The sequence below is a fragment of the Asterias amurensis genome, chromosome 14 (genome assembly GCF_032118995.1).
Source record: "Asterias amurensis chromosome 14, ASM3211899v1".
In the NCBI taxonomy this organism is placed as follows: Eukaryota; Metazoa; Echinodermata; class Asteroidea; order Forcipulatida; family Asteriidae; genus Asterias; species Asterias amurensis.
In genome coordinates this window covers 300,349-579,077 of record NC_092661.1, presented here as the reverse complement: position 1 = coordinate 579,077, position 278,729 = coordinate 300,349, and the positions used below count along the sequence as shown (strand labels likewise).

The window sequence follows — 278,729 nt, the reverse complement described above, 5'->3', positions numbered from 1 at the left end:
GTACAGGAGTGACGCGAGGAAGAGCAGGGTGGAGACAGCAGCTAGAAACCATCCTACTAAGATGACTGTAGAGTCCGTACATCCTGAAGAAAGGTTCTTACTGTCAGGATCGGGATCTTGCTTCTTGGTCGGTAGAAGGGATGGGGTCTGGGGTGTTGATGGGGTAGACTGTTGGTCTAGAACTGACGTAGTTTCCATGGCTTCCTCAGCTGGATGCACAAACAACCAACCAGTTTGTCTTGACCCTGTCAGTGACGATGCTCCATTGTTTACTGAACATTGAACCATTGAATTATTCATCTCTATTCCTAACCTAAGCATTGTCAGATTATTGATACTTTTGATATTGTTGATGTTGTCTAAGTCAATTCTAGCATTTTTCCCAAACAGTTCTTTCCATCTATAGCTTCCTTGAGTTTTCACATACCAAGTGTATTCCACAAGATACTGGTCAAGTGGTCGCGTGAGGCAACTGAAGTGAGCATTTTCACCCGCATTTATATAACTCCGTGATGGTGAGACAGTAGTGTTTACAGGATTTATAATTGTCAATCTTGCTACGTCGGAAAAACCATTGTTGATGAAACAACTGTAATATCTTTCATCTAGTCTTTGTATGTTCTGTATGCTTAAGGTTGATGTACAGTCCCTAAATGAAACACTATACCTCTCATTGCCAGTAAACCTTCTATAAATCTCAGTGCCGTTAAATATGGTTTTGTCAAATGTCGGTGTCATTCTTTGACCACGTTGCCAGTACAAATATTCTCCATCACAGAATTCACTCTTTGGTTTACAAGTAAAGTGTACGCTTCCACCCAACAAGGCGAGGGTGTCAACTGGGTGTGTCTGGAACAGTGTGGCCTGCCCCAACCCCCAGATCGACGTCATAATAAGAATGAGCAGAAACATTGTAGCTGTTGATACGTGTAGAATGAGCGATGAAATAACAGCAAACTACACAGTCCTCACATTGATAGGAAATCAAGTCTCAAAGTTGAACTTATTCAAAGATCGTAGAATAACGCCAAGCAACGTTAGATTTCGAATCAAATCGATTTCATTCAAACATTCTTCAATTCATTCGAAATAAAACACTCAATCCGTAGTTACGTCTTGAATGAAGTACAGATTTTATAATAAAACAAGTCTTTTGAAGATTGCTTTTTATACAACATTTTTTTCTTTTCAACTTCCTCTTCCCTGTTTTACCGCAAAACCATAAACTGATTTTTAAGGCTGATTGGTTGATGGGAAATAATGACGTAATTTTATACTTTCAATTCCCCATTTGACTATAAATCTATTATGCAGTAAACTTCACTTAACAAACAAGATTGGTTTCCTGTTAGTTATTTGTCTGTGCAAGTTCCTTATTGTTCTTACATTTCATTACGTCGAATATTAAAGGCAGTGGACACTGTTGGTAATATTACTCAAAAAATTGTTAGCATAAAACTTTACTTGGTAACGAGTAATGGGGAGAGGTTGATAGTATAAAACAATGTGAGAAACGGCTCCCTCTGGAGTGACATAGTTTTCGAGAAAGAAGTAATTTTGCACGTATTTGATTTCGAGACCTCAGATTTAGAATTTGAGGTTTTGAAATCAAGCATCTGAAAGCACACAAATTCGTGTGACAAGGGTGTTTTTTTTCTGTCATTATTATCTCGCAACTTCGGCGACCAGTTGAGCTCAAATTTTCACATGTTTGTTCTTTTAGGCATATGTTGAGATACACCAAGTGTAAAGACTGGTCTTTGCAATTATCAATAGTGTCCAGTGTCTTCAAGATGACTATTTTGTGTGAATCAATTTCAAATAATTGTGCATCCTTGACGTAATTTTACCAGTGTGTTCGTCTCATGCTGTTTAAAGGATTGGACTGGCCGATCTTTAAAAAGAGCTAGGCCCTAAAATACCAGTTCTTGGTAGCTGGATGGTGAGGTTTCTTTATGGCCAGTAGAAGCAGCTTGCCCGTGTAGTTGGGTTTCCATTTCCTCATACGCCTCTGCATCTTCATCTGGAGCTGTTTGAACTACACGGGTTGAATTAGGATTGGCTTTGGATCTTCTTTTCATCACGATAATGTACAGGAGTGATGCGATGAGGAGCAAGGTGGAGACATCAGCTAGAAACCATCCTACTAAGATGACTGTAGAGTCCGTAGATCCTGAAGAAGGGTTCTTACTGTCAGGATCGGGATCTTGCTTCTTGGTCGGTAGAAGGGATGGGGTCTGGGGTGTTGATGTGGTAGACTGTTCCATGGCTTCCTCAGCTGGATGCACAAATAACCATCCAGTTTGTCTTAACCCTGTCAGTGACGATGCTCCATTGTTTACTACACATTGTATCATGGAACCGTTCATCTCTATTCCCAACCTAAGCGTTGTCAGATTATTGATATTTTTGATGTTGTCAAAGTCAATTCGAGCATTATTTTCCATCAGTTCTTTCCATTCATAGCTTCCTTGAGTTTTCACATACCAAGTGTATTCCACACGATACTGGTCAAGTGGTTGCGTGAGGCAACTGAAGTGAGCATTTTCACCCGCATTTATATCACTCCGCGATGGTGAGACAGTAGTGTTTACAGGATCAACAATTGTCAATCTTGCTACGTCGGAAAAACCATCGTTGATGGAGCAACTGTAATATCTTTCATCTACTGTTTGTATGTAATGTATGCTTAAGGTTGATGTACAGTTCCTAAATGAAACACTATACCTCTCACTGCCAGTAAACCTTCTATGAATCTTGGTGCCGTTAAATATGGTTGTATTAAATGTCGGTGTCATTTCGGGCCCACGTTGCCAGTATAAATATTCTCCATCACAAAATTCACTCTTTGGTTTACAAGTGAAAGATACACTTCTTCCCAACAAGGCGAGGGTGTCAACTGGGTGTGTCTGGAAATCTGTGGCTTGACCCAACCCCCAGATCGAAGTCATAATAAGATTGAGCAGAAACATTGTAGTTGTTGATACGCGTAGAATGAGCGATGAAATAACAGCAATCTGCAGTCTGAACTTACTTCATTCAAAGATTCTGAAATTCATTCACCAACTTAAACCAAACACTAAATCTGCAGAAGTCTTGAATGAACTTAAGATTTTATAATAAAATAAGCCTTTTGAAGATTGCTTTTTATACAAGATTTGTCTCTTTTCAACTTCCTCTTCCCTTTGTACCGCAAAACCATCATCAACTGATTTTTCAGGCCGATTGGTTGATGGGAAAATATTGACGTAATTTTATACTTTTAATTCCCCATTTGACTATAAATCTATTATGTGAGAAACTTCAATTAACAAACAAGATTGGTTTCCTGTTTATTATTTGTCTGTGAAAGTTCCTTATTGTTTTACATAATTTTCATTACGTTGAATATTAAAGGCAGTGGACACTGTTGGTAATATTACTCAAAAAATTGTTAGCATAAAACCTTACTTGGTGACGAGTAATGGGCAGAGGTTGATAGTATAAAATATTGTGAGAAACGGCTCCCTTTGAAGTGACATAGTTTTCGAGAAAGAAGTAATTTTGCACGAATTTGATTTCGAATTTTGAGGTTTTGAAATCAAGCTCATGAAAGCACACAACTTCGTGTGACAAGGGTGTTTTTTCTGTCATTATTATCTCGCAACTTCGGCGACCAATGGTCGAGCTCAAATTTTCACAGGTTTAATATTTTATGCTTATTATGTTGAGATACGCCAAGTGAGAAGACTGGTCTTTGACAGTTACCAATAGTGTTCAATGTCTTTAAGGTGACTATTTTGTGTGAATCAATTTCAAATTAATTGTGCATCCTTGACGTAATTTTACCAGTGTGTTCGTCTCATGCTGATTAAAGGATTGGACTGGCCGATCTTTAAAAAGAGCTAGGCCCTAAAATACCAGTTATTGGTAGCTGGATGGTGAGGTTTCTTTATGGCCAGTAGAAGCAGCTTGCCCGTGTAGTTGGGTTTCCAATTCCTCATACGCCTCTGCATCTTCATCTGGAGCTGTCTGAACTACACGGGTTGAATTAGGATTGGCTTTGGATCTTCGTTTGGTCACGATAATGTACAGGAGTAATGCGAGGAAGAGCAAGGTGGAAACAGCAGCTAGAAACCATCCTACTAAGATGACTGTAGAGTCCGTACATCCTGAAGAAGGGTTCTTACTGTCAGGATCGGGATCTTGATTCTTGGTCGGTAGAAGGGATGGGGTCTGGGGTGTTGATGGGGTAGACTGTTGGTCTAGGACTGACGTGGTTTCCATGACTTCCTCAGCTGGATGCACAAACAACCAGCCGGTTTGTCTGAACCCTGTCAGTGACGATGATCCATTGTTCATTGAACATTGAACCATTGAATTATTCATCTCTATTCCCAACCTAAGCATTGTCAGATTATTGATATTGTCAAAGTCAATTCGAGTATTATTTTCCAACAGTTCTTTCCATTCATAGCTTCCTCGTGTTTTCACGTACCAAGTGTATTCCACACGATACTGGTCAAGTGGTTGCGTGAGGCAACTAAAGTAGGCATTTTCACCTTTGTTTATATCACTCCGCGGCGGTAAAACAGTAGTGTCAATATAGGATCAACAATTGCCAATCTAGCTACCTTGGAAAACCCGTCGTTGATAAAGCAACTGTAATATCTTTCGTCTACTGCCTGTATGTTATATAGACTTAAGGTTGATGTACAGTCACTAAATGAAATAGTATACCTCCAACTGCCAGCAAAGTTTCTATGAATCTTGGTGCCGTTAAATATGGTTTTGTTCAATTCAATTCAATTCAATGCACTTTATTATCCACGATGGGAAATTCATTGAAGTTCAATGTCGGTGTCATTTCTGGACCACGTTGTCAGTACAAATATTCTCCACAGATTTCACTTGTTGGTTTACAAGTAAAGTGTACGCTTCCTCCCAGCAAGGCGAGGGTGTCAACTGGGTGAGTCTGGAAATCTGTGGCCTGCCCCAACCCCCAGATCGATGTCATAATAAGAATGAGCAGAAACATCGTAGCTGTTGATACGTGTAGAATGAGCGATGAAATAACAGCAAACTGCAGTCTTTACATTGATATAAAAACCAGAGATACTTTCGACTTACTCGTAAACTTCAAATTAATTTATATGAAAGATGCTCAGCTTAATAAAGACTAAATCCGGAAAAAGTATCAGCCGGTTTTTCCAGAGGTTTTTATTTTATTTTGAACTTCCCCTTCCTTTTCAACAAAATAATAATGTTAAATACATTATTACCCTCAGAATTGTAACCAAGTTATTTAGTCAAGTGAAGTCAAGTCAGAAGTTATTTTTCCTCAATGTTCTATTTCGAATTATTCCATTTACGCCTCTCACAATAACAAGTGTCAAGCCATCCTAGATTATGAACAAGTCAAATTAATTGTTGTGAAAGCCATCAGATCAATCACAGGCATTTAAATAATAGTGACAATCCTCATTTTAGACGAGTGTGTCACGTGACTGTTAAAGACACTGGACACTATTGGTAATTGTCAAAGACTAGTCTCCACAGTTGGTGTATTTCAACATATGCATAAAATAACGAACCTGTGAAAATTTTACCCCAATCGGTCGTCGAAGTTGCGAGATAATAATGAAAGAAAAAAACACCCTCGTCATACGAAGTTGTGTGCTTTCTGATGCTTGATTTCGAGACCTCAAATTCTAAACTTGAGGTCTCGAAATCAAATTTGTTGAAAATTACTTCTTTCTCGAAAACTATGTCACTTCAGAGGGAGCTGTTTCTCACAATGTTTTATACTATAAACCTCTCCCCATTACTGGTAATAAAGACAGGTTTTGTGATAATAATTATTTTGAGTAATTACCAATAGTGTCCACTGCCTTTAAAGGAACACTTCAGAATTGGTAGAAAGGAATTATGTAACGTTCCTGTGTTATTTCTACTTATTCGGTTGAAATGCATCCAGACAAGCTTTTAGCTTTTAAGCAATTCTTCGGGCCTCCCAGTTATATTATTTTATATCTGAATAAATATATCTTGCTTGTAATAGGATCCGCTAAAACAATCACAAAAAGTAAGACATTTATAAATATTAATCACAATACTAATGTCATCTTTGTACGTCATCTAAAACAGATGGTTTAGTTATACGAATAATTGTTTAAGGAACGTCCGCTTGTTTTGTTTTTAAATTGATAATATATATATTACGATTATACCAACTTACTTTAAAGGCAGTGGGCATCATTGGTAATTGTCAAAGACCAGTCTTCTCACTTGGTGTATCTCAACATATGCATAAAATAACAAACCTGTGAAAATTTGAGCTCAATCGGTCATCGAAGTTGCGAGATAATAATGAAAGAAAAATAACCCTTGTCACACGAAGTTGTGCGTTTAGATAGTTGATTTCGAAACCTCAAGTTCTAAATCTGAGGTATCGAAATCAAATTCATGGAAAATTACTTCCTTCTCAAAAACTATGGCATTTCAGAGGGAGCCGTTTCTCACAATGTTTTATATCATCAACCTCTCCCCATTACTCAGCACCAAGAAAGGTTTTATGCTAATAATTATTTTGAGTAATTACCAATAGTGTCCACTGCCTTTAAACAAACAAAATAATCATTGACAACAATGTAAAACATTAAAAAAAATTAGTCACAACATTAATGTCATCTGAGTACACCATTAAACATATTGTTTGGTTATTGAAACAATATCTTCTTTAACATACATTAAACTCACACAGGAGTAATTTGCCTGTTTTGGGTTTTTTTTCTTCACAATACTCGGGAAAGTACTGAGTATAGACCTTTATCATGTTGCCTTCATACTGGTCATGTTCCTCCTATCGAACAACAATAATGAATGCTAATAATCATTTTGTAATTAGGAACCAGACTATTTTGTTCTTCCAACCTCGGTTTGGTAACATTGATATTAATGAGGAAAATTCAAGATGGCTGCACCGTGATAAAGGTCTATGGAGTGCTTTACACACATCGTGTATGAGTAAAAACAAATAACTTTAGTTCCTCTACTCATAATTTGTGGCGTATTAGATCATGTGTATGTAACTGCAGCAGACATCCGGAATATTTATTTCTTTCCCCCTTTTTTATATATATATTTGTATTACCGACAACTCCTTGATGGATCGTCGAGAAAGACATTATTCAAATTAATGATAACTAATGATAACTCATTAATGTTGTGGTAAATGATTTCTTACATACATTCTTAATAAACCAAAAGAGCGAGACATGTTTTCATGGAAGCTTTCACATAAAGTTGATTGCAATTTAATCATGTTTTAACTTTCCTTTTTCTTTTCTTGGAGACAAGTTCGTGACGTCTTCAGACAAACACAATCCCGACACTTTGATGATTCAAGTTGGGATGAGAAATACCTCCCAAGGGAAAACTTAATTTGGTATGGATGTGTTTCTGGCAAGATTTGGACACAAGCAGAAACCGGAAAATTCAGTTGTTTTAACTTTCTTAGATGGTGTATTAGAAGTGGTTTTGTTTTTCAAGCTGTTTTTTTTTCAATATTGTTTTCCTGTGTGTTCTTGTTAAACTGTTTTCATTTTACAACCATATCTCAATAACTCTTCAACAACAACAAAATATTACCAAAACAAGTATTACCACATTTTAAACCCAACGAGGCCTGGTTCTTGATAATTTTACCGAGACGAAGTCGAGGTAAATTCAACACACTTTGATTCCCATTCATAAATACCTTTTCGGTCAAAAACATCAACACTTTTTGGTTAAAGGCAGTGGACACTATTGGTAACTACTCAAAATAATTATTAGCATAAAACCTTATTTGGTAATGAGTAATGGGGAGAGGTTGATAATATAAAACATTGTGAGAAACGGCTCCCTCTGAAGTGACGTAGTTTTCGAGAAAGAAGTAATTTTCCACAAATTTTATTTCGTGACCTCAAGTTTAGAATTTGAGGTCTCGAAATCAAGCATCTGAAAGCACACAAGTTCGTGTGACCGGAGCGTTTTTTCTTTCATTGTTATCTCGCAACTTTGATGACCAATTGAGCTCAAATTTTCACAGGTTTGTTATTTTATGCATATGTTGAGATACACCAAGTGAGAAGACTTGTCTTTGACAATTACCAATAGTGTCCAATGTCTTTAAAAGGTAAAATAAATGCAAAAAGTTATAATTGGTCAATGATTTCTATCAACGCAAACACCCCTCCAGCTATGAAACGGTAAGAGCCTCGGGTAAACAACTCCTAATAAGGGAATGCTGTGCGAGTCGCGCGTATCGCGTGATGTGGCACAACTGTCCCACTGTCCTGACCGTTGCTCTCGACCAATAGGAATGAAGAAACTGTCTTATAAGCAAAGGTGCTAGCTCGCGTGTCACGCCCATGTTTTCAACACTTTTTACTGGTCATAAACAAAGGTTTATACACACCCACGTGACGCGCTCTCCACCAATAGGAATAGCGAAACTGTCTGAGGTTTTTATAAATACAACACAAAATAAATTTGTTCTTCCGACATTTAAAAAAAAATACATGAAACCATTTGGTCCAACAACAAATTACAGCAAAATAATGACATTTGATTTTGTTTCCCCGGTTGTGATTGACATTTGAAATGAAATAATAAAACAACCTTCCTCGTATTTTACATCCTGTCTGCTGCTCTATTAAATAAATACTCCTGATTTATACTGGTACTATTTTTTAACATTTCTTGGATGATTTTACTTCTGGTTAATTCCGTATTCATCAAATTAACAGTTTGATGTTTTGTTATCAACTGACTCAGGAGAGCGTAGTTTAGAAAATCAAACTTTGTTAACACATCACAAACTTTAAGAAGACTGGGTATTATACGTCACAAGCTCAGAAGACTGGGTAATATACGTCACAAGCCATTAGAAGACTGGGTATACCAAATGCAAGCTCAGAAAACTGGGTATATACATCACAAACTTGGTACAGTGTCATCTTATTACTAACTGGGTATATAAACTCATAAAACTGGGTGTACCCTACATAAACGCGGTCGACCGCGCAAACCCATTCCTGCACGATCGGTAGATCGCGCAAAGCCTTTCCTGCGCGATCGGCTGATCTTATTACTAACTGGGTATAATACATCATAAACTCATAAAACTGGGTGTACCCTACATAAACTCATAATATGACTGGATTTATACTTCACAAACTATAGGTACAGATAAGATCGTATTAGACTGGGTATATCCATCACAAACTGGGTACAAAGTAGGATCTCATCCGACTAGGTATACCCAACACAAACTCAGTACAGTAACATCTTATCAATTGAAACATGTCAATATTTCATAAAATATAGCATTTCAAAATCATAAAATAATCAATTCTATACACAATTGGGAGGGGGTTGTTAAAGAAAACTTCTCGAAATTACTTTCTTTCCCCAGGGTCCATGACAACATTTCTTTAAATATTTTGGTCGAATTCATCAATGTCAACTTAAAAAACTGTTCACATAACAGTTTGTCTTTGTGGCATAGAAATTTAATGAGAAGTTTTTCCAATGCAAACTTTTTGTATGTGATCTTAAAAAGTGATTTTGATAGAGATATAACAATGGATGTGTTGTTTCAGCTCTTACTGATATTTTATCTCTATAGTTTGTATGAGGATTAGTAAACATCAGCCTCCCTAGGGGCGTGGTTTATGTACTCCCCTCCCCGACCTTACCCTCAGTCTGCTACTTTTCAATGTCAGCATAAGTCGTCTGCTCCTCTTGGTTGATGTTTCTTGCCGATCCTCGCGAAAGATCCAAGTTAGCGTAATGAAGACTGTCATCTTCGACGGTATCTTCCCCAACGCAGTCTTCATCCTGCTCTGGCCCGGCCTGAGCTTGGGTGTCGGTGCTCGCTTGGCGTTTGGAGAGATGGTACGGAACGACGCGAGGGGGTGTCTGACCGAACGCGACACTTCCTGGTACCGGCAAAGCCTTCACAGCGACGGTTGGTTTCTGACGCTCAGACGGACTGGAATAACCACTCGAGGTCTTAGAGGTGTCTGTTCCACGATTCAGCATCGATCCATCCTTCCCACCTTTGAAGCCTTTCCAAGATGCCTTCTCAGTTGAAATGGCGCCAAGTGTCTTACTTTTGGCGCGACTTTTATCCACCACAGCATACATGGCCTCTGCCTGCCCGATGTTACCACTGCATACAGTAACTGTTTCCTTCTGGGACTCAACTGACCTCTCGCCTGCAGAGCTAGTGTGCTCATTTTCTTGATCACACCTCGGAGTGTCTCCGTGCAGTTGGGTTTCTGATATCCCGTCTGCATCACTTTCTCCTCCATCATCTTGAGGTGTGTGAGATTGACGTCTATCAATTGTCTTGGATTGAGATCGTCCTCTGAAGACGAGAAAGTACAGGAGGATTACAATGAGGAGAATGAGTAAAACACCGGCTACCGGCCACCCTGCTAAGATGACGATAGAGTCTTGTGAAGATGGCGCTGACGTCACTAGTACAGACGTGATTGCAATGGCTTCCTCAGCTGGATGCACAAATAACCATCCAGTTTGTCTTAACCCTGTCAGTGACGATGCTCCATTGTTTACTGAACATTGAACCATTGAATTATTCATCTCTATTCCTAACCTAAGCATTGTCAGATTATTGCTATTTTTGATGTTGCCAAAGTCAATTCGAGCATTACTCTCAAACAGTTCTTTCCATTCATAGCTTCCTTGTGTTTTCACATACCAAGTGTATTCCACACGATACTGGTCAAGTTGTCGCGTGTGGCAGCTGAAGTATGCATTTTCACCCGCGTTTATATCAATCTGCAATGGTAAGACTGTAGTGTTTATCGGATCAACAATACTCAGATTTGATACGTCAGAATAACCATTGTTGATGAAACAACTGTAATATCTTTCATCTACTGTTTGTATGTTCTGTATGCTTAAGGTTGATGTACAGTTCCTAAATGAAACACTATACCTCTCACTGCCAGTAAACCTTCTATGAGTCTTGGTGCCGTTAAATATGGTTTTGTCAAATGTCGGTGTCATTTCGGGACCACGTTGCCAGTACAAATATTCTCCATCACAGAATTCACTTTTTGGTTGACAAGTGAAGGATACACTTCCTCCCAGCAAGGTGAGATTGTCAACTGGGTGTGTCTGGAAATCTGTGGCCTGACCCAACCCCCAGATCGAAGTCATAACAAGAATGAGCAGAAACATCGTAGCTGTTGATACGTGTAGAATGAGCGATGAAATAACAGCAAACTATACAGTCCTCACATTGATAGGAAATCAAGTCTCAAAGTTACACTTATTCAAAGATCGTAGAATAACGCCAAGCAACGTTAGATTTCGAATCAAATCGGTTTCATTCAAACATTCTTCAATTCATTCGAAAACACTCAATCCGTAGTTACGTCTTGAATGAAGTACAGATTTTATAATAAAACAAGTCTTTTGAAGATTGCTTTTTATACAATATATGTTTCTTTTCAACTTCCTCTTCCCTGTTTTACCGCAAAACCATAAACTGATTTTTAAGACTGATTGGTTGATGGGAAATAATGACGTAATTTTATACTTTTAATTCCACATTTGACTATAAATTTATTATGCGGGAAACTTCACTTAACAAACAAGACCGGTTTCCTGTTAATTATTTGTCTGTGAAAGTTCCTTATTGTTCTTACATTTCATTACGTCGAATATTAAAGGCAGTGGACACTGTTGGTAATATAACTCACAAAATTGTTAGCATAAAACCTTACTTGGTGACGAGTAATGTGGAGAGGTTGATAGTATAAAACATTGTGAGAAACGGCTCCCTCTGAAGTAACGTAGTTTTCGAGAAAGACGTAATTTTGCATGAATTTGATTTCGAGACCTCAGATTTAGAATTTCAGGTTTTGTAATCAAGCACCTGAAAGCACACAAATTCGTGTGACAAGGGTGTTTTTTTCTGTCATTATTATCTCGTAACTTCGGCGACCAGTTGAGCTCAAATTTTCACAGGTTTATTATTTTATGCATACGTTGAGATACACCAAGTGAGAAGACTGGTCTTTGGCAATTACCATTAGAGTCCACTGTCTCAAGGTAACTATTTTGTGTGAATCAATTTCAAATTAATTGTGCATCCTTGACGTAATTTTACCAGTGTGTTCGTCTCATGCTGATTAAAGGATTGGACTGGCCGATCTTTAAAAAGAGCTAGGCCCTAAAATACAAGTTCTTGGTAGCTGGATGGTGAGGTTTCTTTATGGCCAGTAGAAGCAGCTTGCCCGTGTAGTTGGGTTTCCATTTCCTCATACGCCTCTGCATCTTCATCTGGAGCTGTCTGAACTACACGGGTTGAAGTAGGATTGGCTTTGGATCTTCTTTTCATCACGATAATGTACAGGAGTGACGCGAGGAAGAGCAAGGTGGAGACAGCAGCTAGAAACCATCCTACTAAGGTGACTGTAGAGTCCGTACATCCTGAAGAAGGGTTCTTACTGTCAGGATCGGGATCTTGCTTCTTGGTCGGTAGAAGGGATGGGGTCTGGGGTGTTGATGTGGTAGACTGTTCCATGGCTTCCTCAGCTGGATGCACAAATAACCATCCAGTTTGTCTTAACCCTGTCAGTGACGATGCTCCATTGTTTACTACACATTGTATCATGGAACCGTTCATCTCTATTCCTAACCTAGGCATTGTCAGATTATTGACATGTTTGATACTGTCAAAGTCAATTCGAGCATTATTTTCCAACAGTTCTTTCCATTCATAGCTTCCTTGAGTTTTCACATACCAAGTGTATTCCACAAGATATTCATAGCTTCCTTGAGTTTTCATATACCAAGTGTATTCCACAAGATACTGGTCAAGTGGTTGCGTGAGGCAACTGAAGTGAGCATTTTCACCCGCATTTATATCACTCCGCGATGGTGAGACAGTAGTGTTTACAGGATCAACAATTGCCAATCTTGCTACGTCGGAAAAACCATTGTTGATGAAACAACTGTAATATCTTTCATCTACTGGTTGTATGTTCTGTATGCTTAAGGTTGATGTACAGTCCCTAAATGAAACACTATACCTCTCATTGCCAGCAAAGTCTCTATGAATCTCGGTGCCGATAAATATGGTTTTGTCAAACATCGGTGTCATTCTTGGACTACGTTGCCAGTACAAATATTCTCCATCACAGAATTCACTTTTTGGTTTACAAGTAAAGTGTACGCTTCCACCCAGCAAGGCGAGGGTGTCAACTGGGTGTGTCTGGAAATCTGTGGCCTGACCCGACCCCCAGATCGACGTCATAATAAGACTGAGCAGAAACATCGTAGCTGTTGATACGTGTAGAATGAGCGATGAAATAACAGCAAACTGTACAGTCCTCACATTGATAGGAAATCAAGTCTCAAAGTTGAACTTATTCAAAGATCGTAGACTAACGCCAAGCAACGTTAGATTTCGAATCAAATCGATTTCATTCAAACATTCTTCAATTCATTCGAAATAAAACACTCAATCCGTAGTTACGTCTTGAATGAAGTACAGATTTTATAATAAAGCAAGCCTTTTGAAGATTGCTTTTTCTACAAGATTTTTTTCTTTTCAACTTCCTCTTCCCTGTTTTACCGCAAAACCATGAACTGATTTTTAAGGCTGATTGGTTGATGGGAAATAATGACGTAATGTTATATTTTTAATTCCCCATTTGACTATAAATCTATTATGCGGGAAACTTCACTTAACAAACAAGATCGGTTTTCCTGTTAATTGTTTGTCTGTGAAAGTTCCTTATTGTTCTTACATTTCATTACGTCGAATATTAAAGGCAGTGGACACTATTGGTAATTACTCAAAAAATTATTTGCATAAAACCTTACTTGGTGACGAGTAATGGGGAGAGGTGGATACTATAAAACATTGTGAGAAACGGCTCCCTCTGAAGTGACATAGTTTTCGAGAAAGAAGTAATTTTGCACGAACTTGATTTCGAGACCTCAGATTTAGAATTTGAGGTTTTAAAATCAAACATCTCAAAGCACACAACTTCGTGTGACAAGGGTGTTTTTTCTGTCATTATTATCTTGCAACTTCGGCGACCAGTTGAGCTCAAATGTCCATAGGTTTGTTATATGCTTATGTTGAGATACGCCAAGTGAGAAGACTGGTTGGTTGATGGGAAATAATGACGTAATTTTATACTTTCAATTCCCCATTTGACTATAAATTTATTATGCGGGAAACTTCACTTAACAAACAAGATCGGTTTCCTGTTAATTACTTGTCTGTGAAAGTTCCTTATTGTTTTACATTTCATTACGTCGAATATTAAAGGCAGTGGACACTATTGGTAATTACTCAAAAAATGATTTGCATAAAACCTTGTGGGAAACGGCTCCCTCTGAAGTGCCATAGTTTTCGAGAAAGAAGTCATTTTGCACGAACTTGATTTCGAGACCTCAGATTTAGAATTTGAGGTTTTGAAATCAAACATCTCAAAGCACACAACTTCGTGTGACAAGAGTGTTGAGCTCAAATTTTCACATGTTTGTTATTTTAGGCATATGTTGAGATACACCAAGTGAGAAGTCTGGTCTTTGACAATTATCAATAGTGTCCAGTGTCTTCAAGATGACTATTTTGTGTGAATCAATTTCAAATTAATTGTGCATCCTTGACGTAATTTTACCAGTGTGTTCGTCTCATGCTGATTAAAGGATTGGACTGGCCGATCTTTAAAAAGAGCTAGGCCCTAAAATACAAGTTCTTGGTAGCTGGATGGTGAGGTTTCTTTATGGCCAGTAGAAGCAGCTTGCCCGTGTAGTTGGGTTTCCATTTCCTCATACGCCTCTGCATCTTCATCTGAAGCTGTTTGAACTACACGGGTTGAATTAGGATTGGCTTTGGATCTTCTTTTCATCACGATAATGTACAGGAGTGATGCGATGAGGAGCAAGGTGGAAACACCACCAAGAAACCACCCTACTAAGATGACTGTAGAGTCCGTACATCCTGAAGAAGGGTTCTTACTGTCAGGGTCGGGATCTTGCTTCTTGGTCGGTAGAAGGGATGGGGTCTGGGGTGTTGATGGGGTAGACTGTTGGTCTAGGACTGACGTGGTTTCCATGGCTTCCTCAGCTGGATGCACAAATAACCATCCATTTTGTCTTGACCCTGTCAGTGACGATGCTCCATTGTTTACTACACATTGTATCATGGATCCGTTCATCTCTATTCCTAACCTAAGCATTGTCAGATTATTGATATCTTTGATGTTGTCAAAGTCAACTCGAGCACTATTTTCTAACAGTTCTTTCCATTCATAGCTTCCTTGTGTTTTCTCATACCAAGTGTATTCCACAAGATACTGGTCAAGTGGTTGCGTGAGGCAACTGAAGTGAGCATTTTCACCCGCATTTATATCACTCCGCGATGGTGAGACAGTAGTGTTTACAGGATCAACAATTGTCAATCTTGCTACGTCGGAAAAACAATTGTTGATGACACAACTGTAATATCTTTCATCTACTGTTTGTATGTTCTGTATGCTTAAGGTTGATGTACAGTCCCTAAATGAAACACTGTACCTCTCACTACCAGTAAATATGGGTTTGTTCAATGTCGGAGTCATTTCGGGACCACGTTGCCAGTACAAATATTCTCCATCACAGAATTCACTTTTTGGTTTACAAGTGAAAGATACACTTCTTCCATGCAAGGCGAGCTTGTCAACTGGGTGTGTCTGGAAATCTGTGGCCTGACCCAACCCCCAGATCGAAGTCATAATAAGAATGAGCAGAAACATTGTAGTTGTTGATACGCGTAGAATGAGCGATGAAATAACAGCAATCTCCAGTCTGAACTTACTTCATTCAAAGATTCTGGAATTCATTCACCAACTTAAACCAAACACTAAATCTGCAGAAGTCTTGAATGAACTTAAGATTTTATAATAAAATAAGTCTTTTGAAGATTGCTTTTTATACAAGATTTGTCTCTTTTCAACTTCCTCTTCCCTTTGTACCGCAAAACCATCATCAACTGATTTTTCAGGCCGATTGGTTGATGAGAAAATATTGACGTAATTTTATACTTTTAATTCCCCATTTGACTATAAATCTATTATGTGAGAAACTTCAATTAACAAACAAGATTGGTTTCCTGTTTATTATTTGTCTGTGAAAGTTCCTTATTGTTTTACATAATTTTCATAACGTTGAATATTAAAGGCAGTGGACACTGTTGGTAATATTACTCAAAAAATTGTTAGCATAAAACCTTACTTGGTGACGAGTAATGGGCAGAGGTTGATAGTATAAAATATTGTGAGAAACGGCTCCCTTTGAAGTGACATAGTTTTCGAGAAAGAAGTAATTTTGCAAGAATTTGATTTCGAATTTTGATGTTTTGAAATCAAGCTCATGAAAGCACACAACTTCGTGTGACAAGGGTGTTTTTTCTGTCATTATTATCTCGCAACTTCGGCGACCAATGATCGAGCTCAAAATTTCACAGGTTTAATATTTTATGCTTATTATGTTGAGATACGCCAAGTGAGAAGACTGGTCTTTAACAGTTACCAATAGTGTTCAATGTCTTTAAGGTGACTATTTTGTGTGAATCAATTTCAAATTATTTGTGCATCCTTGACGTAATTTTACCAGTATGTTCGTCTCATGCTGATTAAAGGATTGGACTGGCCGATCTTTAAAAAGAGCTAGGCCCTAAAATACAAGTTCTTGGTAGCTGGATGGTGATGTTTCTTTTGTGCCAGTAGAAGCAGCTTGCCCGTGTAGTTGGGTTTCCATTTCCTCATACGCCTCTGCATCTTCATCTGGAGCTGTCTGAACTACACGGGTTGAATTAGGATTGGCTTTGGATCTTCGTTTGGTCACGATATTGTACAGGAGTAATGCGAGGAAGAGCAAGGTGGAGACAGCAGCTAGAAACCATCCTACTAAGATGACTGTAGAGTCCGTACATCATGAAGAAGGGTTGTTACTGTCAGGATCGGGATCTTGCTTCTTGGTCGGTAGAAGGGATGGGGTCTGGGGTGTTGATGGGGTAGACTGTTGGTCTAGGACTGACGTGGTTTCCATGACTTCCTCAGCTGGATGCACAAACAACCAGCCGGTTTGTCTGAACCCTGTCAGTGACGATGATCCATTGTTCATTGAACATTGAACCATTGAATTATTCATTTCTATTCCCAACCTAAGCATTGTCAGATTATTGATATTGTCAAAGTCAATTCGAGTATTATTTTCCAACAGTTCTTTCCATTCATAGCTTCCTCGTGTTTTCACGTACCAAGTGTATTCCACACGATACTGGTCAAGTGGTTGCGTGAGGCAACTAAGGTAGGCATTTTCACCTTTGTTTATATCACTCCGCGGCGGTAAAACAGTAGTGTCAATGGGATCAACAATTGCCAATCTAGCTACCTTGGAAAACCCGTCGTTGATAAAGCAACTGTAATATCTTTCGTCTACTGTCTGTATGTTATATAGGTTTAAGGTTGATGTACAGTCACTAAATGAAACTCTGTACCTCTCACTACCAGTAAAGTCTCTATGAATCTTGGTGCCGTTAAATATGGTTGTATTAAATGTCGGTGTAATATCAGGACCACGTTGCCAGTACAAATATTCTCCACAGATTTCACTTTTTGGTTTACAAGTAAAGTGTACGCTTCCACCCAGCAAGGCGAGGGTGTCAACTGGGTGTGTCTGGAAATCTGTAGCCCGACCCAACCCCCAGATCGAAGTCATAACAAGAATAAGCAGAAACATTGTGGCTGTTAATACATTACGTGTAGAATGAGCGATGAAGTAACAGCAAACTGCAGTCTTCACATTGATATGAAAACCAGAGATCCTTACGACTCACTCGTCAACTTCAAATTAATTTATATGAAAGATGCTCAGCTTAATAAAGACTAAATCCGGAAATAGTATCAAGTAAAATGAAAGTTCAGGAATGCAGCCAGTTTTTCCCAGAGGTTTTTATTTTATTTTGAACTTCCCCTTCCTTTTCAACAAAATAAAGTTAAATACATTATTACCCACAGAATTGTAACCAAGTTATTTGGTCAAGTGAAGTCAAGACAGAAGTAATTCTTCCTTAATGTTCTATTTCGAATTATTCCATTTGCGCCCCTCACAATAACAAGTGTCAAGCCATCCTAGATTATGAACAAGTCAAATTAATTGTTGTGAAAGCCATCAGATCAATCGGAGGCATTTTAACAATAGTAACAATCCTCATTTTAGACGTGTGCGTCACGTGACTGTTAAAGGAACACTTCAGAATTGGTAGAAAGAAATTATGTAACGTTCCTGTGTTATTTTTACTTATTCGGTTGAAATGCATCCATACAAGCTTTTAGCTTTTAAGCAATTCTTCAGGCCTCCAAGTTATATTATTTTATATCTGAATAAATATATCTTGCTTGTAATAGGATCCGCTAAAACAATCACAAAAAGTAAGACATTTATAAATATTAATCACAATACTAATGTCATCTTTGTACGTCATCTAAAACGGATGGTTTAGTTATACGAATAATTGTTTAAGGAACGTCCGCTTGTTTTGTTTTTAAATTGATAATATATATATATTACGATTATACCAACTTACTTTAAAGGCAGTGGACACTATTGGTAATTGTCAAAGACCAGTCTTCTCACTTGGTGTATTTCAACATAAGTTGTGCGTTTAGATAGTTGATTTCGAGACCTCAAGTTCTAAATCTGAGGTATCGAAATCAAATTCATGGAAAATTACTTCCTTTTCAAAAACTAAGGCATTTCAGAGGGAGCCGTTTCTCACAATGTTTTATACCATCAACCTCTCCCCATTACTCAGCACCAAGAAAGGTTTTATGCTAATAATTATTTTGAGTAATTACCAATAGTATCCACTGCCTTTAAACAAACAAAATAATCATTGACAACAATGTAAAACATTAAGAAAAATTAGTCACAACATTAATGTCATCTGAGTACACCATTAAACATATTGTTTGGTTATTGAAACAATATCTTCTTTAACATACATTTAACTCACACAGGAGTAATTTGCCTGTTTTGGGATTTTTTTCTTCACAATACTCGGGAAAGTACTGAGTATAGACCTTTATCATGTTGCCTTCATACTGGTCATGTTCCTCCTATCGAACAACAATAATGAATGCTAATAATCATTTTGTAATTAGGAACCAGACTATTTTGTTCTTCCAACCTCGGTTTGGTAACATTGATATTAATGAGGAAAATTCAAGATGGCTGCACCGTGATAAAGGTCTATGGAGTGCTTTACACACATCGGTGTATGAGTAAAAACAAATAACTTTAGTTCCTCTACTCATAATATGTGGCGTATTAGATCATGTGTATGTAACTGCAGCAGACATCCGGAATATTTATTTCTTTCCCCCTTTTTTTATATATATATTTGTCTTACCGACAACTCCTTAATGGATAATCGAGAAAGACATTATTCAAATTAATGATAACTCATTAATGTTGTGGTAAATGATTTCTTACATACATTCTTTAAAAGAGCGAGGCATGTTTTCATGGAAGCTTTCACATTATATTAGTTTGATTGCAATTAAATAATGTTTTAGCTTTCTTTTCTTTTTCTTTGAGACAAGTTCATGACGTTTTTAGACAAACAAAAACTCACACTTTCAAATGATTCAAGTTGGGATAAGAAATACCTTTTCAGCTGTATGTATACTTCCAGTTAATGTTCAATTAAGTTGGTTAATAATTAATATTACGATGGAATAGTCAACCTAGCCTGTGACTTCTTAGCGGGCGTGGCCTGTATCCCCTATATAGCTCACCCACAGTCTTCTTTTCTTCAGATGTCAGCATACACCGTCTCCTCCTCTGTGTTGATGATTCTTGCCGATCCTCGCGATAGATTCAAGTCAGCGTAGATCACACCTTCCACATTCCTCTGTCTTGGGTCATCCTTGACGAGACCGTCCTCACCACGGTCTGCCGTCTGCTCTAGCCCGACCTGGGCTTGGTGGGTCATGGTGCTTGCTCGGCGTTTGGAGAGATGATACTGAACGACGCGAGGAGGTTTCTGACCGAACGCGACGCGTCCGGTATGACGTCATCAAAATCTAATTCTGAATCAAGGGAAGGTGTGCTGAGACTAAGATCTAAATCTGAATCATTGGATTCTGTAACGTCATCAGAATCTAAATCTTTATTCACTGTGACCGATGGAAGAAATGGTGTAGAAACAGTTCCAATGGAGTCGTTTGGTTGTGGGGAGATCGGTTCATGCTTGTCTCTTGGTGAATATTTATCTACTGTGGATGAAACTTTAGTTTCTTGAGATGGGGTGGGTTCTGTGACATCATCAAGATCTATATTTGTATCATCCGTGACGGGTTGGGGAGAGGGTGTAGAATCAGTTTCTATGAAGTCGTTCGGTTGTGGAGAGATTGGTTCAAAATTGTCTCTTGGTGGATGTTTATCTACTGTGGTTGAGCTTTGAGTCTCTTGAGATGGGGTTGACTCTGTGACGTCATCAAGATATGTTTGTGTATTCAACGTGGCCGATTGGGGAGATGGTGTAGAACCAGTTTCTATGGAGTCGTTCGGTTGTGGAGAGATTGGTTCAAAAGTGTCTCTTGGTGGATGTTTATCTACTGTGGTTGAGCTTTGAGTTTCTTGAGATGTGTTGGGTTTAATGATGGCATCTGGTTGTGCTTTAACGATCAAATAAGCTCCTTTACTGTACGTTGTAAAATATGACTTATTTCTGTACACTTTACACGCGTAATATGTTCCATTGTCACTTTGATTTAACTCCCAAATGGTAACCGCATTTTCAGTTGCAGATAAGTTAAACCTTTCACTAGGTAGGCTGTTCCATGATTCATTTATATATCTAAACCAAAAGTATGTCATATTGGACATAGGAACTATGGGTTTGTTCCGCAGGTAAAAGTAACCGATTGTCCTACTGTCTTTTGCTGCCGATCTGGTGAAACGGACGTATTAAATGATGAAACAATAGTAACTTTGGCTGAGTTGGAGAGCTCTGAGCAGGGTTGGTTTGTGTTAACTTTGTACACGTAACAGCTGTAGTATCCACTGTGTTTCATTTGACTGTTCGCAATATGAAGAAACCATGTAAGATCGCTAGATGATACGGTATACATGTCGGTTCCATCTCTTATCACCAAGTCAACTGAGTTAAATGCTTCAACATTGCTATAGATCCATACGAGGTTGTAGCTATTAATTGAGATGAAGTCTTTATTCTCGAGAGTGCAGTTTAATGTAATATTTTGTCCTAGTATGGCAACGGTGTCTGCTGGGTTCTCCTTGAAGAAACTGCGAGATCCACACACTGACACAATAAGAAGGAAAATGAGAAACATTGTAACTTTCTTCAATTACTCAATGGTGCTCCTTATTATGCTTCGTCTGTGGAGCAGGCGACTACAAGCTTCTTCCAACTACGGTGATCTTGGGCAAGTGTTGAGCTTTGGATTGGTTGTATCATGCCTTCATCATTTCCGAACAGGCGTTGAACATTGTGTAAGGAATGATGTGCGATGTAAACAACAACAAAACTTACAGTCTTCAAAAGTCTATGCTGTTGATTAAACTGCTGGAGTAGATGAAGTCATGAAAAAGACATCTTCGTTACTGCTGCTTCGGGTTGTTTTGAGGAAAGTCTGTAGTGAAATGATTCTGATTTCTGTCCGGGGTAGTTCTTGTTAAGATTTCGTATGGTAACAGTCACTGGTTCCCATGCTTATAGGTGACATGCATCTATTTATATTTCAAACCTGCGATCTTTCTCCCTTGGACCCCCCCCCCCCCGGAAATATCTGAACTAATATCCTTGTTTAGCTCATCCCCAAGAAAATATTGCCATAGCAAGGGAAAACTGAATTTGGTTTTGATGCGTTTCTGGAAAGATTTGGACACAAGCAGAAACCGGAAAATTCAGTTGTTTTAACTTTCTTAGATGGTGTATTAGAAGTGGTTTTGTTTTTCAAGCTGTTATTTTTCCAACATTGTTTTCCTGTGTATTCTTGTTAAACTGTTTTCATTTCACAACCATTATTTCTATAACTCTTCAACAACAACAAAAATATCACCAAAACAAGTAAATTACTACATGTATGAATAAATAAACTGCCGATTGGCCTGTAAGATCTCTAAATGCATACAACTTTTTGTGTACAAGTCAAGCATAGCATAAATAAGGAAATCAATGTGTGGTGAAGAGGTTTTCAACTAGTGGTTTAAACCCAACGAGGGCTGGTTATTGATAATTTTACCGAGACGAAGTCGAGGTAAATTATCAAGAACCAGGCCTCGACAGTTTAAACCACTAGTTGAAGACCGATTCAACACACTTTGATTCCCATTCATTAATACCTTTTCGGTCAAAAACATCAACAGTTTTTGATTAAAAAGGTAAAATAAATGCAAAAATTTTAATTGTTTAATGATTTCTACCAACGCAAACACCCCTCTAGCTATGAAATGGTAAGACCCCCGGGTAAACAACTCCTTATATGGGAATGCTGTGCGCATCGCGCGTATCGCGTGATGTGGCACAACTGTTTCAGCCGTTGCTTTCGCCAATGTTTTCAACACTTTTTACTGGTCATAAACAAAGGTTTATACACACCCACGTGACGCGCTCTCCACCAATAGGAATAGTGAAACTGTCTGAAGTATTTAAAAATACAACACAAAATAAATTTGTTCTTCCGACATTTAAAAAAAAAACATGAAACTATTTGGTGCAACAACAAATTACAGCAAAATAATGACATTTGATTTTGTTTCCCCGGTTGTGATTGACATTTGAATTGAAATAATAGATCAACCTTCCTTGTTCCGTATTTTACATCCTGTCTACTGCTCTATTAAATAAATACTCCTGATTTTTACTATTTTTAACATTTCTTGGATGATTTTGGTTAATTCCGTATTCATCAAATAAACAGTTTGATGTTTTGTTATCAGTTGATTCAGGAGAGCGTAGTTTAGAAAATCAAACTGTGTTAACACATCACAAACTTTAAGAAGACTGGGTATTCTACGTCACAAGCTCAGAAGACTGGGTAATATACGTCACAAGCCATTAGAAGACTGGGTATAGCAAATGCAAGCTCAGAAAACTGGGTATATACATCACAAACTTGGTACAGTGTCATCTTATTACTAACTGGGTATGTACATCATAAACTCATAAAACTGGGGGTACCCTACATAAACTTATAGTATGACTGGATTTATACTTCACAAACTAGGCCACAGATAGGATCGTATTAGACTGGGTATATCCATCAAAACCTGGGTACAGTGTCACCATATTACTAACTGGGTATATATACATCATAAACTCATAAAACTGGGTGTACCCTACATAAACTCATAATATGACTGGATTTATACTTCACAAACTAGGTACAGATAGGATCGTATGAGACTGGGTATATCCATCAAAAACTGGGTACAAAGTAGGATTTTATCCGACTAGGTATACCCAACACAAACTCAGTACAGTAACATCTTATTAATTGAAACATGTCAATATTTCATAAAATATAGCATTTCAATATCATAAAATAATCAATTCCATACACAATTGGGAGGGGGTTGTTAAAGAAAACTTCTCGAAATTACTTTCTTTCCCCATGGTCCATGACAACATTTCTTTAAATATTTTGGTCGAAGTCATCAATGTCAACTTAAAAAACTGTTTACATAACAGTTTGTCTTTGTGGACAAACGTATTTAATGAGAAGTTTTCCTAATGCAAACTTTTTGTATGTGATCTTAAAAAGTGATTTTGATAGAGATATAACAATGGATGTGTTGTTTCAGCTGTTACTGATATTTTATTTATATAGTTTGTATGAGGACTAGTAAACATCAGCCTGCCTAGGGGCGTGGTTTATGTACTCCCCTCCCCGACCTTACCCTCAGTCTGCTACTTTTCAATGTCAGCATAAGTCGTCTGCTCCTCTGGGTTGATGCTTCTTGCCGATCCACGCGATAGCTCCAAGTTAGCGTAATGAAGACTGTCATCTTCGACGGTATCTTCCCCAACGCCGTCTTCATCCTGCTCTGGCCCGGCCTGGGCTGGGGTCTCGGTGCTGGCTTGGCGTTTGGAGAGATGGTACGGAACGACGCGAGGGGGTGTCTGACCGGACGCGACACTTCCTGGTACCGCCAAAGCCTTCATAGCGACGGTTGGTTTCTGACGCTCAAACGGACTGGAATAACCACTGGAGGTCTTAGAGGTGTCTGTTCCACGATTCAGCATCGATCCATCCTTCCCACCTTTGAAGCCTTTCCAAGATGCCTTCTCAGTTGAAATGGCGCCAAGTGTCTTACTTTTGGCGCGACTTTTATCCACCACAGCATACATGGCCTCTGCCTGCCCGATGTTACCACTGCATACAGTAACTGTTTCCTTCTGGGACTCAACTGACCTCTCACCTGCAGAGCTAGTGCACTCGTTCTCTTGATCACACCTCGGAGTGTCTCCATGCAGTTGGGTTTCTGATATCCCGTCTGCATCACTTTCTCCTCCATCATCTTGAGGTGTGTGAGATTGACGTCTGTCAATCGTCTTGGATTGAGATCGTCCTCTGAAGACAAGAAAGTACAGGAGGAGTACAATGAGGAGAATGAGTAAAACACCGGCTACCGGCCACCCTGCTAAGATGACGATAGAGTCTTGTGGAGATGACACTCTATCTTCAAGATGGGTGTCGATGGGTGTTGGAGGAGGGTTCGTTGTAACTTCTGGACCTCGAGATGTTACTGGGCCTGACGTAGTTTCCATGGTTTCCTCAAGTTGATGCACAAATAACCATCCAGTTTGTCTTGACCCTGTCAGTGACGATGCTCCACTGTTTACCGAACATTGTACCATGGAACCGTTCATCTCTATACCTAACCTAAGCATTGTCAGATTATTGATATTTTTGATGTTATTGTCAAAGTCAATTCTAGCACTATTTTCCAACAGTTCTTTCCATACAAGGCTTCCTTGTGTTTTCACGTACCAATAGTATTCCACATTATACTGATCGAGTGACTGCGTGAAGCAACTGAAGTAAGCGTTTCCACCTGCTTTGATATCAATCCGCGATGGTGAGACAGTAGTGTTTACAGGATCAACAATTGTCAATCTTGCTACGTCGGAAAAAACATAGTTAATGTAGCAACTGTAATATCTTTCATCTACTGTTTGTATGCCCCATATACGTAAGGTTGATGTACATGTCTGGACACTAAATGAAACACTATACCTCCCGATGCCAGTAAATGGTCTATAAGTCCTGGTGCCGTTGAATATGGTTGTATCAAATTTCGGTGTCATTTCGGGACCACGTTGCCAGTATAAATTCAGATTTCCTTCACAAAATTCACTTTTTGGTTTACAAGTAAAGTGTACGCTTCCTCCCAGCAAGGCGAGGGTGTCAACTGGGTGTGTCTGGAAATATGTGGCCTGACCCATCCCCCAGATCGACGTCATAACAAGAATGAGCAGAAACATTGTAGCTATTGATACGTGTAGAATGAGCGATGAAATAACAGCAAACTATACAGTCCTCACATTGATAGGAAATCAAATCTCAAAATCAAACTTGACCAAAACTCGTAGAACAACGTCAAGCAACAATTAAATTTCGAATCAAACTTATTTCATTCCAAGATTCTTCAATTTATTCAAAATTAGAACACTCTATCCGGAGTTACGTCTTGAATGAACTACAGATATTATAGCATAAAAAGCCTTTAGATGATTGCATTTTATGCAACATTTTTTTCTTTTCAACTTCCTCTTCCCTGTTTTACCGCAAAACCATAAACTGATTTTTAAGGCTGATTGGTTGATGGGAAATAATGACGTAATTTTATACTTTTAATTCCCCATTTGACTATAAATCTATTATGTGGGAAACTTCAATTAACAAACAAGATTGGTTTCCTGTTAATTATTTGTCTGTGAAAGTTCCTTATTGTTTTACATTTCATTACGTCGAATATTAAAGGCAGTGGACACTATTGGTAATTACTCAAAAAATTATTTGCATAAAACCTTACTTGGTGACGAGTAATGGGGAGAGGCTGATAGTATAAAACATTGAGGGAAACGGCTCCCTCTTAAGTGACATAGTTTTCGAGAAAGAAGTAATTTTGCACGAATTTGATTTCGAGACCTTCTGATTTAGAATTTCAGGTTTTGAAATCAAGCACCTGAAAGCACACAACTTCGTGTGACAAGGGTGTTTTTTCTGTCATTATTATCTCGCAACTTCGGCGACCAGTTGAGCTCAAATTTTCACAGGTTTGTTATTTTAGGCACATGTTGAGATACACCAAGTGAGAAGACTGGTCTTTGCCAATTACCTAAAGTGTCCAGTGTCTTTACGCTGACTATTTTGTGTGAATCAATTTCAAATTATTTGTGCATCCTTGATGTAATTTTACCAGTGTGTTCGTCTCATGCTGATTAAAGGATTGGACTGGCCGATCTTTAAAAAGAGCTAGGCCCTAAAATACCAGTTCTTGGTAGCTGGATGGTGAGGTTTCTTTATGGCCAGTAGAAGCAGCTTGCCCGTGTAGTTGGGTTTCCATTTCCTCATACGCATTTGCATCTTCATCTGGAGCTGTTTGAACTACACTGGTTGAATTAGCATTGGCTTTGGATCTTCTTTTCGTCACGATATTGTACAGGAGTAATGCGAGGAAGAGCAGGGTGGAGACAGCAGCTAGAAACCATCCTACTAAGATGACTGTAGAGTCCGTACATCCTGAAGAAGGGTTCTTACTGTCAGGATCGGGATCTTGCTTCTTGGTCGGTAGAAGGGATGGGGTCTGGGGTGTTGATGTGGTAGACTGTTCCATGGCTTCCTCAGCTGGATGCACAAATAACCATCCAGTTTGTCTTAACCCTGTCAGTGACGATGCTCCATTGTTTACTACACATTGTATCGTGGAACCGTTCATCTCTATACCTAACCTAAGCATTGTCAGATTATTGATATTTTTGATATTATTGTCAAAGTCAATTCTAGCACTATTTTCCAACAGTTCTTTCCATACAAGGCTTCCTTGTGTTTCTACGTACCAATAGTATTCCACATTATACTGATCGAGTGACTGCGTGATCGAGCAACTGAAGTAAGCGTTTCCACCTGCTTTGATATCAATCCGCGATGGTGAGACAGTAGTGTTTACAGTATCAACAATTGTCAATCTTGCTACGTCGGAAAACCCATCGTTTACGGAGCAACTGTAATATCTTGCATCTACTGTTTGTATGTCCCATATACGTAAGGTTGATGTACATGTCCGGACACTAAATAAAACACTATACCTGTCACTACCAGTAAATTCTCTATAAATCTCGGTGCCGTTAAATATGGTTTTGTTCAATGTCGGTGTCATTTCGGGACCACGTTGCCAGTACACATTTTCTCCATCACAGAATTCACTTTTTGGTTGACAAGTGAAGGATACACTTCCTCCCAGCAAGGCGAGATTGTCAACTGGGTGTGTCTGGAACCGTGTGCCCTGACCTAACCCCCAGATCGAAGTCATAACGAGAATGAGCAGAAACATTGTGGCTGTTGATACGTGTATAATGAGCGATGAAATAACAGCAAACTGCTGTCTTCACTTTAATAGGAAATCAAGTCTCAAAATCAAACTTGACCAAAGATGGTAGAATACCGTCATGTGCAACGATTAGATTTCGAATCGAGCTTATCGAGCTATTTTCATTCAAAGATTCTTCAATTCATTCACCAACTTAACTCAAACACTCAATCCGTATAGTTAAGTCTTGAATGAACTACATATTTAGAATAAAACAAGTCTTTTGAAGATTGCTTTTTATACAAGTTTTTTTCTTTTCAACTTCCTCGTCCCTGTTTTACCGCAAAACCATAAAGTGATTTTCAAGGCTGATTGGTTGATGGGAAATAATGACGTAATTTTATACTTTCAATTCCCCATTTGACTATAAATTTATTATGTGGGAAACTTCACTTAACAAACAAGATCGGTTTCTTGTTAATTATTTGTCTCTGAATGTTCCTTATTGTTCTTAAATTTCATTACGTCGAATATTAAAGGCAGTGGACACTATTGGTAATTACTCAAAAAATTGTTAGCATAAAACCTTACTTGGTGACGAGTAATTGGGAGAGGTTGATAGTATAAAACATTGTGGGAAATGGCTCCCTCTGAAGTGACATAGTTTTCGAGAAAGAAGTAATTTTGCACGAATTTGATTTCGAGACCTCAGATTTAGAATTTCAGGTTTTGAAATCAAGCACCCGAAAGCACACAACTTCGTGTGACAAGGGTGTTTTTTCTGTCATTATTAATTCGCAACTTCGGCGACCAGTTGAGCTCAAGTTTTCACAGGTTTGTTATTTTAGGCAAATGTTGAGATACACCAAGTGAGAAGACTGGTCTTTGACAATTACCAATAGTGTTCAGTGTCTGTAAGGTGACTATTTTATGTGAATCAATTTCAAATTATTTGTGCATCCTTGATGTAATTTTACCAGTGTGTTCGTCTCATGCTGATTAAAGGATTGGACTGGCCGATCTTTAAAAAGAGCTAGGCCCTAAAATACCAGTTCTTGGTAGCTGGATGGTGATGTTTCTTTATGGCCAGTAGAAGCAGCTTGCCCGTGTAGTTGGGTTTCCAATTCCTCATACGCCTCTGCATCTTCATCTGGAGCTGTCTGAACTACACGGGTTGAATTAGGATTGGCTTTGGATCTTCTTTTGGTCACGATAATGTACAGGAGTAATGCGAGGAAGAGCAGGGTGGAGACAGCAGCTAGAAACCATCCTACTAAGGTGACTGTAGAGTCCGTAGATCCTGAAGAAGGGTTCTTACTGTCAGGATCGGGATCTTGCTTCTTGGTCGGTAGAAGGGATGGGGTCTGGGGTGTTGATGGGGTAGACTGTTGGTCTAGGACTGACGTGGTTTCCATGGCTTCCTCAGCTGGATGCACAAACAACCAACCAGTTTGTCTTGACCCTGTCAGTGACGATACTCCATTGTTTACTACACATTGTATCATGGAACCGTTCATCTCTATACCTAACCTAAGCATTGTCAGATTATTGATATTTTTGATGCAGTTTTCAAAGTCAATTCGAGCATTATTCTCCAACAGTTCTTTCCATTCATAGCTTCCTTGAGTTTTCACATACCAAGTGTATTCCACAAGAAACTGGTCAAGTGGTTGCGTGAGGCAACTGAAGTGAGCGTTTTCACCCGCATTTATATCACTCCGCGATGGTGAGACAGTAGTAATTACAGGATCAACAATTGTCAATCTTGCTACGTCGGAAAACCCATCGCTCATGTAGCAACTGTAATATCTTGCATCTACTGTTTGTATGTAATGTATGCTTAAGGTTGATGTACAGTTCCTAAATGAAACATTATACCTCCCGATGCCAGTAAACCTTCTATGAATCTCGGTGCCGTTAAATATGGTTTTGTCAAATGTCGGTGTCATTTCTGGACCACGTTGCCAGTACAAATATTCTCCATCACAGAATTCACTTTTTGGTTTACAAGTAAAGTGTACGCTTCCACCCAGCAAGGCGAGGGTGTCAACTGGGTGTGTCTGGAAATCTGTAGCCCGACCCAACCCCCAGATCGAAGTCATAACAAGAATGAGCAGAAACATTGTGGCTGTTGATACGTGTAGAATGAGCGATGAAATAACAGCAAACTACAGTCTTCACATTGATATGAAACCAGAGATACTTTCGACTTACTCGTCAACTTCAAATTAATTTGTATGAAAGATGCTCAGCTTAATAAAGACTAAATCTGGAAAAAGTATCGGCCAGTTTTTCCAGAGGTTTTTATTTTATTTTGAACTTCCCCTTCCTTTTCAACAAAATAATAATGTTAAATACATTATTACCCTCAGAATTGTAACCAAGTTATTTAGTCAAGTGAAGTCAAGTCAGAAGTAATTTTTCCTTAATGTTCTATTTCGAATTATTCCATTTGCGCCCCTCACAATAACAAGTGTCAAGCCATCCTAGATTATGAACAAGTCAAATTAATTGTTGTGAAAGCCATAAGATCAATCACAGGCATTTAAACAATAGTAACAATCCTCATTTTAGACGAGTGCGTCACGTGACTGTTAAAGGAACACTTCAGAATTGATAGAAAGAAATTATGTAACGTTCCTGTGTTATTTTTACTTATTCGGTTGAAATGCATCCAGACAAGCTTTTAGCTTTTAAGCAATTCTTCAGGCCTCCCAGTTATATTATTTTATATCTGAATAAATATATCTTGCTTGTACTAGGATCCGCTAAAACAATCACAAAAAGTAATATTTATAAATATTAATCACAATACTAATGTCATCTTTGTACGTCATCTAAAACAGATGGTTTAGTTATAAGAATATTTGTTTAAGGAACGTCCGCTTTTCTTTTCTTTTGATAATATATATATTAAGATTATACCAACTTACTTAAACCAGACAAAATAATCGTTGACAATAATGTAAAACATTAAGAAAAATTAATCACAACGTTAATGTCATCTGAGTACACCATTAAACATATTGTTTGGTTATTGAAACAATATCTTCTTTAACATACATTAAACTCACACAGGAGTAATTTGCCTGTTTGGGTTTTTTTCTTCACAATACTCGGGAAAGTACTTTTAGACCTTTATCATGTTGCCTTCATATTGGTCATGTTCCTCCTATCGAACAACAATAATGAATGATAATAATAATTTTGTGATTAGGAACCAGACTATTTTGTTCTTTCAGCCTCGGTTTGGTAACATTGATATTAATGAGGAAAATTCAAGATGGCTGCAACATGATAATATAATAATAAAAAAGAGAAATTTTATAAAGCGCAAAAATAATAGCAGAAAATATCCGCCTCAAGGCGCTAAAAAAAACAATAAAAGTCGGGACAACATATTTATACAAATCAAAATATTATACGGTAAACAGAAAGCTGGCAAAAAGTTAAAATGTTAAACATCCAGTTTCGAAAAATGAGAGTTACAAAAGTTAAAAACAATGCCCTTTAAACAATGATAAAGGGTGCTTTATACACAATGGTGTTAGAGTAAACACAAATAACTTTAGCTTCTCTACCCATTATGCGAAGTATTAGATCATGTGTATGTAACTGCAGCAGACATCCGGAATATTTATTTATTTTATTTTTTATGTTTTATGTGTATTACCGACCATTCCTTGATAAATAATCGAGAAAGACATTACTCAAATTAATGTTAACTCATTAATGTTGTGGTAAATGATTTCTTACATACATTCTTAATAAACCAAAAGAGCGAGGCATGTTTTCATGGAAGCTTTCACATAAGTTTGATTGCATTTTAATAATGTTTTAAATTTCTTTCTTTTTTCTTTGAGACAAGTTCATGACGTTTTCAGACAAACAAAAACTCGCACTTTCAAATGATTCAACTTGGGATAAAAAATACATTTTTTCAGCTGTATACTTCCAGTTAATGTTCAGTTAAGTTGGTTAATAGTTAATATTACGGTGGAATAGTCAACCTAGCCTGTGACTTCTTAAAGGGCGTGGCATGAAGTCCCTCTCCAACTTACCTACAGTCTAATTCTTGTTTCCAATGTCAGCATAAACCGTCTCCTCCTCCGTGTTGATGATTCTTGCCGATCCTCGCGATAGATTCAAGTCAGCGTAGATCAGACCTTCCACATTCCTCTGTCTTGGGTCATCCTTGACGAGACCGTCCTCACCACGGTCTGCCGTCTGCTCTAGCCCGGCATGGGCTTGGGTCATGGTGCTTGCTCGGCTTTTGGTGGAGAGATGGTACGGAATGACGCGAGGGGGTTTCTGACCGGACGCGACGCGTCCTGGTACCGGCAAATCCTTCACAGTGACGGTTGGTTTCTGATGCCCAGACGGACTTCCTTGTTTTGAATAACTACTCACGGTCTGAGCGGTGTCTGTTCCACGATTCAGCTTCAATCCATCTTTCCCACCTTTGAAGCCTTTCCAAGATGCCTCCTTAGTGGAAATGGCGCCAAGGGTTTTACTTTTGGCGCGACTTTTGTCCACCACAGCATACAAGGACTCGGGATGAATCTGTTTATCTTTACGTTTCTCACCATCCTTGGCTGATCCGTCGGTTTCAGTGGACAGAGGTTTGTCTACATTGTCCTGATCATGTTTTGTCTCTGCTTGTTGGTGTAAGTCCGGTGTCACTACTACAGTGACTATTTCTCTCGGGGACTCTACTGACATCTCGCCTGCAGAGCTAGTGTGCTCATTTTCTTGATCACACCTCGGAGTGTCTCTGTGCAGTTGGGTTTCTGATATCCCATCTGCATCACTTTCTTCTCCATCATCTTGAGGTGTGTGAGATTGACGTCTATCGATAGTCTTGGATTGAGATCGTCCTCTGAAGACAAGACAGTACAGGAGGATTACAATGAGGAGAACTAAGAAACCAGCTCCTACAGCTCCTCCTACTAAGATGACTGTAGAGTCCGTAGATCTTGAAGAAGGGTTCTTACTGTCAGGATCGGGATCTTGCTTCTTGGTCGGTAGAGGGGATGGGGTCTGGGGTGCAGATGGGCTAGACTGTCGGTCTGAAGGATCACTGGTTATGCGTTCAGTGGTAATTAGAGGAGGCCATGTGAGTGATTTTGTTGGTTCAATTGTCTTCATTTCTGTTGTAGTTTCAATGGTTTCCTCATTCGGTAAAACAATTATCCTAGCAGCGTTTCTGCCCCATTTGAATGACGTTGATCCCTTCATACTCACTGAACACTTCACACTAGAACCATTCATCCCCATAGCTAACCTCAATGTCATGATCTTCTTATCTTCTTTGAATTCAACCACCCAGTCCTTAGTCTCTACTCTTGACCAAGACTGAGAATCGTTCATTTGTAGATACCACCTGTGTTGTAGGTCGTGATGAGTATGCCGATTAGCTTGGCAATGAAATGTTGCATTCTGACTCACGTTTCTCTCAATATGAGACGGTATGACGGTAGCATCTATCGGATCCACTACAGTCAGTCTCGCTACTTGGGAGTATTCCCCCACAATTTTTGAAGACGATTGCACCTTCCTGATATAGCAGCTGTAATATCTGTCACCATCGGTTTGTTGATCAACACCCCACATATATAAACTCCACCTACAATCATAGGGAAACACCCTGTACCTCACCATCCCATTGAAATCTCTAGACGCTGAAGTGCCGTTAAAAATGAAACTGTTGGATTCTGGTGTGGTGGACACTCCTCGTTGCCAGTGTAACTCATAAGTTTCTTTTTTTTCACATTGCACATTTTGGATTGTACAATTCAAATACACACTCCCTCCCGGCAAGGCGAGGGTGTCAACTGGGTGAGTCTTGAAAAGTGTGGCCTGACCCAACCCCCAGATCAAAGTCATAACAAGAATGAGCAGAAACATTGTAGCTGTTGATACGTGTAGCGTGTAGAATGAGCGATCTGTTACAGCTGAACTACAGTCGCCACATTGGTATGAAACCAGAGATCCTTACAGCTCACTCGACAACTTCAACTAAATTTATAAGGAAGATGCTTCGCTTAATAAAACCTCAATCAAGGAAATAATGTGAAGTAAAACATCGAGATAAGACAGACAGTCATTATTTCAGATGATTTTTATTTTGTTTGCAATTTCCCCTTCCTTTACAACAAGATAAAAATCTATTATTACATCCTCTACAAAATGAATTAACTTGACTTTTGCCTAAATTTATTTACACATTATAATAAGGTGACTATTATGTCCACAAAACGGGTATGATGTTCACTTGATATTTATTTTGATCCAACCCTTAACCTAAAGATTGGGAAACTAAATGATTTTATTGACATAACTATCACGGCATGGAATCTAATAATGTTTAGGCTAGCGTTTAAACACAATTGGCGAATCCTGGAACTGGAGGAATTAGATATTTATTTATTATTTATTTATATATTTATTTATGTATTTCTTTATTGTCAGGTCTTGTTTAAACCTGGGTAGCCTAGTCAGATCAAAGAACTTCTCACTGGTGACCGTGGGGTCACATGTAAGAAGTATATTACATAGTAAGCCTATGTAACCCGGAAAAAGGGTACACTTAGAAAAAGAATGAATAAAACTAAATAAACATGCTAACTATGGGGGCACTCGCTTGAACTAATGAGAAAAACCAAGATCGGATAGGGCTAAGACGCGAGGAGATGCAAAAAATAGGAACAGTGACTCAAAGTGTAGGTTTCTCAACAAAAATAAAACAAAATAACTTTATTGACTATAAACCAAAAACCTTTAGACCGAAAACTCTTGATCTAAACCTTCTTCCTTATAAACCTTAAATTAAACCAGTCAAACCTAAACCAAGATATTTAACTGAGACTCAAAAACCAAAACTAAACTAAAGTAAAACTAAAACCCAAACACAGTGCCAAAGAAAAGTTACAAATTAAACTCAAAATGGCGTTGGGATACCTGTGTAAATAAAACAACAAGAAATACATTTTGATTAAAAAACAGTTCCATCAAAGTTAGGAAGAAATACATGGTCTTTAAAAATGCTATCCAAGGTTTAAGAAAAGTAACTTCCAAGACAAAATCTCAACAAATATAACTTTAGAAAATGAACTTCCAAAGAATCACAGGAATATTACAATTTGTCAAAATAATCAACAAAGAATTATACAATAACAAATGACAGTATATGCTTACCGAGTCCAAAATAGCAGAAAATACACTTGAAGATGGCAAAATTACATGGTGAAGAAAATCAAAACTTGAAGAAGACAGCTTGAACACATGTACTCCTTGCACTACCAGGCTGCTATCTGATTATTTACAATGCACTGGATGGGTGAATACACTACCAAAGGATTAAGAAACTGTTTACAACTACATGTACAGGGGTGCAATAAAACAGCTTATAAGGAGGCAATGTAAACAGGAAAGGGCAATTAACTAGAACCTGGGATTAACTAACTTGAATAATAACACAATGGATTTTCTACCCCTACTACACCTACATTAAAACAAAAATAAAAAAATACAGTATAAGAAACACAATTTACATAGCCAGCTTTTGTAATGTTCAGAGAGTAAAAGGGTTTAAAATATCAAATTAATAGGCCTACCCCTAAAACTCCAGGCTAAGATACTACATGTAGTTTAACTATAGCCGGCGCCCTAACTAAAAGTCATTGTGGTTCAATGCCTTTGATCAAAACTTGAGGAAGTATTTGTCACCATTATAGTTTCTCTTTGTTTTGATAAACATCTCCATTTGAAGAAAATAAAGCATCAGAAGACTGTTATCCGACTCTAAATAATACGAGGGTAATATAACATACGGCCAGCCTTTTCCGGTTAATTGATTGGACAAAACTCCGAGGGTCCTGCTGGGTGTACTGGTACTCGGCTTGCGTTAACTAACAAAGTGAATGTACAGCGAACCAGTGAACGAACGTTGAACCGTTAATATCCGGGAACTTCGTAGTTCCTGACGACCGCCATCCAAAATGGCAGCCTACTGTAAACAAAATCGCGGGCTCGTTTTGTAGCTGTTACAAAAACGGTTTTATTTAGCATGAAATAAAGCTCATGAGCTGAAGAAAAATAGTCACAATGGATGAGAGACATTGGTGGATAGCCACGAAGATCCAGGAATCGTTCCACATCGGCGGTTTTCATGATAACCCAACATTGTTGGAAGATTTTCTGTGCGAGTCACAAACACTCGAATTGATAAACCAATTTTTGGGTACAGGCGGACCGAATAAACTATTCTTCTACTCCGACCGACCACAGACAAGCACTTTGTTCCCAAGTGGCTTACAAAGCACACGCCAGCTCCATGTTGTCAGCTCTCTTGCTACTCTAAAAGAGGTGAACATCGAAGAAACAACATGTCTGTATTTCCTCCGCCATCATGTCAACCACGATGTGGACCCAGTTCATATGGAAAAGGACATCTTCTGTGGAGAGTTGCGACACAGTGTGTTGGACAACCTCAATACTTTACTCTCGGACATTTATCTTCCTCTTCTGCGAAGTCAGAAAGATTGGGGTAAATGTACCGATGAGAATGTTTCACAGTGTTTGAATAGTTTGGAGAAATATGCGGCTGCTTTGTCTGAAACCGTCAACGTACCTGCATCAGGGAGGCAGCAGGTAATGGAAATAGAAATAAAAAATAACAACAACAGTCAAGTGTTCATATAGGCTAATATAATAATGTTAATTTGAATTTAAGAATAATTTGATATTATTCTAATTTAACATTTAAATGCATTTTGAATAAACTTGTCAATCTTTTGTAATATTAATAAATTTCTGTATCCTGCCACCATTTTTTCATTCATTAGGCCTATGAAATAAATATCTTTTTACTCAAATGAGATATTCCCTTTGCTTTGGCTTGGTCAAAATGAGTGATGACAGCATACAAAAGTCTTTCCATTTGAAAATTGCTGTTTATATAATAGTTGTAATAATGTGAACCTGTGACCGGATAACTTTCCGTATGGCGCCACCACCTTTTCACTCATTTTTACAAAAAGGGATATCTTATTGAGGTAAATTAGATACTATATTATTTCATATCGAATGAAAAAGTGGTGGCGCCATACGGAAACTTTTCCCTGTGACCATCTGGGGGTATCACTATCAATCAAGCAAGGGTTACAATTAATGAATTAATTAGACTTTTTGGTCCTACTACTTGCCGTCAACTCGCCGACTTGCCGTTAACTCGCCGTCAACTCATTTTCGTGCCGTCAACTCATTCAATTTACATGAAAAATTTATAACTGGGACACGGAAGTGTTAAGTCTGGGCTAAACTACATATTTCTCATGGTTTTCAGCAAAAATTCATTCACAAAAACAACTTTGTGTTGATAAAAAAAAAGTACCAATCATTGACATCTTGGGCCAAGACTAATCAATCTGAAAAAGCAAGATGGCGGCCTGCTTCGAGATAATTTTTTGACGAGAAAAAAAACTCAATTTTTATTCCGAAATATGACCTAAAACTTTCGCGAATTCTCTTTGAGCTGATACTTTACAGTTCTATGCTTCTTTTGTGGATTTTAAATGTATATTGGAGGATTTGACGGCGAGTTGACGGCGCAAGTGAGTTGACGGCGAGTTGACGGCAAGTAGTAGGACCCAGACTTTTTTTATTCAACATCTAAACAGTACAAGCGCCAATAACAGGACGGATAAAAACATGTATTAATATTAAACAATTGGAATATATTCATGAGATGATTTTACTTTGAAAATGTCCATGAGCAACCGTATATTTTCCCCAAACGAGTGTTTGATTAAAATCACTATCAAGCTCCATCTTAGGGCAAAAAGAGACTGAAATTTATATAAAGAAAAAATAACAAACTAACATTCGTTACATTTATTACAGGTAAACTATAACGTGGTATTTTTGTATTACCACCAATGGCTCAAATTATAGCTAGTAACGCCTCATTTTGTATAAAATTATTTTTGTATGGCATGCAAAGTCTTTTAAAAAAACTACTTCCCATTGACATTTTGCTAACCCATTCCAACAACACAGAAACGGCGTCGACGAGTTCCAGTTGATTTGGTGAGGTCATATTTCCCAATTCATGCATGCATTGTCACTCATTTCATTGTCATATATTGGTATGTGTGTATCATGTGTGATTTGTGACACTCTGTCCGCCTGTCCGGTCCCAGGTCAACTGAGTGCAGGCTCTTCATATTATAGTAGGCCATAGTTGCGATAACGTAACCCTTGCCGTCGGGAGGAGGGTAGCGTTATCGCAACTCAGTTGGCCACAACAATTTAGCGCGAAATTATTAGTTTCCTTGAATTTGTGAAATTTACAGAGTGACTGGCAGTGAATCCTGCTTTTCCAACTCCCCCCCCCCCCCCCCCCCCCGCCCCAAAACCATCTCCAATAAGCAGTGCCTTGGTGCCAAATTATCTGGCTCTGCTACCGGCAGGTTTGGGGGATAGGATTTGAGAAGAGGGGAGTGGGTTGGGAAAGAAAGATTGTTTGGGGCTGGGATCCGGGAGGGGATCCTCTGGTAAGGGGGTGTGGCAAACTTTTGAATGATAAGTCCCTGTACGATACATTTTGGAGTCTTAGGGTTTTTTTTGTAATTAGTTGGCAAGGTTGATGTTGGTTGTTAGAATACTATTCTATCTAGATGTAGATACCTGTAGATCATAGAGCATGAATCAATATTGACAAACAAATGTGGTGCATACATTATATATCATGTGGAAGGCATTGTTCAGATTTGTAAAAGATAAGATCTCTCAGCGTTATTGTGAAGTTCCTATAAGTTTCCAAGATGGGTAAATTACTTCCTTGTGCAATGTGTTTATGAATGCATGGCTTGATGTTGGTGCATGTATTGCACTGCCTGGCCAGCATGCATGGCCAGTGACTACATGTATCTTCTGACAATACTGTTATATTATGCGTGAATGTGAACATAAATATTACCGATTATACATGTAGCTCCAACTAAAGTATTAGGCTCTTTAAGTATTGATGACATTGCAGATCAAATGCTGTTTAATGTTCATTGAAGTTTGTATCACTTTGATGCAATTTCATGAAGCTGTTTTCATTTATTAAGCAGAATTTATTTGCAAAGCAAGGTTCATGAAACCAGCTCACAGTAAGTGTGTATTTTTGCTGGTAACCAATTCTGCTTAGCAATAACTTTCTGTTCTGAGTATGTTTTTTGACTTGAAAGCTTTATGAAATAGTCCTTTGAGTTTGATTAGATTGTTGAGAATCAGTATTTTTAGATTTGCTGTAACCATGGTGATACATTTATAAACAAGTCTCATATGCACCCATGTTACTGTGAGTCATTCAACAAGTTCAAAATTCCAGTTTGTTGTATTTTACCGTACTGTAAATATATTATTTAATGTTTGTTTGCTTGGATAATTATTGCTTACTATTGCCCCATGACCCCAGTACTTTGTGTTTGATTGAATGCTACATCACAAGCTGAGGACCTGCGACCCCTACTAAGGTCAAAAGAAGACCTCCCTCAAGTAACATTGTGACATCTACATCAACTACTGATGATCTGAAAACATATGTTCTTAAGGTTGATTACATTTTGTTTTAATTATCAGGTTCTGAGACGACCTGATAACATGGTGAGTCAGGAGTTTAGTAAACATCGGACGACGTCTTATGATCACAGTATCATCTCAGAATATGAAGCTCTCGTATCAGAATGGATTGCAACGATTGATAACGCACTAGCGGACGGGGGAGACGAGAGGTAAGAATAAAAAATAAATAAATAAGCTGGCATTTATAGAGCACCTTCATCAGAGGTTGCAGAGCCCTTGGATATCTCCTACACAGATCAACCCAAATTTAAAACAAAGATGGCCCAAAATAAAAATGACTCACTGTTGATGAATAACGAAACAAGTGGGTCTTCAGCAGTTTCTTGAAAGAATGCAAATTTATGCAAATGATGGAAGAATGCCCAACGGACCTTGCAACCAAACCGGGCCCAATTTTATAGAGCATGTGCGGAGCTGCTATGTAAAGCACATAAAGCAGCTTAGCACAAAACAATGTTGTTTACCAAAATAAGGTTACCGGCCAAACCATGTCGCATGTACAATTTGTGACTGGTGTCCTTCTGAAATTGGGCACAGGTCTCTCGTTGCAGGGTTTTAAAATGGCACCATTGAAACTAATCTATTTTCCTCTTTATTGCCTTAAGATTCATGGATCCAACGTCTGGTCCGATGAGTGAGTTAGAAAGATGGAGAAGACGTCAGCGGATGCTAGCAAACATCATGGAGCAACTCAAAGGCAAAGAATGTAAGACAGTGATTGGCGTTCTCATCACATCCAAGTCGAAGGTTCTTAAGAAATGGAAAGCCATTGATGCAAGGTTTGTAAATAATAATAATAATAATATAGTTCTTTTCACACCCGAAAGGGAGTCTCAAAGCGCTTCCAGAATTATTACCCCTTGTCACTGGGCCATTTAATTCATTTCATAAACCTTGCTTGAAAAATTGCTTGGCCCCTTTCAAGAATGAAGTTCAAGGCCTGAAATTAAACTTTAACTCTTTCTCTTCTTTCAGCATAACGGATGCAGCTAATGAAACAAAGGATAAAGTGAAGTATTTAGAAGCTCTACGTCGTCATTTTGAGCATCTCTATCACGGCGCCTCACCCTCAGAGATTATCAACACAGCTCTTCCTGCCTTAGCAAATAGCGTCAAACAGATGGACTCTATCTCTAGATTCTATGCACGCAGCGGCTACTTGGGTCTGCTCTTTACTAAGGTAAGGGACCAAGTCTTGTGAATGTAAACAACTTGCTGCACTCATTCATTTTAAACTGCTGGTAAAACCAGAAGAAGCAACAATTTTCTTCAAGAACTCGATGTATTGGCGTGTCGTGGCTGAGTGGACAAGAACACCACACTCGAGCCCTGGTGTTTCTGATCAGCAGAGTGTGGGTACGAGTCCTAGGCTTGGCACTTTTGTCCTTAAGCAAGGCACTTTCCTTTACTGCTGCTTCCTTCGGATGGGGCGAAAAGCCATTGTGTAGTGTGTAATGCACTTAAACGAACCCAGTGTACACACTTTCATTTTTGCTTATTTATTTGCTAAGCTTGGTGGTAAGCCTGGGGTGGATTTCACAAAGAGTTAGGACTAGTCTTATCTCGTCTTAGGACGAGTTACTAGTCCTAACTTAGGACTAGCTGCACGTTTTTGATATCTCCTAGGACTAGTCCTAAGTTAGGACTAGTCCTAACTGTTTGTGAAATCGACCCCTGTTTTCATAACTGAAATTGATAATTTTTCTTTCGTTTGTTTAGATTACCAATCAACTGGTAAATGCCTGCAAGGAATACATCACAGCAGAAACAATAACCCCCTCCCAAGATGACTTACTGTGGCCCAAGTTCTATGAAGAGATAGAGAGTCGGGTCAATTCCACTGATCAGCAGGGGAGGACAACTAGAGCTGGAAGACGGAAGGGGAAAGATCAGAAAGTTGAGGAGGATGAGACGCTGATTGGACGACTGAAGGCGTGTCTTCACCTCAATGTGAGCTTAGGGATGAATTTTGATGATTAATGTATTTGTAAAAAAAAAATTTTTTTTTTGTATTATTATTATTTATTTTTTTATTTATTTTTTTTTTTCCATTTCCTTTATTGACCAAAACAACAACAAACAAGCAGCACGTTACAGGAAATTTTTATATAATTATTTAGACATTTGAAAATGTTAAATAATTTTTTTTATAAGCAGCAATTAAAAAATGACATGAAGGAAATTGTGGCATGGGATGGTCGAGTGGCCAAGCGACTGAAATCAAGCTCTGGTGTTTCTGATCAGCAAAGTAGGGATTCAACTCCTGGTCTTGACACTTGTGTCATTAAGTAAGACACTTAACTATTACCTACATGTATGTAAAGCCGTAGGTTTCATAAATTGTATATATGCACATTAAAGAACCCATTGCAACTATTGTAAGAGTATGGGGTTCGCTTCAGTGGTTTTGTTTTGAATGGTTAGTAGAGATAGAATAAAGGAGTCTCTATTGGACAACTTTGGTTTGGACAAAGGGAAATAGAAATAGAATATTTATAAATGCAAATTTTGTACAACATGTTATGAAGGCAATAATTGACTGAATACTATGATTGTATTTTGATTATTTTTACAGAGTGTTTATCGAGACACGATTCGTACTCTACGAGACAGTCTAGGTGGTGCTCACACCTTAATGCAATTCCCATCTATCAGTTCCTTGGGTGCTCCTACATCAAGAGTCCGAGCTCATTCCAGAGGTACATTGACATTGATGGGGAAGGCATCTAAGACACCATCAGTTGTTGGTAAGATTTCTTTATGTTTCCTCTTTTCTTGACTTGGCCTGGCGGATAAGAGCACCGAACTCAAGCTCTTTTTTTCCTGATCAGCAGAGTGTAGGTTCAAGTCCTAATTGTGACACTTGTGTCCTTATGCAAGACAATTAACCATTATTGCTGCGTCCTTCGGATGAACTATAAAGCCGTAGGTCCCATAATGCACGTAAATGAACCCAGTGCGCTTAACTGCTCCTTCCAGTCACGGGTGGTAAGAATAATAATGATAGAGTCTTGTAATGCACACATGTCAATGGAGTGTAAACTTGAAGTAGAGCTGAATTCAAACTCTGGTGTTTCTGATCAGCAGAGTGTGGGTTCGAATCCCAAGTCGTGACACTTGTGTCCTTAAGCAAGACACTTCACCATTGCTTCGTCCTTTGGATGGGACGTAAAGCCGTTGGTCCAATGTGTTGTGAAACGCATGTAAAAGAACCCAGTGCACTTATCGAAAAGAGAAGGGGTTTGCCCCGGTGTTCCTGGCTGTGGCTGCTGTATGCGCCGTAGCACCTTGTAAACCCTTACGAGGTGCTAACTCATTGGGTCTCAGAATGCATCACTTCAGTAACCTATCTTCTAAAAGTTTGTATATACTCAGCGCCTTGAGTACCTTGTTTGTTAGATACGTGCACTATATAAGACTTTATTATTATATTATTATTAGTGGAGAGCCTTGCCATTAAGAGCTTTGTGGACAATGAGCATCAGCTTGAAGATGATTCGTTGAGAGATAGGGAGCCAGTGTAGTTGTTTCAGAATGGGGATGATAGAACATACTATTCTAGACATTGTCACGATCATTGTCATTTTAACCACACCCCTTATTTCCTCTTTTAATCTTTTGTTTTTCCGCTTTATTAATGTGTCAAGTATCTGATTATTGGATTGTTTTTGTTTCTTCAGGTGATTCTGAACACGGTCACGGTGTCCCATTCACTGATGAAGAATCCATCTTTGGTCACATGGATTCATTCTGTGCTCGTATCAGACAAGTCATTGACGCTGTGTATACCTTAGTACAATACAGTAAGCTAGGTCTAAGCACAGAAGGACTGCCACGCCCTAGGAGGGAAGATCTGTTGGTTGAAGATGATGCTACGGAAGATGGGATGGAGATTGCAGCACTAGGAGGAGGAGGAGGCGGTAACCAGTCTGAGAATAGTAGTAAGTAATGATAAGATGCAGATTAAAGGCACTGGACACTATTGGTAATTACTCAAAATAAATGTTATCTTAAAAACTTACTTTGTAACGAGTAATGGAGAGCTTATGATAGTATAAAACATTGTGTGAAACGGCTCCCTCTGAAGTAACAGGCTCCTAGGGGATGATACCCATGCCTACATCCTTATGGACTGAGAAGGAGCGCTCGTCTCAAAGCGCTTCTGACATTATTACCCCTGGTCACTGGGCCATTTAATTCATTCCTTAAACCATCTAATTCAATTCAATTCAATTCAATTCAATTCAATTCAGTTCAAAAAACTTTAATCATCCTTTGCAGGCAATTACAATAGCAGACCAGCTCCATATAAAAATATTAAGAGAAATATACAATTATACAATAATTTAGATTACTTAATAGATTACTTGACAAGAACCATCTCTGCTCTTACATGTACCCATTTACCCCTGGGTGGAGAGAAGCACATAATTATTGTTAAGTGTCTTGCTCAGGGACACAAGTGTCACAACTGGGACTCAAACCCACACTCTGCTGATCAGAAACACTAGAGCTTGAGTTCGGTTCTCTTATCCGCTCGACCACGACACTCTATTTAACTTTGGTGTATTTTTGCAGGTACCCCAACCCTAGAGTCTCCACTCAAGCCAGTCAGTCCCACCAAGACCCCATACCCGCATCCTCCAGGCATCCTTCCCATCGTTGAAGAAGAAGAGAACGCTCTCGGTGAAGACGAGGAGGAGACTAAGGAGAGTAAAGATCATCCACCTGAGGAACTTCTAGGAAGTGAAGTTCCATCTAATGCAGATGAAGTTCATGATATTATTATTGGAATGTCTGGGATTACTTCACATAATGCTGCTCTGCTTAGTAAGTCATCTTAGATGTCTGTCAAGATTAATGAACTTATTGCCTCGACGATGAGCTTCCTGTAGAGCTATAAAGGATTTTAAAGTTTACATTGTGCAAAAACAATCTTAGAAGTTAAGGTTTGAAAACTATAATAAACCTTGTTTCAAATACCACGCCTGACAAAGGGTGAGGGCATCCCCCTTAATGTTCTCCCATACTGTAAGCCACTTTTTTCCTCTTGTACAGTACAAACCCCCCCCCCCAACTCCCCAAGTGAAATAAGTCAGGTTCCTTTTTGTCAAATAATTATCAGTTAAGGATTATTGTTCGTACATTGGGACTTTGACTCGAAGATGGCTTGATGATTGTGACTATTAATACAATTCTTACATGAGAAATGACTAAGATGAACATTATTATTCAATCCAATTCAATTCAATGAAACACTTATTTCTGTACCTACAATAAGAAAAGACAAAATCATGAAGACAAAATCTATAGTAGTACAATACAAGCAAAGACCTATGGCCTAAACCAGTGTTTATTCTTTCCATCTTAGGGAAGTTGTACAACATGGAGGATTTCAACGATGAAGGACCAAGCATCTCCTCCATCGTCAAGGATCACATCTTAACGATGAAGAAACTTCTCTCATCTCACATCAATACTTCGGTCATGCTGGATGTAGAAGGGAAAGAGAAGGAGAAGTTTGGTGAGACGTACGAGGAATTCTTAAACACGGTTCAGCAGATTGAGATGTATCTGTGCGCTTATCTTCAAGCTGTGTTTCTAAGACGGATGAAGACGCATGAAGCCTTGGATGTCATCACACGGTAAGATCAGCTGTCTCTTTATAGACCGATCCATTTAGCCCCTACTCGCAAGTGCTGTATGGTGTGCCATCATTGCTTGGATGCTGGCAGATCAGTGTTTTTTGAAAACTTGAATTACTAAATCTTCTAAAAATACCTTCTAGTGTATGTTTTTGTTTCCCTTTTTTGGAAACCTCACCATAAATCTGTTCTCTGTGTTTCTATGAGCAGATTTACTCCAGTAGCTTACCGTCAAGGAATGAAGAGATCTATCGCTGAGAAGTACATCGACATCTTCAATTGGTATGAAGCAGATCTTGAAGAAGTCAAGAATATTTATGAGAAGTTTAAGGTAGGTACAGACTTTATGTCATTTCTTTATTTTGTTTCAAATATTTCTGGTAAAAAAAACTAGAGCTCCTCAAAAGTACCTCGCACAGCAACCCAGATGCCTGAAGATACCTGTGTAGAGAAGACAATAAGGAATAAACAATTATAGATGAGGGAGGAAAACCGGAAATTGTAAAAACCCATGTCATTAGGTAGGACTGAAAACATGTGAGGCTCCAACCTTGGTGGGATTTGAACCAGGGAAATTGTTTTCACACTGACATGACTGATGTGTTAGTAATCAGTACTTTTTTTTTACAGAACTCGGGAAAGTACTGAGTATACAGTGCTTTATACTCATTGGTTAAAGGTTAAAAGCACATTTTTAAGTCTTGAATTGTTTCTTTTTATCTTTATAGGAAGAGCCATCTATGATCCGTAACGCTCCACCAGTAGCCGGCGCAATCTCCTGGTCCCGTCAGCTTCTTCAGCGAATCGAAGACCCTATGAAAGTCTTCCGAGATAACCGTGCAGTGACACACCTACGTGACTTCTCTCGGATCGTTAGATTCTACAATCGTGTCGCTACAGCATTGGTGACGTTTGAGAGTCTGTGGTTAGCCCAGTGGAGGGCTCATATTGAGAATGCTAAGGCGGGACTTAGAGCTACTCTACTTATTAATCATCCAGAGACTGGAATGATTGTAGTCAATGCTGACGAAGGGTTAGTTTTATAAAACAATATTTATTTTTATTTTTTTCTAGATTAAGGGTACTCGGCAAAATCACATGAGGGGATTATAGTCACAAAGCTGGCAAAAGCCAATCTCTCTCTTCCAATAATTGGCTTAGATGATCTTCCCATTAAGGGAACTTGGCAAACTCCCACAAAGGTATAAAAACACCAATACGAATATTGGTTTAGTGTCTCCGATTATGAATTGAACATATCAAAAGAATTGTAAATACTTACATGTATTCCAGTCATGTGAAATCAGAGGTTAGCTTAGGGGATTCAAACCCACAACCTTGTAATTGCAAGACCTGCTGTCTAACCACTGAACCACGTGATTTTAAAGTATGACTATTGACGGAAAAATGAGTCGGATACCGCTCCCAGATGGTACATGTGACATTGTAGTTAAGCTGATAACCTTATTGTGAGTCATAATTTTGTTCTGTCGAGCTACTTTTTGTCTTTTTTACCTATTGATGAATTTACAGTTGACTTAACTTTTTTGCAATTTATATCTTTCTTATTTACAGTGTACTTCAGTTGATTCAGGAGTGTCGCTGGTTAAAGAGACTTGGAATTGATATACCAGACTCGGCTCAAATGGTTCTCAAACAGGTATGCCCTAGACCTTAGGGAGGCCGTCTTTAACTAACCCCCATTTACCGCCGTAAACCCCCGGATCCTGGTGGTTTTTCTTTCACCACTTCAATGAGTATCTACAGGTCAATTCACAACACTACACTACTAAGTCACACGAATATGCATGAGGTCTACTCAAACAGGCTGGGGCAGTGGCTTCAACAAAGGGACCAATTACCGGCACCTTTCTGCAGAGATCTTTAGAAATTGAGACCCAACACTAACACTTTGATTGCTCCGCTTTGTTATGGCTGCTCGCTTCACCGGACAAGCCCTAATCCGCTGTATACAATAGCCCAACACCTCCCAAACTTCTTTTGTTGTCCCATTGCTTATTCAGATGTTAATCCCCCTGGCAAGGGACTGGGGTTTTAATGAGCCCTTCGGCCAGAGAATGACCTATTGGGCGCTGGCATATTCATGAATTATGCAATCCTTTTGTAAGTGTTCACCGAGTTAAAGTCCGCCGGGATCCGGCGGTTTACGGCGGAAAATGGGGGTTAGTTAAAGACGGCCTCCCTTAATTAGTAGTTCAATTTCCAACCAAGGCGCATAAACCAGAAAAAGGCAAATCTAGAAAATAAACAAGCTCAAAAGAGAACATGCTGTAAATTGTAAAGAATCAAAGTCCAAAATGTAAACAAAAGTATGCCCAAACATTTCATGATCCAACGATGGCAACGTATGCAATGGGTGTCTCCTATTGGTTAGTCATTGCGTCACAAGCATCCATACCTAATCCACAACCAAAGGTTTGGCTACTTCTACATCTGTTTCTGCACCGAGGGCACCAAGGCCAAGACCAGGGCAAACTGAGGACAAGGCCTGTGTGGCAGTCAAGTAATTCCAGGCCTAGCTATAGTTTCAATAATGAAATCAACATAATCTGCTTCCATTTATCTTTCACTCCAGGAGCAGAGATTCAAGAACTACTTCAATCATCTTCAGTTATGTCTTAAGGAGTTTCATGACATCATTGGATCCATCCAAGCACCGGTCCGTAGCTTGTTTAGACCCCACATCAATAACGTAACGGTGACCCTACAGCCTGGGTTAACAACCCTAGCCTGGAACTCTATGAATATTGATGCATTCTTGCACCAAGTTCATACCGGTAAGTACAGCTCAGGCTATCTAATATCAGAACATCCAAGCACTGGTCCGTAGCTTGTTTAGACCCCACATTAATAATGTTACAGTGACCTTACAGCCTGGGTTAACAACCCTAGCCTGGAACTCTATGAATATTGATGCATTCTTGCACCAAGTCCATACCGGTAAGTACAGCTCAGGCTATCTAATATCAGAACATCCAAGCACCGGTCCGTAGCTTGTTTAGACCCCACATTAATAATGTTACAGTGACCTTACAGCCTGGGTTAACAACCCTAGCCTGGAACTCTATGAATATTGATGCCTTCTTGCACCAAGTCCATACCGGTAAGTACAGCGCAAGCTATCTAATATCAGAACATCCAAGCACCGGTCCGTAGCTGAATTAGGCCTCACAGCAATAACGTTACAGTGACCCTACAGCCTGGTTTAACAACCCTAGCCTGGAACTCTATAAATATTGATGCCTTCTTGCACCAAGTTCATACCGGTAAGTTGAGCTCAGGCTATCTTATCAGAACATGCTGAACTATTTACCAACTTTCAAACTTGAATGCTTCAAGTCAACAAAGCTGTAAAATGAAGAATCACCCTTGCCAACTATCTATACGGTCGAAATGTTGGGCCATTACTTGTTTGTTTGCATTAATACAATAGATCCTTTTGGTTGGTAGGCAGTTTGCAAAATCAAATTAATTTTTCCTAATTTCATTTTGTTAGTCATTCTGAACTAAGTACAATAGAGATACTGTCAATTATGTTTTGATTGTCTAAGACTATAATGCTAAGCTGAAGATGATCCGTTAATCTAATCCCATTTCTTCTTCATCTATTCTTAGCCAATGCCAAACTGAAGCACAAGGTGGACAGTGTTAATCACGTCATTGATACTAAGATTAACGCTAAGCTGAAGATGATCAGCGAGCTTTTCCTCTTCGATACAGACTTGGCATTCAGTAGATCTTGGGTAAGAATGATTATAAAATCGTTTGTCAACTTCAACAACAAGTGCCCAAATTCATAGAGCTGCTTAAGCACGATAAAGGAGCTAAGCACAACAAAATTATGCTTACCAGATTAAGGTTACCAGCCAAACAACTATGTCACATGTACTGACTTGTATCCTGCTCACTTTTGCTTAGCAAAACATTGTTTCTGCTTCAGCAGCTCTATGAAATTGGGCCGTGTTCTTAAACATGCCTGAATGTGTCTATAAAATGAATACTCTCTAAGAAGGAATCCTGATTTCTGCATATGTTGGGATACATCAAGTGAGAGTCTGAGACAATTGCCAAGCGTGTCCAGTGCCTTTATTTTGGATTTCTTAACCAAATCTTTCATAAATGTCTTATTTCAGCCACCTTCTGAATTCACCGAAGCAATGCTAGACAGTGTCAGTTCTCGTAGTTCACAACTTCATGAGTTCACTGTCCAGATTGAAGAAGCCGTTCATGATCTGATCAGTATCCTCCTGGGGCAGACCAAGAGTCCACCTCACAGTCCGCATCAGAGCCTGTCTGCTGGCTCAAGGCGTCATTCGGGAAAACAAACGATGAATCTAACACCGAGGACTGAAGCATCTAGCGGGGATACGAGTGATGATATGATGATTGGGGATATATTATGTAAGTTTTTATTTACTTTGTAACATGTTAAACCTCCAACAGCACAACTAGCACCAATAACAGGATGAGTAGGAACTGGGAAGAAATGCTCAGTGTTAGATGTGGAGGAAAACCCCAATTGGGGAAAATCCATGCAATCAGGTAGGAACTGAAAACCCAATCCGCATGCAAGGCTCTGGTCTGAGGTGGGACTAGTACCGGGTTCTATATAGAGGTGACGGGCAGGGAAAGAAACCTCTCAGCCTTATTAGGTGAGGTTTTTAAACACCATGTGAAAGTCTCTTTTCAGTAGTGTTGGTTCTGAAGACAGTACTAAAAGCAGCGTTTAGCAATAGAGACCAGGATTCTCCTGAAGATGATAAGAGCAACACCAACACTACTCTAAAGAGATTTTCACGTGGTGCTACCAAAAACCTCACCTAATTATACTTCCACTTCGCAAAGTACATGTAAGTTCAATTACTGAATTCCTTTTGTGTTTTTTCCCAGACCACTACTCTGAGCGAGTCTACCAAGCCGTGATGTCATCAATCTGTCGTACTCTAATAACCCTCGCTGAAGCAGCGGGTTGTGAAGGAATCATTGAAGCGATTAGTCGTGAGCTTGCGACGTCACCACTCCCTAACGGCAGCCGACTAGACGACCCTAGTCTACCTGTAACACCAGGGAGGAATAGAAGTCGACCTGGTACGGGGTATAGTCGAGCTAGTACAGCTATGAGCAGAGCTACGTCATCAATGTCGTTTCTATCAGATATGTCTTGGACATCTGAAAAGACGCATGAGATCACGTATCTTAGGTAAGTCTGGGAACTTGATTTTTATTTTTCTACGTTTAAGGAACACGTTGCCTTGGATTAGTCGAGTTGAAAAGCGTTTTGTAACCGTTTGTTATAAAATGCTGATGGTTAGAAAGATGATGTAAAAGTATAATACAATGATCTACACAAATATGCCTCGAAATTGCGTGGTTTTCTTTTTACCTCGTCCAATAACACGGTCGGCCATAAATTTTACACCCCATGGTACTATTTTATTGTTTTTATCAATAAGACTGTATTAGAAACGGTTAAAGTTTAGAGATCTGTTTCATCAAACCATTTTCTTACTTTCTATGTGACTATTTCTAGATTTGAAGTAGCGGTGAAATTCTCCATTCCTAACATCATCATTGAACCCACCTTGGATGCAATCAAGACATCCTTAGCTCGTATCGCCGAAGTGGTTCTTAATACATCAGACAAGATTTGCTGGTGGGCTGGTGAAGATATTGGAGAACCATTTCTTACTGAGGTTGTTCAAGAACCTGCTATTGAGAGTACTATGAGGAGCTTGGATGGAGTTGTAGAAGGTATTCTAATTTGTCTTAGAAGGTTTAATAATCTCTTCCTCAGAAAATAACGACTAAGGGAGAGGGTTTAGAGAGAAGCCTTTCTGAAAAAGAAAACTTTTATCGTGTCGTGGCTGAGCGATTAAAAGAACCAAAATTAAGGCTCTGGTTTTTCTGAGCAGCAGAGTGTGTGTTCGAGTCCCAGTCGTGGAACTTGCGTCATTGAGCCAGAAAATTTACCATGATTGCTTTGTCCTTTTGTTTGGACATTGAGCTGTAGGTTCCATGTACTGGAATTAGTAGTGCACAATAATATAATAAAAAACAGAGCAGGTGTGCGAGCTACAGGGATTGAGCTGATTTGTTAGGCATGCTTAGTTTCATTACACCAAATATATAAAAATAAAGTTTAAGAGTTTTTGTTTTACCCTTACACCAGTAAAACAAAATAACAGGCATATTAATCAGATGGGATTTGAACCCATGACCTTTGCAATTCTAGAGCAGTGTCTTACCAACTAGGCAACTGAGACTGCCCGGTAGCTAGAGGCAGTTTGAATCCTATATTTTAGGAGTGGGTATTGGTATAACCCAAATGAATATATATACGTTATCCCCAGTGCATCTTTAACATCTATTAAATAAAACATATTTAAAAAAATTTTATCTTCATTCTAGATCTTCAGCGAGTGATCGACAAACATCTCTACCATTTCAAGTTCTATGACTTCCTATGGAAAGATGACATGTACGCTGCTTACTACGAGTTCATTGATAATGACCCCGGAACATTCGCCGTCAAGAAGGAAGTAGAACGTCTTCTACATGTTGAAGAGAAGATTCAAGCTGTTCCTGGCATCTTACCAGTTGGCTCAGTATGTCTTGAGACGAGTCCAATTACTGATGCTCTGTATGGGTTTGCTGTTCAATGGAAGACGCAGTATGCTCAGGTGTTGCATGAAGAAGCCAAGGTAAGAGGACTTAGTGTTCCCTGCCACATCTCAAGCTTGTAAAGTCAGTGTTTTGAAGGGTGTCATGGCCTTTGCGGTTTAGAGCATCAAGTACTGATGGTGAAGTCATCAGAGTGTGGGTTCGAATCCCGGTCATGGCTCTTGTGTCCTTGAGCAAGATGCTTTACTAAAATTGCTTCTCTTCACCCAGGGGTATAAATTGGTACCTGCGATGGTAGAGGTTGAAGTCTTTGGAGCGCCACGGCAGGCTCAGGGCTGTATACTGCCCAAGGATCTGAATAAAATGAAGTAAATGATATTGGCCCAATTCCTGTGGCACTAATAAGAAGCACATTGATAAGTTATTGTAAAATGGTCTATATAAGAAGTTGTTATTATTATAATATTCAAGAGAGCGTCCTATCGGTCCCACCTTATTGCATACATCTACATTTATAAAGTATTAAAGCAATTGAATGGTTCAAGAAACCAAAGGTATATGTTCCCTTGAAGCGCAAGCTCAGTTGCAATTTTCATTCCTTTTTTAATGAGGACTTTTCCATGCATACTTTCTCCAGAGGAGACTTGATCAAGCCATCTTGTACCGTAACAACGTGAAGACTCGTCTGATGGCTGAAGTGGTGACTCTTGACCAGCTGAACGGGACGCTGAATTGGCTAGAGGAAGTACGAGATATGGAGAATAAAGTAGACAAGATATATCTCCCTATTGAGACTATGTATGCTGACCTCAGGTAGGTCAAGGGTCATTTGAGTTCAAACTTCTCTGAATATTGTTTGAAACGTTGAGTTGTCAACCACCGGTTTCTTTCAGAACCATTGCTACTCAAAAGAGATTTACACACAGGGCTACCGCAAACCCACCCTGTTTATACTCCCTACATGCAAAACTTCAAAATCCTACTTAAAATTGTCTAGATATATAGTCACAACTTGAATCAAAGAAGTGCAATTCATAACCATAGATGTCCTCTTGTGGGAGTTTGCCAAGTTTCCTTAAAGCCATTGGACACTTTCGGTAAAGAGTTTTGTCCAAGGCCCACACTTCGTGTATCACAATTTCTATATAAAATAACAAACCTGTGAAAATTTATCGGAATCAGGAGAAAACAATGGGAAAACCCACCCTTGTTTCCGCATGTTTCGCCGTGCCATGACGTGTGTTTTAAAATAAATCTGTAATTCTCGATATCGAGAATTGATATTGTTTTGATGTTTTCTCAAAAAGTAAAGCATTTCATTGAATAATATTTCGAGAAAAGTCTTTCACTATTACCTTCTGTAAACCCTGTAAGTTATTTGTAAATCTGTGAACACTTATAAAAAAATTCTGTAGCAAAAGTGTCCAATGGCTTTTATGGGAAGATCATCTCATCAAACAAACCATAACCAAAACCGAATCAGTGGTTGAAACAATCTTTAAGGATGATCTTTTCTTCAACTCATCTCTTTTCTTTCTTTCTAGGAGTTACAAGCTGAGATTGCCTCGTTCTGAAGTCGAGGAAGTAGAGAAACTCCGAGACAATTGGCAAGAGGTCATTGACCTTGCTGAGCAATGTCGGGTCAAGTTACTGAAAGAAAGACGAGGAGCATTTGAACAAGAATTAGACAAGCAAGTCAAGGTATGCATTGATAATCTCATCTAAGAATTTATCAAGTGTTTTTTGTTTTAGTGATGATTTTGAAGTTTTGTGGCCAGGCGGATAAAAGCATCAAACTTTAGCTCTGGTGTTTCTGATCGGCAGAGTGTGGGTTCGAGTTCTAATTGCAACATTTTTGTGCTTAAGCAACACACTTTTAAAACTTTATAATATCCTTCAGATGAGAGGTAAAGACGTTGGGCCTGTGTGCATTGTGTAACACATGTAAAAGAATCCAGTGCACTTATCGTGAAGAAAAGGGGTTCGCCTCGGTGTTCCTGGCCTTGTACTTCACAAGGTAGCTCCAAATACCTAGCAGGCAAAATTCTGAGCACTTTGATAGCACTATATAAGAACCAGTATTACCAACATACTTCTTTTTATGTGATTTCTCTGCATCTTGATTCATTTGATTTGATTTCTTGACAGCTATTCGTGGTTGAAGTGATTCAATTCCGGAATAGTTTTGATTCTCAAGGACCAGCAGTACCGGGAGTCCAACCAGCCGAAGCCGTTTCAAGACTTCATGAATTCCAAGAAATCTTCAAGTTATACGACTCTAAGAGAAAGACGCTAGACTCTGTCTCAAGACTGTTTGGTATCATCTGTAAACCTTTCCCGGAACTTGATAAAACTGGAGAGGTATAAAATAAATCAAAAAACTCAATCTTATCTCAGGAATATTCAGGGTTGATACTCTTCCTACTTAAGTCTGATTTCTGGTTTTGTTTGTAGTTGTTTTTTGCCCTCATAAAAAATCAGCAAAGTTCAAATTGAGCATTAAAACCAAGCTTTCATCTCACCCGTATATTCTTGATTTGCCGAGATGTAGAACAGGTAGCTGTTCTCCAAAGTCTCGCATCTCTTTGGAACTCCTTGACTTGTGCATGTTTCCCTCCATCCTACAATCTATGCTGTTTAAATAATAAGAAATTTATCATCAAAAAACATATCCCCCCAAGGGGTGCTCAATATCAATTCCTGTTTTCAGCACCTCTAAGTTATTTTCAACTCAGATATTTTCTTCTTTTAGCTCCTTACTAAAGAATTCTTCCATTTGTTGTGATTGAAACTTGATTCTTTATAGGAATTGGATCTGCTTGGTTTACTCTACGGTCTGTTCCAGAAGTTTATTGCATTTGATGCTCAGTTTAGAGACAAACTGTGGGCTGATGTAGACCTTGAACAAGCCAACAGGGAGGTAAGATTCTAACTGTTCGTAAACACCAAATAATTTTGTTAAACCATCGGGGCTCATCTTCATGCCCCTACTTACTGCCACATTATTCACTTGTGGATCACCATTCTCTGCTTACTGTGCAAGCGCTGTATTTCTGCGCTAACATCAATATTTTGCTTACACCAGTAGAGCCGTGAGTTTTGGCCCTGATCTACCTTTTAATACGACACACCGTTGCTCATAAAATTTATGATAGCAAGATATATGGGTGTATATTTGTTCTGATTTTTGTTTTTTATGTTGTTTGCTCGTTAAGGTTGAGAATTACTGGGATGAATGTCAGAACCTTCCAGATAAACTCAAGGATTGGGACGCTTACAATGAGATGAAAAGCTCCATCAAGTTCTACCTGGATGTATTCCCGATATTACACAAACTGGCCTCAAAGGTAATATTCAAATATAATAATGACCATCATTGGCCCTAGAGTTTCATTGGATGTATTCCCGATATTACACAAACTGGCCTCAAAGGTAACGTTCATGGCAGTCATTTCTAATGGCCCCCACGTGACCTCCAGCCCCATTATTAAATAAAGTGAGATTGGCAGAAATGTAACTTGGAGGTTGCCAGTTGGAAGGATTTGTTTGCAGACCTGAGATTTTTAAACTTGATTCTTTCCTTGAAGGGGACCCAGTGAATTGAGCGCAGTAATTGATAAGAATATCTAGCTAATGAATGATGAATACAAGAAGTGCAGCTTTGTTTTGAAGGCACTGTACTTATCTGAGATCCACTCTCCTGGCAACATACAACAATGAGTCCGCATAGTCGATGTGTAAAAGTACCAATGGTCTAACAGCATTATGACATGCATCCTGAGTGAGGAAACGGCGTATACGGCACAGATTGAGAATATGAAAAATAACACTTCTGCAGACTGTACTGATGTGTCTGATAAAAACCCTAAGGTTGATATACAGGCTTTCAGGCCATACCTCCAAACCATTATGACCATACATTAATGGTATCCACTTTGCAGTTTAATTCCTACATGTGCCTAAACAAAATGTCAAATTGTAATTGAATTTTCAGGAGATACGTAATCGTCATTGGCTTCAAGTGATGTCAGTAACGGGAAGTTCCTTCCAACTAGAAGCAAACGTCTTCAAGTTACTTCATATCTTAGATATCGGACTGATTGTGTAAGTCATCCTATTTATCCTTACAAAATCTCATTCAATCAATATATAATAAAGATTTAAAAAATTTATCAGAGTGGGTCTTGAGCTGGTATCCTGCTTTTTTTGCTCAGCACATTTGTTAAAGCAGCATTTTCTGCTGACAGCAGCTCTATGAAATTTAGCACTGGTCATTACTCCGTAGTGAAGACCAGCTCCTCAATTGCCAAATTTTTTTAAATTTTTGTATTCAAGTCGCCAAACACAAAGCCTGAAGGCCACTTTAAGGTGTGGGCTACTATCAACTATTTTTTCAGGGCCGTTGCCACCTACTCCTGGGGTTGAAACAGGGTTACCCCTTTACAGTCCATACGGATGTAGGCTTGGGTATCATCCATCAGAAGCATGGCTGCAGAAAGCACTACCTCCCCAATTAATAATTATGAAATGGTTTTCTTTATTCAGACATCAGACAGAGATTGAGGATATTTGTCGTTGTGCGAGCAAGGAGCAAGAATTAGAAGTCAAGCTTCGTATCACTGAGGAAGAATGGACAGAACAGGTAAACTCATTGGCACATTAAAGTTTTATTTCGAGCATCGAAGAAAAACTCATTTATCCTCGGCAAATAGTGATCCGGTCCGCTAGGCCTCATTGTCTCCTTGTTTTGGAGACGCACGGTCTGGACTAATCGTGATGCGTGTTTTAAAGGTTCTATCAATTTGAAGGACCAATCACAACGGGCGTAGGTCGATAACGCTTTGGTAATTATAGTTTCAGTTCACTCTCTGTCTCGGCATCGGATAGAGAGGGTCAAAATAATTTATCTTTAATCAACTGTTTGTGAGGTATCAGTTAAATCCTGTGTACATCACTAGCAGCCGATTTCACGAAAGGCTAGGATTAGTCCTATTTGAGTTAAATAAATCACTTTTTTCTTTTCTCTTCAACTCTTTTCTTTTTTAACAATCACCACTCATAGAATACAATTAATTTAATCACATCGTATTGTTGATTTTTGTAGGTGTTATCATTTGAAGAATATAAGAAGAGAGGACCAATCTACCTAGAGAAGGATAATTCTGAACATCTGTTGGAACAATTAGAGAATGCTCAAGCATTGTTAGCTACTATGTTAACATCGAGATATATCGGGCCATTAAGAGAGGAGGCTGCTGGCTGGGCAGAGAAACTAAAAGGTATTTGTTAGGTAGTCATGTGATCAATCACATGATCAAGTAGATTGAGTCACTGAGCATGGTGGGAGCTGTATGATATTCTAGATCACATGTTAAATTGTATAGATTGTTTTTTATTTTTTATGATCACAGAAGGCCATTATAAGAATATTTCAGTTCTGTTTCCCTTTTTATTAATATACCTGTACCAGGGCTGTATGCTTCGTTTTTGAAAGGGCAAGGGCACCAAGGCATTTTCTCCTTGGTAAAGGGCACCCTATGATGAAATTGCACACTTGTACTGGAGCATTCCAAGGGCACCAAAGCAGTGACCAGGGGACACGGAGGCAATCGCCTTCGTAGCCTCCGTGAAGTATCATGCCTGCTGTACTTAATGTATTCTATTCCTTCTACCAAAATTAGCTTAGTTGCCTAATTTGATCAAAACTCAGAACAAACACTTGAGAAATCATATACAATGTATTCCCTTAATAACATTGTTCGTTATTTATGATCTTCCTGTTTGAATGATATTAATTATTAATTATAGTTATTAATTCTTAACTAACATCATCATTTTTGTTTATTTCTCTCAATCATGATCTGAAGTCATCTTGTCTCATTGGTAAACAACATCATCATCTATTCATCCTTTATGTCTTAGATTGTATGTAGTAATCTTTTGTTTTATACATCATCTCCTTATTTCATTTATTTTTATTTTATCTGTTTACAATGGGCAAGTTTTGGCCACTAGGTGGCAGCAGACTTACCAGGTGCTTTACCATTGTTTACATATTACTCTAAGCATGCTCACATATTATTTGAGAGTTGTAGATTTACCTGGATAGGCCTGCTCAGGCCCATGTTAACCGGAAACTCTCCATTGTGAAGTGATATTGTGTTTCCGTTTTATATATTGTTATAATTTTCCCAGATACAACTTGTGTAACCTTTTAGTGTACCCTTTTTAAAGGTACCGGTACACATTTGGTAATTACTCAAAACAAATATTAACTTAAAAAAACTGACTTGGTAACGAGCATTGGAGAGCTGTTGATAGTATAAACATTTTGGGAAACGACTCCCTCTGAAGTAACATAGTTTTTGAGAAAGAGGTAATTTCTCACTAAAATAATAAGAGACTTCTAGCTAGAAGTCTTTAAAGAAGCGTTTTATTCCTATCTGAAATCATACAAGTAACTCAAACAAGGGTGTTTTTTCTGTCATCATTTTCTCGCAACTTCGATGACAGATTGAGCCCAAATTTTCACATGCTTGTTATTTTATGCTTATGATAGAATACACCAAGTGAAAACACTGTTCTTTGACAATTACCAAACGTTTACAATGCCTTTAAGTGTAATGTGCTTGTAAATTATATTTGATGGAAAAAACCTTAGTTGTTTGCAACTGTTATTGACAAACTGTTCAATTGATGATTGATTTTTAGGAGTGGCCGAAGTGTTAGAGCAGTGGCTTGAAGTACAAGATTTATGGCAGTATCTAGAAGCCGTCTTCAGCGTGGGTCGGACAGCGAAGGAGCTACCTCAAGAAGCTAAGAGGTTTAATCGCATCGATAAAAGCTGGACTAAGATTATGAAGAGGGCGTATGACACAAGGAATGTCTTACAGGTTGGTTGTTGTCTTAACATTCAGTGATTTGATTTGGTTTGATTTAATTTGATTCGATTTGAAATTGTTTATTTACATTTCACCATCGCAGCCAACAGCTAAATTGCGGCCAGACTACATTCAACAAAATAATTCAAAAGTGAACAAAACCCTCTAATTAAATGTACATGTTTAGGGTTTTTCAGGAGACAAATGCCTTATACCCTACTCATAATAAAATTATGAACTAATTTGGAAGTAAAATGGAACAAAGACACAAAAGAGCAATGCCAATAAAATTAAAAAAAAGTAGAGCATAGAAAATGTTTTTCTGTGTTGCATTTAAAAGAGGCATGTTTCTGTTAGCTTTAAATACAGGTTTCTTTATTACTGCCATACCTTTGGATTTCAAAATTCCTAGCTCAATTTTTTTTTAAATTTGTGTTTGTTTCATTCTTATATTTAATGACGTCTTATTTCTTTTCTTTCCTCTCCAGTGCACCTATGGTGGTGAAGTTCCAAAGGGTGTGGTCCTAAGACATATTTTTGAAGAGCTTGAGATATGCTTCAAGTCTCTGATGGGATACTTGGATAAGAAGAGACAAGGATTCCCAAGATTCTATTTCTTATCAGATCCGGTGCTCCTCGCCATCTTAAGTCGTCCGTTTGATCTGGAGTCAGTCCGACCTCATCTCAGGTAAATCTTGGCAAGAGTTAAGGGAAAAAAAATAGAAATTTAGTGTCACTAGATACTAATCTGATTTGAATAACAACACAATACATGTAAATAACAATAATAACCATAATTTTTGACATGCAAGACCTTAAGTTAATTTACATCCATATTGAAATCTATATTTTATTCATTGTAGCTTGAATATCAGTTCAAGTTTTGATATATCGCAAACCAAGTTTTCAAAACATTCCAAGTTTACAAATGGTGTAGACAATAATTTACATAGCAAAATGTACCAAGATTCGATTTGAAACAGTTATCAGTATTCATCATGTGGTATTCAACCTTTAGTAGTAACTTTCTACCCGATTAAGGTTTCCCGCTTAAACACCATATATCACATGTACAATGTGACTGGTTTCCTGCAAAATATTGTTAAGCATCATTATGAAATTGGGCCGTAGTTTAATAATTCTACAACTCATCTTTCTGTTTATCTTCCTAGATGTATCTTCAACAGCGTCTATGACATCCGTCTAGAGCAGCTACCTCTCTCCTTCCTTCCTCAGAGTGCGACATCCTCTCCTGAGAAGTCTTACCACAGCGGACGAGAGAGACACTCCCCGATGAGATCAGATTCCTCAGCGGCTCATACGTCTCATCAACAATCTCGAATGACTCTTGGAGAGAGTATGATCGGAGGAGGTGGGATACAGTCGGAGTATTTGATGCAAGCTGTCGCTGTTATCTCTAAGGAGACAGAAGTCTTGCAGCTTGACGAAGAGGTTAGTGCTTGATCTGGATTAAGTCTTAATCTCTGTGTAATAATTATAAAAGTGGCTTCTTATATAGCGCTCATATCCATCACTCAGTGATGCTCAAGGCGCTTTAACAAGGTGTTTCCCTCCAAGGTGTTGTAGAGTTACATTTTTGAAGACCTAATCAAACCAGAAACAGTGGGGTGAAATCCCTTCTCTTTACGATACATGTAAGTGCACTAGGTGAGTTCTTTTGCATGCATTACACACACAGGACCATTGGCTTATGTCCCATCCGAAAGATGCAGTAATAATTGAGTTTGTTGCTTAAGAACACCAGTGTGGTTACTGGTATTCCTATTTCAACCCAAACTGCTGATCAGAAACATCAGAGCTTGAGTCATGCCATGCTTAGACTATTTTGTCTGAAAAACAAAATTTGTAGACTTTGTTAACATGGCCAAACATTTTATCACCCATGGACTTGCACAATCAATGCAAAGCATTTATCAACAATTTTGTTTCCTTTTGTACTAGTTTTGATGTTTTGTGAATCTTTCTAGGTATCATTGAAGGATAGCGTTGAGATCTGGTTACATGCCTTAAAGGAATCTATCAGTAAGACGATGTATTCTAACGTCTGTAAGATGATTGAAGAAGTGGAAGCAGGTCTGCCTATCGAGGAACTGGCTAACAAGGTAAGATCGTAGACTCTAACAACCGTTTCAGACAAGCGCTCCAGAGTCGCGCCAATCCAAAGTCTGAATTAAGTACATGAAAAGTTTGATGTCTGAAACAATGAGGAGTGACTGGACTCACAAGAAGTCAAAAGATGGACTGTTGCAGTCGTTCGGAACGACTCTGGAGCGCATTGGTTTCAGACGTCGATCTAATTGTCATGAGCCGAGCCAGTATAAATGTTATGTTAAGTTCGCCTGTCTGAAACCAACATTTATTTAAGCTGAACTAGAGTTGCTCCTAATTTTTTTGGTTCGGTGGGCCTGTCTATGCAGGTGTTAGTAATGTAAAAACTATATATTGTTTATGATGTGAGATCAATACTTAATATCCCTGTGATTTTTTTTAATAGTTATTTCTATGATTAAAAACTTCTTAAACCATTAAAATATTAATCAAGTTTAATCGAACTTTGACCCCCTATTATAGTTTCCAATGCAAGTGGCTGGCTTAGGTCTCTTGATGTACTGGACCAAGGAATGTGAACTTGGAATCTTAGAGATAAGGAACGATCGTAAAGCGATCTCAAACGCAGCTAAGAAGTTTGGTACAACGATGAGCCGACTGTCGACTGCTCTGACTAGAGGAACGTGGAAGACGTTAGATGAGCACATGACACCGCTACAAAGACTCAGATTGGAAAGTCTGGTCGCTGTGAGTATTTAGTTCATTTAGGCCTGAAATTCTGTGCAGGTCATGGCCTCCGTGGCACCTGGTTTTGGCCTTGGTGCCCCTTCAAAAGTTTCCAATTGACTTTAAGATTTGCAAATGGAAGTGCCCTTTGCAAAATGAAAATGGCCTTGCCCTTTTACATGTTTTAAAGATAAAATTCCAAGCCTGTCATTTCTTATGACTTAATAGTAGTGAAGTTAACTTGGGTAATTAGAAAGGAGGACAGTTCTTTTCATAAAGCATGTTAGCCCAAACATTTGCTACTTTTGCTTCGATAAAATGGGTTACCAACCAGAACACTATTCAGTTACCATTGCTGCAACTGGTACCCTGGTCATTTCCTGCTCAGCCGAAAAATCAGCTAAGCAGAATGTTCAGCTTTATGAAATTCCGTCCTGTTATCTTTGCAGTCGTCATAATTTTACAAACAACATACTTCAATTTTACTTTTATTTGTAAATTTTCTGTTGTTATTTTTTGTAGCAATCTCTGTATCTTCGAGACACCTTGGAACATATGAGCAATCGTAAACTCCGAGAGATTGGTGACTTTGAATGGAGAAGATGTATTCGATTTTATCATCACTTCACTGGTAGGTAGAAAAGACCATGGAGGTCTAGAGATGGGGAGATATTTGCAGTAGGCGCATCTTTTCTTTGTGATTTTCACAAGATTGTAATTCTTGACCACTATTTTCAAAAAGACCTGGTTTATCTTTTTAATTTTCTTATGATTGTACTTCTCTCACAAATATTAATTTGTAACTCTTTACAGCTGGTCGTGTTCAGCCCCAGATCTACATTCTAGATGATCGTTTTACCTACGGGACAGAGTTCTATGGCGGTCAATCATCGTTGGTTCTGACACCTGTTACTGAGAGGTGCTTCCTGTCTCTGACACTGGTAAGATCAGCATCAATCCTAAACTGTTTCCATGGTAACATCTTAATGGTCTTTTCTTTTATTTAGCTTACTTATAAGCTATAAATTAAACAAGGAATATTTTGTCATTGTCAACTCTATTTGAGATGATGTTCAGACAGTTTAGGAGTGACATCCTTTTAGAAACCCTTTTTTCCAAGCCAGTCACTTACTAGGTCTTTATTCTAAACCTATGAGAAGTCAAACCTTACTGTAGAAGTAGGGATTAGGAAGTCAGGAGAACCCTGGCTCTTTAGTGTTATAGTTGAGCTCAACAAAAGAAGCAATTGAATAGAGCTAGTCAGTGGTGGTGCTCTTGACAATAGAATCTACCACAGTTGACTGGTGTGATTAGCCATGTGGTTTCTTCTTCTGGCTGTCTGGATCTCTCTATTGTAAAGGGACTAGTTGTTGACAAATATCTTTGTACCACTTGCTTAGCAGATGAGTTAAGCTGTTTTATAGTTGAGCTGTAGAATTGAATAGCGCTAATCAGTGGTGATGCTCTTGACAATAGATAGAAGCTACCACAGTTGGCTGTTGAGATTGGGTGTGTGGGTTCTTCTCCTGGCTGGCTGGATCTCTCTATTGTTAAGTGATATGCTTCACTGACCGAAGCAACTTCGGGACACAACTAGGGGAGTTTTGTACTGGACACTGAGCTTCTTTGGGAGCTGGGTCTAAAAGGATGTCCTGCCTTAATAGAACAATAGTTTTATTAGTTTTTTTATTCGGTTGATGGCCTCTCGGCCACCAAGAAATCTTGGTGGTCAAAGGTCATAGGTTTGAATCCCACTTGAGAAATATCCCTGTGCATTTGTTTTTTGGGACTTAGAGAAAGTACTTAGTATACAGTGCTTTACACATATCAGCTTGTGACCAAAACTAACTAATATACATTCATTCATTCATTCAATGGTTTATTAAAATTCTATTCAATTCGCTGCCAGCAGCAGAATTACATGAACAGTAACATAGTTAAACATTTGGAGTAAAACATTACATTACTATTTAAAATTGCCTAAATCTTACACAGAAAAACGGAGAGGGAGAAGAACTGAATTTATATTTTATTTATCTAAGAAGTTGAGTTTGTTGTGTTCTAAGTTAAAAAGAAACATGAAAGAAATTGAGATTTACATGTGAACTTGAATGTTGAAAAAAGGGTTGTTGACTTCTTGTGTTTATAAACTAAAGGGAATTTATATCTTTTCTCCTCAGGCGATGAAGCAGTATAAGAATTGTGCAATTACAGGAGGAACTGGTGTGGGTAAGACAGAGACGACTAAAGGATTTGCGTTCATGCTTGGTCAGTACTTGGCTATGTTTGCATGCTCAGCTCAGAGTGATCCTGGAGCATTAGGAAAGATTCTACAAGGATTAGCAATGGTAAGAATCATACAGGATTGTATGAGAGAGATTGGCTGTTGCCAGCTTGATGTTTATATCCCCGTGTGGGATGATCATCTCAACAAACAAACAAACAAACCAGTGGAATTGAAGAAATAAAGCGATTCTGTATCTCCTATCCAATGATGCCGAAGGTCCAGTTAAATAGCGCAGTAAGCAGAGCTAGAATATATTGCAATACACAGGGTGTGGTCTGGGCCATGTGATTATATATAGCTCTTGTGTGAAATACATCTAATAGAAACAGCTTGTTATTATTGGTCCTTTTATCCTGACATTTTATCTAACCTCCTGTAGGATGGTTGCTGGGGATGTTTTGATGAATTCCAGCTTCTTCAGACCGACGCCATCGCCATGGTACTAGACCACGTCCATGCCATTACAACGGCCTTAAGATCAAGAAGCAAGTACTGCATTCTGGGAGATGGAGAGGAGGTAAGAATTGACCAATCAGAGATAGTGACGACTTTGCTTTGGCAAATTACTGAAATTTACTACTCGACTAGTCGTATTTCAATTAGTTGCGGCTTTGACGGTAGTTGCGACTTATTTTTAATTCTCAAGAAGAATTGTGGCACATTTTTTGCCACAGGTTCAATATAGTAAAATTCGTGCTGAAAGGATTGAAGTATTGTTTCACTGATGTCTGATTGTGTTTTGTAAGTAAATTATGTTGTCAAAAAAAGTTTTCAGCAACACAATTGGTTCACCAAGCAGGAAGTCGGGACTATTATTGTAGTAGTCAGGGCGGCATGATTTATCGAGTAGTTAAAAAAATTAGTTGTAATTCGCCTAAGCAATCAATAGTTGCGACTTCGACACTATGCTTAGTGATGACCTCATGCTACCTTGCTAAACTAGACAATTCCTTCTTGATAGTTTGAAAACTAACAAAGCTGTCTGTGTTCTTGATTTTCCCCAGGTGGCGTTAAAGAGCGGCGTTGCTCTTTTCATCACAGTGAACAACGAAACAGCTCCATCTGAAGGGATTCCTATTGATATTAAACTACTCTTCCGAACTGTCGCTGTAGTCATGCCAGACTTCTCAACCATCTTGAAGGCTAGATGCGCTGCTTATGGATTCAGATCACCAAGGATGCTTGCTGATCGACTTAAGATGGTTGCCCAACAGTGCAAGGAACAACTGTAAGTTTATTTCTCTACTAATTATAAATTTATAACCTCAGGAAATATATTTATGAAACCAACTAATTTATTTTAAACTCACTTACTCACATAATTTAAAATATTAATGCTTTCTTTCTTATGATTTTATCATTGTTGAACTTTCTTTTTTTAGTTCCATGGATTTTGTTTGTTGGAAGTCATTTAAAAGTTATTTGACTAAGAGTTTGTTATTTGTTTTTAAAAGATTTGTTATTTGTTTAAAATTCCATGTTTTGTTAAGTTTTTTCTTTGGACTCATATATTTAACATTTAAATTTGTTTACCCCAATTTCATGGCTCTGCCTACTGCAAATTCTGCACTTGCTATCATCATTCTCCGCTTATGTGCAATTGCGTAAAATTGCTGCCCTAGATGTGTAAGCGTAGAACGCCTAGAAGCGTTGCAACAAACACACACAGGCAGAAATTCACTGCTTACCTGTGAAATATGCTTGACGTAAGCGCGAATTTCATTGCTTCTGTAAGCAGAGTCATGAAATTAGGCCCTGGGGAGGGTTTCACAAAGAGTTAAGACTAGTCTTGTCTCGAGTTGGGACCAGTTACTCGTCTTAGCTTGGGACTAGCCTCAACTCCTAGGACTAGTCCTAAGTCAGGACCACCTTTGTGAAATGGACCCACAGATAATTTTTGCATGATTGTTACGGTTGACTGACTTATTTAATTTGATTGCATGCTTCACTGGACCTTTTAAACCTTTTCTTAGGTCATCGGACGGTCACCAAGTGTTTAACATGAAAAATATGATCAGCGTCTTATTACATGCCGTAGGAACGTGGCGGGATGTGGAAGGGTACGCCTTGATTACCATGGTTACGCAAAACACAATTTGACGTGTTGTGATTTAAGAGCCTTTCACACTCTGCTACTTAAACATTTTGCATTTTGAAAATTTTCAATTTGGGAACTTCCATGTTAAACATTTTAAATGTTCTATTTTGAATATTGTTCTGAGGAAGTTTTCATGTTGAAAGTTTTCAATGTGAATGTAGATTTCAATGTACACCTTTAACGTAACCATTTCAGTATTTGGAATTTACAAAGGTGCTCTGCTAAGCTGTTGTGTCAGTGATTCTTATTGGCTCTTTAATATTTGATTGCAGAATTCTAACCAATGACAAGGCTTCTTATGTTAAGCTTGTGCATCAAGAAATAATCATCTACCTTTTACAATTGATTTTATGTAACTACATTGTATTTGTATTTCTATGAAAGTTGTTTTTGCTGTAAAATTGAACAGCTTTTTGCTTACAAACCATTATAATTCTTTAAAAGCAGCAAACGCTTGCTACAGTAGATTCTGTCAAATCTTCCTTTTTCTGCAAAATATATTTTTTTGCTCCTAAGCAAACACTTTTGATTGGCTAAAGATAATCACGTGTCTGCAAAGAGACCATTCTATTGGCTGGCAGTGCCCCTCTGTAGTTCTTGCAATTTCTCACGTTTTTAAACTAGCCACTGCACAATTGCACTTCACTAAAATCTACTTAACAGCTTGCACAATTCACTTATCCTCATGAAAACAGCATAATAACTTATATCAACTACATCACTTTAGCGCATGCTTACAGCATTAATCACTTAACCAGGGTCACTAAACAGCATTAACTGCTTAACCAGGAATAGTCGCTAAACCAGCATTAACCACTATATTTACCAGGCATTTGACCACCTGTAGGATTTTGTAGTATTATGTGATCAGTCAGAACATACACAAAGCACGGTGTACTTATAAACACCCACCTGTACGCCATTTTAGAGTCAATATGTACACAAAGGAATTGATTCCCAAAATTGTAGAAACGGTAGGCATTCACTGTACGTGGTCATGTTCCCCATTGTGCAAGGAGTCACATACATTACATGAACATACACATAACATTATTGCACTTTTTCTAGTTTGAACTAATTGCCGTTTATGAATTGGTAAGCCTTTTAAGCTGTGAAAACTGATTGAATGATGTTTGATTTCTGCTTACAAGTTCTTTTGATGCTGTGGTTTGAAATATTTTGAATGAGCTCTTAACATACGTGTCTTGATTGAGTGGCTCTGTCTTTGGATTGATATGACTTGCTGTGACTTTGTCATGATTGGCTATGGCTGACAGCTGTAGCCATTCAATTAGACTTGGCTAAGATGCTTCAACTCTGAAGTTCCTGTGGAAAACTGAACATGAGATTATTTGATGTGGCAAGATAATCCTAAGTACTGGGAAAGCAAGTAGACAAATAGTTGGACAAAAGCAAATCAGATACATGTAGGTTTCATTCAAATAGTTGGACAAAAGCAAATCAGATACATGTAGGTTTCATTTCAACAATTCCATTGTCACAGTAATCGTCATTCTTTGCGACGAAAGTTTATCATTTTGAAACTTCCCAAACTCTGCAGGGAAAACACAGAGTTTTCTTTGACTTCCTGAGCTCTGCAAGGAAAACAACAAAAGCTTCTAAGATTGGATTTGACGCTAAAGTTTGCTGTTTACTGTTGAAATAAAAACATAGAGTAAAAAATAAGCTGTACATAACAGCATGCAAATCATATTATCCTCAATAGAAAGCTTTCGGCTAAAACAACGCTCAGCTTAATGCAAAATAAAATAAGGCAAGACACAAAGCAAGCAACTCTTCCCAATCAACCCTAGCTAAGCTAGCCCCAGAATAGAAGGCATGAGATTTTCCCACATCCATCTCCTGCAAACATCTTAAGATTCTCCTAATTCATCCTAATTCTCTTTCTCCATCTCCTGATAGATCCAAGGAATATCATCAACTCTTTAGTATCGGAGGGTTATCATCGGCCGTTCATCACGCTCACCTTGGCCGTAAACTCACCAAGGAAGAACGGATGGAGCTGTCAAGAGCAAGCTCTCAAGGATCTATTGTACAACCGGGGAGCGCAATGCGTAAGATCTGTAGTGTCTTATAATAGTGGCTTCTTATTAATATAACTTGGGAGTGCAATGCGAGAGTACAAGATGTGAAAAATAGATTTTAATATTGAGAACTGATTTTAACTTGTGAGTAATGAATATTATAGGACATTGTAATTAAATCATTACTTATTGATTTTATACACTTTTAGCATCTGCGGCTATGTTAAAGACTGTTGAGAAACAACCCCGTAAGATTGGAGCCCCTAACCCCATGACCCCAGCAGCTAGAGCTGAGCATGCTGTGGTTGCTCAAGCATTACATCATGTCATTGGACCAAGACTCAAACCAGATGTAAGTCAAAAAAATATAAACACTTCTTTCTTTAAAAAGGGTTATTTTTGTCATCTGTAAATATTTCAACCACTTTGAATTTTTTCATAATACTATCAGACAAAAAAAGATTTCTTGAGACTTCCTAATCTCAATTTCTAAGTGGGTACTTTCTTAACCTGATTGAGTATATTTTCCTGACTTCTGTTTCCTGTGTCTAGGCTCTATACATCTTCAACAGCGTCGTCAAGGACATGTTCACAGCCATGGGTAGTCCTCCTACTCCACAATCTAGTCGCGCTAGGAGAAATCGTCTCAACGTTGAGCACATGGTCGTTGAGAAAGCACAAGAGAATGGATTCATGCCACATACTAACTGGGTTAACAAAGTCATGCAACTCTACTCTGTGTCACTGGTTAACCATGGTAAGAAACTAGTAGGTCGTAGGTTAACCATGGTTAAATTACTGTGAGCAAATGGTCGTCCATAAAGTTAACCACGGTTTTTAAAGTATTGTGTGATTAGTACGGTCATTCAATTCTACGTCATAAAAAAAATAACAATAATAAAAAATTTATTGCGTTTTACACACACGAAGAGCCTCTCAAGCACTTCCAACAATATTACCCCCGGTCACTGGGCCATTTAAATCATTCCTTAAACCATCACAGCTCCCTGGGGAGTTAACAGCCGGTGCAACAAATATGTGTTACTAAGCTAAATCAATCACAAGAAAAAATGTCTACTTAAGCGCCAAACTTTCCTGATCTAATTGGAATCGTCCCACTTTTAACATTTTAAAACCCTAAAGCTCAGAACAACTTGATTAAAAAAGGGGGTGGAGTATAGAGGGCAATATTTCACTGACAGTGGTAGAAAAAATAAGTAAAGAGAGGGCTTATCAACTTAAGGTAGCGTGATCATTTTATAACAACAACATGAACGGTAAATAATCACTTTGTATTTATGTTTTGGTTGTAGGTATCATCGTAGCTGGGGGTCCAGGGTCTGGTAAATCCAGTGCCATTCAGATGTTAGTAGAGGCTCTGTCAGCGATAGCGCCGGCTCAATCACGTCAATCTCGTAGCAGTGTGTCTAGCATCACTGCCATCAGTCACAAGCTACAGAGAATTAATCCACTAGTAGTGGACGATCTCTCACTCATGTTTGGTTATCTTAATCAGAATCATGATTGGATTGATGGAGTGTTTACTAACGTATGGAGGAAAGCAAACAGAGTAAGTAAACAAATCACAACAATTGGTCGTTGTATGTTTTTTTATATTTAAAAACTGACGTTACCACCTTACTTGTTTCCTTAGAATGTTAGCACCACCTGGCTGTGCTTAGATGGACCTCTCACCCCAAGCTGGGCCGATAACTTCAATAGTGTCTTAGACAATGACAAGGTGCTACATCTTCATAATGGGGATCGACTCTTCATCAGCGATAACGTCAAGTTAGTCTTTGAGACGAGTGATCTAAACACTGCATCACCAGCGACCGTCACCAGAGCTGTAAGTTATTATAAATATAAAAAAATTCTGCAAGTCGCCAGACACACAAGGCCTGCGGGCACTTCAAGGTCTGGACTAGAATCTTTTTCCAGGGGCCGCTGCCACCTGCTCCTTTAACTTATGTTTCATGTTTAACTGCTTTTATAGTAATTAAGAAGCAATTATAAGAAAGCATCTTGCTCAAGGACACAAGTGTCATGACAGGGATTCAAACCCACTCTCCGATGACTTAACCGCCAGAACTTGAATTTGATGCTCTTAACCACTAAGCCATGACACCCTAGCGAGCTTTACATGTAGTTATTGAGATGTTAATACATGTGTGTACATGGATAAGGTTATCTATTTCAATCTAGTTTATCCTAACCTAATCTAATCTAATCTAATCTAATCTAATCTAATGTACTTATTGCATTTTTAATTTTCTTTTATTTCTTCTCAGGGAATTGTGTACATGGATAAGGATGTGTTAGGCTGGCGCCCCATTGCACAAGCCTGGATGGAGAATAGGAACCAACAAGAAGTACATGTAAGTCTGGTACCCTGTACCCAGAATCACAGCCAGTTTAAAATTAAAACTAGTTTCTCTATTTCTCATACATACTATTGATGTGCCATTGCTAGTTTGGTATATGCTGTACATTAATATTAAATATGTTTTTTTACTTGCAAGGTGTTAAATATTTGTATGAACTCTTACATCATATATTGATTATTTGTCTTATTTCTTACACCGGGTATTGATTATTTGTCTTGTTTTTCTTTCAGTGTTTACAGAAAGCGTTCAATAAGACGATGGATGCAGTGGTCAACTTTGTTCTGTATGAAACGAGGTATTTACTAGCCAAATTATGTTATAGTTGCATGGTAGTAATACTCAAACAAAGTGCAGCATTTATTTCTCTATTTGTAGCAACATGTACATCAGATTGTTTATTCCAATTACTGGGAATTTTTCCTGTGTGGACATTATTGCTCCGGATTTTCTGCGATTAAAATGTTTAAAATGCGACCGTCTTTTAGAGTAAAATTTTCCAGTTTAGTTTTGGTGTATATAATCAAACGGTTCCTTAAAAATCAAATGGTTTTAAAAACTAAAGGTCTAATTTCCCTTTATGGTTTAAGCTATTTATACTGATGTTTGTTTTCCTTCTTCAGACCGTTGGTGCAAGTTTGTGAAGTTGGTCTCTTTAAGATGTGCCTGGGTCTCCTGACAGCGATGTTGAACGAGCATGTAGAGATCGGAGGAGAGCTTCATATCGAACGATTATTTCTCTTCTGTCTTATTTGGTCATTTGGAGGATTGCTTGAGGGAAATGATAGAAAGAACTTCAGTGACCTCCTCAGGACTCTTACATCAGCGTAAGTTATCTCTAAATGGCAAGACGAACGATTGAAAATTATGCGTAAATTGTGCTTTTTTGTTTTTTAACAAAAGTGCCTTTTACTGTCATACGATAATTAAGAGAGTGCAACAACTGAGCTGCTGTGCGATTTACTCCTCATGCTTAGTTCAATAGAAAACTGGAAATCACTTGTCAAAGTGTTGTGAGTGCAAATTTCTCTTTTTTGGCAATATTTTAATATTGGCAATTATACTATTATCAATTATGTAACTTTAAAAAGTTACATAATTGATAATCGTTGCTTTTAGCTTCTACAAAAGATTTAGAGCTCTTCAATACTTCTTGGTCATCTGCTGAGTGAAGGGGAATGTTTACAGTTACCAGTGCATTAATAAAAATCCCATTTTAAAAAGATTTGCGTTTTTGTATCTTCATAACTTACAAGTTTTTGTTGCTTCTGCAATTTGATATTGTATTTTTTCTGTGTATTTCTATTTAGACTTCCTGACTATGACCATGATATTTCCGTCTTTGACTACTACGTGGATGAATCAGGAGAATGGGATCCTTGGCTCTCTAGAGTTCCTGAAGTTGCCTACACCCCGGATACACATGACTTGCTTGGAGAAATCTTTGTAGACACAGTGGATACGGTATGAACATTTTGTATTAGCACCATGTGAATAATTTCGGTGGTTGATCCTCCTGAAGACAATCAGAGCATACTGATCGAAACGTTGAGTTGTCAGTCACCGGTTCTTCTCAGAATCAACACTACTCAAACAAGACTTTTACATGGTGCTACTGCAAACCTCTACTTAGTTATACTACTACCATGCAAAGTTTCAAATCCTACCTGATCAACACAACAAGGTTCCCTTTGTCAAATCTTTTAAAACTTGATTTGGTTTGTCAAGAATTTACGACAATCATATTTATCTTGGGAAAATACAATCTGGATACCCTACCATTCACTAGATAAATTGTGTCCTTCAAGATAACCTACCCTTAACTAGTTAAGTTCCATCCAAGTACAATGTAGATACTCTACTCATAGCTAGTTAAACTGTACAGATTTATTAAGCCCCCCTTCTTGTGACTTTTACCCCCATCTTCAGATTGCCCTTTATTTACTGAAAGATCTGGAACTTCAACTTGACATGTCTCTTTTGTTTTGTGATTTGTTTTTTTCCAGATTCGTTGTCGTGTCATCTTAGAGTTTGCCAATCTCTCCAATATGCATGTACTCCTTGTTGGTCCGCCTGGATCAGGCAAGACTGCTATAATGAATGACTTCATTAATACACTAGGTAAGAACAAGTCAAGGCTGGGTCACACCAAACTAGTTCTCAAAATGTCCAAACTCGTCCTAAAAGAAAACGTAAAACGTAAAAGTGTCAAATACGTTACCTGGTTATCATTTTTAAACCATAAAGGGATTGTCCCCATTTAATTTGCTACACCAAGAGTGGTAAGGTTTATTGTTTTAACCAAGTAACCAAGAAGAAAAGCAAATGTTGTTCCTTATCTTTAAGATCACAAGTTGATCTTAAATTTTCTATTATGAGATCTTGCTTTAATCAGTTTGATATTTCAATCTTCAACTGTGCATCATTCTCCTCTCTTGATCTTAAACTGAAATGCCTTCTTTGTCTTCTCTCCATTGGGTTCTTGGCTAGTACAGTGATTAAGTTTGCTTTTTCTGAGAGTCCTTGGTTTCACAACCAGAATAAATGTAAAGTCTATGAATAATTTATCATTCCTTTAGATCCATCTTACCAAGTCACTAAGCGTCTCGTCTTCTCTGGAGCATCAACTGCATCTCAACTGCAGCAGTTTGTTGAAACAAACATCCATCATCGAAGAGGTTGGTTTTATTAATTTAATTGTTTTGTTATGTTACGGTTTGAGCAATGAATTAAGGATCTTCTGGGTTTTTTTTATTTAAGAAGCCCCATTTCCTTGCTTAGGGTCAAAAACCATTATCAGTTAACTAACTTTTTATTTTCTATGGTTCCAGGTTTTGTTTACGGAGCTCGTGATAACAAACGTTTCCAGCTCTTCATCGATGATTTAAACCTCCCTCCCGGTGATGAACACGGTGTACAACGATGTAATGAACTCTTGCGTCAGCTTCTTGATGATCGTGTCTTAGTGACGTTACAGAAGCCATTTGAATGGCGGACGATTCAAGATCTAGTTATCTTATCTGCTCATACAAGGAATGTTTATCCGAGCGTTGGTAACAAGAAGATGCCAGATAGGCTGCTGGTAAGTCCTCAGTGTTGGTTCGTAGTCATGATTATTTTCTTAACGGTGGTTTGAACAAAGAAAATTTTACCAGAGTAAACGAGCTACATGTACATGTAGCAATCTAGTCATATAGACCTTTATCATGGTGCAGTCATCTTGAATTTCTCCTATTGATATCAATGTTACCAAACCGAGGCTGGAAAAACAAAATAGTCTGGTTCCTATTTGCAAAATGTTTTTTAGCATTCATTATTGTTACTCGATACGTTGTACATGACCAAGATGGAGGTCCATTGTTGGCGGTCTCCCTATTTTGTCATCATCTTTGTTCAAACAATTGAGTGCCTACCAAATTTTGTTTGGTGCAGGGTAAAAAAACATTTGCAATTTTAAGATCTATTGAATTGTTGCAGTACCTGCTGCTAAAATAAAGGATTCGAAATGCTTCTAGCTACTGGGCAATCTGAGTGGTCTAGTTGGTAAGACTAGATTGGCAAATGCACTGCACTAGATTGGCAAATGTCTGGGGTTTGAATCCCACGTGAGTAATGTTCCCGTGGTTCTGTTTACAGAACTCCGCACTGAACACTTTACATAGATGTAAGGGTAACCCCAAATTGTATTCTTTATCCCGATACAAATTTAACATTTATTAAAACTTTAATGAAATTTGGTTTGATTTCTACAGAGACACTTTGCAGTGATCAGCCTTCCTGAACCAAGAGACTCTGCTCTGAGTGGTATCGTTGACGCAATACTAGACGGTAACATGCACAAGAATAACGGACAGAGCCTAGCGCAGGAGCTTCATGAATCCATCGTTAATGCTTCTTGCCAGCTACTGACCAAGGTCCAGAGTGTCTTAAGACCTTCAATGATGCCTGGAAGATATCATTACATGTTCACTCTCAGAGATCTGACAAAAGCATTTCAGGTACAGTTGATAAAAAGACTCTAATAGAAGCTTAGAGCAAAGTCTGTACTTACGGACTAAGAGCGACTGTTAGCAAGAAACTGTTTGTATGTGATTGTTGTTGGAAATTCTTTGATTTGCATTCAACTTTAACTTGCCTAAAAGTTTGTCATGAAAAAATGAAAAATCATGCCTGGACCAACCTTTACTTTGTTAGAAGAAAGTTTGTACCGTCACTAATCTATGTCGTTAATATTTCATGTTGGGTTATTTGTTGTTTGCCTAGACCAACCCTTACTTTGTTAGAAGAAAGTTTTTATCTCCAGCGATTTAGATGAAGTATTTCATGTTGGCTTATTTGTTGTTGTTTTTATTTACAGTGTCTTGTACGTCTCTCTGAAGAGGCTCGTGGCGAGATCAGCATGGTTACATCGCTATGGCAACATGAAATCAGACGTATCATGCAAGATAGACTGTGTCGTACGGCAGACATTAACTGGTTTCATCAAACGTTGACAGACGTCGTCAAAACGGTAATGGATTCACCCAGCCTTTCATTTTTCTCTCTGTCAATTTGAATCTTTCTCATTTAATTCTGCCCTAAGAATGTAACTCCACTCTTTAGAATCCCTTTCAAACATTTCTATCAATGAGAAATTGTCCTGCAAGGGTGTTGAAAAGTTGAGACCATTTAAGAACTCACAGTGAAGTTAACAATAAAATGTCCCCTTGATTCACTGAGCAAAGGTAGTAGTCCCGGCCGATTTCCTACCTTCTGCCAAGGTGGTAGTCAACGAGCAGGACAGAACTACATGTAATCAATCAACAATCAGAGTGAATTTATATAGTGCAAAATCAACCAAAGTTGTTCAAAGGGGCTCAAGACAGTTGAATGAAATTAGTTTTTATACACTTGTTGGAATAGAAAACATTTGAGGAGTTTCTTGAAAATGTGAATAGTGTTAGCTTCCTTGATGTGGTTAGGGAGAGTCTCCCAAATTCATAAATCTGCTCCCAGGCAGTGGAATAAAAAGCAAGACCTAGGTCCCAAAGATCATACCTGCAAAGCATAGTAGATATACACATGGTGATACCGCAAACAGGGATTTGTTTTCCTGAATTAATTTATCATTATTTCTAAAAATGTTTCTTTATTTTTGTTGTCATTATTTTGTTTTTTCCTTTAGCATTTTCCTGAGACACCAGAGGGCGATATTCTTTATGATGATTTTGTGACATTTCCGATTGAACCAAGAACCTACGTCCGACCAGTCACATCACTCTCACAGAAGTCTGTTAGGGTAAGTCAAGAGTAAGATATGAAAAGAAAAATGTACAAAATTATAGTTTCATTTGTGGTGGTTAAGTCACCGGAGTGTGGGTTCAAATACCGGTCATGAAACTTGTGTCCTTGAGCAAGATGCTTTACTGTAATTGCTTCTCTTCACCCAGGGGTATAAATGGGTACTTGCAAGGGTAGAGGTTGATTTTGTATGACAAAGCCACCGGAGCACCAAGGCAGCTCAGGGCTCAAAAAGATTACAAGAACAATATTGGCCCAAGGGCACTTTTGCAAAGCGCATTGATGCGCTATATAAGAACTAGTTATTATTGTATTATTATTTGTGACACATGAGCAATCAAAACATGCCCTTATGAATTGTAAGATGTAAGAGGTGTCTTGTTTTATTTCTTAGGTTGTTCTGCAGCCTGTCGAGGGTCTAGACAAGGTCCATCAGTGCGTCCATTCACATCTGACTCGCTATAACGAGGAGTTTGGTAACGTCACGATAAACATCATGCTATCTGATGATGTTATACATCATGTGATCAGGATTCATCGAGTACTAAGCTTCCATCATGGGTAAGATTTATTCTTGTTTTGTACCCAACTATTGGAAACTTCCTTCAAAGAAAGAGGCTAAAATAGAATATCGTTTTCAGCTGACAACTAACACCTGTTATCTCCATGTAATTCCTTGTCTAAACATTTCTTGGATCATGCACAAACCAGTAGTGCTGCTTACTGCCCCATGCAGTTTAACTGCTCATCCAATAAGTTTAATGACTTGAGTAATTCAATGTTAACATACCCACTCTGTGAAAAGGATGTATAGTTTCCAAGTTTTTGTAGTCAAGCTTGGAAATCATCTTATACAGTGATAACCTTTCCCGTAACCCTGTTTTCCGAATTCTCTCAGTACACCTTTATTGTTTTCAGTTGCAGTTGTATCACGTATATTGCCTTGAACATGTTGATATGAATACTTTCTTTTCATTGAGCTTGTAAATAATAGTAATAAAAGTGTTTGTGCGTTGGTTACATCTGCAAAAGGCTTCTACTTTAATGACAAAGAGTTGATAAAATATTAATAGAGAATTGTTTTTTTCTTTGCAGTGGTAACCTATTTATGATCGGTGCTATCGGTAGTCATCTTACTACCCTCGTCAATCTTGCTTTACATGTTGCTGATATGCCGATCCATCCAATGGACTCGTCAAGGAAAAATAACTTCTTCGATGGTTTACGCTCGGCGGTTAGACTCGCTGGAACTGAAGGAAAGATGCTGACTCTTATGTTTACTGTAAGAATGTGGAAGAGGGAGGGTTGAGAAAAATCTTCTTAGTGTCTTGAGAAGTTTAGGATGAGTGCGATTGAGAATTATCTTTAGCTATCAATAAAGCTCTGGCCCTGAATTTCGTTCTTGAAAGGGCATGCACAGCAATATTCTTCTGGTGAGGGGTACTTCTATGAGGAAAATCTTAATATGTATTGGAACTTTGCAAAGGGCACCACAGCAACCACAGCAATTTCTGTGGGAGCTGTGGGTTATTTCGCGGCTTGATTTTGTAGTCCTCTAATTTTCTTAATGTGGAGGTATGCAGACTCTGTCTAAACATTTATGTTGATACTTTCTTTGTCTTTGAAGGCTCGTGACCTGAAGGACGAGGTTTATCTTGACGCCATTAATAGTTTGCTTGTTTGTGGCGAGTACCCACCGCTTTTCTCCAATGATGAACTGGACGGACTTCTCCAGGTAACATAACAAAACACATTTACAGCCCATTATTATTGTTATATATTTCGAACAAATTAAATCAGTTGGTAATACACTGCTCTACAATTGCAAAGGTCGTGGATTTGAATCCCAACCGAGTATTATTTTTGGGGTTTTTTTCACAGGACTCAGGGGGGGGGAAAGTACTAAGTTTACAGTGCTTACACACTTCGGTATAAGAGTAAAACCAAAATTAATACATGAGTTAAATGGAGTTCCTCTTGTTCTTTAATGGAAACTGTACTTTAATTTTCTACCAGGCTCTAGGTCCAGCGATGAAGAGACATTTTCCAAACGTCTTGATTGAACCCATGAAGTTCTTTGTGTCACGAGTCAAGACCAATCTTCACATCATCATCTGCGTTCCTCCTACTCATGAACTCCTTCGTATTGCTCCGAGGTAAGAATGGATTCTCATACTCAATCCAGCTAGTCAACTTAAGTCTCAAACGATTAAACCACTGTTTTGAGATGCTCTCAAATCATTGTCATACATTTATCTGCTGATGTGTATATTCAAACTCAAAAATCAAGATATAAATTACAAGGGTAACTGACTTTTAAAATGATGTGGGGGTTGGACAAACAAACTTTGACTAGAGTAGATTTGAACCAATGACCTCCGGATCAACATACTGGCGCTCTACCAACTGAGCTATCTAGCCCCTTGTTGGCAGTCTCCCTTTTGATAATTTTTTTTATTTACTTATCACATCTAAAAAGAAAGAAACAAGTATGGAGCATAGTTTAAATAACACACCAAGGCAAGCTGAGAGGTGGTGTTTACTAGCCTGTAGCAGTTTTCACCAGACAATGTATGCCAGGCTAGTGTTAGTGTGAGCCTTGGCTTTTCTAATCTTTCTTTCTTTCTCTCCTTGTATGACTTGACAGTGAGTACCCTGGCCTAGTAACTGGCTGTGTTTACTAGCCCATTGTAGTTTGTACTAGACAATGTACATGGGCTAATCTCATCTTTCTTTCTTTCTCTCCTTGTATGACTTGACAGTGAGTACCCTGGCCTAGTGACTGGCTGTGTTTACTAGCCCATAGTAGTTTCTACTAGACAATGTACATGGGCTAATCTCATCTTTCTTTCTTTCTCTCCTTGTATGACTTGACAGTGAGTACCCTGGCCTAGTGACTGGTGGTGTTTAATAGCCCATAGTAGTTTGTACTAGACAATGTACATGGGCTAATCTCATCTTTCTTTCTTTCTCTCCTTGTATGACTTGACAGTGAGTACCCTGGCCTAGTGACTGGTGGTGTTTACTAGCCCATAGTAGTTTGTACTGTACAATGTACATGGGCTAATCTCATCTTCCTTTCTTTCTCTCCTTGTATGACTTGACAGTGAGTACCCTGGCCTAGTGACTGGTGGTGTTTACTAGCCCATAGTAGTTTCTACTAGACAATGTACATGGGCTAATCTCATCTTTCTTTCTTTCTCTCCTTGTATGACTTGACAGTGAGTACCCTGGCCTAGTGACTGGTTGTGTTTACTAGCCCATAGTAGTTTGTACTAGACAATGTACATGGGCTAATCTCATCTTTGTTTCTTTCTCTCCTTGTATGACTTGACAGTGAGTACCCTGGCCTAGTGACTGGTGGTGTTTACTAGCCCATAGTAGTTTGTACTAGACAATGTACATGGGCTAATCTCATCTTTGTTTCTTTCTCTCCTTGTATGACTTGACAGTGAGTACCCTGGCCTAGTGACTGGTGGTGTTTAATAGCCCATAGTAGTTTGTACTAGACAATGTACATGGGCTAATCTCATCTTTCTTTCTTTCTCTCCTTGTATGACTTGACAGTGAGTACCCTGGCCTAGTGACTGGTGGTGTTTACTAGCCCATAGTAGTTTGTACTAGACAATGTACATGGGCTAATCTCATCTTCCTTTCTTTCTCTTCTTGTATGACTTGACAGTGAGTACCCTGGCCTAGTGACTGGTGGTGTTTACTAGCCCATAGTAGTTTCTATTATAACACCCCTTGCAGGTATTGTGCCTGCTCATTGGTTTAGAGCGCGTCACATGACATGTCTTAGTTTTGCTAGACGACGGCCTTGTGATAGAGCGTCGGTTTGCCATGCGCTAGTCCGAAGACTAGCACATGGCGCCGTGCGCTAGTCCGACAGACTAGCACACGGCGTGCAGTACCCAGACGTCCGTTGCGTGTACGAGGATGATAAATTAATAGTCTGTAACCATTTCGGATTGTCCGACACTACATGCAACACAGTAGGTAAAAGTGTTTGCAATCTGTGTTCGCGTCGTCCGTGGAATGTAGCATTCAGGTCTGTAACTTAATAATAATAATACAGGTTTTAGAAATGTTTGGGGTGTTATAAAACAAATATTGACTGCTTTTACTCGTGCAATGGTTAAAAACTATGACTCCCTCGGTGATCCCCGGAGCGTTCTATTTTCCCTCGGCTTCGCCTCGGGAAAATAGAACGCTCCTTGGATCACCTCGGGAGTCATAGTTTTAACCATAGCACTCGAAGCAGTCAATATTTGTATACTAGACAATGTATGATGGACCTTTCTAATCAGTCTATTTGACATTCTTTGTTTCTTTGTATGACCTAACAGTGAGTACCCTGGCCTAGTGACTGGTATGCAGATGAACTGGATGTGTGATTGGTCCGAGAGTGCATTGTTGGGTGAAGCTAATTACTTCATTCATAAACACAGCTTGGGTAGAGATAGCTCTGCAGACACAAGGTATGTCTCAACCAGTCATGCATTCAAATCATTGTTTAGGTTTAAGGACAAATTAAGAACTAAGCGTAAAAATATTTTTCACTAATTTTTCCTGCCTCACTCACACCACAGAATAAGCCAAATTCCCACAGGTGTGGTCTTTCATGTACAATGGTTTGTTTGTTTAGATTGTCTTCCCATCAAGGGAGCTCGGCAAACTCCCTCAAGGGGATATAAACACCAAGCTTGCATAACCAATCTCTCTCATGCAAACATTGGTTTAACGTCTATGATTATGAATTTTAATCATTTAAAAACATAAACACTTTCTGGAAATATTTTCTCAGCTCTACAAACCCTGTATAATACCTTGATAATATTTTTTCTGCTTGAAGTGAACTTTTATTATAGCAGTCACAAGCAATAAAATAGTGACTTAAGAAGGGTTTATTATAATGCCTCGTGGGTCCCTGGGTCAACACCCTGTTTAGCAAGCAATAAGTCTGAATGGCCTATATGTCATGTATGTTTCAAGTCTACCAGAAAATTTCTAAAAGCCAACTTTTTTTTGTTTTTCTTTTTTTTGTGTGAGTGATACATGTATAAGTAACTATTTTAGATATATTTTATAATAAGATATTTTGCGTTTAATTACAGGGAAAATTTGGTGTCCTGCTTGTCAAACATTCATAGCTTCATCCTTCATGATTGCAACCAGATCCCATGGGCTGGAAGTACTGAGGAAACGGTGCAGATAACAACCCTCAAAATCCATGGCAAGAAAGAATCCATCAAAGTGCAAACATTAGACGTACCTAATCTGCCGTATACTAAGCTCATCATGAAAGAACGTATTAATGTACGTAATAATAGTCAATCTAAGTGTTGGTCACTCTTTCAGTCTGTCTGTCTGTCTGTTTGTAGATAAGTATCATGAACAATAGAACATCTATTTAAGTCTATTAAAACATTCATGAGAATCTTGTTATCCCCTGCACATTACCGTAATATGTCTCTATAACCGGGCCCAACGTTCCACATTAAATATGTATAAAATCTGCACGCTCTAAATTTTCTTTTTATTTTTAAGCCGGTGGGGAGACAGGCAAAATGATATTTACAACTTCTTTTGATATGTAAATATTTCTTTCCTCACTTCAGCTGAATCATTGTGATCCCGCCATGCCAGGCAAACATGAGATCTTTATTGGCCCACGGACATTCCGTCGATTCCTGGACGCTTTCCGTTACATCTACAGCACAAAGAGCAAAGAAAATACAGCTAGAGTTGGACAGCTGAGGTAACATTTATCATTTTAAGTCAACACTTTGAAGGATAATAAAATGTTATGTTTGTATACTTTCTTCTGGAATTCATTCAAACAAAAACCAGGAAGACCTACACTAATTTGCCTTCGGTTTTAAGTTTCCTTTGTTAGTTAAGGTGCCTACTTGTGGATGGGTAGTCAAAGTTGCTGGGTATAAATTTGTAATCTTTCATATGTATACATTTTCTGGTAGAGAAATGGCACTTTAATCAAGATGGCTGAAGATACCGGTGTGTAGAAGATAATGGAGAAATATCCGTTTTAGATGTGGGAAGAAAACAGGGAATTTCAAGGGAATCTTCGATCAAAAGTAAAGCAAAGCAACTCGTTGTTTTGTTCATTAAAACAAACAATTATCCATGAAATATCCTATCAACTCTTTATGGAACTTTTCATTTCACCCTACAGGAAAGCTCTTGCCTGCCTCGCCCGCACTCAACAAGACACCCAAGCCAAGAAACAAGACATCAAACGTCTTCAAGTAGACTATGAAGACGCCAGTAAGAAGGTCGCTGCTCTTCTTGAAAGCTTGACACTTCGGGCAACCGTCTTGGAGAAGACTAAGGCTCAATTTACTGAAGCTAGTAATAGTTTGAGTGCGTTCTTACAGATGCATGAGGTTGAAAGTGATGAAGAAATTGAAGATGAATTACTTCAAGCAGGTGAGTTTAAGACAGCCGAGATTTCTTGTTTAAGTTTAAGAGACTTTCTCCTGAAGACGAGCAGAGTATACTGTTTGCAACATCAAGACCACACCGGCTCTGGCTCTTTTCAGAGCCAACACTCCCTCAAAAGAGAATTATTACATAGTTGTACCCGCAAGTTTACTATTATTTTTAGTTAATTCTTATCCTTCACATCATGCAAAGCTTCAAACGTTACTTATTTCAATAAGTTCACTAAAAATAACTTCAATGCATTCTTACAAATCAAAGAACACGTTTTTCAAGGGGGCAAGACACCTAACTAATTGCTTCTCTCCACCTACAGGTAAATGGGTACCTGCGAGGGCAGAGATGGTTTTTGTGGTTGGTTAAGCTTTGCATCGCATATTTGTTGCACAGGCTGTATGCTCCCAAGGGAGCTGAGATGGTTTAAGGAATGAATTCAGTGGCCAGGGCTCACATTTTTAGAAGCGCTTCTTTGAGATGCCCTTTGGGTGTGGATAAAGCACTATATAACAAAACATTTATTATTTAGCCAAACCCCAATCCACAAAGTTGGTATTGCTGCAGCACCCATAGCACCCCTTGTTCTTGCGAGCCCTGTATAGATGTATATAACTTTCAAATAACAAAGATCTAAATCAGTGATTTCTTAATTGGTTTAACAGAAGAGAGAGATGAATATGATAAGGAGTTTGAGCGGATGAGACAAGAGAATCTTCAATCTCGTAAGATGGCCATTGACGAGGAACTTGAGATTGCTATTAAGAAAGTCGCAGATTGCAGAGGTGTCTTACAAAAAGCAAGAGATCAGGTAAGTTTATTAAAATTGTATGACAACGGCGTTGTGTACGTCAGGCAACTGGTATATGTTTATTTTTCACATGTTGCATAATGCAACATGAACAATTAAAAAGCTCGACTGATCATGCATGAAGTTGACAGACAGTGAAACACAAATCAAATATTGTACTTGATGAAGTTTTCATGCTGAGAAAATGAAGCGTCATTTTCTTTAAATTAAGTCCTTTTTTTTCTTTCTTTAAATGTTTGACAAGTTTAAAAGATTATTAAGTATTGGTCATAGTTTAACAAATGACCCTGGGTAATTTTAATTCACATAGTATATTTTACTATGTATTTTTACTAAGAAACATACGTGTCTTTTTTCTAAGTTTGGGCTGAACAAAGACAAATTGACTGGAGCTGAACTTGAACCAACAACCACCTGATTAGAGTGTTGACACTTAAATAAAAATCTTAACATTTCATTAGATGTTCACTCTGTCGACCACCTGTTCAAGCTAAGAACAATGACTAATTAATTGACTTGTCGTACTGCAGGTTCTTCACTGGTGTGAAAAGGTTGACCGTTCCTGCATCGAGCGTCTCAAATCATTCCAGAATCCTCCTCCCATCGTTCAACAAGTGATGGAGATGGTGATGGCGCTCCTTGGCAAGAATAAACCTCTTGGGCAACATCCAGAGAGGAGTGAAAGGATACCTAATGAAGATGCTTCCGTCTTATCGGGAAGACATTCCTCCACGTCTTCACCAAGTCCAAAGAGCCCAACGAAGAGAGTGCCAAGTAAGTCAATTGGATAACGAGAATTAGAACCCCACTGTTAGTGAGTGGATTTGAGATCCCACTGCTGGTGAGTGGGATTAGTCTTTCTTTATGAGACCCAAGCTCTGACTTGCCGTACTGTTTCTCTTGCTCTCTTTTTCTTTGATCAGAGTATATATCTTCTTAAGCCTGGTTCATATTTCTTGCAAATGCTTTGTCCATAGCGAATTATCTTGTGCCACAATTGGAAAGGCAGTGCATCCGATTATCACAAAAATTCGCTGCACATTCGCAGGAAGTATCAACCGAGCTTTAGTAATCTTTCTTGTTTGACAGATTTTCTCTCTGATGATTTCTCTTCATATCTTGTTTTTCCTTCAATTTTATTCTAGACTTGTAGACAAGTCATTTATATTTGTCACGGTAGTAGCCAAGTCATGGCATTAACGCTCTACACGATCTCGCGAAATCAATTTTCTCACTCAAGACTTCTGGTTCCGTAGCTACACAAGCAGTAGGGTCTGTGGGGGGGACAGCAATCTCGCAAAAACGTCACCAATGTCGCGAGAATCATGCAGAGAGCCAAAACACTTATCATCGTGACAAACATTTAACGACTTGTCCACAAGTGTGATTTGATTCTAGAATGATCCTTACCTTTCAATCTTTCGTGAAAAGATCTTCTTTCACATCAGCACAAAGTGACGCACAGTTCTATCCTAAGGCATGATATGTGAAGTGTTGCATGCTTTGGGCACAATCTCTTGACTCTTGAACTATTCGCAAGAATAAATATAATTTGAAGCCTGTACTGTAGATCTTTGATAGTAAGTTTGCACTCAATCAGTTTAGAAGTGACATCAACTTATTAGACAAAGTTTATTACAACAAGAGAAACTCCTATAAATATTGCTGTTTAATACATGTAGTTGAAAGTAATATCCTTAATGAAGCAACATTGTGATGACCAAAGTCTTGTCCTTGCAGGAAAATCCAGAGTACATCCTCCAAAGTTCTTGAGCTACGCCTCAGGTAGAAAGAAAACACCTCCCATACGCCCACAAATTCCCATCATACATGTACACAAACAAATCCCTCATCTGCCGACGAACCCCGCATACGCCCACAAACCAACTTCATACGCCCCTAAATCCACCTTGTACGTCAACGTATCCTTATCATACGGCCACAAAATCCCTCTTACACCCACATCTCCCATATGCCACAAATTCCCATCATACGCCCACAAACCCATGTATTCATCTTGAGTCATTCACATCAGAGCTGTAATCATGAACATAATTCATAATGCATAGTCTTAGTGCAAGGCGTTCTTATCGAGTAGGGCCTACGTACGTACACTCAACACTACAGCGGGGGATCGCGATAGTCAAGTGATAATGAACAACAACGCCTTGTACCAAGACTACAGAAACCCTGCACGTGCATCTGATGTGCATGCATTTGATGTAATGGCTTACAGACAGGATAGCTGTATGGAAATAGGCGAGCCTTAATATTTGCTCTTGAAGGGGCACAGCGAAGGGGCACAGCAATCTTCGGGGCACTTCTATGAGGATAATGTAAATTGTATTGGAGCTTTGCAAAGGGCACCACAGCAACAGGGCACCACAGCAACAGGGCACAGGGTACTGCGGCAGTTGTTGGGCTGAACAGGCCTGGGACTTGAGTACATCTCTTACATCAGTTACATTCACTTTCATCATGAGTCATTTTGACATGTTTGAGAACATTCATGTATTGTGCATGGTGTTATTTGAAGTGCTGGATCTATTGCTTGAATCAAGTAAAAGTAGCTGGCTAACCTGAGGCTGAATCTGAATTGTCGGCTACAGCCACAAGCTGTTACTGTTGTAATTGTAATGCTATGGATGCTTTAACACATCATCATGCTGTGAGGTTTGATTGCAGTTATAGTTAATACACCAGACAGGAATCCAACAAGTTTAGTTTATACAACAAAGGATATAGTGGGTAGCGAACACAAAGTTGTGGAGACATATTGCATGTTAATGAAATAGATACAAAAAGCATTTATATACATGTAGCGCTCTTACAAAGCTGTATGACAGCACTCAACAAACAGAAAACAGAATAAAAATAAGGGATTCTAAATTAGGAGTCAAATAAATGGGTTTAGCAGTTTAAGAGCTTTCCTGATGGTACAAAAAGGAATGGTCTCAAAAGAGTAACAGACATTTGTATTTTTAATTGTGCCTCAAAACCACCTTACAGGGCACTCTCCCTGTAAAGTTTGTAAAGTTTGATATCTTGGTATTATGTCTGATATTGCTGCCTTTAAACCTTCATGTTCACCTGCTAAGTGCATGTAAACCATCCATCTCTACAAACATGTAGTTTAATGGCATACAATAGATAACATTGTAACTGGGTTTGCACTTTGCATGGCAAGTTTTGCAATTGTAATGTTCACATATTTTTCACCATTGCCTGACCATAATCTAATTTGTTTTTTGTTCTCATTTTTTCTCCTTATCCCTTTCCATCACTCTACTTTCATTGTCCTCATTTTACACCTGATGTTTTTGGTTTTCTTTATGTATTTCTCGTCTCTTTTTGCCTGCTTCGTAACTCTTCATCTCTACTTATACTCTCTATCTGGTTAAACTCTCTTCTACTCCTTGTCTCTTCCCTCCTCCCTCATTCTTCCTTGCTTTGTCTTATTTGGTTTGGCTCGCCTGTAATTCTTCTTTATGTGTTATCAATCTTCATTTCTTCGCTCTACTCCTTCACTCTTCCATCCTCCATCTTTTGTTTGGTTTGACACTCCTGTATGTCTTGCCTCTTTCCTGCTCCATCTACCCTCATCTTTATTCTTCATCATCCCCCTCTTCCTTGCTCCCCAACCCTCATGTCTTGATCACTCTTCCTTGCTCCGTCTTGTACTTTGTTTGACTCTCCTGATGTCTTGTCTCTTCCTTGCTCCATCTACCCTCATGTCTTGATCACTCTTCCATGCTCGGTATTTTGGTTTGATTCTCCTGTGCACCGTCTGATCACTGTGGCACACCCATCTCTGCATGATTGTCTTGTATCTTGTATCAACGTCTCAGGAGAAAGCGTGGTCTCCAAATCCAGTAAGTTTCTTAGATTGCACTCTCTTTAGATTTTACTTCTCCGAGACACACATTTCCTTGATGTACCGGTAGATGATTCTACTAAGATTACTTGCTTTCCATTCAGTTTCTAAATTTGTTTTATTTACGCGCTTCCTCTTTGAAACCTTTTTTTTTCCTTTGATATTTGACACTAGAAAGTTGATTTTACTTTAGGTAAATATTTGAATAAGTTGTATCGTTTTTTTAAGTGCAAGCACTTTTATCCATACTTATGCAATCACATCAAACAATGAACATACACAAAAATAGAGGACAAATAAAGAAAAGTTGTATCAGTTGACTTTTGCTCAACTTCTGTGAAGCATTCACTGCGAAAACAGCCATGTGACGTCAGAATTCGCTTTGCATTTGCATGAAGTATGAACCGGGCTTAATTACCCTGGTTTGCCTCAAACAATCTTAAAATATCTGACTGGATGACTAAAGATTTTAGCAGTAATTATAAAGCCCTTTGTACAGATTATACAATTTATTGTATTTAATGAATTATATTCCCTCTTGTTAACACCTATTGTGTACATCCCTCTCTTCTCACAGAATCCAAAGATCAGCTGAGCGATAAACAGAGATGGAAACATATGCAGAATATGCTGAATGACTCCACTAAGTTTGTCGAGATACTTCAAGGTATAGACTGGGAGAATGGTCTGGACACGAACATTAGGCTTAATGTTGAACATTACCTACCTAAGCCCAAGGGTGATGGAGAGGGGGTGACTGGGGAAGGGTCACTGCTAGAAGTCCCTGGTAAGTCCCTTGGTTGGGTTTTGTCTGTCTATATGTCTGTTTGTCAGTTGGCCTAGTGGTTAAGAGCACCGGACTCCAGCTCTGGTGTCTCTGATTAGCGGAGTGCCATGATGTTTCGTCTTTCAAATGGGCCGTAAAAAAGCTGTTGGTCCTGTGTGTTGAGTAACGCACGTAAAAGAACCCAGTGCACTTATTGAAAAGAGAAGGGATTCGCCTCGGTGTTCCTTGTTTGATTGGCTGCATATTACCCCACAGCACCTCGTAAACCATGGTGCTATGTGAAAGGAGTAGGTCTCATAATTCAAGCAAAGTCCCCCACATCTTGCAGAAAATACTGAATGTTTCAGCGTTCTGAGCCTCAGTGAGTGACGCATATGCGTGCTATAAAAGAAGCCCTTATTATTATTTTGTTTACGCTTACAAGTTAACTACTTACAAAATCTTAAATGCCACTGTCCTCACTTTATAGTTTGAAATACCCAAACTGTATAACGAGTTCACCACCAAAAGCTGTACTAGTGAGACTCAGTGATAATGTTTTTCTGCTTTCTTGATCTCAGGAGGAGCGAAGTTACCCGCCTCCTCCAGACGTAGTCCATCCTCCATGGAGTCTGGAGGTATCACCATAGCAGCTGTACGCTATAGCTCAGAAGATGCAGGAAATCTTGTAGCTTACATCTGCTCCTTGGTTGAATACTCGCATCAATGCGGGCCTCTTAGACAAGCCTTGGAGAAACAAACAGAGCTTGAGAAAGAGAAAGTAGAGAATGAACGACTTCAGAAGGAGCAAGATGAAAGGGTAAGATGATATTTAAGAATTCTTCCCGAGTAAATGCCTTTGGTTTTGTTCACAGAACTCGGGAAAGTACTGAGTTTACAGTGCTAACACACATCAGTTTATAATAATAATAGTAATTCGAAGAGCGCATCAATTTAACACAATTCCAGTTTATAAGGGTAAAACCAATATTTATATTCTTTATCGCGATGCAAATTTTCATCTATGATATTTATTGTCTTAAATTCTTCAGAATTTATTTGTGATATCAAGTTCATCTCTGTACCTACACATGTACATCTTAAAAAATGTTTCTTAATAAAAACAGCTATAACAAAAGAAATGATGATACTAAAGGAATGACAAGTCTATTTAGTCAAACGTTCCTTTGTCAGTGTTCGATGGCCTTCATTTCCTTTGAAAAACAAACTGCTGGAAAATTGTATGTTTCTTTGTTTCATTTATTTCAACTTCGATTTTGGTCCAAATTTTGTACTCAAATACTTATGAACCAGCCATTACTGGGCATTCTCAAAATTTGTCTTCAGCTTTTTTCAAAATGAAAAATGGGTTTTAAAACATATTTTCTTTTGTTTCCAGTATATCAAGATTATTTGTTATGTTTTAACGATATTGATCAAGATGTGAATTGTTTGTGAGGTTTTTTTTTTGTGAAATGTTATGTTCGGTGTTATTCCATAATACTTGTCAATAGTTTGTGTTTGACAGAAACAAATATTTTGAAAACCCTCCTTTGGTGTCACAAAATTTATGTGAGAGTTTGTGATAATTTCTAACATGTTTCAATTGTGTTTTACATTTCTGCCCATCTTAAAACTTTGGGTGTGTTTTGACTGTGAATTTACCCAAGGCTGGTAATGCGGTACGTAAAGATGTGTGGACATTTCTCCCCACCCTCTCCCCCACTATCTCCCCCACCCTGTGTGTCATTACTCTAAGCTTTTATTAATGCTTGCTTGGATGCCTTGTTAAGATCATGCATGTTTACCTTAGCATGAAGGTTGATATGTTTTGCTGCAGTTATTCTGTTTGTACGTGTCACATCAAATATAAACAATAACGTATGATTTATAAAGCTCATTTTCTAATGATACAATGCGCTGGTAAAGAATGTTACAAAATGGACAGTTTATGGGCAAAAAGAGAAAAGATGAGTTTTGAATTTAGATTTGGAAGTCTGTAAGTTGCTCTGAATTTATACAAACAGACTACAATTACCATGTGAAATTATTGAGCTGGTATTTTTGTTTGAGAGTTTATGCATGAACAAAAAGGTTTTGAGTGATTTGGGGTTCTTATGACCAGCTTTTGAACTGGAAGTTGGCAGTTATTTGGCATGTAGATTGTGCATGAACAAAAGAGGTTTATGAATTTTTTTTCTCGGCTTTTGAGATGGAAGTGGCCTGTGTACAGCTTAGGGAAAGCGTTCTGTGGTAGAGCTAGAAGTAGGTTTAGAGTGTTAAATATTATCAAGGGGGGTATGAGTTGAAGGATTATTTTAGAGGTTTGTTTGATAGAATTTTGATTGTGTCTTAGTTTTGGTTTTGTGTTGTAGTTTCTTTGTGGTAGCATGGATTAGCGTGAATTGTACCTTTATGAGTTGTTGTGATACTCCTCTATATTTCTGTCTTATTATTGGGGTTCAAAAACAAGCATGCCTGGAATTGCACAGAGACCATGTCTCGCTGCCCCTGGTCTTACTTGGTGCCCCTTCAAAAGTTTCCCATCGGCTTTAAGAATTTCAAATTGAAGTACCCTTTGCAAAATGAAAAATGGCTTACCAACTTAAAGATGAAATCCGAGGCCGAATTTAAGGGAGTTACATTGTTAGGTTTTTGTCAAATTTTTAATATCTTATTTGGTGACCATTGTTCAATACAGACCCTTTCATTACATTTTGTATTATTTTTGTTATTACTTCCAAAAATTTTCAACTGCATGGTGTTTTAAAATGGCAATCATGTGATCGTAATGTGCTAATCAAATTAATTTTACATTTACCAACAATTTTTTGTTTTAAATACTTGTAAGCTTGGCATGGTATTAATCATAACAATTTGTGAAGAATTTTGCATGAATCATAACAAAAATTACATTTATAATCATTCTGAAAAAATATATATATATATATAACTTTTGCAAGACTTATGCATAGTTATGAAGTGAACAGTCCTTTGGACTTGTCTTTCCTTGGCAAAAAAAAAAACAGGGATTCTTTTCTTTCTTAAATATCCTTCTTCATCAGTAAACAACACAAACATATTTAAAATTACATTGTAGCCTACTAATACTCAACAATTTGTTTTACAGTTTTCCAAACTCTGCCAAAAATGGAGAGAATCTTCTTTTCAAATTCCGACTTGAATAGCATGAAGAAAAATAAGAGACGCGAATTGAACAGTACTTTTTTACTAATATAGTTATAATAATGAAGTCTTGCATAGCGCACTTATCTACCAACAAGGTCTGCAAGGCGCTTAGTATACACACTTAAACAGAAAGAGAAGTTTATTGAAAGTTATGAATTCTGAGACCCAGAAATATGGACATGTAGCACCTTATAAGGGTTTACAAGGTTCTACGGCATTCAGCAGCCACAGCCAGGAACACCTATTAAGCTATTATCTGATCGAAAAGGACATATGTAAAGAGCATTTCCAAGATTGTATTTAAAGCATGCTTACTAATACTCCAAATTCTGTACTTCTTCATCAATTGCTAATTCATCAACTTATATAACTTTAACGTTCCTACCTCCTTCTACACATGATGTCTTATAGGAAGCACGAGAAGCCTTAGCAAGAGAAGAACAAGACGATCCTGAAGATGAAGCTGTGTATACCGAAGCAGACATCCCAGGTCTTCAAGACGCTGTGACCAATCTACAGAAGGAGTTTGATGCAGCTGTTGTCATCAAACACGCCTTGGAGATTGAGCTGCAAGCAAGTAATGAGAGACTGAAAGCTGCTACTAATATGATGAAGAGGTAAGGGTCTTTGTGACTTCAACTTTAAAAGCACAAGGGTCAATTTCTTGAAGAGTTAGACCTAACTTAGGACTAGTTCTTGGAGATATTAAAATTTAAGGCTAGTCCTAAGTTAGGACGAGTAACTTGAGATGAGACTAGTCTTTATTCTCGTGGAAACCCACCCCTGGACACATTTGTTAATTGTCAAAGACCAGTATTCTCAGCTGGTGTAACCCACATGCATCAAATAACAACTGTTCAAAATTGGAACTCATTTGGTCATCAAGTTTGCAAGAGAATATTGAAAGAAAAAACACCCTTGTTGCATAAATTTGTGTTCTTTCAGATGCCTAAATAAAAGGCGTAAGGCCTGAAGTTTTAGAATTTTAGTGGGAAATTACCTCTATCTCAAAAACCAATGTTTGTCACTTCAGAGGGAGCAGTTTCTCACAATGTTTTATACTATCAACAGCTCCCCACTGCTCAATACCCCCAACAAATTTGTTTACTGCAGCAGGATTCTTATCTATTGATTGTTTCTTTTAGCTTGCAGCAAGAATTGAAACGTTGGCAAGCTTACGTTGATGACAATGCAGTCAATGAGTGGTTGCTTAGTACATGTGTAGCTGCTGCCGGTTTCTTGACATACTCCGGTGGTATGGACCCAGACTCCCGCATACGATTATCAGAGTATTTCAATGTGATGTGTGAGAGGCACGGACTACCAATGCCGAAGAAGAAACTCTTCAAAGATATTCCTCTCATCAGATTTCTCTACTCAGAGGTAAAGTCTTTTTTTGTATAAAGTTGTTGGGTTGAACAAAGAAAACCTGACTAGAGTAGGACTTGAATCTTTAGCCTCCATTTTAACATGAAGGCACTCTACCAACTGAGCTATCTGAGGTCGATCTACCTATTTTGGGACTATCTTTGTTTAAAGTGCTAGTCGGAAGTCATTCAACCTTGAAATGACATTCCTTTTTGTATAAAGCTTTATCTTCAAACCTTTAACACGTTTTGAAAATAATGATAGTAGAGAGCTTCCCTTAAAATATACTTTCTGAAGTGCTGTAGTCTTGAAGAAATTAGTAAAATAATGTCACAAACATAATTTTTCTCTCTCGAAAGACAAACATTATTTTAGCATGTACAACATATTTACGTGCCTCTCCTGAAAACATTGCTCAGTGGTTTCACTGTTTTCTCAAAAACTTGACGACCAATGAAGCTGAAACTTCTACAGGTAAATTTATATTACATACATCTTCATTAACAGTGGGTAGGGACTCACGTCATGGCAAAAGATTGACCAACAAAAGTTATCATAGCCCTTTAACCATTTAGGAAAATTTTTCCTTGATGCACTACCTAACTGAATAAAAAAATAATTGTTTGACTCATTGCAGGTTGAGATTGAATCACTCCGTATTCTGAATTTACCATCGACTCCAAACTCGTTGAACAATGCATGTTTTATAATGCAAGAGTTAAGCAGTACAGCCTGGTCATTACTCTGTGATCCTACGAGCCGTGTTATTGATTGGTTGAAATGCTACCTCAGTGGGAAAGTTGTACTGGTCAAATATCATGTAAGTAATTTACATTTCAAAACATTTATTTCCATTCCAACAAATAATCAAAATATCAATAACAACGATCAGTATTGAGGGGAATTGAAAATGGGGGCGTCACCAGACAAGACAAAGCTTGTGGTCAGTGTGTCATGGCCGAGCCGTTAAGAGCGCCGAATTCAAGCTCTGCTGTTTGATCAGCAGAGTGTGGGTTTGAATCCCGGTCGTGACACTTGCTACGTATAATTGGGGAGGGAGTGCTTTCTGCTCTACCGGCAAGGCTTCGGACTGATGATACCCAAGCCTACATCCATATGGACTGTAAAAGGGGTAACCCTGTTTCAGCCCTAGGAGTAGGTGGCATCGACCGGTGGACAAAAATAATTGTAGCCCACACCTTGAAGTGGCCGTCCAGCCTTGTGTGTCTGGCGACTTGCATAACAGTTTTAAAAATATATAAAAAAAGGCATGACCAGACAAACAAAAACACCAATTGACTAACATGAACAAGTGTTGTGATAGTAGGTACAATATTTAATTAAGACAGAACAAAACATAGGACTAAGGGTGGAGGTTCTATTAACAATAACACTGGGTATAATAACAGAGAGACATCAATTCTGTCTATGTCTACAACTATCACCTGTTTGTTTTATCAAATCCTTCTAGCATTTATACAATTGAATTTTAGTCTGGCTTTTATATAAGGTATTGCCTCTCTGTTCTTAAAATTGTCTGCCTATTATCAATTGTAAAAGATGAAATGATTGATGTGTGTTGTTGATTGGATTCCCAGGAACTCCGTTCTCAGCTTGAGACCTGTCTGACTGAAGGTACACCTCTAGTCATCATGGATTGTGATGCAAAGGCTCTCGCTCATGATCAGAGATTCACGCGACTTCTTAGAGGACGTCTTGCCTTCATGAATGCTAAGACACCTTTTAAGATGATGGTAAGTTTGTATCAAACTTCATTATCGTTAGTTTAAGACTGCTAACGGCGTTTGCTCATGATCAGAGATTCACTAGACTCCTACCAGGACGTCTTGCCGTCATGAATGCTAAGACACCATCTAAGATGATGGTAAGATCATAAGAAACTTATCATTTCTGGTCTAAAGCCGTGTTCACATTGGGCTTTTTTTTGTTAACGTACCACAACTTTTCTGTAGAATGATCCAATGGGGAGGCATGATAAACTGACCTCCCTGTCAACTTACCGTGACTCTCTGCCTTGAACATAACATTTAGTTTAACCATTTGATTTTGAACTGAGTACTGACTTCATCAATTCAACGGGCCGTATTTTTGACCACATGAGGGTGCTCTCAGAAGTATATTTATCACTTCCGGGGGTATATGCGATGCGCCCTGCACAGTTTTAATCGGCGTTCTGTCACTTTTGTTGCGCAATAGTTTTAATTTGCTTTAGAGGTGCATTATAACAGCTCCTTTAAAGGTCTTTATGACCGTGATGGATAGGAATGTGTTGTACCCCCGGAAATGATAGAATTATGTTTGAGAGTGCCCTCCGTCAAAAATACGGCGCTTTGAAAGCTATGAATAGAAAAATAATAAAGCCATGTGAACTGTATTAATACTAGTCTTTTTTCCACCCCCAGGTTGCAGATCATGAAGTTGAATGCCATCCAAATTTCCGTGTATTCCTACACACTACAGAGATTCCACAATGCATTCCACATAGCCTAGCAGCTTACACCAGTATTATGAACTTCTATCAAACAAGAGACGATTGTGAAGAGGAATTACTCGATCGATTTATGGCTCTGGAGAAAGCTAGATTAGATGAAGATGGAACAATGGCTAACAAGGTACACCTGAATTTATACAATCAAGGTTTCTATTCATCCTTAAAAAGGAATTATAAGTTCTTAAATTGAACTATCCAATTTTAAGACCTTAGGAAGTTTAAAAAGTATTGAATTCAGTTATTACAGGTCTTAAAAAAAGGATGAAGCAATACAATTTTCTTTCAAATTGTAAAGAATTGAAGTACGCTGCTCGAAAACAAAAATTTAGTGTGAGCGGGTATAGCTGTTCCCCACCTGCTTTATTCCCTTAGGGCTTAAACTTTGTTAAATGAAGCATTAACAGGATGTTAAAAAGCTCTTAAATTTGACTTTTAAGTGTGCAGATACCTAGTAGTAGCTGTTCCTGTGTACTTGAGTTAACTCTAGGGTTAAAAACATTGTGTATTTTCCCCTGGAGACTTGCAGTAAGTGTGTAACGAAAATTTTATATTGTTGTTTGGAATTTCCTGAAATGTTTATGCAAAATTTTTACTATTATTATTTAAACAGGAGAAGATCTTTAATATGAAGCGTCTGGATGAGTTAGAGCAACAGATGTTGGATTGTTTGGCCTCGGATACCAGACTACTCAATGATTTAGCAACGACAAAGAAACTTGCTGAGTTGAAGAAACATTACGATGAGACGTTGGAAAGGTCAGCTTTTTGCCTCTTCTTTTTTTCTTTTTTTTCTTTTTTTTTTTCTTTTTTTTTTTATTTTTTTTTTTTTATGCAAGTCGTCAGACACACAAGGCCTGAGGGCCACTTCAAGGTGTACAATTGTTTTATACAGAGGCCGTTGCCACCTACTCCTAGCGCTGAAACAGGGTTAGCCCTTTTACAGTCCATACGGATGTAGGCTTGGGTGTCATCAGTCTGAAGCCTGACCGGTAGAGCAGAAAGCACTACCTCCTCAACTTTACATAGCAGGTGTCACGACCAGGATTCGAACCCACACTCTGCTGATCTAACACCAGAGCTTGAATCCAGTGCTCTTAACCGCTCGGCCAAGACGCTTCTAAAAAACACTTCTGAAAATTATTTGTTCTTCTTAGATTGTTTATCTTCCATTAGAGATTACTTAATGATTTAGAAACTACAAAGAGACTCGCTCAACTAAAGACATTAGAAATTAGAAAAGTCCACTGTTAAATTCTTAGAACTTTTCTTTTCTTGAAGGATTTTTATTTGTTAAGAGTGTTGCGGCTAGACTTGTGGATGTGTCCACATAAGATTCCACAGTTATTTTGCTGATGCAAAAGGTTTTTTTTTTTTTTTTAAACACTAGCCACTAGTTTAAGATGTTTTGTTTTCCTTCAATGTACAAATTGTGCCTGCAGAAAGTTATGGGTGTTTCTAGTGTTAAACATGTGATTTCACAGTTGACAATGTAAATTTGTTTTGATCAACAGCCAAGAAAGAGTTCAAATGTCGAAGAAGGCCATTCATAATGCACGGGAAGGCTACAGGTCCATAGCTAAAAGAGGAGCTGTGTGCTTCGACGTCGCTCGGTCATTGGTTGAAATTAATGCAATGTATCAAACGTCTTGGCAACAATTCCTGGATGTATACGATGCTTCAATTAAACATTCTGAGAGGTAAGACTTAATTAATTTATATTTATTAATTTGTCTGCTCATAACTATAAAGTCATTAGTGAAATTTGTATGTGTTTCGCAAATTTTTGCAAATTTCAGAGCTCCTGTTAAATGGGGTTTATTGATCAAGAGTAGTCATCAAAGAATCTGTTTGGCAAACAGAAACATTCGTTTTAAAGAAACAATAATATATATTTATTTATTTTTTAATTTTTCATTTGAGCACATTTTGATTATTACGTAAATATATGAATTTCCATTGTTATTAAGCCTTTGAGAAAGCCTTATATTGTCAAAACGTCAGACCATTAACTATTTTTTACATAACAACTATAGTCATTCTAATAGATGTTAAATTTGCATCGGGGATAACGAATATTATTATTTTTACCCATACACCGATTCTGATATTTTTATTTTGACTCATTGAACTCATTCTTCATGCATGCTTTCTTTTTACCCTGTCCTTAACCCCTCTCAGGACGTAAGTACATCTCCCTTGATTATATTTTATTCTGTCTTTTTCCTTGCACAAACCACTACTTTCAATATGACCTAACAATTGACTTGCTGTGATCTATGTATGTAATTCCTCTGTAAACCATGCCCACTTATCACACATACTGGCTCCTACGTATGTTGAACAGAAGTCCATACAAAAATGCATTTTGCTAGTTTTCAGTTTTGCTTGTTGTCAACTTTGACCTCTAAGCAAATTTGTAAATTTTAACTATGTCATTCTTAAGATAACTAGCTACAGATGTTGTTACGATTGACATGTTTGTTCCATTTGTTGTATGAATCCAAAGTTTACCAGACAGTTCAATTAGCCTTTTTAAGGTATGGAGGACGCTTTAGTGTTGCAATGTTTGGTTTGAGTGTCTACAGACAAATTTCCCCAAACCTGCAAAATGGCTTATAGAAGTTATTAATGACCTTTTAAATGAATTATTTGTAATGCAGAGCGGCAGTGAAAGCAGTTGTTGAACGTCTGACTTACAATGCATTCCAAGGAACAGCAAGATCACTACTTGAGAAAGATCGAATGATTCATGCATTACTGTTGGCAATGGAGGTAAGTACTGTAATAGTGATAGTAATAATGGTGGCTTCTTATATCGCGCCCATAACTGTCACTTAGTGACGCTCAAGGCGCTTTAATATTCAGTATTTTCCTGCAAGGTATGTGGGACTACGTCTGAAGTATGAGACCTCGTTTTACATAGCACCATGTAATGGTTTACAAGGTGCTGTGGCGCAATATGCAGCCAATCCAGCCAGGAACACCGGGCGAACCCCCTCTTTTTGATAAGTGCACTGGGGTGGATTTCACAAAGGTAGTCCTAACTTAGGACTAGTCCCAGGCAATGCTAAGAGATAGGACTTGTCCTAAGTTAGGACCAGTAACTCATCTTAACTTGGGACCGGTCCTATCTCTTAGCATTGCCTAAGACTAAGTTAGGACTACCTTTGTGAAATCCACCCAAGGGTTCTTTTACGTGCTTAAGTGCATTCTGGGGGATATCTGTGCTGGACAGCACAGTGTATTTTGCTCAAAGTGCTGGGCATTTTTTTTTAGGTCTTGGCAGGCCCACCTGGCACCGCCCTCCATGGCTAACACTGGTCATTGTCATTGTCTTTGTTAATTAATAATTTTCAATCGTTTCTTACAAATTTAGGTTGAAGATTCTCTGGGTAATGTCGGACCAGGTGAGCGTGAGTTTGTGATCTCACCCCAGCTTGGCTCTTCCCTCATGACTACTCTTGGGCACATTGTACCATCTGATCACCGGATAGCCCAGGCTAAGAAACCATTTGATTGGATGCTGGATGAACAGTTCCATAATCTACAGGTAAGGACCCACTGTAAACAAGAACTGCTTGTCTGATCTTTATTTCATTCATGTCAAAATAATGATTATTTAACATGTTTAAAACTTCGAGGACACTATTGAACTGCATTTATCCCCTGCCCCCCCCCCTTTTAAGACACCTTGGTAATTGTCAAAGACCAGTATTCTCACTTGGTGTGTCCCAACTTATGCATAAAATAACAAACCTTTGAACATTTTTACTCTATTGGTCATTGAAGTTGCAAGAGAATAATGACAGAAAAAAGCATCAGTCCTGAAGTCTTTTAACATGTTTAATATTTGAGTGAGAAATTACCACTTATTTCAAAGTTTACGTTGCTTCAGAGGGAGCTGTTCTCACAATGTGTTTTACGATCAACAGCTCTCCATTGCTCGTTACGAAATAATTTTTTATGCCAAGAGTTATTTTTAGTAATTACCAATAGTTTCCAGTGCCTTAAGTTGATAAGTGTCACAATTTCTATTTGTTACAGTCTCTAGCCATACACTATGAATGGTTCCAGGAGATGTTTGATCGAATGCCTAAAGATGGACGAGAGACTCAATGGCGTACCTTAGGAGAGCATGATACACCAGAGACAGCTCCTCTACCAGAGAAGATGGATGAAGTTTATAATCCAATCCAGAGATTTCTTGTCCTTAGGGCGTTTAGACCGGATCGTATAATGCAGGCTGGAACTGTCTTCGTTAACGCTGTACTAGGAAAGAAGTAAGTAGACATTGAGAAGTCGTAACTAATTTAAGTGATTTTGTTTTACTGATATGGCACCTACCACTATCCATCATCTATTTAATCTAACATTTCTAAATCCTCCAAAATCCCCTTCATGAAATTGTTTGACTTTGTAGAACGTGTCCAGCCGCCAATTTTATCAAACTCTTCCTTACTTAGGATTAACTCTTAGGACCTAGGACGAGTTCAGTTCTGTATCCATAGACGTTAGGACGAATTGAGCTCATGCTAAGTTTGGACGAGTTACTCGTCGTAACTCGAGATAGGGTTAATCCTAGCGTTTTGTGAAATCAGCTGCAGTGCCTTTGCGGAACAAGCTTAAAACACTGTTTGGTAACTTGAGTCAAAGTCATATAATAAGCCACTATATCTAAATGGCTTTGACTGTCACAGCCAATACAAGTAATAAGCCACTATATCTATATGGCTTTGACTGTCACAGCCAATACAAGTAATAAGCCACTATATCTAAATGGCTTTGACTGTCACAGCCAATACAAGTAATAAGCCACTATATCTAAATGGCTTTGACTGTCACAGCCAATACAAGTAATAAGCCACTATATCTAAATGGCTTTGACTGTCACAGCCAATACAAGTAATAAGCCACTATATCTAAATGGCTTTGACTGTCACAGCCAATACAAGTAATAAGCCACTATATCTAAATGGCTTTGACTGTCACAGCCAATACAAGTAATAAGCCACTATATCTAAATGGCTTTGACTGTCACAGCCAATACAAGTAATAAGCCACTATATCTAAATGGCTTTGACTGTCACAGCCAATACAAGTAATAAGCCACTATATCTAAATGGCTTTGACTGTCACAGCCAATACAAGTAATAGGCCACTATATCTAAATGGCTTTGACTGTCACAGCCAATACACTATAACCTTTAGAGACCATAGCAACCACAAGTGGCTTGTACCAAAATGCTGCACAATTTCTCATATTTTCCATGATTTCGAAATGATAACTAAAATCTCAGCACAATAATATTCTCTCTAAATGGTTTATGATTGTCGCATCAGTAAATGTTCTAAGCAGTTTATAACTGGGTTTTTTCCGTAACACAAAACCACAAGTACCTTTACTAATCATCCATAATATTCTCATCATCATTACTGTTATCCTAACATTTTGCAAATTTCAAGAATCAAGAAACTAATTTCAAAGAACTTTTTATATATTTTAAACTTTACTATTTATTAATTTATAAAATATATAACTTGTGTTTGTTGGGATGTATTGGGTTTTTGTTTGGTCTCTTTGTTGTGGGTGGGGGTTGCTTTGTTTTGAATGGGTATTATGTGGTCATGGAAAATTGTTCGTATCCTGCCACCACTTTTTTATGCGCTATGAAGTAAATTAGTATCTAATTTACTCAAATGAGATATTCCTTTTGGTAAAATAAAAGTGAAAACAGGATACGGAAATCTTTCTGTGGGTTTTTGTAAACTTTAAATTTGATTTAATTTTTAAAATCACTTACTTTGTTTTCAAATGATAACTTTATAATCATAACATGCGATAGTTATTTATGCTTGCTTTTTGTTATTCTTGTTGTTCTTTTGTTGTTAATTTTCCATTGTTTTTGTTCACAATGCATCCTCCTTTTTGCCGCCCATTGTCTTCAATTCCACCTCACAGAACCAGAGGAACTTCTTCAAGGTATTCAAAATCATTACATTTCAAGAAAATGCACTCATGCACTATTTTATCATAAATGCCTTTCATGCACTGCACCATAAATGAAGAAATGCACAACTAAAGGTTATATAGGATTGTTAGAGCTGACAAAAAAGTCACAGACAGTGTTCATGCTTTGTGAGATCAGCTATTTATGAAATATCAAACATGTGAACATTTGGGCTTAGTCTGTTGTGGAAGTCAGGAGAAAACTTTTTGTTTTAAACATGAACAATCTTCACCATGTTCACTTATTGTCCTTCAATTTGGACGCGATGTGCAAAATCAGCTGCTGTGCTTTCAGATAAAGTTCAGTTTTCCTTTCAGATAAATATGACTCAATTCAGAGGAAAATATTTCACACACTATAATAGTTTTAAAAGGAACGTTATAACCAGACAGCTTTCAAACTAAAACTAAACAACAATGTTTCCATGCATACCAGTCATGTATAGTACCTTTCACAGCTATAAATTGTTACACGCTGAATTAAGTTTGAAACAACTTTTCCGTCTGGCTGGATTGACAGTCTGACACTTTTTTGGAAAATGAACTATCTTAAGACTTCGAACACAACTCTTTTAAGATTTTTAGTTTTTTGAGGATTTCAGTTTTGTTCTGATGTTCTGTTATTTCCTTTTTTAACACGGTGTGTGATCAAATAATTTCATGTTATAACTGGTATCTGCTCTGAATTTAACTATTAAAACTGTTCCTGTTAAAAGTAAAGCTAAGTTAACTTAATAACTTGTACTACTTCCTTTAATAAAACTTTTAAAAACACCTCTCTTTTTTAGGGGGCGGGGGGGGGGGGGTCATATGTATTGACGTTTCTGAAGAAGTAAAATTTGCCTTTATAAATAAGCAACTACCTGGTGTAGTTTGTCTCTTCTTGATTTCTTTTCTCCCATTACTCATTTCTTGATTTCTTATAGATACATCGGTGAGGTAGCCCTAGATCTTCCTGGTGTAGTACGTCAGAGCACTCCACTTACACCAATCCTTCTCCTCTATACCAAAGAAGGAGATCTGGCTGAGAGAATGTTTCATGAATACGCCGCTAAGAAACAATGTAAGACTCTGGTCGTACCGCTGTGTAACTCGGAGCAGAATGAAGAAAGATCTACCAGAAGAGCTATACAGACAGCTATGCAAGAGGTATGTTTAGTTTAAAGCCATTTGTTCAAACATCCTTTCTAAATCAGTGTCAAGTTTTCTTGTAATTGTAACTACTCATTTTCTCTTTGTGCGCCTTTGGTGTCTTTATTGACGGATTTGTGCGAGGAATAAATTTACATTTACTATATACTCCAGAAATATCCTCTTTGCTTGAAAAGTTTAGGTTGAACTAAAAGACAAATTTGTTAGAGCAGGACTTGAACCTCCAGATAAACAGTAGGGCAATCTACTAATATGGGGTTAGAAAGCTCAGTTGGTAGAGCGTGGCCATGTTAATACAGAGGTTGTTGGTGCGAATCCTGCTCTGGTCAATTTGTCTTTAAACAAAATAATACTTGGTGACAGAATTTGGTAAATACTGCTATGAGATTAAACAAAATTTACCTGGCAAGTAGACACTTACACGGTGTTGCCGCTAACCAAATATGTAAATGTTGCTAAGTCATTATTTTCTAGTTTGTATTTTGTTCCACCCCATGAGCGTCAAAATTTGAAGTATACCTAGGCATGTTATAAGTGTTCTTATTATTAATATTATTATTATTTGTTCTTTAAGGGTACGTGGGTGTTACTACAGAATGGTCATAACTCCAGTCACATGCTGAACAGCTTAGAGACCATCTTACAAGAGAGTAACAACAAACATCAGATGGGAGAATCAAACTTCCGTCTTTGGATCTCAGCTCAGATGAGTCTACGTATCCCAGTTAGATTATTGCAGTTTGCCATCAAGGTTGTCGTGGATTCACCAAGGGTCAGTATTTATTAGCAAATTCCAATCAAAGTCAATTAGTATTGATAGAATAAAACATTATGAGAAACGACTCCCTCTGAAGTTTGAGTTTATGAGAAAGAGGTAATTTCTCACTTAAATTTTTGAATCTGAGAAAAACTTCAGGCCTGAAGCCTTTCTCAGGCATCTGAAAGCACACAGATTTGTGCGACAAGGAAGTTTTTCATTCAATATAACTTGCAACTTCGATGACCAATTGAGCCAAAATGTTCACAGATTTATTTTTGATGCATATTTTAGGATGCACCAAGTGAGAATACTTGTAAATGACAATTATCAAATGTGTTCAGTGCCTATAATCAATTGATGAAGCCGTTTTATAGAAGTCATGTTCTTGTTTTTGTTGTCGTTTCTTCAGATAATCAAAGATAATTTACTCCGTTCCATGTCGCTGGTTGATACCGAATTACTGAAACTGAGCTCCCGTGTTGAATGGCCGCCCCTTCTTCATAACCTAGCGATGCTTCATGCTACGATCCGTCTTCGTGGTCGTTTCAATCGAGCTGGTTGGAATCATCCTGAGACCATGGACTTCGGATATAACGAGATCAATGTATGTAAAAAAGGTTTCTTCAATTCATATCACTCACTCACTCTACTATAGACACTTTTATTTAATTTGGTCTGAAGGTGTGACTACAATCAACTATGCGGCTGAAGCAGGGTAAGCCCCCTTTTCAGTCCATACGGATGTAGGCTTGAGTATCATCCATCAGAATCCTGGCTGGTAGAGCAGAAAGCACTACCTCCCAAATTTTTACAAAGCAATAATGGTTAAGTGTCTTGCTTAAGGACACAAGTGTTACGACTGGACTCAAACCCACACTCTGCTGATCAAACACCAGAGCTTGAGTCTGGTGCCCTTAACCGTTCGGCCATGACACGCCACGCCGTCAGCAATGGGATGCTGTCAGCAATGCTGGCAAGCCGGTGACGAACTAGGTGGTCAATAGTTGCGAGCTTCTTCTTTTGGCAACCTCTGTTTAGTTTCATATGAAACACAAGCCCGACTTTGGTGTAGAGAAAATACATTGTAATCAGTTTTAATTTGTATATTTTCTTTGAATGTTTTCTCTTTCTTGTCTGTCATCAGGAGACGATGCAAGTAGCGGCTACTCCCTTCAAGGATTACTCAGTCTTAGATGGAGAGAATCTTAAAGGAATCTCTTGGATTGGTTTACGTTACGTGATTACTGAAATGATTTATGGTAGCTACATCGTTGATGAGTACGACCAGACGAATCTATCAGCAATAGTGGATTACTGGGTTGGACCCAACGCAGTAAAGAAGGATTACGAAGCAACTAAATGTAAGGCTTGAATTCTTGTAATAAATTATTGAGAACAGACATGTGGCGTGTCATGGTCGAGCGGTTAAGAGCACCGGATTCAAGCTCTGGTGTTTGATCAGCAGAGTGTGGGTTCGAATCCCGGTCGTGACACTTGCTACATAAAATTGGGGAGGTAGTGCTTTCTGCTCTACCAGCCAGGCTTCGGACTGATGAAACCCAAGCCTACATCTGTATGGACTGTTTCAGCCCTAGGAGTAGGTGGCAATGGCCTCTGGAAAAAAATAATTGTAGCCCACACCTTGAAGTGGCCTTCAGGCCTTGTGTGTCAGGCGACTTGCATAGAAAAAAACTTTAAAAAACAAACTTTGGGTTCTTTGGTGTAGAATCAACAATCAAACAGTTTTATGGTTTACACTAAATTGATTTGTTATGTCACACCTTTTCACCTGAAGTGGCCTTCAGGCCTTGTGTGTCTGGCGACTTGCATTAAAAAGGAATTTCTTATAAGAAAAGGTATCTATCTGGTAGTCATTAAAAATAATGGAAATATCAACCTTTGGTTGGCAGCCAACAGCAGCTTTTAATAGTATAAAGCATTTTGAGAAACATTTCACTATGAAGTTTTTTGGTATAAATGTATAAACATATCAGTTTTTATGACCCAAAGTTTAAATTTTTGTATTCTTCCTGCATTGACATCTTCACTTCGGATTTCCTACAATATCTCAAAAACACGAAAACGTTTTGAAATTACATTTTCACATAGTTTTATTGTATAAATCTACATTTAAATGGGATTAAATCAATCAAAATGTTCCACTAAAACCAATTATCTTCAAGTACGCACTAATCCGCCAATCAGATTTGCAGAATGGAGTGGTGATAAACCTATATTGCACATACGGCTAATATCACTACCATGCGTATTGTATTTTTTTGTCACACGCCAAGTTTGCTTCAAGATAAATACGTTATGTGAAAATATAGCTTGTGTGATAACTTATAATGCATACTGTGCCTTTAACTATATACCTGTCAATGCCTGTATGTTTTGTTTACTCAGTGCGTTACAAGCTGCCAGCCTCCTTCTTCAGTAACAATGTGCGTCTGTCGGCCATCATGCAGTCCTTAGAATCTATAACGAATCATAGTCTAGATGTACCTGAAGCATGTAATATACATACATCTACTGAGGTAAGAGAATCAATTCATTACGACTACACCAGGGGTGGATTTCACAAAGAGTTAAGACTAGTCTTATCTCAAGTTAGGACAAGTTACTCGTCCTAACTATAGGACTAGCCTTAAGTTTTTAATATCTCCTAGGACTAGTCCTAAGTTTCCTAGGACTAGTTTTAAGATAGGACTAGTCCTAACTCTTTGTAAAATCGACCCCTTTATATGTATCTTCAGAGACAGGTTTCTTATTAGTATGAACCATTTAACCAGTGATCATCGACTTCAAACTTTGTTAAAGGGACACGTTGCCTTGGATCGGGCAAGTTGATCCATGAAAAGTGGTTGAAACCGTTCGTCATAAAATGCATATGGTTAGAAAGATGTTTTAAAGTAGGGTATATTGATCCAAACAAGCTTGCCTCTAAATTGCACGGTTTTCATTTTACTTTGCAAACTAACTCAGTCCGCAATGAGTCAAAAATTTGACGAAAAAAATGCTGTGCCGTTTTAGTTCATGATGTAAAAGGAAAACCACGCAATTTAGAGGCATATTTGTGTGGTTCAGAAATTAATCATCCAAACACAAGTTCCAATTTCTAACGATACATTTTGCATTTACAGATCTTTGACTTGATGATGACTAAAAGCTTAACCATTGCACCATCTTTCAAAAAGCACCATTCTAAATAACAATTAACCATACTTAATTATTCCAAGTAAATAATCCATTTATTAATTGTCTTGATACGCTGCTCGATGTGTTAATAGTCGACTGTAAATTGATTTTTCATTCTGCGTTTTTATTTCATTTAAAGCGCAACCCTTCCAACGCTGTGGTTCTGTTTTCTTAAAATGTGAAGCGTGGTACATTGTTGGTTTATAGAAAACTTAATTAAACCATCTTAAATCTTCAAGCTGTTATGATAAAACTTCATTGAAAGAAAAGATGTTGCTTTTGCAAAATAAGACACCAAAAAAATGATTTTACATTCATGCTGTTTCTTTACCTGTCACGTTTAAAGACAATGCCTTGATTTCCTCTAGTATTCTAATAACCTCAGCTATACCATGCCCTCCTTAAAGTCTAGTTCATACTTCCTGCGAATGCGAATGCAAATGCGATACGAATGTTGACGTCACATAATCGCAACAAATAATTTGCATCAGTTTACTTGTGCTGAACTCATGCAAAACTTTCGCTGCGAAAACAGCCGTGTGACGTTGAAATTCAAATGGCATTCGCATTCGCAGGTAGTATGAACCAGGCTTTGCTGCATGTTGTTGCTTTTCATCTAATAAGTATTTTGTTGATTATTTTTTTGCTCTGCTTTCTCATTGGTTTTGTATATGAATAGGATGATGGCAGATTAATGGTAAGGATGTCATGATGGTTGTAACAAAATACTAACACAAGTGTATTAGCATACAGTAGTACATCTCAATTTTTTAAAACAGCAACATTTCAGTTAATTTTTTTTTTTTTTTCACATTTTTACCGACTTTCTTTGTTTAACCTTGAATTAAATAGAATTGCCAGAACAGTTTCCCTTGTGATTTATTACTCAATACATCTTATTCGATACATCTTATTCGATACATACCCTCTACATTAACGAGAACCTTGGTAATTTGTGCCACTCTGAAGAAGCGATATTATTTGCAACTGGAAAAGGTCAAAGTTCACCCCCCCCCCAGCTTGAAGTCCTGAATCCGCCTCTAATAACAAACATGCTGAGTGTGTGGTGATGATTTAATTAACAGTGTGCTGTGATATTTAATTGATGTTAAGATTCAACAAGATTTATTTGAGGTTCAGATGAAATGAGAAAGTATCGTTTTGGTTTCCAGCTTTTTATTTATTTATTTATTTATTTATTTTTTGCATGCTGCGTGTGTTTGAAATGTGTTTACAAAAAGTTATAATACATGTACCAAGTGTACATTACATGTCACTAAAACTTGTATATACTGCTTGTCATTTATTTGTAAAGTTGCCTTTGTTTTTTCCTTCATATGTTGTCAGAGTTGAACACTTTCAGACTTTGATCTAAAAGTTAAATTCTGATATTTATATTTTGTTGTGTTATTTTCTTCAGATATGAAGAAATCTATGATATATGGGGATACTTATCCTAAAACCTCCCTGGAAATTAATGGTTTGATTTCTAAAAAGATTTGATCGAGAAATGGTTTCTTGTTAAAGGCAGTGGACACTATTGGTAATTTCTCAAAATAATTATTAGCATAAAACCTTACTTGGTTATGAGTAATGGGGAGAGGTTGATGGTATAAAACATTGTGAGAAACGGCTCCCTCTGAAGTAACGTAGTTTTTCGAGAAAGAAGTAAATTTCCTCGAATTTGATTTGGAGACCTCAGATTTAGAATTTGAGGTCTCGAAATCAAGCATCAGAAAGCACACAACTTCGTGTGACAAGGGTGTTTTTTCTTTCATTATTATCTCGCAACTTTGACACCGATTGAGCTCAAATTTTCACAGGCTTGTTATTTTATGCATATGTTGAGATACAGCAAGTGAGAAGACTGGTCTTTGACATTTACCAATAGTGTCCTCTGTCGTTAAGATGGCTGGACTTGAGTAGATGTCAGTAGTTTTGTTTACAATGTCTGATATTTTGAAGGTTTTTCATTTTGCAGTGAATGTTCATGCTAAGCTAAAGTCATAGGTTTCAGTATACACTTGGGATGCTAAAATATATCATTCTGACTTCTTGAGTCTTTATAAACTGTTGTTAAATTCAAGCTATTTCTACTACCCACTGCTTAAGCCATCCGGTTCGACCCTATTTTATTTCTAGCTTGATTGATGTATTACACAAACTGCGTGATTTGGTGTGTGATTTATGTTCATTTTACAAGCACCTTAGTCATGCATGCTTTATGAGTGTTGAAGTGAAAACTATTCAAGATGATAACTCAGCATTCATGTGAGTCTTTCTATCTCCTTTATAGACCCAGCTTGGTGATGATCAATACGTCTTCACTCGTCTAAACGCTATCTTAGATTCTATGCCAACATCTAAGACATTAAGCCATGCACTTCAGCCTAGTCCTGTCACTCCATTCAAAGGTAACAATTAAACTTCATTATTTATTGATTTCCATGCAAGCGCCAATTTGAGGGTAAATAGAAAACAAGAAGAAGTTTGAGATGTGGAAAATCCCTAATGGGAAAACCTATGCAATACATCCATATAGGTTCGATCCAGAAAACGGCTTGCACCAAAACGCCATGAAAAAAAAACCTAAGATCTGATCTACTTCGACTCAACCAAAAAGTTCAAAGTATAGTTCATGACTTAAATTTAAAATATCCTATATTTTCATTATGTCAACATAGAATCTTTGTTTCTGAAACAAAAGCAATTTTTGGTTTTTGGGGTTGGTTTTTGGGGGGTTTTTTTGGGGGGGGCTTTTTACCCAGAGAAAATGGTGTCAAACACTCAACATTATTTGTCATGGTGCAGCACTGTTTGGGCGTACGGTGATGAAACAGAAATTAATGGCCTCTTAATAAATAAGTATAAAATTTTTGGGCCATATTGTTCTTTCTGCTTTAAACTAATGTCCAGTTTTTGGCTTGCAAAATACTGTTATTAAACAGCCTCTACAATAGGCTATAACATATTGTTCAGTGCCTGTATCAAATTGTGTGCTTGACTTTAAGTCATGATCTTGTAAATATTGATATAAAAATGTCTTGTCGTAGAATCAATTGAATAAAATTGATGACTTTATTACAGGTGCATCTATTTTTTGTGTAAACGTTTTTTTTAATACTAATTGATTGTATGACTTTTATTACAGGTGCATCTGTTGCCAGTGTGAATGGTGGTGTTATGTATCCTAATATAGCTGATATGGGAATCTATGCCAGTGCTAGCATCTCAGCAGTACATAGTAGAAAAGAGACTGAGATATGGGAAGTCTGTCACACGATGCTGAATAAGGTGCCTAGAGGATGGAATAGGGTAAGTATCTTGTGTGTTTCAAATTTTACTATAAATCTCATCATCACATCGAGCAAACTTGGGCATTTTTAGGGTGTCATGGCCGTGTGTTTCAGAGCATCAAATTCAAGTACTGATGGTTAAGTCAGCAGAGTGTGGGTTCGAATCCCAGTCATGACACTTGTGTCTTTGAGCAAGATGCTTTACTATAATTGCTTCTCATCACCCAAGGGTATATGGGACTTCAAGGGTAGAGGTTGATATTGTGTATGAAAAAGCCACTGGAGCGCTAAGGTTGCCTAGGTTGCTCCCCTGGAAGCTGAGAAAGGTTAAAGGAATGTTATTGGCCCGATGACCAGGGCACTATTAAATAAAGCGCATTGAGATGGTTATTGTGCAATGTGCTGTATAAGAACATGTATTACAAAAATAAAAGCAAATCCATGAAACTACAACTAACTTAGAGGAGTCCTAGAAGGAGGAAAGAAAGAAGAACCGTTTACCTCACTGTAAAACACTTCAAGATTAGAGACAATGTGTGAAATTGAATTAATAATTAAATATAATGAATATTCATGTTGTTATTTTAGGAGTATGTAACTGAGCGTGTGCGTAAGACAGGTGGAGACACGCCCTTCAATCGGTTCATCCTACGAGAGATCGATTTGATGTTGAAGCTTCTTCAAGATATAAAGTCATCTCTACAGGTAAGACAAAGATGGTTCAGTTTTCTTATTGTACAAAACAGGGGCATTGAATGGTGGGGTTTTAATATATATTGGTTTGCGGTAACACCATGTGTGTATCTACTTGCCAGGTAGAGTTTGTTCTTAGGGAACTGTCTTGCTATATATTCTACTACCACGGAGTCGGGAGACTTCTCAGTTCTGAAAAGAACTGTCCTGCTTATCAACTACTACTTGGGCAGAAGGTACATGTAGGAAATCAGTTGGGACTACTACTTTAGCTTTTAGTGGATCGATTTTTTACAACTGCGGAGTGAGTTCTTATTTGGTCTAGATGTGTAGACGGTTCAGTTTCTTATTGTACTAACAAAACAAGTGATGTATTTTGTTAACATCGAAACCATGTCACTTTTCGTCAGAGACAGTGTCCTTGTACGTTCCAGTACTTTTCTTGGCAGGCAAAATACTACACTATATTTAAATATTGTAATTGACAAAGTCTGCAAGCGTCTCATCAGCGGTTAAATTGTTCAAACATTATTTATTTAAATTAACTTTAATTGCAATATCTGTTTTCCTTTTCTAGAAATTGAAATCTTTGACTGAAAAGCCGACAGAAGTCTTTGGTGATCAGATGTCAGAGACGTTAATCGCGATAGCAGATGATATTTATCACCATCGTATACCAGCTCATTGGTGTGAACTCGCTGGGGAATCTATGCCTCCTACTAACTGGGCTTTGGGTCAATTCCTGAACGACCTCTCACTACGATGTCAACATCTGGAACGGATTATTATACAGGTTAGTTTAAGTCACTCAACTAGGTTTAAGACAGTAATATTATGATTCCTTATCTTACACCGACGGTTTCAGACATGCGCCAAACCAAATAGATTGGGAGCGACTCTAGGTCAAACCAAATAAATTTTGGTTTCATAACATTTACATAGTTCGGCTCTTAAGATCGGCGTCTGAAACCAAGGCGCTCCAGAGTCATTTCGAACAACTGCAACAGTCGCTCTTTTGACTTCTAGCGCATCTGGTCGCTCCTAACTGTTTAAGATGTCAAACTTTTTATTTGCTAAATACAGAATTTGGTTCATTGTGACTCTGGAGCGCCTCTCTGAAACAGGTGTTCATGTGTGTATGATCCTGATAAATTTCTAGAGTCTTACTCTGTGAATATTCTCTTGATATGTTTGTGTGAAGTTTCTAGAACTTTACGAATAATTGTCTTATATGAAATTTGTGTAACCTTACCCTCTCAATGTTCCCATTGTAGGGTTGTGATAAACTTGTTGAACTGTAATTTGTGAACTTTCTCTTTTCAGGGTCGTGATAAGTTCCCAGCCTACTGGCTTGGAGCATTCTTCCATCCTAAGAACCTCTTAGCACTCCTTCGTCAAGACGCTATCAGGAACTATGGGAATAACACAACCCAGATTGAGCCGTTTGTATTCCAGACCGAGATTACTGCGAGGGATAAGGATCATGTAAGTAGAATTGCTTTAAGTTTAGTTTTGACCTAAAGAAGGGGGTAAACTTTTGGTTATTGGCAAAAAGCTGAATCTTTGATCCAGTGCTATCAAAGATTCAGCTTTTAGACACTCCTTGGGTAATAGCTGCACCACGCTTCTGGAACTCTCTACCACTTAATCTTAGATCTTGTTTTGTACCACAAAACTCAAGACTTATCTTATGTCACAAGTTTTGTAGGACCAATTTAGTTATATCTGTTTTCTTTTGTTTGTTTTTGGTCTACTGCATCTTGCGCACCCAGAAGGGTGGATATGTGCACATTAAGAAATCTTTATTACTGATCATAACTCATTAGGTAATTGCTTGTGAGTTTTCGGATTTATAATCACAAACGTTCATTTTTGAATACGCCAGTTGCTGTGTGTCACCAAGGATAACATGTACTTGGTTTCATAGCTTTTGGGTCTTCGATAAAGCCAGTCCATGTACAGAGCTCAGAAATCGAATCCAAGTATATTAGTGACGATTAACTCATTATCTCACTTGTGGTTACAGGTGCGAGACCCTCCACAAGAAGGTATGTTCATCTATGGCATCTACATTTGGGGTTGTACCTGGGAGAAGACTACAGGTGAACTTCAAGACACGCCCCCACGCCATGGCCCCACCCCTCTTCCTATCGTTCATATCATGTGTATGCCACAGAGCGAGAAGCCTGCCCTCAACGATCCTCAGAAAGCAGCGGAGACTTTTAACTGCCCTGTGTATCCAACGCGTGTCAGCGCTAGAGATCCTGTTTTTACTATGGATGTGAGACATGATAATGTATCGGCTACTAAGTGGGCACTTAGAGGTATGGCCGCTACTATTAGACCGTACTAGGAGAGCTGTCTGGTTGTAGAAATATTATTATTTGTATCTAAGACCTGATAATGTATCGGCTACTAAGTGGGCACTCAGAGGTATGGCGGCTACTATTAGACCGTACTAGGAGAGCTGTTTAGTTAATATAGGGATGTACGGTTAGGTTGGCATAGAGGTTTCATTTCATGCCTTCCTTCTCTGGGACCCCGGTTCGAATCCCATCAGGGGCACTGTATGGATTGGGCTTTCTTAGATGTTTGGTGACGACTTGTCAGTTTATGAAACTGAAATGATTTTACTGGCCTTGAATTTCGCTCTTGAATGGGCACAGCAATTGTCATCTGGTATAAGGGGCACTTCTTAGGGGGAGTTTTATGTTTGTTTTGGAACTGTTCAGAAGGCATCACAGCAAAGTAAGGTGCACCACGGCAAATTGCTGTGGGTGCCGTTGGTTATTTTGAGGATTGATTTTAATCATCATTATGCTTCTTGCATTAGAGTTGTTTTCAATCTTATGACATTTCTTGCAATCAGATGAGGAGTTGTTTTATAAAAGACACGATTGCAAAACCGAAATCCATTTGACCTCTCCCTGTCACATTGATGTTTTATCCGAATGACAAGTTGTTTGACATGAAGAACTACAAACGACTATGTAGAATGAAAAAAACTAGGATAAGTTTGATTATACACAAACATAGGGATTATTTTGTGATTTATAAATGCTGGGTATGAAAATATTCCTTGTGCCATAATCAGGTCTGTAAGCAGCAAGCCTACTTAATGGACCTTTGGGTTTAAAATGGTTCCTGCATTTATGGAAACTTTGGTTTAAATTTTGGATGAGTTCTTGTTAATTTACATTTTACAGTGTTTGTAAAAAAAAATTGTATTCATTTTGGCTAACAGTTTGGTGAAGATTTTAAGGAGTGAAGTATTTTTCACAACATATTTCATTAGTGATATATTTTATGGGAAGGAGGAGTTTTAGTTAAGCTATAATTTGTTTTCTTTGGGAAACTATGATAAAGTTTGTTTAACAAATCGAGTGGGTTTAAATATTGTGATGCAACATTTCAGAATTTATCAAGATGAATTTAAAGCACTAATAACTGAAAATATATTTTAATTTTAAATTGCTATAAATAAGTTTATTTTGTAAATATTGTAAAATTACTCTTTACTTATCCGTCCATACTGCTGTGAATGTTTTTGTGCAAAACGAAATGATTTGTTTTCTGGAGTTTTCTCTGTATTCAAACCTGATTATTGTGTTCAATGTTTCTGAAAGGCACTGGACACTATTGGTAATTACTCAAAAGAATTGGTTAGCATAAAATTTACTTGGTAACAAGCAATGGGGAGCTGTTTGATAATATAAAACATTGTGAGAAATGGCTCACTCTGAAGTAACATAGTTTTTTTTAAGGAAATAAATCTAAAATTAACTTCAAAATACTTCAAGCAAGCTTCTGGCTGAAAGCACGCTGCGCAACAAGTTTTTTTTTCTTTCATTATTCCCTTGCAATTTTGATTAAAGGTTTGTTATTTTATGCACATGTTGAGAAACACCAAGTGAGAATACTGGTATTTGACAGTTACCAAAAGTTTCCAGTGTCTTAAAGTCAAAGTTAATTTGTCAAAAGTTTGTTTAATAATTTACTTTTATTCCGTCCAACGGTGTGTAGTTATTCTTCGGTGAAGTTTTGTTTAATGAGTTGAAATTTATAACCTAATAAAGCAAAACATTGTTTGATAATAATTGACTTTTAAGCTCTGAGTTATTTGATGTGGATTAAAATTTGAAAACCAGTTATGAAATCATTTCAAGCTTATACTTCAGATGGATCACGATAACTATGTCAAAACCAACAATCCACTACCACTAGTCTGTTTTTTACAAAATGGGCTTGATATAGTCGTATTATATTCTGAATTCCGATTTAAGTACCCTTTGAAAAATCAGGGGGGGAAAATGTGATTAAAATAGCATGAAAAGTCTACTGAAGCATACACCATGTGTACTTGTTTGTAAGTCAGTCAATAATTCCTTTTGTTTCCAAGAATCAAATATGTCTGACAAAGGTGACAGAGAAAGAAACATTTTCTCCATACCACTTGCATTGCCTTGGTGCCCTTAAAATGTTTCAATAGAAAGTTACATTCCTTTTCAAAGAGGTGTCAGTGTTTTTATACCAACGAAAAATTGCCATGTGATTCTTGTTTGAAAAATGAAGTATCATCAGCTAGGCCTGCTTGCACAGTAGCCTTGTTTTCATGAACAAAACCAAAAATTTGTAATCTTTATTTCCGATGCAAATTTATTATCTTTTATAAACAATTTATCTGTCAATATCTGACAATCTGTCCCCTATAGAAAATTGTGTAGAAAAAGTTTGTTTGACTGACAACTGAGAAGTTTGACTGAACTTTCTGTACAAAAAAGGTTGCTTGTGGTGACCATGGATTAGAAGTTTACTTTAGGCCCCAAAGACTTTTTGTCTGCACTGCACCAAGAATAGTACAAGTAGTCTAGAAATTCTTGAGAAATTGCCCCCTAAGTTTTCATTCTTATGTGTACTCTGTTTACGCGATAATTAAGAAACCTAAATAAAATTTTGCAGCTTTAGTGAACTTTTTATCAGATTATCTGAATTACGCCTAAACGCAATACGCCAACAGAGGGCGCCATCTTACAAAGTAGGAGGAGGAGAAAATGAATGGGAGCGGCGAATAGTCTGGCCTTGGATCATTTTTACGTTGTGATTTACATCCGATGTGAGGCGGATTACTCGACAGTTTGCAGGACATGGTGAAATCGGAAAACCCCGAAACAGGAGCGGAATTAACAGGTAAAATGTAGGGTTTTGATTGAAGAAGCCCTTAGAAATTAATGTCATTGAATTGTTTCAAGACATGTGTTTACTGTGTGGATTTGTAGACGTTTTAAATGGATTTTAACGTTATTTTTCCTCGTCTAAAGTAAGAAGTTGAGTTGAAAATTACAACATTATTAAATAGACAACTCGACCAGCTAACAACACAACCAGATTTCATGCCCCAATTGTCAGTTTATGGTTGGTTAAAAAACATGGAGGTGTAAAGGAACGCCAGGAACATCAATGGATCCCATAATTATTGTTAAACGAGTCTTTCAATTTAAGATATTACAGGATCGTTATAAAAATGGTAATAATTTAGCTTAGGACAAATAAATGATTCAAATTTAATTAAATGAGTGAAATGAAAGTTGATTTTTGGGGGCTTTTATTTTTTTGAATAATCAGGTGTGGGTTGACCCACTTTCTAGCTGAATCCTATTCGTCTTGGCCACCCCGAAACCTACTCCTCGAGTCCTTATGGTATCATATGAGGTTTATTCTGTTATCGTCTCCAACTCTATATAATCATATAGTGGAATGAACCTCCAACCGGGACCCAGTCTTTATGAATCGACCCTATGAATCTACCCTAGACGGCTTTTTTTACAAATTGCAGGCACAATTCCTACCTATGGGTAGGTTGTTGTTTTAAACCAAATATTAAAGACCCTGGACACTAATGGTAGTTGTCAAAGACCAGTCTTCTCACTTGCTGTATCTCAACATATGTATGCAGAAAATAACAAACCTGTGAAAATTTGAGCTCAATCGTTCGTCGAAGTTGCAAGAAAATAAAGAAAGAAAAAACCACCCTTGTCACACAAAGTCTGCGTTCAGATGCTTGATTTCGAGACCTCAAATTCTAAACTTGAGGTCTCAAATTGTGGAAAATTACTTCTTTCTCGAAAAGTACACCACTTCAGAGGGAGCTGTTTCTCACAATGTTTTATAAAATACCAACCTCTCCCCATTATGTGTTACCAAGTAAGGTTTTGTGCTTAAAAATATTTTGAGTAATTACCAATAGTGTCCACTGCCTTTTAATAAATATGAAATGTGATCACGCTCTTGATTTGTGTGCTTATGAATGCTGAAATGTTGTATTGACCCCAGTCATGCATTACAACCTCATTTTTATCACAGTTGCTATTATACCATTTATTGAATAACTCTAATAATAATAATAAGTGATTTTGACCTTGTTTGTTTCTAGGTGGTATCTAATGTCTGAAGTTGTTTCTACTCTGAGCTATCAATGCGTGTGAAGGAGCATCCCACATCAGCCACTATGGGGAAGAAACGCAATAAAACCAAACAAAATGACTACCATAACACATCGGATGAAGATATTCTAAAGGGTAAGACAACTCTCAAATCAGACACGGTGGGTGGTGCCGGGGGAGCCTGCCGGGCGAGCCTGCCGGGCGAGCCTGCCCATAACTAACAGGTTTTACCCAGCACTCTGAGCGAAACATACTGTACTGCCCAGCACAGATTTACCCGAGACATGCCAGATTGCAATTCAGCAATGATTGCCCCATATCTAAACATACTGAATATATTTGTCAAACCGCTTTCCTATGGGTGGACTTACATTTAACTGGATTAAAAGCCCACCACTAAACTTAGTTTAGCTACAACACTTCAGACCGAAAGATCCCGGGAATCTCATTTTTGAAAGGGCAAGGTCATTTTCATATTTCAAAGGGCACTTCCATTAAAAATCTATCGGGAAAAGTCTGTGGGAAGCTTTGGAAGGGGCACTAAGGCCAAGACCAGGAACAACAGGGCATCCATGTAATTGAAGGCCTGCAGCCGATTTCACGAGACTTTACACAACTGCGTAAGTCCACTTGCGCAACGTTTATGGCGCAACTTACGCCATAAACGTTGCGCAAGTGGTCTTACGCAGTTGCGTAAAGTTTCATGAAATCAGCCCCTGGAGTTGAATAATATTTTCAGCTTTAAAAGATATCAATTGAATGAAGCGTGACTCCTAATCCTTCTTTATACTGATGAGATGTTATTTTTGGGTTTGCTATTTATCAGGAAAGACCTGTTCACACATTGACAAATCTGTCAATTTATCCGGCATCAAGAAAGGATTGAAACAAGCTGGTGGCTCTTCCAAACTGGGTCAATGTGTGGTAAGAATTTAACATTTCTTAGCTTCAAAATGACACCATCATAATTGGAACTTATGTTCAATTTATCTTCATATATCCAACAATATGCAAACTTGGATCTGTGCAAGTGTAAAAGCTATCTGTAATCTCCTATGAAATAAAAAATAATTAATAACCAGTTTTTATATAGTTTTTAATTTCACATCCGATGGCCATCCCAAATCGCTTCCAACATGATTAGGCAAAAAACAAACTTTTTATTGCCTTTTCCGACCGACCGAAAAAGTCAGAAATCCACGGTCATGTTTTTTTTTTTTCTCAAAAATGGTGTTTAAAAATCGAAATGAAGTATTTTATACTTTGAATGCCCAATAAACGACTATAAACCCTTTATTCGAAGCTGAAATATTATTTTTGAGTGCTGTCAGAAATCACAATGGATGATGAAGTGTCTAATATTGTTCTTCACACACACGTATTGGGAGGGTGGGCTGCCCTCCTAAAATTTGGGCCGCCCTGCCTAACAATAGACAAACACACTATTTTGTAGACTGCATTTAATACGATAATAAACGAGTACCTGATAAGCCAAAACCAGCTTCAAAACTACAGCAACTATGTTGAAACACAACGATGCACTCGGCCACATGGTTCAATCTGTCGCCCACACCATGGAAATACCCACCGCATGCAAAGTGCTTAAACAGTCCGCACGCTGTGATTGGCCATTGATAGACTCCAACACAATACGCACATTCAAAACTGAGAAAGAATTGCCACGCAGGTTTCCGCAGGCCTGTAGAATGTTGCAATGTACAGCCTTAAAGCTTATTCAAACATGTATAACTTTCGCCGATTGAGGGCGTTTACGATTTGGGGCAAAGTTCATTGATAAATAACTGTTCTGTGCAGTGTTACCGATCGTTGAATCTCAAAGATTTTATTGCAAACGAAGATCTTTAACGCTGGAACAGCTGATCACTAATTCACGAAAATGGTTTTAGTGGAAAAAGTATTATTTAGGGCCAACAATTGGGGATGAGATCGTCCAAAAATTTTGTGAATTTTTTTTCTCCTCTGACGTAGGCCCTATTGAAATTCTATCTCTCTTTATTTTGTTAGTCTTGTGTGAACGATAAAGGAGCGACTGAGAAACGTTTAGCAGCTAGTTGTGAAGATAGCGGAGATGGACCAGAGAATACCATCTGGCTTTGCATGGTTTGTGGTAATCAGGTGAGTTGGGTTACCAGGGAACAGGAACTATGTTTAATGGAAGAGTGTGACCTTGATTTGACCTTTATTTGACCTTGATTTGACCTTTAATTGTCTTCTAACAACTTTCAAGAGCACACAAGTCCAAACAATGAACCTCTTAAGCTTTTCAAAAACTCTTCCTTTCAACAAAGTACATGCAATACAAGATAGAAAAATAATTCAAAACAGTATACTCTGCTCGTCTTCAAGCACTACTTAAGCAGCCTCAACATTGGCATTCCATCTTTCTCCTGAAGACTCACGAAATGTCGAGACCAAACCTGCTCTTTTCAGAGCCAACACTCCCTCAAAAGAGAATTCTATACCCGCAAGTTTACTATTATGTGGAGTTTCTTCTTATTTGTTTTCTTGTCTTAATCTTAGGGATGTGGTCGAGGTTCTCAACATGAGCATGCCTTGAAGCACTATGAGACACCTCGTAGTAACTTCCATGCACTCTCATTATGTATCAATACTATGCAAGTGTGGTGCTATAAATGCGATGATGCGGTGTTCTTGGATGACAGCAGGAAGCTACATGAATGTGTGGAATGGTTGCGTAAAGAGATGGGAGCACCCAAACTTCCAGGTAAGATTATGTTTTGTTTATTTATTCATGTTAGAGCAAGTTCGAGTGGGCACAATTAGTCGACCCGTGGTTGACTATTGACCAGCAATGTATATGCACAGTGTGGCACCAACTCGAACAACTCATTTGGAGGTCTAGTCAACCTTCCGCCTTTTCGCCATAGTGTCACTGGTTCCCCTCTGCGATTTACACATGTTTGAATGGAACATGCTTTTGGGACCAGTGAATAAACCATGGGCTCGAGGCTGGTTCCAAATGGTCGACCACAGTAGTCAACCAATGGTCGACCAGCCTTGGTTCAAGTGCAAATGGTCAACCTTTAGTTGACCAATGTGCACACTCGAACTTGCTCTTAGGGTTCATCCTTGGAATGGGAAGTAAAGCCGTTGGTCACTACAAATAAATGAACCTAGTGCACTTAGCAAAAAGAAGATACGCCCCTGTTTCTGATTTTCTTGGCAGCATACTGCATATTTTATGAGACGAGGCAAGAATATTACAACAACTTGGAAAGAGATACAAGTAGGAGACAATAACACTGTATTTATGAAAACTTGGCTTGGTATAACGCTAGTTCTCCGAATAAAAAAACAATGTTTTGAGGATCTTGTTTTTTCAGCATCCAAATAAAATGTGCGCCTTATCCAATCTTTACTTGTGCAGCTAAGAAGAAATCCAAGGATTCTGACGGTGACTCTATACCAATGAAAGGAAGTATGGTAGGAGGGAGTGCAACGACTAACAGCGTCAAACAAGAAGGCTCTATGAAAGTCAAGGTTTGTTTTTTGATTGTTTAGACAAGGATGTAATTTCTCTGTTTTTGTCCAGAAATCTGTTTTTTTAAGCCCCCACCCCAACGACAATTTTTTTTTAAATTTTTTTTTTTAACTATTTTATAACTTAAATCAAATTCATATAAAAATTAAGATAAAACCTTACGGAACACCCCAGATTGCAGAGTAGGGCTTTCAAAACCAAAGATGAATGTATGTTTTAAAAGCAGGCTTCATACCCGCAAGCTTTCTCTCTCGCAACCTTTGCGCTTGCAAGCTTTCATGATTTGCACTCAGAGTTAAGGTTTCATTTTCAACAGCCCATCACATCCCTGTTTAGATGATCTTGTCATCAAGGGAACTCGGCAACTCCCACAAGGAGAAAACACCAAGCTGGCAACAGCCAATCCATGTCGTACAAACATTAGTTTAGCGTCCATGTTTATGACATTTGTTCTCTTTTTTTTCTTGCAGGGTCTCAATAATTTAGGGAATACATGTTTCTTCAATGCAGTTATGCAAGTAAGTTTATTATAACATATTTTATGATCTCTTTCTTTTTATTGTTTTATTGTTTAAAAAAGTTTGTATGATTCTGCTAAAGTCTCTAATAGCTGGTTGTGCAAGCTGGGTTGATCACATGTGAAAGGAAATTTGACCATATATCACCTATCCTAAGAGACTTGCACTGGCTACCAATTGAGACACAAAGTCAATACAAGATCATGCTGCTTGTGTGCTGATGTCTGAATTCCTGTGGTCCAGCAAAACTTGACCAATCTACGGACTTTCCAAAAACCAACTCATAACTTGTGCTCCAGTTGGGACAATTCTGCCTTTTTCATTCCTGGAAGCAAACACTGTTGGGGTGACTGCACCTTTTCTGTTGGACCCCAGGTCACGGAACAGTCTTCATTATAACTTCAGACAATCACCTACAATACAGACTTTCAAGACATCACTCAAATCTCACCTGTTTACAAGAGCTTACTGTTCAGCACCATGAACTATTATCGTTGGAATATGGCGCCATATGTTTTGATTACATGATTATATTTTTTTGCCTGTGTAGAATATTACTCAAACCAACGTCTTGCGAGAACTCCTACATGAGAAGTGGATGTCTGGGAAGGAGGTTTGTGTTCCGGATGATACTCATCTCCGCGTCTCACTGGACTCATCAACTCAGACTCATTTCTCATTCGATGGTCAGAAGAAATCTGAAGATTACATTGAGTCACCGGTGAGGAAAAAACTCAAAGACATAACTAAGGCCTTTTTTTTTTGTTCCTGACACTTGTTTCCTGATTAGCATGATGCTTTACTATAATTCCTTCTCTGAACCAAGGGGTTTAAATCGATACCCGCTAGGGTAGAGGTAGATTTTGTGTATAAAAACACCTTTGGAGCGTCACGGCAGCTCTGCGCTGTATACTCCCCTGGGAGCTGAGAAAGATTACAGGAGTGTTATTGACCCAATGACGCGGACACTAGCGTAAAAAACATTGAGACGGTTGTTGTGAAATGTGTTTTTATTTTCATTGTTTGTTCCCCATCAGGCCCCAGTCACCATTAGTCTTCCACCTCCTGGGTCATTGACCTCTTCTCTTGTCGGCTTCCTTGATGAGATGAACAAAGGAGGCAAGTCAAGCATTGTCAACCCTAGAGGTCTCTTCAATCAGATATGCCAAAAGTAAGTCATTCATTACAATAATAGTAGTAAGTAAGGTTGCGTGACACCATGTGTGGCTCTGAGGAGAGCCAGTTTGTACTGCTTAAAGTTTCGGTCAGTGTGCTCTGATCTAAGTGTCTTGCTTAAGGACACAGATGTCAACTGGGATTCGAACCCACACTCTGCTGATCAGAAACACCAGAGCTTGAGCCGTTAGGCCACGACACATTATTATGATGTAGTACAATCTGTCCCACTCCAATGTAGCTCATCAGGCCTGTGTTTATACAAATTTCCTTGGCATGAAACAACTGAGAATATTTAGATTCCCCATAGACAGAATGCCAGTCCATCACATGTTACTCCCCAGCTCTCCTCTGTATCTACTCCTGGGTGGAGAGAAGCAACGTTAAAGTTCCTTGCCACAGGACACAAGTGTCGCGATTGTCAAGGCCAGGATTAAAATCCACCTTTTGTGAATTACAGAACTTAAATCCACCGCCTTAGACCACTTAATAAATCTGATTCTGGTTTGACTCTTGCAACAACCCTAGAAGTGATTTCACTCTCATAATTTGATTGTTGGATATTTTATTTACCAGGGCGTCTCGTTTTAAAGGATACCAGCAACAAGATAGTCATGAATTGCTCCGTTATCTTCTAGATGGAATGAGAGCTGAAGAGATGAAGGTAAATACAATGAACAGATCAGCTGTACTACCATTACTGAGGCACCTCAATGGTTTGTACACAAAGACATGGACAAATCATAATCTTTGTTGCGCTGTATGTGAACTAAGTGTCTCCTCAATGATTTTGTGCTGCTAGCCACGCAGAAATGGCGACGCAGGGATGCATTCATCGATCAGCTTATACACCTCATGGACTGACATCCAACAAGGCATCCTACATGGTCGTCCATTTTGGAAGCCAGGACGATGCCCAACCAAGATTTACCATGAGTATACTCGGTTTGCGGTAACACCATGTGTATATCCTACTTTGTTGTGTAGATTTTGTTCTGTGGGAACTAGGTCTTGCTGTTTATTCTACTGCCGCAGAGTAGGTTTTGAAAGTTGGAAGACTGCTTAGTTTTAAAAAGAACTGTCCTATTATAATTATACAGATCTCCTCAAAGCACTAAACTTATGACCTTTTTATATTTACTTAACTCAGAGAATGCAAGAAGCCATCTTGACGCACTTTGACATCAAGGGGTCAAAGGTGAAGAGTCTAGATGATGCTACAAAGAAGAAGATTAAGATGTATGGTCTACATTGTAAACATACATTTGTAGATAGTGTGTTTAGTGGTCAGCTCTTGAGTCTGGTGCACTGCAATGAGTGCCATGAGGTGAGTCAATAAAGTCAATCCTTCACCTATCTTGAACTCTTGGTGGCAGCAGACATTGCGGTGGTACCTGGAAATTTTTCGTACGAGTTTGACCAGCATTTTTTTGTACAAGCGATTTGCAACGTAAAAGTCCAATAACCTGTGACTGATTAGATGATCGCCATTTAGCCCTACCCTTGAACTCTTGGCAAGGCAGCGCAGTACAACTCAGGTGTCTGCTAGCTGTCACCAAGAGTTCACAGGGCTGTTTTCACAACGAGTTTTGCAGGAGTTGAGCACAATTCAACTGAGGCGAATTATTCATTGCAAATTTGTGACGTCAAAATTTGTATCACATTCACATTTGCAGAAAGTATGAACCAGGCTTAAAGGGAAGGTACACTATTGGTAATTGTCAAAGACTAGTGTTCTCACTTGGTGTATCTCAACATATGCTTAAAATAACAAACCTGTGAGCATTTGAGCTCAATTGGTCATCGGAGTTGTGAGAAAATGATGAAAGAAAAAACACCCTTGTTGGACGAATTTGTGTGTGCTTTCAGATAGGAATAAAAGACTTCTAGCTAGAAGTTTTTTATTATTTAAGTGAAAAATTACCTCTATTTCAAAATCTATGCTAATTCAGAGGGAATTATTTCCCACAATGTTTTTACTATCAACAGCTCTCCATTGCTCGTTACCAAGTCAGTTTGTAAGTTCATATTTGTTTTGAGTGATTACCAAACGTGTACCTTCCATTTAAAGGCAGTGAACGCTATTGGCAATTACTCAAAATAATTATTAGCATAAAACCTTACTTGGTAACAAGTAATGGGGAGCTGTTGATAGTTTAAAACATTGTTAGAAACGGCTCCCTCTGAAGTGACATAGTTTATGAGAAAGAAGTAATTTTCCACAAATTTGGTTTGGAGACCTCAAGTTTAGAATCTGAGGTCTCGAAATTAACCATCTAAACGAACACAACATAGTGTGACAAGGTTTTTTTTTCTTTCATAGTTCTCTCGCAACTCCGATGACCGATTAAGCTCAAAGTAAGAAGACTGGTCTTTGACAATTACCAATAGTCCCAAAGACTAGCGTAGCACAAAATACCACTGGACTATATTGAACTGGCTCGCTATGCTCTCACAATGTCTGGTATGTTTTCCAGACACCAGGGTACTACACATGTACATGGATTGCACATTTAGTGTTCCAATATATTTGTTGTATGTGTGTAAAATATACAAATATGTATTCATGATTGGATTGTGTGCTTGATTTACAGGTATCTGAAGTACTAGAACCATTCCTTGATCTATCGCTACCTATCGTGGAATCAAAGGTACGTCATTGATAGATTCTATTTTTTGAATTCATGCTCTCCAGCCAGCTTCGAGAAACACTACTGGCAGGAAGGAATTACAATTTTATTAAAAAACATATATTTGTGAGCAAATAAAATTGCAAAGTGGCATATGTGACTGTATATGATAACTTTATTGACAAATGAAAGGCATTAGGCAACTTTAGTAATTGTCAGAGACCAGTATTCTCACTTGGTGTATCCCAACATAAATGCATAAAGTAACAATTCTGTTATTTGGCTCAACTGGTCATCCAAGTCTCAAGAGAATAATAAGAGAAAAACACCCATGTTGCAAAACTCAGTGCCCTCTCAGGTACCTAATAGTAATAAAAAGCTTCAGCTTAAGTCTTTTGATATTTGAGTGAGAAATTACCTCTTTCTCAAAACTATGTTACTTCAGAGGGAGCCGTTTCTCACAATCTGTTATACTATCAACAGCTCTCCATTGCTTGTCACTAAGTAGGTTTTTGTGCTAACAATTATTTTGAGTAATTACCAATAGTGCCCACTGCTCTTGCTATGATTTTGGGGTTTTTTGATAATTGGAGAGTTTGATTGTAAACTAAATTAACTTCCAACAGGGAAAGAGAAATACAGCGCCCCCAAGACCTTCAGAGAAACAAGCCACATTATTAGAGAAGAGTTCAGAGGTCACGACCCCTGTTACCGAGGCATCAGGTTTAAGAGATGAAAACAAACTCAGTAAACATCAAATCCAGAAGGCAAGAGAGAAAGCTAAGAGAGAAGCAAAGGTCAGAATAAATCTATTCATATTTATTCATAAATACCTCAGACAGTTTCGCATTTCCTTTTGGTGCAGACCGCGTCACATGGGTTGTTTAAACGGTTAATAATGACCAGCTATGGCTGTTTATAACCGGTTGTTTTTTTGTTACATTACGGGTTCGGGCCTTTATCGCACGGCCATGACCCTGGCGGTTTTAAACGGCAGTTTAATAATTTGTCGCTACCCTTTTATTAACATCTGGTAAACCTTTTAGTGAGAACTTCTTTCTGCACTAGGCCTGAAGCATTCCTGGTAACGTGGAGTACGCACACGCACTAGCCAAAACGATTTGCTTATGGCAAGCAGAACAGTGAAAATGCCACTAGGTCTTTTTTTCAGACTGACATGGCCTCCTACAGTCACCTCTCTATTTTCTCCCTTTTATTAACTTCTCTTATTTTTGAAAATTCTTACCCATTGACTGAACAACGAAATGAAATAATATCTAGGCATGAAATACTTTTTTATTTTAGGGTTTGTGCATCAAACTTCATTTTCTTACTTGATGATCCTAACTGTAAACCAATTTAGTATCACGAGAGATAAACTTGTGGCGGGTCATTGCCGAGCAGTTAAGAACACCGGAATCAAGCTCTGGTGTTTGATCAGCAGAGTGTGGGTTCAAATCCCGGTCGTGACACTTGCTACGTAAGATTGGGAAGGTAGTGCTTTCTGCTCTACCGGCCAGGGCCATCTGGATGGACTGTAAAAGGGTTAACCCTGTATCAGCCCTAGGAGTAGGTGGCAATGGCCTCTGGAAAAAAATAGTTGTAGCCCACACCTTGAAGTGGCCTTCAGGCCTTGCGTGTCTGGTAACTTGCATAAAAAAAATTGGGTTCTTATGGTTTACATTAAATTGATTTGTTATGTCACACCTTCTTCATAGAATACAAAGCTTCTAAACGTAATGTAATTTTTCTTCTCAATTATAGAGAAAGCATCGTAAATCACAAAACAGCCAGCAGGAGACAACCAATCAGGCAGGAGCCGAAGAAACTCCCAACCAATCAGAGAATGAAGAAGAAGTGTTCCAGGATTCAAACGATGCGGACAGTGAAACATCGCTCTTTGATCGTCCAGATCGTAAAGGAAGTGTTGACTTTTCCAGGACGGTCCGAACCACTGGGTCTACTTACAGTCTTTCGAATAAAGCGCAAAATCAGACTGGAGCTGAGACTAAGAAGGAGAAAACAACTGTCAATGGTGGAACGAATCATGACATCAAATCGGAAAGAACTAAACGTCAAGATGATCCGCCTGAGATTGATACTGACGAAGAGTCAAATAATTTAGTTGGAGGGATTAAAAAATTAACACTTGAGAACGCTCCGTTGAAAAGTCAGACAAATGAAAACAAAATGGAGTCATCTGTGGCGGCTACCTCATCAGAAAACATCAACAGCAATTCATCAACAGCTCCTGATCCACCAAGTAGCTCTGATATTATCGCTAGCTCATCAAAACTATCTGAAGAACAAATAGCCAAACAAAACAGTCAAACTGAGTACTTAGCCTGTAATGGCTTAGGGAGCAGTACAGGGGATAGCACAGCAAGTGCTAAAGATAACGATTCGGTCAGTAAAGCTAAGGACCAGGCTAGCAAAGATGATACTGAAGCTAATAAGTCTAGTATTGCTTGTGGATTTACAGCAGCTAAACTCGCTAAGCAGGAAGATTTCTCACCGCCGTTATCTCCCACCTCTCCAAGCCGGTCTAGAGTTATGTCAACTTTGGCTCCTCGCTACCAGGGGAAGTCACTGGAGTGTTCTGTGGAATCCTGTCTCAGCCAATTTACCGTCCCAGAATGGCTCACTGGATCCAATAAATTCGGATGTGAAAACTGCTCCAAGAAATCAGGTATGTCTGTTAATATCATCATCCTTCTACCTTGGACAGAATAGTAGAAGCAGCTTTGATGTAATGGTGCAAGGTTGCTTTATCCCTAATGAGTTGTTGGGTCTCGGTTTGATTGAGATTTGTGTCTTTGGTGACGGTGTCTGGGTAGTTCATTCTCCTCATGCCTGTTAGTATGTTATCACACAAGCGCGAGTGGAATACGGAAAAATATAGCCCGTCTGCGTCCCATATCCAACAAGGCCAAGGCTGAGTTGGATATGGAACGCAGACGCGCTATATTTGTTCGTATTGCACGAATTTATCTTCCAGTCTCACGTGCAACGCGCGAAGTTAAAAATATCAGAACGTTATTTTGCGATGAAAAGCATGCACGTGCACAAAGTTTAGAATGTAACTTTTGCACTGTCCGTACATGGAGCGTGATGCATTGACATTCACAATACAAATCGCTTGTGTAAGAGCGCTATATAAATGTCTCTTATTATTATTAATAATTATTAATTTTTTTAACTAGGGTTTATTCTCTGTGTTTTTTAATCATTGATTGATGGTTGTGTACAAATTCTGCATTTCTTACATGTTTACTGTATTTTCTAATGGGTGTTTTAATTATATGGATTTTAATATGTTTTCTATTAATTGTTCAGCGTCCAGGAGCATGTTTACATGGATAGGCGCTATATAAATTTCCATTATTATTATTATTAATACATACCGTGCAATAAAAACACTGGAAGTCATATAGGTTTTTATACCACCCTCCAGTTGGAGCATCTGAGGAGGCTTCCAATTGTGTCGGGCTTCATCTAAACACAGGAAAAACGAAGACTCTCCTCGTGAATATTCCTCCAACATCCAGTATACAGACTCTTGATGGTACGAAACTTAAAACTGTTTCAGATTTCAAATACCTCGGTTGGTCACTACCTGACTCGTTCCAAGATTTCAAATGCAGGAAAGCGCAAGCATGGTCAGCATGTAACCAATTAGATAAGATCTGGAAGTCTGATCTTGACAGAGCTATCAAAATCAAGTTCTTCAGGGCACCTCGGCCAGTAATATTTTAAGGGATGCTTTCTACCCTCATTATCTTCAAACTGTTGAAGTTTAATGTAAATCTGTGGACATTGTTTTTTGTGTCCTTCTGCCACCATGTTACCTGCCTGGAGTTGTTGAATAAGTTGCTAATAACTCTATTTAAAAAGAACCTTTAATTTGATTTTTTCCCCCTAATTATAGAAGAGACGAACAAGGAGAAGAAGATAGTCTACACTGACGCTAGCAAGCAGTTACTCATCCATCAACCTCCTTCAGTTCTGACCCTCCATCTTAAGAGATTCCAACAGGTATGACCATTCAACTCTGACCGCTCAACTCTGACCTTGAGTCACCATAGAGCTTCTTTCATTTTTTTATTTCAGAGGTTATTTTCTTACGCTGCTCCATTTCTTTGTGATAGTCTTCATGTGCATATTCGCCAGGCTAGTTCTTTACACTGTTAAAGTGTGGATAAGGTTTAGCTAAATAAAAAGGAAGGAGGAGAGCTGGCAGACACATTTTTAAAGACAACCGTCTGGGCTAATTTTCGTCTGAGATCATTGAAATGTATCCTTTTTTATCGTTTAAACAAAACAAAAAGAGAAATGGACCCTGAAATGGAAGCAAGCGAGGGCGCTAAACTTGGATTATTGTTTTTTGGCCGTATGTTCTAGAGGTAAAAGGTGTCAATTATTAACCAATGTAGTCACTAATTAGTCTGTAATTCTAGCACTTATATCTTTTTTCGACCAGGTTGGATATTCATTGCGGAAGATCACAAGACATATTAATTTCCCGTTGGTTCTCAACCTAGCTCCTTTCTGCAGCACCTCATGCAAAGTAAGTACTTGAGGTATAATCCTCTAAAACTTCTGCATTGTCTTCTCTCTTGGCTCTAATAAGAGCGTTGAGAATAAATACCCAAATTCATATGAAATAATGTTGGAGAATCTGGTGAAATGTCACAGAAAGGGACTGCTCCATTAAAGATACTGAACACCTTTGGTAATTGTCACTCAATTGGTTGTTGAAGTCGTGAGAGAATAATGGAAGAAAAAACACCCTTGTCGCATAAGTTGTGTGCTTTTAGATCCTTGACTTTGGGACCTCAGCTGAGGTCTCGAAATCAATTCAAATATTTTAGTGACTACGTTACTTCCGAGGGAACTGTTTCTGACAGGGATCTGTTTCTTACAATAATTTATACGTTGCTTGTAAGCAAATAAGTTTTTATGCTAACAATTATTTTGTGTAGTTACCAATAGTGTCCAGTGTCTTCAAAGAAAGACACTAAAAGAAAACATCCTTTTCATCATAACTTGCACCTGTTATCTCCATGTAGTTCCTTTTCAAAACAGTTGGTTCGGGTCCTGGTCGGGACACTTGTGTCCTTGAGCAAGATACCTGACTTTAATTGCTTCTCTTCATCCAGGGGTATAAATGGGTACTTGGGAGGGTAGAGGTTGAAAGCCTTTGGGACGCCACGGTTGCCCAGGGCTGTATACTCCACAGGGAGCTGAGAAAGATTTAAGGAATGTTATTGGCACCATGACCAGTGGTGGATTTCACAAAGAGTTAAGACCTATTCTCATCTAGAGTTAGGACGAGCAACTCGTCTTAACTTAGGACTAGCCTAAGTTTTTGATAACTCCCAAAGAGTTATTTGACTGTTCCTAGGTTAGGACCATCTTTGTGAAATCTACCCCAGGGCACTTATGTAAAGCGCATGGATACGTTATTGTGAAATGCGCTACATGTAACAAAGAACTTGTGTTATTAATTCTGACAATCAGAATGTTTGTAAATTCTCACTCCCCTCACATTCATGTTGATGCGTTTATTTTTTTTCTTTCTGTGCAGCCTTACAGTGACAATAATCAACAAGTGATGTACGCCCTCTATGGCGTAGTAGAGCACAGTGGACGATTACACTTTGGTCACTACACAGCATTTGTCAAGGTGCGACACTCCGCGGAAGCCTTAAGACGCTACGTACTCGGCATCCCTAACAATCTCAACTCCCTAAATGAACAATGGAACAATTCCTTTAAACTTGCCAATGGGGAAGACTGTGGTGTAGAATCGGCTTATTGTCATGACAACCACTCGGCATCCTCCTCTTCATCATCTCGTAAGGTAACGCCCCCTGAAGGTAAATGGTACTACATCAGCGACTCGCATGTCAGTGAAGTCACTGAGTCTAAAGTACTGAGCTCACAGGCTTACATTCTCTTCTATGAAAGAATCCTTTAGAGTCCTCAACTATTCTGAATCCATTAAAATCCAACGGAAGGGTTGATTAGAGTCTAACAGGTCCACTGAACCCAATTTCGTTGAGTTGCCTTAAGCAGAAAATTGCCCTTAACATATTCCTGCTAATCACAAATGAGCAGGATACCAGTCACAAATGGTGCATGTAAAATCACATTTTGGCTGGTAACATTAATGTGCTTAGCATCATTTTGTTGTGCTAAGCTACTTTCCTGCTTTAGCAGCTCCATGAAATTGGGCCCTGGTCATATCATAGACACCAAGGGCCCAACTTCATAAAGCCTGTGAGCATAAAAACTTTCTAAGCACAGAAGAATCTTGCTTAGCAGACACTGGTTAACAGCCAAAATGCCATCATGTTTACATTGTTGCAACTAGTGCCCCACACAGTTTTGCTAAGCATTTTTTTCTGCTTAACAGCTTGATGAAATTGGGTCCTGGCTGGTGGATGAATTATTCTCATGTGTAGAATGTAAGTTAATGATAGAGTGGTGTTAACACTGATAGTCGTATAACAACTTATTGTACTACAAACTCTACTTGAAGAGGTCAATAATTAGAACCTAGCTGCAAACGTTACAAACTGACAAAAGGCCTTTTCACACTATCGACTTTCTATCCGTGTTGAAACTTATCTGGATAGCAGTATTGACTCAGTAAAGTTTTAACAGGGATACAAACTGCATCGCTTTCACACTAGCTCTGCGCAGAATCATCCTCGGATAACTGTTGATCCAGGTATTGTGTGATCATTTCACACTGCACAGTATTAACCGGATTCAAGCAGGACGCATCGCTGTATCCATATCGACACAGTGTTGAAAAGTCGTAAGGTGAAAAAGACATTGTACGGATTGTTTCCGTGTCCAACACAGGTTTGTTTGTACTGTGAAAAGGCCAATAGTGTTTGCCAAGAGAACATAGTCAAATTCACAAAAGAACTATGATTCATACTTAATCTGAAGTACATTGTACACAGATTCTACTCAGAGAGATGTTAGTATTACATAATAATATCATGTGCATCAATTGTAATGATTTCAATTATACAATAGTTTATTTGTGTGGAGTATGAACTAAGATGAGCTAAACAAGTTTATTTGTTTAATTGCTGTGATCTGCAGAATTGCTGTAATGCAAATAATGCAAATTGATTTATTGGGGAATGCATTAGTATTTTGATAAAAAGTTTGACAATGGGAGACTTTTGAGACGCTGGTGGCAGCAGACATACTGGTCCTTTTTTTTTTTGCAGCTCTGAGCGTGCACACACGCTCAGTGTTGCGCACTCAGGCCTGAGCATGCGCAAAACTGTGAAAAAGGACTGTCCAGAAGTCTCCCATTTCTAGTTGATTTGATATCTTACTGATTCTGCTTATTTTTGTACTGACAGTGACATAGTTACATCGGTTACCCTGTGAAATGTATTGTACACCTGGTATCCTATACTTGAATAGAAATGTATTAATTTTAATATAACCCAATACACAAATGTGTGTTAGCACTGTACACTCAGTACTTTCCTAAGTTCTGTGGAAATAATTTACAGGCATTATTACTTGGGTGGTATTCAAACCCACGACCATTGCAATTCTAGAGCAGTGTCTTACCAACTAGACCACTGAGATTGCCCGGTAGCTAGAGGCAGTTTGAAGAAGGAATTCTGCGCTTATGTCGAGTGTATTACACAGGTTAGTGGGGAATATTGGTTTGTGCGCACGTGTACTCAACTGTACTAGGCATTCTATGCTTATACAGCAAGTGTAGAGATTTGCATTGCATGTAAGCGGAGAATGGTGATTGCAAGTGCAGACTAAGGTGGTACACAGGGACATGAAATTGGTCCAGAATGTTAGGTTGGTTGTTTATATGTTTGTGCTCCTGGAATATACAAAGGAATGTTATAAGTTAGAATGTCAAATTGAGGAACATTTAGAATTCAAGCTGTCTTAAGAGAGTTTTCATCAGAAGGGAGTAGGTAACTATAACCTCTCAGAGAATCCAAACATCTTTCAAAGCTCCTGTGATATTGAAAGAGTTGATTCAGCATTTAAATGCTAGTTTCAAAACCATCTAATAAGTGAGTTTCGTGAATGCTAAGTTGATGCAAAACCAAAATCTTCAAATCTGGAAAGTATTTATCTTCGTTGAAGAATAGACTGAAAGTAAACGACTTGTTTTATAAGGAAACTTTCTAAAAAGCACAATAATTATTTGATTTGCTGAAATGTTTTTGACAGGTTGTTTTATGACGATTCCTAAAAATTAAAAGAAATCAACACTGTAGCAAACCTTGTAAGGAAACCTGTTTAGTGGAAGATTAAGGTGGAAGAATTAATCTTTGTATTTTTGTAGAATTTCTTTTAATTTGGGAAATTGATGGAAATGCTTTTGCAATGATGAAAAGTTGTGTTTCTTTTTATGTTTGATTTGTGTAGTTTCATGATAGAAACTTGTCTTATATTTTGTTATCAAAACAATATGTTGGGATGTTCTCAGGAATTTATAAGTGGATTTTTATCCAAAAACTTAACAAGATGGTCGCCCGCAACATTTTTTTTGGTGTAACCTTTTTTCAGTATTGTAGATTTTCTATTTAATAGTTCCATCTAGATATGCGTCAGACTTTATTGCTAATTAGAAGAGTACAATTATCAAACGATTCCCTTTTGCTGTTGTTTCCATATTTTAATGTAATACTGTAGCTATAGTAACAAATAAATGAGGATAAAATAACCTTAAGGGAATTCTCTCTAAAGTAGTGAAAATTGAAGTTGAGAATCAAGAAACATAACCTAACTTGAGGTACTTTCTCCATATCTTTTAAACTTATAGTGTAGTTATTTTAGCTTTTTATTCTTTTGTCCTATATAAGTTTTACCCATCTAAGTTTTTGGATAATGTTAATGTTTGAGACAGCTGCAGAGTGTATAATGTATATAATGAATTTCAGTTTTATTTTCAAACAATATGCCCAAATCATATATTTTGTCAATTTCTTTTGGTTATCTTCTCGACAATTAATTGTATAACAACAAAAATGTTATTTTTACTTAAAGTTTAAATTTCCCAATTATGTATTATATGTGTCTAACAATGGAGTGTTTAAAGATTAATAAAGCAAATTATTTAGCTAAAAATCCTGCAATTTTCTACCCAGAAAAAAAAGAAAGTCATGACTAGAGTTTAAGAAATTCAGTTGGATTGTATTTAAGATAACTACCTTGTACATCAGTTTGGTATTAAACTATTTTTATCCATAATCTGTGTCCTTGTGTGAGTTTTTTTCTTGGTTTGCTGCTTTTATTTCCCAAAGCCCAAATCTGAACTGATTAGGTTAGGTGTGACCAGTGCTAGTGGATTATGGAATAAAATCCACTTTTGAAACATGAAGGGTACATTTTACCTTAGCCTTTGGCGAGTGCAGTCTTTTTACACATTAACTATATTACTGAATCTTTTTAAAATAACTCAAGAAGGCATAAAATTAATATGCTTATTGTTGCAAAGAGAGAAAAGATCTGAAAACTGAAAAAAAACATCATTGTGGTCACCCCTAACTAATCAATTATGAACTAATTTTCAACACCTGACAAAATAAAACTTGTAAACAAATTTAATTTACAGTTTTAAATTGACATAATTTGGAATAAAACTTTATCCCTGGTCCATCAAGGCCCATACACCGTGCACAAGCAATGAGTAAAGGAATATCCCTATATCTTGGGTTCACTACGGCCCATACCCTGTGCACAAGCAATGGGTACAGGAATATTGCCATATTCAGGGGTCCAACGACCGAAACTTAACGGTGGGTTGCCCCGTTGGCTGTGCACAAGCATCGGGTACAGGAATATCTCCATATCCCGGGTTCACTACGTCCCATACACTGTGCACAAGCAATGGGTACAGGAATATCTTTATATCCCGGGTTCAGTACGGCCCATACACTGTGCACAAGCAATGGGTACAGGAATATCTCTATATCCCGGGTTCAGTACGGCCCATACACTGTGCACAAGCAATGGGTACAGGAATATTGCCATATTCAAGGGTCCAACGGACAAAACTTAACGGTCGGTTGCCCCGTTGGCTGTGCACAAACGATGGGTACAGGAATATCCCTATATCCCGGGTTCAGCGAGGCCCATACACTGTGCACAAGCAATGGGTACAGGAATATTCTTATATCTTGGGTTCACTACGGCCCATACACTGTGCACAAGCAATGGGTACAGGAATATCCCCATATCCTGGGTTCAGCGAGGCCCATACACTGTGCATAAGCAATGGGTACAGGAATATTGCCATATTCAGAGGTCCAACGTCCGAAACTTAACGGTGGGTTGCCCCGTTGGCTGCGCACAAGCATCGGGTACAGGAATATCCTCATATCCTGGGTTCACTACGGCCCATACACTGTGCACAAACGATGGGTACAGGAATATTGCCATATTAAGTAAGGGGTCCAGCGGACCAAAGCACGACAGTGGGTGCCCAAGTTTATAATAATATAAGAAACTAGAGGGCACACTGGTTATGCTGCCTGCACAAATGCGACGGGAACACAAGGAGACACGCGCGCCATTTTTTACGCGCAATATGAAATAATGCCCTAAATTATGGCGTTATAACGCAGCGTTATATATCGCCATAGTTAACGCTCAATTAGGGCGTATAAAATACAAACTAAAGGGGTATAACGCCATAATTTACGGCATTTTAACGCCTTTATTGAGAAATAATGGCGCGTTACAACGCCTTAAATTTAGGATTTAATAATGCCGCTAGCAACGCCTTAAATTTAGGATTTAATAATGCCGCTAGGGCTGCGCGTATATAGGCACGTTATACAGAAATGCATATTGTAGAAATGCGTTTATAGGCCAGTGCGCTCTCTATTCTTGGGGCCGTATTGAATCCGTAAAAATATGGTAATAAATATTCCTGTATTAATATTATTATTATTAAAAAGATTTATATAGAGCATTTTCCAAAATAGACCAATGCGCGCTCTACTCAGCGCACAGTGTATAGGCCGTACTGAATCCAGGATATGGGGATATTCCTGTACCCATCGTTTGTGCACAGCCAACGGGACAACCCACCGTAAAGTTTTGTCCGTTGGACCCCTGAATATGGCAATATTCCTGTACCATTGCTTGTGCACAGGGTATGGGCCGCACTGAACCCAGGATATGGGGATATTCCTGTACCCATCGTTTGTGCACAGCCAACGGGGCAACCCACCGTTAAGTTTTGTCCGTTGGACCCCTGAATATGGCTATATTCCTGTACCCATTGCTTGTGTGTATGGGCCTTAGTGAACCCGGGATATGGTTATATTCCTGTACCCATTGCTTGTGCACAGTGTATGGGCCTCGCTGAACCCGTGATATGAGGATATTCCTGTACCCATTGCTTGTGCACAGCCAACGGGGCAACCCACCGTTAAGTTTTGTCCGTTGGACCCCTGAATATGGCTATATTCCTGTACCCATCGTTTGTGCACAGTGTATGGGCCTCGCTGAACCCGTGATATAGGGATATTCCTGTACCCATTGCTTGTGCACAGTGTATGGGCCTTAGTGAACCTAGGATATGGAAATATTCCTGTACCCATTGCTTGTGCACAGTGTATGGGCCGTACTGAACCCGGGATATGGGGATATTCCTGTACCATTGCTTGTGCACAGTGTATGGGCCTCGCTGAACCCGTGATATGGCAATATTCCTGTACCCATTGCTTGTGCACAGGGCATGGGCCTCGCTGAACCCGTGATATGGGGATATTCCTGTAATATAGTCAGGTTCCAAAGACTGTTCTACCCAAAAGTGTATTATGTACAAGGTGCCAGACAGGGGTTATATGTAAATGAGTGAGGTCACCAATCGTGGCACTATTTCATTGCATGCGGGGCCATCCGAATAACACGTCAGAAATGCTATGAAAAGAAGCCTCAAACTTCGAAGACGGCTCACGGAGGGGAAGTAAAGGTGTCGACAAAGTCCAAGGAAATGAGGTAGGCTTTTGGTGTTTTTTTTAACTTGGCTTAGATCACATTATTTACAATTAGTTTTCCAAGTTTCTGCGGCCGGCATGCACCTCCGCTCGATCGTCAGTCAGACCATGGGGATGGAGCATTTATTGCTCCATGGTCAGACCATGATCACACCATCATCATGGTCAGACAGATCGTTGTCATTGGAGAAGTAGAAAACTACTTCAGGCACCTTCTCGAAACTACATCGGAAAAGTTTCCGTATGGCGCCACCACTTTTTCATTCGAAATAAAATAATATAGTATCTAATTTACCTGATTGATATATCCCTTTTTGTAAAAATGAGTGAAAAAGTGGTGGCGCCATACGGAAAGTTATCCACTACATCTAATTTTTCTATTGAATACTAGTATTCTTAATATACACTCGGTTTTGCTTTGGGGTTCGTTTTGCTTGTGGAGACGATAGCAGATACCTCCTTCATACCTTACCTAGTTGCGATAACGTAACCCTCCTGCCGACGTACGCCGTCGGCAGGAGGGTTACGTTATCGCAACTACTTCATACCTAGTCATGACATAACAATCATGAATCAGTCAGAGCAGTGAATTGGTGAAATGAAACTGCTCATTTCACTGTAGCCGGCCGTTAATTATCTAGATTTCATTTTCACTTCAGTTCAGATCAGATCACTAATTTTTAATCATAACTTTGTTTGTTTATTCCTCAGTCACTTGTGCAGTTGTGATATATATTATTTGTTTCCCATACTCTTACTTTATAGTTAAGATGCTAGGCCCTATTCCCTATGTCAGATTTTTGGCCCCAAACATAAATAAAATATATTTTTTCCGAGTGAATGGTATTTCAAAGAGTATCACCCGCCCTAACGAAAAAAGTTGAACTTTTACTTTTAATGGTCAGGAACCATGACAAAAATTTAAAACGTTTCTTTTAAAACACTATAAGAATTGGTCACGTGATATATTGCCCGGATCCCGACAAAAACTAATTTTGAGCACTTTATTTCACTTTTATTTCACTACTACTAATAATTGGTGGACTTTTTCGAGCAATGGCTCAAATGAAAGCTTGTAACTTTCTCGACCCCCATCAAAATACCTATTGAATTTTAAATTAAAAATTTTGGGTCAAATCGACAAAAGTCTGACATAGCATCTTTAGTCTTTTATTACCATTTTTGTATACATTTTTTCGACAAGCTTTTCATTTGGGTGCAGTAAAAAAGTCTCTGAAAGTTTGCGTTCTTGATTTTTAAATCGGAGTACAATGACTGTGAAGGCAGTGGACACTATTGGTAATTACTCAAAACAATTATTAGCATAAAACCTTTCTTGGTGATGAGTAATAGGGAGAGGTTGATGGTATAAAACATTGTGAGAAACGGCACCCTCTGAAGTGCCATAGTTTTCGAGAAAGAAGTAATTTTCCACAAATTTGATTTCGAGACCTCAGATTTAGAGCTTGAGGTCTCGAAATCAACCATCTAAATGCACACACCTTGTGACGTGGGTGTTTTTTTCTTTCATTCATATCTCGCAAGTTCGATGACCGATTGTGGAGGCTAGTCTTTGACAATTACCAATAGTGTCCACGGCCTTTAAGTTAACTTTTTGGGATGTGAGTTACCAATTTCAATGATCAAATCAAATCAAATCAATCAACACTTATTTCCATACAAACACAATATACAAATACAAACAATAGGATTTTACAAGACTGAAAACTTTAATGATGAATTGAAAATTCAGCACAAACGCACAAATTTGTCTGCTGACGTTTCACCACTACACTAGTGGCTTCATCAGACTGGCAACTCATCACAGCTAGGCCCGATTTCATGGCTCTGCTTACCATGCTTTAATACCATATAAGCAAAGAATCTGCGCTTGTGGAAGCAGGGAATTCCTACATGTAGCGTACGTACGTCAAGCGTATTTCACGGGATAGGGTTAGCGAGGAATTTGGGCTTGTGAAGTTCAAGCTGAGAATGGTGATCGCTCGGCAGTAAGCAGAGCTATGAAATTGGGCCCAGGTTTTCTCCTTTTTTATTTATATGTATGGTGTATTTTGTGGTTTGTTTGATGCAGATTGAATGCACTACACGCACTCTGACAATGCCTGTAAATCGAGCTGTTGTATTCCAGTTCAGCTTACTGCTGTTAGTTTTACCCGTTCAGTTTATCATCACACAATGGAATCCAGTGAGCAACACGGAAAGAACTCATAACTTGCAGGTGTAAGTAGTCAATATTTAATAAGGGAATAAAAGAGTGAGGACAAGTTCTTAAACGCCTGTTTAAAACCTTGCAGGGGCGCAGCTACAAGTATGTGACCAGAAAGCCCGCAATGTTTAACCTGCCATTTGAGACTGAGTCACCATTTTTTTTAGTCCCATTCATAAATATCTTTCTGTTAAAAACATCCAAAAAGTTGGATCAGATCTGACGGTTTAGCCTCACATGCATCTTGGAGTGCACAGCAATGTTCCTCATACAAGGGGTACCTCTATGAAGATAATGTCAATTTGTACAGGAACCTTGTAGAGGGCACCACGACAATTGCCCTGAATGCCGTGGGTTATTTCAAGGCCTGGCCTCACCTCGCCTCAACTCTTCATTGAATTTCTATCCATGTTGAGTGATGTTATGGTAGCTAGCTACTACCAGCGCAGGTTTGGAAATTGCTTGCTGAAATTTCAACTATCGCACTTAAGTATCAAACCTTTGAACATGTTAAAAAGGGCAAGGCAATTTTCCTTTTGCAAAGGGCGCTTCCAATGAAAAATCTTATAGTCAGTGTGAACCTTTAAAGGGCACCAAGGCCAACACTAGAGGCAACGGATGCTGTGGCCTCAATGGCCCTGTAATTCGAGGCCAGATTTGTTTCTTGCGTCAAACAGATTTCTTGTTATATTTCCTGCTTATTTTCATTTGTAGATTGATGCTAAAGTTGAACTCATGGAGGACTCAGTTCTTGTCGTTGAAAGCTTGGAAGCAGTGGTGTAATACTGCAGCTGATTATGTAACAGGAACAGTCCAGAAATACGCTTATCCAATAATTACTGAGGATGAGTCTGAAGGAGGAGAATCTCCTGCAGTTGAAGTCCTTCAATATAAAGATAAATCTGGACACTTTGCAGGTGAGTCTAAAGAATAAAAACAACTGAGTCGAGCAATAGGGTTTGGAGGTAGTGCTTTCTGCTCTACTAGCCAGGCTCCTAGTGGATGATACCCAATGCCTATATCCTTACAGATTGTGAAGGGGTAACCCTGTTCCAGCCCAGGGAGTAGGTGGACCCAAGCCTTCATCCTTATAGGCTGTGAAGGGGTAACCCTGTTTCAGCCCAGGGAGTAGGTGGCTCCTAGTGGATGATACCCAAGCCTTCATCCTTATAGGCTGTGAAGGGGTAACCCTGTTTCAGCCCAGGGAGTAGGTGGCTCCTAGTGGATGATACCCAAGCCTACACCCTTACAGACTGTGAAGGGGTAACCCTGTTCCAGCCCCAGGGGTAGGTGGCTCCAAGTGGCTGATACCCAAGCCTACATTCTTACAGACTGTGACAGGGGTAACCCTGTTTCAGCCCCAGGAGTAGGTGCTGGTGGATGATGTTCATGCCCGCGCCTACATCCTTACAGACTGTGAAGGGGTAACCTTGTTTCAGCCCCAGGAGTAGTTGACAGCGTGCCCCTGGTGGCAGTAGCCCTCTCCTAGTGCATCTGCTCAACCAGCCAGGTTCCTAGTGGATGATACCCATGCCTACATCCTTACACACTGTGAAGGGGTAACCTTGTTTCAGCCCCAGGAGTAGTTGACAGCGTGCCCCTGGTGGCAGTAGTCCTCTCCTAAAGCATTTTGCTCTACCAGCCAGGTTCCTAGTGGATGATACCTATGCCTACATCCTTACACACTGTGAAGGGGTAACCTTGTTTCAGCCCCAGGAGTAGTTGACAGCGTGCCCCTGGTGGCAGTAGTCCTCTCCTAGTGCATCTGCTCAACCAGCCAGGTTCCTAGTGGATGATACCCATGCCTACATCCTTACACACTGTGAAGGGGTAACCTTGTTTCAGCCCCAGGAGTAGTTGACAGCGTGCCCCTGGTGGCAGTAGCCCTCTCCTAGTGCATCTGCTCAACCAGCCAGGTTCCTAGTGGATGATACCCATGCCTACATCCTTACACACTGTGAAGGGGTAACCTTGTTTCAGCCCCAGGAGTAGTTGACAGCGTGCCCCTGGTGGCAGTAGTCCTCTCCTAAAGCATTTTGCTCTACCAGCCAGGTTCCTAGTGGATGATACCTATGCCTACATCCTTACACACTGTGAAGGGGTAACCTTGTTTCAGCCCCAGGAGTAGTTGACAGCGTGCCCCTGGTGGCAGTAGTCCTCTCCTAGTGCATCTGCTCAACCAGCCAGGCTCCTAGTGGATGATACCCATGCCTACATCCTTACACACTGTGAAGGGGTAACCTTGTTTCAGCCCCAGGAGTAGTTGACAGCGTGCCCCTGGTGGCAGTAGTCCTCTCCTAGAGCATTTTGCTCTACTAGCCAGGTTCCTAGTGGATGATACCCATGCCTACATCCTTACACACTGTGAAGGGGTAACCTTGTTTCAGCCCCAGGAGTAGTTGACAGCGTGCCCCTGGTGGCAGTAGTCCTCTCCTAGAGCATTTTGCTCTACTAGCCAGGTTCCTAGTGGATGATACCCATGCCTATGCCTTGCTGACTGTGACTGGATAACCCTGTTTCAGCCCCAGGAGTAGGTGGCAGCGTTCCCCTAGTGGCAGTTGATTTGGGTTGATCAAATGTAGCCCTCACCTTGTATCGGCCATCAGGCCTTGTGATGTTAGGGGGATCTTTCATTAAAAAAACCTAAAAGAAGATTACAAAATTAATTTACAAAAGTTAAACCGCCCTTTGGGTATTGACAAATGGAGATTGCAGACAGAGCTGATCAAACCATTACAAAATATTAACGTTTACACATTTTCAATTCTTTTTCCAATTCATGTACTAACTGAAACAATCAAAGACTGCAAGGCACATCTAGATTTAAGCACAAATTGTGGTAGGACTGTGTAATTGTTTTATGTTGTTTACAACTAATACTTGCCTTGAATCATTGATGTATTTGTGATTATTTCTAATAACATGACTTAATTGTTTCAATGAACAGGGTCAGTCGAGCCGAGAAGTCCAAGGTCACCAAAGGTCAAATTCCGAGTTGGTCAGGTGATACGTCACAAGACCTGGGGTTACAGGGGTGTGATTGTTGGATGGGATGAAACAGCAAAGGTATGGAATTCACAACTTTTGTTGACCTTATAATTATGATGTTATAGATTAAAGGCAGTGGACACTATTGGTAATTACTCAAAATAATTATTAGCGTAAAACCTTTCTTGGTGACGAGTAATGGGGAGAGGTTGATGGTATAAAACATTGTGAGAAATGGCTCCCTCTGAAGTGCTATAGTTTTCCAGAAAGAAAATTTTTTCCACGAATTTGATTTTGAGACCTCAAGTTTAGAACTTGAGGTCTCGAAATCAACTATCTAAACGCAGACAAATTCAAGTGACAAGGGTATTTTTTTCTTTCATTATTATCTTGCAAGTTCGATGACCGATTGAGCTCAAATTTTTACAGGTTTGTTATTTTATGCATATGTTGAGATACACCAACTGTGAAGGCTAGTCTTTGACAATTTCCAATAGTGTCCACTGCCTTTAACACAGAAGTGCGAGTGGATTATGGAAAAATATACCATTCTGTGTACCATATCCAATGAGGTATCCAATCTCAATTAGAGATTATCATTACATGTTGTTATCGCAAACCTTACTATATTGTATTTCCACCATGCAAAATTTCAAATCCTACTTAAAGATCAAATTCATTACAACGTGAAGATAAAACCATAAAGAACACCTCAGATTGCAAAGTAGGGCTTTTACAAACTAATGAAAGCAGGCTACACGCTCTCAAGCTTTTGCGCACGCAAACTTGCCTGCTTTGCGCTCATAGTTTAGGTTGTTTTCAACAGCCTATCACATCCTTGAAAGCTCCGATCTGGGGTTTCACCTGAGTTCACAGAGGTGAAAGGCAGTGAAAGAAACTATGATTCAACCTGAATGTTTTTGATTATTTTTTTAATTCTCATATGAGGACTTCCTTTTCCATATTGTTTATTTAAAGGCTCCAGAAGACTGGATCAGGAGGATGCATGGCTCTAATAAAGTAAGGTTTTATTTTCATTCATTTTAGTCACGTAAATTAAGGTAGCTGTCTTTTTATTATAATATACATACCTGATTAGCTACTTTGCCTGTAAGCACAAAAACCTCTAAGCACAGGAAAATATTGCTTAGCAAAAACAGTATACCAGCCATAGTTTCATAGAGTCAACACTGTTGCGACTGGTGCCCCAGTCATTTTGTGCTTAGAAGAGAAATTTGTCAAGCATTATTTTTATGAAATTGCTCTTGTAGAATCATAACCATCTACTGTATTACAACAACAAGCCTTATGCCTTGTTGGAATTGGCAGCTACAGGTACGGCTATGGCTAGATCACCACATCATGGGTTGAAGTATAGGACATCCTTTGTAACAATCTTAGCAACACATGTAGCCATAGCCGATGTTTCCAACTCGGAAACAGCTTAAGCCTATGTAGTTCATACTTCCTGCGAATGCTATTGCGAAGCAAATTTTGGTGACACAACAATCGGTACGCGTTCCCTTTCCTTCTGTGACGCAATGAAATTCACTTCCCAGGAAGCATTTGCAGGAAGTATGAACTGGGCTTTAGTCTAATATAAGTTTCTGACCTTTAACCCTCACTTCTAACCTTTGACCTATATAGCCCCCTACGCTTGCTCAGCCTTTCTACGCCATTCTTTTAGATGGTAGAGACTCTGTACCAGCTTTGGTCTATTTTCCTCAGGAAGATTGTGATGATCTGATAATTCCCACTGAGGTATCAAAATAAAGCTTTCCTTTGTGAAGGGCTTCCCTTTCTTTAGAGGTGAAGGGTTTTTATTTATCACTACAGGGTGAGTAAAAATGAAGTTGACAGATATTAGTAACTTAAAAACAAAACAACAACTGACACTCAAAACCCCAGTGAAGCACATATGAAACAAGTATTTTGTCCTTTTTATCTGGAAAAAATAAAATAAACTAATTGATCCTTTCTAAGAGAAGCTATGTTTGTTTTACTGAAAGTACTTTGTAGCTTTCCATGGAATGTTAATGCTTGACTGGATCCAAACATAGCAAAGTAGCAAAGGGTATAGAGAAGTCATTCCGTGAACAGCTTGCAAAATGAGTACCTTTATTAAAATAGACACAACTCCTCTTAGGAATGATCAATTTATTTCATTCTTTTTTTCTAACAAGCAGGAGAGAGTCCTTGTAAAATGCTTTACTGAACTTTCGAGTGTCTTGTTTGTTTTGAAAACCACCTATCCCGGTCAACTTCTTTCTGACTCGCCCTGTACAGCTCACAAACATCATTGCATGTATCAATATCACCATCGGTTGATTTCTTTTCATCTCATGCAGCATTGGCGTAGTTTGCCTAATTACTCAGTTCTAGTTGATTCAAGAGATAGATCAGACGATCAGACTACCTACGTTGCTGAAGAGAATATTGAGATTATCAAAAATACAAAGGTATTGTTTTCTGAATTTCTTTTTGCCTCTAGCTACAGGTGTTGCACAGAAGATGAAGAATATTATTTGGTTGTTATCCCCGTACTCCAATGTGTGTGAAGCACTTTGTCCTCGATACCTTTTGAAATTCTGTGAAAGAAAATATTATTTATATGCCTACTTGTATGCATGCCTCAGAATAGCCTACAGCACCCACAGCAATTTCCGGGCTGCCCTGTGCATTTGCTGTTGTGCAAATTTCAGAAGTGCACATTTAAATGTTCTTCATTTAAGTACCTGTTACTAGAGGAAATTGCTCTGCCCCTTTAAAGACGAAATTCAAGGCCTATTGATGTATTCATTCAAGTTCTTCATGTGACAAATCTGCGGAACATCGGTGTTGATTTTCAAAATAATATCTCATCATACGATTATCGCATGAAACCACCAGCTTGCTTATAATGTGCTATTTTGAGCTTGTGTCTGACTGAACAAACAACTCTATTTTCTATACATGAAACTTTATCTCTTTAAGTTTTGTCGTTTTACAAAGTAGAATGATTTCAAAAGTCATAATGTGAAAATTATTTAAGTTTTCTACTCCGCAGCAGAAGAGAAATATCCTGAATTTAAAAAAAACTCTCCTGCAGCATTAGATTAACTAGCAAAACAAGTTCTGAAAAGAACATAATCTACCCTGTAAGGATACACATAGACCTTTTCGCAAATACCCATTGCGCAAGCGCCAACTGTTGAATGAGGTGCATGCTGGTCCAGCATGCACCTTATTCCACGCCTAATGTACGCGTAGTTGGTATTAATTTGCGATAAGGTCTATGGTGTTACCACAAACCAAATACAATATCGCAGTAAGTTGTTGAAGTTTGACTGTGTTTGTTCCTTACAGGTTCAACATCCACAAGTTGAAGAATATTTTGAGAAGTTTGATGGAACCAGATATCTTGCTCGTCCATGGCTGAAGAAGATCTATCCCCATGACCAATGATGATCAAGGATGACCAATTGTGACCAATCAGGACCAAGGAAGACCAATGGTGACCTATGGAGACCATGTCATGCAAAAATGTCATCTTACTTTATCGGATCAAATACGCAGTTTAGACTGCGTTTAAAAGCTGCACGTAGTTTCTTCCTGGCGTTAGAGGTTTCTTCAAAGTTACTCCTCAATCTTTAAGAATGAATAGGGCTCATACTATACAAGTCTTGCACTTTTCCGATTATGGAACTTTTATTTTGGAAAGGCTGTGCAAGTCCCGTGTTCCAACATTGGAATAGGATGTTGGAGGGGCAATGAGATGTTGGAGGGGCAGCGAGATGTGGGAGGGGAGATGGATAAACCGACTTGCATTCAAGAGTGTCTTACAAAAAGTTTAAAAATATAAATTAAGACGATGAAGGGAAATGGTGTACCCTTTACTCAACAATCCCGGAATAATTCTAATCTCGTTTTGTTGTTAATTTGTGTTTTTACACAACTTGCAATAATCTTGACACATTAGAAGCAATAGAATATTTGATTTGATCAACTGCATTTGGTTTATTATGGTTCATTGGGTCTTAGTTTATCCTTGTTATGGTGGAAGGTTCTTATTTTTCATTTTGCTGACATTTTCAGTTAAAGGCACTGACATTATTGGTAACACTCAAAATAATGATTAGCAGAAAAAAAATGATAACGAGCAATGGAGAGAGCTGTTGACAGTATAACACATTGTGAGAAACAGTTCCCTCTGAAGTAATGTAGTTTTTGGGAAAGAAGTAATTTGTTTTTTCTTCCATTATTATTTCGCAACTTCGACACCCAATTGAGTTCAAATTTGTACAGGTTTCTTGTTTTTATGCGTATGTTGAGATACACTAAGTGAGAAGACTGGTCTTTCACAATTATCAAAGGTTTGCAGTGTCTTTAAATCTCACTTTTTTTATCATGTTAATTTTCAGGAAAGCACATCACAAAACTTTACCTGGATTCAAGAGTTTTAGTTTTTATGATTGCTTCTTGAGATCAAAGTGTACTTCTTACTGCTTTAACACAATTGTAAATATTAAGAAGGAATAAATTATGCATATTTTATGGCAATAACAATAAAACAATTTTGTGGAAATTATAATTCTGTGAATAACCTTTCTTATTGTATCTTTTTAAAATAATTTTATGAAAAAAAGTCCAGCATTGTTATAAAAATTGAAAAAGAACACAATGCATCGCACACTTTTTCAGACAAAATGTGAAAAGTACACCCTTTCTTGTACACAATTATTAAAGGCAATTGCTAAGTATCAACATTCCGGGGACCTAAGAGGGCGTGCCGCACTTGTTCAATGGTGTTTAAGTCACTCTACCATGTGTTTATTATGGAATAAACATAGCCATGCATGATCAAACGTGATTTTTTTTTAAATAACAATGCTTCTGCTGTGCGGTGACATGGATGTTATTTTTTTCAGCTATTAGGCAGATGGCAGATTGAGGGTGCCCCTTTAAGGCAATAAGAACTTTTAACATTATTGGTAAAATGTATTAAATTTATAGTACCGGTAGTTATAAATTGAGGATTCGAATTTAACAATTCAGAGTTTAAACAAATATTTTCATAATTTATTCAGGAAACTGTACATGTGTACGCATGTGTGCAACTTCTCAAAAGTGAAAGTTTTGGTTGACCCTCTTGACTAGTAGTACGCCCTCTCTAGTTCAGTTTTAAATGAGTTAAGGCCGGTTTATAGTCGGTCGCGCGATGGTCGTGCGATGGAAATCTTGCGCGCAATCCTAAGACTGAGGCCTAAAAACCGTGTCTTTTTATGATCGCGCGTCAAGATTTTCGACGCCCGACCATCGCGCGACCGACTATAACTCGGCCTTTAGAGGAATTCTGAGGCGGAACGGTGACGGATGATCATCGTCAATTTTATCTGTAAACTTCAGGCAAAATGTCTCCTTCAAGCCAATCAACATGCTTGGTTTCAATGTGGCTGCTAGACAGAGGCTGACCGGAGATATCGAGGTATGTTTTATAGTGATATACTGAGAAACACGCATTTCCTGGTTGTTTTATGTTTGCATGTTTTGATTTGTACAAGTGACCGGGGGGGGGGGGGCGTGCCCACGTGTGGTGCCCGTACGGCGAAAATTACAGAGCGCCCTCAATCGCAAGAAATTAACTAGTCTCGGCTGAAACTTGGCAACAGAATCAACACACTTCTGAAGTTTTTCCCTAATAAAGACAGTATAAAAACAACAACAAGGTACATATTTTAGAAGTATGAATATGATTATGTGTGTGCTATTACTGTGTAATACAATATTGTTAACTTGTTTGCATGCAAATTGGACGGACAAGCAGTAATTTTGAGCCAGAATGAGAATGAATGACGTGTAGCTGTAGTGTAGGCCTAATTTTAAAAATAAAATTAGTTAGTTAGAACTTAGTTAGTTGAGATAACTTAACCCTCCTGCCGACGGCGGAGCCGGAGGGTTACGAGTCGCTTCAATCGAAAAACGGCGAAATATTTTAGTCAACAGATTTGCTCATTTTTTACCACTTTAAAAAATAATGACACAAATTCTATGAACACGAACGTAATCCTCAATGTCTAATGAATAAGATTCAAAAACACAATTGAGAAAATATTTTGAAAAAAAAAGGACAAAAACTTACCAGATTCCGGGAGCGAAACATTTTTGAACCTGTCGCTGGTTACCATGCGCAGCCCCAAGCGCTGAACCCAACCGCAGGTACCAGCCGACCGAGCCGCAGCCGAGTTTGACTAAACCATTCTGTAAAAGGGGTGTTACAAGGGGTGCTGCAGTGCGGCAGTGCTTTAAGTGAGTGAACAGCGGGCATAGTAAACGGACAGCGCACACGCACTGCTGCGCTGCCTTATAACACCCCTTTTACAGAATGGTTTAGTCTAACAGCAATGAACATCGGGAAGTCACAAAATGGCGAAGCGACAGGTTCAAAATAGAACCTGGGACTGTTTCGCTCCGGGATCTGGTAAGTTTTTGTACTTTAGTTCAAAATACTTTCTCAATAGTGTGTTGAATGTTATTCATTAGATATTGAGGATTAAGGTCGTGTTCTTAGAATTTAAGTCATGATTTTCGAAAGGGGAAAAAATTGAGCAAATCTGTTGACTAGCTGTTGAAATTGTACGTGTTTGACCATTTCGCCGTTTTTCGATTGAAGCGACTCGTAACCCTCCGGCTACGCCGTCGGCAGGAGGGTTACGTTATTGTAACTAGAACTTAGTTAGTGCAACCGGCATGGAGGTAGAATGGTGCAACTGCAATGCAAACCTGCCACTGCCGTCATGGGGTCGCACGAAATACCCACAACTCATGACCCCTCACGACAACTCATAACAACAATTTTTAAATGCACTTTGATTAACAGAACATTTGAAAATTAGTCAACCGTTATTAAATACATGCACAAGAGTCATATATGCACCCAAATCATTTTCAAACTGTTGACAAAACTGTATTTTTAATTGTAAAAAAAATGTTTTTTACCCAAATTTAGTAACGAACCGTAGTTTCCGCCATGTTGTCTTTCGACGCACGTGGGCGATTCTATTATACTGCAGGGGTGATACAACAATATGCAAGATAATTATTTACCAATGTGCCTCTCATGGAGTTTAACAAAATATTATATTTGAATGATCTCCCCTTTTAACTTCGAAATCCAGAGTGGCGGCATAGATACTAACAAGAAAGTAATAAACAGCAGTTAAAACCAAAAAGAAAAAATACAACTCAGCCCTCTTACCCCCTGTGTAATATTTCCGTTCGTTACTAAATTCGGGGTAAAAAAACATATTTAAACGGTTGTATTATGTTCAAATGTTCTGTTAAAGTGCATTCAAAAATTGTTGTCATGAGTTGTCGTGAGGGGTCGTGAGTTTTCGGTATTTAGTGCGACCGCCGTTATGACATAAGCCGCCCCCAAAAAAGTTGTTCATGTAGTTAGAAATTAAGTGGAGTGGAAGAAAGAGTCACTTGTCATATTCCAAATCAGGAAAAACATTTTTACAAAAAGCAAATTTGTTGACTTTTGATTTTGAATTTGTTTGAGTAAATTCCTACAATAAACATGTAAAACTTTGTTATAAAATAGGCCTACATGTGTGTAGTAACAAAAAATGTTTCCACATTAATAAAAAAAAGTGGTGGTAGGACACGGAAATTTTTCTGCAGGTCCGGCACTGTACACATGCAGGTACATAGGGCCTGCATACAAAATTATGAACTCTAGCCCGGCTACTGCACCTGTGCACTGTCTGTGTCGTTCATAACAATCAGCGAAGTATTTTTTACACTGTGATGCGACGACCAGTGCGCCACTTTTGCTAAAGACTTAAATCTTGATGACAGTCCCCCTTTAAATTCAATCCCCCTTGACCATCTGTCCCTGACCCCTGACCTCTTGAAAATCAATTTTAATATTAACAACCATTCTACACACAGAGAAAGCAAGCTTCGAAACGATGGAGAAAGTACAAGAGCGCCCTCTACACGACCTCTTAGAAGGAATATTCCAAGAACAGAAACATGACATTGACCTCATGACCCGAGGTCATTTGAATCATAATCGTTTATGGAAGCCGCCAGACAAGGCAACGCATATTCCGTGGGAGAGCTCTGGTAAGGAAATCCCATTAATGCATCAACCTTCTAAATTACCGTCCCCTCGTCTCTCAACGGAACACCATGATGAAATGACTGATGCTATGTATAACTTTGGTATTGGGACATCAGGAAGTATTCATGTACCACAACAAAATGTACCCAAATCCCTTGGGAATGTACAAAAAAGAAGAAAAAGTCCACCTCAGACCAAGCCGTTAAGTCGAGAGCGAAAATCCCCTACCGATCAGCGACCAAACACAGTCGCGTCTTATATCAGTGATAATGTCTTCGTCGAAGAAATGAGATTGCCTGAACTTATGCTTCCCATTACATCGAGTCAGGGTACCAGACCAAAGTATCCACACAGGACTGGATCTCCTAAATCGTTAGCCCCATTAGAAATGAAAAAAGATGACGGCTCCAATCTACAAAGACATCAGTTTATTGAGAGTCATCTCGGAGGTGTAACTAAGAAAGAACAATTCCAGCGCTTTGTAGACTTTCAGACTAACGTCATGAAGAGACCAGACATGCTTGAACAGAATGTCTTAGCTGGACGGAAGCAAGTCCAACATCTTGAGAAAAAGTTGGAAACGGTAAGTGTTTTATTTATAAAACTCATTCACTTTGTTGCCCACCGGCGGGTTCGAAGTTGGTTTTTCCAAGTAATTGGGTCTAACATGAGGGTGGCCAGGTTGTCTACAAAGTGATTTTACACCGGTTTCCCTTTTGCAGCCACTAATAATGTACCACATTTAGTGCTTAATGAGTTCTCAGATCATCTTCTACTGAATTTCAGTAAAATTTAAAGGCAAGTAAGCCATTTGCTAGAAACAATGATGCCTCATTTAAAAATCAAATAGTGAAATAGCAGTGAACGGCAATGAAATTGAAGAAAACAAAAACATCCCATTTTCTTTGAAAAAATAAATGAGTAAATAACAAAGATTTAAAATTTTGCAGAAAGTGCCTGGCTTGTGCATAGAGCGATGGTTGTGATTTATGGTTTAAACTGACTTACAGTGGATTTTGTTTTGGGATGTAGTATAGGGACACAGGAGTTAAGGCAGGGGCTTGACATTTTTGGGGGAAATCCCCAAGACCTTGGGCTTAAAAAATCATGATCACAATATAAGAAATTATTTGCCTTAAGTTACTTTATTTGTTTTCTACTCCAGGATTTAATGTCTCTCGATGAGGTACATCGATTGAGTGGTCCAAACTTCCATCGTCTTCAGATTTATAGCAACATTTGGGAGGAGTTAATGACAGTGACCCCAACCTTTGGTGACCTACTTGCCGGTATTAAGGTACGTGGACATTATTCAAAGTTTCATCGTCAAACCAAGTCTAGAAAACAGCTGAGTCTTAATTCTTTTTAGTAATTTATTTTCTTCCCCACACAAACTTACAAAATTCCAGACACTGGCATTTGAAATCTACAGCGAGGTAAATTCATAAAGCTGTTTGCAGCAGAAAAAACTACTCGATAAAATTCTTTACTGAGCAAAAATTAAGTTGGGCACCGGTCACAACAACTTAACTTTGGCTGGTAACCTGTTTCTGTTAAGCAATACTTTTCTGCCCTTATCAGGTTATTGTGCTTACAGGCTGGATGAAATTGAACCCTGATATAGGCGAATAGTGCCCTCTATTGATCAAACTTTCCTTCATTTACTGTTTAATTCAACATATTGAGGGACACACACCAGGGACAAACACCTAGGCTATTGATGATTGAGACTTGATTCTAAGTTGTACATTTTTCCCCTGAAAATCATATGTAGGCCTATGTTTTTGGTGTTTGTTCCAGGAATAGTTTTATTTCTTATTGATGGCTGACTATTTTGAAGAAAACAAATCGCAAATAGATAACCCAAAGAGCTTAAATAATCATAAGATAATTAGGAATATCTATAGAACCCAAGGGGAAAACCAAGTTAATTCTAGTTATTTTATCCATTTATTTATTATATTTTTGGGTGATTCTTGTTAGGAATTATGAGCTTATTATTTAGGCCTAATCCATACATGTGTGGCTAATGTATACATTCATAATTGAAGCAACAACAAAGTTTACAAGGTCAGTTTTCTGATGGGTTTATCCAAGTGGATAACAGCCATGAATAATTTGTGATGAGTACATGTAGGTCAGACTGAATACTGTTTGTATTAACTGGGTTCCGTTGTATCCAATTATAACACATTGAACAGTGTGAAATTGACTGTAACAAAGAATCTGTGTTGGAGAACGTCCAACGCAGAAATGACCTCTTTTCCGCAGGGAATGAAATTACTGCCTATTTGCCTCGGCATTAGTTAGGCCTTCAATACGATCTCATTTATTGCAGGAACTTCTATTGACATGAAGTGCCAGGGCTCGCCCCTTAACACTAGCCCGGCGTACATTGTCTAGTCAAATCTGCTACGGGCTAGTAAACGCCCTTCTCATCTTGCCCTGTGGGCTATTAAAAACTGTGCAATCTACTCTCTTTTTTTTAAAACACACTTTTAAGCCAATTTCCTTTGTTCAGCCCTAAATCATTTTAATATAATACATATGTCAACCTACAACTGATTTATAAACAAATACAAATTTGAATTTGGTTGAAATTTGTTTTGTTTTTATGTGGAGAGGTTCATTTTTTGAATATTCAGATTATTGACCAGTTCAAAATTCCTCGGGAGAAACAAGATATTTTATTACTATAGCTTTGTGAAACAAAGTTCAAATTGGTCGTGACTTGTTGTCTAAGCATACAATTTGAGACATCACATAGGGACACTGACTGCTCCAGAGCCTAAGTCTCTGGCTGTCTCACTGCTGCCGGCATAATTATTATGTATAGAAAACATCTTGGTTGTGATTTGATGCTACTGGTACAGTGTTAAAAGCTTTCACTGCATCACCACTGGCTGTTACATGCATGTAGGGTCTTGCTTGGTGATATCGTCAGTTAGAGGAGGTTTCTCTTCTCACAGCGAGTGTTCTTGTTTCTTGAGGAAGTTGACTTGTTCATATAGAAAACCTTAGGTTGTGATGTGATGCTACTGGTACAGTGTTAAAAGCTTTCACTGCATCACCACTGGCTGTTACATGCATGTAGGGTCTTGCTTGGTGATATCGTCAGTTCTAAGAGGAGGTTTCTCTTCTCACAGCGAGTGTTCTTGTTTCTTGAGGAAGTTGACTTGTTCATATAGAAAACCTTAGGTTGTGATGTGATGCTACTGGTACAGTGTTAAAAGCTTTCGCTGCATCACCACTGGCTGTAGGATCTTGCTTGGTGATTGTCACTGCAGTTTTAACAGGAGAGCTCTCACAGCGAGTGTTTTTGTTTCTTAAGAAAACTGACTTGTTCATTATTGTATCAGAAGACCTTTTGGTTGTAATTTGATGCTGCTGGTACAGTGAATACTTGATTCACTGCATCTTTACTGGCTGTACTGTTCTAGGTCTTCCTTGGTGATCGTTATCGTTGGTTAAAAGAGAAGATTTCTCACAGCGATTGTTTTCATTTCTTGAGGAATTGACTTGTTCGTATTATGGTATCAAGACAAAGAACAGTGCAATGCATCGATTGTGGCTCCTACACGCTTCAGATACAGGTAGACTTTTAAAATATTTGTTTATTTCTAGCAATTTTGTGACTAGTAATTTGATGGTTAAAAAAGGAAAAATATTTTGTCACAACTTCATGACAATTTCATTTCCTACTTCGTCATGGTACTTGGTTGGTTTCCTTCTGAAAACAAAAACCGCTTTAGTGCTCTTGGCTAGGAGGTCCTGAGATATGATTTACGTTTTCTGTTTTAGATGTTTTTGTTTGGACACTTTTGGGTAAAATAAATATATTAAAAAACCCAGAACTGATGATGAATCTCACTCTTAAACTGAATGCAATACAAACTTTTGGCAAGAAGAAAGTAGACGGCAGCTTTTGATAGTATTAGTAGACATTTTGAGAAACATACTTTGAAGTAATGTGGTTGTGTAAATTGATATTAGTTTTGATGGCAAAATTTTTAATCTGAGGTCCTTTTGTGATCTTGTGAAATGAATTTTTCACATGTCCGTTTGATTGTATGTAGGATTAAAACAATCAAATTGTTCCAAAAATCCAAAGTGTAAATGATTTTCCCCTTTTTCAGGAGCATGATACTCCAGTTGCTTTTGCTGCCCCCCCCCCCCAAAAAAAAAAATTCACCTTTGCTAAAAAATCAAAGTAGTGTTCATTGTGCACAAAATGTTCAGAGCAAACTGCTGTTTTTCTTCCAATGAAGATTGAAGATTGCAAACGTTTGTAAATTGTAAAATGAAAAACATATAATTTAATATGGGACATCCTTGGTGTAGCGAGGATATCGGTCAATATTAATAACTATTTTTGTCAATTGAGTTGAAGGGAAAGACTAATGTAATATTGAGGTTTTTCCGCTTTATTATTTATTTGTTTACGTGTAATAATCAACCCATATCTGAGTGAGTGAGAGAGTGGCGTTAAAACAATTACAGCTGTACTGATGTGAATTGCAGGGGTATTTTTATGCTGTAACTTTTATCAATGCCTGAAACCACCTTAAAAGTGTTTCAAATTTTGAATGTCTCAGAAGGCTTGTAGTAAAAACAAGTTGAGTTGTTTTTAATAGATGTTCAATTTGCATGGGGAATAAAGAATATTATTTGGCTCAACCTTACACTGATGTGTGTAAGCATTGTATACTCAGTACTTTCCCGTCCGTACTTCTTCACTCCTTTTTGAGACACAATAAACAAGTTTGCGATTCTATTAGGTGGGGCATATGGAACTTACCTCAGTTGGACCAGATTATTTAATATGGAATATACTTTTAATGTACTTGGAGTAGTGAGGATATCTGTCAATTCATAATTATTCAATTGATTGAAGGGAAATACTAATGTAATAAGATGTTTTTCCGCTTTATTATTTATTGGTTTACCACAAGAGAAAGTGCCCTGAGCCCTGTTCGCATTGGACTTAATTTGGGTAAACTAACCGAGCCAATGGGTAACTTACCCATTTTAAGTCCAATGCGAACAGCCCAGGAAGTTTTCCTCCCAATGAACTTACCCGACCCGAATGGGTAGTTAAACCGAGCCAAAGGTGCCCAGGAAGATTGACCAGGTCAGTTTAACCGAGCCAGAAAGTCCAATGCGGACGCGGCGACTCGGTTAAATCTCCCGTCCGTCCATGGCCCGAAGAAGCTGACATGTTTTGTCATGGAAGATTAATATTTTAGTGATTATCGAACTATTCAATGTCACGCAGGGGGCCAGCTCGGTTAGTTTACCCACGGTCTCGTGTCAAATAAATTCAAGTGCGGACGCTGGTAAGTTTCCCCTTTTGGAATGTTAACCACTGTCTCGGTAAAACGTTAGTCCAATGCGAACACGGCTTTGGTGCCCTTGCCCTTTCAAAAACGAAGCTTGCAGGCCTGAGCGTGTGTTTAAAGCCATTATACACTTTCGGTACAGAACCGAAATTAAAAGTTCACAGATTTACAAATAACTTACAGGGCTTACAGCTAAGGTTTTTAAAAAAAATGCTTTACTTTTTGAGAAAACATTAAAACAATATCAATTCTCGATATCGAGACTATGTGATATGCGAAGTGTGGGCCTTGGACATTGCTGATTACTGAACGTGTCCAATGGCTTTAAATGAAAAGTATGACACTTTAAGATAAGAAATGTTTGTCTATCGGTGGCTTAATGCAGTCTGGCATGCTTGAATTTGACATTGAATGAATGCTTTATGAGCTATTTCAGTAATTGGAATGACAGTTTAATGCTTTGATGGTTAACAAAACATGAAGTTTTAATGGATCCATGATTGATTACGCTCAAAGTCTTTTCTTTACGCTTTTACTGCTTCATATAATGTTAAATACCCAGCATTTACACATCTGTCAGTTAGCTAGACTCCGGCTCAGGGAAACTACCATGTCACACGCGTGATGCTTTATTTTTGAAAGGGCAAGGGCACCAAGGCATTTTCTCCTTGGTAAAGGGCACCTTTTGAGGAAATTGTAAATTTCTACTGCATTTCAAGGGCACCGAGGCAATGACCAGGGGAATGTCATTGCCTCTAGCTAGGAAGCATCGGACAAGCATCATCAGACTAAGTGTCAACATCGTCACATGACCACGGTGTTTTAGTTTCATCTTCAATATTTTATGTCTCATGGGAAATAACTAAAAGTACACACTGACAAGAAGAGGTTATAACCTGTGGATTCAAGACTCACAAGCTCCAATTAAGTCCGCAAGTATGTAGCTGTGTATACCCTAGGGGACAAAACATCCTAAGGCCGTTCCTGTTTGAGTGAAGTAAAAACTATTGATTAGGGTAGAATCTACATGGAGTCTACTGTTTACAAGCCTTCGATATTCTCCCTGCTTCAGTCTGTTTTTTCGATTTTTTCTTTTCCTTTGAAATATCTGAAAATCTGTTATTAATAAAGCCAAAACAAACATATTAGAGCCTGCACCACGGGTACATGTAGGTCAGCCATTGCACTTAATAAAATTTTCCTACTTTTTTCCCCAAAATTTCATGCCTACTGTTTACCATTTACAGTAACTCATAACATTTGGTAAATCTTCAAGACCCAAGATTCAAAGGACGTTATTGTCGTGGTTAAGTTGTCGTGATTGCCTCCTTTTTGTGCCCTTGAAATGCTCTATTAGTTAAATGTACAATTTTCTCATCGGGTGTCTTGATGCCTTGGTGCCCTTGCCCTTTCAAAAACGAAGCATACAGGTCACTTGTACTTTTATTTTTATTATATTGGTGTTTAGTTTGTGTAAAATAATAAGCAAATAATTGCATCAAGATTGATATTCATTTCATGTCCCAAGGTTCAATCTCAAGCGTGAATCAATCCACTTTATTAACAACAATTTGCAGGTGCCTTTATGAATAAAATGTCAAATTATGCTCAGACGTCATGTTAATTTAATAGTAGGAACAGCAGTTTAAATAAAAAATAATAGCTTTATTTTCCAAACATGCTTGAGGCAATCTTATGTCGTTGACGTTAATTGTCAATAATTGCACTGTTAACTGCATGTCAGTGCTGGTAATGTTTATAATTCAAACAACTTCAAACATTTTCATGTTTATTTTATACAGTAAGATAAAAAAAATTGTGTGTTTTTATGCAGCAGTCTGTTTATGTGGATGCACACATTCCCTTAGGTGCTTGTATTCATAATTTAAACAACTTCAAACGTTCTGATGTTTGTTTATTTTTGGCAGAAAGATAAAACAATTTTTTTTTTAAGCAGTGTGTTTACATGCATCTCATCAGCAAAAGCCATTAAAATTAATTTGAGTTTACTTTCAAATCAACTGCATGCATTCCCTCAGGATATTGAGTGTCTAAACATGGTCGATGTTCAGCAAGACAGTTCTCTGAAAAACAAAATCTACTTGGCAAGATGACACTAGTGTTACCTGGATGATAACTTATTGCCTTTTTGTTTGTTGATCCGTCTATTTAGAATGAATATGAAGTGTACATGGGCTCATTACTGGACACCCAACCTCAAAAACACAGCCAGGTCTTGGTTCAACAAGTTGAAAGCTTGGCAAGTGGTACACCTATAGCACCAGGGGAGGTGAGCCATGCACAAGAGGAAGTCAAACTGCTTGAAAAGAAGGCTAAGGACTTGCTGCAGGAAAATGACAGGTGAGAAGTTCAAAGTTGAAAATAATTTCTGAAAAAGGAATCCTGCCATTAATTTCAACAAATCCAAGAACAATCCTATCTCAAATTAGGACGAGTAACTCATCCTTACTTGGGATGGGTTCAATGCGTCCTAACATCTATGGATACAAAACTTAACTCGTCCTATGTAAGTCATAAAATTAATCCGAAGAATTAGGAACAGTTTGGTGAAATGGAGGGCAGCGTACAAAAGAGATTCAGTTAGTTTTAGGTTTAATAGGATAAAGGCCTGAGATTTCACAGTAGCCATGATGGCAATGGCTTCTGTTGCCCCTGCTCTTGGCACTTGGCCTTGGTGCCTCTTTTAAAAGTTTCCCACAGACTTTAAGATTTTCCAAAGAAAGTACTTTTTTCTAAATGAAAATGGCCTTGCCCTCTCATTGCCTTGGTGCCCTTAAATTGCTATATTAGACATTCAAATTTCCTAGGGTGCCCGTTACATGTACCAAAGAGAAAATGCCTTGGTGCCCTTTCCCTTTCAGAAATTAACCATACAGGCCTGGACAATCACCTTCTATTATACGAAGCTTTCAGCCAAAGATAATGAGGTTATGAAAAAAAGACTCTGCAAACTCAATCATCAAAGGAAAAAAAACCTAAGATTATTAGAGAAACCTCTCCTTAATATGTTACAGGAAATGAGAGTGTGTTTAAGTGTGATGAGATGTTGACTGAAGGCAACCACCCCCCCCCCCCCCCATTAAAAAAACAAAACATGTGTAGTGTCCTGCCTTTTTTAAAAAGGAAAAAGGGGATTTTTTTTTTTTTTCAAAAAGGCCGCCCTACACATTTTTAAAAACAACCATCTGGGCTTCTAAAAGAATTTCCAAAAAGTTTTTCATTTTAAAATAAATAAAAGAAAAACAGAAGCGGCCTCTAAAAAAGATGCGGGAGGGGATGCTTAGCATGTTTTTTTATTTGCCCTAAGTAGTCCACAAGAATAAATTAAAGTATAATTTTTCATAAAAAAAATAAACAAAAATGCTTCTAAAAAAAAGCGTGCGGGGACGCTAACCATTTTTTATTTGGCCTAAACAGTCCGCAATTGTCCAGATCAAAGTCCCCCCTCTCTCCCTGGCTGTGTTTTCTTTCAGGTCTTTCTACTCATTTAATGAATATCTAAGATCAATCAATGCATTGAGTGAAGTCATCATTGTCTCACTAAGTGTAAGATCAAATTGACTCAAGGCTGTGACTGTCCACTAATGGTTAGTTAAAGGCACGCTATACTTTAAGTAGTTGTCAAAGACTAGTAGATCCTCACTTGATCCCTATTCCATCTGCTTTAAATAACAAACCTGTGAAAATTTGGACTCAATTGATGGTCATCGAAATAAAATAAAGAAAACACCCTTGTTGCACAAATATTAATTGTGCTTTCAGATGCTCAATAAAAGGCTTCAGGCCTGAAGTCTAAAATATTTTAGTGAGAAACTACCTCTTAAATTTTGGCTCAATTATGAAAGAAATAACACCCTAGTTGCATTACTTTGTGCCTTCCAGATTAAAGGCTTCAGCTGAAGTCTTATTATTTGAGTGAGCCATTTCTCACAATGTTTATTACTAAAAGCTCTCTGTTGCTCGTTACTAAGTAAGATTTTATGCTAACAAATATTTTGAGTAATTACCAATAGTGTCCAGTGTCTTTAAGAATTGTGCATGGATTGAATGATAGTTCTTAATATGATCAATAGTTCAGGAAATGTCAGAAAGATTGAATTCCTGCCAAATTGTGTTCTTTGATTTAGATTGAATATTTATGTTTTGGGGTTTTGATATATTCTCAATGCTCTTGTTAGAGCCAAACGAGAAGAGAGAAGACAATGAAGAAATTTCAGTTTTAGATGTGAGAGGAAAACCCTAGAGATATATTCCAGGAAAAACCCACGCAGCCAAGTAGTGACTGAAAACCCAATCTACCGCCCCTGGCATGATTCAAACCAGGGTTCTAGAGAAGGCGAGGCAAGACATCACTACACCAACCTGACCAGCCTGTGTTCGGCAACTTAATGGTTTCTCACAAGCATACTGACCTGACTGAACCAGGGTTCTAGAGGAGGCGAGGCAAGACATCACTACACCAACCTGACCAGCCTGTGTTCGGCAACTTAATGGTTTCTCACAAGCATACTGACCTGACTGAAACATTTATTTTCTTGAATTCTAACAGATTAAGAAAGAAGGTTCGAGATGAGCAGGAGACTCTAGACAATCTGCCTCCTCCAGAGCCAGAATCCAAGACGCAGAAATCCTTGAGAGCCGCTCGACATCATCATCGAGACGATAAACCTAAAGGTATCGAGGACCAGATACTTGAGCTTCATGTTGGTATCTTAGCTCAGATGGATGAACTACAGAATCTAAGATCTGAACTGAATGAGAATTACGTCCCTGCGTCTGTTTGTCAACATCTTGATCAATGTGTACGAGATACAGAGGCGGATGTCTTGAAGGTGTTGAGTACCAATGAATATCTAGAGAAGACAATTCAGGTAAGATGGTTTGAAGTTCGGAGTTTCTTTATCATTTTGGCTTTCTTTTGCATTTTGAAACTGTTTGATTGTTTCAATCCTATTATGTAGATTTATTAATAAAACTAACATGTGAAAATTTCATTTCAAATCCAGAGCAAATAAGATCACGCTGTACAAATAATCCTGAATTTTACCTTGGGGTCCCTCTTTAAATATATGTATAAATAATGAATCAAACCACCTTTTCTGTGCGTGTAAAGCGAAGAAAATAAATCATTTTGTTTAGAAATGTTTATCTTCTACAGGAAACGCAATCCTTTGTTTTGGTTAAAATTCGCTAAAATTGAACTACTTTAAGTTTTAAAAGGAGGGTGTGTTTACATAATACAAACTCTCTTGCAGGACAGTAATTTGATACGAGTGAGCTGTGGCTCATTGTCATCATTTGCATATATTTTTCTTGCTGATTAAATATTGCAACACCCCTGAACCAAGGAGGAGGTCTTTTTTCTTTTGGCTTCGCTTCTGGGAAATCAATGCAGCGAGGATCACCTCGGGTGTTGTAGCACTCGAAGCAATCAATATTTGTTTTCTAGATTGGCAGAGTTGATTCAGTCAGACACTCATCGTCTGATCTTAAAGTGACCTTTATGCAAAGTTCATGGCCTGACGTTTGGCCCTTAGCAGAGTCTTTCTCGGAGGCTAAAAACAAATTATAAATATATAAAAAAAAACAGTGAAGCGCTAGGCCAACTAACTTACTTTGCTTGTGTGTTGAGGATGACCCATCCATTAATTTTCCTTCCAGTACCCCTTTTTACTTAATTATTTGCTGCAGAGTATCTGTGTTGCCCTTTGCAGAGACCCATCCCTCCAATTTCGATTTTATGAAGTCCACTAATAAAATAGATCATTTTAAATGAAAAAACCTTTTACTTGTGACCTTGTCAAACCTAGCGATAATTTAGAGGTTGTCTAATCTAGGTGGGCTTTGGTGATTGAGAGTTCTTGTTGAAATACCTCTACAGTAATTGGTCCAAAATGTAATTACCTGGTGATGAATTAGGGCAAAATTTACTTATGATTACAAATCATGAGTGAAGGAAGGGTCAAGGCTTAAAGTTGTCATTAACTGCACTTAAAGTGCTTCAGTTAACGCAATTAGAGATAACAAGACCAATATTTTACAAGCAGATAATTGGACCTTTTAGAAGCAATCTATTCATAGAAACCATTTAGTTTGTAAATTTGTGATAACTGAAAACATTGACATATTTCGGGCTTAGAAATACCTTTGGTCCTGGGTGCTCCTTCAAAATATTTTCTAAGACTTAAAGATTTTATTAATATTTATGTCCCCTAAATCAAAGGTTGTTTTGTTTTTGTTGTTGATAATGTAAATAGTGTTCACTTTTTTTAGTTCTATGACTGGGATCAAAGTAAGACAATACACATTACATGTTATTGATGTACAACCACATGAAAAAAACACGTGAAAATCAGTCGATATTACTAAACCATTGACCTAGATATGTTTATGACTGATAGAAACAAACAGTCAGTCAATTATGTCAGCTCGTCAGCAATATGTGTTCAGACAGCCTCTTATATGGGTCAAATTCCAGATGCATAACAGCTAGAAGCAGAACACATTGCTTTTAAAGTGCATAAAATAACAAATCTGATCAAAGTTGCAAGTCTTGCAAGAAAAAACACCATTGTTGCACATAAGTGTGTCTTTTTAGATGCCTAAATAGACTTCAATTCAAGCCTGAAGCCTTCTGTTAATATTTCAGCGAGAAGTTACCCTTTTCTCAAAAACTATGTTACTTCAGAGGGAGCCGTTTCTCTCATTATGTTTTAAACCATTAAAAGCTCTCCCTTGCTTGCTACTAAATAAATTTTCACACTAAAAAAATATTTTTTAGTGTGTAGTGCCTTTGAGGTTTTTTTGTAAACAGAAAAAAAAGTTCTTGATGAAAGTGCCAACTAGAGCAGAATTTAATAAAGATTCTGACTAAAGTCTGAGGACAATCCATTGATTTCCCATGTGATCAAACTCTGTTCACGCTGGAACTTGAGATGCATTGGTTGAGATCAATAAACCTTGTAATAGTTTAAACACTGCAAAAGACAATCCACATTTTGGTTTGCGGTGACATCAGTGTGAAAAACTCTTGGTGTGTCAACTCAACGTTTCGGTATGTTTGCTCTGATTGTCTTCAGGCTTAGAATTTTATGTTTGAAAGGGCAAGGCAATTTTTTCTTTTTGAAAAGGGCGTTTCCATTGGAAATCTTTGAGTCGATGGGAAACTGTAGAAGGGGCACCAAAAGAAGGCCAAGACATGGGGCATCGAAGGCCGTAGTCTGCTTATAATTCAAGGACTGCGTATACTTAAGAAGACAAAATAATAATACAATCCACTTTCACATCCAGGGTTCTAATCTAGAATTGTGAAGGACTTAATTCAAAGCCAAGGGGCCTCTCAGACTTTTTATGTCTGCGCCTTGAAATACAAACTGCATTCAATTTCTTCAGAAACAAAGAAGTCACGCTCCATAATAAATTTCTCTAGCTCTGAGGATAGTGTTCCCTAAAGCTCCTAGGAATCTATAACTCCAGGGGTTTCGTACTAAATGGTGGAAATGCCATCATTTCAACAGAGCTCCTCAGGGCTCACCCCTTAACACTAGCCCGGCATACATTGTCTAGTAAAAACTTACTATGGGCTAGTAAACATCACCTCTCAGCTTGTCCTATGGGCTACTTAAAAACTGTGCAACCTACTTATTTAAAATGTTAGATTTCTTCCATTCAAATATTAATGATAGGCCTACATTTTTCAAATGTGTTAATTTATTTGTTAAGTGTTTGAGTGTAACTTTATTTGCCTATTAAAATACTTTGTTGTGATTGCTACTATAATACCTTTATAATAAGTAATGCATCAGAAAGATTTATGACAGTGCATATTTAAAATCAGGGCGAATAAAACTTCCTGGGGGCAAGTAAAACCCAGAGCCCAGTTGGCTACTAAACAAAAAGCTTAAGAGCAAGCCCTGCTCCTTAAAGGTGGATCCTTGGTTCTGACCTTTTTGTCAGCCATGACTTTCATCTTCGTCTAGTCAGGTTGTACTTGTAACCTACATACATTTTTTATCAATCAATAAAACAAGATGAGTCAGGCCGACCTGTTTTATTTCTGGCTAATCAAAATTTAATTAGATTTGCAGGGACACCAATATTGCATAAAGTTCTAAGAATAACGGATGGGTTGTCACCTCAACAGTTCGATCAATATTATGCTAGATGTTAAATTTTCATCAGGGGTGGAAAAAATTCATTTTGGTTTTTCCCCGGTGCAAATTTAATATTATTCCTTTGAAATCGTGTGGTTTTCCTTTGGCTGCATGGACTCAAACGGTCCGAAATTTCGTGGAGTAAAAAATTTAGTTTTACAAAATGACATACCATGTTAGCACACAATATGAAAGCAAGGTGTACCATTAGGAGAAAAAAACATTCTTGTCTGCAATGCTAGAACTTCCCTTCGGCTAAACTGTACTCTTGGGTTTTTTTCTCTTCAATTTCCATAGCAACTTGAAGCAGATTTGGAGAAATTGATGCATAAATCCAACGCTGATTCCAACGAATCAAGGTGAGTATGTAAAGATGAAGTCACTAATGAAAGGCAAAGCTTTCCGTAGCGTCTTATAAGACATGCAAAGATTACATCACTTGATGAGATTAAGAAAGTACACATCATCATAACCGCTTCTTTATTTCTCTGTTGTGTTAATAGAGGTTTAGGATGTTCTAGGCTTTAATTTGATGTAGTCATGGTAAAAGGAGGCAGTCACAATTCAATTTGAAACTCCTAATGGATAGATTTTTTTTTTCTCATTTTCTTTGGATGCAGGAAAATTTGGAAGAGCATTAATATGTTATCAGCAGGGACATCGCTTGGAGATGATTAACTTCAGCTGGCAAGAGCTGGGTCTTCCTTCTTAGAACCATTTTAAAGGAACATTACAGAATTGTTTTTTTGCTAACAAAACAGTTGCTGGCAGTGTAAGCAACTTATGTAAGCCACCATACACATAAACTGACAAACCTGTAGAAGTTTTGTTTGAGATTGATCGACCATCTGGGTCGTGAGAAAATAGAGACTACACACGTTGCATGTTATCGATTAAACAAATTAATAAAACGCTCATTGAGAGAAAACTCCAAACGGGTAATTAGTTTTATTTATTTCTCATAAAATAATGACATTTCAGACAACTATTTCATGGGATGTATTCTACTATCATCACCATTAGACGGTGTACGATTTATGTGAATCTTTGATTTTAGGACAAGTTGTTTTCCTTACCAGTTCTGTAATATTACTTTGTGGCTCATTCAGCAGAGAGGTGCTCGGTGATCAAAATAAACATCTTGCCAAGAAGGAGATCTTGAACTTAGAAATCCAAGAAGGCGGGAACCAATTTCACAAACTTGGAGCTTACTTTGGAGGTTCAAAATGCAGTTTTATTTTGAATGTGTTTTGCTTCATCACATTAGTGTAAAATATTGGTGTACCTGATTTGTACAAAATTGACCACAAATTTATTTATTCATTGATAAATGATGTTCATTCCGTTTTTTGTTTTTTTAGCTTAATAATTCAGCTCTTAAAAGTCTTGCTAAGCAGAAGTTTGTTTGAAAATAAGATGTTGTATGCCCCGCAAAGCAAATGTGACATAACAATTCTGTCTTTCATCATGATTTACTCAACCCAATTCAATTCACCTAAAATTGACCACACAAAGCTCGACCTTCAGATTGTGTTACTATGCTGGTTCTAAATATCAACCAACATTTTTTGTATCCATGAAAGTGGGTTTCTAAGCCATATTTTATTACAAAATTAACATTTTATTTTCATTTTTTTCTGATGAAATCAGGTGGTTTTCTTTACTTAATTTAAAGATGATTTCTGGCTTAGCATGGCCATGAAATTAATCACTTTAAAGGATAAAGATAATTTTAAGTGCCAGACACGGATAGTGAAATCATAGCTCCGTCCGACAGGCATCCTAATAATAGCTAGATCACACCCGAGGGATTCAAGCCAAACTAAACCAATCATTAACTAATGTTGACTTAAATTAGTCAGTCAGTGACTTATGGCCAGGGTAATCAAATGTCTTGTTACTCTTATCACTACATGTGCATATCTTAAAAGACAAAGTAACCTTGTGTTTTTGGAACCTTTGTTGTTTTAATCCTATATAAATTATTTCTTCCTGCGTGGATATATTCACTCCAAATTTTTTGGCGATATCTCAAAAACGCGAGCACCTTTAGAAATGAGTTTTCCAGATGTTGATTGTATTTTTATATTGGATTAAAATAATCCAATGGTCCCCAAAACCAAATGTACACTTTTAATATATTGCCCTTTGTGAAATCTAGCCCAGGAACGCTCCAGTATGGAGAGCAATCTGATATCATTTGCTTAGGAACCATGCCACAAAATCAGCAGACATTTATTGACTTTCTTCAAATGGGTAAAAAGCATAGACTTTGTTCAAATAATTAGTATTCATATGTGCATAGTTCCATGATTTTAGATGTCATTAAAGTTATTCAAGTTTGTAGTTGAGTGCATATCTCATTTGTAGTTTCATCTCTATAGCTTTACGATTTCACAAAGCAGTCAAACAAAACTCTTTAAAATTTCTTTAAGATCTGCATCTGAATAAATATTTCCAAATCTCTAATTAGAGCCAAACGAAACGAGAAGAGAAGATGATAAAGAAATTTCAGTTTTAGATGTGGGAGGAAAACCCCCCAGAGAATTCAACACAAAAATGTGGTCTCCTCACCTATATTTTCATTTGCCATCCCACGGTCCTCCCCAGCATGTGAATATAGCCTTCAGACTACATTATTTTGTAAGATGATTGGTTCTCGTACTAATCTGACACCTATGACCCGTTCCAATCTAATCCTCTAAGCCACAAGGAAGTTTATAATCAAGATGCGGCTGATGTTGTATCTTGTTATTTTTGTAACGACCACCTGGGTCTCATCTTTATTGCATTACAGACACCTCCATCACCTCCACTGCTCTACCCTCTAACGAGGAAATTCTACCGGTTTTCTCTAAAGCACAAATTTGAGCAGAAAGTATGTAGCTTATAATAATAATATTTTTATAGAAAAGGTTTGCGGTAACACATGTAATGACTATCTCTAATGAGTTGGGGTGGTTCTGAAAGGAATAGTTGGTTTAACTTGACGTTTCGATCTGATCTTAATATTTTTAGCCTTCGAGAAAGACTGCTAGGTATGAAACATCAGGCCATTAACTATTTTGTTTGCATCTTAACCATCGGCCCTTTTGGTTGGCAAGTTGTTGCAACAGCTAATTCTATTTTCTCAATAATAATAATAAACCGCATTTGTATAGCGCATATCACTGCGAAGTCTATATGCGCTGGATAGGGGGGGAGGGGACAAAGAATATCAGCACAAGAAAAATAAGTGATAACATGGATAAAGGCAATTTTTGAGTTAGATTTTTGTGTTATTTTTCCAACACACACAATTTCAAATAATTTGTAACCATTTGATACATTTCTTTGAAATTTAAAAAGAAATTGTAAATAAACTTAATAAACTAAAAGCTTCTTCAGTTAAAAGAAAAATAATCACCTAGTAATTTATTCGGTTCTGACATATAAAGGCAGTGGACACTTTTGGTAATTACTCTAAACAATTATTAGCACAAAACCTTTCTTGGTGACGATTAATGGGGAGAGGTTGATGGTATAAAACATTGTGAGAAACGGCTCTCTCTGAAGTGCCATAGTTTTCGAGAAAGAAGTAATTTTCCATGAATTTGATTTCAAGACCTCAGATTTAGAACTTGAGGTCTCGAAATCAACCATCTAAATGCACACAACTTAGTGTGACAAGGATGTTTTTTCTTTCATAATTATCTCCCAACTTCGATGACCGGTTGAGCTCAAATTTTCACAGGTTTGTTATTTGATGCATATGTTGAGATGCACCAACTGTGAAGGCTGGTCTTTGACAATTTCCAATAGTGTCCACTGCCTTTAATAATCAAATGACAAGGTAACTCAAATGAGGCAGATTTCAGGAGAGGCTTGTCATTTAATGTGATTCACTTCTTGCCTTAGAGTAACAATAGTATTAAATTCACCACAATCGGACTCTAGCTGGTGCGTCATCACAGAGTGAGCTCAGCAAATTACATGGCTCAAAAACAATGAGCCATTTGTGATTAAGATTTGAATAATATTGTCTTATACATGTGAATACAATAACCTGCTTAGTCACAAGTTAACGCTTTAATTTGAACTCCGGACTTTCAGTACAGTTGCTATGTCACATGATTTTGGGCAAGCTGTAGTGACGTATTAGAGACGGTGAACACCCATACACAGGTCTGAATGGATGTGTATGGGACAATGGTACCAGGGTTTGCTCATCTGAAGGTTGCTATGCAAAGGCTTGCCCTGAACCATTTGACATAGCAACTGTCTCTATAATGAGGAATTCAAACATAAGCTGTAACTTATGACTTAGCAATTCAAATCTTACTCCATATTGCCCCATATTGATCACAAATGTTATCTCTTGTTTTTTTTACAAAGGTACTTCCCTAAATGTAAAACATAGGGCTAAAACTTTATGATTGAATAACCCGATTGAAAATACGACATTTTTCCATTTAAATTAAGAGGTTTTCTTTTGAGTAGCCAAATGAAAGCTTTCTCCGTTTTAATACAATTAATTGTCGAGATTTGTAAATACTATATTAATGCCTAGTTTCAAGACAAGTTGCGTATCCAACCCATTAACGAATGGTCTTGTCTTTATTAAAACAAGCCATTTCAAGGTTTTATCCAATAATTTGAGTTTGAGTCATGGTGTTGTGTTATTTGAGTGCTAAAATACTACCAGTTTAATTAATCGACATCCTCATTTGGGTTTTTGTTTTGTATTACAAGATTGACATTTCAATCGTGTATATTTTTATCCATAATTTATTGCTCATATTTGTCCCTTTTCACAAAATTGTTCCTTAAGCAACATCAGGCGTGAATCGCAACAGAAACAATGTCCCTGGTCAGTGCCTTGGAGCCCCATTGAAAGTTGCCAGCAGAATTTTAATGTGCCCTCTATTAAGGGAAAACTGCCTAGCTTGTTTCTATGGTAGCCTGCCAGACTATTTTACTTGCTGCCAGGAAGCGTATGTACTACCAGATAGCAATGTGATTGTCATAAACCAGTATTATAATAGTCAAATGAAAGATAACTTTACACACTCAAAAATCAATTGTCACATTTTTTTAATTTGTTATTCATATCTGAAAAGGAGTATGAACATTTTAATTAACCGGGTTGCCCAGTTTTTATAATAGTAACCCACAAGGCCATTTGTATTCCTGTTGGACTGAGGACTGCACTAGTAAACTGATTATGCTTTCTATTGGCTTACGCATACCACCAAAATCAGAGTCCAACTGATCATGCTTTACATTGGCTTAGGCACACCACCCTATATCAGAGTCCAACAGTTGGTTTTGAGTTGGCGTAATAAATAGTGTTGGATTTTGATCAAAGTGGGAGGAAGGATTCTAGTAATTCACTCTGTAGGGTTTTAGGGAGCTATGATGAATGTACTCCACACTTGGCATGAAGTCTGGGTGCAAGACGCTGTTATTCACTCAACTATCAGGATCTTCTGCTCCACTCCGCGCACTTTAATATCAATAGGTAGCAGGCTGACTGTCAAAGCCATTAATCCAGACAAGTCTCCATCTTGGATTATTATCACACATCCCAATGCGATTCATAATGAGGCTACAATATTCCAAGACTGGTGCCTCTATAAGTCCTGTAAGGCTTATCATATAAATAAGCGCAGTGTCTATACTGCATCTACATCCAAACTCAATAGTTTGCTTCATCGAATGCTTTCCTGGCTTTCTTTAGTTCTTCATTCATCATCAATAAGTCCTTGACCCGGGCGTATTTCCGAGAGTCTTTTCGAATCAAGAAGATCATATCTTCTACTTGTACTCTTCCAGGACGACCAACCTCCATGGCTTTAAGAGTCTGTGGATAAAGACATAAAGATGAACATGGTCAGTCACTGTATCTGTCCAATACTGCAACAAATTCCTCACAGGATATAGAAGTTGCAGCTGGTGTGGTGTGGCAAATGGACAAAACTTAGTAATGAGCTCCCCTTATGAAAGTGGCCATTTGAATTAGTTTGCATCTAGCCAAGTCTTGAATGAGTCTATTGATACAAAATCAACACCAAAACCATGTGTGACTTGCTGAAGAGATATATTCTTTTGAGTATTTGTCTTGCTATATTCTACCACTGCCCGCAACTATCGCGGAGTAGATTTTTCAGAATTTGGAAGACTTCTCAGTACTGAAAATTAATGTCCTGTTTTTTTACTACTACCTGGGCGGAGTGAGTTTTTGGTCAGAGTGTTTTGACACGCTTGCTCTAGTCATCATCAGAATAAAGTTGGTGGTTATTTTCTTACCATTTCTGTGATGAAGTCTAGCACCAGATCTTCCAGTAAATCTACTGACTCGGTGTAAGGATTCTGATCATCACCAAAGCCGTACATCATGCACCTCACTGTAGCGTCCAATAAAATGAAACAAAAACTGCTAGTAACATCATGTGTATAAAGAGACGTTAACTGTTAACATAAACTCAATTTGTAGTACCGGGCCTGACCCAAATGCAATGCAAACAATTACCAGTTTAAAGTTTCTATTTAAAACTTAATTTCCCTCATTGAGGTGCCTTTAAGAGTATTTGCTCTATGGAGGAATTTAGAGTTTTAAAGTATCCTAATGATTGGCCTAATAAAATATGGCCGTACATAAAATGCATAAATTACAAAGCACCCTCCAAAAAAGCATATGTTAGTGATAACAAGTGAGAACGTACATTCTGTAACATGCGATGTTACATTTACTTTATAACAATTACTTCAAAATCAAATAAGAATTCAACAGGACTGATTAACAGTAATCCTAGAACTATGATTCGTTCTGCTATGATGACGATAACAGAACGAACCATAGTTCTAGGATTGGATTACAGGGCCTACGTACATTCCTTGGAAAACATTCTCTTCTTCTTGCCTCCTTCTCCTTGTTCTGTCTCACTCGCTGAAGCATGATCGCCGCTATCCTGAAATATAAACAGCAAGATGGAAAAGGTTGTTTAACTTCAAATTATCGCAAACTTACCAGAACCTTACTCAATCCATGTGGAAAGAATCTGTTATTTGATAATAACATGTTTCTTTTGACAAAAGTCTCACAGTCACACTCAGACACTACACTAGCAATATTGGCAATTGGAAAAGTTTCCGTATCCGATCCCGCCATCACTTTTTTCATTTATGAAATTGAAATAAAATAGTATTTATTTTGCTCATTATTGTTATTGTCATACACGAGTCTTAAGTGAAGTATGACAATCATTGAATCAGTCACAATAATTTCAATTCAATTATTTGATTCACATACCCCCTAAATACCCCCCCCCCCCCCATTTAAATTATTTAAAATAAAACATAACCCATAAACTTACATATAAATTCCTTTTGTTTTTGTAAAAAGAAGTTGTCCATCTTAATAAAATGGATTCCAATAAAATAAATAACTAAAATTTCGATGTAAAAGTTTGTATCAATCTGTATACATGGAATCTTGAAGAAAGTCCTCCAACAGACAATAATTTAATAAAGCTTTTAAATTAACAACATTTACCTCCGTGGGTTCCGCCATTTTAGATGTCAACAAATCTTAAGATGAGAATCAATAGAGGGCGCTCGACCAAACCCACGGTAATATTTTTTTCCTCTGGACCCAACCACGTGACGAATGCGACACGATGACCTCTGTATCCACATGTGTGCGTTACGTACGGATATGATGTAAGAGCTTTGATGTGCACCCACTCTGCATGACTTGTGTGCAAGATCAATTTCTGAGTATTGACCATTGTTCAGTTGTTTGCACAGTCTAGTTTTGTGCGATTTGATTACGTAACTTCAGGGCCAAAGGTCCCTTGAAAACGCTGCCTGGCTACGATTCGTCTAGTCACTCTTGCTTCTCTGCGAAAACTGATCGAGTAGAGTCAAAAGTTTTAACATAATTTACGTGAATCCAGAGCCAGAACAGAAGTAAAATGCCGGAACCAATTGAAACGCAATCTGAAGCTGTAGCAGTAGCTGTCGAAGCTGAAGTTGAGAAACCGAAGCTGAAAGCATGTTGTGCCTGTCCAGAAACGAAAAAAGAAAGGGATGCTTGGTGAGTGTAAAAACATGGAGGAAAAATCCTTCCCCAATGGTCCTTTGAGTTTGACCTTCGACTTCGTCTGGTGTTCATCAGCCAGCCAGACGAAGAATAGAATCGTGGAGTACAACTTTTACAATAATTAATAGTCATGATAAAATGATAGTAACTTTGAATTTCTACTTGCAATACTAAAGGTAAAATTACTATCCTATATAGGCTTCAGCCTGTTCTGTAGCCTTGTTCAATAATAATGAGAGGAAGGGTACACTTTTAACTACTCCTAGAACTATTTCAGTTTCATTCCGCTGTCGTTCGCGGAGATGATAGCGGAACAAAACCGAAATAGTTCTAGGAAGGAGTACACTTCAACCATAGATGGAGGTAGACCAATAATATACAATTATTGCACGCTGTGACGGGGTCCATGTTTGTACACCCGAGGGGGAAAATGGCACCCGAGGCGAAGCCGAGGGTGCCTTTTTCCCTCGAGGGTGTACAAAACCCATGGACCCTAGTCACAGCGTGCAACAATTGTTTTGTTATACCTTTGTGACATTATTATTCACAGTTCTGTTGTCATCTTCAAACTTTATTACGACGGACTATTCATTGTTTAATAAGCAGACGAACAAGAAACAATTCCCTCGAACCCGCGGTTGTTGCGTACACAGCGCTGGAAATCGACCAACGCTGGGAACGATCAAGGTGATGTATACCGGTGTACATCACTTTTCATGTTACCCGACCCGTCGAGCCATGTAACATGCGTATTTGTAGCACGGCACGTGATTGGTTCTCGACCAATCAACTTCACAATTTTGTACAGAGGTATAACAATAATTGTTCTACCACCTCAACTGGTGGTTCAACCAGTAATTTCCCTTCCTCCATGATCTTTCCATTCCAGTTTGTACGGATCAGAGATCAGACCATTTTTAATTTTATAAACATATTTTCATATTATTCAGCGGCAATTTGTATCTCCTCTGTTGATGAACTGGTTGGATTTTGTCCCTCTTTTCTGTTGCACTATTTCCTGTTGCCCCGTTTTCTGTTGCCCCATTTTCTCTTGCCCAACTAAACTAAAAATGCTTTTTAATATTAAGACTATGTCATTTTCTAAATCCCATTGTTGTTCCTTATTTGAAATCTCAAAATATAACATATTCTTTATGTTTTTAGAAGTTTGCACAACAGCATGAATGAACACATGTTGTTTTTGTTTTCTTGACTGTATTAAAATATTCTTGTTCTCACTTCTCAACAGCTTTGCTTTGGTTTCTAGTGACAGCAGAAGCCAAAGCTATGATATTTATTGGCCAATTACACATGGCCCAATTTCAAAAAGCCTGTAAGCGCAAACTCTGGCTATAAAGCACAATCTGCTCAGCAGAAACAGGTTACCAACCAATAATCCATGAAGCGTGTACTGTTGTCACTTGTGCCCCACTCATTTCTTGCTCAGCAAATTTTCTGAGCAGCATTTTCTGCTAAACAGCTTTATGTCATTTGGCACTGGTCTCTACTTAGTTGATGACATTGTTTTTTCCATATTTTTGGATTGTGGTATTTCCTTGCTTTTAACATTTGTTAGCTTTTTATTCATTGTCAAATTTTTCTAATTATTTTGTTATGCGCTTGTTAACATTTTATGTAAACATAAATATAGGTGCAATATAGGCCTAAGTAAATTAACTATCACATGTATTATTAATTATTATTGTCGCCAACCAGTGTTTCATTCTAAAATGGTGATTTTGTTTTTGTTTCTTTTGTTAGTATAATGGAGAAAGGTGAATCGGAATGTGGAGACCTCATCGAAGCTCACTTAGGTTGCATGAGGAAAATGGGATTCAATATATAGTAACAGATAAACCTACAATTTCAATGGTATGTATTTCTAAGTGATTTATTTTAAAATGGGAGTATATTATACACCTATGCAACTCTTTTCATTCCTATTTGTTATGTTTTTTGCTTATCTGCTTGTTGTAAGATTTTATGAGTGTTTTCTCTTTGAATTTACTAAGCTGATTTTTATATTTGTGTAAAGCGCTTTGAGGATTTGCTTAAAGGCAGTGGACACTATTGATAATTGTCAAAGACTAGCCTTCACAGTTGGTGCATCTCAACATATGCATAAAATAACTAACCTGTGAAAATTTGAGCTCAATCGGTCATCAAAGTTGCGAGATAATACTGAAAGAAAAAACACCCTTGTCACACGAAGTTGTATGCGCTTAGATGGTTGATTTCGAGACCTCAAGTTCTAAATCTGAGGTCTTGAAATCAAATTCGTGGAAAATTACTTCTTTCTGTAAACTATGGCACTTGAGAGGGAGCCGTTTCTCACAATGTTTTATACCATCAACCTCTCCCCATTACTTGTCACCAAGAAAGGTTTTACGCTAATAACTATTTTGAGTAATTACCAATAGTTTCCACTGCTTTTATGGTGCTTTATAAATGTTCATTTATTATTATTAATTCAATGATGGCTTGCATTTGTGTATATTGTTGGTACACCTACATGTGTTCATCTGTCCCTAATTGCTGCTTATACTGAACCATTGTGTACCTAATAATATCATACCTCATATAGATGTACTATATTGTACTATATTTTGTAAGGACTAGTCTTATTTATCTCAAGTTAGAATGAGTTACTCATCCTGACTTTAGGACTAGCCTCATGTGTTAATATCTCCTAGGACTAGTCCCAAGTTCTTTGTGAAAGCGACCCCGGGTTTTGAAGTTAAAGTATTCAGGTTTTTTAAAAGCATTCAGGTTTTGTAGAGTATCCATGATTTTAAGTAAAGTTTCCAGGTTTTTATAGCATAACTGTTTTAATTTCAGAAACAATTAGTTGGACTTGAAACTTTGGGTTGGAAGTATAAGAGAGCTTAACACCATAATTTATACCACATCTATAACAAAACATTTCATTCATTGCAATTGATTAGCATAATTGAACATTACCACTTTTGGTTTTCTTTGTTTTGTTGTTATTTTTCTAGATCAGGATCAAGCATATCTCACTGTGTGAAGAGACTTTGGATTGATGAAGAATGCATGGAAACTAAGAAGAGTATTGGGAAATGAAGAGATTGTCCTCAGGCAAAGATTTAGTTCACTTAGTGTGGCAAAACTTTGTAAATAACAATTGGGAAAACTTGTTTACTTCTTAATTGTCCCGATTAAATTTCTATTTTTAGTTGATTATTGTTGTTTGATTGCAGTAGTATTATAGATGAATAGATTATTTTAGTAGATTCTTTGGGTGTATGATGTAATTACTTTCCTTAGCTAATAAATCTGTTTTCTTAATTTCAAAATCTTTAAGAGAAAATACATTCAATATTAGTCCAATTGCCTGACACTCTAAATGCAATAAATTCTAGAGTTTTGTAACTTTCATAATAACCTTAGGGGTTTGACTGTACAGTCATGGTTCTCTATATAAGTATACATAGCCTTTTCAGTGGTGTTTTATAAACCCACCTGTGTACATTATTTCAATTATGAGAGTAATGCGAGTGATTTGAACACCAAGTTAGATTTGCTGGTACCCTGTCTTCAAATGAGGAAGTGAACTTACCTGCAAGCCTTTAAAAGTACCAGTCTTTTTTTTAAATAGTCATTGTTCTGAGTCACCTTTAAACTATTTCAAAGGCATCAATGCAGTGCTATCAAAGACAGCGATTTTAAAGAGTTTTCACTTCAAATGCAGTGAGTTTGAAGGGTTTTACTTAAAGGACAGTGAATTTTAAGAAACCTAGAAATGTGGAGTTGAGAATCAACATTTAATTTACTTGTATTTGATCAGAGTACAAGGATCATGTACTCGATTTGTGTTGTATATTCCCATCTTGCTGTACAGTCAGTTTCATGAATCTCAATTTGCAAAGTCTGTCAAGTGAATTTTGCTGGTCAAATTATTCAAGCTTGTACCATAGTTGAGATCTTCCATGCTATGTATTTGGTGTGTGCAGTGGTTTTGAAAAAACTCCAGTTTAGAAGTGGTCTTTAGTGCTTTCATTTCACAATTCTACACTATGGTTAACAAAACTATATTTTTGGGTTTTAAGTGTGAATTTTGTTTAAAATTAAGCGGGGTAAAAATATGTGAGAAAGTATTCAAATTTAATAGATTGAATACAAATATAATGTTGTCGGATCAATATTTTCCTGATCGATTTTTATCCAGTGAAGGATGATGCATGTAGTAATAAAATTAATAAAATGGTGTTTATTATAGAAGAGGTTCCCTTGTATTTCTGTGTTTTCTTACGCTTCATTGCTTTTGCTGTTGAGCTATGAAACTTGAATACCATGTTGTTGGAGTTGGAGTGCTCTGTTTCTCCAGTGGTAACGTTTCTCACTTTCCACCTTTAGGACCCTGGTTCGAAGCACGTCTAGGGTTACTTTGTTGATTGGGTTTTTAGTGCCTACCCGACTCCATGTTTTGTTTTTTTCTCCCAGTAGGGAGCATGCAATACTAAAGTAGTCAGAAGGCGGATCAAGACCAAAATTTTAGGGGGGGGGACCAAATCTGTCAAAGTTGCAGAATGCAAGAGCGAAGTCTTTACATTACAGCGTGGGGTCTGGGCCCGCTTAGGGGCCCTGGAAAGTTTGAGATGCGCTGTGGTGCAATCTAACTAGAGGCATAACTGACGGAAGGAAACTGAACAAAAAGCTTTCACAATTTTGGGTGTATCTTTTGTTTCCCATTCACTGATTCGTGGTAGTTGAACACCACTTGGTGGTTTCCCAGGGTTCCGTCGAAAATCCACAGACATACTTCTTGGTAGGGATTGGAACCCACAACCCCTATCATTCTAGAGCAGGTATCAAACCAGTAGACTACCGAGTATGACTGGGTGCGAGGGGGGTAGTTTTAGTTCCATAATTAGCGGTGGTTACTGCAAGCATTTAATACTAGTATAGAACCCATATGTTAACAAAAGAACCAGGGAAAACTGGGCTAGAATTGCTCTGTTGATAGAGCCCGGCAATTTGATATGGAGGCCAAAGGCTCAAGTCCCACTCCAGTCAATTTTTCTTTGTTCAACCCAAATTAATTAAAAATTTACTTGGTCCTTTTGTGGTGATTTCCAAATTTCTGACATTCCTTAGCCTGACCCTAGCCCTAAATAAAAGTAAAAGTCTATGGGTGCGTTCGTTTAGCTTCCCTGGTGTGTGATGGGGTTTTTTTCCAGGACGATCGTGTGCAGATAATTACCCACGTTCGTCCTGGAAAAAAGAACCGCCACACGCCGGGGTCGACCCAGGGAAGCTAAACGAACGCACCCTATAAAACATTTGTTTCGATGATTGTATAACACTAGCAGACGACGCAAGAATTTACAAAACCGCTACAGTAATAATTATACCTGTACTCTGTAAACGCTTTAATTAGGTCAACATCACTTGTTGCCAGACTATTTCACTGGTTCTCGCTGTTCTGTGTAAAGCTAATACGGTGTGTAAAAAATTAACGATTACCAGCGTAAATAGTTTATCAAGATTGTTTTATTAATGGTTGCCAGATAGCGAGAAGTCTGGAAAATGAATCGAAATCCAGACGGTAATTTCGTCCTTCATGGGCGTCAAACCCCAATAAGGTAAAAACTTATTTCATCATCAATAGTTCAGGAATATATTTGGACAATTTCAACATTTGAATTGTACGTAAGAAGTGTTAAACAGTGCGAGTTGTTTTCGTTGTTATGGACGCGCTCATTGCCGTTTTTGGTTTAGTTCGAATGGGCGAGGCGCTGCAACAACTATTGCTTTTTTTTCCACGGAGTGCAATGCTATTTTCTATGTGAAATTGCTCCGAATACTAAACTATCCGAAATTATTTGAGTGATACTAAATACTTAAAGTAGTACTGTAAATAATGAGGCAAATTTATATAACTACTAATTATGACTCAGCCCCACACTTGTGTGGCCAAGGATAGATTCAGCTATCCTTGGCCATTCAAGTGGGGCTAATTATGACTTCAGTACACAAAAATACCTAATCGTAGGGAGTACCACTATTATATTTAATATGCATTTTATTTAAAACCATTGGACCCTTTCGGTACAGAAAAAAAAAAAAAAGTTCACAGATTTACAAATAATTTACAGGGTTTACAGAAGGTAATGGTGAAAGACTTCTCTTGAAATATTAGTCCATGAAATGCTTTACTTTTTGAGAAAACGGTAAAACAATATAAATTCTTGTTAACGAGAATTACGGATTTGTTATAAACACATGTCATGACACGGCGAAACGCGCGAAAACAGGAGTGGGTTTTCCCGTTATTTTCTCCCGACTCCAATGTCCGATTGAGCCTAAATTTCCACAGGATTGTTATTTTATATATAAGTTGTGATACACGAAGTGTGGGACTTGGACAATACTGTTTACCGAAAGTGTATAATGGCTTTAAAGGCAGTGGACACTATTAGTAATTACTCAAAATAATTTTAGAAGTAGAAGTATAGAAGTACAAGATCCGTTTATAGAATGTTGGAAAATAAATGGTGGGGTATTATAAAGGGGTATAGGAAAACCTTTCTTGGTGACAAGCAATGGGGAGAGGTTGATGGTATAAAACATTGTACCAAAACTACCAAACCTGTGAAAATTTAGGCTCAATCTGTCATCGGAGTCCAGAGAAAATAACGGGAAAACCCACCCTTGTTGTTTCCGCAAGTGTTGCAGTGTCATGAAATGTGTTTAAAATAAATCCGTAATTCTCAATATCGAGAATTGCTAATTTTGTTAATGTTTTCTCAAAAAGTAAAGCATTTCATGGAATAATATTTCAAGAGAAGTCTTTCACCATTACCTTCTTTAAACCCTGTTGTAAGTTGTTTGTAAATCTGTGAACTTTTTTTTTCTGTTCCGAAAGTGTCCAATGGCTTTAATTTAATCTGTCACTACTGTTCTGCCTAAATTGTACAAAGGTTGGCAGTCCCAAAAACAAATTTTGATCTCAATTCTTCGACAAGGACAAAGGATAATGTTTTTAAACATTTAATACAACATTTAACAGCAATTTCTTTTATAATTTAGAAAGTGTTTTATTTTTGTTTGCAGCTTTGACAAACCAAAGGATTATCTGACTAATTCCCAGCGAACAATAAGTACAAGGAACTTATCCCAGACGACCCTCTACCGTCCAGACAGCCAAACATCAACTCGAGACACTTTACGTAGTTCTCATAGCACCCCAAAGAGACGACAAAATAAGGAGCACTCGTCAAGAAAACATGAGGAAACGGATTCCGTCTTTGATGCAGAGAGTTTGTTTGGATCCATGAATGGTGGTACCGAAGCAAGAAAACAACGGAGAGAACGAAGCTTATTCCCAAGGGACAGTGAGTTGAGTTTAGATCTCACAAACCTGAGTAACAGTCTAAGCAAGAGTCTTAATAAAAGTGTCAGCTTCAGTGAACATTTAATTCACACAAATGGCTCCAAGTACAACGACGAAGATGAATTGGACGATAGCTTTGAAGATGAACTACACAAATTAATTGAGGAAGACAGAAAAGAAAATCAAAGATTTGAAGAGGATCTTGCTGGAAAGCCGAAGAGTCGAGAAGAATCTCAATGGTTTACAGGACCTGTCCATTTAACCAAAGACTCGGAGTATCCGATATTTCAAAGTTTAGGTATTGACATTCCACGTGTCTCTCCAGTCAACCGAACTGCTGGTATGATAGGCACTGAAATCGCACAGCGTAAGATCGCAAACCAGATGCATTTGGATGATTTCACACGCAGTTATTTTCCGGTAACTCTCGGAGAAATGCCATCCATCATGAGAACTGTGACCCCACAGCCGCCTAACTCCGTCAGTAAAAAATACGCACGAGCTCAATCAGCAAAAGAATCTAGAAATAAAAGTGGACGGTCATCATCAACAATGAGGTCTAATTCAACATTTGGACAGCGCAGTGGCCGGAGTAGTGTTAGTACTTATGACGACCCTAAAGCAAGTGCCCTGTATGACTATAACTACCTGAGAGCGTCGCAGCCCTTGGTAGATCAGACTGTATCTGTAACTCCTTATCAATATGAACTTGCTCAACTCAAGATGGAAAGATTAAGACTGGAGGAACAACGGATGCTGGAATCCAAACGGCAGGAGGAACTCGAACGTATTAGAGGCCCTACACCTAAATGGTAGGTCTGAGGTCATAATAATATCTACTCTTACATAGCGCAATTCAAAAGAATGATCATTGCGCTCCAACATTATTACCCCTGGTCACTGGGCCGTCAGTTCATTCCTTAAACCATCTCAGCTCCCTGGGGAGTATACAGTCTGTGCTACCAAGTATGTAGCACAGTAAAAGCCGACTAAAGCTAAATTGATCACAAGAACCCATCTCTGCCTTGACGGGTACCCATTTCCCCTGGGTGTTGAGAAGCAATTATAGTTAAGTGTCTTGCTCAAGGACAAAGTAGCTTGAATGGGATTCGAACCCATACCCTGATGAGTCAACACACAGAACTTGAGTCCAATTCACTAAATCGCTCGACCTTGATGTGACATCAGATGTCAGCCAGGGTAATGAAAAAAAGATGTGCATTGAACTGAATACAATTTTTCTTAAATATTCTTTAGTTTCTATTTTGTCCTTTTTTTATTACTCCTTTTCAATTTTTATTGTAACAGTAAAATATTCAAGTGATTATTTTTGTATTTTTTTTTAACAGGTATGAACTGAAGACGCCACAGTTCACATATGAGATGCATAAAAACAACAAACTTTGGGAGAGCAAGAAGGACTGGCAGAGTTTGATGGACTATCGAGAACAGTTGTCAAAATCTTCAAAAGATTTTTCTCAAACCAATCTTGGTGGATCCTTGTATTGAAGACTAATCAATTAAGGCTTCTAACTGGAGACCTGGAAAAAATATCACAATAGGGAGACCCTTAACATAGGGGTAGATAACTCAGTTGGTAAAGTGCCTGCACGTTAATCCTGAGGTCGTTGGTTCAAGTCCCATGTAAATCTTTCTTTGTTCAACCCCAAATTATTTTGAAATCATACCTTAGGTCCAAATTAGGTCCAATACACATTTACATTTTCCTAATAGTGGTCCCCTTACCAGAGTAAAATTGTTGTGCCCCTTTAAGAGCGGAGTTCAAGGCCAGATAGATTGAGCATGTCTTGCATGCTTCAAACTTTGAAACTGATTTTAAATGTACATTCATAAATACCTCAGACAGTTTCGCTATTCCGATTGGTGGAGAGCGCGTCACGTGGGTGTGTATAAACCTTTGTTTATGACCGGTAACAAGTGTTAATTCATGGGCGTGACCTTGCATCTGTTCTTTTTAGACAGTTTCTTCATTCCTATTGGTCGAGAGCAACGGCTGAAACAGTTGTGCCACACGCGTGATGCGCACAGCATTCCCTTATCAGGAGTTGTTTACCCGAGGGCGGCGGAGGGCTTTACCATTTCATAGCTGGAGGGGTGTTTTGTTGAAAGAAATCAATTAACAATTATAATTTTTGCATTTTATTTTACTTTACTTTTTGACTAAAAAGTGATGATGTTTTTGACTGAAAAGGTTAATATGAATGGAAATCAAAGTGTGTTGAATCGGTTTTCAACTAGTGGTTCAAACCCGCCGAGGCCTGGTTCTTTATAATTTACCTCGACTTCGTCTCGGTAAAATTATCAAGAACCAGGCCTCGTTGGGATTAAACCACTAGTTAAAAACCTCTTTTACCACACATTGATTCCCTTATTAATTTATTTCATTAAATTTAAAAACATGGGCCCAGAAATTGAGGTTGCAGGTTGCGTAGTGATACTTGTAGTGAAATAGTCTGGCAACAAAGAGGACTTGAATATTTTTCGCGACGAGAGATGTGTTACAAAGATAATGTTTAACATGGACTTAGAAAATAGCAACTTTTTTCTACATTATACTCAGGATTTACACATGTATACTATTTAGTGTTTCTGTGCAAACAATTACTACTTTTTATGAGACTGAACTCATTGTTGATATCTAGGCTAATGTTTCATTGATAATTAATGTTGTGTGCCTTATCATTTCTTCTGGCATGTCTGGAGCAATAGTTATTAACAAGTTCGCGGTGAGTGAAGTTTTCATACTAGTTTACATTCAGCTGTTTGAAAATGTTTTTTAATGATATAATATCTTTTATACTTATTCCTGCTCTTAGTTTAAAGGCAGTGGACACTATTGGTAATTGTCAAAGACTAGCCTTCACAGTTGGTGTATCTCAACATATGCATAAAATAGCAAACCTGTGAAAGTTTGAGCTCAATCGGTCATCGAAGTTGTGAGATAATAATGAAAGAAAAAAACACCCCTGTCACAGAAGTTGTGTGCATTTAGATGGTTGATTTCAAGACCTCAAGTTCTAAATCTGATCTGAGGTCTCGAAATCAAATTCGTGGAAAATTACTTCTTTCTCGAAAACTATGGCACTTCAGAGGGAGCTGTTTCTCACTGTTTTATACCATCGACCTCTCCCCATTACTCGTCACCAAGAAAAGTTTTATGCTAATAATTATTTTGAGTAATTACCAATAGTGTCCACTGCCTTTAAAGAAAATGTAATGTGGTCAATAATAATTTCTTTAATTGTGTTCTTGCGAACTACTTTTCATCTGGAAAGCTTAATTTGTCATGTTTCAGCTTGTGTCTTTCACACAATGGATCATCTTTCAGTGGGAACTTAGTTTGGACTCCCTCTAAAATAATCTCATAGAGACCACTAGATCAAAATAGATGAAAATATTTAGAGCATCATTTGTTTATAATTTTGTTGTAACAAACAATTAACTTTTTAGTTATGAATTACACACCCTGTTCAGTAATAATCAGGGATTCACTGGAAATAGCGTAAAAGTATCGTTCTGTCAATAAAAAAAGGGAACTTTTAGTACAAAAATGTATTTTATAAATTAAGGTCATAGATTTTGTTTTCAATGTGCTGATATGATCATTATTAAAGATGCTTTGTCAGATTTTTGGCCGATTTGACCCAAAAAGTTTGATTTAAAATTGAATAGGTATTTAGATGGGGGTCGAGAAAGTTACAGGCTTTCATTTGAGCCATTGCTCGAAAAAGTCCGCCAATTATTAGTAGCAGTGAAATAAAGTGCTCAAAATTAGTTTTTGTCTGGATCCTGACAATTATATCACGTGACCAATTCTTGTGTTTAATAAGAAACGTTTTAAATTGTCATGGTTCCTGACCATTAAAAGTAAAAGTTAAACTTTTTTCGTTAGAGCGGGTGATACTCTTTGAAATACCATTCACTCAAAAAAATCTATTTTTTAACGTTTGGGGCCAAAAATCTGACATAGCATCTTTAAAGAGTATTTTGGCATCGATGCAATGCAAAATTTGTAATCGGTTTTTCACTATTATCTCGTGACCCAGTTAGCCGATCGATCTCAAACTTTTAGGGTTTGTCAGTTTATGAATATGATGGATTACAAAAAGTGCTTACACTGCCAGCAACTGTTTTGTTAGCAAAAAACAATTCTGTAATGTTCTTTTAAACTAAGTTATCATTACAATTTTGTGATCTGAAAATGTGAACCAAAACCCAATATTTATGAATGAAAATTAATGGTTGAAGCTAAATATCTGATGGGGTGTTAACAAAGTTTAGAGTTTTATCTTTACAATTATATATTTTTATTGGATTTGAGAATATTGAGTATGATTAATAAAAGATTGAAAATGCCTCGACATGTCACGAAGTGAATTGATTTAGAGAAATTACGTAGTTGTACAAAGTTAAGTTTGCGTTTAAGAGTAACAAGATTTTGGTTTTTATGGCTAATGGGCCCGTAAAGTTCGTAGACTTCACTTTAAAGAATGGGAGTTACTAAAGATAATAGAATCCTCTGTGATTGGCTGTAATTTATATGGGCCCAGTAGTGCGTGCTTCTGTTTCGATGATGCACCCCTTCGGTAACAAAACATTGGGAGAGCCTTGACAAGACTCTCACACTTTCACTTACAAGTCGGATCTTCAATCAATGCATCCTCGTGCTATCCTACGGGGCAGAAACATGGACAACAACTAAGACATTGGAAAAGAAACTGAGAGTCACAGAAAGAGCAATGGAGATGATCATGGTAGGAGTTGCAAGAAAGGACAGGGTCAAAAATGAGGACTTTCGAAAAAGAAAAAAAATGTCAGGGACATCATACAGGAAATAAAAACAGAGAAATGGAGGTGGGCAGGCCACCTTGCAAGACGCCACGACAAAAGACGGACACATTGCATTACGGAATGGACCTCAAGAACACATACGAGACGTAGACCAAGCAGGCGTTGGATTTACGACTTGGAACCGTCACATTAGAATTAGAATGATTTATTCAGCCAACGTTAAAAAGTTAAAAACCTAAAACATCGGAAATTGTAAAAATGCAACAAACAGTAAAGATCGTTTGGAAGCAAATTTTATTTGCGACTTGAGATATCCGAGGAAAGGACGTTGTGTTTGTCGATGATAGAGCCGGTCATTGAGAACTGAGCAGTTTCCGGATTAAATTCTGTAGAATTATGTCTTGGAAATGAGCAATATTGAGTGCTCCGAGAGCGTCAAGTACAGTACAGTAACCATGGAGGAACTAATAATATATTTCAACTGATCATTAAAAGCAGTTTCATTGGCGTGTACTACAAACTCTAGGCCAGGATCGAAAGAATGACCTGTAAGTATCATATTTTGTTGTGTTTGATAACTTGATTTGAGAAAGTATTTGTTTGATTTAGATTTTGAGATCAAGTAATTTGGGAGTTTGTGTTTGAAGGCAGTGGACACTAATAGTGTCACTATTACTAATTACTCATAACAAAATAATTATTAGCATAAAACCTTACTTGGTGACGAGTAATGGGGAGAGGTTGATATTATGAAACTTTTGTGAGGAGCGGCTCCCTCTGAAGTGACAAATAGTTTTCGAGAACAAAAGTTATCTTCCACGAATTTGATTTCGATACCACAGATTTAGAACTTGAGGTCTCGAAATCAACCATCTAAAACGTACACAACTTCGTGTTATGACAATGGTGTTTTTCTTTCATTATTATCGCAACTTCGACGACCAATTGGAGCTCAAATTTTCACAGGTTTGTTATTTTATGCATAATGTTGGATACACCAAGTGAGGAGACTGGTCTTGACAATTACCAATCTGCCTTTAAGATGTCGCCTTTTTATATTAGTTTGGTATTATTGCAGTGGATTATTATAGAAAATAATGAATGTTTATGAGTGTAACGGTGCGAATAATGTTCGTGAGTTGAAAGATGGGATGTTCTATTCAACGTTCAAACCAAATTGATTTTCTGCAAGTAGAAATTTTGAAATTTGGTTTGGTGCAAAATGTAAAATCCAAATTTCTGCTAGTGCAAATTTGGAAATTTGGGTTGTTGTCTACTTTTCGACCGCCAGTCATTGGAAAAAAAAGTCAGAGTTTCTGCTAGCAGAAAATGAAGATTTTGGAAAAAAATGGTTTCACTTGAAAGTAAATTCTCATTTTCTTCTATGAAAAAAATGGAAAATTGCGCTGTCCACTTTTGGTCCTCCGTAGGTACAGGAATAATTAGTAGGGCAGATAAGTGCAAAAAATATACAAAAATAATAAACAAACGCCCCAAGATCATTGACCATTAATTGAGGGCGCTGTGCCAATTTTTGCGCACGTGCAGTCGGTGTTCAGCTGCTGAGTAAACACAACCTACTGTCGTCTGCTCGTCCAGTGTCTCCAGATGGAGGTCACAATTAAACTGCAAAATACACATGGTAAGTGTAGATTTTTCTTGAAAGTTTGTATGTCTGGAGAAAGGTAATACGTCTGTTGCTTTGGGTTCAGTGACTTACAATAGTTTGTATAACCTGTTAAAGACACTGGACACTATTGGTAATAATTGTCAAAGACTAGTTTTCTTACTTGGTGTATCCATGGAGATGGTGTATCTCAACACAATTATGCATCAAATAACAAACCTGTGAAACTTTTAGCTCAATTGGTCGTCGAAGTTGTGAGATCATAATAATGAAAGAAAAAACACCCTTAACACTCAAAGTTGTGTGCTTCCAGATGCTTGATTTAAAGACCTCAAATTCTAAACTTGAGGTCTCGAAATAAAATTCGTGGAAAATTACTTTTTTTCTCGAAATCAAGGTCACTTCAGAGGGAGCCGTTTCTTACAATGTTTTAAACTATCGTCTCACTATTACTCGTTACCAAGTGAGGTTCTATGCTGATAATTATTTTGAGTAATTACCAATAGTGTCCACTGCCTGGGAAATTTGCTAGATACAGTGGGTGAAAGAGGCGCAGGCAGGATGGAAGTTTGTGACAAAACGTTATTGCTTGATTTTAGGCGTATTTGCAACGGTCTCCTTCACTTGTCTGCTCTCGCAAAACGCCAGTTAAAATATCCAAGAATTGCAAGCGAATCTAGAATTAGAAACTTCAAACCAAAAACAATTCGCTAATCCCCCAGCAGCAACTCACTAAAATAACTTTTTACGCCCCTCCTGTTTTTAATTTGAAGGCAGTGGACACTATTGGTAATTACTCAAAATAATTATTAGCATTAAACCTCACTTGGTAAAGAGTAATGGGGAGAGGTTGGCAGTATAAAACATCGTGAGAAACGGCTCCCTCTGAAGTGGAGTAGTTTTCGAGATAGAAGTAATTTTCCACGAATTTGATTTCGAGACCTCAAGTTTAGAACTTGAGGTCTCAAAATCAACCTTCGTGTAACTAGGGTGTTTTCTTCTTTCATTATTATCTCGCAACTTTGATGACCGATTAAGCTAAAATTTTCACAGGTTAGTTATTTTATGCATATTTATGTTGAGATACACCAACTGTGAAGGCTAGTCTTTGACAATTACCAATAGTGTCCACTGCCTTTAAAACTTAATTGCCCCTGTGGTTAAAAATAACAAAATGCATTTGAGGACACACATGAAAAGGCAATTTAAACATAAAAATAGCAGGGGGCAAAAACTATTTTTCAAGCATGATCTTGGTTAATCATAATAATATTATTTCTTTGTTTTTTGCATCTTTGTTAGTGACAACTTTTGTAATGTTCTAGGGATTAGTTAAAGGCAGTGGACACTATTGGTAGTTACTCCAAATAATTATTAGCATAAAACCTTTCTTGGTGACGAGTAATGGGGAGAGGTTGATGATATAAAACATTGTGAGAAACGGCTCCCTCTGAAGTGCCATAGTTTTCGAGAAAGAAGTAATTTTCGAGACCTCAGATTTAGAACTTGTGAGGTCTCGAAATCAACCATCTAATTAAACGCACACAACTTCGTGTGACTAGGGTGTTTTCTTCTTTCATTATTATCTCGCAACTTTGATGACCGATTGAGCTCAAATTAACAGGTTAGTTATTTATGCGTATGTTGAGATACACCAACTGTGAAGGCTAATCTTTGACAATTATTATCACTAGTGTCCACTGCCTTTTAAACAAAATTTAAAGCGATTTTTATTTAGTAGTTGGAAGGGACTTCTCTCTTAGATAGTGATGTGGTGTGGTTCTTATTGGGGATAAAGTTTGTTTAATTTCACTGTTTATTCTGTTGCGATTCGTATATCTAACCAGAATTAATCAAAATCACCCAGCAGGTGGATCTATTAAATAATTCCAACTCAATTAACTTTGCGCGGGAAACTCTACAATCTGCCAACAGAGGGCGCGAATCCTATTTTAATACCTAGTCAGATACCCTAAACCAAATTCAACGCTGAACGTATTGGTGAAGTCAGGCTTGATAAGTCCTATTCAGAAACGCATGCTGGATCAGATTTTCTCAAATACATGGGCGGAGAGGAGCTATTTGCTTCTTCGAGAGAATTTTGCCCGCAATTTGGCTCAATTTTACCGTTTCCTGAAAAAGGAGCGGTAGTTATGAAATGCAAGACATGTCCTCACAAAGTAAATGCAAAAAGTAAGTTTGGAATATATATATTTATTGTGGAAACCGGAGCTTGTAAATTGGTGTGTGATAGCCCCCTTGACTTGTGCGTTATTTATAAACGGGGTAGGCGGGGTCGGGACGTGGCCAAGGAGGCGGTGGGGGAGGAGGCTGATGCATGATCGCAACACTCAGACTTTGAAGTTTAAATACATTAAATACATTAATGCAAATTCAGCTTAAATACTTTTAGTCTGATGATGTAAATGACCTGTGACTGATAATTTTATAGTTTTAAAACAAAACAAAAATGAATATTTTTTTAATATAAAAAGAAATATTTATAAATATTTTTTTTAGTAAACGAACTTTTCAATATTAATGTTGTACTTAAAATTATATCGTCCTACTTCTACTAGGCCTGTCTGTAGGATTAATTTAATGATTGCCTTTTATATCATTCTTTGTAATGATTGCATCCTGGTGGATCCTAGTGGATCATCCGCCGTTGTTTGGTCATGTTATTATAATTTATATAAACAAATTATTTATAAATAAATTCAAAATCTTTTTCAGTCGTGGTAAAAAAAAACTAAAAGAAATACCCTTAGCACAACCACTTTTTGATTCGATATAAAATAATATAGTATCTAATTTACCTCAATGAGATATCCCTATTTGTAAAAATGAGTAAAAAAGTGATGGCACCATACGGAAAGTTATCCCCATTGACTGTCTGACTTGTCTTTTTTGGAAATGATTGTTACAGATTTTCAAATCTTGATGAGGCATGGTTTGTGCTTTGCAACCTGCTGCGCTGTTGCAGGGCACTCATGATTACAAATTGATCACCAACACATTTTTTTTAAAAGTTAAAATTACATTTCTTTCACAGATTTTCAACAAAATGTAACACTTGTGTAAAGTTGTGTTCATTAATATTATCAGTGAATTTATTCTCTGTATCAGTGGTGACCGAATTTTTAATTATTTTTTTTAATTATTTATAAATATTAATTTATGTTTCCTTTCCTGCAAGCTAGGTTTTTAATCAAATCGAAACAACCTAATCAAAGAACACAATTAAACTATTTGTTTTACCCTATCAAAGGAAATGTTATCAATATTCTAACATTTTGAGGTGCAAAACAATGAAAACTAGGCTTAGAACTAGCTATGAAGGTAAATTAATCAAAACTCGCCTTTTTGTAAAGACAACAGCTATCATTAGCACAGACAGCATATTTTTGAATGAATGAAAAGTCACTTATTGCCTTCCTTCTCATTACAGCTGCATTACATGGTGTGGTCTATCATTCATACCTGCGTCTCAACTCTGGCAAGACTGTTGAAGGTCGTCACAAGCAGCCACGAGGTCGTCAGCCAGAAAGACCTAGGATCACTGGTGAGTGAAACACTGGAGTTTTATCTTAGGAAATATCCAAATTGTTTAGGTTTATATCTTGCTGTTCAGGCCAAGTAAAAAAAGAAACAAGTTTAGCATCCTCGCCCGCTTCCTTTTTACAGGCCACCTCCTTTTTTATTTAATTTTTTATTTAAATTTTTTATGCACATTTTAATTTTTATTATTATTATTATTATTATTATTAGTAAATTTTTTTTAAGGGTTATTTTAAACGATCTCAGCTTAAGCAATCTGAATGTCTTGTCTGAATGTCTTGACCAAAATGTTTCATTTATGTATTGTGTGTTTCAGCAGTAGAAAAACAATGGATATTTGACATTTAAAAAAGAATGGCAGCCATCTTTAAAAAAAAATAAAAAGCCCCTCCTTCCTTTTTTTGAGAAACCCGGACGCTAAACAAGTTTCTTTTTTTTTCTCGGTCTAACCTCCAAAACATTTTGGTTTTTTTTTGCTTTCAGAGGTTTCATCATTTATATTTAACTCTGAATGAATAAAAACAGAGGTACAGTTAAAAATCTGTGAAAAGGTTCACCACCCACAGGGAAACCTCCGGCCATTTTTGAAATCGGTTTATGACAAAAAAGATGCACAAAAGATGAAATTTATTAGGTGATTTATTTCATGTGGTTTCTTTTGAAGAGTATTACCTCAAAAATATTTAGGTGCACCGTTTTATTTCATTTTAGGAAAGAAACAAAAACGGGCGATTTTTTGGTAATTTTTTGAAAATTACCCTCCCCCCAAATATTTGGTTAGAAAAAATTTTGTTTTATTTCAGAGGTTTTATATTTAACTCTTAAGACATGTAAGCAAAATTCAGTGATATGGGTTTGCCACCCGTAGGGAAACCCCTGGCCAATTTTTTTTACTGTGTTTATTAATTGAAAAATGCGCCATTCATATTATTAGGTGATTTATCATTTGGTAAGCTTTGGAAAACAAGCCCCAAAATACTTGGTTTTATATTTTTAACTGTGAAAATGGAAGAACAAAAACTCAGTGACCAAGGGTTCGCCACCCGTAAGGAAACCCCTGGCCAATTTTTTAACGGTGTTTGATTAAAAATTGCGCCACTTCAAACTAATTTGAAAAATAACGTTAACTCCTCAAGTATTTTGATGTACGTATAGGTTCGTTTTATTTCAGAGGTTTTGTATTTTACCTGTGAAAACAGGAGCAAAAATGAGTGACAAAGGGTTTGCCACCCGTGGGGAAACCCCTGGCCAATTTTTTTTTCAATGTTTGGAAAAAAGCAAAACTAATTTGTTGATGTATCGAGATCTTTACTTCGGATGGATTCATCGCTACTGTGACAGGGTTTTGCTTTCTGTTTCTCAGCAAGTAGAACCAGTAGACCTATTTTGCTAAACTTTCACAGTTTTATTTAATCTTTCTATATTTTGTTCATTAATCATTGAAAAAAAAAAATAATTATGACCCTACCTTTTAGGTTGTTTTATCACAAATTTGTTTTTTCAATGTTTGGTTATTTTTCATCACTTCTTAACTTCATTTTTGTATCTGGTCTGGTTTCAGATTGACAGGCCATGTGCCAAGTGCCGTCACGATGGACTTCATTTCCACACCAGGCAAACAGCTGATGAAGGACAAACCGTCTTCTATTTCTGCCCATCATGCAAGTAAGTTAATCACTACTTAATTAAGCCTGGTTCATACTTCCTGCAAATGCAAAATGAATTTTGGCGACACAGCCCTGTTTTCTTAGCGAATATTTCGAAGGGGTTGAACACAGTTCAACTATTGTGAGTGATTCATTTCAAGTTCGTGACAACAAAATTTGCTTCACATTCGCAGGAAGTATGAACCGGGCTTTAGGCTTGTAGACCCTGTTAGGTTTATCATACAGTTTCTATAGATTGTGCAGGGGTTAGTAGGTACCTGTGAGGGCAGAGATGGTTCTTGTGATTTATTTATCACTACATATTTGGCTGCACAGGCAGTTTCTGTGTTGGTTTGATGAATGAAATATATGGTCCAGTGATCAGGGGTAACATTGTTGACGAGCCACGAGCGTCACTGAATGACGGATTTCAATACTGAATGAAGGATTTCAGTGCTACATGCGGATTGGTAAAAGCAGAACTTTGCCGTTATATGACATGTGTGTAAATCAATGTCGGAAGTGTCATGGTCGAGCGTTTAAGAGCATCAATTTCAAACTCTGGTGTTTCTGATCAGCAGAGTGTGGGTTTGAATCCCCAGCCATGACACTTATGTCCTTAAGCAAGACACTTAACCATTGCTTGCCCTTCGGATTGTACAAGAAGCCGTTGTTCCCATGTAAAAGAACGCATTGCATGCACTTATCGAAAAAGAGAAGGGGTTTGCCCCGGTGTTCCTGGCTGTGGCTGCTGTATGCACCGTAGCACCATGTAAACCATTACATGGTGGTCTAAGGATTAGGTCTCATAATTTCAAAATCTTCGTCCTACTCACCTTGCAGTACAAATATTTGGCGCTTTGTATCCTTTGGAAAAGGCGTGTTATAAATACGTTTATTATTATAATTTTTATTATTGTTATTATTAAAGCACAATATGGTTACAAGTGCATCCATCAGCAAAACAGAAACCAACAAAACATGCAATTGAATCTTGCGAAGGATCTGCGGTGAACTTTACAAAGAGTTAAGACTGGTCTTATGTTGTTAGGATAAGTTACTCGTCTACCTTAGGACTAGCCCTAAGTTAGGACCAGTCCTAACTCTTTGTGAAATCGACCCCAGGATGGTTAGGTTTAAAGGTCCATTTTTATTGTAAAAGTAATTTTGATTTATTTACAGGCATCAATAAGTTTGAGTACTCCTGAAGAGAATCAATATCTTCAGATCAGTCTACACTGAGAGGAACTCAAGGCAAGAGGTCACTGGAACAAGGAGATGAAATTAACACCGGCGACGACGACGACCTGATGCCAGAGAGATGTCTTACTGATGAGGAGGCAAATTTTTGGGCTGTGTTTATTCATTGAAAAATGCACCACTTCATAAAAGGTGATTTAAAAGTTTTGAAAACAGGCCCCCAAATATTTGGTTTTATATTTTTAACTCTGAAAACAGAAGAGCAAAAATTCAGTGACAAAGGGTTCGCCACCCGTAAGGAAACCCCTGGCCGATTTTTTAACTGTGTTTGATTGAAAATTGCGCCACTTCGAATTGAAAGTTGACATTTAAATTTTGAAAAATAACATAAACCCCTCAAAATATTTTGATATACAAATATTTTTTTTTTATTTCAGAGGTTTTATATTTTACCCGTGAAAACAGAGAGAAAAAATCAGTGACAGTCTGTAAGGAAATCCCTGGCCAATTATTTGTACATGTTTGGGGAAAAAAGCATGCATAGTTTGTTGATGTACCTCGGATGGATTCATCGCTACTGTGACAGGGTTTTGCTTCTTTCTGTTTTCTCAGCAAGTAGAACCAATTAACCTATTTTGATGAAACTTTCACTGTTTTATTTCATCTTTCTAACCATTTGTGAAATCGACTCCAGGATGGTTAGGGTCAAAGGCACATTTTTTATGTAAAAGTAATTTTTTTATATAATTTTTTATATTTACAGGCATCAAGAGATTGAGTACTCCTGAAGAGAATCAACATCTTCGGATCGGTCTACACTTAGAAGTCTCAAGACAAGAGCTCACTGGAACAAGGAGATTAAATCACCACTGGCGACGCTGACGACAACGAGAGATGTCTTACTGATGAGGAGGCCGATTTTTTGATTGTGTCTATTCATTGAAAAATGCGCTACTTCATATAAGGTGATTTATAAGTTTTGAAAAACAAGCCCCCCAACTATTTGGTTTTATATTTTTAACTCTAAAAACAGAAGAGCAAAAATTCAGTGACAAAGGGTTCGCCACCCGTAAGGAAACCCCTGGCCGATTTTTTAACTGTGTTTGATTGAAAATTGCGCCACTTCGAATTGAAAGTTGACATTTAAATTTTGAAAAATAACATAAACCCCTCAAAATATTTTGATATACAAATATTTTTTTTTTATTTCAGAGGTTTTATATTTTACCCGTGAAAACAGAGAGAAAAAATCAGTGACAGTCTGTAAGGAAATCCCTGGCCAATTATTTGTACATGTTTGGGGAAAAAAGCATGCATAGTTTGTTGATGTACCTCGGATGGATTCATCGCTACTGTGACAGGGTTTTGCTTCTTTCTGTTTTCTCAGCAAGTAGAACCAATTAACCTATTTTGATGAAACTTTCACTGTTTTATTTCATCTTTCTAACCATTTGTGAAATCGACTCCAGGATGGTTAGGGTCAAAGGCACATTTTTTATGTAAAAGTAATTTTTTTATATAATTTTTTATATTTACAGGCATCAAGAGATTGAGTACTCCTGAAGAGAATCAACATCTTCGGATCGGTCTACACTTAGAAGTCTCAAGACAAGAGCTCACTGGAACAAGGAGATTAAATCACCACTGGCGACGCTGACGACAACGAGAGATGTCTTACTGATGAGGAGGCCGATTTTTTGATTGTGTCTATTCATTGAAAAATGCGCTACTTCATATAAGGTGATTTATAAGTTTTGAAAAACAAGCCCCCCAACTATTTGGTTTTATATTTTTAACTCTAAAAACAGAAGAGCAAAAATTCAGTGACAAAGGGTTCGCCACCCGTAAGGAAACCCCTGGCCAATTTTTTAATGTGTTTGATTGAAAATTGCACCACTTCAAATTAAAAGTTGCCATTTAAGTTTTGAAAAATAACGTAAACCCTTCCAAATATTTTGATATACAAATAGGTTCCTTTTATTTCAGAGGTTTTATATTTTACCTGTGAAAACAGAGGAGCAAAAATCAGTGACAAAGGGTTCGTGTCCGTATGGAAACCCTTGGCCAATGTTTTTTTAAAATGTTTGGGGAAAAAGCAAACATAATTTGTTGATGTATCGAATTCTATACCTCGGCTACTGCGACAGGGTTTGCTTCTTTCTGTTTTCTCAGCAAATAGAACCCAATATCTATTTTGCTGAAACTTTCACTGTTTTATTTCATCTTTCTAACCATTTGTGAAATCGACCCCAGGATGGTGAGGGTCAAAGGTGCATTTTTTATGTAAAAGTAATTTTTTTATCTATTTTTTATATTTACAGGCATCAAGAGATTGAGTACTCCTGAAGAGAATCAACATCTTCGGATCGGTCTACACTTAGAAGTCTCAAGACAAGAGCTCACTGGAACAAGGAGATGAAATCACCATCGGCGACGATGACAACGATGACGACCTGATGCCACAGAGATGTCTTACTGATGAGGAGGCTGATTTTTTGACTGTGTTTATTCATTGAAAAATGCGCCACTTCATATAAGGTGATTTATAAGTTTTGAAAAACAAGCCCCCCAACTATTTGGTTTTATATTTTTAACTCTAAAAACAGAAGAGCAAAAATTCAGTGACAAAGGGTTCGCCACCCGTAAGGAAACCCCTGGCCGATTTTTTAATGTGTTTGATTGAAAATTGCACCACTTCAAATAAAAAGTTGCCATTTAAGTTTTGAAAAATAACGTAAACCCTTCCAAATATTTTGATATACAAATAGGTTCCTTTTATTTCAGAGGTTTTATATTTTACTTGTGAAAACAGAGGAGCAAAAATTAGTGACAAAGGGTTCGTGTCCGTATGGAAACCCTTGGCCAATGTTTTTTTAAAATGTTTGGGGAAAAAGCAAACATAATTTGTTGATGTATCGAATTCTATACCTCGGCTACTGCGACAGGGTTTGCTTCTTTCTGTTTTCTTAGCAAATAGAACCCATTATCTATTTCGCTGAAACTTTCACTGTTTTGTTTCATCTTTCTAACCATTTGTGAAATCGACCCCAGGATGGTGAGGGTCAAAGGTGCATTTTTTATGTAAAAGTAATTTTTTTATCTATTTTTTATATTTACAGGCATCAAGAGATTGAGTACTCCTGAAGAGAATCAACATCTTCGGATCGGTCTACACTTAGAAGTCTCAAGACAAGAGCTCACTGGAACAAGGAGATGAAATCACCATCGGCGACGACGACAACGATGACGACCTGATGCCACAGAGATGTCTTACTGATGAGGAGGCCGATTTTTTGACTGTGTTTATTCATTGAAAAATGCGCCACTTCATATAAGGTGATTTATAAGTTTTGAAAAACAAGCCCCCCAACTATTTGGTTTTATATTTTTAACTCTAAAAACAGAAGAGCAAAAATTCAGTGACAAAGGGTTCGCCACCCGTAAGGAAACCCCTGGCGGATTTTTTAATGTGTTTGATTGAAAATTGTGCCACTTCAAATTGAAAGTTGACATTTAAGTTTTGAAAAATAACGTAAACCCTTCCAAATATTTTGATATACAAATAGGTTCCTTTTATTTCAGAGGTTTTATATTTTACCTGTGAAAACAGAGGAGCAAAAATCAGTGAAAAAGGGTTCGTGTCCGTATGGAAACCCTTGGCCAATGTTTTTTTAAACGTTTGGGGAAAAAGCAAACATAATTTGTTGATGTATCGAATTCTATACCTCGGCTACTGCGACAGGGTTTGCTTCTTTCTGTTTTCTAAGCAAATAGAACCCATTATCTATTTTGCCGAAACTTTCACTGTTTTATTTCATCTTTCTAACCATTTGTGAAATCGACCCCAGGATGGTGAGGGTCGAAGGTTCATTTTTTATGTAAAAGTAATTTTTTTATCTATTTTTTATATTTACAGGCATCAAGAGATTGAGTACTCCTGAAGAGAATCGACATCTTCGGATCGGTCTACACTTAAAAGGCTCAAGACAAGAGCTCACAGGAACAAGGAGATGAAATCACCACCGGCGGCGACGACAACGATGACGACCTGATGCCACAGAGATGTCTTACTGATGAGGAGGCCGATTTTTTGACTGTGTTTATTCATTGAAAATAGCGCCACTTCATACAAGGTGATTTATAAGTTTTGAAAAACAAACTCCACACTTTTTGGTTTTTAATTTTTAACTCTGAAAACTGAAGGGCAAAAATTCAGTGACAAAGGGTTCGCCACCCGTAAGGAAACCCCTGGCCGATTTTTTAACTGTGTTTGATTGAAAATTGCACCACTTCAAATTGAAAGTTGACATTTAAGTTTTGAAAAATAACGTAAACCCCTCCAAATATTTTTATATTCAAATAGGTTCCTTTTATGTCAGAGGTTTTATATTTTACCTGTGAAAACAGAGGAGCAAAAATCAGTGACAAAGGGTTCATGTCCGTATGGAAACCCTTGGCCAATATTTTTTATAATGTTTGGGGAAAGAGCAAACATAATTTGTTGATGTATCGAATCCTTTACCTCGGCTTCTGTGAAAGGGTTTGCTTTTTCTGTTTTCTCAGCAAGTAGAACCAATTAACCTATTTCGCTGAAACTTTCACCGTTTTATTTCATCTTTCTAACCATTTGTGAAATCGACCCCAGGATGGTGAGGGTCAAAGGTGCATTTTTTATGTAAAAGTATTTTTTTTATCTATTTTTTATATTTACAGGCATCGAGAGATTGAGTACTCCTGAAGAGAATCAACATCTTCGGATCGGTCTACACTTAGAAGTCTCAAGACAAGAGCTCACTGGAACAAGGAGATGAAATCACCATCAGCGACGACGACAACGATGACGACCTGATGCCACAGAGATGTCTTACTGATGAGGAGGCTGATTTTTTGACTGTGTTTATTCATTGAAAAATGCGCCACTTCATATAAGGTGATTTATAAGTTTTGAAAAACAAGCCCCCCAACTATTTGGTTTTATATTTTTAACTCTAAAAACAGAAGAGCAAAAATTCAGTGACAAAGGGTTCGCCACCCGTAAGGAAACCCCTGGCCGATTTTTTAATGTGTTTGATTGAAAATTGCACCACTTCAAATAAAAAGTTGCCATTTAAGTTTTGAAAAATAACGTAAACCCTTCCAAATATTTTGATATACAAATAGGTTCCTTTTATTTCAGAGGTTTTATATTTTACTTGTGAAAACAGAGGAGCAAAAATCAGTGACAAAGGGTTCGTGTCCGTATGGAAACCCTTGGCCAATGTTTTTTTAAAATGTTTGGGGAAAAAGCAAACATAATTTGTTGATGTATCGAATTCTATACCTCGGCTACTGCGACAGGGTTTGCTTCTTTCTGTTTTCTTAGCAAATAGAACCCATTATCTATTTCGCTGAAACTTTCACTGTTTTGTTTCATCTTTCTAACCATTTGTGAAATCGACCCCAGGATGGTGAGGGTCAAAGGTGCATTTTTTATGTAAAAGTAATTTTTTTATCTATTTTTTATATTTACAGGCATCAAGAGATTGAGTACTCCTGAAGAGAATCAACATCTTCGGATCGGTCTACACTTAGAAGTCTCAAGACAAGAGCTCACTGGAACAAGGAGATGAAATCACCATCGGCGACGATGACAACGATGACGACCTGATGCCACAGAGATGTCTTACTGATGAGGAGGCCGATTTTTTGACTGTGTTTATTCATTGAAAAATGCGCCACTTCATATAAGGTGATTTATAAGTTTTGAAAAACAAGCACCCCAACTATTTGGTTTTATATTTTTAACTCTAAAAACAGAAGAGCAAAAATTCAGTGACAAAGGGTTCGCCACCCGTAAGGAAACCCCTGGCCGATTTTTTAATGTGTTTGATTGAAAATTGCACCACTTCAAATTGAAAGTTGACATTTAAGTTTTGAAAAATAACGTAAACCCTTCCAAATATTTTGATATACAAATAGGTTCCTTTTATTTCAGAGGTTTTATATTTTACCTGTGAAAACAGAGGAGCAAAAATCAGTGAAAAAGGGTTCGTGTCCGTATGGAAACCCTTGGCCAATGTTTTTTTAAACGTTTGGGGAAAAAGCAAACATAATTTGTTGATGTATCGAATTCTATACCTCGGCTACTGCGACAGGGTTTGCTTCTTTCTGTTTTCTAAGCAAATAGAACCCATTATCTATTTTGCCGAAACTTTCACTGTTTTATTTCATCTTTCTAACCATTTGTGAAATCGACCCCAGGATGGTGAGGGTCGAAGGTTCATTTTTTATGTAAAAGTAATTTTTTTATTTATTTTTTATATTTATAGGCATCAAGAGATTGAGTACTCCTGAAGAGAATCGACATCTTCGGATCGGTCTACACTTAGAAGGCTCAAGACAAGAGCTCACTGGAACAAGGAGATGAAATCACCACCGGCGGCGACGACAACGATGACGACCTGATGCCACAGAGATGTCTTACTGATGAGGAGGCCGATTTTTTGACTGTGTTTATTCATTGAAAAATGCGCCACTTCATATAAGGTGATTTATAAGTTTTGAAAAACAAACTCCACACTTTTTGGTTTTTAATTTTTAACTCTGAAAACTGAAGGGCAAAAATTCAGTGACAAAGGGTTCGCCACCCGTAAGGAAACCCCTGGCCGATTTTTTAACTGTGTTTGATTGAAAATTGCACCACTTCAAATTGAAAGTTGACATTTAAGTTTTGAAAAATAACATAAACCCCTCCAAATATTTTTATATTCAAATAGGTTCCTTTTATGTCAGAGGTTTTATATTTTACCTGTGAAAACAGAGGAGCAAAAATCAGTGACAAAGGGTTCATGTCCGTATGGAAACCCTTGGCCAATATTTTTTATAATGTTTGGGGAAAAAGCAAACATAATTTGTTGATGTATCGAATCCTTTACCTCGGCTTCTGTGAAAGGGTTTGCTTTTTCTGTTTTCTCAGCAAGTAGAACCAATTAACCTATTTCGCTGAAACTTTCACCGTTTTATTTCATCTTTCTAACCATTTGTGAAATCGACCCCAAGATGGTTAGGGTCAAAGGTTCATTTTTTATGTAAGAGTAATTTTTTATTTATTTATTTTTTTATTTACAGACATCAAGAGATTGAATACTCCTGAAGAGAATCAACATCTTCAGATTGTTCTACACTGAGAGGAACTCGAGGCAAGAGCTCACTGGAATAAGGAGATGAAATCACCACCGACGACGACGACCACCACCTGATGCCAGAGAGATGTGTTACTGATGAGGAGGCCGAGCATCCATCCCAGTATGGGTACTTAAATAAGATAAGGATCCTCTATCACCGACAGTGCCATCAGGATTGTCTCAAGAAACAAAATGAGGCTTGACAATGAAATTAAGTCTGGTTCCTTTTTGTTAAACTTTGAGCGTTTCTAGCGGGTTTTGATCAGTACACGGGAACCAGACAAAATGGCCGAACTGTGGTAAAGGTATTTTTAAACTGTCAGTGTTGCTTACATTAATTTGCGATAACTCGTGCTTTATAGCTTGTTTCGAAAAATTAGTATCTGAAATTGAACTGTTTACCCTCATCAATTGTTGTTATTGATCGATCCTCCCCTAACCCCTGGGGTGGGTTGATCGATTGAAAGAACGAACAAGAAACTTGAGTGCACATCTTTTATGATAAAAGCCTTCTAGCTCTGGTTAGGATCATGGCATACTTTGTAACTTATGGGTCATGACAAGACTAAAACTCCCTTTTTCCTGAGAGTTGGTCATTGCACAAATGTCATCATCGATACTGTTACTACGACACGCCTGATGCATTACGGAGGCAACGTTGCCCCTGGTCATTGCCTTGGTGCCCCTTGAAATGTTCTTGCAATTATTCCATAGAGTCGCCTTTAACAAGAAAAACCACCTTGGTGCACTTGCCCTGTTTAAATGACTGAGCTGTCCTTTTCTGCTAGGGGTTTGCGTCATAGCAAACTTGGAACCTATCAACGTGTTCTCTAGCAGTGGCTTACTGTTGTACCACTACCATGGTGCATGACTTTCATCCCTTTCTGCAAGGGATTGGGTCACAGCAAACTTAAATTTTTTTTAGTTTAGTGGATTACTGTTGTACCACTACCATCACACGTGACTTTCATCCCTTTCTGCTAGGGATTGGGTCACAGCAAACTTAGTAACGTTTTACATTAGTGGCTTACTGTTGTACCACTACCATCACACATGACTTTCATCCCTTTCTGCTAGGGATTGGGTCACAGCAAACTTAGTAAAGTTTTAGTTTAGTGGATTACTGTTGTACCACTACCATCACACATGACTTTCATCCCTTTCTGCTAGGGATTGGGTCACAGCAAACTTAGTAAACTTTTAGTTTAGTGGATTACTGTTGTACCACTACCATTACACGTGACTTTCATCCCTTTCTGCTAGGGATTGGGTCACAGCAAACTTAGTAAAGTTTTAGTTTAGTGGATTACTGTTGTACCACTACCATCACACGTGACTTTCATCCCTTTCTGCTAGGGATTGGGTCACAGCAAACTTAGTAAAGTTTTAGTTTAGTGGATTACTGTTGTACCACTACCATCACACGTGACTTTCATCCCTTTCTGCTAGGGATTGGGTCACAGCAAACTTAGTAACGTTTTACATTAGTGGCTTACTGTTGTACCACTACCATCACACATGACTTTCATCCCTTTCTGCGAGGGATTGTGTCGCAGCAAACTAAGTGTTGAGGTTCATATGTACATACATGACCTTTTCCCCTTCCTACCTGGGGGAAATGACTGGTACTTTCTATTAATCCACCTGCCGTGTGACCTCTGACCCTTCCTCTCTGGGGTAAGGTTACTGTAAACCTTTGCGGCTGTATGTCAGAAATGGCCACTTGCCATTTTACCTCTGCCCCCCCTTTCCACCTGGGGTATTGGTTGCAATAACACACTAATAAATCTTGAATCATGTGTTGTGAATTGTTTCTATAGACTAACAGGCCTGTATGCTTCTTTTTTGAAAAGGCAAGGGCACCAGAGCATTTTCTCCTTGGTTAAACGCACCCTATGAGGAAATTGTAAATCCGTACTGGATCATTTCAAGGGCACCAGGGGCATCGAGGCTGTCGCCTTCGTTGCCTCCGTGAAGTATCAGGCCTGGATTTATTCATGATTGTGCATTTGACTGCATCTGTGATCCAACTTCACAAAAAGAAGAAGACAAATCATTACGTGAAACATTTCGCTTATCATTCTTTGTGTTGGCCACACGCGCAAAATAAATTGTTGTCGATCGAAGCTATTTTTAATTTTGGCTTAAAACTTAATTTTGGGACAGGAAATACGACAATGCGAAAAGATTTGTCCTTTTTGGTAATTTGGGTCATAACTGCAAAATATTTGTGTATTTTACATAAATTATCTTAACACTTTATCGAGACATTCCCACGAAATGAGTTCACATTACTTTATGTACAAAATATGTACATTTTTCATGTAGAACGTTCGACTTTGTACTTCCCAAAATACAGAATTTTAAATTCTTATTTTTTTTTTTACTCTCTTGCCAATTGTTTTTTCCCCCTACTACTTTCAAAACTTTGCTCACTTTAAAAACTTTTCTTTTCCAGATTTTCCCCAGAGTTGGAATATCTTAGCAAATTTTACAGAAATGTTCGTTTTCCTGTTTAGGAAAACAAAACTTTCTGTAAAATTTGCTTGTGACTCAAATTGTGGGAGTGTCTCTGGTTCTATATTGATATTTTGATGATTGTGAAGCCAAGTACAACTTGCACTCAACACAATTAATGCAAGCGGAATACATCCTAAAGTTGTATTCTTGGGACCAATCTTCATGACATACAAGTACGCCATCATTTTAACTAAATTTATTCCTTTTTGGCACGTCATGTTTGGATAAGTGTGATGCACACCTGTCCAAACTCAAAATGAAATACGAGTACGTCATCAATTTAACCAAATTTATTCATTTTAGGCATGACATGTTTGGATGAGTGTGATGCACACCTGTCCAAACTCAAAATAAAATTGATTAAAAAGTACAATATTTTTTACGAAACAGTCACAAACTTCATTTGAAAACGTTGTTTTTTTCTTCTTTGCATTGCTGCAACAGTAATAATAAACAGTTCTAAATTTTATTGATTTTTTTTGCATCAGCTGATACAAATAAAAATCTAATTTCAGAGATAACTTTATTTCATCTCAAGGATTGTAAATGTTGTACTTGGCTGTTTTTATAATTTGAAAAATTATGTTGTAAATTAATTGGTTATCATTGATTAAATGCTGTAGAAAGCACCACTGAACTGTAGAAGCAGCAGAGTTGTGCAAACGTGTGTGCCGGTCGGTGTGGCTAACTACTATCTGGAAAGTGTGACGACCTAATGATCCAAGAGTTAATGGTTGGGTAAGCATTTTATTAAGTGAAATCTTGTTAATGTGGCGCTGGTAGTCTGTCTTACCTGTGTCCTACCTTACATGATTGACAAACTATTTCAACTTTCTCGATCTCCGACAAAAAAACGAAACCTAAGAAAGAAAGGATTTGGTTGCCTGTTGAAGTCTTTGGGGGCCTGTATCAAAAGTGTCAAGGACTGAGGACCATTGCACTTTTTTGCACATTTTTTACCTGATCATTTTGTTATCCTAAGTTGGTACCCGTCTCTCTATACTGTTCCTGTGTAAACGGGTCTACTTTTTGAGCAACTTCTCTACACTGGACATCCTCTTCTGATCTGAGGGAGCCTCTGAACTTGACGGATGACGGAGACTTCTACCCAGATGTTGGTGCGAGGGTCGGAGAAACGAGATTCTGAACATGGCTATTCACATTTCAATCAGGTACTCAGGCTTTTACATTGGTTTCACTTGTGTTAAGAAGTTTTGACTGTATCAAAAGGAGATATCAAAGATGACATTGGGATTGTGTAGGAAGTTAACAGGGTCCTTTGTAGAAGAAACATCGTCGATTAGATAGATGCAGTTGTGCATTAGGTAATTGTGACCGGTTAAATTCTCAGCCACAGTAGGTTGTATGTACACTCCTTCGTTAGTTAGAAAAGTGTTTAGATTTTAGATTTAGTTAAAATTGTAGGTTTTGAGTGGTCAGCTTTATGACAGATTCTACAGTAGATATGTTAACGACAATCAGTTGAAGAAATGATTTACAAATGATGTTGACCAATAGACATTGCTTTTTTAACAAATACTGCCACTGTGGTGTGCATGATTTGTATACATTTTTCATAAACATAGTAATTTAGCTGCAGTAGGTGTTTTAAATCCTTCAGGGTATTAATTATTGATAATTGTGAACAGTTTTTACAACTGGTTAACCCTTTTCCAGCTGAACATGGTGACGACACTCAGGCGGTTTACAAACACTCACAAAATTTGTTCAGCCACAATGTTTGAATCTTGTTTCTCTAGTTATTTAGGCTGTTAAAGTAACAAAGACACTTGGTCATTAATATTTTGACAGGTTCTAAAAAGAGTTGGCAAGTTTAAGATATGTAACCCGTAGAACTGTTGGGAACAAATGCAACCTACTAGTTTTTTGTCAGTACAACAATTGTATTTGATTTTATTTTCAAGATCTCTTTGAAACGAGACAAAGTTTGTGCTATGTCCATCACAAATTTTAATTCTTTTATGGTTAACATGAGAACGTCTCAACATGTACAACAGCGAAGTGTACAATGGATCAAACTAGGTGTTTATTAGCGTATTAGCAGTATTAGTGTAGACTTATTCAGTTAAACCTCGGAACAAACATAGTAATTTGTCACATGGCTAGGTAGTTATAGGAAGCATAAACACTAGTCCAGTATTAATGTAGAATTATTAAACAAATAACTAAATTAGTTATTCCTCAATTTGCTTGTTAGATTGATTTTGTTATGAATATTATGCCAAAAAGACACAGCAGGAATAGGTAATCTAAATAAGACGTCACTTTGTTACTTTAGTCATGCACTGTTTGCAGAATTACAGGTGTCTTTCTAGATGGAAAATACACCAAGTTATCAGCATCTTATCGTCACTGATAAAACCTTAATTTTCCGACATCGACGTCAGACTAATTTTTATGCAAAAACATTGTAGTTTATGATTGGTACGAAATCATTAGTATGCAGTGGTTGGTTTGCAGATTTACATGAAGTTAATCAGTAGGAGTAGTTGTTGATCCTAGATGTTCAATACTTTATTGGGACATCATTAGCAATTTGTAGTTCCGTAGGATTTGAAACTTTGTTGTACTTAGGATCTTATCGTCACTGATAAAACCTTAATTTTCCGACATCGACGTCGGACTCATTTTTACGCCAAAACATTGTAATTTAAAATTGGTGCAAAAATCACTAGCATGGAGTTGTTGGTTTGCAGGCTTACATGAAGTTAATCAGTAGGAGTAGTTGTTGATCCTAGATGTTCAATACTTTATTGGGACATCATTAGCAATTTGTAGTTCCGTAGGATTTGAAACTTTGTTGTACTTAGGAGTTTAGAATTTGTTTAGAGATAGGTTAGTTTTTTTTAAGAGTTTTTTTTTTCTCAGTCTAGTTATCCTCCATAAACCCAATATCATCTACAATATCTCCTGTAATGATACTCAATGCAATGAAGATGCAAATCTGATGTTTGTGTATAACCTAATTTTTGACTTTGAAATTTGACTTCATTTGAACGTGTAATCACACACTGTTAAAATGTTGCGATGTTTTAACAAATCCAAAACAAATTTTAGTAGTCTAATGCAAGTGAAACCAATACATTCCTGAGTATGCTGTTCTGTTTTTTGTGCTTGTCACAAAAATTCACAAAATTTTTCAAGTTCAGCCGCCATGTTGGAATCTTGTTTCTCTGATCAGCGCATCATCATCTGGGTTGAAGTCTTCGTTATTCTGATGGTACAGGACTCAATCGGTGACGGAGTGGAAGGGTCCTTTTACACTTCAACCAAAATTCAAACTTGAAACTTTACTCCAAGAACTTAGCGACGTGTTTGCCCGAACAGGGGGAGACGTCCGATGGTACACTTGATACAGATTCATCAAACAATTTAACGGGCAACAGAATCCTTTCCGACTTTTGTTTTGGACTTTGAAAAAAAAAATCTTAAGTTTGTTTTTGGCTTCGGACTTTTAAAAAACAATGTTTTTAGTTTGTCAATCATGTAAGGCAGGACATTGGTAAAACAGACTATCAATGAAACATTAACTTGATTTAACTTAATAAAATGCTTTCCTTCCATTAATACTTAGATCATTTAGTCGCTTCACTTTCTCGATAGTAGTTGGCCACACCGATCGGCACACACGTTTGCACAACTCTGCTGCTTCTACAGTTCAGTGGTGCTTAAAAAAAATCAAAAAAATCCCTAAAAAAACGCCTTTTTTATATAGACTAAGTCAGCCAAAAAAATTTCTCGTGCCGTTGTACGGTTCGAAATTAACTCCGTAAAAAGTTTGGCCCTACCCCCCCTATTATTAAAATATTGATCAACCAAGTGCACCCCCTATAGGGGTGCAGAAGAGACTGTATCCCAAAGCAATGTACACCAACAATATAATCAACTAGAAATTTGCACATGACTCTTATACAAGGCGTCAAATTCAAATTACCATTAGATTATATAGCTAGGTACATCAAAATGGAATACAGCCCCTTATTAAAGGTATCGTCTTATAGCTTGTTGTGACTTTATATAACAATAAAATGGAGTCCCATTGTGGACTTAGTCATTTTTTGACCAAAAAACTAGCCATTGTTTGTACTTAGTCATTTTTTGAACAGAAACTCATAGTCAATGTTTGTACTTAGTCTTTTTTTGGACTTAGTCATTTTTTTGACAAAAACACTTGGTAATTATTGACTTTCGGCGTTCTATTGTGGACTTAGTCATTTTTTCGACCAAAAAACTAGCCATTGTTTGTACTTAGTAATTTTTTGAACAGAAACTCATAGTCAATGTTTGTACTTAGTCTTTTTTTGGACTTAGTCATTTTTTTGACAAAAACACTTGGTAATTATTGACTTTCTGTGTTCTATTGTGGACTTAGTCATTTTTTCGACCAAAAAACTAGCCATTGTTTGTACTTAGTAATTTTTTGAGCAGAAACTCATAGTCAATGTTTGTACTTAGTCATTTTTTGACAAAAACACTTAGTAATTTTCGACCCTTTGTGGACTTCAAAAACTTTCCAAGATTGAGATTATAAAGTCACAGAACAAGCTATAAGATGCGGCCTTTACAGAAGATACAACATTGGTAGTTACGCTATTGTGAATTGAACTTATATGTTTATTGCGGGAATTTATGCATTACCTTCAATTTTGGTAAGCATGCAAGTAAACATTCATCTAAATGTCCACTTGATGTAAAAACTGTATTGAGTTAAACAATAAATAAATAAATGTGTTATGAAAACGCTGCAAGTTTGAGATAACGTTTTTTGTGTCAAAATTTGTGCACTCTATATGCAGTATATGAATACCAATGTTGTACCTTCTTTATAAGTAAGAAATGCAACCTGTAAACCATAAAGGAGTCAAATTTAATTAGATTTAATTAGATTTGTTTGAAAAGAAAAAAAAAACGCTTTGATTCTGTAAATATTCTGAGTTCTTGTAAGATAAAGAAAAAGCACAAAAAAAATATTTTGCAAGTTTGCAAAAAACAAATAGTTAATTCATGAGACTAGTTTTTTGTTAGCCATGTGGACTCCTTTTGGATAAAACGGGTTACATTTCTTCCTTGGTTGATCATTTATATTTCTTAGCTATGGTTGTCATTTGCCAGCTGATATTTCTTCGCGAATATTTTGGGGGTTTAAGTTGAATTTTGAAACGATACACATTTTCAATACTTTTAATTAAAACAAGTATGAATTGAAAGCTGTATTTGATTTTACAAATACAATTTTTGAATTGTGGCACTTGACAAGTGCATTAAAAAAAAAACATTTTTAAATAATTTCAATGAAGTTTTCAAAAAGTAATTGTACATCAACTGGCATATTTCCAACCATCAATTTAAGCAACTATCAAAATGAATAGTAAGGAAGCAATAGGAGTGCCAAAGCACCCACAAAAACAAAATTTGTTTTAATTGAAACATTAAGGAAACATAACATACAGTATAGTCATAATCAAGTTCTTGAGGTTGGGGTGGGTGGGGGTAATGTCTAACAGTGTGGATGCACTATGTGGGTGTTATTGTTTTCTTTCTCTGGAAGACATTTAAAGTTTGTTCAAATAAAGTCTTGAAAATTCAAATAAACAATCTAGTCTGGTTTGCTTATTATTTTCTGATGAATCCTAATATTTGGACAACTTGTAACTTTGATGCCTTCTTGGTGTTGATGAACTAATTAAAAATAACTTTTAGAAACTAATTAAGGTTTGGGATACTTTTGGTAATTATCAATTAACAGTCTCCTCACTTGGTGTGCCTCAATAAATGCATAAATAACAAACCAATGGAAGTTTTGGCTCAAATGGTCATTAAAGTTTAAAACAAATTATGAAAGAAAACCCCATATTCCGTTCATGAAATTGTGTGCTATCAGATGCATGAGAAAGGCTTCATGCCTGAAGCCTTTCTCAGAGTAAATGTTTTGGGGTGAAATTATTTTTACCACTTTCCCTAAAACTACATTTTACTTTAAAGGGTGTTTTTCCAACAATATTTTTGTAACATCAACATGACCAGTGCTCTAACGTTTTCATGGTAATTAATTTTTGGAGTAACTACCAAGTATCAGATAAACTGTACTGCTATTTAATAGGATGCATTATTATTAAGCTCATTTTTTTTCAAAATCCTTGGGGGCTGACCTAAACGAAAGTTTTTAATAGAAATTTAACTGATTCTTCGGAGGCCCCACAAAAAAGAAGTCATAAATAATGTGGGTCTTAAGAGGAAAAAAAGTATGAGAGAAATTTTGGCAAATGTGTTGGTATAAATTATTCTGGCCCTACAGCTAGTAATAGAAAATTATACATTTTGGTTGCCTTACAGAATGGTTGAGGCCGTGTACCTCAGTGACTGCTGTTGTGGCTGGAAAGACTGCCAAGATTCAGGGAGAGGCGGCATACACTTGATGAAAGGGAAACATCAGATTCCACGAACTCTGAAAAATAACAAAATTATATTTAGAGTTATGGATGTAAATTAGTGTTCATACGGAAAAGTTTCCGTATGGCGCCACCACTTTTTCATTCGAAATAAAATAATATAGTATCTAATTTACCTGATTGATATATCCCTTTTTGTAAAAATGAGTGAAAAAGTGGTGGCGCCATACGGAAAGTTATCCGTTCATATAGAAAGTATAAGGCACTGGGAAAATTACTTCAGGACAGCATGTTCAGGGGGCCTTTAAATTGTCTCCACATATACATGACATGTACAGTTCATGTCGTCAAATCTAATTCCCAACACACAAGAAAATAATTCAAAGAAAAATATGTGCGCCTTGTGATTTTACTCTAAACACTTGCATTGAAGGAAGAAACAAAAAACGTGTAGTGCATGGCAAAGCGTTATAATTCATCAGCAAAATCGATGTGGGTAAGTTTCAACAACAATAATTTTCCTCACTTGTATTGAGCGAGAATTCAGTGGTTGAATAATTTTTAACACAATAACTACGTTTCTTCGATTTGTCTTGGGTTATATGCTGTGCAATTTTTTGTTTTATCTAATTTGTTACTGGCACTAGCCAGTTTGCCCTTTTAATGTATAAAAACAGTTTGTAATTCTTAATGTTTTTTTTGTAATTTTTAAACTTTTTGATTTTTTTATGAATCTCTGTATTTTAAACTCAATTCAGCTTGTAGCTGCAATGTTTGAATGTGTTTTAATAAACCAATAATAATAATATCATTAGCTGACAATAATTAATTTGACTGTATTGCCAAGTAGTCCTATTGCCAAGACAACCTTGTCTTTAGAAACCCCCTCAAATTTCCTCTTTTGCATCAACACATGAATCACTTACCTGATTTAAAAGATTCTATGAACATCCGTGCAGTTATCATTGTGAAAGTTGTTGAATTTTGATGTCGGTTTGCGATGTAAAATGTTGCAGAAAATCTGCTTTTTCACCACACACGTGGAGCTGAACATACGATGCCCGCGCTCAGAAAAAAATGGCCGCGGCGGGGAGTAAAGGGGTGCACCAACCTCGTTCCCAGGGGTGATCAATTTCCCCAGCATGCCTTGCTCGATGTGCATGCGCGTGACGTAGTACGAACGGCATCCTTTTATTGGCCGAAATTTGAAATAATCATAGGGTCGAGGGCAGTACTTTTATCAACTTATGCCTATTTGTTTTAAGGTGCGATGTTGTGCTCTTCATGAAGATGCAGTAGGCTTTTCTGAAGCCTTTAGAAGCCAATAATAATAGTTATTTGAAGCAATAATTAGGAAGTTGTGACTTTTTATTTTTACTTGAAAGTTGGGGTGAAACTTAAAAACTATAAGGGGTAATGTCCAGCATTTTTATCAAATATTATAACTTTATGAGTTTTTTCAAAGCGAAAATTTCACAAGGCTATAACAAAAATAGCCTTATGATTTTATTTTCATAAGCGAAAAGTTCATAAAGCTATTATAGCTTTGTGATTTTTTTTCGAGCGAAAAGTTCACAAGGCGCCTTATGATTTTTTTCGAGTGAAAAGTTCACAAACCTTGTGATTTTTTTTTCGAGCAAAAAGTTCACAAGGTAGCCTTGTGATTTTTTTCGAGCGAAAAGTTCACAAGGCCTTGTGATTTGTTTTTGAGCGAAAAGTTCATGATTTTTGTACAGCGAAAAGTTCACAAGTTTTTCGACCGAAAAGTTTACAAGACTATGTGATTTTTTTCGAGTGAAAAGTTCACAAAAATTTGCCATGCGATTTTTTTTGAGCGAAAAGTTTAAAAGACTATATATAGCCTTATGATTTTTTTCGAGTTAAAAGTTCACACGGCTTGTGATTTTTTTTTTGAGCAAAAAGTTCACAAGGTAGCCTTGTGATTTTGTTTCGAGCGAAAAGTTCACAAGGCCTTATGATTTTTGTTTGAGGGAAAAGTTCACACAAAGTTTGCCTTGCGACTTTTTTTTGAACGAAAAGTTTACAAAGCTATAGCCTTGTGATTTTTTTCGAGCAAAAAGTTCTCAAGGTAGTTGTAGCCTTGTGAATTTTTTTCGAGCGAAAAGTTCACAAGGCCTTATGATTTTTTTTAGCGAAAAGTTTACAAGGCCTTGTGATTTTTTTTCGAGCAAAAAACTCACAAGGCTATCTTTGTGAGTTTTTTATTTTTTTAGAGCGAAGGGTTCACAAGGCTCTGGATTTGTGATTTTATTGAAAATAAAATAAGTTAGTGTGAAAGTTTCAGTTTATTTCATCAGAGTTAAGTTTGCTTATTGACAAATCAGCGTAGTTGTCACTCAGTTTGTCATGTTTATCATTAAGTTTTCTAATAGTTATCTTCAGTGAAAACCTTGAACATTCTCGTCAAGCGAGGGCGCTCTTTGTAGTGGGCGACTTTGCTGGGGCGATCCGAGTTGATTGGTTTCTATTCGATGCACGCGTGATGTTCATGTTGCATTTAGGTCGAGTCTGCTGACGGTTCATACGACGGGTCGACACCATTGGAACCTTTATATTTTTACCTCCATGCTATAAACTACTCCTTCTTAAGATGGGAAAAGACGATGCTTTACCTGTTGGTGAGTTATATTACTACATATAAATATTATTGTGATTGTGGACTTTTCAAAGAATAGACTAGAGAAGAGTAGAGAAGAGTAAAATAATAATAATAATAATACTAATAATAATAATAATAACACAGCATTTATAAAGGCGCGCTAAAATCAAATGTTTCGCTCGGCCGGCCACAAAAAAAGTCTTAATTAAAGTGGTTGGTGGTTGGGGGTGGGGGGCCCTCCCCCCAAAAAATAATTGTTTTAAATTAAAGTTTACAGAAATGTTCATTTTTGTAGACATATCTGTTGACCTACGTACATGACCTAGTCTTTTTCTGTGTTTATTTTGATGTGCATTTTTGATAAGTTTGTTAAAGTTTTCACGGTATTAATTAATAATTAGTATCGTAGCGTCATACGCTATCGACCCTCATTATGTTTTCGAACCCCAACTTTGATTCCTGTTTACCGCGAGATTGTGCAAGCTGCACCGGTTGCAGAAGCTATGCAGTTTACTCACAGTCTGTATTTTTATCAGGCTTAATCATGCTGAGAATAAAGTTTCCTGATGTTGGTTATGCTCAAATATTTATAAAATGATTGATTTTGGGTACAAATCACTAGTGCATTATTATTCCAACATTCAAATGAGTCAAAGAAACATCATTCAACCTTGAAAGTTTAAAACAAAATTACTATCTGCAAGATTGAGTTTCATTCTGTTTTAGTCACTAGATGGATCACAGGAGGTGGATACTATTTGGGATTCTATGGTGTGCCAGTATGAGGAAAATTTAAAATATTTTAAGTGAAAATGCCCCCCTAAAAAAGTTTTTCTGATTAACTGCATACTGTAATAAATTCCGATAAGCGTAAAAAATATTATGTCTATGTTAAAGAGAATATATCATGGAATGGTTTCTTATCTCCTGAAACAAAAAAATTACTGGTCTAAAATGGGGGAAAACGGATTGTTATGAAGTGTGTGTGCTTCAAATTCAATCAAGGAGGTGTGGTGTTTTACTTCCATGCCTTATGATATCCATAATGCCTTGGGACAAAAATGTAATTAAATTTAAGTAGTAATTGAATAATATTTTTGATTTATTTTGCACGCCATACTAGCTTCGGAATATTCAATAAAATACCAACCAATAAAAGGTGTGAAAACATAATATGACGTTGCTCCAATGTCGTGCATGCATAAGCACTGTTAATGGCGGACTGTCTCTCGCAACGTTAAACCAAAACTTAAAAAATTTCAACACACCATGAAGTGTAAGTGTTATTGTTAAAAAATTAGATAGATGATTTGAAAAAAAAAACACTCAGTTTTTGATTGTGAACAATTTTCCTGTTATCCTACTGAAAACACATGACACCAGGACATTATTATTTCCTTTTTCTTTGAATTGGGAAGAAAATAATGATGCCATTATATCAACCGATGCCCTAATTATCTTCATTTGTTAGTATGAAGTATGCAAACATATATTAAAACTTGATGGACATTGAAATGTTCAAACCACACACCGATCTTCGATGACTAAACTGGCCCAATTTGTTTTGAGTTTTTACTGTTTTCACGGCAAACGAGAAAGTATGGTTTCCCAATGAAGCGATACTTGGAAGAAACATCTGCAGTGACTACAAGTGTTCTGTGAGACTTTGTGTATAACTCTTTAGCCAGCAGTTGTCTTCATTTTATTTTAAAAAAAAATTTAATTTTAAAAATTACCATGGTAATTTGCAAAAAAAATTACAAAAATAAAAAATAAAATAAAAAATGTGAATATCTATTGCCTTTCAAATCTGAGTTTTATTTAGTTTTTCTTTTCTTTTTTCTTAATATTTATAATGAAGCATTTAAATAAACAGTGATAATTGAATCAACAAGCTGATGTTTAAATTTTAATATAACAATACTAATATGAGGGTTGAAAAGTAAAAAAAGTAAGCCTCTGTATTTCTTTTCCAGAATGTTCAGCAAAATATTCAGTCACATGATTTGATCATCATGAATTGAAACTTTTTCGTTGGGAAATTTTTTTGTATGGCCTCAACATTAGGACATATTTTGGTACCTTGTAGAAATGCCTTAAATACCAAGCTTTTTGCATTTACAAGTGCAAATAACCAGTGGAGCCTTACGTGTTTCTAAGTTTTGGTCAAGGGAGAGGAGACTCTTTGCTTGGCAAATAAGACCAAATTTTTTTTTATCGAGGGACTGTTTACGTCACGCTCAGAGAAGTAAAAGATTTGTCGCGATTTTAGGGACACCTTGTAACTGCCACTGGCATAAGGTTTATCGCGAATAGCAAAATATCAAGAGAGGGTGGTGTTGAACCCACACAAAGGTATAGGCATTGCGTGCGCGAGTCGTAGAAACTGCATAGAAACCGCCCAATATTCCTTTCCGTTGTGGCACAACGCATTGAGGTTCTGAATCGCGATAAACCTAATAAATGACTGGTGACTGCCACGGACGTATGACTGCAGCAGTCAGGAAAACTGTTGAAAAGGAATTTTATGTAATTTTTAACAAATTTCTATGTTATAAAATTGAATTGATTTTTAATTGATCTTTTTTAACACAAGTTAAATTTTTTGCTATCAAAATCATTATCAATCATTTTGCGTCCATGCCAACCAGCGCAGTTTAATTAAATTTTTTTATTGAGAGGTGTATATAATTCTGATCATGCAAATTCAAGAGTCTAATAATAATGAAATTACTAATTGTAACTATTGTATAAAAAAGCTTTAATCTTTATCAAACATCCCTATCCTGACATCAGTCCTCTTTTTTCATCCTACATGCTTTCATTCAATTTTCTTTTCTCTGAACTTTAGCTCCTACTGGACAAAATCAACATGAGATGATACTAAAAGAAATATGTCGTATCTGTGGCAACAAATGTATCACAAATGAAAACGAAGAGTCCAAACAAGATACTACCTCATCCTCAGATGTACTCGTTAATCAAATTGAAATACGGCGTAGATTTCAGCACGGATCAACCATCTCGACATCCACCTTATCTTTGTTACGGTTGCTTCTGGAAAACTCTCTATGAAAAGGAATGGTGTAGTAATGCCCTTGTGCGTGTGGCAAATTGGCCGGAGCATACAGTGACTAATTGTCCAATTTGTCTTCAATATACAATACAAAAAAAAAGGCGAGAGTCTTCCGATCTACAGGGCAACACATTGGCAAAAAGACACATTATCAAACCAAGTCCACAAACCCCTGGTAGTGGTACACCAACCCCTGGTAGTGGTACACAAACCCCTGGTAGTGGTACACAAACCCCTGGTAGTGGTACACCAACCCCTGGTAGTGGTACACCAACCCCTGGTAGTGGTACACCAACCCCTGGTAGTGGTACACCAACCCCTGGTAGTGGTACACCAACCCCTGGTAGTGGTACACCAACCCCTGGTAGTGGTACACAAACCCCTGGTAGTGGTACACAAACCCCTGGTAGTGGTACACAAACCCCTGGTAGTGGTACACAAACCCCTGGTAGTGGTACACCAACCCCTGGTAGTGGTACACAAACCCCTGGTAGTGGTACACAAACCCCTGGTAGTGGTACACCAACCAAGGTAACCAATCGAGGCACTCCTCTTGTAGTCGCCAAGTCCCTTCCTAGCAAAATCGCTCAATTGATAACTGTCCAGCAAACCACTAAAATGTTTAACAAGTTGACCACACCCACTCCAAGTAACACCAAGCTGTTCATCACTCCCCGTGGAACTACCCAGTTGACCACTCCTACCCATAAACCTGCCAAGTTGACCACACCCACTCCAAGTAGCACCACACTAATGACCACACCCTGCGGAACTGCCAAGTTGACCACTCCAACCCATAAAATTACCATTCTGACCAACCCCACCCCAAGTAGCACCACGTCGTTGACCACTCCTCATCGAACTGCCCAGTTAACCTCACCCACTTCCAGTAAAACCAAACGATCAACCACTCAGAATTCTAAAAAAAAAAACAAGGTACAACTCAAACTCACTCCAATGGAAGCCAAGCAACTGGTAGCTCGGATGAATGCACTGTCAGCGTGTAACCCTTCTAAAACCTCGAAAGAGCATTTGAGTACACCTATTTCTCCATTATTAAACCTTTCGTGCGCCAAACGCAATTCTAATAAAACCTACCAGTTGACCACAACAATTCCTGGCAAAGTGAACGAAGCTTCTAAAACGGTGAACCTTAAGTGGACTGTACAACCTACCAGTAATGACACCACCAAATCAACGAGTAATCAGTCAAACGCATCATCTGCTGAAATTGGTGAGTTTTCAACGGCAGCCAGTAAAATCCTGCAGGCAGCATCCCTTGTTAGCAAAAGAACCACACAGTTGACAACACCCTCTTCTAATAGTAATACCCCTCTGTCGACCACATCCACTTCTTCTCATACCACTCAGTCGACCACATCCACGTCTTCTAATACCACTCAGCCGACCACATCCACTTCTTCTCATACCACTCAGTCGACCACATCCACGTCTTCTAATACCACTCAGCCGACCACATCCACTTCTAATACCAGTCAGTCGACCACATCCACGTCTTCTAATACCACTCAGTCGACCACCACCACAAGTACCCCTGCTCCTGAGAAAACTATCCCTTGGAACCCGTTTGCCCCAAAGAAAACCTCTCATATGAACAAACAGCTGAGTGCTCCTGTGCCCATTGTCACCCAACCGGAAGTTCCGAATGAGCTCCCAGATGAGTTCTTTAAATGTATCCTACAAAGACCTCTACTGACACCCCTCACTAGGATGATGGAGAAAATGGCTACTCATCTATTCCAGACCAAACTCAAGCAATCTGGCGAGATGGTGACAGAATTTCACAAATATGGCGAGGTGAGTTTCTCAGTTTCATGCTTCAATCTTTCAACAACAATTGTAGAGAATTCAATGTAGGACTTTAGTTTGTTTGGATGAATGTATTTTCTTAAAGAGAAAGACTCAGGTTGAGGTTAAGAATATTCTCTGTGTTTTAGCGGCACTTGCTCATCCACAGGAAACTGCTGATGAAGCTGTTTCTTTCAAGTCAAAGAAAGAGCAGTGTTTTAAAAAGGTTATGTTTAGAGAACATTCTTGTTATCTCATTTCTGTTTGGTGTTTCTTTGTTTTGCTGTCCTCTGGTAACACCATTTCTCTGATAAAGAGCTAATATTGCAAGTACCATTAATTGTAATAGCAAGAGTTGACTGCATAATGTTTGAGAGAAAAAAAAGGTAATTTTTATAGCAATCTCTACATTGAATCATTCAAACCATTGATCAAATTGACTGATGGGTTTTACTTGATACATATATTTCTCTTTCTATGTTTACCCTTCAGAACCTGACGGCTTTACTAGTGCCAGAAAAACTCAAGAAAAAGTCTCAAGAATCAGTTTTGGAAAGTCAAAAGAAGTTCATTCGATGTGTGAAACGAATCATTGAGGAGTTTGAAGAGGAGGCAACACCGCTTTGCGAACACTGTGTTAAGAAAGATCATCTGATTAATAAATACAGAATAGCGCTGTATGAGGAGAAGAAGAGAAGGAAAAGAGAGCGACATCTTGAGAGGTAAGAGGATCTTTGGGCTGGGTCAAATTTCGTAAAGCTGTTTTAAGCAAAAAATACTGCTAAGTAACTCTCTTCGCTAAGCAAAAAATTTGAGGGGCAACAGTTGCAAAAATTTCATGGAATTTCGGCTGGTAAAATTTTGTGTTAAGCAAGATTTGTCTCTGCTTAACAAGTTTTTATTCTTACAGACTTTATGAAATAAGCCCTGGGCCCAACTGCATAAGGCCTGCAAGCACAAAAACTTACTAAGCAATGACAAGTATTGCTTAATAGAAACGGGTTACCAGCAAAAACACTTTTGCATGTGAACATTTCGTTGTAAAAGGTGGTCGCAGTTTTTAGATATCGCAAGAGTTAATAATCCACGAGAGCCAAATAATCTGTAATGATTAAGATTTGTACATTTTTTTTACAACTTCAAAGTGAAGTGGTTCTTAAAATGCTTTATACCATCGGAAGCCATTGTAGTTCTAACCAAGTTTATATTGTCTTTAATTGTGTATTTCAATAGGACACTTGCTGTGAGTGACGCTCAACCAGTGAAGAGAAGCCGAAATTTCACCAGCTCGAAACTAGCAGCAAGCAGTAGCACGACGACCAGTAGCACAACAACCAGTAGCACGGCAACCAGTAGCACGACACCCAGTAGCACGGCAACCAGTAGCATGGCAACCAGTAGCACGACAAGTAGCACGGCAACCAGTACCACGACAACCGGTAGCACAGCGATCACTGATACAACAACTAACAGCACCTCAGCAAGAAGGGAACGCAGTTCTGTCAGCTGACATTAAAACTAAACTGACAAAGAAAACATCTTTGGAAAGATATAAGTAGGTCTTTTTATCATTAAATGTGGGACATTGTGTGACAAAATGTGTTGGGAAGTTTATCTGTGATAATATCGAATACCGGATATTTCGCCACCTTGCAAACTCGGCACCTTGCAAACTCAGCACCCACTGGGCACCAAGAATGTTGGCACCATACAAACTTGGCAACTGCCTTTTAATTACTAACAAACTCGGCACCAAGCAAATCAAGTCAAGTGGTTGAAAATAAAGTAATGCCATGTCACAATAAAAAAGAATTTTGTAAACGTTTTTAATGGCAAAATACTAGTTATGGGAGTTTGAAGAAAAGAATTTTGAACTTTCGAGAAAATTTGGGCCCCCAGGAAATTTACCGTGCACCTGCCATGTGTTCAGTCAAAAAGTTTTTAAATTGCTGTCTTGGCTACTACTATACACTACGGGCTATGGCATCCATGACGGTGAAAGTGCGGCGCCATTTTTATGTTCTGAGCTTTGAAATTTTTTATAAGGGTTTGTTCTGTTTTTTTTCTTTTAGGGTTTTTGATGGATTGTTGCTTTTTAACAGAGCGTGATTTGCCGATAGCCGCTGGCCATGATGGGGACTATATTCCCAACGGCTCTGCGGTCTCATGACACTTCAGTGCGTGATATAAACTCTGTGGCACACTCCTTTCATTGTTATTTTGTTCCGTCCCGTGCTTACTTTATAATGTTGCTTCTATTTTCTGGTAAATTTTACGTTAACTATATTCCAATAATATTTGTAATGTTATTACTAATAGCTTGGTAACGAGAAACGTCTTGCACCAAGACTAGCTTTTTATGGGACTATGGTGGGACTGAACTTTTACATTGAAAATGAGGCATACCACACAGTGTAAAAATGGAACTTTTTCAGCTGGCTGCCAAGTTTAAGGTGCAGAAGTTGTAGGTACAGAGTTTGCAAGGTGCCAAGTTTAGAGGTGATATGGGTTTGCAAGATGCCCAAGTGACCGGTACCCATAATATCCGACATAGCATCATGCACACAACACACAATATCTCCATCTGTTAAGACAACCTTTTTTCCTGTTTTGATTCTTTTCAGTATTTGTGTACTTTGTTTACATTTGATGTTTCCTCATTGTTCTTACTTGGTCTGTGTCCGAATTAAGCCACTCTCAATGGTTGTTCATTGTTCCTACTTGGGCATGGTTTGTATCAAGTGTCTTTTGATTATTCCCAGTGGTCCTACTTGGTTTGTGTCCGAATTAAGCCACTTTCAATGGTTGCTCATTGTTCCTACTTGGGCATGGTTTGTATTAAGCGTCTTTTGATTATTCCATGTGTTCCTACTGGGGAAGTATTCAAATCAAGGGACTTTTGATGGTTCCTTTAAAATAAGTGACTTTCGAATTGATGGCTATGAGTGTTGCCTGTAGCAGCGTTGAGAAAACAGGTCATTTCTGCAATCTGCCCATAGCCACTCTTTAAGCAGTCAAAATGCATGAATCCTTTTGGGGCATGCTCCTCTGGTTGACTTATAAGGAAATGATAGTTTTAAAAAGTCACAGTAAAGCAAACTTCTTGTGAAGCAACATTTTGCAAACAAAGCAAGTTTTCTGTGACAGTGAACACCTAGTAATATTCTTTGCGTGAATACTCTCTTTCAGTTTTGTATCAATAGTTTGAAAAGTTGAAGCATTGAATAACCCAGAGCTGTCCTCTTGTACATTTTCTGTAGAAATGTATATTTTCCACATTGAGCTCGTGAAGAAATCTTGAAGTCGTTTGGGAACGAAACTGATGGCTGGAAATAGGCCGTGGAAGTCTTGTGTTTATCTGAACAATTTGGGGGTAGTTCTTTTAGACTGTTCCAATATACATTACTTTAATGTTAGAAGGAAACAAGGTGTTTTAATTATGCCTCGGGAAAAGAATATTAGACGTCTTCTCTGGAATGGCAAAGGTCAAGGGTTCAAACTCCACTCATACGCCAGCCCAGAGGTTTTTTTCCCCACAGGACTTGGGGCAAGTACAGAGTATACATGTATAGTGCTTAACACACACCACTGGTCTGTTAAACACAACACTTGTACTTTACTACCACAAGCGCGATGTTTCAATAAACGCAAGACTTGCTCAATCTATAACTAAATGTTTATTTATATTTTTCTAAGAGTCAAAGTGATTGGACAAGCAGACTACAAAAGTCGTTTGTTAATATCCAGTTCCATTAACTTTATTGTACATTGTAACAATAGCTTGAAGATTCAGTTAATAAATTACAAGTGTGCACTTTGCAAAATAGTTACTGTGACTATTTTTGTCAAACCCGAGAGGTTTGAAAAATATTTTCATTTTGGAAGAACTCTCAATTTCATAAATAAATCAAATTAATTCTTCAAATAAAATTTGACAGGTTTGTTAAGAGGAATCAATAATAGACATACATTTTTGGAAATGCTTCTAAGAAAAAAACAGAATAAATTTACAACCAGGAACATAAAGCCCTCTACATGTAATAATTTTGAAATTTTGTCTCCGAATATCTTAAATGAAACATTTTAAAAACCAAGAGAAACACTGGGATCTGTACAAGTGTTCTACCCCCTAAACTAATTGATCCCTGTTGTACTGACAGCACCAATAATTGTTTACTTCATTACTTACATGCTATTACTTGGTCCTGGACTATCTGAAACGCAGGTTTCCTGCGTTTCAGATTGTTATGAAGAGGTGTGGCAAACATGACAGATTGGCAAAGAAACTTTGGCATAAGTTTAGCAGATGTTAAATTTGCATTAAGGTGAAGGAAAAAATGAGAAAAAAAGGAATATATTTGATTTTTACCCATAGACTGACGTGTATAATCATCAGAACAAAGGTCTATTACTAGCTTAGAGAGACAGGTGTGCAAGCTTCATCCAAAATAGTATGAGTAGCACTAAAATAACTAAACAAGAATCTTTAATTTCAAAGCCAGAGTGATGCATTTAATGAAGTCAAATAACAAGTATCAGACCCTTAAGTAGACTTTAAAAACCGTAACTTAATTAACCAGAACTTCAATGGGGAAAAAACAAACAACAAATGTTGCGATAAACAGAAAAGTGACAACAACTAGGCTATACCAAGTCCCCAAAAACAAAAAATTATTACTAGGATTCAAATTGTACATTTGACCACAGAGCTATTTTATTTCAAGCCTTGATTGATGAAATCAATTTGTGTCTACTGCGTTTACTCTTCTGTCTGAACAGGACCCAATTTCATTGATAGAGAGATGCTTAAGCAGAAAATATTGCTTACAAAATTTCTGCTCAGCAGAAGTAGGCAGAATACCAGTTACAAATTGTACATTGTGACATGGTAGTTTGATTGGTAGCCTTATTTTGGTAAGCATGGTTTACTTGGCCTACTTTTTGTTGTTTACGTTCAATGTATTGGAAGTCATTACAAATCTCCAGTTTGGAACTTATATTCATATGTGATGTAGAGTCGTCTACAAAGTAGCAAGACCATAATAATGGTCAAGAATACCATCAATACTAGCGCCCATCTACCTCCAGAATTGTCCTGATTACCCCTTGGGTTTCTCTGGGGGTCTGTCTGGGGTTGTGTCGTCTGGTTTGCACCCTGACTTGTCACACGTTGTCTAAGCTCATTATTATTCACCACTTGGGGTGTTGTGCTCTGTGATTGGTTAGCTGCAGTTGAGCTGTTTTCTGATTGGCTAGGTTGGTTGGTCACCTGACTGGAAGGAACAGTTGGTTGATTTGGAAAGTTCTGTGGATATTGGAACATTGGTTGCTGGAATTGCATTCCCATAGCTGCAGCTTGTTGATTGAACGCAGCGTAGGGATTAGTGGTACTGGGGTTAGCTGGCGAGGTACTGGGATTAGCTGGCGAGGTACTGGGATTAGTCGCTGACTGAGCTGAGGCTGAGGCTGGGGATGGATTACTGGAAGCATTCCCATCCGACTTCTTGTCATCTTCTTTCTGTGAGGGAGGGGATTAAAGAGTTTACATTTAGAGATGCACATTGTCTTAGAATTTGTAAAATGTTGGTTCTGGAAGAAATTTATTGAAAGCCACTGGACACCTTTGGTAATTGTCAAAGACCACTTGGTGTATCCCAACAAATGCATACAAAATGAATGTGTGAAAATTGGTCATCAAAGTTGCAAGTGAATAAGGAAAGAAAAAACACCCTTGTTGCACAATGTGTGTGCTTTCAGATTCCTACAAAAGTCTTCAAGCATTTGAGTGAGAAATTATTTCTTTCTCAAAAACTGTTGTTTCAAAGGAGCCGTTTCTCACAATGTTTTATACTATCAACAACTCTCCATGGCTCATTAGCTGTAAGCCTTTATGCTTATAGATGTATTTATTTTGACTAATAAACATGTCCAGTGCCTTTAAAGGAACACGTTGCCTTGGATCGGACGAGTTGGTCAAAACAAAAGCGTTTGTAACCGTTTTTTATAAAATGCATATGGTTGGAAAGATGTTGTAAAAGTAGAATACAATGATCCACACAAGTTTGCCTCGAAATTGCGTGGTTTTCCTTCTACTGTGCGAACTAACATGGTCGGCCATTTATGGGAGTCAAAATGTTGACCCCCATAAATGGCCGACGTGTTAGTCGACGAGGTAAAAGGAAAACCACGCAATTTCGAGGCATGTTTGTGTGGATCATTGTATTCTACTTTTACAACATCTTTCCTCCCATATGCATTCTATAAAAAACAGTTACAAATGCTTTTCAAAGACCAACTCGACCGATCCAAGGCAACGTGTTCCTTTAAGAAACATCTTAAAGAAAGCAAATCTAACCTTGAAGCTGATCTGAGAAGCAATCTCGGCGGCTTCTCTCTGAGTCTCTCGAGACTTCTCTGTTGAGGTTTCTTTCGGAAGGATTGCTTTATTGGCAAGCTTACAGGCTGGGCACATCCATTCCTGGGATCTGTAAAATCAAAGAAGATACTCAAATAATTACAACAAGAAAGATGTCAGAACAGTAAGGGGTTTCACTTGACATTGTCACATTGTGCAATGCCTTAAATAAAAGCTTGTAACTTTATTGAATATTATTTTTGGTTTTACTCATATGTGTGTAAGCACTGTATACTCAGTACTTTCCCAAGCTCTGTGAAAGAAATCGGGTGGGACTCGAACCCACAACCTTTGCAACTCTAGAGCAGTGTCTGACCAACTAGACCACCAAGATTGCCTGGTAGCTAGAGGCAGTTTGAATCCTATATTTCAGTAGTGGGTACCATATATTAAAAGTGAAGCAAAGTTTTAAGTCAAACTGGCCAAACAGACCAAACTATCCTAGCCAAAGAGATCCAAGTATGGCTATGGCTTAACAACAATACTGAAAGTCATAGCCATTTATAGCTTTATTCTAATGTCACCTCTTAGCCAGAAGTTTCCGTTCCTCTGGAGTGTAGTCTAAAGATCCTATGGCACCTTCTCCTTTAGTTGGCATAAACCCAATAATGGCAAGCATAACAGTCCGAACTGGAAAACAAACAGAATATATGCATCAGATTAACAAATGTGGATTGGTCACATTTTAAGTTATCCATAATTGGTCTATCATAGAATAAACAATAGGGCATATGAGTTGGAATTGAGCTCATCTATTTGTACTTCAAGCTTCATTTAACCATTTCAATTTGTCTATGATCTAAATCCTTGTTCAGAACAACAAAAGTATTTCAACAAATATTGTTAAGAACTTACTGCTCCAAGATGGCTGCCATGTTTCTGGATGATGACCAGATATTGACAAACAGATCTTAGTATTCACTTCAAATCTACCTGTCGGCTGAGAAATAACAAACATACAAGCGTTAACAATCAATCCTGCAATTATACCACAATGAAGCACTTTACAGCAAGGCTCCCCACTATATCTCAGAACTACTTCAAGTTTTACACTCTGTCAAGGAATTTTCAATCCAGTTCCATGCTTCTGGACAATGAACCCAAGCCTCTACACTCCGGGGTGACAGGTCTTTTTATTCAGCTGTGCCACGTATCTTGAACTCTCTACCAATTCATCTTAGATCTTGTCTATAAGGTGATGCGGTTTCCTACTTACCGTTAGGAGCATGATACTTGGTGGTTTCATGGGGTAGTCTGGTGGTAGAGTGATCCGTCCATGGTAAACCCCGCCCTGGAAGTCCGAGTCTGGTGGCCCTCTCACTGTAAAGTGCCATTCAAATAAATTGTCCTGTACAATGGTAAGAAAATAACAATACTAGAATGATAGATTTCCTTGTTACAGATATGAAAACCAGGGACATGTTGCCACCTACTCCCGGGGCTTACTCCTGGAGTTACCCCCTTCACAGTCAGTCTGTATTACTATTAAGTCACAGTCTGTAAGAATATAGACATGGGTTTAACAACTATAGGAGCCTGGTTGGTACGCACTACCCTCCCTACCAAAAACTAATTCCCAGTACAGCACAATGCAATGCCTCTATTAAGCCATGTGGGTTAATTTATTTGTTTACCTCCAACGGTTGTGCAAAACATTGTTCTGTCGGTTTACTCAGCTCTTGAGCTTCCTTCATTAAACGCTTCACAGCTGGGAATAAAAAGAAAGCATCCATTAAAAAAAATTCTTTACTACAATTTATCCAAATATTTTTGTCTGTGCCTACTACTCATTCCTAAATTCCTACCTTCGATCGTTTTTACAGTGTTAATTTAAAAAAAAAATTGTATTCCCTGCAAGATTAATTTTGTATAATACAATAAACGATAAATCATCATTTAAACAAATTGTATAATTTTACATATTTTATTTAGTGTAGCCCCCTAAACAAGGGGCCCTACCCCCCCCCCCCCCCAGTACCAAATAATGCACTCCCCACTTCTTCAGTCATCTCAGTTCAGTGCTCAGATTTTACACAACCACTTACCAACTTCTGTCATGTCTGTGGAAATCTGGCACTATAATTATGATTAATCATGTTGTTGTTAATGATTAGTTGAACTTTTAATGATTTTGTAACTTGTTTGACTGAATGAAGTGTGTATGTACAGATGTATGCAACCAGTTTGTTTACAATTACATGTATCACTTACAGTTTTGGGTGTGTACTGTCTGTGTACTGTGGTGTGGCTGACTTGTAATTGATTTTGGTTCAAGATCTGAACATCCCTAGGCCATAAATTATATCAAACACAAATGCATTATTACCTGGACTTCTCCTTGAATACTGCCTGTCCATCTCTGTCCTTTTGGTTTCTGGAGTTGTGACTAAATGACAAATTACTTGCCCATCGTCATTCCGTCGATTGGTTTGTGTACAAATTTGACAAAAATGAACAAGTAGTCTGCTACTCAACAATGTGTACTAAATATACGTACACATAAAATGGGTACCATACATACTGTAAATAAAGTGACGTGTCGTAGCGTTCTATAACGCGGCTGTTGATTGGTTCGTTTTGTAACGTCAAGAACCAAATGGAAGAAGTAGGTTAAAGTGCAGAGGTCAAAACAACAGCACAGAGTGTGGTGAACACGTGTTTTTTATTGTCATCTCTCCTTGAGTTCGGCTTTCTTCATCCTTTTGAGGTCACTGGGTCAGAATGTCGTTGTTGCGGTATGGGGCACGTTTTCTTCAAGGAAAAGGAAAAGCTTGTCAGGTGATTCTTGTTCCAAGAAGGTGGAAAAAAACTAAGAAGAAATGGCATGTTGTAAGTGTTTTTTGTTTTGTGGTTTGACTTTCAATGCATTGTCCATTGAATTCGATTTGTTTCGGTAACATTATCAGTTATTAAACTGAAAGTAAGTCGACAAATAGTGACAAATTTTAAAAAGCATGTCAGTTGTCACCCATCACAATCAATTCTAAGTAAACTAATTATAAAAGTAGACCCAGTAACTTGGCACTGTACTCCTTTTTTCGAAGTTTGTCATTATTATGGAATATCTGGTGGTAATGATCAATTTAAAAAGCGTCCCAGACTCCGAGTTACCAGTTACTCACCTCTCATAGGCCTACTGGGTCTATTTATAGAAAAGTATACTCTCACTTTTTTCAGCTGTGATTTGAACAATTATGTAAATTGTTAAATATTAAGAGTCCCTGCCTGTAAGAGTGTACCAAGTGGTGATTCATGGGTTCTCAGATCTTCTTCTAAAAAATTAGAGTGATACACCATCATACCAAACGAATAAATCCAAAATTTTAGTTTGCTGACGCTTTCGGTTTTGGAGTTACCAGTTATCAAAGTTTCGACCTAAAAGCCCTCGAGAAACGAATAGTACATTCCCTGTAAACACAAAAATGTGCGCCAAGGTCATCCCAACAAAAGTAAAACATTTTTTGAAACCTCCAGTTGGGCTTATAACAAAAGTAAAAAAAAAAAATTGGGATCTCGTTGGCGCATCATGTTACGCGCACCTGAACCTTTGATGAACAGTGCCCTCGTGCCATTTTCAACGCCTCATAACTCAGCGCGCCTATAAGTTCCCATGAATTAAACAAGTTCAAATGAAAGAGCTTGCATCCCTAAAACAAATTTAAGTGCAAAGTGCGTGGGATCTCGTTGGCGCAGAGAGATAATAGAGGTCAAAGTTCAAATTTTACCAATATATTGCGTTTTTGCACCTCCGTAACTTCGCGCGCCGACAACAAAAAATTGTTTTTATGGCAACTGGGTATTGGAACAGTTTTCATCTAATGACAAATGAAAAAAGAATCTTGGGATCTCTGCATCTTGCATGTCAAAAGATTTTTTGAAAATTTTCTAAAGTATTGTCATTCCACACATTTTGGCCTAAATTGGGACAACATTCACTTTTTTCATCACTGTAAGTATCTGTGCCAACAAGATCCCATCAATGTTTTCTTGTATTTGGTTAAGTTGAGTGTTCCTAAACAGATTTCAATTGAAAAATAATTGGGATCATGTTGGCCCACCAATATAACAAAGGTCAAAGGTCATATGAAACTACACTACTGCCTATTTCGGGCAATTTTACGTCGTCTAGAAATCCACGCGCCAATATGATCCCATTAAATTGTCTGCATTTTATGATTATATAGATTCTCAGCAACACATAAAAAGCAAAAAGCTAATGGGATTTGAGTGGCGCTAACAAATATTACAGATCAAAAGTTTGCAATACATGCCTATACACATTGTACTTATGCATTGCTGTGGCAACCGAAAGTGAGAAATATCCCCCAATTTGAAAATGTTGGCAAACCATGAAGGGGATAGGTCTCCAAAACGAATTTTGGTCAAGAGATAGACTGGACTTGTTTTTACAAATGGTGTTATATTAATGTTGGTGGGTAACTGTTGCCAAGGTCAAAGGTTACACAGAATATGGGTGTTTTTTATATTTCTGTCAAGAGCCAACTTCAGAGCCTTTTCAAGATTTTATTTAAAGAACAAGGGCTCTATCCTTTCAGTTTGGGACAGCCACTTATAATATCTAGGCACATATGGTTGTCCCAAATTAATTATAGAGCCCTTCCTTATTTAATAAAATGTTGACAGGGCTTCGAAGTTGGCTCTCCACAGAAAATGAATTACAAAACACCAATATTTTCTGTGGAGAGCCAACTTCAAAGCCATGTCAACATTTTATCAAATGAACAAGAGCTCTATAATTAATTTGGGACAATCACATGTGCCTAGATATTATAAGTGGTTTTCCCCAACATAAAGGATAGAGCCCTTGTTCATCAAATAAAATCTTGAAAAGGCTCTGAAGTTGGCTCTTGACAGAAAATATCAAAAACAGCCATATTCTTCGTAACCTTTGACCTTGGCAACAGTTACCCACCAACATTAAACTAACACCATTTGTAAAAACAAGTCCAGACTATCTCTTGACCAAAATTCACTTTGGAGACCTATCCCCTTCATGGTTTGCCAACATTTTCAAATTGGGGGATATTTCTCACTTTCGGTTGCCACAGCAATGCATAAGTATAGGCATGTATTGCGAACTTTTGATCTGTAATATTTGTTAGCGCCACTCAAATCCCATTTGATTTTTGCTTTTTATTTGTTGCTGAGAATCTATATAATCATAAAATGCGGACAACTTAATGGGATCATATTGGCGCGTGGATTTCTAGACGACGCAAAATCACCCAAAATAGGCAGTAGTGTAGTTTCATATGACCTTTGACCTTTGTTATATTGGTGGGCCAACATGATCTCAATTATTTTTCAATTGAATTCTGTTAAGGAACACTCAACTTAACCAAATACAAGAAAAAATTGATGGGATCTTGTTTGGCACAGATACTTACAGTGATGAGAAAAGTGAATGTTGTCCCAATTTAGGCAAAAATGTGTGGAATGACAATACTTTAGAAAATTTTCAAAAAATCTTTTGACATGCAAGATGCAGAGATCCCAAGATTCTTTTTTCATTTGTCATTAGATGAAAACTGTTCCAATACCCAGTTGCCATAAAAACAATTTTTTGTTGTTGGCGCGCGAAGTTACGGAGGTGCGAAAACGCAATATATTGGTAAAATTTGAACTTTGACCTCAATTATCTCTCTGCGCCAACGAGATCCCACGCACTTTGCACTTAAATTTGTTTTAGGGATGCAAGCTCTTTCATTTGAACTTGTTTAATTCATGGGATCCTATAGGCGCGCTGAGTTATGAGGCGTTGAAAATGGCACGAGGGCACTGTTCGTCAAAGGTTCAGGTGCGCGTAACATGACGCGCCAACGAGATCCCAACTTTTTTTTTTTACTTTTGTTATAAGCCCAACTGGAGGTTTCAAAAAATGTTTTACTTTTTTTGGGATGACCTTGGCGCTGGTTTTTGTGTTTACAGGGAATGTACTATTCGTTTCTCGAGGGCTTTTTGGCCCAAACTTTGATAACTGGTAACTCCAAAACCGAAAGCGTCAGCAAACTAAAATTTTGGATTTATTCGTTTGGTATGATGGTGTATCACTCTAATTTTTTGGAAGAAGATCTGCGAACCCATAAATCACACCCCCCCCTAATTTGGTACATTCTTACAGGCAGGGACTCTTAAAAGGACTTTGGGGTTGAACAAAGACCAATTGACTACTGTGGGACTCGAACCATATCAACAACCTCCAGATTAAACTTGCCGGCGTTCTACCATTTTAACCAACTGAGCAATCTACATGTAGCCTATGCCGGCGGCAGGAGGGTTACGATATCACAACTATGTAATGTTGGCAGTCTGTTCGGAGTGAAGCGGCAGCCAGGGGATGTATTTATAAAACAACTGACTTTCTTAGTTCAACCCCAATTTATTTATAAACATTTACCCGGTCAGATTCTCTTGTGGTGTCTAATATTTAATATAAAACTTTTATTAAAAGAGTAAAAACAAAACTTGATATTTCAATTATTCTTATTCATTATTGTCTGACAGCCACATACACAAAGGAAGATGGAGCCGTCATTTAACGCTCTGAAACATTTTGACGATAACTACCGCCATCAATTTGGTGACGCTTGGCCCTCCATAAGACTTGGTTTACTTTCATCTCAGAAATACGGTGCTCTTATCAACAACTATTGTCTTGTGGAGGAAACAGAAGAACTGATGAAGAAACTTGGAGCGAAGGACTTTGTTCAACCTGTCGCAGAAGAACTAGAGAAGATGAACATTCAAGACATGATGGAGGAAGATTCCTCGATATCAGACTCTGAACATACGGACTTAGATTCCAATCAAGTCTTGGAAGACAGTTCTAGTTTATTTCAAGAGCACACTGATATAAATAGAATTGATTCTGAGAATTTGACTCGGCAAGAAACCATGTTTGCTGATAAACAGTCGTCTCTGGAGGAGCAGTACATCGTTGCCCCTGGATACGAAGCAAAGATGGAGTTCTTATTAAGCTCCGATGCCATCAGAAATACAGAACTTAACACTTCTGTTGTTCCGGAAACAGAAATCAAACGCATACAGAAACCGTTATCGATCAGTAAACATCTAAGATGTTTTATCCCTGAGGATATAAACACAGCCCGATTCCCGGCATCTAAGATGGATTCACATGGTGTCTTCCTTCAGTATTATGCAATGGATGCAGCATCTGTTTTACCTGTGATTGCATTAGGAATATCGCCCGGAGATGTTGTATTAGACATGTGCGCAGCTCCTGGGGGTAAATCATTGGCAATTACTCAGACAATGTTTATTGGTAAGTTCATAAGAAAGGCACTGGACACTCTTGATTATTACAATGCGTATAAACCCATCCATATATTATACCATGGTCTTGTTTACATTTTATTTTAGCAGAGGTCACAGTTGACTGTAAAATGTAACCCTTGAACCTGAGTACAACAGAAACGTAAAGTAATAGTTTACATTTTGACAGTTTTAACCGTTTGTTTTTCATGAAAAGGTGTTTATTAATGGGAATACCAGTGTGAGGACCCGGTCTTCACTATGTGGTAAGGACCGGGTTGGTGGCTGGCGGCTGTAAACATACCAAACTGGAGATGGGTTCGTTAACAGCGGACAGCCACCTACCAAGGTCCTCACACTGATGTTCCCTAATCAGTGTGTGTTTGGGTAAAACTAAAATGAATATTCATTTGTATTCTTTATCCCTGATGCAAATTTCTATTCATGAAACATCTTACCTACATGTAGGCCAGATGCACCATGAGTTGATAATATTTCTTACATGTATTCCTCTTGTAGGAGGATTAGTCGCTAACGAACCAGAATCTTCAAGAAGGCGTCGTCTTAAGTCAGTCCTGAGGTCTTATATTGGATTCGATGAGAGTAATCTAGATGTAAGAATAACAGCCGAGGATGGATGTGAATGGGGAACCATGGAACCAGACACCTATGATAAGGTATTTTGTTATACCATTTGACATGATTAACTAACTTTGACTTCACAAATTTTACCCAGTTGTTAAGAGCAGTTGTTGAGCTTTTGTTTGATGTGATGTTCAATTGGGGCGCTATTGACAAAATTTGAGAAACAAACGGTTAAACCTGTTTTTTAAACTTATTCTGTGTACCTAAGGATTAACATTATTCTTGATTCTTTTGGTAATCAACATTGCTTTTCGTTTGAGCCCCACATCTAGGGTTCCACGTTATTATGTCTGCTTATTAACAGTAAAACATTTCAAATTATCATTCTTTTTAAATTTATTGTTCTGCCTTAAAAAAAAAACTTCATCCTTTGCAGTAGCCCTATAAAGTCAATCAAAAATACAGACAATAGATCATCAAAATAGGATTTGCTGTTGCAATTAATTCTATACAATTTATTTTTATCTTATCTTTGTTATTATTTTTGCAGGTTTTGGTTGATGTTCCTTGCACAACAGATAGGTTATCAGCCAGTAATAATACTAATAGTATCTTTGCTGTAAATAGAACAAATGAACGATGGCAACTTCCTAAACTTCAATCGGATCTCCTCTGGTAAATAGAAACTTCTTATTTATTTCCCCAAAACATTTTGCTAGGAATGCACTCGACACTATTGGTTATTACTTCAAATAGTTGTTAGCATTAACATTCAATTAGTAACAACCAATAGAGATCGAGCTGTTGATAGTATAAAACATTGTGAGCAACGGCTCCCTCCGAAGAAATTTTGGACAATAATAGAACGAGGTAATTTATTACTCAAACATTAAAAGATTTCAGAAACTACTCAAAAGAGATTGAAACATTGTGGTACTGCAAACCTCCCCTGATTCTACTCCCATATATCATGATAAGTAAGTTCCAAATCCTACTGATTTAGTTAAATGTCAAATTCACAATATTTAGATTCAAGAGTGTCATCATAGACCTTTTTCGCAAATCCATTGCACAAGTGCTGTCTGTTGAATGAGGTGCATGCTGGTCTAGCTCGCGATCAAACTTGATCACTAGCTAGACCAGCATGCACCTCATTCCACACCTGATGCGTGCATATTTGCAATAATGTCTAAATTGTACGGTGTATAATGTTCAATGTGTATAAATCTTTTTCTTTTCTTCAGTGCTGGTTTACAAGCTGTGAAGCCTGGTGGTGATGTCATCTATTCAACTTGCTCGTTATCCAATCAACAGAACGATGCCGTTGTAGAGAGCGCCCTCTATCAGTGTCAAACAGACCTCAACATAGAGGTTGCTGTAGTTGACCTCTCACCTTTGACCCAGTGTCTAGGTCACATATTTCACTTCAGTGACAACATAAGACACGGTCAGTTGGTTTTACCAAATTTAAAGAATAACTTTGGGCCAATGTATTTTTGTAAACTACACCGTGTTGCTTAAGGGCCAACAGTCATTTTGGTACAACAGTCATGATTTATCTATTTTTTAATTGATAACAAATACTGGACTTGTACCCCTTGTGATTTTGTCATTTTTTGGAAAAAAATACACCATAAAATAACAAGGCTATAATTTTGCTTGAAAGTGTAACAATGCATCAAATTTTGGCCTAAAATGCACAAGGCTATAATCTACATTTCATTTTACTTTTAGGGCAAAATTTGATATACCCAGGCTAAAGTACATACGCCTTGTTCACGCCTTGTGTACTTTTCAATCAATTCAAGAGAAAAGGTGTACATGAGGCTATTGGTGTATTGAGCAAGTTTTGCTTGAAAATGTGAAATGCATTATACAAGGTATAGCTCATAGCCTTGTGTACTTTTACTTATTTTGACCAATAAACTAGTTTATTGCTCCATGTTTTGACTGAAAATGTGTACAAGGATAGCCTTGTGTACTTTTGAATTTTTACTTGAAAAAGTGTACAAGGCCAATATAGCCTTAGCATAATTAAACAGATAAAAAAAAAAAAAAGCATTCTCATTCATTTTGATATGTTTCATTATTTGGGATGTTTTGCTAACCGGACATTTATGAACATTATTGTATTTGAATTAATTGCCTTTATAAATCTGTACTGTCAAGTTCTACATTTATTTTACAATCTGTGATTTTATCTTTAGTAAAACTGATGATTAAAATTACAGGAAAAAGAACTTGTGAATGCTGTCTCTTGAATGTTTCACCCCCCCCCCCTGACCGGCAAAAAAAAAAGGTGTTTGAGTAGAAAAAAACGTTTATTTTGAACTGTTTCCAAAGTCTTCTTTAGTAGTATTTGTTGTAAGGCCAATAAAATAATAATATAATTCACTCAAAATAAATCTATTTATTAATGTTTGGGGCCAAAAATCTGACATAGCATCTTTAAGCAGAATGAACTTCCTTCAAAAAAATTAAAACAGTGAAAACAGGTTAATTTAATAAACTTTTTATTTATATAGAATAAGTAAGATTGACAAATCTTTCCAGCATTGACCATTTTAAATTAGATTTGTGCGAAAAATTCCTTTAGAGGTTATAAAAACATTTACATGACATTTTGCAAGGTATGAACTAATGATTGCAGGTAAAAGAAATAACAAGAAATAAAGTACTGATGTCATTTGAGACAAGGGCCCAAGTTCATAGCGCTGCTTAGTGGTAAGCAAATTTGCGTGCTTACTGTAGCAGAAACATTTGCTTAAGCCTTAGTGTATTTCACAGGTTAGCAGAAAATTGAGTGGATAACGTAAGCGGGGAATCGTGATCGTAAGCGCAGAATTCGGCGGTAAGCAGAGCCATGAAGTTGGGCCCTGTTTAACAACATGACCCGCTTTAAACTTGAGCTGGTTTCAAGTTTGCACCCAACTGAAGTACTCAAAGGAATCCACGGTATATCAACAATTGGAAAAGTAATATTGATTGTTGGTGTTACTGCAAGAGACTAGTGGTTGCACCCTACAAATGCATAATGATTGATTGATTGATTGATTGATTGATTGCTGTAAAAGGAATGGCACCAATAGTTTAACGTCAGGGCCCAATTTCATAGCTCTGCTTAGCGGTCGATTTTGTGCTTACTGTGCAATTTCTATTTCATAGCGCTGCTAACTGTAAGCACACGAAAAGGCATGCTAACCTTCCTGTGCTTAACACACAAAAATAAATGACGTCGCAATGCAAATCCACGGTAAACACGTAATATGGCCGCCCAATTTTCTGCTAACCTGTGAATTCTGCTACAGTAAGCACGCAAATTTGCTTACCGTTAAGCAGCGCTATGAAATTGGGCCCTTGTCCCAAATGACATCAGTAATTTATTACTTGTTATTTCTGTTACCTGCAATAATTAGTTCATACCTTGCAAAATGTCATGTAAATGTTTTTATAACCTCTAAAGGAATTTTTCGCACAAATCTAATTTAAAATGGTCAATGCTGGAAAGATTTGTCAATCTTATTCTAAATAATAAAAAGTTTATTAAATTAACCTGTTCACAGTGTTTTTTAATTTTTTTTGAAGGAAGTTCATTCTGCTTAATGTTTTTAATGAGGGTCAGATATCACATGGATTTAGGCCTGTGTTTAAATAAACTTATGCTTTCTCAATTTTAGTACTTGCAGCTGTTTTCTTCTTTGTTCACAAACATTTTCACGGACACACGCTCGTTTTAAAAGACCAGCCATTGAGGTCTTACTTAGATGTAGGACATCCATGCAATATGTACAAGCGATCGCTATAGTTGGCAGGAAATACTGACATTATTTCTAGACTGATTCATGTGATTATTATTAATAAAAGTGAGCTCCATATGATGGTAGAACATCATTTTTATTTCCTATCGCAATTACAAAATCACGCCGCACGGAAATTCTCCGTTTCGGCATACTATGGGTGCGTTCGTTTAGCTTCCCTGGGTCGACCCCGGTGTGTGGTAGGGTATTTTTTTCCAGGACGATCGTGTGCAGATAATTACCCAAATTAGTCCTGGAAAAAAATCCGCCTCACACCGGGGTCGACCCAGGGAAGCTAAACGAACGCACCCAATGTACGTTGTACGGTACGAGTTGACTTGGGTACGAGTTGACTGGGGTGCGAGTTGACCTGGGTACGAGTTGACTTAGGTACGAGTTCACTCGTCCCCAGCGCCTTGCTTTAACCAAAGGCGCTGGGATGGTCCTGGATAGACTGGCCGCTGGGGCCGAGCGAAAGGTACGAGTTGACTTGGGTACAATATTTTGGGTACGAGTTGACCTGGGTACGAGTTGACTTAGGTACGAGTTGACTTGGGTACAATATTTTGGGTACGAGTTGACTTGGGTACGAGTTGACTTGGGTACGAGTTGACCCGTTTCGGATCTGGAGACCGTAATTGATGAATAGCGCCCTCTCTTGGCAACAAATGGCAAACTATATTCTATCCAATCAGATCATAGTGTTTAGTCAGATCATGTGAACAGCGCTGTATTTAAAGTCGGTAAACAACAAGTTGGATTGATGGTCGGAATTGCACTTTTACACCATTTGGCAAGGCTCCAAAACCCATCATGGGTAAGTAACATACTTGTTGAGTTTGACCTCGTCCAGGATGATGCAATTTGAAATTAAAATAAGTCGCCCTGTTAAACTAAAATGATTAATATTTTCATTAATTTTCACCGTGGAATCGGGACATTGAAATTACGTGCAAATAACTCACTGCATTCAATGCAATGCCACTTCCTGAGTTGAGTAATTCAGTGAGTCCGTGAAAATTCCCCAACATGGACAAAAGTGAAACGTTTCTCGAAATACTTTCCAGGGTACGTTTCTTTTCTTTTCACGGAATTTCACTCTTACATTTCCATTCAAATACAAAACCAAGAAGGAAAACAAAACTAATTTTGACATAATCTAAACATGCTAAAAATGGTTTATTTATTTAAGTTATTAAAAAATAGTTTAGAAATCAAATAGAATTTTAGAATGATCGATTCGAAGATGTGCGCAATTTATTTGCAGATTGTGCAAATTAATCTGCTACACACAGTAGAAAATACGGAAAAGTTTCCAGATGGCGCCACCACTTTTTCATTTGATATGAAATAATATTGTATCTAATTTACCTCAACGATGGAGATATCCCTTTTTGTAAAAAGGAGTGAAAAACTGGTGACGCCATACGTAAAGTTATCCGAAGATACGAGAAATTACTAGAATACGTACTGTAGTGTTTGCCCCCCCCCCCTTGCCAGAACAAAATGATAACGTAATGTTGCATGATTTTAATTAAATCCTAAAAACATAGATTTTTGAGGGGCAAGATGACTTGCTAGAATAAGAGTTAGAATAGTTGCTTCAAATTTTTCAATTTAAAAAATTACATTTTATGCAATCTGGAAGTTCCAGTGAAACATGAACACCTTCAAAGCTCAAGTTCAACTCAAGTTCATCCACAACGTCCAAAACCAAATTATGTATGTTTTAATTTCTTGTGGTTTTGCATTTACAGCAACCAAAGGCCTTGTCTGTAGCTTTCCCTGAGGGTTGATTGATTCAATCAAGTCATATGCTATTTTAAAAATTTACCATTTAAAAATTTTAACATTTGTTTTCGATATTTTCAGATCAAACAACGCAAGTGAAGAGGATTATAGAGGCTGGTTGCCAACCAGAAGACTGGCTGGTCTACATCAACATGCTCGTGAAGGATACACAGTTATCTAATATCACTAATAGATATAGATTACTGTGTAGTGCTTATAACAACGCTCTCAAACTTATCGACTTGGAAAAGAACAATAAGAATCCAGCATACGCTCAAATTTGCATCAACTTTGCAAAGTTGAAAATGTAAGAAATTGCCGTTCTCACAAAAATCATTAAAATGTGTAACGAATGCTGAATCTGACCAAAAACACAATCCAAGGCTGTGTTGGAAGCGGTGACTTCGGCTACAGCTACAGCTAGATCAGCGCATCTGCCAGTGTTGAAGAATTTATAAGTAGACATGCGCGTTCTACATACATGTAGCCGTAGCTTTAGCCGAAGTCAACAGTTCACTTTCATTCAGTTGACATACTGAATTATTTGAGTGTGCTACATGTATGACTGTCACCAGATCTGGTATAAGTACTTATACGCCACAAGCCCATGGCCTTAGTTGCCCCTGGTCTTGGCCTAATGCCCCTTCAAAAGTTTCCAATTGACTTTAAGATTTTCCAATGGAAGTGGCCTTTGCAAAATGAAAGTGGCCTCGCCCTCTCAAACAAGAAAGTTCAGGCCCGTGTACTGCGTAAGATTTACTCACTTTGATTTCACATCTTTTTGATCAATGTTGTTTTTTACCAGGACCCATGATTTTGACGATGCTCGGGTAGTTTTCAAATATGCCAGAGCAAATATCAAAACGCTTGCTATTGTCCACGTAGAAGCTGCCCAGCTGGAACTCACTAGAGGTAAGGACTTCATTTATGTATTTCTTTATGTTTTACTTCAATTTAAAAAAAGAGTATAGTAAAAGGCACTGGATATGTTTGGTAATTGTCAAAGACCAGGATTCTCACCTAGTGTTACCCAACACATGCATAACAAATCTGTGAACATTGGGCTCAATCGGTCATCAAAATTACAAGTTGAATAGCTTCTGCTATACCAGTGACTGGCGCCTTAGAATTCAGATAATATTGACAAAATAGGGAGACTGCCAACATCCAAATAGGGAGCCCGCCAACAAAAGGGGCTATAGTGCCGATGCGCTAATACAAAGGTCCGTGTTCAAGTCCCGCTCAAGTAAGTTAATTTTTAACCAAAAATTTTTGAAAAACTACCAGTCAGTTGGTGTGTGATAATTACTTTATATTAAAAACTGAAATACCGGCATGTTTATTTTCAGGAGATAAAGACAAATGTTTGGACATCTTAAAGAAGGCACAGAATCTAAAATGTGAACCGACTCAAATGGTGGAAACAGCCATGGAACGATTTACCAAAGGTCTAAGTAGTCTACAAGCTGACAATGAGTTTACCATCCCATTTTCTGATCATACTAAGGAGCAGAATACATCTGAGTCTCGATCGTTCTATACAGGGATGTCCGTTACTCAGAGTGCATCTAAGATTAAGAGATTGAATACTCTATCAACACCGGATTGTAAGAGTTTACCTGCTCCTGTCAGTGCCAGTGTTGGAGCAAGTGCAAGAGGGAAAATCAGGTAATAATTTAAGAAAACTTTAAGGGTCATGTCTTACGAAGCATTTTACTGGCAACCAGTTCCAGGTAATCTCAAAGAAGAAAATCCATTCACATTTGAATATTCTCAACATTTTCTTCGGGAGTATAAGACTGACTAATTTGCTACCAAAGCGCTCCTGTAGCATGCACGATAGTTGGTTGCCTCCAAGTTGCTGTAAAAGTTGCCTGTGTGACAAGGCCCTAAGATTCTTGCAAAGGTTTTATCCGTCTCGGATGAAATTGTGATTAAATTCTGCAAAACTATAAGGTTGCGGAGCATAACATACTGGGAAGAAGTGCGCATTCAATCATTTAGTCCTCTAGGTATAATTTTAAAGGCACTGGACACTATTAATTGGTAATTACTCATCAAAATAATTATCAGTATAAAAACTGTCTTGGTCATGAGCAATAGAGAGCTGTTGATAGTGTAAAACATTGTGAGAAACGGCTCCCTCTGAAGTAACAGAGTTTTTGAGAAAGTGGTCAAATATTAAAAGACTTCAGGCCTTGAGCCTTTTATTAGGCATCTGAAAGCACACATATTTGTGCAGCAAGGGTGTTTTTTCTTTCGATATTATTCTCTTGCAACCGCAAGGATTTTTACTATTGTTGTTGTTTAGTGTTCTTTTTCCGTAAATATGCCCTTTTATCTGTCTGTGGTTCACTTTAAAACTCTGTATTCTAGGCTCACTATTTTTCTGTGGTAAGGTTTATCCCATTTTTAACAGTGTACCCTTTTACTGGTGACTGTATTTTTATGTCAGCAATAAGGCCACAGGAATTTCCCTTGCAGGGACAATAAAGTTTTATTGTATTGTATTGTATTGTATTGATACACCAACCAAGTGCAATATTAACTTCCAGCTTCCATAAAATATTCTTTTTTTTGTGTTTGTGAAGGCCAAATTATGGACTACCACAGAGAGTAAAGCGCAGAGTTTTGCAAGTGACTGAGGTACCTTCATCGAACCCTGATGATAGCGATGATGATTATCCATTGTCAGATATCAAACCACTCGAGAAGACAACGCCTCCAATCTCAGATAATCTCAAAATTGAACGTCTTGCTTCTATTGTCGAATCACCTAAAGTTGATTCGAGTGATTCTGGCGTTGCGATGATGGAAACACCTTCAGTAGAGAAACCACATCTACCCTCCAACAATTTCAGTTTAGACACCCCCATGCAGAAAAGTCTACCATCCCAGATTGTGCATCCACGAACGGACATTGAGCAGTTCCATAAGAGTGGTAGAGGGGTGAGCCAAGAGACCGAGGAGCTACAACAAAATGGATCGGTAAAGTCTGAAAGGTAATAATTTCAAAGTAAATTTCATTGCGTAGTCTTTTTACAATTACAAGATTATTCAATCCCTTAATCTCAACAGCACATCTTTTTTTAATTGAATTCGTTAATTGAATTATTTATTTCAATTCGTTCCCTAGTTTGAAGCCACAGAGTTTATTCAACCCATCATCAAATGGAACAGTCCAGCCACCATCAACAAATGGAATTGTCCAGCCACAACACCGTCAAGCTCCCCCTGTTGCTAATGGATCGTGCCATCAGCCGCAACCCATTAGCGTTATACCACAAAATTGTGTTCCTCAGTACAACCAAATGGTAAGTCAACAAAGTCGAAAGGTCTCATAATCTTCGGATTGGTGTGTTGTGGCTGAGCGGATAAGAGCACTGGACTCAAACTCTGGTGTTTTTGATTAGCAGAGTGTGGGTTCGAGTCCCGATCTTGACTATTGTGTCCTTAAGCAAGACACTTTTTATTTTGTCATCCTTTGGATTGGACGTAAAGACGTTGGTCCCATGTGTGGTGTAACACACGTAAAAGAACCCAGTGCACTTATCGAAAAGAGAAGGAGTTAGCCCCAGTGTTCCTGGTTTGATTACTTAGCCTCACAATAAATGTACACAGTGGTTGCATAGTGTACCCCACCCCCCTCCCACCCTTAAACTTGGCCCATGGAAATGTGCTATTTCCATTTGAACTCTCTGATGATAATGTTGACGTTTGAATCTTAGAACCCTGCTATGATGCCAGTACAGACTGTCCAGAGAAAAGATGTCATAACAGTCAACAAGATTAACTATCGAATACTGAGAATAGTTGGCAAAGGAGGCTCTTCCAAGGTAAGACCACACTCCTTCTGGATCCATCACAACAGTCTAGGCCCAAATTATAAAGCTGTTTAGCAGACAATTCTACTTGACAAATTTCTTTGCTCAGCAAAAATTGGGTGGGACACCAGTTTCAACAATGTAATCTTAAAGAGAGTTTGGCTAGTACCCAGTTTTTGCCAAGCAATATTTTTCTGTGCTGAGCTGTTTTTTGTGCTTACATGCTTTATGAAATTGGGCCCTACTGACAAACTAATGGCTGATATCTGAATCTGAATCTGAATAATATAGTCTAAAAAGCATCCAATGGAAACATCTCATCACTTTAATGTAGAAAAGATAATGAAGAAATTTCAGTTTAAGACGTAGGGAAAAACCATGCAAACAGGTAGGGACTGAAAACCCAAACCATGCAAACAGGTAGGGACTGAAAACCCAAACCATGCAAACAGGTAGGGACTGAAAACCCAAACCATGCAAACAGGTAGGGACTGAAAACCCAAACCATGCAAACAGGTAGGGACTGAAAACCCAAACCATGCAAACAGGTAGGGACTGAAAACCCAAACCATGCAAACAGGTAGGGACTGAAAACCCAAACCATGCAAACAGGTAGGGACTGAAAACCCAAACCATGCAAACAGGTAGGGACTGAAAACCCAAACCATGCAAACAGGTAGGGACTGAAAACCCAAACCATGCAAACAGGTAGGGACTGAAAACCCAAACCATGCAAACAGGTAGGGACTGAAAACCCAAACCAAACTGGGGTCCAAAGACAAACACTTGAAAGGCAGGGACAGAAACCACGGAGCCAACCTGGCTGACTTATATCTTTGTTTTTAGTTTCTATTACTGTTCCGTTGAATATTCAACAGTCCGATGTCTTCATGTGTCTGCCATTTCCCCCCTATTTTTGACAAACTGGAGCTGCATGCCTGTATGGTTAAGTTTTACCACATTGATAGTGATTTTTTGCTTAACCCAAACACCAATGTTTTCTTAGCACTCAGTACTTTCCAGAGATTTGTGAAAAAACAAGCATATTACTCGAGTGTGATTCGAACCTTTGACCTTTGCAATTCTAGAGCAGTGTCATACCAACTAGACATTTGATATTACGGATGATTTCTTTTCAGGTATATCAAGTTTTCAGTGAAAGTAAGAAGAAGGTTTTGGCCATCAAGTACGTGACATTAGAATGTGCAGATCAGATGACAATACAAGGCTACATGAATGAGGTCACATTACTACAGAAACTACGCAAGAGTGCAAACATTATTCATCTCTATGATTAGTAAGTAGTAACTGTAGCAATCATAATAATAGTGGTTTGATATAACGCGCTCATAAATGTCACTCGGCGACGCTCAAAGTGCTTCAACCTTCAGTATTTTCTGCAAGTATGTGTGGTTACGTTTGAAGTATGAGACCTACTCCTTTTACATAGCACCATGTAATGGTTTACAAGGTGCTGTGGTGCAATATGTTGCCAGTTAAACCAGGAACATCGGGGCAAACCCCTTCTCTTTTCGATAAGTGCACTGGGCTCTTTTACATGCAATCACAACACTCTGGACCAATGGCTTAACGTCCCATCCGAACAGGCGAAGCAATCATGGTTAAGTGTCTTGCTTAAAACTTAAGGACACAAGTGCCACGACTTGAACTCTAACCCACACTCTGCTGATCAAACAGTAGAACTTGAGTCCGGTTCTTTTAACCCCTAGGCCACCAAATGCAACGACACGCTTTTGACTTGAGATAATTGTGTCTGTGTGTGCTTGGTTAATCCAGTACAGACAACTGTACAGTTTCAAAGTTAAAGGGTCACCCTTCCTATATAAAGAAAGTATTTGTTATTATATGGTTGGAGTGATGGCAGTGTAACGAACCGCACAAATGTTCCTTGAGAATGTGTGAGCACATTTCACCTGTGTAGGTACATGTTGTTCATTGTTGCTGTATTTTTATTTTTCTGTACAGTGAGATAACAGATTCTCACATCTACCTGGTAATGGAATGTGGATCGATTGACTTAGCTTCATTCTTAAGTACCAAGAAGATTAATGCTCAAGATATGAAGTTTTACTGGAGGGGAATGTTGGATGCTGTCGATGTCGTACACCAAGCAGGTAATTCTCAGTTAATTGATTGATCCCAAACCCTTACCCTAAACACCAACCCTTTTACCTAATACTAATAAGAAGATTAATGCTCAAGATATGAAGTTTTACTGGAGGGGAATGTTGGATGCTGTGGATGTCGTACACCAAGCAGGTAATTCTCAGTTAATTGATTGATCCCAAACCCTTACCCTAAACACCAACCCTTTTACCTATTACAAATTGACAGCACATAAATCCCCAAAGCACATACAAGTAGAAGAAATTCAACTACCAGTTCTTTTTTAGAACCACTAATCACTACTCAAAAGAGATTTACACATGGTGCTACCTCAAACCTCTCCTGATAACAATCAAACAATGCAAACTTACAAATCCTACTTTCCGATGTTATGTAGTTACCTTTTACTTCGGAACTACTCATTTCATGTAATAGGAAATTTGCACCGGGGATAAAGAATAATAATTTTGGTTTTACCCATCTATTAAATCCTTGCGGTACCCGCTTCTAAAACATAGGATTCACACTGCCTTTAGCTACCGGGCAATCTCTGTGGCTTAGTTGGTAAGACACTGCTCTAGAATTGCAAAGGTCGTGGGTTTGAATCCCACCCGAGTAATATGCCTGTGGTGAATTTTCATAGTGCTTGGGAAAGTACTGAGTTTACAGTGCTCACACACATCGGTGTATGTATGGGTAAAACCAAAATTCATAAATACCTAAGACAGTTTCGCTATTCCTATTGGTCGAGATGGCGTCACGTGGGGGTGTTTAAACCTTTGATAATGACCAGTAAAAAGTGTTGAAACATGGGCGTGGCATGCGAACTCGCACCTGTGCTTTTAAGACAATTTCTTTATTCCTATGGTCGACAGCAACAGCCTGAACAGTTGTGCCACCATTTCATAGTTGGAGGGGTGTTGTGTTGAAAGAGATTATTTAACAATTATAATTTTACTTTTTGACCAAAAAGTGTTGATGTTTTTTGACCTAAAAAGTATTTATGAATGGGAATCAAAGTGTGTTGAATTTTTTTCGTGGTTTGAAAGAATATGTACAAAGAAAGTTGAGAGTAGTTTTTGATGTTTCCAATCTTTCTCTTCCTTAGGTATTGTCCACAGTGACTTAAAGCCCGCTAATTTCCTGTTTGTTGAGGGTGCTTTAAAGCTGATTGACTTTGGTATTGCTAATGCTATCCAGACTGATAAAACCAGCGTGATTAGAGAGTCACAGATTGGAACCCTTAACTACATGTCACCTGAAGCCATTCAAGACGTCTCGGCAACACCTAGCGCTGGTGGGCAACGGAGACCGAAACTTAAGGTTGGTATCCATTTCTTTTTAATAAAAAAATTTGTTCTGAAAGAGTATCAAGTAAAATGATATTACACGCTGTTTGAGGTAAAAGACTTTCATAAGTTTTTCCACATTTTGGAGACCCTCTCAGACTGCCGATTACTTTTGTACAATGCATAAAAGTATAATTGTTTATGACTTAAAATAAAATCCTTATAGGTTATTCATGTAGCTTATCCATTAAGGCTCAAGTTTATAAAAAAGAAAATTAAGTTGAAACATATTAATTTTTTTTTTTATATATTTATTATTTATTAGATGTTAAATTTTGTCTTCTAAATAATTTTTTTTTAGTACCCTTCCACCATTTAAATCAACGGGTCATAATCTGGTTTTGCCGTCAGATTGAATTAAAAGCGAAAATGAAAGTAATGTTTTTTTTAAGTATTAAAATACTAAACGAGCTATAAATTCATACTCCAAAATAGGCAGATCATATTAAAAGAAAACAATAAATTGAAAGAGTTAACTTGAAAGTACACTGACATATCAGTCGGTTTGCTTGGTTTTCATGTTTGGATTAGACCACAGGGGGACTAATAATAGATATAATCAACTTCCCATTATGTCAATTGATAAAGGATCAAGTTTAATTATTCCACCCCCCCTTCCCCCCCCCCCCACACACACACCACAAGGTAACAACTCTTCATCCATTCCTTGCTCTTTGCTTTATCTTATTATGATCCTTGACTACTGTGGTACTGTTTACCTTGGAGATAATGTTTCACTCTTTCGCTATCGCTAGGATTATTAACTTCTATACCGTTTTCTCTGCCGTTGTTTGAGATTTTTCATCTATACTGGTCTGTAGTATGACTGTCCGTTAAATGACATGACAGGATATACCTTGTGAAACGGGAAGCCGGTTTTGATTGTCAACAAACCTCGCAGAATGGCAAATTCAATGCTGAAGTCCAATGTGCACTTTCTCGTCGTCGATTTAGAAATTGAGAAATTGTTTTATTAGCCTATCTCGCTGCATTGTTTAATTTAAAAACATGATATGTGGACTCTGTGAGATAAAGGTGTGCTTAGCTAAGTTTCAATAGACTGTGTTGGTCAGGTTGCTAAGAAAGACCCGATATGGAAGGAAATTAAAAGAGCTTTTTAGTCAACCCCACTGGGTTTGGTTTCAGCTCAGCATTTACTTCCAAACAAAAGCTCCCTCACGGCGAAGAAAGTGTAGTTGAAATTCAAGCGCTCTGTCAGCTGACTTGAGCCTTTAAACCTACAAAACTGTTTGTCAATCCTCGGACAAGGTAACAAACTTCTCTTGTTCAAGCTTCTTGAAGCTTCCAAGTCCACATTGAAATCTTGGAGAATAAACATCAGATGATGAAAAAAACAAAGCAGCGATCATTTTACAATTTCACCTGATGCCCACTGTGCTATTCAAGACCATTTTAATATCACCACTCTAACTCTTGGTACATCTTTCACTTTGAAAGATAACCAAGAAATTTAATCCCCTAAAGTTTTTCTTAATGTTTTTCAAGCACACGTGTTAATTTTTATCAAAAGGTGTAAGTAATATCTGCGCTTTCTGATTGGTGGAAAGATAAATCAATAGTGTGTTCATGAGAGAGTGAAGGATTCAGGGGTAGCTACACCCAAATAACTAACGGGACATCGGCATGGAATGATTACATTTATCATGTTTATAAAGCAGGCTTTGAAACTTTGCACGTTTGGAGTTGAATTTGGTGGTGCTTGCGGTAGCACGATGCTGCTGCAAACCTGACCTAAGAAATAAAGCTGTTGTGAATTGTACAAAACTAAAGTTGTACATAGCGTGGGGTTCGGGAAATGACATACAGTATAGTTAAATGTTACTCTGTGAACAAATAACAACAAAAGTGAAATAAACAATGCAACTTTCTGGGTGTCCCCTGAAAAAATGCAGAGGCTCAAATTACTTCGCATTCAACAAAAGTTGAGTATGAAATAATTTCATCACAAAAATTTCAAAGAATTGTTCAAACAAACAGTTTGGTCAATAATTTGGTCAATGTTTCCGGATAGCTTGGAGGCAATCAACTGTGCACTTCATGCAAAAGGAACACTTTGCTAGAAATTGTCCGAGTTCCTCAGTCTCTCAGAGAAAAATATGTTTAAATCGATATGTAATAAGTATCTGTTCGGAGATTGTCTGGAACAGATTACCATTAAATAGTTTCATGTGAGATGGCTCTTAGAGAAATATCCCTGATCTTTGGTTTATTGGAAAATTTAATTAAATTAAACCAGGCACACCATTTAAAAATCAATACTAGTATTTTTAAGAAGTGGTTATTGTACTTTTTGATTTTTGTTTCCCTGTTGTAGAATTGATTCTTGTTTTATGTTTAACTTACTGGGGCTAATTTGAGATCCGGTTGCCACAAAGCCCTTCTTAAATTTGAAATTGAAACCATTTAATCGAAGAATTAGCCAGATATGTGTATGGGTATTCTCTGGTCAATCTGTTTCCACTGTAAGTGCGTGCAGGCCTGATACTTCACGGAGGCAAAGAAGCCAATTGCCTCCGCCCCTTGGTCAACGCCTCCAGTAGAAATTTACAAATTGCTCATAATAGGGTGCCCTTTACCAAGGAGAAAATGCCTTGGTGCCCTTGCCCTTTTCAAAAAATGAAGCATTCAGGCCTGTGCGAGTTTAGTCTTTCGCTTATAAGCCTACGTAAACTGTATTAGAAATAAACAATTTGGTACACCTGTTTTTTTAATTTTCCAGAAAGTTTGGCTTAGGTAATATCATAGATTTGCTTTAATTGAACCCAATCTTTCCTCACAGTTTTTACTTCTTCACAATCTCAGTCTTTTAATATTTCTTTATTTGTATTTTTTTTTCACAGATAAACTGCAAGAGTGACGTTTGGTCTTTAGGATGTATCTTTTACTACATGGTGTATGGCAAGACACCATTCCAGCACATTACATTCAGTCTAATGAAACTACAGGCCATCTGTGATCCAAGGTATGTAACAGACATCATATTTGTTTCCCAGATAAGTCAGCAACTGTTTTATAAAACAGTCAGACAAGTCTATTCTAGCCTAGGTCAACCCTTGCACTCAATAGAAAGGTCCTACTTGTTTTCAATGGGCCTAGTTCATTATAATAATACCTGAAACAAATTTACAACTGAATAGAGAATGATTTCATCCAGTTTGCACTGCACAAAATTTACACCGCTGACAGATTTGTGCTTGACTTGAAGGCAGTGTACACTATTGGTAATTGTCAAAGACTAGCCTTCACAGTTGGTGTTTCTCAACATAAGCATAAAATAACAAACCTGTGAAAATTTGAGCTCAATTGGTCATCGAACTTGCGAGATAAGAATGATACAAAAAACACCCTTGTCACACGAAGTTGTGTGCGTTTAGATGGTTAATTTCGAGACCTCAAAATCAAATTTGTGGAAAATTACTTCTTTCTCGAAAACTATGGTACTTCAGAGGGAGCCGTTTCTCACAATGTTTTATACCATCAACCTCTCCCCATTACTTGTCACCAAGAAAGGGTTTATGCCAATAACTATTTTGAGTAATTACCAATAGTGGGTACTGCCTTTAATATGTGATGAATTTTTTTGAAGCAAATGAAGCATTTTGCAATGCAAGGAAAATTATTGCTTTCCATTGCTCGTTACTAAATAACGTGTCTTGTGCATTTCAACATTGAGGTTATTTATAATAATAATAATTATTAGAACCTTATTTTTATTGTGCTTTTTTACAAAGTGGCTACAAAGCGCTTAAGAAATACAAAAGTAACCAGAAAGAAAAAAATAGAGTACGATCCGAGAGTTAAAACCAACGGTTAGATATTATCATTACATGGTGTTGCTGCAAACCTTTTCTTGTTTAATACATTGATTGACTTCTTTGTTTGTTTGTTAAATTAAGGCATGTGCTTGAGTTCCCAGCCGTTGATAACCCTCACCTCCTGGATTTACTCAAGAAATGTTTACTTCGTGACTCAAGAGAAAGGCCATCAATTCAAGAACTGAAGAAACATCCATACTTCCAAGCAGATCCACCCCCTCCACCAGGTAACGGGAAAGTCAAAACGTCAAAATCAAATCTGTAATCCTCATCATGCTGGTATTGAGTCTTTGCAAGTTGCACGAGAATAACGAAAGAAAGAAAAAACACCCTTGTTGCACAAAGTTGTGTGCTTTCAGATGCCTAATAAAAGGCTTCAGGCCTGATGTCTTTTACTACTTGAGTGAGAAATTACCTCTTTCTCAAAAACAAAGTTACTTCAGAGGGAGCTGTTCCTCACAATGTTTTATACTATCAACAGCTCCCAATTGCTCGTTGCCAAGAGAGTTTTTATGCTAACAATTATTTTGAGTAATTACCAATTAGTGTCCAGTGCCTTGCATTAAACGATGAACCATACATTTTGTCCTGAGATATGTCTTGGTAGTTTCTCCCTCAAATCAGATTTAACATTAATTAGGGAATAAAAGTGTAGCAACGAGTTCTTCAACGTTTGTTTAAAGCCGGCAGGGTCGATGGCCGTGTGATAAAGGCCCTCGCCTTATCCCACGGCAACGACCCTGCAAGGTTTTAAACGGACGTTGAAGAACGAGTCACTACTCTTTTATTCCCATGCATAAATGCCTTTTTGTTAAAAAACGTAAACAAATACAGTTATAGACACTTTAACAATTGAAAATTCAAGGTTTGAAGTTTTTTTTCTTCAAAACTTTGTGAAGAATCTGTTCGAGGCACGTGGGTTGTGTGTACGCGCGCGCGCTTAGATTACGCGCTGTTAGCTATGATTTGCGCGTTCAGAGTGATAATCTTGCACGCGGAAGCCAGCTCAGTGTGCATTTTAAACAGAGCTTCAGTGTGCATTAACTAAAGGTTTATGCACACCCATGTGACGCGCTCTCCACCAATAGGAGTAGAGAAACTGTCCGGGGTGTTTATGAACACTTTTTTAATAATAATTGTTTATTTGATTTTGTTTTGTTTAGAACCGAGTCAGCCAAATGTTCCTAATCTGACAGAGGAACACTTGAAGAGTTTAATATCCCAGTTACATGTTAGTCATGCTCAACTCAACTCACCAACGAGTATATCAGCCGTTTCAAGGGTAAGTTTATATGAGAAGAATAGATCCAAACTAACAACCAACCAATTGAAAAGGAACTATGATAAGTTTATGAGAATTGAATTCACCTGTCTTGCCTATTTGTACCAATAATCTTGTAATTATTTGATGGATTTTACCCCTGGTAACAAGTTTTAATAAACCATGAATAACAACAGTGTTGGATGTCAACCTATCATCAACCTATCATCAAGCATGATATTCGTCCAGTCTGTTTTCCGTTGTTTGGCTCTCAGAAAAAATCAGACAAACTAAATACCCTGGAACATGTGTATATGACATGTAGGTCAGCGCTTGTACTCGATCAAATTTGCCTCCTTATTTCCAAGGGCCAGGCCTAGAATTTCATCTTTGAAAGGGCAAGGCCATTTTAATTTTACAAAGGGTACTTCCATTTGAAAATATTACAATGAATGGGAAAATTTTGAAGGGGCACCAAGTCTGAGACCAGGGGCAACAGAGACGTAATTCCAGGCCTATGAAAGGCCAAGTGTCGGTCACGCTTGAACCATTCAGCTTTTGTATATGAATGAGACAATAAATCTATTATCATTTGATTGGGCCAATTTGAATTTATTATTATTTGCTTGATATTCTGCAGACTCTGATGGAGCAGCTACAGTCCGGTCAGCAATTGGATATCTCAACTGCTTTGAGACATAAACCCAGGAATTACCAACCAGTTCTACAACAGGTCAGCAAGATGTTTCATTCTCCAGTCTGGTTTATTGTTGTATGTTTAATTTGATTCAAAGGAAAATAATATTACTTTGATTTATTAGCTACAGTGCTACTACTCTAGATTAGCAAAAGTTGTTGGTTTGAGTAATATGCCTGTGATTTTGTTTTAACAGAACTCAGGAAAGTACTAAATAATCAGTGCTTGTACACACATCTGTGTAAGGTTAAAAACGGAAAAAAAGTGATTAATCCCTGATGCAAGTTTAACATCTATTAAATTGTTGCTGTACCGGCTCCTAAAACATAGGATTCGAACTGCCTCCAACTACTGGGCAATCTTGGAGGTCTTGTTGGTAAGACTAGTTGGCCAAGGTCGTGGGTGCAAATCCCGCCGGATTGGCTCGGTGATGCACAAAACCACGGATCAGCAACAGGATAAGTTGGGCTTAGTGTGTTGAAGCATGTAGGCTTGAGCTGGGACTAAACCTAAATTTAATCAACTGAAACACACACTAATGAAAAGAGATTTTCACATGGTGTTACGTTGTACTACTCCCACAAAGTTTTAAATCCTACTTATGTTTATTGTTCTCCTTATCATGTCTCTTAGCATCCTCCTAAGCCTCCACCACCTCTTCCAATTCAGTCTCATCCAGCGCTTCGATCTCAACCTTCTCATCTACCTGCCCAGTCTCGTCCTCAAGTCAACAGAATGCCGTTACAGATTGTACAAATGGAAGAGATACAACATGCTCAGTCTGCTCTACAACCACTCTGTAGCTCTAAGAATATCAAGTATATGAAACAAGAAAGTCAAGAAAAGGTAAATCACTTCACTTGAAATTTAGTTTCAGTTTCAATTTAAGTTTCAGCCTAGGGTAGACTGTATCGAATAACCCTTTGTTGCTATGAAAGTGGCCATAATGTAGGACAGGCCTAATGCACCAATTTAAAGAGTTTTGCCTGAAATGTGATAATTATGAGACATGCGTTTAAAACAGTTTTGATTTGGCAAGACCAAAACTTGATGTTCCAAAAATATTTTCCCCCTCTTTTTTTGTTTGTTGTCCATGCACATACATAATTTTAATTTTTTCACTAAGGTAAACACTTTTGATGGCATTAAAGTTGTGCACAGTTTTCACATTTTCTATTTATTTTTTTTTTATTTCGACTGCACTTGGTGACATTGCTACATCAGATTGCACTTGGTGACATCAGCATAGTGTTGACATATAATCACTTTTTATTTTGAATGTCCTCATCTTCACTCTTAACAAACAGGAAAATCGTGATTTGGAATCTGTTCTGAGAAGTCAACTTGCCAACAAATATCAGAACGCAATCCCCGTTCAAAACACAGAAGAACAAACATATGGTAAGCATGTTACCCGCCTACTGTGAACATACGTCATAACAAGATGTGTGACAACAACTATGCACCTGTTACATTAGGCTTAATTGAGTGGTTGGTATTGTAACATGTTAAGATACATCCCAAGACATATCTATTTCAGAAACCATAGCTTTCAAACTTTGTTTGACTTTGTGTTAAATCAGAGTTCTTGTTTTTATTTTGCGCCAGGAGTGTCATCATTGACAGACATGTTACACATGTTTAATACTATTAGTTTTTTTTATACTTTGATTTGACTGTGTGTATGATGAAGTTGACGATTATATCGATCATCACTCTATCGCGTCTAAGTTAATTAGACCAAGAGTGTGAAGAAGTTGGGACTTATGAGAAGGTGGGATTAGATGGGAATCAAGCTAGTCTCTGTCTAGTTGCTTTCACACATTGGAATTAAGATAGCCTAGTTTGTAATTTCTAATCTAATTTGGATAGAACACTGATCTTCATCTCTAACTCACCCACTAACCCACCTACCTTTAGATATTTACATGCATTTTTATCTAACTTTTAGTTTGTATACAATTAGACTAACCCATATGCACATAACTTCTTTGGAGAATGTTATTAATAAATATTGACACAAACTGGCCTGGGCCCAATTTCATAGAGCTGCTAAGCACAAAAATTTGCTTAGCATGAAATCTTTTGCCTTGATAAAAACAGGATTACCAACCAAATTTTCGCGTGATTTTCAGGAAAAGTAAACAACAGCTGAGTACGTGTAACAAGCAATATGCAACAAATGGAAATTTGGTTCGTAATCCTTTTTTTTATCAAGGAAGAAATTTCATGCTAAGCAATTTTTTTGTGCTAAGCAGCTCTATGAAATTGGGCCCTGGTTGTTCATGGAGGCCACTGAGGTCATTGCCCCCTTGTGCCCTGGTCTTTGCCTTGTGCCCTTCAAGAGTTCCCATAGATTTTACAATGGAAGTGCCCTTTTCAAAATGAAAATGGCCTTGCCCTCTCAAAGATGAAATTCAGTGCCAATACCAATAAAACAATCAAACAGTGCCAAGATATGCTTTGCTGTTAAGTTCTTCAGAAAGTTGTCTCAATTTATAATTAATTTCTTTTATTTTTATGATTGCCTTACAGAGCAAACTTGGGGAACAGAAACTTTAAAGTAATCGGACTGCATGGCTTCACTAACAAGAACAATAAAGTAACTGATTTCCATGGCAACATATTAATAACCAATTCATAATATCAAATGTATAGATCTTGTAACATTGGATACAAAAATAGATACAGCTCTTTTTAACTAGATTTAACTTCTGTTTTGATAACAAAATATAAATCATGTCTGATTTAACATTCTTGAAAAATTTCAAAAAATTTATAATGGAAGTTCTTGTAGCTTTTAGAACTTGGCATTGAATAATTGTCTTGATGAACCTTTTGGTTCTGAATTACAGTCCAGCAGAATAAAAAATGTTTGCACTCATACTTAGCCTGGTTTACAAATAAATGTGCACTCAAAGAATGAACCTTACACAAAAATGACAACTCTATGTTGTATTAAGTTTTGTATTTTCTTGCATATCACTGAACAATAATACACCTGGCTGGTATGAACTATAAAGAGTCAGCTTTCAGACAAAAATTAAACTATGATTTTTATCCTTAATCCTCTAAAAAACTTATAAATACAGTCCTTGAATACTTTCGCTTTCATGTAAATACTGCAGTGATGTTTGGATGTCAATCATTAATTGTTTTCTATTTTGTCCAATATTTGAATCTTAACATACATGGCTAAGTAGATTTGTGGGTGCAAGACAGCACAGCCCTACCTAAATCGGGTTATGGATGACACTATGTGCCAAGGTTTCAGACAGTGTTGTCCTGCAATACCAGTAACAAACAGTACAATGGTTAAAGGCAGTGGACACTATTGGTAATTGTCAAAGACTAGCCTTCACAGTTGCTGTATCTCAACATATGCATAAAATAACAAACCTGTGAAAATTTGAGCTCGATCGGTTGTCGAAGTTGCGAGATATTAATGAAAGAAAAAACACCCTTGTCACACGAAGTTGTGTGCTTTCAGATGCTTGATTTCGAGACCTCAAATTCTAAACTTGAGGTCTCGAAATCAAATTCGGGGGAAATTACTTCTTTCTCAAAAATTATTTCACTTCAGAGGGAGCCGTTTCTCACAATGTTTTATACCATCAACCTCTCCCCATTACTAGTAATCAAGAAAGGTTTTATGCTAATAATTATATTGAGTAATTACCAATAGTGTCAACTGCCTTTAATGATAAATACAGAGGCAGTGATGTTACTTGCATGGTTAACTAATTTATATACATGTAAAACCTTGTAATTAACAAATACTAATGTACATTATGAAACTTTGCTTTTGCTGAAATGTATATATAGGCAGCACAGGTGCTAACTATGAGTATACATGCTGTACAAAATGTTAGCGCATTCATTGAGTTTGGTTTTCTAAGTATTTTTAATTTATTAATTAACTTTCCACAGTCTTTGTGCCTTCTTGTATAATATAACAACCTCAATGGTTGCTGAATGCTTTCTTAGAATTGCAAAGAAAACTCTTATTTGCCTCCCAAACATTTTTATCTGTTTCCCTTTATTGTCCGGCCCTTCCATGGCCAAACATCCCAACTCCAAAAATGATATTGTAAGGAAAGCAAGTTCAAATCTAAGCTGTTTTGCCAGAAACCTGGATGAAAGAAGTGCAAAAAGAGGCTGAGATAGAACCTGTTATAATCACATCCATACACTAGCATGCCTTTGAAAGTTTGAAATGGAAAAAAAACCAGTCAATTTACCCAGAAATGAACTTATATATAAGAAACCAAAACTGTTGAGTTGGGCTGTTTTGCCATGCGAAGTATTAGAGCCGCAGTTGGAGGGGTGTATCAAACTAAACTCTGTTATTGTATAAGAATAATTAAAAAGCTGGAGGTTCAAATCCAGATCAAACTGGTCATTGATTCATTCACTTAATATTGTGGAAATTCTTTATAAACCACTCTCTTGTATTTCCTGGTCATGATGAACAATAAAAATGACAAAATTCATACTAAAGGAAACCATTTTAAAATTGAAAAGAGTTTTTTTTCAAACGATGTGTGTATTTCCCTTTATATAAAAGCCTATTGTATAAATTCTCGTTTCATTTTAGTGTTTTCTCCTTTATTCTTCGTTTGGTGCATTATTTATTGCAATGCGCACTCCGTGTCTGATAGTCTTTAGTTTCATTTTCATTTGTCTATATATAAGAGATGAATGTATTGACGTCATGTCGTCCTGTATGGGACCTTACCCGGAAATTACATTCGCGATTTCTTGTAGTTTGAATTCCCCTTTTGCCTTTTTAAGTTTGGAAGAAAAAAGAAAAAGAAAAACAACTTGGAGCACTTCATGAGTTCTTCTCAGTTTATCATAAGTGCCTTTTGATTGTCATTTCTTTACAGATACTCAGTGAAGTTGTTTTGTAATTCATTTCTACTCTGGGTATTCCCAACGAACTTTTTACAAAGGACTGGTTATTGTTTCGGGTTTATAATTACCTAAAATTTACATTCCAGGTTGTTATCAACTCGAACAGGAAGTGGTGACAAAAAAGTTGCTTTAGTATGCACAAAATGTCGCAGTTTCGGTTTTTTTTTCCCACAGTTTTTTGGGGGTGATTAACTTTGTGATTTCAAGTGTGGCCTCGCTACACGAGGTAACTTTTGGAGGTAACCAACTGCAGTGCATGCTGCAGGACAACTTTGGTAGCAAGGGAGTCTTTTTTAAACAATGTCTTACGATCCGGGGGCTCGGATGACAGGTGTGCAAGATACTTCTCAGGAATTGTCCCTCAAATCTCATCACCCTGGCTATGTTCCGTTTTGCTAAAATACCAGTATTGCGGGTAAATATACAAACACTACGTGCACGTCTCTCTTAGATATTAACACATTTCAATACTGGAAAGGAAATCTGTTTTAGGATGAAAAAAATTACATCATCTCTTTCTTTCGATTTCCACTTCGATAGTGTTTAGTATTTGTTTCTTTTATTGTAGAGGATATCAGTACACTTTTCGCGACCCGCTTTTTAGGGAACTTGAAGCGGAGTATAAATTTTGTAAAATAACTTTCACTTCTAGTGAAAATACCCTCTCGTTGTACATCACTTCATTGGCATTTGATATCTTTATGCTTTTTTTGAAAGGGTTCAACAAATAATGGTTTGGTTGGAGAAAAACTCAAACAGGGGTGCATTCAAGTTCATTTGAGTCTTTCCTATGAAAAATGGGCTAGCTGGGAACGAGTCGCACCTGGTTTTAAACTTCCATAAGTCAACTGTTTGAAGATTGGGCGTTGATCAGTTCAATGTCTGCAAGAAACAAAATCCATTTAAATTTTTCCGGGAAAAAAGTCCAGTTTGTTGACATTGTCTTTCACCAAAAATAAGATGGAAATTGCTTTGATTTGAGGTTTCTTCTAATTATTTCCAGATAGTTACTAACAAGTAAACATGGAGAGGACTAGAGCGAGTTCATTATTTCGTGCTGTGGGTTTTCCCATGCATCACGTAAACGTAAACACACACAGAACCTGGACGGACGTACGTCCGTGTTGGGGCCGGCTCTACGTGGAAAAGAAAAAAACCCAGTCTCAAGTCAAATATTATTATTTAGTTGACAATGAAGTAAGTTGAAGTTGAAGTTGATTGTTGTCTTCACTGAATAGTTCGAGAATTCTATAAATAAGTGGGAAGTTTCTGCCACATGTGGTTGTACCGGGGTATTTAAAGAAACCGAATGGTGATTTGGTGGAACTTACCACGAGTTGCGTGGTGTTAGGACGTGTATCTAGCCGGTGGTAAAGACTCGTTCGCCCCATTGGAGCATCCATGTTGAATGTTCGACCCCGTCGTGCACTCTCCCACCATAAGGCAGTGGTTGTTGGTAGCCGCAGTACTGCAGTAAGTATTTTTTTTTAATATCAATTTATCTGGAAAGTGCTGCTGTATTCACTTTCCAGAAACATGTCAATATTCCTGCCACCACTTCATTCATTCTGGAATAATAGTATCTATCTAATACTCAAGTCAAAACTAAAAGAGATTCATTTTGGTTGGGTAAAATTTGTAAAAAAGTGGTGGCATTGGCAAAGGATTAGAGAATACAGAAAGTTTTCCATTTTCTTAATTTTCAGCTCTACTAAACTTGCCCATAGATGTCATTAATGGCATATTTAGGTTCAAGCAATTTCCAAGAAGAAGAAGCCAAATTCACATTTTAATGTTTTTCTATTTTATTTGTGGATCAAGAGAATACAAGGTTTAAAAAAATGGCTCAAAAACCGACTGCAGCATGCACTGCAGTTCCTTCTCCGAGTCCAAGAATGGAGGAAGAATTCCATGCTTCAAGATCAAGTCGCCTGCAAAAGTTGCTCCTTGTGACAAGGCTCTTAGATTATAAGGATAGCCTTAACGCCACAAAATATATTTTTAAAATACAAATGTTTTTCTTATGAAGCCAATTTGCAGGAAATGAAACCTATATGTTCCCCGGAAATTTAACCTCAACATTATTTTTGTTTTATTAAGATGATATGAAATGGTTTATTCACATCCACAATTAAAATGGTATTAATGCATCCACCCAGACAGATACAGGCCTATTAATTTCTTTTAGAATGTTTTACTTTATTAAGGCAGGGTTGTCTATTTTCTACTCCTAGAATTTTTCTCCAGGAAATAGCCTATGATTTTGCTTAGTGTGGGAAATTTAGACAGAACTTTGATGACTTGAGAAGGTCCAGCATTTGTGTCAATGCAGTTCATGTAGTTGGAGTATTTTATACCAATAAATGCTTTGCTGAAATGTTTACACAGTGCATCAGACCATTGACGATGGTTTTGGTTACGATATAGATCAATAGAAGAGGCTGTAATTATAATATCAGAGTAGGTACCAGAAGGTCTACATTGTATGCTACTAGTTGACTCCATGGTTTCCATGGTACTTGGATGACGTGGTTTAATAAGCCACAACGCAACACCTGTTGTAGATTGATACTAATTGACCTGCGAGGTATCTTGGCCTGGTTGACCAAATGACCTCATCAATGGTGCATCTAGGAGTGCTTGTAATTCTTTGAGGTTTAAATGTGGTATTTTCAACCAGAACCCCTTCTTTTGAAAGCCTACCTCTCGCACAGTTTTACAACGTACCTTTGTGAAATTAACATTGGCAGTGGCAGGTATTCTTGGAATTTCCGGGGGTTGTATTTGGAATTGGTGGTGTGCTGAGGTTGTGTGAAATAGGCATTGCTGCATGGCTTTAAAGTCACGTGGGGTTCATAACAATACAAAACAGAGATGTGATTTTTAGGTTTGGCCCTTGTGAACATTAGTCCTGGGTAACTAGTGCGACCAGTCGAGTACTTAGTCCAGTTATCCTGGCTTATGAAACATTCTGAAAAAGGAGTAAATAACTATTTCTACTTCCATGATAACACTAACAGGTGAATGCGTATCGTTTAGTTGACTGGCCTAGGATAAAGCGCAAGGACCATTGGTGTAATGCACAGGCCTGATGCATACATGGTACTTCACAGAGGCAATCAAGGCAATTGTCTCTATGCCCCCTGGTCATTGCCTTGGTGCCCTTGAAATGCTCCAGTACAAATTTACTTCATTGTGCCCTTGCCCTTTCAAATACGAAGCATACAGGCCATCTGTGAACTTCATCCAAGCAAATTAGTGCAAAAAACCTCAACATCAGGAAAGTGTTGTTATGGTCCAAATTAAATGTTACGATCAATGGCAAGTGATTAACCAATGCCAAGTTCAACCGAATCAGTTATTGGTTTACAAGTTTAGTACCGAGATAATGCACCCCATACCAGTTCGTTGATGTAATGCACACTGCACAGTCTCCTGCCAAGCCAAACTCAAGTACAATATGTACTATCGTATTATTTTCATTGTTTGCAAAGATAACATAACAGTCAGTTAGGTTTTGGGTTCATGGAATGATTACAAAAGGTTATGGCTCAATGAACAACGCTCCACGCAGAGAGCTTCATGGAACTGCACTTGCCGGGAAGGTATGAATGGCTTTCCACTTGAAATCACACAGTAATGTGACTGTACACACTGCAATGTAGGTTTATTGATGCCTTTTAAAGGCTGGATACAGTATTGGTAACTACTCATAATAAATTTTAGCAAAACTTACTTGGTTACGAGCAATAGCTGTTGATGGTATAAAACATTGTGAGAATTGGCTACCTTTGAAGTAACATGTAGTTTGTGGGAAAGAGGTAATTTGTCGCTCAAATATTAAAAGACTTCAGGCCTGGAGCCTTTTTAGTTAGGCATCTGAAAAAACACCATCATTTCTGCAACAAGGGTGTTTTCTTGCAACTTCGATGACCAATTAATTAAAAGTTTTCACAGGTTTGTTATTTCATGCATTATGTTGACTCTTACACCAAGTAAATTAACAAAGGTGTCCCAGTGTCTTTAAAACACAAAGTACAGGAAATCAGTTTTTCAAAACCAGAATTGAAGAATTTCAATTGGAAAGCTGACCTTGATTTAATTCAGACCAGATTGCCAATCCACTCTTCAGGGGCCTTAGTCTTCCTTTCCTTTTTTCCTTTTCACTTCAAAGAAACTAAAAATGTATCACAGGTTCGTGGCTTCTATGTTGATTTGGAACCCCAAATGACAACTTGTACTCATCTAAAGTTTTGGTGTAGGCCCAATTAGTACATTTTTTTATAATCCAGTCACAAGAACATCATGGGGGACTCATTAAAACTAATAGTTAAAACCATGGAAAACCATAATTGTGTCTAAAGTTTCTAGCTATTAAAAAAGAAGAGACATTGGTAGGGTTATAAATTAAACAAATCTCTTGCATTAGTTGCTTCAAGCGGTATTATTGCAATTCTATGGGCCTTTATGGTAAGCTATACATTGGTTATTAATTATACAAATTGGTACTTATAATTATACATAATCTCAAGATTGCATTAACTTCTTCAATAGTTATATTTGCAATGTTTATAGGCTTAAATGGTAAGTATACATTGCTTTGGGAGATTTAATAATGTGTTTTAATTTTTTCCTTAATCCTTAAACAGGAAATTTAAATTTGAAAGTATATTTGTTATAATGCACTCTCAAGGTATTGCTGTCAGATAATCAGACTAGATCTCAGTGATTGTTTTAGCGAGATATTGTGAACACTCAGTTTGAAGAGGAAAAAGCAATCCATGTGCCTATCTTAAAGGAAGTGAGATTTACATTAAACCCCATAAAACACTGTGATTTCCTTTGGAATAGAAGAGGAAGGAAACTCAAATAATGTGAACAATCGGAGAGCAACGATGTTGGCAAATTGCAGCAGATAAATGTAACTCGTACCATTTTGAAATTTGTTGGAACTACTACGTACTTTCACTTATTGGGCAGAAGAGACTTTTTGTTGAGGATTTAAAGTCTAATTTAGAGCAGTTTAAAAAAATGCAACACAGATTCTCAAAGAACAAAATCTACACAGCCGACTAGATTATCCACATAGGTGTTAAAATCGCAAATTGAAAAGGCCTATATGACCACGCAACGCCTTATAACACACACACTAGGCCTACATCCATCAGTTGCAAAGTTTATTATTGTGCACAAATATTGGGTCAGTTATAATGATTTGTCAAGCTACATTGCTTAGGATAAAACATTACACCAATTAACTTATTGACCTTGAGAATTGACTGAGAATTTAATCTGAATTCACATAAATTATAAGATTCTTTGAACCATGACCTTAAATGGTTCTTGATTTAAAGGCGTGACTAAGATAAATACTACTGGGCGTTTTCATCCTGAGGCGCCTGATTTGCACCCACTCAAAAACACCCACTAAAAAATAAAAAATAATTGGTACTGGGAAAATATCAAAATTAATTTTAGAAAATTAGTTGTGTAATTAATCCTTTCTTTATTATAAAAAAAAAATAGTAATAATAATAACTTTGTTTTGTAAACAAAGTCATGTGAGGTGATACAGGCCAACCTTTCAAAGTAATTTTTGTAAATATTGTATTCATATTTTCCCCCAATTTCTACTTCCTTTAAAATATTACAATAAATCAAATAGGGCCCTATGTTGTATTTATTACTTTTTGAATACAATATAATTAGAAATATACCCCATAAGATAATTCAGAGTGACATTTTTTTCTAACTGTGGAAATAAAGAAGTCAAGTGGGCATTTTGGACCACATGTGCGTTTTTAGCCCAGTTTACCTTTCGAATGATTGAACTACAGGTGTGTCTGTATGAGTCATGAATGCATTATTGTACATGGTGACTGTTGGTCCGCCTTCTTCTGTGCTCGTTGATTGTGACAATTGGGTTTATAATAGATTCTTTGTTGTTTACTAAAATGTCAACAGTGAAAGAAAAGTTCACCCTTAATGCTCTCTAAAAAGTTCAAAATGTGAATTTTGTTGGCTTTATTTCCTCACACTTTCACTTTGTTGATACTTGATGTGACAACCTTAAAGGTTAAAGATGCTATGTCAGATGTTTTGCCCCAAACATTAAAAAATAGATTTTTTTTGAGTGAATGGTATTTCAAAGAGTATCACCCGCTCTAACAAACAAAAGTTTAACTTTTACTTCTAATGGTCAAGAATTGGTCACGTGATATATTGTCGGGATCCCAACAAAAACTAATTTGGAGCACTTTATTTCACTGTTACTAATAATTGGCAGACTTTTTCGAGCAATGGCTCAAATGAAAGCTTGTAACTTTCTCAACCCCCATCAAAATACCTGAATTTTAAATAAATCTTTTTGGGTCAAATCGGCAAAAAATCTGACATAGCATCTTTAGCTGAAGTGAAAGCTTTTTCAGGCCATTGTGAATATTTTGACACTATTTTTACTGTAATGTTTGTTTCCTTCCCAAAGAAGGATTTGTGAAAGTTACTGATGTTATCTTGTGTCCGTGTCCACACTAAAGAGATCAGTTCATATAAATCAATGCCAGGTGGTTGTATTTGTGGCATTATTTTTCATTTATTCTTTTCACTGTTAGTTCAAAGTCAAAATGCGCAGTTGATGCCATATTGTTTTAACAGATTTAATATGGTATTTTTATATTTTCATTTATTTATAGATTCTGTGCAAGTGTGCAACGAAACTTCTACCATGTAACTGAAGCACTTGATCACCAAAGCTACCTGTTTAATGAATTGATTGGCCAAGCTGGTGACTGATGGTTCTTGCTGGTTCTATCTTACTTGCTAATGAGGGGCTAAATAACAATTCCAACTGGATTTAGTAAGATGTTAACAATGAGGAAACAAATCGTTAGACAGAATGCTATTAGCATGTGCCCTGACTTAACTCTGGAAACTGACAATATTTCAGACAGTAAGGACCATGATCCTCAACGCCAGGAAACACAGACTCAACGTCAAGGTTTGACTGCTGCACCTAAAGAATCCCAAAATGTAAAACTCAGTCCTACCAAAATCACTTCCGTTGATAAAGAACGACTTTTAAATCGTTGCAACAAGAAATTAAAGCGTTATGAGAAGCAGCTTTTGGAAAAGAGAAACAAAGAGAAAATATACTTCCACCATGACACTTTGTGGAAGAAGAATGCATCTCAACACCAAGATAACCAACTTGTAACTGGAAAAAGAGATTCCTCAGATGGTTTGCCTGTCGACTCTGGAGTCTTGACTGAGACTTTGAGTCTTAAGAATAATAAAGAGCACTTAACTGCTGAGGAAAAACCCACACAGAGCAAAAACGGACATGGGTTCTTTCTAGATGCCTCGCAAGAACTTAAGAAATCTCCAAGAAGCACTAATCTCTGTTCATCATCTGGTGATGAAGGGTTCGTAAATGGTGATGCCAAAAAATGTCCATCTCTCTCATTAGACTTGAATGACATTCCTGAGGACGGAGCTTGTGCTGTTCCAAAACTCAAACTGAATGACGAAGACAAAAGTATTTCATTAACTGGGAAAAAAAAAGGTGATGGCTTCCGTCGTTCAAGTGGTTATGGGACTGGAGGTAGTGAAGAAGCGCCAGACGATGAATATAATTCAAATCTCAGTGTTTTTGAACGATCATTTTCAAACAATGACACTAAACCCATTTCTGGGACTGAATTACCTCTCGATGGTGAGCAAGTTTCAAATACTGCTGGAGTAGTGACAGAATTATCAGATCAGATTGAAGAAGCTCTTGGCAGAAGGCCTTCATCTACCAATGGACAACGCCTTGTAGAATTGAAGGATACAAGCCTACCCCCTGATGCACGTATCTGGGACTTCACACAAAGTATAACAATTAGGTCTGATGTTAAAAGGAAGTATGAAGATGGAGTTATCGGTGAATTGAGCCCATCGGAAATTGCAAAAGATCTATCGAACATAATGAGAGATAATCAACAAATAAGAATGCCGAAAATGAGAGATTGTTTACAACGTTCTGCTGATTCTGATGAATTGTTTGACTCGGACGATGTCTGTGAGGAAATTGGACCATTAAGATCTCAGGATTCTTTGACTGACGACGAATTTGATGAAGACATAGATCTCTTACTTTCAGAAGCATCCGGTAAGATATCAAACTCAATACCTTTATTAATTACACATGTAAAATTAAATGCACTGGACACTATTGGTAATTCTCAAAATAATTGTTAGCATAAAAGCTTGCTGGGTAACGAGCAATAACATAAAAAATTGTGAGAAACAACTCTCATTTGATGAAGTAAAGTAGTTTTTGAGAAAGAGGTAATTTCCCACTCAAATAATACAAGATTTCAGCTGTAGCCTTTTAATATGCATCTGAAAGGCCCCAAGTAAAATTGTGAGAAACAACTCCCTTTTGATGAATGAAGTAAAGTAGTTTTTGAGAAAGAGGTAATTTCTCACTCAAATAATACAAGACTTCTAGCTAGAAGTCTTCTATTCCTATCTGAAAGCACACCAATTTGTCCAACAAGGGTGTTTTTTCTTTTATAAAACTTAGATGACCAATTGAGCCCAAATTTTCACAGGCTTGTTATTTTATGCTTTTATTTTATGCTTATGATGGGATACACCAAGTGAGAACACTGTTCTTTGACAATTACCAAACGTGTACAGTGCCTTAAACTGGCCAGCTTTTCATAGATAATTGAAATAGAGAAAGAATCTGGCCATTGATGGAAAACACAATTAATCTTTAACTGTCGCAGAAGACAGAAGAGAGACTTGTGAGTTATGTTTTGATGAGACTTCCAGGCATGGAATTTCATGTTTGAAATGGCAAGGCCTTTTCATCTTGAAAAGGGCACTCCCATTGGAAAATCTAATAGTTGTTTGAAAAGAGTTTTCTAGTTTCAGTAATTATTTCAGTGAACATCTTGTTCAAAATTGTGTTTTCAGCTGTAGCCTTTTATTATGCATCTGAAAGCCCCCAAGTAATGCAAGTTTCTATAATTATGAACAAGGGTGTTTTTTTCTCTCTTTATTCTTTTGCAAATTCAAAGACCAATTGAGCCAAAATATTTACACGTTTAATCAATTGAGAACATTGGTCTTTTACAATTACCAAAGGTGTTCAGAAGCCGATTTCACGCAACACTAGGATTAATCCTATCTCGAGTTAGGAACGAGAAATCACCCTAAGTAGGATGGGTTCAATGTGTCCTCACGTCTATGGATACGGAACTTAACTCGTCCCAAGTCCTAAGATTAATCCTAAAAGTTCGAAAGAGTTTGGTGAAATTAACTTCACAAAGAGTAAAGACTAGTCTTATCTGGAGTTAGGACAAGTTACACGTCTTAACTTAGGACTAGCCGTAAGTTTTTAATATCTCTTAGGATTGCCAAGAAGCTATAGGTAGTGACCATCCTATATTAATTGTATACTTTTGGTGTCCTTTTAGTTCTTGCAGAGGTGAGCAACGGGAGGAGATCAGAGAGAGATGTAAATGGCTGCTTCGGGGGCTTTGATGAAGTTGATGGAGCAAGGTGTTCCACTCCAGAAGTGAAGGTAACATCATCATTATATTTGGCTTACACAGCTGTATTGCAGAATTTCGCACTTGCATGTAAGTGGAGAATGGTGATTGTAAGAGCAGAGTTCGGTGATAAGCAGAGCCATGAAATTGGGCCCAGTTTTTTTGATTGAACTACTATTTGAACCTTTGTCTGACCAGTACAATCTGTTTTTCATCCACAGAGATTATCCCAGTGTCTTGAGCGAGCTGTATTCTGCAAGAAACTAAGAGGATCTTGCGAGGACCCTTTGTGTGTAAAGGTAAGAAACCTGACTTATTATGTAAGGCCTCATCTTTACAACCAATAGTTTGTGGAGTTGAATTTTCCATCTGTGTCATGCAGTCATGATTTCAACTGCTTGTCAGCCTGTTGCTTAACAGTATTTTTTCTAGACTTTGGTAAGCAATTTGAATACTGAGTTTTACTTGATAATTGCCCAGTAATGCTGTGTTACTGTTCAATCTGTTTAAGATTTGTTTCTCTCTTACATTGCTAACCTGTCTTTGCTTGTGTTTGTCTGATGTTCATTTTTTAAAGTTTTGTCTATTTAACTTTTTTCATTGGTAGCAGTTTGTGCATTGAGCCTTCTTGAATACATCTGTCCTTTTAGGAACATTTGTCCTACTTGGAGTGGTATCTTCCACAAAACATCAAAATAATCAGGGACCCATAACCATACAAGCTGTGCTTCTTCATGGGTACCTACACAGTTACATACACCTCAATGCTTGTTCTTTATTTAAGTCTTATGTTACTCTTAACTTCCAACTTCAATTTTCTTTTTGATTTTTGATACTGTGGAAGTAAACTGATCGATTGGTTGTAATGTATTGTATTGTTTTGCTAACATTGTTTCTGCGCCTTAAACAGAGATTGATATGGTGTATTACAAATTCATAATTATTTTTATTGATATTACTATTACTAATAGTATCTCATATTACTATTACTAATAGTATCTCATATTACTATTACTAATAGTATCTCATGATACTATTACTAATAGTATCTCATGATACTATTACTAATAGTATCTCATGATACTATTACTAATAGTATCTCATGATACTATTACTAATAGTATCTCATATTACTATTACTAATAGTATCTCATGATACTATTACTAATAGTATCTCATGATACTATTACTAATAGTATCTCATGATACTATTACTAATAGTATCTCATGATACTATTACTAATAGTATCTCATGATACTATTACTAATAGTATCTCATGATACTATTACTAATAGTATCTCATGATACTATTACTAATAGTATCTCATATTACTATTACTAATAGTATCTCATATTACTATTACTAATAGTATCTCATGATACTATTTCTGTGCTTTCTTATATGCCCTTCCTTGCCTTTATGTATTTTCTGGGATTAACGAGACAGTCGGGGTGTCGTGGCCGAGCGGATAAGAGCACCGAATTCAAGCTCTGATGCTTCTGTTCAGCAGAGTGTGGGTTCGAATCCCGGTCGTGACACTTGTGTCTCTGAGCAAGACACTTAACTATAATTGCTTCTCTCCACCCAGGGGTAAATGGGTACCTGTGAGGGCAGAGATGGTTCTTGTGGTTGATTTAGCCGAGTAGCGCATATTAATGTTGCACAGGCTGCATACTCCCCACCAGGGAGCTGAGATGGTTTAAGGAGTGAATTAAGGCCCAGTGACCAGGGGTAATAATGTGAAGCGCTTTGGGACGCCCTCCGGGTGTGAAAAGCGCTATATAAAAACGGGTTATTATTATTATTATTATTATTGTTTTACTTTTGTTCTTATTATGATTATTTGTTTTGTTATTTCTCTATGCAGGGGCAGATGCATATTTGTCATTTGAAAGATTTGATTCAGAAGGGAAGATTACGAGAATGCAATCCAAATATCTTGCCGTTTTTGTCAAGTCACATCAAGGAGTGTACTGAATTCCAGTGTGTGGTACCACTGTGTGACTCAATCCGACAAAGGTTGGTTTTTAGTTTGACTCTTACAGTAATAAGTGCTTTCCCTGCCTGCCCCCAGTGGTGTGTCAAGGCTGAGCAGTCTAGTTCACCGGACACAAGCTCAGGTGCTGTCAGCAACAGAGTGTGGGTTCGATTCCCGGTCATGACACAATTGCTTCATAAAAAGTTGAGAAGGTAGTGCTTTCTGCTCTACCAGCCAGGCTCCTAGTGGATGACACCCAAGCCTTTATCCTTAAAGACTGTGAAGGGGGTAACCCTGTTTCAGCCCCAAGAGTAGGTGACTCCTAGGGGATGATACCCATGCCTACATCCTTAAAAACTGTGAAGGGGGTAACCCTGTTTCAGCCCAGGGAGTAGGTGGCTCCTAGTGGATGATACCCATACCTACATCCTTACAGACTGTGAACGGGGTTACCCTGTGTCAGCCCCAGCAGTAGGTGGCTCCTAGTGGATGATACCCAAGCCTACATCCTTACAGACTGTGAAGGAGGTTACCCTGTGTCAGCCCCAAGAGTAGGTGGCTCCTAGTGAATAACACCCATGCCTACATCCTTACAGACTGTGAAGGGGGTTACCCTGTGTCAGCCCCAAGAGTAGGTGGCTCCTAGTGGATGATACCCATGCCTACATCCTTATGGACTGTGACGGGGGTAATCCTGTTTCAGCCCCAAGAGTAGGTGGCTCCTAGGGGATGATACCCAAGCCTATATCCTTAAAAACTGTGTGAAGGGGGTAACCCTGTTTCAGCCCAGGGAGTAGGTGGCCCCTAGTGGATGGTACCAATGCCTACATCCTTACGGACTGTGAAGGGGGTAACCCTGTATCAGCCCAGGGAGTATGTGGCTCCTAGTGGATGATACCCATGCCTACATCCTTAAAGATTGTGAAGGGGTAACCCTGTTTCAGTCCAGGGAGTAGTTGGCTCCTAGTGGATGATACCCATGCCTACATCCTTACGGACTGTGACGGGGGTAACCCTGTTTCAGCCCAGGGAGTAGGGGGCTCCTAGTGGATGATACCCAAGCCTTCATCCTTACAGACTGTGAAGGGGTAACCCTGTTTCAGCCCAGGGAGTAGGTGGCTTCTAGTGGATGGTACCAATGCCTACATCCTTACAGACTGTGAAGGGGTAACCCTGTTCCAGCCCAGGGAGTAGGTGGCTCCTAGTGGATGATACCCAAGCCTACATCCTTAAAGACTGTGAAGGGGTTACCCTGTTTCAGCCCAGGGAGTAGGTGGCTTCTAGTGGATGGTACCAATGCCTACATCCTTACAGACTGTGAAGGGGTAACCCTGTTCCAGCCCAGGGAGTAGGTGGCTCCAAGTGGCTGATACCCAAGCCTACATCTTTACAGACTGTGAAGGGGTAACCCTGTTCCAGCCCAGGGAGTAGGTGGCTCCAAGTGGCTGATACCCAAGCCTACATCCTTATGGACTGTGAAGAGGGTAACCCTGTTTCAGCCCAGGGAGTAGGTGGCTCCTAGTGGATGATACCAATGCCTACATCCTTACGGACTGTGAAGGGGGTAGCCCAGTTTCAGAGTAGGTGACACTGCGCCCCTGGTGAGAGTTGCTTTACCTCAGTAACTACACATAATTGAAATGCTGTTTTTGACTGCTTATTTTTGTATCAACTCCTTGGTTTGTAGACCTTTCTTAATTCAACTTTTTGTCTTGTGTCTTGGCTTTTCAGATCGTCACTGGAGCATCCCATACAATTGATGCTGGGACAATCTCTTCAGCCAAAGACTAACAAACTTGCAGTCTTAACGCAACGTGTCTTACAGAATGGCAACTTTCATATAGTAAGTGACTGATATGTTATGTGTTTTATGGATGGCAGCACTGCGATAAGTCTTGGTGCAAGACATGTCTGTTGAGTAGGGCCTATATGTTTATGTTCATACACACAACACTACACTGTGATGATTCCACCAATAGAGGGCGTTTCTGGAAGCTGCGAACCTGTGTGTGATGTGGTGGGGTGATCTGGAAGTTTTGCTTGCTATCGTTTGATAGGAATGTGTGCGCCGTGGTGTGGAGCCGGGGATCATATTAGTTGAGTGATAATGAACAAAAAAAGTCATACTCCAGGACAAGTTTTTATCATAAAGAACTCCAGACTCAAACTCTGGCTGTTCTAATCAGAAGAGTGTGGGTTCGAGTCCAACCATGACACTTGTGTCCTTGAGCAAGGCCCTTAACCATGATGGCTTTGTCCTCTCGATGGATCAAGCTTTAGGTAGTGTGTACTAGGATCCCTTTTTGTTTGTTTTTTACACTGTATAGTTATTTATTTTTTATGAATATCATTTTACTCTATTGTACTTATTGCATATTAATAGTGTTTATTGTATATTCTTATACTAATTGTTTTATCTTGTTGCATTTAACCAATCCATTTGAATTTACTAACAAAGATTGAATTGACTTCACAGTTCTGAAAAGAACTGTCCTGCTTTTATATATTACCCGGGCGGATGGTATAGAAAATAGACTGGACTACTACTTTAGCTTATAGGATTGTAATTAACTGTTCTGCAGCGGAGTCAGTTGTGAATTGGTCTCAACGTTTCGACTAGCTTGCTCTAGTCATCGTCAGGAGACTGTAAATAGTTTGTTCACTCTTCTTACCCATAATTTGTTTAGGGCCTACTCACTCACCGGTATAAATTTGTTTGTTTTCTATTGCGTTCTCTTTTGCCTTTTTCCTTACTTCTTCTTCTTCTTGTATTTGTCCTTAGTAATTGTGTTTTGTGTGTTTTCAATAAGAATATTTGAGAAGATGATGATGGGTGCAATTGACATTACTAGAGAACTATATGCCGAATGATTTGTTTTACTGTTTACCTTAGCATTTTAAAATATTGCATATTTCTATATTTGCTGTTATTTATTTCGGTTGCAATTGTTTTGCTGATTTTAAATTGATTGTTATTCCGTTCTTGTTAATTCTGATAGTTATGACTATGTGTTCAAAGGGATTTTTTAAATGTTACTCTGTAAACACCATGGAGCATTGTGTTTTCGATGCAAATATATTGTTCAAATTATTATTAATATTATTGCTTTGATTTTTCAGTTGGACAATGATCGGTCTGATGGTTATGCATTATGGAAGTCAGCTAAGGTTCAGTATGTCAGTCCTATGGGAGGTTTCTGTGACTCCAACATCCTGCGAGTTTGTTTGCGCTTAATGACACAGTCTGGTGCTTCAGATAAAGTTCATGTTGTCATCAAAAAGGTACGGTTTCTTTGAATCATCATGCAATAGGGTGTCATGGCTGAGTGGTTTTGAGCGTCGGGTTCAAGCTATGGTGGTTAAGTCATCGGAGTGTGGGTTCGGGTCCCAGTCGTGTCACTTTAGCAACATGCTTTACTATAATTGCTTCACTTCACTCAGGGGTATAAATGGGTTCCTGTGAGGGAAGAGGTTGAAACCTTCAGAGCGCCACGGCAGCTCGGAGCTGTATACTCCCCACGGAGCTCACTATTGTTGACTCAAGACCCAAACAATTTAGTGGTTTTTCTCTGGCCTGTTCCTGATAAGTAATCCCAGTTTTAGTCTGGTCATTACTAGTTGTTATAAAGCTTGCTTCATTAAATAACATCAGTTGATGTGTTTTATTGATGGCTGGCATGTTTAGTTACTGGTTCTAACCAAATGAACACATATTCAATTTCGAATCATACAAATCAGTTAATTAACTAACTTTGTTTGTTTCTTTGTTTTTACAGGCTTTGCAAACCAGCTTAAATTATTATTCAAATTAGTGACCTATTTTGATTGTTTGTGTTGACAGGCTTTGCAAACTGGCCGGAATGAAAAGAATGTCTACCTTGCAATCAAGAAACCTTCTCCATATTTAGTGAGGAGCTTCTGGTACAGTGAACTAAAAGATGATACAATGCTGGTGTGTTCCGTCTATCATACAGATTCAGGTAAATTGTGCAGATATTATAGCTTTTCAAAGTTAAGTAAAGGTTAAAGCAGTTTGGCGTGTCGTGGCTGAGCAGTCTAGTTCACTTGACCTAAGCTCTGGTGTTGTCAGCCGCAGAGTGTTGGTTTTAATCCCCGTCATGACATTTGTGCCTTTGAGCAAGGCACTTAACCATAATACTTTGTAAACATTTGTGCCGAAAGAAGTGCATTCTGCTCTACCAGAGTGGCTCCTAGTGGATGATGCCCATCCCATGCCTACATGCTTATAGACTGTGCAGGGGGTCACCCTGTTTTAGCTCCGGCAACATGCCCCTTGGTGACAGTTGATCTGGGTTGATAGCCCAAATCAGATAAATGTTGCCATCACGTTGAAGTGGCTGTCTGGCCTTATAAAATGGGCAAGGTACCTTATAAAAAAAAAAAAAAATTAAACAAAATGTTATCCAAGTTCTGGCCACTGTGTGTGAGATTATAAATATAAGGAATCTTAGCATTGCTATTCTTTTAAACAATCAATAAGTAATGAGTGTTTGATTCTTTCTTGATATTTTTCTGTAGATTTTATGGAACTGGAGACACTACTCTTCCATGATACAACCCTTGACCTCTGCCGTGCTATACTCAGACAGGCTGCTGAAGCTGCTAAGTATTTACACTCGCTCAATGTAGTGTATCTCAGCTGGAAATGTAAGTTAAACCCAAAACCATTCCCCGTGGGGTGTCATGGCCGAGCGGTTTAGAGCACCGAATTCAAGCTCTGGTGTTTCTGATCAGCAGAGTGTGGGTTCGAACCCAGGTCATGACACTTGTGTCTCTGAGCAAGACACTTTAGTATAATTGTTTCTCTCCACCCAGGTAAATGGGTACCTGTGAGGGCAGAGATGGTTCATGTGATTGATTTTGCTTAGTAGCGCAAATTTGTCACACAGCCTGTAAACTCCCCCAAGGAGCTGAGATGGTTCGTTGGATAATGGATATGGGACGCAGAAGCGCAATATTTGTCCATATTCCACTCTCGCTTGTGTGATAACGTATAATAATAATCATGTGTGTTATTTTGATATCTTTATTGTTTCATTGATTGTGTAAATGATTATATGAATTCTATCATAACACTGTTTACTCATGTTCTTGTTGCTGAATTGTGTCCATAAGTTGCTTCTCCTCACCCAGGTATATTATTTGAAACCTGTGAGTGTTGAGATAATGTTATAAATAAATCTCATGTCCAACTTAAGATTCCTGGATGGTTTTCTCATGAGTTGAGAAATGTCTTCAGGATTGTTTTATGTCTGCCATACTGAAGTCACTTCACTGGCTACCAATTGTATCTTGCATTCCTTTCAAACATCTGTTGCTTATCTTATGTTGTGTACATGGTTCCGCTCCTTTATATAATATTTCTTTGGTAATACCATATACTCCTTTACGATCTCTTTGATCTTCTAATACTTGTTGTTACATACATGTAGAGCAAAAGCTCTATGCTTGTTACATGTTCCCAAGAGTAGAAAATCATGGGGCGATATGTCGCTTTCCCATGCTGGATCTACTCTCTGGAATGACTTACCACTTCAAATTGTTAATATTTCTAGTGTTGATACTTTTAAGATAAGTTTGATAACTTGCTTGTTTAATATAGCTTATCTATTATTGTTCTCTGTCTGATTTTCCTTTTTCTTACTGTTTGAGGATTCACTCTCGTGCGCCTTGAGCCCCTTCATTTGGTGGATTTTGGCGCCTTACAAATACTCTTATACTCTACTTTTATTATATCTTATGAGCAAGGCCTAGTGTAATTTAAAAAAACTACTAACTATTAATCATTTTTAAGGTTCTGTACTTATTTCAAAATCTCAGTGTTGGTTGTTTATTATTTATTTGTGAAACTGTAATTTTTGTGATCCTTACTATTTAGGGCAATGTAGTAATTGCTGCATCCAAGCCGATTAGTTTGTCTTTTTATTTAAATAAATTTTATATATTTTAAATATAATTAGACCGTGGTTATTGTCATGTGATGATATTTAAACAATAGGCCTATTGGATATTAATTATTATTATTCTTCTTTTGATCATCTTGAAAGTAAAATGTGATTTTTTTTATTTTTCATTTGAAGGTTCCGGTCTGTTACTTGATAAAAGGAATCAAAGTGTGAAGTTATGTAACTTCAGCCATGCCATGGTTTTAGAGCAAGGAGTAGTAGTGACGAGTCCAGATAACATTAGATCAACAATTGATCCATGCTACGCTGCACCAGAGGTAAGCTGTTCATTAACATAACCCCCAACCCCTTGGAAATTGTTTATTTGAATTCAATAGGAGACTTTTGGAGACGCTGGCGGCAGCAGACATTTCGGCCCTTTTTTGCTGCTCTGAGCGTGCGCACATGCTCAGTATTACACACGTTTGTCTGAGCACGCGCACTACTGGCGAGAACTGTGAAAAAGGAACGTCCAAAAGTCTCGCATTGTGAATGGAGGGAATAAATTGTTTTTGAAAAAAATGTGTGTTATGTTTTCGATATGTTATTTGTCATGTAAAGTAGTATGAAACATTTTGCCTGTATTGCAAATCTTTCTGCTGATTTTGCTTTTGAGTTTTAATAAGGCAATGTAAGTGACTCATTTTAGAGTTTTGATAAATGAAAAGTCGAGGGTGTTATATGGTTTATTGTGTGTTAAATTGAATTGTTTATTAGAAATGTAGATTTTGTGTGATGAAGCATTTTTACTCCAAAGGCTGGGAAGTTCATTTTAAAGACAGAAACAAACCTTAACTTAATATTAGGTAGGGTTTTAAGTTACAGTTTTACCAACTTATCTGGGGTTTGACTGCGGACTTTATTGTTTTGATTTGATTGCTATGCAGGTTCTGTGTGGTGAAGTGTTGTAGTTTTACCAATCTATGTACAGATTTAAGTATCACCTTATCATTGGTGTTTTTTTGATTATTTTTTTAATGTCATGCAAGTTTTGTGTTATTAAGTTTTGTTGCTTTACCAACCTATATCTAGGTTTTTGACTGTAACTTTCTCATTTTTATTCCATTTTGATCTGATTGTTACTATGCAGGTTTTGTGTGATGATAAAGCGTTGGGATTTTACTCTGATGTTTGGGGTCTTGGATACTTGCTTTATGAGTTGCTCCATAAGAGTAAACCCTTTCCTGATTATTGCCATCGGTCACCGGCAGACATTAGAAGAATGGTCAGTGTTTCAAAGTAATGACTCTTGTGTAGGGCGCCCTCAAGGGTACTCGGCAAACTCCCACAAAGGGATATAAACACCAAGATGGCAAATTCCTCTCATACAAACATTGGGTTATCAACTATGATTATAAATCGCACATAATTGTGATTCAGTAACTAGATAACAATTCTTGATGTATGCATTGTGAAATCAGTTAGCTTGGTAGGGTTCGAACCCACAACTGTAAAAAAAAAAATCACAAACAAAAACTACCTACAATGTAATATTTACAAGAAATATTGAAGGTAACATCTAAAATTTAAAAAATATTGATTTTTAAAACTTTTAAAGACACAACAATTACTTGGGCATGCAGTAAAATTATAACTTCAACTTTTTCATTTCCCTTCAGGTCTGCCAGAAAGAATTTCATCCTCCTTATCCAGAACTTCAAATGGATATTTTTACTCACTGCTGGCAGCCAGTTTCAGCTCAGAGGATTACCATAGATAATCTCTTGGATTTGTTAGCTGATCCCACTGATGTAGATAGATGAAGATTCTAGGTAACGAGCTCAATAAGTGGTCTGGTTGGAGTAGGGGTAACTTTCCTTGCCTTCAACCTCGTGGACCCGGTTTGAATCACTCTGTTGTAAAAACTAACATCATAATTCAGTGGGTTTTTTTATTGTAAGGATCTGTAAAGATGAATAGTTACGTTCCTTTAAACATTTGGGGAGTATTTTGTTGATGTAGAGTACTAGGTGAAGTAGTTAACAGCTCAGTGGTGTGGGTAGATGTAGGTTCATCGCCTTCCACCTCTAGGACCCAGGTTCGAATCACACTGGGGGCACTATGTGGATGTGATTTTCAGTCCCTTCCTGACTGCGTGGGTTTACCTTGGAATAATTCCCTGGGGTTTTCCTTACCACATCTAAAGCCCTTGTCACACTACAAAGCCATGTCCCGGGAAGTAAACTCCCGGGATTCCTGGCAGTTTTTAACCCCACTGCCACCCAAGCAACCGTTCTCACTATCCCAATTGTAACTCGCGGGAGTACTATTTCCCATGAATATGCAGGGTCCTTTCACGATAAAACCCCAAGAAATGTGGTAAACCTGTCAGCCCATGCGACTCTCAACACAATGGACGTAAAAGTTGGGGTAAGTTAAAACCGCTTTTGTTCTCACCAGCTGCTTTTTCCTCCCGGAAAAACGTCTTACCCCGGGGTTAGCTCTCATGCTTAACCCTACCCCTGAGCAGGGTTAATTTTTTGTAGTGTGAAAAGATCGAGAAAGTCCCGGGAATTTCCTGAGAAATAACTAATGTGGAAAGGGCTTTGAACTGAAACTTGATTCCTGTCGTTGGTTAGTACAGTGATTGAGTTCATTCTCCTGAGAGTTATTGGAAAATAAATATGATCTGCTCTAATGACCAAACAAACACATTATCAAAAGAAATTATTGGGGGTTGACAGTTGTTCAAATTCAATTACATTCCTAGAAGTGTAACAATAGCACAAGAGAAACAGGTTGTACAAACTATTATCTTATTTGAGTGGATTTATTTTGATTAGTCAGGATCTATGAAGAGGAATAGTTTTTTTAATTTATTTTTTAAATAGTTCCTTGAGGTTCATCTGAGGTTCATAAACAGAGTGATGTAGCAGTAATTAGTTATTGTGAAGTAGAATTGTACTTTCTGGATGTCATGACCATACTGTTCGATTTAAAATTATTTTTGATTTTTAGTAAAAAGCATGATTCTGTCAAATAAGTCTACCTCTTAACATTGATTATTTTGTGATTGTTTGTTGAGTAAGCAAAGTATAAATGATATTAGATGGTTGTCTGAATCTACTTGCCAGGTAGATTATGTTCTTTTGTGAACTTGTATTGCTATAGTCTACTGTCGCGGAGTAGATTTGTTGGATCATGAGAGACTTGTCAACAAAACCTGTCATGCTTTCCGTGCGGAATGTAGACAGTTGGGCGCGACTACTACTTTCGCCTTGTGGATTTAGGGGACTAACTTCACTGCCGTCTAGTGAGGTTTTGGAAATTTGTGTTTTAGGGTTTTTCTTCTCAAGTAAAAATGTTGTTCATATTTTGTGTACATTTGTAAATGTGGCCAATAATTGAGTAGTTGTGGTTGTCTGATGTGGCGTGTAATTATTGCGGAAAATGATTTTTCTGTCCATCTGAAGATTTTTTTCTATCGAATCAAAAAGTAGAGTGACTTTGATAAATTTGAAAATAATGCCGCCGCTATGGGACTGTCGATTTGGGTTGAGGATTCCGAATAAATGAATTTATAACTAAATCTGAAGAAATATACAAAATACGTTTGTTTTTTTCCTGCGTGTCACAATAACATGGAACTAAATGGAATATTACGATGTAAATAGAATCCTTAAAATCCTTTTTATTAGGCCTGTATTTTTGACAGTAAACTAAAAAACTTAAAAAAATAAATTTAAATTATTATTATTATTATTTTTTTTTGGAAGCCCATCCACAACAAATTTACTCAATTTTAAGTTTATTCAATTTTTGAATAATCTTGTTTTTTATAGAAATGACAATGAACTGCCGCATGTTATTTTATGTTTTAAAGACAAAACTATTTTGCCAAGAATAAATTATTGACTAAAAGATTTCTCCCTTGCCCAGATCTTCATACTGATATTAAAGAGACACAGTTTTTTATCTGTTCGATTAATGTATTGTGAATAAATGGAGATGTGTTATTAACAAAACCCATAACTAGACAATTTCATTGCAAAACAAATGGAAGCGTTTTTGAGATACCGCCGAAAATCAGGAGGGGTTATAATTTAAGTTAAATTTGAATACATAATCTTAGAAACGTATCTGACGGAAACGTTTGTCAGATTCAAAATGTTTTCGATTTCAAAGTTAGCTTGATAGAGTTTACAGTGTTTATATCTTTTTAGAATGTATTTTTGTAAAAAGAGTTTCTTGCTTTAGAATTGGTTACTTTATTATGGGTGATATGGGTGTGTTTTGCGTTTAATGTTTCCATAAAGTATTTATTCGTGAAATAGACATGATCAAGTATGTTCTGTTGTGATTTACTGAAAGTCTGTAGAATAAAATTAAATATAGTTTGAGTGAAAGATGTTAAGAAGTAAATATTTTATTCCTAGGTTCTCCCAGAGGAAATTCACCATTACCAAAGCCCCACTGATTGCGAATGGCGGCGAGTTAGCCTCGCTAGGGAATTCAATGAGCCAGTGACATTAGGGATCATGAGACTTAAGTGCATTCAACGAGCTTTAAAATTAAATCTGAAACATTCCAAGATTATAGAGTGTCGTTTTGAAATCTGAAGAATATGTATAGATCTGAAGATTGATTCAGAATTTGCATTGGATAAAGATTTGGTTTCGTTTTTGTTAAAGGTACACGTTGCCTTGGATCGGACGAGTTGGTCTATAAAAAGGGTTTGTAACCGGTTTTTTTAAAAATGCATATGGTTGGAAAGATGTTTTAAAAGTAGAATACAATGATCCACACATATTTGCCTCGAAATTGCGTGGTTTTCCTTTTACTGTGCGAACTAACACGGTCGGCCATTTATGGGAGTCAAAAATTTGACTCCCATAAATGGCCGACCGTGTTAGTCGACGAGGTAAAAGGAAAACCGTGCAAGTTAGAGGCATGTTTGTGTGGATCATTATATTCTACTTTTACAACATCTTTCTACCCATATGTATTTTATAACAAACGGTTACAAATGCTTTTCAAAGACCAACTCGACCGATCCAAGGCAACGTGTTCCTTTAACCAATACCATATACACCGATGTGTGTTAGCACTGTATACTTTGTACTCGAGCTCTGTGAACCCAAATCACAGGCATATTACTCGGGTGGGGTTCGAACCCACAAATTATGTATAGATTGACAATGTGCAAGTTTCGGCTTAGGCATGTTACTCTGTAATGAAACACTGAACTCACTTGAATCCTACTTTCATGTATTGGCATTGATTTTGTGCATTAGGTAAGTGGAGGGTTCTGAATGGGCGACCCTGTTAACGCCACTGGTGCACTCCCTAGAAATGAGGACTTACCTGAAATTAAAAATGAAATTAGTAGACTAGTATAGAAACGTGACCGTTGTGACACTTTGCAGAAATTTCCCATTTTGTAGTTTATTGATGAAATTGAATGAAAGTACAGTTTTGGCATAAATGGAGTGAATCTAAGATGTGTGTTCTGTTAATCTTGTTGGATCTAGTCTAGAAATTGAGATAGTTTTCTGATCACAATGTTCAATTCATCTTGTCACGTCTGTCGTACGGTGGATGAAATCTACCCATCTGTCTACGCATAGAGATGTATAAGGTAGCATAAATCCATCCCTTTTATAGATACCACAGCGCCTGACGATGTTTCTTAGCTCACAGGCTTTATGTTACTATGGTAATAACATCCGGCATGTTATCCGCACCAGAGTTTAGAAATTCTATAAATAGATAACGTTTCTTTCTGTAACCATAGTAACCACCTACCGGTCATTGTCCTAGAGTGTATTGGTCAATGTTACTTAATCCTGCTTTGCTTATTTATGGTGAATATTGTTGATGTTACTGATGCTGGACTTGACACTTAAGCCAGTGGTCTTTGTCTGTGGCTTCGCGTCGGAAAGTGATCTAGTTTTTAGAAACCTGTCTCGACCTCGGAGTAACCCATTAGATGTAGATCCATCAACCTGCTACTGAAGACTGTCCTATCTATACCATGCACTGAACTTAAAGGCACTGGAAACCTTAGATAATTGTCAAAGACCAGTATTCCCACTTGGTGTATCAACAAATGTCTAAAATAACAAATCTGTGAAAATTCTTGACTCAATTGATCATCGAAGTTGCAAGAGAATAGTGAAAGAAAAACACCCTTGTTGCACATTTGAGTGCTTTCAGATGTATAATGGCTTCAGGCTTGAAGTCTTTTTTTATTTGAGTGAGATCACCTGAGTTGATTTTTTGATCGGTCGCCGCAGTAGACTTGACCATCAAATTTGATTAAACTTAAGTTGGTTTGTGACATTAATTTATTTTAAAATGATGGACTTGGGCTTTAAAGTATAAATGACTACTTTAATCTCCGCCACTCCAAGCTAAGTGTGTCTCTCTGTCCATATGAAGTAGGCCTAATGTTTTCTTCAGTCGCTTAAAGGCACTGGGCATTATTTGTAATTAGTCAAAATATTTGTGAGATAAAAAACTGACTTGGTAAAACCATGGAGTTAGAAATGGTAAAACGAGCAATAGAGAGCTGTTGAAAGTATAAACCATTGTGAGAAACGACTCCCTTTGAATTAACCAAGTTTTCTGAGAAAGAGGTAATTTCTCACTAGAATAATTTGAATCTGAGAATAACTTCAGGCTTGAAGCCTTTCTCGGTCATCTGTAAGCACGTACAACAAAGGTGTTTTCTCTTTCATTACTTTCTTGCAATTGTGATGATCAATTGAGCCCAAATCTTCACATGGTTGTTACTTGATGAATAAATTGTTGTGATACACCATGGATACACCAAGTGAGAATACTGGTCGTTGACAATTTCCAAACGTACTGTCTAGTGCCTGTAACCGCGGAGGCAGTTTGGCTGTAATCTCCAGGTTGTCATCGATGCTTGCTATCCAAAAGCCTCTCTCTCTCTCTACCTTCTCGCAGTCAATATACACGGCAGGGTCCTTCTTGCTTAACCACCATCCTCTCGGATCATTTCACGCATTGTAATAATAAGCAATCTCCCCAACACTAATACTTTGTTTAAAAGAATAGTGTAAAACAATCTTATAGGATCAATACAATGCTTCAACAGTTGAGCAGCTTGCCGCCTATAGTTTGAAACCGAGCACCATGTCTTGTTAAGTATAGCCTTATATTGGTCACTGTTAGCATTGTACGTACCTTGTAGGCGTATCGAATTAATGGTCATTTACAATAGACCATAATGACCTTGTATTCATTGCTAATTGTTTCTTTATCAGATGTTTATCTTGTTAGAATTATAAGCTAGTGTTCAAGCGTTAGGGGAAATCTAGGAGGCAGTGTGGTTGCTGTCGACGACTGTTCTATGAGTGGGCGACTGCAGAATGATTTAAGTCTCTTTTATGATTTGAATCAAAGAAGTCTGACATTTGTTTATGTGAAATCTTCTACTCAATACTGGTTGTATACATGTCTAAAAGTTGTGTTTTTTACCAACAAAATGCACTTTATGAAACAGCCGTCGGATCTAGTAAGAGTCGGCCTCTTTTTCAAGTTACATGTCGATATAAAGACGTCGTAAATTGTCACGTTTCGATAAAGGCGGACATATAAACCAGCCCAAGATGATGTAACTAAATAACCAAGACACACCATTGGCAAGTTTTTATTTGGCTTTCAGGAATAATGGTCGTATAAACATAACTGTACTGGTGATTAAATAACACTGAAGATGACTTCGGAGAATTTATGAGCATTTCTATTTGTACAACGCGTTGGTTTATGCTCCCACATAGATGTGTTGCTGGTATTCAAAAGCTATTTAATGTTAAGCAACTTTTTTGTTTCAATGTTAATGGTGTCGAACCCGTGGCTTGACGGTGTTAGTTAGGGCATATTCCTCCATGGTTAGGGGTGACCATAACTCACCCCATTTCGCCAAACAGTCCAAGATCGTGAGCCGAATTCTAATCAAACATTGGAAAAAACAATCAAACCGCTTGCCATTATTACAAGTCGGAAATACGGCTCTGAACTTTTCCTGTAAACCGGAACTCACAACACAATAGTCAGCAGTTGGAGGTGTTGATAAAATGGACAAACAGTAAGCGCTTATGCTTGTGGAAACACCAAAGCATCTTTGAGTCTGGGCAGCTTCCCCTCTTGGGTGTAAGAAGCAAGGAACATCGAGAGGAGGACATCAACTGATTTGGTCAGATATTTTGAGCATCTCTTTTGACTTAGAGACTCCAATACCTTGCTTGGACACTGTTCATAAATGGACTCTTATTTGACCGTCTTCACCATGTGATATTGCTAGACATACAACCGTTTAGTATCTGAACTGAAATTCCAGGGTTTTGTTGTTGGAAATTTTCTTGAGTTAGCTTGAAACTGGAAATACATTGTCTAAATCCAATAATGCCTGTTCAAGGAGGAGGAACGCTTGTTCAACGCCTCCCGCACATGTCACATGCAAGCACCGGACTTCGTCATTTATACGAGAAAGTTGAGTCCGGAACCTTACCCACCGTCCAAACTAAAGATGCTCTATGCCGTCCAGCGCGCGATAAGACGGTACGGTATCCTCATGTGAAGAGGGTCGGTCCGTACTTACTCGGAAGAACCATTGGTGAGGGAAGCTTTGCTAAAGTCAAGGAGGCTCTTCATAGTGTTGTTGGTGAGAAGGTGAGTCAACTAATTGGAAAGGTTTTAGATTTGTAGATCGTATATTAAAAACAACAAAATCTGATCCTCCGATTACATTAATTTGCAAGAAGTAATAATTACATCTCTTAAAAAGTGACACAACATAAAATCAACATTTTAAAAGAATATATGAAACACATTGCCTTTACCTCATTTTTTACCATTTTTTGATTTTATTTTCAGTGAAGGAATAGTTGTTGTCTTCAATGTTTGTAATCAATTCCTTAGAATGTGTATGAGCAAGTTAATTACTTATCTATA

The 278,729-nt window shown here is 37.7% G+C and overlaps 12 protein-coding genes and 2 pseudogenes across 31 annotated transcripts in view; 11 read left to right on the top strand and 3 right to left on the bottom strand.

Annotated features, from left to right (window-relative positions):
* Nucleotides 1–20,055: 20,055 nt before the first annotated feature.
* Nucleotides 20,056–21,611, bottom strand: LOC139947326 (uncharacterized; annotated as a pseudogene).
* A 14,025-nt stretch (nt 21,612–35,636) lies between these two features.
* On the top strand, nt 35,637–113,615 carry LOC139947629 (uncharacterized). 12 transcript variants are annotated; one of them, XM_071945588.1, is made up of 90 exons: nt 35,637–36,279; nt 39,259–39,410; nt 39,867–40,040; nt 40,237–40,441; nt 40,981–41,211; nt 41,837–42,008; nt 42,942–43,202; nt 43,840–44,091; nt 44,633–44,906; nt 45,117–45,237; nt 45,635–45,939; nt 46,482–46,566; nt 47,503–47,704; nt 48,543–48,670; nt 49,061–49,328; nt 49,818–50,127; nt 50,458–50,678; nt 51,336–51,628; nt 52,186–52,361; nt 53,093–53,249; nt 53,697–53,909; nt 54,355–54,468; nt 54,764–54,895; nt 55,543–55,652; nt 56,094–56,190; nt 56,653–56,827; nt 58,260–58,441; nt 58,918–59,117; nt 59,602–59,881; nt 60,418–60,552; nt 61,022–61,246; nt 61,748–61,856; nt 62,039–62,166; nt 63,406–63,573; nt 63,892–64,029; nt 64,517–64,740; nt 65,486–65,572; nt 67,534–67,685; nt 67,865–68,007; nt 68,208–68,412; nt 68,969–69,225; nt 69,310–69,504; nt 69,947–70,033; nt 70,273–70,337; nt 70,663–70,866; nt 71,350–71,503; nt 72,046–72,160; nt 72,619–72,717; nt 72,871–73,121; nt 73,792–74,037; nt 74,397–74,549; nt 75,204–75,317; nt 75,714–75,880; nt 76,415–76,601; nt 76,947–77,054; nt 77,336–77,475; nt 79,669–79,800; nt 80,437–80,638; nt 80,941–81,080; nt 81,516–81,769; nt 82,441–82,586; nt 83,117–83,360; nt 84,327–84,371; nt 86,435–86,458; nt 87,038–87,247; nt 87,808–88,046; nt 88,897–88,908; nt 90,827–91,032; nt 91,561–91,798; nt 92,421–92,603; nt 93,382–93,537; nt 94,207–94,416; nt 94,906–95,051; nt 95,807–95,992; nt 96,956–97,067; nt 97,672–97,845; nt 98,340–98,575; nt 100,255–100,275; nt 101,229–101,451; nt 102,029–102,226; nt 102,624–102,818; nt 103,359–103,575; nt 104,621–104,751; nt 106,092–106,109; nt 107,709–107,826; nt 108,564–108,727; nt 109,297–109,413; nt 109,979–110,194; nt 110,725–110,886; nt 111,428–113,615. In XM_071945588.1, exons 1-90 carry the CDS (start codon nt 35,734–35,736, stop codon nt 111,752–111,754), a joined length of 15,894 nt encoding a protein of 5,297 aa, XP_071801689.1. In that variant the 5' UTR covers nt 35,637–35,733; the 3' UTR covers nt 111,755–113,615. The 12 variants fall into 12 exon arrangements, with proteins under 12 accessions (XP_071801689.1, XP_071801698.1, XP_071801696.1 ...); XM_071945597.1 differs by lacking the exon at nt 65,486–65,572; XM_071945595.1 differs by lacking the exon at nt 84,327–84,371.
* Nucleotides 113,616–114,502: 887 nt separating this feature from the next.
* LOC139947117 (ubiquitin carboxyl-terminal hydrolase 16-like) lies at nt 114,503–132,941 on the top strand. The gene is made up of 17 exons (XM_071944964.1): nt 114,503–114,588; nt 115,832–115,976; nt 116,668–116,765; nt 117,867–117,977; nt 118,383–118,587; nt 119,251–119,363; nt 119,835–119,882; nt 120,433–120,603; nt 120,920–121,053; nt 121,635–121,722; nt 122,209–122,385; nt 123,653–123,709; nt 124,315–124,485; nt 125,453–126,377; nt 127,617–127,723; nt 128,169–128,255; nt 129,276–132,941. The coding sequence occupies exons 2-17, from the start codon at nt 115,874–115,876 to the stop codon at nt 129,666–129,668; spliced, it is 2,988 nt and encodes a 995-aa protein (XP_071801065.1). The 5' UTR covers nt 114,503–114,588; nt 115,832–115,873; the 3' UTR covers nt 129,669–132,941.
* A 2,602-nt stretch (nt 132,942–135,543) lies between these two features.
* On the top strand, nt 135,544–145,480 carry LOC139946810 (uncharacterized). Of its 3 annotated transcripts, XM_071944519.1 has the most exons (7): nt 135,553–135,709; nt 137,801–137,949; nt 138,650–138,852; nt 140,883–141,001; nt 141,902–141,943; nt 143,272–143,382; nt 144,269–145,480. In XM_071944519.1, exons 2-7 carry the CDS (start codon nt 137,828–137,830, stop codon nt 144,365–144,367), a joined length of 696 nt encoding a protein of 231 aa, XP_071800620.1. In that variant the 5' UTR covers nt 135,553–135,709; nt 137,801–137,827; the 3' UTR covers nt 144,368–145,480. The 3 variants fall into 3 exon arrangements, with proteins under 3 accessions (XP_071800621.1, XP_071800622.1, XP_071800620.1); XM_071944520.1 differs by lacking the exons at nt 143,272–143,382; nt 144,269–145,480 and adding an exon at nt 142,571–142,812 and having other exon boundaries at nt 135,544–135,709; XM_071944521.1 differs by lacking the exon at nt 143,272–143,382 and having other exon boundaries at nt 135,548–135,709.
* Nucleotides 145,481–146,124: 644 nt separating this feature from the next.
* On the top strand, nt 146,125–168,179 carry LOC139946808 (uncharacterized protein C6orf118-like). Of its 2 annotated transcripts, none has more exons than XM_071944517.1 (7): nt 146,125–146,387; nt 148,856–149,613; nt 150,196–150,327; nt 156,543–156,730; nt 158,940–159,261; nt 162,841–162,902; nt 163,164–168,179. In XM_071944517.1, the coding sequence occupies exons 2-7, from the start codon at nt 148,876–148,878 to the stop codon at nt 163,219–163,221; spliced, it is 1,500 nt and encodes a 499-aa protein (XP_071800618.1). In that variant the 5' UTR covers nt 146,125–146,387; nt 148,856–148,875; the 3' UTR covers nt 163,222–168,179. The 2 variants fall into 2 exon arrangements, with proteins under 2 accessions (XP_071800618.1, XP_071800617.1); XM_071944516.1 differs by lacking the exon at nt 146,125–146,387 and adding an exon at nt 146,540–146,628.
* A 41-nt stretch (nt 168,180–168,220) lies between these two features.
* LOC139946809 (transcription initiation factor TFIID subunit 13-like) lies at nt 168,221–170,123 on the bottom strand. Its single transcript, XM_071944518.1, has 4 exons — nt 170,078–170,123; nt 169,415–169,493; nt 168,832–168,929; nt 168,221–168,385 (listed from the first exon to the last, which is right to left on the bottom strand). The coding sequence occupies exons 1-4, from the start codon at nt 170,093–170,095 to the stop codon at nt 168,221–168,223; spliced, it is 360 nt and encodes a 119-aa protein (XP_071800619.1). The 5' UTR covers nt 170,096–170,123.
* A 141-nt stretch (nt 170,124–170,264) lies between these two features.
* On the top strand, nt 170,265–174,870 carry LOC139947023 (cytochrome c oxidase copper chaperone-like). Its single transcript, XM_071944841.1, has 3 exons — nt 170,265–170,620; nt 172,388–172,498; nt 173,626–174,870. Exons 1-2 carry the CDS (start codon nt 170,499–170,501, stop codon nt 172,470–172,472), a joined length of 207 nt encoding a protein of 68 aa, XP_071800942.1. The 5' UTR covers nt 170,265–170,498; the 3' UTR covers nt 172,473–172,498; nt 173,626–174,870.
* A 1,253-nt stretch (nt 174,871–176,123) lies between these two features.
* LOC139946991 (uncharacterized) lies at nt 176,124–182,354 on the top strand. Its single transcript, XM_071944796.1, has 3 exons — nt 176,124–176,232; nt 177,704–178,795; nt 179,333–182,354. Exons 1-3 carry the CDS (start codon nt 176,177–176,179, stop codon nt 179,490–179,492), a joined length of 1,308 nt encoding a protein of 435 aa, XP_071800897.1. The 5' UTR covers nt 176,124–176,176; the 3' UTR covers nt 179,493–182,354.
* Nucleotides 182,355–186,366: 4,012 nt separating this feature from the next.
* Nucleotides 186,367–199,161, top strand: LOC139946990 (DNA-directed RNA polymerase I subunit RPA12-like; annotated as a pseudogene).
* A 10,265-nt stretch (nt 199,162–209,426) lies between these two features.
* On the top strand, nt 209,427–231,194 carry LOC139946988 (5-cytosine rRNA methyltransferase NSUN4-like). 3 transcript variants are annotated; one of them, XM_071944792.1, is made up of 5 exons: nt 209,427–209,561; nt 212,394–214,436; nt 214,920–215,149; nt 215,661–215,982; nt 227,368–227,493. In XM_071944792.1, exons 2-4 carry the CDS (start codon nt 212,469–212,471, stop codon nt 215,935–215,937), a joined length of 2,475 nt encoding a protein of 824 aa, XP_071800893.1. In that variant the 5' UTR covers nt 209,427–209,561; nt 212,394–212,468; the 3' UTR covers nt 215,938–215,982; nt 227,368–227,493. The 3 variants fall into 3 exon arrangements, with proteins under 3 accessions (XP_071800893.1, XP_071800895.1, XP_071800894.1); XM_071944794.1 differs by lacking the exons at nt 209,427–209,561; nt 212,394–214,436; nt 214,920–215,149 and adding exons at nt 228,655–228,812; nt 229,271–229,395; nt 229,965–231,194 and having other exon boundaries at nt 215,845–215,982; nt 227,368–228,145; XM_071944793.1 differs by lacking the exons at nt 209,427–209,561; nt 212,394–214,436; nt 214,920–215,149; nt 215,661–215,982 and adding exons at nt 223,425–223,671; nt 228,655–228,812; nt 229,271–229,395; nt 229,965–231,194 and having other exon boundaries at nt 227,368–228,145.
* Nucleotides 217,569–223,304, bottom strand: LOC139946989 (uncharacterized). The gene is made up of 7 exons (XM_071944795.1): nt 223,169–223,304; nt 222,477–222,550; nt 222,059–222,190; nt 221,698–221,782; nt 221,367–221,472; nt 220,783–220,912; nt 217,569–219,945 (listed from the first exon to the last, which is right to left on the bottom strand). The coding sequence occupies exons 1-7, from the start codon at nt 223,197–223,199 to the stop codon at nt 219,400–219,402; spliced, it is 1,104 nt and encodes a 367-aa protein (XP_071800896.1). The 5' UTR covers nt 223,200–223,304; the 3' UTR covers nt 217,569–219,399.
* Nucleotides 231,195–233,211: 2,017 nt separating the features above from the next.
* On the top strand, nt 233,212–251,881 carry LOC139946987 (dual specificity protein kinase TTK-like). 2 transcript variants are annotated; one of them, XM_071944790.1, is made up of 17 exons: nt 233,212–233,334; nt 234,390–234,615; nt 235,114–235,220; nt 235,658–235,976; nt 236,900–237,310; nt 237,445–237,622; nt 238,037–238,144; nt 239,272–239,429; nt 240,119–240,267; nt 241,368–241,582; nt 244,470–244,591; nt 245,526–245,671; nt 246,608–246,726; nt 247,346–247,438; nt 248,036–248,248; nt 248,710–248,803; nt 249,938–251,881. In XM_071944790.1, the coding sequence occupies exons 1-17, from the start codon at nt 233,331–233,333 to the stop codon at nt 249,967–249,969; spliced, it is 2,694 nt and encodes an 897-aa protein (XP_071800891.1). In that variant the 5' UTR covers nt 233,212–233,330; the 3' UTR covers nt 249,970–251,881. The 2 variants fall into 2 exon arrangements, with proteins under 2 accessions (XP_071800891.1, XP_071800892.1); XM_071944791.1 differs by lacking the exon at nt 248,710–248,803.
* Nucleotides 251,882–253,420: 1,539 nt separating this feature from the next.
* Nucleotides 253,421–274,430, top strand: LOC139947245 (uncharacterized). 3 transcript variants are annotated; one of them, XM_071945129.1, is made up of 13 exons: nt 253,421–253,792; nt 259,012–260,468; nt 261,787–261,893; nt 262,083–262,160; nt 263,731–263,882; nt 265,573–265,684; nt 266,962–267,123; nt 267,683–267,821; nt 268,381–268,509; nt 269,943–270,085; nt 270,898–271,032; nt 271,427–271,579; nt 272,095–274,430. In XM_071945129.1, exons 2-12 carry the CDS (start codon nt 259,181–259,183, stop codon nt 271,568–271,570), a joined length of 2,589 nt encoding a protein of 862 aa, XP_071801230.1. In that variant the 5' UTR covers nt 253,421–253,792; nt 259,012–259,180; the 3' UTR covers nt 271,571–271,579; nt 272,095–274,430. The 3 variants fall into 3 exon arrangements, with proteins under 3 accessions (XP_071801230.1, XP_071801229.1, XP_071801228.1); XM_071945128.1 differs by having other exon boundaries at nt 253,421–253,516; nt 271,427–274,430; XM_071945127.1 differs by having other exon boundaries at nt 271,427–274,430.
* A 3,750-nt stretch (nt 274,431–278,180) lies between these two features.
* LOC139947600 (uncharacterized) overlaps nt 278,181–278,729 on the top strand; it is an 18,087-nt gene continuing 17,538 nt past the window's right edge. The window contains exon 1 of the mRNA XM_071945547.1: nt 278,181–278,447. Within this exon, the coding sequence (XP_071801648.1) occupies nt 278,181–278,447 (267 nt within the window). The remainder of the gene's footprint in view (nt 278,448–278,729) is intronic.

Coding starts and splice junctions, on each gene's coding strand:
- LOC139947629 (XM_071945588.1), top strand. CDS start 35,734: ATGGATGAGAGACATTGGTGGATAGCCACGAAGATCCAGGAATCGTTC. Junction 40,041..40,236: donor TGGAAAGCCATTGATGCAAG/GTTTGTAAATAA, acceptor CTCTTCTTTCAG/CATAACGGATGCAGCTAATG. Junction 51,629..52,185: donor TGTTGCATGAAGAAGCCAAG/GTAAGAGGACTT, acceptor TACTTTCTCCAG/AGGAGACTTGATCAAGCCAT.
- LOC139947117 (XM_071944964.1), top strand. CDS start 115,874: ATGCGTGTGAAGGAGCATCCCACATCAGCCACTATGGGGAAGAAACGC. Junction 121,054..121,634: donor TTCAATCAGATATGCCAAAA/GTAAGTCATTCA, acceptor TTTATTTACCAG/GGCGTCTCGTTTTAAAGGAT. Junction 121,723..122,208: donor TGAGAGCTGAAGAGATGAAG/GTAAATACAATG, acceptor TACTTAACTCAG/AGAATGCAAGAAGCCATCTT.
- LOC139946810 (XM_071944519.1), top strand. CDS start 137,828: ATGCCTGTAAATCGAGCTGTTGTATTCCAGTTCAGCTTACTGCTGTTA. Junction 138,853..140,882: donor TAAATCTGGACACTTTGCAG/GTGAGTCTAAAG, acceptor TTCAATGAACAG/GGTCAGTCGAGCCGAGAAGT. Junction 141,944..143,271: donor GGATGCATGGCTCTAATAAA/GTAAGGTTTTAT, acceptor CATCTCATGCAG/CATTGGCGTAGTTTGCCTAA.
- LOC139946808 (XM_071944517.1), top strand. CDS start 148,876: ATGGAGAAAGTACAAGAGCGCCCTCTACACGACCTCTTAGAAGGAATA. Junction 149,614..150,195: donor TTGAGAAAAAGTTGGAAACG/GTAAGTGTTTTA, acceptor TTTCTACTCCAG/GATTTAATGTCTCTCGATGA. Junction 162,903..163,163: donor GCTGATTCCAACGAATCAAG/GTGAGTATGTAA, acceptor CTTTGGATGCAG/GAAAATTTGGAAGAGCATTA.
- LOC139946809 (XM_071944518.1), bottom strand. Junction 168,930..169,414: donor GAGAATGTTTTCCAAGGAAT/GTACGTAGGCCC, acceptor TGGACGCTACAG/TGAGGTGCATGATGTACGGC. Junction 168,386..168,831: donor TAGACTTCATCACAGAAATG/GTAAGAAAATAA, acceptor CTTTATCCACAG/ACTCTTAAAGCCATGGAGGT.
- LOC139947023 (XM_071944841.1), top strand. CDS start 170,499: ATGCCGGAACCAATTGAAACGCAATCTGAAGCTGTAGCAGTAGCTGTC. Junction 170,621..172,387: donor AAAAAAGAAAGGGATGCTTG/GTGAGTGTAAAA, acceptor TTCTTTTGTTAG/TATAATGGAGAAAGGTGAAT.
- LOC139946991 (XM_071944796.1), top strand. CDS start 176,177: ATGAATCGAAATCCAGACGGTAATTTCGTCCTTCATGGGCGTCAAACC. Junction 176,233..177,703: donor GGGCGTCAAACCCCAATAAG/GTAAAAACTTAT, acceptor TTTTGTTTGCAG/CTTTGACAAACCAAAGGATT. Junction 178,796..179,332: donor AGAGGCCCTACACCTAAATG/GTAGGTCTGAGG, acceptor TTTTTTTAACAG/GTATGAACTGAAGACGCCAC.
- LOC139946988 (XM_071944792.1), top strand. CDS start 212,469: ATGAAAACGAAGAGTCCAAACAAGATACTACCTCATCCTCAGATGTAC. Junction 214,437..214,919: donor AATTTCACAAATATGGCGAG/GTGAGTTTCTCA, acceptor TTTACCCTTCAG/AACCTGACGGCTTTACTAGT. Junction 215,150..215,660: donor AGAGAGCGACATCTTGAGAG/GTAAGAGGATCT, acceptor GTATTTCAATAG/GACACTTGCTGTGAGTGACG.
- LOC139946989 (XM_071944795.1), bottom strand. CDS start 223,199: ATGGACAGGCAGTATTCAAGGAGAAGTCCAG. Junction 222,191..222,476: donor GTTTTGCACAACCGTTGGAG/GTAAACAAATAA, acceptor ACCATTGTACAG/GACAATTTATTTGAATGGCA. Junction 219,946..220,782: donor CTTCTCAGATCAGCTTCAAG/GTTAGATTTGCT, acceptor CCTCCCTCACAG/AAAGAAGATGACAAGAAGTC.
- LOC139946987 (XM_071944790.1), top strand. Junction 240,268..241,367: donor CGATGTCGTACACCAAGCAG/GTAATTCTCAGT, acceptor TCTCTTCCTTAG/GTATTGTCCACAGTGACTTA. Junction 248,804..249,937: donor CACAGAAGAACAAACATATG/GTAAGCATGTTA, acceptor ATTGCCTTACAG/AGCAAACTTGGGGAACAGAA.
- LOC139947245 (XM_071945128.1), top strand. CDS start 259,181: ATGTTAACAATGAGGAAACAAATCGTTAGACAGAATGCTATTAGCATG. Junction 267,822..268,380: donor CGTCTATCATACAGATTCAG/GTAAATTGTGCA, acceptor ATTTTTCTGTAG/ATTTTATGGAACTGGAGACA. Junction 271,033..271,426: donor CGGCAGACATTAGAAGAATG/GTCAGTGTTTCA, acceptor ATTTCCCTTCAG/GTCTGCCAGAAAGAATTTCA.